This window comes from Dama dama, chromosome 12 (genome assembly GCF_033118175.1).
Source record: "Dama dama isolate Ldn47 chromosome 12, ASM3311817v1, whole genome shotgun sequence".
In the NCBI taxonomy this organism is placed as follows: domain Eukaryota; kingdom Metazoa; phylum Chordata; class Mammalia; order Artiodactyla; family Cervidae; genus Dama; species Dama dama.
Window position 1 is genome coordinate 70,704,028 of NC_083692.1, and position 288,358 is coordinate 70,992,385.

Below are 288,358 nucleotides of genomic sequence, written 5' to 3' on the forward strand. Positions count from 1 at the left end.
TTCTGATTTGTTAATAAGAAATCCATGAAGCTGTGTAGCTTCTATTAGTTCCCTAAAATCTGATCTATACTGCATGAATGATAAAGACTCTTTGAATCTATGAAACTAAAGACTGGATCCTATACTTTTCTGTAATTTCATCAGAGTATTGCCTACCTGTGAGACCTAACCTGAAGCAGTCAGGTATCCTGCCTCCCTTCCTTCCTTCTAGTCTCCTAGTCATCCATTTTTCCAAATATCTACTCTATTTACAAAGATGTGTGTTAGTTTTGGAAAATTAAAATGAAAGATATATATAAGAAAGTAAAAATAATCCATTCAGTTTTACCTCCCAAAGACCACCGCCATCAACATGTTAATGAATTTTTTCAGATTTCTCTTTATGTAAAATAAAAATAGACTATGTTATTATAATGAACTATTTAACTATTTAATTAAATTCTTAAAACAACTGGGTGGTAGATCATATTTTAACCCCATCTTACAGATAACAAAACTAAAGAAAAGAAGTTTTCAGTGCTTTGTCTCAAATTACAAAGCTTAGTAACTGGCAGTATTGACATTCACACTGAGGGAGTTAGTTTGATTCCAGACTGCAAGTATTAGGTTGGTACAAAAGTAATTGTGGTTTTACACTGTTGAACTTTTCCATTTGATATTAGAATACATTCTTAAACAAGTGTGGTTATGTTATAAATCATTTTAATTCACATTTCTCTCTTTAAGTTTTTTGGCTAATGATTACTTGCTGTTTACTTTATATTTATTTTAGACTATAAAAATGATATTAGACAAAAAGCAAATTCAAGCATTTTTTTTTTAATTCGAGTTCAAAATGGTTCATAAAGCAGCAGAGATAACTTGCAACTGCTAATGAATGTATAGTGCAGTGGTGGTTCAAGAAGTTTGGCAAAAGAGATGAGAGTCTTGAAGATGAGGACTGTAGCAGCCAGCTATCAGAAGTTGACAACAACCAACTGAGAGTTATCACTGAAGCTGATCCTCTTACAGCTACAAGAGAAGTTGCCATGGAACTTCGGTCGACCACCCTATGGTCATTCAACATTTGAATCAAATCAGAAAGGCAAAAAAGCTCAATAAGTGGGTGTCTCATAAGCTGACCAAAAACCAAAAAAATCATCGATTTGAAGCATTGTCTTCTGTTATTCTATGCAAGAACAATGAACCATTTCTTGAGCTGATGAAAAGTGGACTTTATGACTACCAGTGACAACCAGCTCAGCGGCTGGACCAAGAAGACGCTCCAAAGCATTTCCCAAAGCCAAACTTGCACCAACAAAAGGTCATGATCATACTCTTTGGTGGTCTGCTGCTGGTCTGCTTCACTACAGCTTTCTGAATCTGGGTGAAACTATTATATCTGAGAAGTATGCTCAGCAAATTGATGAGATGCACTGAAAACAGCAACACCTGCAGCTGGGATTGGTCAACAAAATGTGTCCAACTCTTCTCCATGATAATGTGCGACCACATGTAGCATGACCAACGCTTCAAAAGTTGAACAAATTGGGCTATGAAGTTTTGTCTGATCCACCATATTCACCTGACCTCTTGTCAACCCACTACCATTTCTTCAAGCATCCTGACAACTTTTTGCAGGGAAAACACTTCCACAACCAGCAAAAGGCAGAAAATGCTTGTCAAGAGTTGATCAAATCCCTAGGCACAGATTTTTATGCTACAGGAATAAACAAACTTATTTCTCATTAGCAAAATTGTATTGATTGTAACGGTTCCTGTTTTGATTAATAAAGATGTATCCAGTTTTAATGATTTAAAATTCACAGTCCAAAATCGCAATTACTTTTGTACCAACCTAATACTTAACCATAATTCTACATTGTCTACCATATTTTTGCCTATATGTGTGTGTGTGTGTGTGTTTGTGTATTCTTTGTATGTCAACTCATGGTTATATTTACATAGTACTTTTATGTAACCAATACCTAAAATTTTATCACGTTTTCTCTTATTCAATACTACAAATAACATTGCAAAAAAAACTCTCTGTAGTATTACCCACTTATCCCCTTAAGATAATTCCTAGTGATGGGAATGCTTAGTCAGACTCTATGCACATTAAAGATTTATTATGTAGTCCCAAATTGCCCTCCAGCAAAGTTGTACTTACTTCTTCAGCAACTGAGCTTGAGATTTTTCCTTTCCCTGTATTCCTGCCAGCATTGGTCTCTATCCTCACCAGTTTTTGCTTTTTTATAGTCTCTGCTAACCTGAAAGTTAACAAATAATATCACATGTTATTTTATTTCATTTGCTTGTTATTGGAGTTACATTGTTAGTCTTTTAAGATATACAAGTAATGCATATGTATTCATCAAAAGTAGTGAAATAATAGACTGATATGAAGTGAAAGTAGAAGTCCCATCTCCCGTATTTCTCATCAGAAATACCATTTTAACAATTTAATATATAACTCTGTAGGGTTTTTAATGTTTACTTATATATTTATGTATAAATGTTTAATTTTCTTTTGATACGAATGAAAACATCTTCTGCAACTGGCTTTTTACACTTGAAAAATATGTCTTAGAGAATGTTTCATTTTCCTTTAACTGTTACACATTATTTCACCATGTGGAGGCACAATAATTTATTAAACCAACTCGATGAAATTTAGATTAATTACATATATATGTATGTCAATAAATATATAAATAAGGACATACTATATACCAGGACTGTTCAATAAGTGAATAACAAATAATAATATAAATTAATGAACAGAATAATATAATAAATAATATTATATGTAAGAATATAATAATTTCAAAGTCCCTGTCCTGATGAGATTTCCGTTTTTCTTCAGTGGACATTCTCATACACTTTTGCACATGTATGAGTGCAAAATATTTCTGTAGCTGTGTTAACATTTAAAATTTTTATATATAAACATATAATGGGCCATTAATAAATACTAATTGAGCAAAAGAATAAAGATTTTTCTCTAAAATTAAATTAGAATGTAATTTTATAATTTAACTTTTCTCTAAAGTTAAATTATAAAATTAAAAATAAGGAGATATGTTTTATTTGCTGTGCATAGTAATTACAATTTTAAAAATTAGTTTTCAACTTTGGAGAAAGTAATTAACTAAAATGAAGATTTCTGTCATCTCTTGGAAAATTGGAAGGTCTGGTAACACTGGGTTCACATTTGCCCAGATAGCTACCACAAAGTGATGAGTGCCACAGTCTTCACCATTCCAAACTGTCTTATTCCAGGTTACTTCACTCATTTATGTTACCTGACTGGCTCCTATGGCTTCCAAATTTGTTGTTCTACATTAGATGGCTCAGACGGTAAAGAATCCACCTATAATGCTGGAGAGCTGGTTTTGATCCCTGGATCTGGAAGATACTCTGGAGAAGGGAATGGCAACTCACCCCAGTAATCTTGCCTGGAGAATCCTGTGGACAGAGGAGCCTGGCAGGCTACAGTCCATGAGGTCACAAAGAGTCAGACACGACTAAGTTACTAAGCACAGCACAGCACATTGTGGAGTAAAGAAAAAAGATATCTAAAAGAGACAAAATGATTCTCAGGCGTATAATATTTAACCATGACCTAATGCAATATATTAATTCATGTAATACAATCTGTGTCATTCAGAAAAAGGATTGGTCAGTTTGGAAGCACAGAAAAAGGAAATTCAGGAAGTGAATGATGGCAACGTCCTTCCAGACATATTTTGGAAATACATTAGCCAAAATTTCAAGCTGGCCACTTCAGTGGCAGGTATAATACAGTGGTTAAGAACACAGACTTTAGAGCTAGGCTGCCTGGGTTTGAATCTTGGCTTTGTCACTTATTAGCTCTAGAACTTAAGGCAGTGCTATGAACTGAATGTTTGCATCACCCCAAAATTCATATGTTGAAGTTGTAATCCCTTATATGATGGTGCTTGGGGGTGGGGCCTTTTGGAGCTGACATCGAACTCTCGTGAATGGAAATGTGTCTCTCCACCATGTGAGGTTACATCCACCCACAGACCAGGAACAGAGTTCTCTTAAGAACCTGACCATGTTGGCACTCTGATCTCAGACTTCCCAGCCTCCAGAACTGAAAGAAATAGCTGTTATTTAAGTCAACTACTACTATAGTATTTTGTTAAAGCTGCTCAAACTGATTAAAACAGCCAGGTAATTTAACTACTTTGTGCTCAGTTTTCTCATCTGCAAATGGGAAAAACAATGTATCCCACATCATAGATTTGATGCTATGTTTAAATGTCTCTATACCTAAAACACTTAGAAGAGTGCCTTGTCCATAGAGGTTATCATTATTAATATAAATGCATCAGATACTCGTGTAGGATGCCCTTCAACTTACCTTCCAAATAATCACTCAATTACTTTTTTCCTAAGTCTTCACCAAGGAACCTTCTGATGAGTCCCTCTATGAAGTGACTTCAGAGAGATGCACTGACTCGAGATGTAAATCCACACATACTCTCTGAGTAATTACCTATTGAGTTTTTGATTTGAGCATCTGACTCTTTATCAATCAGTACATCATTTAGATGTGCTGCCAAGGAAGCAGAATTCAGTGACAGCTTGCAACTTCTTATTACCAGCAACAGTGTTTGGCTATGAGAGTTTCCCCTAAGTAAACTGGCAAGGAACTGAGATTTTTTTAAGCCAATTTTCCATTCACCTATTTTGTTGGCTCTGCAAACTAATCCATAATGATTTATAACAGTGAGATTGTAGGAAGTGAGCTCACAATGGCTTTGAATGGTAAATCTTGGGCAAGTCATTTCAATACAGTATAAAAAGTATCAATTTAGACTATACTAATATAAAATTTAATTTGTTGACATTGACTGGGCTGCTGCTACCTTTACACTATCCATGTAGAACATTATGCATATAGGGTTCTGGCTAAGCCAACTCTTCTTGAAGTTTTGGCAAATTGTTGTTGTTTTAGTCACTATGTCTTACTCTTTTGCAACTCCATGGACTGTAGCCCATTAGCTCCCTGGATTTTCCAGGCAAGAATACTGGAGTGGGTGGCCATTTCCTTCTCCAGGGAATCTTCCCGACCCAGGGATCAAACCCATGTCTCCTGCATTGGCAGGTGGATACTTTACCACTGAGCCATCTGGGAAGCCCTTTGGCAACCTGCTTATTGACAAATGGATTGTTGTTGCTATGAGAATGTCTTTCCCCTCCCAAGTACAGAGAAAGCCTTTTTTTATGCTGGGCTTTTATCTCCTGCTTTCAGAAATAAAAAGGAGGTCAGATTGCCTTTCTTGCACCTGCTATTTCTCAAGTGCCCTTAGTTTAAAATAATCAATATGTCAAAATGGCATATTTGGGGTTGACATGCTCTGAACTCCTTTATCTTTGTTTGTAAGGTCCACCTAGTCCTCTTGTTCATTTCTACCCATCATCCAAGTCTTTTTCTTTTTCTAGAATTTATCCTATGGATTCAACTCATGGGACTCTTGCCATATGCATTACATAGCTTGTTGCTTTCAAAATATGCCCTCTTGTATTGTGAATATTTGTTTCATGCATTTGTCATATCTCTCCAACTACATTGCTAGCTCCTTAAATATTTGGCTCATTTAATAAGTGTCCATAATCACACAACTTTAAAACTGTACTTTAGATGCTGAAATTGGTATGCAGACTACCACTGCTTTAGTCACCCATAGTAAGAGTAGTAGAGTTAATGAGAACATCATGGTGGTGGTGGTTTAGTCACTAAGTTGTGGCCAACTCTTTGTGACCCCATGGACTGACCGTAGCCTCCCAGGCTCCTCTGTCCATGGACTTTTCCAGGCAAAAATACTAGAGTGAGTTGATGTTTCCTTCCCTGGGGGATCATCCTGACCCAGGGATTGAATCAGTCTTCTGCTTGGCAGGTGAATTCTTTCCCACTGGCCACCTGGGTAGCTGAGAACATTATAGTATAATAAAATTGAATGCTTACTATATACTGGGTACAAGTTCCATATATATTTATTTATTTAATTCATAACAATTGGCATCGTTTTCTTCCTCTCACATTCCATATTTAGCTCATGTGACTCTATTAGCTCTACCTTCAAAACAGAGCCAGAACCTTCCCACTTCTCATCCAAATCACCAGTACCATCCTGATTCCAGGCCCCATCATTTCTCTCCAGGCTTACTGCAAAATCCTCCTAATAGCTGTATTCTCACTACAGCCCAGAGTCATCCTTTTAATGTTTTAAGTCATACCTCTGTTCAAAATGCTGCAAAGACCACTCACTTCCTTAGTATGAAAGACAAAGTCCTCAGTGGCCTACAAGAGCCTATGTCACTGGCAAAGCACACGAGATTCCATGAAAAAATAAGATGAAATCTAGGTGTCCAGGTCCAATTTCTTTTGTGTTTAGTTTCACTTACTATAGGGGATCTGTGTAGAGGTTTTGCCCCTAAAACATGGATTAGAGTTCTAGTGCAGAACTGCTACATCTGACATCCCAGGACTTAAGTGCTGAACAATACAATACCCTGAACAACACAATTGTGCCCTTTCCTGTTGACAAAAATCGCATAAAGCAGCCCTGCCCATGGCCTGTGGAGGAGAGTTTGTTCTTCTAGAACTCACATCTCTCCATTCTTTGACCGAAGGGTAAGGCAGCCCAGTCCAGTATTCTTGCCTGGGAAGTCCTATGGACAGAGGAGCCTGGAAGGCTACAGTACCAGGGGTCACAAAGCGTAGGACATGACTGAGTGACTAAACAACAAAGCTCTGCTTTGCTACTGAACAGAACCAGGCAGGAGGACCCTTGTTAGAGTCTAACTTGAAAGTGTTGCAGGAAGGGGGACCCCTTTCAGGGCCCAAAACTGGGCTTTTATCTAACACTCGGAAATGAATTGTCCAAGGAGACACATGTGCTGACAAAGCAAGATTTTATTGGGGAAGGTTGCCTGGGCAGTTAGGGTAAGGAAACCCAGGAGAACTGACAGTTCTGCAGTCTTGGGTTTTATGGTGATGGGGTTAGTTTCTGAGTCATCTTTAGTCAATCATTCTGACTCAGAGTCCATCCTGGTGGTGCACACCTTGTTCAGCCAAGATGGATGCCAGCAAGAAGGATTCTGAGAGGTGGTTGGACATGTGGTGTCTCCTTTTGACCTTTCCCGAACTCTTCCAGTTGGTGGTGGCTTATTAGTTCTGTGATACTTACCAGGATCTCCTGTTGTAAAACAACTCATGCAAATAGTTACTATGGTATGTGGCCAGAGTGGGTGGTTTCAGTCAGTGTGCTTCCCCTAACAAAAGGATTGGTAATATGAGACAGGCTGGGACCTGGGCCCCTTTGCTACAGTGCTTACACCTGAACAAACATCTCTCCAGGAACAAAATACAAAGAAACTTTAAGGGACTAAAAATAAATGCTTTCATGAGAAGTATACAAGATACAAAAAGACCAAAAATATTCTAACTACCACTTCTGAAGAACTGGGCACAAACACAAGGTGTTGGGAGCAAAAAGTGGAGGGTACTGCGCATGCTCCCTGCACTTAACATCACCAATGTGCATGCATGCACATTGGTGGCCAAGTCATTTGCCATTTCCTACACCAGGCGATCTTCCCAACTTAGAGATCAAACTCACATCACTTGTGTCTCCTGAACCGGCAGGTGGATTCTTTACCACTGTGCCACATGGGAAGCCCCAACACTGCTAAAGGAATGGTGTGTGCATGCTAAATCGCTTCAGCTGTGTGATGTGAGACTCTTTGTAATCCTATGGGCTATATAGCTCACCTCACTCCTCTGTCTATGGGATTCTCCAGGCAAGAATACTAGAGTGAGTTGCCATTTCCTCCTCCAGGGTATCTTCTGGACCCAGGGATTGAACCTGTCTCTCTTAATTCTTCTGCATTGGCAGGCAAGTCCTTTACCACTAGTGCCACCTAGGAAGCCCCCTAAAGGAATGGGCAAACCACCTCAGCCACCCAAACCACCCCTCCAATATGACTTCTGGACACACTGCTACCCTCACCTTGTATAAGGAACCAACTCACTCCCTGCCTCCAAGAGTGAGCAAGGGAATCTGTTACTTGTTTTCACTGTCCTCTGTTTGCCTGAAGTTCTTGTCTGACCTCTTATCAATTTCTATTGATTGGGCAAGCCAAGAACACCGGCTGGTATCAATAATATGATGCTCCTTCCTCCATCACTAGAAACTCCTTTCCTACTTTTCTGGGCTGCTTCAGCAACACTGGCTAGCCTTGTTTTTCCACAGACACATAATGCATCTAAAGTCTTGGCTCTAGTTTTTTCTTCTGTGTGTGTGTGTGTGTGTGTGTGTGTGTGTGTGTGTGCACATGTGTGTGTGTTAGTCACTCAGTCGTGTCCAACTCTTTGCAACACCATGGACTGTAGCAAGCCAGGCTTCTCTGTCCATGGAATCCTCCAGGCAAGAATTCTGCAGTGGTTGCCATTGCTTTCTCCAGGGAATCTTCCCGACCCAAGGATTAAACCTAAGCCTCCTGCATTGCAGCACAGTCCCTGTGCCACCAGGGAAGCCCTTCTTCTGCCTAGAGTATAACAAGTTACTTACACAGTTGACTTTTCTTCAAGTTGGCAACTGGTACCTCACCTTCCTGATTCCTGTCAAACTCTATTCTTTTTCACACAGCACTCCTTTTCTTTTAATATACTATGTAACTGTTTAGCTGCACATTGCCTGCTTTCCCCACCTCCACATACACTCCACAGGAGTAAAGTGGGACTTATGCGATTTTTAATTTATTCATGGATGTATCCCAAGTACTGTGGCCAGGTACCACAGTAACTTAGGTAGCTTCCTGTAAGAAACAAGAAACTAACAAGATGGAAGAATTCGGGAAAGTTCAAAAGGAGACACCATATGTCCTACCAACTTCCCAGAATCCTCTTCACTGGAAACCATATTGGCTGTGCAACGTGCATGCCACCAGGAAGGACCCTGAGTCAAGAGTGGCCAGAAACAACCAGGAAACTAACCCCATCAACATAAGGCCTGAGATTGCAACCACGGTGGCAGAGCAGTCCTTTTGGGCTCCCTTACCCTTCTGCTCTGCGCAGGGGCACTCCTTCGCAATAAATTCTCTTGCTTTGTCCATACCTGTGTCTCTTCAGACAGTTCACTTCCAGAGTTAGACAAGAGCTCATTCTCAGGCCCTGGACAGGGGCCCCCTTCCTGAAAGACAAGAGCCTGAAACAGAGCCAGCTACCCGAAAGGCACTCAATGAATACCTGGTGAAAAAGTTTAGAAGCTAGAATTTCCTTCTGCAAGGCTGCTGGTTTTTGGTAATCAAGCCTTAATCAGCTTCCTAGCCTCTTTATTACAGAGTGACCAAAGCCCAGGGAGCCTAGCGGTCCTGGGAATAGCTCCAGAAGGAAGTTTGAGGTACTGAGGAGATCAAACCTAAAAAACTAAAGGGTTCGGTTCTTTTAAATGGGTGGCTGAGTTAGTAAAGACCAACGTACTCTCCCTTTGTACGTCCACAAGTGTTTCGACTGGTAGCGTAAGTGACTTTGAACGTTTTCCTACCCAAACAAATCCAGTGCCCCCGAGCCCAGCTCTGCGATGCGGGCCTTGCCCTTCCCAGGCAGCTTCAGTGCCCTCACTTAGGTGGTTAGGCTGCGCCTAAACAGCGTTCTTTTCCGGGGACGCGACATCCGTGACTCACGGACTAGGCGCCAAGCGACGCGTGCTCAGCGCCCAGGTATCCCTCTGGCCGCCGCACGGGCTGCAGCGCGGGTTGCTGACAGGCGGCGGGGCGAACAGGCGCTTGAGGCCCCGGGCACGTCACGGCGGGGGCGACGGCAACGGCGGCGACTTCCCGGCTCCCTCCCGCGCTCGCGGCACGCACGCGCACTGCGCCCAGCATGAGGGTCGCAGCTCTGATCAGGTAACGCGGCGTCCGCGCTGCCTTCCTCTTCCCTGTCAGCCTCTAGTCCTTTCCGACTGACCGGGCGGCGCCGCCGCCGCCGATCGGGCGGTGTCCGTGCAGGAGCCGCTCGTCGCGGGCTCGGCGGCTCCTCCTGGCCGCAGGAAGAGGCGGAGCCTTCGGGCTACACCCTGCTGGGTCCCAGGCCCTGGGCTGGTACTCCTCCTTTCTGCCCCTCGCCGCCTCCCGGTCGTGTGGGCTTCAGACTTGGGTTCAGATTGGATTTACGTTTTAAACTACTGATGCCTGGGACTCACCGCCAGAGCGTTTAGTTAGTCTGAACCGGATCTGGGTCGGAGTCTCAAAAGCTGTAATGGGCCGTGGCGTTTGAGAGGCAGTACTTGACGCCACTTAGTGTCCCCTACCCTTTTCTCTTCGTTTTCTTCTCAGGATCCTATCTTTCTGCGGGTCCTCCGGCTCAGCCTTATTCCCGAGGTTGCTACCAGCCCCGCCCCCTCTCACAAAAGACCACCTCTCCCTCTTCTGCGTCCCAGTAGTGACAGGACTGCTTCTGACGAGGATGTGCTTTAGCCTGGTGTCAAGCATAGAGATGGAATCATCCTGTTTTATCCTAGATCCAGCTGCCATTGCTTTGGAGACTCATTGCGTTTAGAAAAGTGACTTTATGGTAACATACTCCACATTCCAAAAAGAGTTTGAAATCTATAGTAACCCATCATGTTTAGGTGTCTTTGACGACCAAAGGCTGGTCAGTTTAAATGGCTCCATACTAGTTCTGTGAACTGAAACAAAAGGAAACAAAATAACAACATGCAAAAGGGAATTTAAACTGCTTGAACGTTTGTTTGATGAGAATTGAATCGATGTAGAGTGAGTTGCATGCAGCCATGCAACCTGGAAGATTTCATGAAAATCTTTGTTCAGTGCCTTAGGAAACTAATACTGGCTGAAAACAGTGTGACCCGCTTAGAACTCTTGATATAACATCTTTTACTTCAGTGCCATTGTTAAGATACTAGACTATAGTGCCAAAATAATTATTTTTATACAGTGAATTTCTTCTGTAAACTGAATGATTAAGCTTTCAGTATTATGAATGAGCTTCAGTTGATATAGATCAGTAAGAATAAAAAGCAGTCCAGGAAATGAGTAATTCACATCCACATGCAGTTAACCAAAAGTTTAACCATTCAAGTAAGACATTTAACTAGTCTCAGAAATGTTGGAGGGAAAGAGAGAAGAAAATTGGTATAATTTATTACACTAAATATAGTGTACATAGTTTACTTTTATAATAAAACTAATTACTTTTTTAAAGAAGCAGTGTTTGAAAATTGTTGCTAAAATGTAAGATCTATATAAATGTTGGAAGATATGCTCTAAGTTGCAGTACAGAATATAATATGTACATATGAATGTGCGTGCATGCGTGCTTAGTCACTTCAGCTGTGTCCAACTCTCTGCAACCCAATGGACCATGGCCCGCCAGGCTCCTCTGTCCATGGGATTCTCCAGACAAGGATACTGGAGTGGGTTGCCATTTCCTTCAGTGATAAAGTATGAAGTGAGTGAAGTGAGTGAAGTGAAGTCGCCCAGTTGTGTCTGACTCTTTGCCACCCCATGGACTGTAGCCTACCAGGCTCCTATGTCCGTGGGATTTTCCAGGCAAGAGTACCGGAGTGAGTTCCCATTTCCTTCTCCAATATGAATGTGAATGCATACATAATACAGATATACATTTGTATGCACATACACTTGAATGTATTTGGATTTTAATTTAATACTATGAATCTACTTGTAATAAGTATGTTTAGTGTGTGTATGTGGGTGCACTAAGAGATGAGATATGTGTGTGCATTCTAGGGAATAAGTGAAACCAATATTCTTACATATCTTTAGACCGTGAAGAACATTATTTTCCTAATACATAAAAGATTGCGTCATTTAATTTTACAGTTGAATGGCACCTTGAGGATTAGTTAGGCCATTCTCTAATTTTATAACAAAGCATATAGACCCAAGCACAATGAGTAACTTAGCTTAGTATTCCAGAATTGGGAAATAAACTTCTGATCTTCTGTAGGATGTCTCCCCTAACATATGTTATGTATTCTGTGATGTTCTAAGAAGTGAGTAAGGGACTCAGCCTTTTCCAAACTTAATTTGACCTCGAAAAGCTTATGTTCTTAGAGCATTTGTTGGACACTGTTGTCCCACAGGGGGCTTCCCATGTATCTCAGCTGGTAAAGAATCTGCCCTCAATGCAGGAGATCTGGATTCGATCCCTGGGTCGGGAAGATCCTCTGAAGAAGGGATATGCTACCCACTCCAGTATTCTTGGGCTTCCCTGGTGGCTCACCTGGTAAAGAATCCACCTGCAATGCGGGAGACCTGGGTTTGATACTTGGGTTGGGAAGATCCCCTGGAGAAGGGAATGGCTACCCACAGGGCACAGTTTGGGAAATACTATTTTAAAATCATATTTGAGATCTTAGCATATTTTAAAATAAAAGGCCAAGTTCTGATTTAGGATATATACCCTTTAGTCTTTAATATTCTAAATATTCTAAAGAATTAGATCATTACATCCTGCAGAAATCAAACAACCAGGTTCAATAGGAGAAGTTGTGCAAGATATACTTATGGGAATATCAGAATCTGAGGGATAAGAGTGTGATATGTAACTTCACTTTGCCCTTTGCAATTTCCCTCCCCTTGAGAAGTTCTGGAATAACTGTTGTTACTGATCAGAATATGGTTATTGTCGTTTAGTTGCTAAGACATGTCTGACTCTTCTGCAACCCCATTGACTTAACCCACCAGGCCTCTATGTCCATGGGGTTTCCCAGGCAAGAATACTGGAATGGATTGCCATTTCCTTCTCCAGTGGATCTTCCTGACCCAGAGATCAAACAGAGTCTCCTTCATTAGCAGGGGATTCTTTACCACTGTGCTACCTTGGAAGCCCTCAGAATGTGGTGAAAGGGAAAGTCTCTCAGTCATGTCTGACTCTTTGCGACACCATGGACTATACAGTCCATGGAGTTCTCTAAGCCACAATACTGGAGTGGGTAGCAGTTCCCTTCTCCAGGGAATCTTCCCAACCTAGGAATCAAATCAGGGTCTCCCACGTTGCAGGCCAATTGTTTACCAACTGAGCTATCAGGGAAGCCCTCAGAATGTAGTAGAGGCTGACAAGTGCTGGGAACTAAAAAAGCAAAAGGGCCGGCTTCTAGGATAATCAGTCTCTTAGTTTCTTTGCTTATGAGTAGGTCTAAACATTGTCTGGGGGTACATTTGCAGATTTTAAGCAAAGATTAGAATGAAAAGAAACAGGAATAAAACAAAGGGAAGGAGACAATGATTTTTAAAAAAGAAGAAACATGCATAGAGAGGAGCAGTAGAGTATTTAACCAAAATAGTTTATTGGTTGCAATTCAACCTTGTTAAAGATGAACTAACACTGGTCTTGAGTAAGTGATTTGCCTTAGATACATTTGGTACCAGAATTTAGAAGTTCCTCAGGCCTTATCCTGCCATCGAATGTGGTGATGGTTGAAAGCTGAAGTACTTATAGTACTGATGTTTAACTTTATCAGGGTAATTCAGCTTTTAGATTTCAACCTCTACAGAATTTGAACCCACCAAGTTTGTCAAACTTTGTCATTTGACTGGATCTCAGATCTTTAATTTGATCCTTTAATTGGTGCTGGTGACCATCATTAGCATTCTCAAAGTGGGAAAGAACAGGTACTTTTTATACTTTTTCATAGAAAATTTCATCTGAGAAGTATATATAATGTGTTTAACTGGAATGTAGAATTAAATCATTTTTTATTTGCAAAACACTTTATGTATTAAAGCAAAACCACTATCAAAAACCAAAGAGTTACCATTTTAGCATAATCTTTGTTATGATGGCATGTAATTTCATAAGCCCTTGCGAGTAGCAACTTGAGATATTCTGATTCCTTTGATGAGTTGCATATGCTGTGGAAATTACACATTCTACTGCAAAATAAGCCCCTCGAATATTCTGAAAAACTGAAAAAAATAATGTGTTCTATTTTGATGTATAATGAGACTATGTTAAATAACAGTCAGTAACCTGATATTTATTTGTCTCCTTATCTATTTATTTTTTTAGTGGTGGGAAGGACAGCTGTTACAATATGATGCAGTGCGTTGCTGCTGGGCATCAGATTGTTGCTTTAGCAAATCTAAGACCTGCGGAAAACCAAGGTAAGTGTGTACATATATTGGAAAGTTCTCTAAATGACTGAAATTCCAGCCTCATAATTGCATTGTCTTATACACAATATGCAAACAATTAATGGGAACTCTTATATCTTTAGCACTGTTTAGATGCTACATTCTGTGCTAAATGTTTTCAATTATGTAATCTTTAATCCTCCTAAGAACTCCTAGAAAGTTACTCCTAGGTAAAGATACTGAAGCTTTGAATTTTATAATTTTGTCCAAGGTAAAATAGCTAATACAAACTTGTAGGACTGACACTTGAATCCTCTTACTTCAGAGTGCACTGTTGTTCCACTACAACACTTTTCCAAGTGTTGTTGGCAATGTAGGGGTAAATAACATACAACTCTTTGGAACTTGGAAAGTAAGACATATGTGAATAAATGATAATACATACACTTTGATATTAAAAGCATTCAGTTTAGCCATCTTAGATGTAAACTAAATGTGTGATACTTGAGAAAACCATTGAACAATACATGTCCACTTTTTATTCATCTATGGTAATAAGGACATCTGCAAATAATCCACAGACCTTATTTTAGATACTTTTTTCAGCTTTTCTCCAATGAAATTTCTCCATTTAGATGTTTTTTTTTTCTCTGTGTCCATGTTGGTATCCAAATTTCCTCTTTTAATATGGACACCAGTCATATTTGGTGAAGGGCTCACTCTAATGACTTCATTTTAACCAATTACATCTTCAATGACTCTATTCCCAAACAAGGTAACATTTTGAGGTATTAGATGTTAGGACTTTACTCCAAGAATTTGGGAGTGACACAGTTTAACCAACAAAATCTTTTTTTTAAATTGAGATATAATTGATATATAATACTGTATTCATTTTATGTGTATAACAGTGATTTTATATAGATGTATATAATATATACATATATGCACAACAAGTTTACTTTACATCCATCACCTCACATAATTATATATTTTTTTCCCATCAGACTTTTAAATAAAAGAAAAATATTCATTGATTTGCTTTTTATACTCTTTTATTATACCCATGCAACCATAGATATTAACTGTTGAAATGTAATAGAGGGAGATTAAACTTGTCTAACTCGATTACTGCTTTTCTACTAAGATCTTTTTATCGTCCCCTTTACTCAGCTTCTTTTAAGATTCCATGCTTTTACTCTACTATTATTTTAGGATTAATTAAATTAGTATTATATGCAAAAACACTAATAATTCCTGGCATGAAGTAGGTCCTCAATAAATTTAGTTTAATCTGAGTGAGTAAAAGTGAGTGTTAGTCATTTAGTTAAGTCTGACTCTTTGCAATCCTATGGATTGTAGTCCACCAGGCTCCTCTGTCCATGGAATTCTCCAGGCAAGAATACTGGGGTGGGTAGCCATTCTCTTCTCCAGAGGATCTTCCTGACCCAGGGATTGAACCTGGGTTGCGGGCAGATTTTTTACCATCTGAGCTATCAGTGAAGCCAGTTAAATCTGAATCTTGCACTAGATATTCTTCTTCCTTCCTTCTTTCCTTCTTCAGTGCTGCTGGCATATTGAATTTTTATTTGTATATCATTTTACAGTTGTTTTCTATTTATTTTTTTAATGCCCAAATAGATTGTTTTTAAACTTCTTGAGAGGAGAGGTCATATCTTCTATATTCCTTTAATTGTTCCTCAGTACTTGGGACAACTCTGTGCGCCTGGTAGGCATTCACTCAAGGTTTATTGATTAACAGATGAATAATGAACTAACTAGAATTAACCCTGCAAGGGCAAGCAGTTATCTGAGTTTTCTTTCCTTCTCTGATTAAGAGCCAAGTAATGCTTGAAGTGAAGTGGGAATATAGAGATTAGAAGTATTTTATAGGAGGAAGTAGAACAGGTCCTGTGAAGGTCCTGTGGAGGGTCAGGTGTAAACATATACTTTGGATATTGTATGGGTTTCTGATGATTAATAATAATAGCATTTTCAAATTGGTATCTTTAGAAAGTGACCTCCTCTTTCTGACTTTAAATAATGAAGAGAAAATTCTTTTAAGGGTGAGTGGGAACTATACTACAACTTCTGTATTATAAAAGAAGCAGCAGAATTTCCTTGTGGGTTGTATTCTGTTACTTAAGGAAAGAATTTTCTTATCTTTTGTGGCCAGTCAGGCAAGTAATTTTTTAAGCTTTCTATCTTTAGAGGTGTTGGTATTTAAAAAGAAGATTGTTTATATAATACATGTGTGATATAATTTGACTCCGTGGAGTTTTTATCTTGTCTTCAACTTTTCTACATGAATAGTTGTAGTTCCCTTCTACTGAATCACTGATGTACAGATTTTGACTTACAGTGTGGTTAGGTTGAAATACATTAGTTGAAAATATCCTGTCGAAAATTCATTTAATACACCCAACCTACTGATCATGATAACTTAGCCTAGCCTACCTTAACTCTGCTTAGAACACTTACATTAGCCTACAGTAAGGCAAAATCATCTAACATAAAGTTTCTTTTATAATAAAGTGTTGAATATCTTATGTAGTTTATCGAATTCTGTAGTGTGTGGAAGTGAAAAACAGAATGGTTGTATGGGTACAGAATGGTTCTTAAGTGTATCAGTTGTTTACTGTCTTGATCATATTGTTGCCTGGGAGCTGTGGCTATCTACTGCTGCCCAGTATCACAGAGAGTATGGACCATGTATCACTAGTCTGGGAAAAGATAACAATTCAAAATTTGAAGTACAATTTTTATTTAATGTGTATTGCTTTTGAACCACTATCAAGTTGAAAAATCCTGCTTTGAATCATCATTATAATCTTTCTTGTGCTTAAGATTCACTAGCAGGGTGGGTAAGATGACAAGCAAAGTATGTCTTTAAATTATGCCTCTTAGTGGAAGGCTCCTCTGTCCATGGGACTCTCCAGGCAAGAATACTGGAGGTTGCCATTCCCTTCTCCAAGGGATCATCCCAACCCAGGGATCAAACCCGGTTTTCCTGCATTGCAGGCGGATTCTTTACCAGCTGAGCCACCAGGGAAACCCTAGAATATTGTAAGTGAGAAAGGATTTAGTAGTAAATGGAATTGGAATATTACAAACTAAAAGCTGGAGGAAATCAGCTGCACTCTCATTGTAATGGAAGAGAATAGATGACTGTGGGTTGGTAGATGGAGGGTTTAGCTAATCTTGATTCAAAATCAACAGGATGTTGGTGATTATTGAATGATTCATTGACTGGCTTTTTTTCTCCCCCTAAACATGTAAAAGGAATCTTAACGAGGAATGACTGGTAGAGATAACTCAGGTATAAAGTTGGTTAAACTAAATCATAGCACTGAGTTTTCAGTGGGTAGTCTGGAAAAGAGTTTATCCCCATAATGGGGATAAATGTGAACTTGGCATAAAATTCACAAAGCTATCTCTTTAAATTTGTAGTAGGAATGTTTGTGGCATGTTAATTGAGGTGCTTCAGGCAACAGTGGAGCCTTTTGGTTTTATTTGATCTCATACTATTGTTGTTATCTAGCTTCCATTAATAAAAATTACATTGTGGTTGGGACTAAATGGAGCCTTAAAGGAAAATTGTCGTCTAGGTTTTTGAATTCAGTAAAATGTAATTATTTTGCTAACATCAGGAAGTTTCTGGCTGAGAAATTCAAAGTTATTTAAATATATTAATTCGATTGTATTAATTGTCTTTAAAGCTAATACATTTAAAGATCTGGTTTAAATTTGAGATGAAAGTAATCTAAGAGATTTTTAGGTTACTTTGGCTATATCTCTCCTTCCTACTGAAACCAGGACCAGACAGATTTATAATAATAGTATGAGTACGTGGAAGCCAATCTGTTGTGTGAGCCAAAATCTGATAGCATAAGGTGGCAATTTTGATTATTGAAGGCCCTTACAATATAATTGTTCATGCCTTTTGATAGAATTCTTTCACATTCAGTGGAAAGCCTAGATCTGCTTGGCATATATGCATATATACCTGTATACACACAGATACACACATATGTGTCAAACATTGTTTTGTAACTTTTTAAAAGCTTAAAAATATTTTTTAACACCTTCCTTGTCATTATTGTTCTACCACAGCATTTCTAGATATTGTCTTTGCAATGCAAATACCCTACGAAAATGTAAGTGTTATATAGATAAATTTGAGAGATAATTCACACTCTCTCGCCTTGTTAGAGCATCTTAAAGCTGCTTAGCCTAAGAAGAATTGCAGTTAAAACACCTATTTAATCTGGTTTATCCTCATTTTTTATATAAATTCATTTGCCCACAGAATCCTTTATTTTTTCATCCAGTACCTAATAATATCTCATGGGATTTCTATTCTGCAGAACATACTTTAGAAAATACTCTTCTTCAAAATTATATTAATAGCTGCATAGTATTATGTGAATATACTATAATTTTAATCTATTGATATTATAAAAAATGCTGTGATGAATATCTTTGCAAATAATCTTTATGTATATTCATGATTCTTTTTTCTAAAAAATAGAGTAAAGAAATCAAAAAGCCTATTCCAGTATATTTCTAAGTTCATTTGTATCACTAAAAAGTTTCATGTGACTTATCTGTTTTGAATATTTTTGTTCTTATTGATAATTTCGGAATCAAATTGTGTTGACTGCTCTATAGGCAATGAAACTCAGGTGGACTTTCAAATCCACTGTCTTTCATTCTGTTTGATTATTTCCTTTTATTTGTTGCAGTGGGGTCAGATGAACTGGATAGCTACATGTATCAGACAGTGGGTCATCATGCCATTGATTTGTATGCAGAAGCAATGGCTCTTCCCCTCTATCGCCGTACCATAAGGGGAAAGAGCATGGATACGGGACCAGTGTACACCAAATGTGAAGGTGATGAGGTTGAAGATCTCTATGAGCTTTTGAAACTTGTTAAGGTATGCAGAGCAACTAATTACATTTACTGACTTTAGTGTGTAATTTAGTAAATTATATTTACTGAATTATTTAATAACAAATATTTTACAACTCTAAGCAGCCCAACTATTCTTTGAAAAGCCATTTTGTCTTTTCAGTTAGAAAACTATTACTATGCCTTTATATTAAATATTATTTAAAGATAGAATTTTTGATATAGTCTAGCACCGATAATTGTCAAATGATACTTACCCAAGTTTTCCTTAGGATTTTGGAGCTGATGAACTTTCAATCATGTTTTTAGCAAATATTTTTTTGAATGCCTTGTTATATGTAGTTCTAGGCACCGGGGATAGGACAATGAACAGACAGAAAAAGTCTTGTTTTGTTGGAGCTTACTTCTCTGTAGGAGACAGGCCAATAAACAAACACATAAATTATATGCGTGGTGGTGAAGAGTACTGTGAAGAAAGATGAAGCAGAGTCAAGGTAATGATGAGTGGTGGCAGTGAGTAGTCCAGAAAGACCTTTCTGCTTTGGTGAAATTTAAATAGACCTAAAGAAAGAAAGAGAGACTGAGCCTTACTTTAAGTTAGTGAAAGAGGTTTATAAATTAAATACTAAAGTTTCTGTATATAAGAGTTTGCAGCAATTGTGCATTCATTCTTAATTTCTCTACATGGAAAACTGAGGGAGAAAGTATATGGGACTCATCTATCTAATAGGCACTATACTTAGTAAATGTTAATAGATATCCTTTTATATTAAGCAGTCATCTTTTTATTCTTATTATAGTCAACTATTTAAATACAGTTCAGTACTCTTAAATATGAATTTTATCCAGTCAACTACAGGCAATTCATATAAGGTGTAGCTAGTGAAATAGATAATTTAAACCAAATATTTCCTTGATGTCTTAATATTTTTTTACAAAGGAAAGAAAATTTCTATCCCTTCTTATACCAAGGGACATTGCATTTTATTTTCTCATTCTTTAGAAAAGTTTAGCTTTTCAGAAGCTGTTATGAACCCGTGTCATGAAAAAATTTGCTAATCCCAAGTAGCTACTTTAGTGATATACTTCAGATTTGATGCTGATCAAAGCCTAATATTAATTAAGAATTTCGATTTTAAAAATATATGAAACTCTTCAATTCTTTTCACTTTGAAAATATCTCTTATTTTCTACATCAGTTCAGTTCAGTTTAGTTGCTCAGTGGTGTCTGACTCTTTGTGACCCCAGAGACTGGAACACGCCAGACTTCCATATGTCCATCACTAGCTCCCGGAGCTTGCTCAAACTCATGGCCATTGAGTCGGTGATGCCATCCAACCATCTCATCCTCAGTCATTCCCTTCTCCTCCTGCCTTCAATCTTTCCCAGCATTAGAGTCTTTTCCAGTGAGTCCGTTCTTTGTATCAGGTGGCCAAAATATTGAAACTTCAGCTTCAGCATTAGTCCTTCCAATGAATATTCAAGACTGATTTCCTTTAGGGTTGACTGGTTTGATCTCCTTGCAGTCCAAGGGACTCTCAAGTCTTCTCCAACACAGAACACTCTTATTTTTATTTACGCTTTAAAAAACAAAACTGATAGGGAAAGAATGGTTCTATAATTTACTATTTAGAAAAAAAAATTACTGTTTGGATATGGGTAGCATAAGAGGTAAATACTTTTCAAAGGAAATCACAGGGACCTGATTTCTTCCTTCTGGGAATATTCATGCTAATAACAACTATTTTGATTATCATCATGTCTAATTCTTTGCGACCCTATGGACTGTAGCCCCCCAGGCTCCTCTGTCTATGCAGTTTTCCAGGCAAGAATACTGGAGTGGGTTGCCATTTCCTCTTCCAAGGGATCTTCCCAACCCAGGGATCAAACCTACGTCTCCTGTGTCTCCTGTGTTGGCAGGTGGATTTCTTACCACTGAACCAACTGGAAAGTCCTATCAAACAACAGAGAAGGCATAAAAGAAATTTCACTTCTCTCCATGTGGACGACTAAGACTTTGACAACGTTCACTTTGAGGTGTGAAATACTGAGCACAAATTCTTCATTCTCAAAATTCTTCCTTATGGTACAAAGAAACTAGGTATTAAGTTTGTAGCATAAACCAACATTACAAAATGGTAGGACTCAATACTACGGGTAATTAGGTTGCTTAAAAACCACTGATAACTGATAACTTTGGAGAAACTGTGATAATAACACCCTTCCGAGAAAGGGAAAGATAATAAATTACTAATCAATTTAATTAAAAATGGGCTGATTAGTAGTAATTAAGAAGAAATTTCCCTTTTGATACATTCTGTCTTTGTTGAAATGGATGCTTTGCCATTATCTTTATAGTAACCGTCAGTTATGACATAAATTAATGCTAATGTTAAATCTTGACAACTTCTGCTTTGGAAGTTCATACATGATAATTATAACTATACCTGAAAGAGATGTTATCAAGTTGTCTGGGACTAAATAGTTCCTTCTTTTCCTGTGCAAAAATATTAATTTTACTATAGGATATTTTAAGGACATAAATATCAGAAATATACTGATTTTATGGAAGAGATTGTATAACCAGGCTTTTATAGTTAAATCCATTTATGAAACACTGGTGCAAAGATTCCAATAGAGGTCTTACATATTCTAATGAATAATTGAGTAATTATGGGAAAAAACGAGTTGAGAAGAGCTATAATTCTTCAAGTTCGTCTTCACTTGTTCTAAGAAAAAGGTAGAATTGCATTTTTTTAATCCTTTGAATATTAATGAATTGAAAGCATTTAGATTCATTTTCATTTTAAACATTTATTTATAACAGGTTGTAGTTTTGTGACTTTCATATGTATGTCAGACTTTTGTCTTTGTTAACTCTTTTTGCCCCTAGATATTAGAGCTAATATTTGAATAGGAGATGTTTGTTTTTTACAGAGTTTAATTGACTAATTGCTTAAAGGAAGTAGGAAAGACTTGGGAGAATTTGCAGAATTAAAGGTTTCCTAACTGTCAATATTTTGTAGAAGTCATGAAAGCTAATAGAAGTGGAATAAGCCTTTATGCCTTATGGATTGTCAGGTGATTATGACAGGTGTGTGTGTATATATATATATATATATATATATATCTCAAGCTGTTTGCAAAATATCTGACTTTCATATAGCTAGTCTTTTGTTCCTTAAAATTTATTTAATATTAAAATATCATTTGATTCTCATCTGGGTTAGTTTGTCATATAGATAACTTGTATTATTCTCTAAAAATATAGTAATTTTCAAATTCTGTGGGTGTTTTCTTTTAAGTCACATAAAACAATACAATAGTTCCTGCATGATATGTCTAAATACCATAACTCTATAGAGAATATATTTAAGGATCACGTATTCTTTCTTTCTCAACTGGAGCTACTTCTTACAGGATCTGATATTGTCCTCTTTCTTGGTTAATTCCCTAATTTCAATGGAATCCATCATTAAGAGATTGCCTTAGAGAAGGAAATTGCAGTTTCCTTTCAAGTCCTTGCAGTTTGCAAATGCTCTTATTCTATCCTTGTATTTGATTAGTTTGTCCATTAAATTTAATATTTTAGGATGAATGTCACTTTTCCTCAAATCATTAAAGGCACTGCTCCATGGTCCTCTAGCATTTTGCGATGAGAAGTTTCATGCTAATGTGATATTTGTTCCTTTTTTAGCCGACTCGTTTTTCTTCTCTGTTGTCTTTTATGATTGTGTCTTTATGTTTGATGTAATGAAATGTCACAGCAGCATACTGGACATTTGAAAGTGGCTTCCCCTGTATCCTTTCTACAGTTTTCTATTGAGTAGCAGCATACCTCTTTCCTCTTTCTCCCAATGATTGTTTAGGGATGGCATTAATCCAGGTGAAAGCCAGTCACAGCATGGCATCCTGGCCGTAGCCATTAGTTGGGTTGGTTTTATTAATCTGCATTGTACCACATAGGATGAAACCTAAGTGATAGATTGTTGGCAAAAGATAAGGTCTTTCTCCTGTGCAGAGCAGTATGTGGATATGAGACCTAAAACTGCTACTGCTTTCTTTTTTTGATAGAGAAAGAGGAGAACCTGCTGTCTAATCTGACGTACACAAATGGCAGAGCCAGCAGAATTGCAGTGTTAGGTTGGCTCTGCATGTCCTCCCGTTAGTTGACAATTGACTCCCTTTGACCTTCTTTATTCTCTTTTGCTGGTACTCTAATTGATCACACTTTAGACCTCCCAGTTTGAATTTTCATGTCTATTGTCTCTACTCCTGTATCTTCCATCTCTATATTTTTTTGTTGTACATTCTGTGAGGTTTCCCTTTTAAACACCCTACTTTCTTGTTGAAATTTTCTTTTTATTATAGCAATCAGGAACTTTACTTGTTTATTGATTGTTCCTTTTTAATAACAACCTCTTTTTCCTTCTATAGATGTATTAATAACATCTTTATATCCATCTTAAAATACAGATTAGAGTCTTTAAACATTTCATTCTCTGAAATATTCATGTTTTCTTTGGGGTCTATTTTCTCATGTTTTTTTCTCTTTCATGTTGAAGGCTTTTCTCAAATGTCTTGGTTACTTGTTCATATGTAAGAATAAGGCAAAGGGAAAGCTGAATAGATGCTTTTTTTGAGATTAGAGTTTTTCCAGCTTCACACCTCATCCTTGTTATACCTGGAGCTCAGGATAGTGTGGCCTTGTTTAATTCCTTTCTTGGCTTTCTTCTCTCCTGTACACACTGTGGGTTACAACTTCCTCTGTTGATTTATCAGTCGTTGTTCCTTCTGCTGCTGCTTTCTGACTCAAGAATCTAATTGAAATCCCTACTCCATTGATGTCTCCCCCCTGGTTTTCTTTGTTTTTTAGAGGTTATAACTTTGTTTTCATTTTAATGGAATCTCTTGATCCAGAAATGTGTGTTAATTTCATTCTAATGAAATTCATTTAATATTCTTCCCTAAGTTGAATATGCAGTTTCAATCTTTCTCTTCTAATCTTTGATACTTTTCTTCTTTCATGTTCCTTTTTGCATTAGGCATTTTATATTGGTATTAATTATGTTAAATATGATTTTAAATTACTTAGTGGATAGTTTTAATTTGAATGCAACAACAGATGAATAATTTTCTTTTTTCAATAGAATATTTACTGTTGATAGACTTGTGAATAACTGATTTTTTAAAACTGGATTTTAATTTAATATTCTTAGAAAACATCAATTACTACTTTACTCTTTATATTGGTTAAGATTCTTTTGATTACAAGGAGCAGAAAGTCATGTTCAAGCTGATTTAAATAAAAAGAGAATTTACTGATAATGACCTGAAGATAAATTAGCTTCAAGTAGATTAGAAACAAGATACAAACTATGTAATCAGAACGCAAACACACAGACACACCAGTTTTTAATCTCTTGCCTTTACCTTCTGTTGCTTCTATTCTCAGTTTGGACCCCTATAGTCAGAAGATGGCTTGCAGTTACATCCTTTCTAGTTCATATGTGTGTGTGTGTGTGTGTGTGTGTGTGTGTGTGCGCGCACGTGCACACACACACACACACACACACACCTGCCCACACAGTCAGTCATGTACAGCTCTGGGGATCTTCCCAACCCAGGGGTTGAACCTGCATCTCTTGTGTCTCCTGCATTGGCAGATGGGTTCTTTACCAATGTGCCACTTGGGAAGTCCATACTTAGTAGGAAAAGTGGTAATCTCAAATAGCTGGAAGAAAAATACAGTTATGGTTCAGTGTCATTCAGTGGCTTGACTTGTATCATCCATGAACCCATTGTTGTTGGGAGAAGATGACTTTGTTTGATGTGACAAGTCTAGATCCTGTGCCAGGATTGGGGCAAGAGACTGAGTCATAATTACTGAAACCACATTTACTGTGGTTCTGGGAGAAAAACAAGACCCAGTGTTGGAAGGGTAGTTCTCCAAATATAAAGCAGGCTGTTGCTGATAGGAGGCTAAACTGTGACAGGGGTTAAAGAATAACAATTTTCCTGAAAATAAATAGGTTGCAACTGCTTGCAAGCTTGAGAGCCATTCTTGATGGTTCTTCTTTCAGTATTTTTCTCCCTTTGTCCCCACCCCTTCTTTTTTGGCTTCCTCCCTCCCTCTTTCTGTTCCTTCTTAGCTTCTTTAAAAAAAAAGAGGTTGATGATTGGAGCCACAACAGTGAGCCTATACTCTAGGACCTGTATATTTAGTTGCTCATGATAGGCATGATAAACTCAACAAGTTCAATACTTCCTCATTATCTTTTTGTGCAAATTTGCTCCTTTTCTGTATTTCCCTCTTAGTTAAAAGCATTGTTATTTATCCCATTACTTGAGTGTAACCGGGGGCTTCACTACCAGACTTCCACTTTCTCTCAGTTCCCTCCCATCTCAACCACAATCCTTAGATCTCAAGGACCTTTTGATATTACTTCTGTTACTTCTGAATTTGACCCTTTGACTTCATTTTGGCCATAACTAGGTTTTTTGTCTAGACTGTACAAGTCTTCTAACTGGTCCACTTGCCTTCAGTATTGCCTTGTGTACCTACCAACCTTTGTACCACATTGTTATCAGCTGATCTGTGAAAATGGGCTGCCCAATTTGTGCAGAGGTAAAGAATCCGCCTGCCAATGCAGGAGACGTAAGAGATGCAGGTTCAATCCCTGGGGTGGGAAGGAACCCCTTGGAGGAGGAGCCTGATGGGCCCTAGTCTATGAGGTTTCAGAGAGTTGGACATGACTGAGTAACTGAGCATGCATGTATGATCTGCGTTAAGTACTTGAATACCCACGTTTAAGATAAAGTCCAAACAAATTAGCCTAGCAAAAAAGACTCTTTAGGAAAAGGCCTTTGCAGTCCCACCTATCTGATCCTGCTATTCTCACACAAGCTTCTGGGTCAAGTTATATTGAACTAATTAGGTTTCCAGGAGATTGCTTTCTTATATCTAAGGTTTTTGCCTATGCTTTTCTTTGCCTTTGTCTCTTTGTTCTCCTGAAGAACCCCTTCTTGCTTCATATCCTTCTGTGAGATCAGTTCTGATTTACATTCCTATATCTTGGCAGCTTGTCTGTACCTCTACTGTACTTCTCAGTACATTCCTCGGATTGTTTATATAATTGTCTCTTGCTATACTGTGAGGACCTCAAAGACAATTTCAGTGTGTTCACTTTCATATCTCTGGTGTCCAGCTATGTTCCTGGCGTATAGATGTCTTTTAAAGGATTGTTGAACAAATTAGTCCAAAATGTAACAGATTATTCTTTATATAATAATTTATCTAATGCAAGGGAAGTCACAATATTGTTTAAAAATATGATGTAAAACCATTGGCAATTTTATTTTGTTTTTCATTTAGAAGCTTAACTAGAATGGACATGATAGTGAAACTTTTCAAAATAGGGTGTCCTGTTGATTTGGCAGTGTCACCAAGTTTACCAGGAATAATTTCCAGCTGCAGAATATTTTATAAAAATGCTAAGCAGACATTTTTTCAGATTGATACATGTATCTTAGAAACCTTGTTATGGTGGAAAATTGCTTTGTGAATCTCTTTTCACCTTGGATCTCAGGGGAAAAAAACGTAGATCATTGTGTGGCTTAAGGCGAATCCAGAGTTTTGAGTGGGAAGAACATATAAGATGGCCTTAAGATTTTCAGGGAGGACCCATAGTGCTAATTAAACAGGCACATAGCACTGTACACATTGCTCCTGGATCTTAAGTATTGTACAGCTTGCCTCAAGCCCTGTCAGTTCCCAAGATTTGGACATTAAACCTAGTCCCTTGGCATAAGAAATACTTTGCTAGTATTGATTCTGGACTCCAAACAAGAAGATTTTGAATTAGCACAGACCAGTGTCATTTTGACTTCCAGGTGTGTCTGTATTGAGGCTGTGCCATCTCTGGCCCTTTTGATGATAAAGTCAAGCATGCATGAGAAAGTACCCGGTGGATGATCTGTCTGGAAATAAAATGTTAGATTACACTTGTCAGTTATTACAGTGTGTAAACTTATCACAGGTCTACAGTCTTCACCTATAGATTTCCCTTAAAGCCTGAAAAACGTGACCTCCTCATCGTAGCAAAGCTGTCATTCTGTCTCCTCATCCTTGAACTTAGTATCAGTGATTGTATGTGTACATTACACATACACTTACATATTCTTTATCTTTTGTCTGATTCATTGCCTCTATAAATTCACCAATTGACTTACTTTTATATCCTTGTATTCCTTTCTTCTACGAACCATAGATTTCTTTTCTATCTTATCATCTACTCTATATATTTTAAAGTGTGTTGGGTATGTTTGACTTGTCTCTCAAATTTCTTTCTTTTATGCTTTTCAAACTCTGATGTTTGTGTCCTATTGACTTTTTCACTTTTTTCCTGACTATGCTACTGTTTATTTTTTAAGAAATCCTTTGTTAATGTCTACTTCTGGAGTTGTCTAAGATGCTAGTTGTATGTTTCTGTTCCACAGCCCATTATTTCATTTCTAGACCTGTAGTTTACCACATCTTTGTTATTTTCTCTGTTAAGTAACCAAGAACACATCACAAAGATTTATAAGTATAGATTACTTTATTCCTTTATTATTGTCTTTACTTTTCTTGTAACATAAGACTCTATTGGTGGTCTCACACAAAATGATAAGTCGTGAATTGAACTTTTTATGTTGACTTTCCCTTTTAAATAGGGCACATCTTCATTCAGCAATTCGTAGTGCCTAAATTGTAAAGTGGGGCTCCCTAGGTATGCTAGCGGTAAAGAATCTGTCTGCCAATGCAGGAGATGCAAGAGCCGTGGGTTTGATCCCTGGGTAAGGAAGATTCCCTGGAGTAGGCAATGACACCCCACTTCAGTGTTCTTGCCTGGAAAATCCCATGGGCAGAGGAGCCCGGCAGGCTATAGTCCATGGGACTGCAGAGAGCCAGACACAACTGATCAAGTGAGCACACACGCATGCTACTACAAACCTCAAATTAACCGTAAAATCAATGATAATATCAATAAATATTTAGAGGGTTTTTTAATTGATAGGGAATGATTTAATAGGGGCTTGTTTTATGACATGTGAGAATCAAAATATGTGTCAATTGACCTTGACTTTTCGTGTTAACTTTAACCTCTACTAATGATATTAATATTTGGAGACGTTTCTTATGTCTTTCATTTTGTCATTGTTGTTGTTCAGTCACTAAGTCATGTCCAACTCTGTGACGCCATGGACTACAGCACGCCAGGTTCCCCTGTCCTTCACTATCTCCCAGAGCTTGCTTAAATTCAAGTCCATTGAGTCAGTGAGACTATCTAACCATCTCATCCTTTGCCACCTCCTTCTCCTTTTACCTTCACTCTTCAAGTCTTTGATTTTGTGAACATTAACTGAATGCTTATAATGTACCACTATTGTAAAGTAAAGAGATGTACAAGATCCTGATAATACACAGAAACAAAAAACTAATATAATGTAGAGTTGCTATTAGAGTGTGCCTTTAATGAGCTGTGGGGATTCAGAAAAGAAAAAAGTCCCCTGTGTTGGGAAGTCAGTAGAGGCTTTCCAGGGGAAGTTACATTTGATATCCTTAAAGGTTGTGTCAATTTTGACAAAGGCAGGCATGGAATATGCCTAAGAGAATGTTGCAAATTAAGAGCTTAGTTTAGCCACAGTCATGAAAGTAGGAAATCATGAGATATATTAGGGAAATAGTAGTTCAGTTTGGCTAAAGCTCAATTTTAAGGAGTAGGGGGAATAAGTCTGGAAAGGTAGATTAAAGCTACCAAGAAGAGTGACTTACATTTTAGACCAAGTTCAGGCAGTGAAGAGACCCAAGATGATATTTTCCAAACTGAATTTAGTGGTCACATTTTTTTCCTTTAAGTGAAAGAACCTACAATAAAATAGAAAATATTAAAATCTATTGTACATAGTAAGGCTGTTTATTATTTTGTGAAACATATGTGTGTGTGTGTGTGTATACACATGTGTGATGTGCATGCTAAGCTGTTAACATTTTATATATATATATGTTGCTTACTGTTAAAAAGTTGTGGTTAAACAAGTTTGAAAGCCACCACCTTGAAGGATTTTGCAAAAGAAATGACGTAGAAATGTATGGCTGAAGGAAGCTTCAAGGGCATTAGTTTGAACCACTAATCACGTTAAGAAGTGGGTTATTGTTGTTCAGTTGCTTAGCCATGTCTGACTGTTTGAGACCCTGTGGACTGGAGATGAGGGTTCAAAGTGAAAACTCACACACTTGGTTAGCTGGAAGGTTCTGAGCGCATGAGCTGGGGAAATACAAGTGAGAGAGTTGAAGAGGGGACATTGAAGAGGTGGGTTGTTAAGGCTTGATGGTAACATTGAAATAAAAAGGAACAAGGAGTCTATGTAAGGTAGCTTGGTAACTGACAGTTACATGGCTAATCTACTCAGGTTTCCCTGGGCAGTGTTGATGATCAAAGTTAATTATGATAGCTGTCTATTACAAATATTGTGATCCTCAATTTGCAGCACCCTAACTTTGTCATCTCTTTAATCTGTATAGGATGGTATAGAAGATACTTCATATCAATCCGGGTTAATTTAATCAAGATTACCTCTTAATAAATGTTAGTCTTGTTGGTCCTTTTACATTTTCTTCATAGAGTTCTATGTAGTACACAGCAACTGAAATATTCTATCCTATTTCATGACTTTAAATAAATAGTAAAGTATCCACAGGGGAGTGCAATGTACAATACAAATGCTTTTGACTTAATAATAATGTATGTAGGTGGGATTCAAATTATTATGGTCTTTCTCCAGTCTTTCACACTCCATAATGTCTCCTGGAAACTCCTGCCAGGTTGGTTTCTAGAGCATAGATCCAGGCACGTTTTTCTCTTCATCAAAAAATCTTTACCAGTGGCCCACAAGGTTCTCTACAATTTTACTTCATCTTCCCTTTCACATTTTCCCAGTATACCCCCACACAGAACCTGTGTTTCACCTGCACTAGACTGTTGTCAGGACTCTTTCTTCCCCATATAGTCCTTGTTTTTCCTGCCTAGTGCTATGTTTTACTCAGAAATAATTTTTCCTCTCCAATGCATTCTTTTACATGGCATCTCCTTGATGCCTTCCATGATATGCCCCCAGTGAGTATAACATCTCCTCTGAAACTGTCCTGTAACTCTCCTCTGGGACTTCATCCATCTTTGTACCCAGAGCTGCTGGCTTTGTTGTGTTGTGTGTTCTGTTCTTATAGTGGGTTTTTGTTCAAAAGTTATAATTACTTCAAGGGGCAAGGATTGTATTTTGTTCTTTTTAATTTTTTATGAACCCCCACACTCTCCTTGGACTGTGCAGGCATTACGTTCAGCTACTCTCTGGAACTCACTTTTTCTGTCTGTAAAACTTGTATATAGCTTCCTTCTATCCTTTGTATTTGTTTGAGAATAAATGAGAAAATATAGGAGAGCCTCTTTAGGTTTCTAGAATAAAAGATGTTGTAAAATTTAGTTTTTTTAAAACCTGCCAGTTTCATGTCAGTCTCAGATTTTCTTTTGTCTTTACTCCCTAGCTTCCCAAATACTCTAGTAAAACTAAGTAAAATCAATTTTTTTTTATTGCATACAAATTTCCATTAGTATATTAATATTAAGTAGTGACTTCAAGTTGCCATTGAGATAAGTGTAATTCCTCTTGACTTTATTAGTATGTTAATACAGAGAAGAAAAAGAGTGGTAATCGTTCAAATTGTGAAAGAGGTTTTAATGGGGCAAATTTATATTATATATTGGATTGCATTTATTCTTCTACATTTGTTGCCTATAATTTTTGGCCCTCCAGAGTTTTTTTTTAAGACTCTTTTAGTCCAGTAATACAGTGTTCCAAAAGATGTGTGGAATTAATGTTTCCTGTCAGTTTCCTATATAGGTAAACAGAGGCATGGATTGTTTCAAAAGAAGATAACGAAGTAACCCAAAGATGACAAAAGTTCTTATTACTAGATGCTTTTTTTTTTCCATTAAAAATTATTTTGGCATGTTCTTTTAGAGTTTAACTCTATGCTTATTTTTAAAATTGAGTCATTGTATTTTCTATTAACTTATTTGTAAAAAGCCTCAAGCAAAAACTTTAATTGAAAGTTACATTAACTAAATTTAGAGAATTTTCAACTTTTGAGACAGTATATGAAGAATTAAGAGATTTTAAAAATGGCTCTAAAACAAGGGAGAGGCATTAAAATGGAACTGTTATGCGTACTCCTCTATATAACAGCAGTTATCTTTCACTGCCAGCAGAATTATCCCACTGTTGCTCATAGCATCTACAGTGCTCACGCATGTGATCATTTTATGTACTTGCACAGAGTAGGTGCTCAATGAGCAGTTGTTTAATTAAACTTACTGAACAGACCTTGACAAAATTTAGCTAATATTGATCCTTATAGATTTCTATACAAATAGAGACAAATCAGAAGAGGCATTTCCCTTCTGTGGGCAAAATTCTTTGCTATCTATTATAAGATTGGTTCCAAGGCCATTGAAATGGTCGGTGGTCTGTCTTGAAACAAGTTCCTTCTGGATTCCTTTCTGTGTAGTATTTGGCAAGGTTACCAGAGAGGAGAAGGAGTCGTTGTCACTTGGTACATACGCCGTGGCCTTCCCTTTTGAGCCTTTCACAATTTCACTCCTTTAATAGTTTTTATTGGTCTCACAGTCTTTTTTTGACTTCCTTAAACCTCACACAAGTTTTACTGATTTTTGCTGATCATATAGTTTGGACTTGATCACATGAAGCTAATAAGAGTCAGTCTAGTGGAGTTCAGTGCAGGAAATGTGATATTTTTAAGACAGGATTTCTTAACCTAGAGGGGAGACATGTTTTTGAACCCTGAAATTTTTGTGAAGTTCTTTTGTGAATATAATTTTTTCTAATGAGAGGTCTAAATTTTTATTATAGTCCCACAATGATCTGTTCTTTTTTTTAAAGTTTAAGAACTACAGTTTAAACCATCAATTTCAGAAACCCTTGTAGCCTCGGCTACTTGGCTACTTGTAGCCATGACTACTCAAGTTAGGAATCTATTGTCCACTAAGCCTATAATATGCTATGTGGTATGAAGTCAGAAGGGGCTTCTGTGGCTTCCAAAAAGCAAAGAGGAAAGTAGCATGGAGTTAGTGTACCTGAGAGCAGATGTGGATGTCCAACATCTCTCAAGAAAGATATTAAGATCTCAAAGATAATAAGACCTCAAAGATAATATGAATTTAATTCAGATGACCATTATATCTACTACTGTGGGCAAGAATCCCTTAGAAGAAATGGAGTAGCCCTAGTAGTCAACAAAAGAGTCTGAAATGCAGTATTTGGGTGCAGTCTCAAAGATGACAGAATGATCTCTGTTCATTTCCAAGGCAAACTATTCAGTATCATAGTAATCCAAGTCTATGCCCCAAGCACTAATGCTGAAGAAGCTTAAGTTGAATGGTTCTATGAAGACCTAAAAGACCTTCTAGAACTAACACCAAAGAAAAGATGTTCTTTTCATCATAGGGGACTGGAATGCAAAAGTAGGAAGTCAAGAGATATCTGGAGTGACAGACAAGTTTGGCCTTGGAGTACAAAGTGAAGCAGGGCAAAGGCTAACAGAGTTTTGCCAAGAGAATGCAGTGATCATAGTAAACACCATCTTCCAACAACACAAGAGAAGACTCTACACGTGGACATCACCAGATGGTTGACACCAAAATCAGATTGATTATATTCTTTGCAGCCAAAGATGGAGAAGCTCTATACAGTCAGCAAAAAACAAGACTGGGAGCTGACTGTGGCTCAGATCATGAACTCCTTATTGCCAAATTCAGACTGAAATTGAAGAAAGTAGGGAAAACCACTAGACCATTCAGGTATCACCTAAATCAAATCCCTTACAATTATACAGTGGAAGTGAGAAATAGATTCAAGAGATTAGATCTCATAGACAGAGTGCCTGAAGAACTATGGACAGAGATACATGACATTGTACAAGAGGCAGTGATCAAGACCATTCCCAAGAAAAGCAAATGCAAAAAGGCAAAGTGGTTGTCTGAGGAGGCCTTATAAATAGCTGAGAAAAGAAGAGACAAAAAGGCAAAGGAGGAAAGGAAAGATATACCCACCTGATATGCAGAGTTCCAAAGAATAGCAAGGAGAGATAAGAAAGCCTTCCTCAGTGATCAGTGCAAAGAAATAGAGGAAAACAATAGAACAGGAAAGACTAGAGATAACTTTTTCTCTTCAAGAAAGTTAGAGATGCCAAAGTATCGTTTCATGCAAAGATGGATACAATGAAGGACAGAAACAGTATGGCCCTAACAAAAGCAGAAGAGATTAAGAAAAGGTAGCAGAAGAACTATACCAAAAATATCTTCATGACCCAGATAATCATGATGGTGTGATCACTCACCTAGAGCCCTACATCCTGGAATGTGAAGTCCAGTGGGCCTTAGGAAGCATCACTATGAACAAAGCTAGTATGAACAAAGCTAGTGGAGGTGATGGAATTCCAGCTGAGTTATTTCAAATCCTAAAAGATGATGCTGTGAAAGTGCTGCACTCAATATGGCCAGCAAATTTGGAAAACTCAGCAGTGGCCACAGGACTGGAAAAGGCCAGTTTTCATTCCAATCCCAAAGAATGCTCAAACTACCGCACAATTGTACTCATCTCACACTCTAGTAAAGTAATGCTCAAAATTCTCCAAGCCAGGCTTCAGCAATACGTGAACCGTGAACTTCCAGATGTTCAAGCTAATTTTAGAAAAGGCAGAGAAACCAGAGATCAAATTGCCAACATCCGCTGGATCATTGAAAAAGCAAGAGAATTCCAGAACAACATCTGCTTTATTGACTATGCCAAAGCCTTTGACTGTGTAGATCACAGCAAACTGTGGAAAATTCTTAAAGAGATGGGAGTACCAGACAACCTTACTTGCCGCCTGAGAAATCTGTGTGCAGGTCAAGAAGCAACAGTTAAAACTGGACATGGAACAATAGACTGGTTCCAGATCGGGAAAGGAGTATGTCAAGGCTGTATTTTTAACTTATTTAACCACCCTGCTTATTTAACTTCTATGCACAGTATGTCCTGCAAAATGCTGGGCTGGATGAAGTACAAGCTGGAATCAAGATTGCCGGGAGAAATACCAAATACCTCAGATATGCAGATGACACCACCCTGATGTCAGAAAGTGAAGAGGAACTGAAGAGCTCTTGATTATAGTGAAAGAGGAGAGTGAAAAAGCTTAAAACGAGTCATTCAAAAAACTAAAATCATGGCATCCAGTCCCATCACTTCATGGCAAATAGCTGGGGAAACAATAGAAACAGTGAGAGACTTTATTTTCTCAGGCTCCAAAAATCACTGCATATGATGACTACAGCCATGAAATTTAAAGACACTTGCTCCTTGGAAGAAAAGCTATGATAAACCTAGACAGCATATTAAAAAGCAGAGACATTACTTTGCCAACAAAGATCCGTATAGTCAAAGCTGTGATTTTTCCAGTAGTTACATAATGGATGCGAGAGTTGGACAGTAAAGAAAGCTGAGTGCTGAAGAATTGACGCTTTTGAACTGTGGTGTTGGAGAAGACTCTTGAGTGTCCCTTGGACAGCAAGGAGATCCAACCAGTCAACTCTTAAGGATATCAGTCCTGAATAGTCATTGAAAGCACTGATGCTTAGCTGAAGCTTGAATACTTTGGCCACCTGGTGGGAAGAACTGACTCATTTGAAAAGACCCTGATGCTGGGAAAGACTGAAGGCAGGAGGAGAGGGGGACAACAGAGAATGAGATGGTTGGATGGCAACACTGACTTAATGGACATGAGTTTGAGGAAGCTCTGGGAGTTGGTGATGGACAGGGAAGTGTGGTGTGCTGCATTCCATGAGGTCGCAGAGTCATACATGACTGAGTGACTGAACTGAACTGAAAGATAATAGAGTGAAAAATGCCATCTTATAATTTTATGTAAGAAATGTAGATGACCAGAGAAGGACCAATAGGCTTGGGTCCTGTGTGTTTTCAGGATGGTTCTCAATAGGCCTTTGGCTTTTCCGTTGAAGGAGAAAAGGACAAGGATACAAATTCAGTGTTCTTGATTTCCTCAAGTACAAGTTTCTTCTTCTGAATTTCTGTTGTGTTTAGTTACTCTTTTTGGTTGTCATTACATTATGCTTTGTTTGCACCCTTATTTGCTTATATATTGTATCTTCTTTGCTAGTTTATAACCTCTTGAAGGCACGGCTTTGTGTTTTTCCATTTTGGATACTCTGCAGTGCTTATCATGGTGACCTGTTCATAAGAAATACACAGAATTTTTCATTATATGTTTTCCCTAGGGATGCTGTTGAAGATTTTTCCCATATTACATATGCAACTTTATAACAATCCAAGGGTGATATTTCTCTCAGGACTTAGTCTTTATATCAGTTTGCCTTTCTCCATCTATTAGTTTTTATTGTATGAACACTAAATCATGCAACTAATTTTAGTTTCCTCTCTATATTGATTATTAGTGCTGAACCATGAGATTTTTTTTCAGTTATTTTTGTAATTATAATTGCTGTTGTTCATGGAGCACTACCTGCCAGGCCCTGCCCTAATCTCTACACATTATATTTTAATTTTTTATCTCAGCCCCGTTTATTATCCCTGTTTTGCAGATAAGTCATTGAAATACAGAACAAATAACTTGTCCAAGGTTATACAGCTAGAAAGTAGAACATGTACTTTTAATCTCTGTGTTCTGCTGTCTCCCAACAATACATATGTGTTAACTCATGCAGATATTACCACATAACAGTACATATATAATATATATATAGACCAATAAGGCATGTATGTATTAACAGTGAGACAGAGGAACAGATATGTGGTTTGATAAGGAGAGGAAATTATTAAATCATGATTTTAAATGATATATCTATGATCTCATCTCATTTCAAAGCTTTCAGAATAGTTTTAGATTATTGCTACTCAAGTTTGGTTTAGGGGCTGGTGCTAGTCCAAGAACTGTTTTCCGTTGGTTTAAGGTCAGCTAATTTTTATAGAAATTGAAAATAAGTATTTAGAAACTTTTATAGTTATTTGAGAGTAATTTTATATTTACTGACCCTAATAATGATAATTTGGCCTTGTATCTTTTAAAATTTTTTTGGTTATTCATTTCAATTGTATTTTGCAAAAGTTGTGGTCTTTGAAGCTTTGCAATTGTTTTTTTCTTAAAGTGAACTTTAACACAGTTGGAGAAGCACTGGTCCTGTTGTTCAGTTGCTCAGTCATGTCCAACTCTTTGCAGCCCCATGGACTGCAGCATGCCAGGCTTCACTTCCCTGTCCTTCACTGTCTTTTGGAGATTGCTCAGACTCATGCCCATTGAGTCGATGATGCCATCCACAATCTCGCCCTCTGTCACCCCCTTCTCCTCCTGTCTTCAATCTTTCCCAGCATCAGGGTCTTTTCCAATGTGTTGTCTTGTCTCATCAGGTGGCCAAAGTATTGGAGCTTCAGCTTCAGCATCAATCTTTCCAGTGAATATTCAAGATTGATTTCCTTTAGGATGAACTGGTTGGATCTCCTTGCAGTCCAAGGGACTCTCAAGACTCCCAAGCAGCACAGTTCAAAAGCATCAAGTTTTTAGGTTATTTGTCTGAAGAAGACAAGACAAGATCTAGAGCTTGAAATTACATTCTAATCTAAACTTGACTGCAGATGAATTAGGAATTGGTATATTTGGCTGCTTGGTCAGTTTCTTGATCCTGTGAGAAAAGGCCTTAAATTGAATGGACTTTTTAGGGAAGGAGGACTTTTTTTCCCCCTTATACTTAGTATTATTCTCAAGAATGACACATTTTAATTTAGTCCTTGATACAAGATAGTAGCACGAGGGCTGTGTCTATCATTTATAGTTACAGCTTCCTTCCTTGACTTATCAAATAAGGTACTTTGAATTTTTTGTGTGTTCAAATTGTTTACTGGAATAACAGAAAAGAAAAAAGATAGCTCCAAGACATTGCAGATGATGCTATGTTGGCATAATAGCTTTTACGTTTATGGAAAGCAAAGATAGCTTCACTAAATTAATATTTGCAAAACCAGTTCAGTTCCTAATTTTTCTTTTTAAGTGGATTGGGAAGCCTTCTATAATATAATGTTGTAAAATAATTACATGCTCAGTTACTAATCCTAATAGAGTCTTTTAGTGTTCATACGATTACGATCTCCTCTTTAAAATAATCTCTTTTTGGTGATCCCCTAAAGCAGCATTTGATGAGTTCTTTTCATCACCATTTTTTTTGACATTTAAAAGTTGGCCTCCAGATAGAGAAATGGGCTGAGGATATGAACAGGCATTTCATAGAGAAAGAAATTGAAGTAGCCAGTGTTCAATCTCAGTAATCCAAAGCTGCAGCTATCACTTGGGTGTGTGAGTGTGCCAAGTTGCTTCAGTGGTGTCAGACGCGTGTGACCCTCTGGCTGTAGCCTGCCAGCCTTCTCTTCCAGGGGATTATCCCAGCACGAATGCTGAAATGGGTTGCTATGCCCTCCTCTAGGGGATCCTCCCAACCCAGGAATCGAACCCGTGTCTCTTATGTCTCTTGCATTGGCAGGTGGGTTCTTTACCACTATCTCCACCTGGGAAGTCCATCATTTGGGTGAGATTAAGAAATGATACTGGTTTTGGAGAAGTGAGTTCTGTTATGTGCTGTATGTAGTCCTATAAGTTGGTTCAGCCTGTTAGAAGGTAATTCGGCAGAACTCATCAGAAAACAAAAAATACAGCATCTCTTTATCCAGCCCTTCCACTTTCAAGGATATATTAAGTTGACTCAAAGATTTAGAAATGACTGACAAACTAAATTATGATTTATCCACACAATGGAATGATGTATAGATAAAAATGAAGTTACACAAATACATTTATATGTATTATGAAGAGAAGGAAATGGATTACCAAATATTCTTTTTGGTATAATTACATTTTTAGAAGTATTTGTACAAATACATGCATAGAAAAAGATCTGAAAGATAAATTTTAAGTCTGTGGAAAATATTAAGAGGGTTTATATAATTTTTGCTCATTTAAATTTTTGATTCTTTCCTCTAATGAACATGTATTACTTTTGAAGCTTTTTTGTTGAAGATGTAGCCTCCATCTTAAAGTGTACGGAATAGTATAGGAATGAAGGATACCTGATAATCAACAGGATGTCGCCATTCCCCAGGTCCTATGCTGAAGGTTCACCAGGAGCCTGTTTTCTTTTCTTTTAGAGCTGGTTCTTGAAAGCTATGTGTGAGGGTTGTTTTTTTTTTTTCCTTCTGTGACAAATGCCTATCATTTTCTAAACAAGAAAGCCAATGTCCCTGTTAGGTGTGTGGAGTTCTTTTCATTCATTTGCAGCGCTGTCGTGTTAATACTGAATAGGCAGAGACAGCCTGGCTGGTGGTGAAAGATGGTGAGCCAGCCCCAGGGCTTTTTCTGGTCAGCCAGAATCCTCTGATTGCCACGTTTTCCTAATTTCCCATTTCCAGGGCATTGCTTGAATGACCTTGCTTGCTGAATATGATGCTCTGAATCTCCAAGATTTTCACATGCATTTGGAAGTGGGCAGCCAGGCGATTGTTTACAGGACTCCCAATGAACTGTGTGCTCACAGCAAGTTTGATAAACACACATTTCCTCCTTTTATCAGTGAGATTGCAGAATGTGAAGTATGAGTTTCCAGTTTTACTCATTCCCCTCAGCCCTTTTCCTGTTTAAAAAACTTAGACATACTAATTGGATACTGATCTGTCCCTGTTTTTTATTTTGCTTACTGGTAGTTGACGGCTTATTCCACTAGTTACCTAGGCAAGGTTTGGCAGTCCTTCAAAAATAAACTTTCCATGTATACAAGTTAAAGGAGATTCATCCCAAGGAATGTAATGTGAGCACTAATTAACAGTAATGACTGCTAATCGCTTTGCTTTTTATACTCCTTTAGAAGCACTGCTATTATCCAATGTAGTTAAGTAAAATGCTTGTATATGAATCAACAATGCTGCATCCTTTTAGCAGCTATTGCTCACAATCAAGCTTTGCATAAATTCAAGTTAAACAAAATTGATTTTAATATGCTACATTTCTTTTTATAATAGGAAACTAAAATATCTACTTAAATATCCTTAATACTAAAGACATTACCTGCTTTCCTTTTTTGCAATCATCCTTGTGGTATACGAAAAGCAATATCACAATTTTTCTCACAGTTCACGACATTTCTTAGATTTCTTTGACATTGCATGTGGCATACTCTTCATAGTCACAGCTCCGCTTTGATTGTATTGAATGCATTTTATCAGATCAGTGAAAAGCCATGGGCTTGTATTTAATTTTTCTGGTTTTGTACATTTACTTCCTAGAGATCATACAGTTTCTTAAAATTATATGGCCCATTTGTATAAACTTAGTTCATAGGATTGTGCATTCAGTGTTGATTAAAAAAGGTTGCTTTATTATGTTTAGTGTATTACTAGACTATTATAGAAGCTTTCTGTTTGTTTACATGCACTCAGCATACCTACAAACTGCCTTGCCTCAGGAGGAGACTAAGCAAAACTCATAAATTAATAATTTAAGGGAGCAATACTCAAGTAGCATTTTGGTTAAGTTAATAAGTTAAAGCTTTAGAGTCAGTACTGGCTACTTAACAATGCTTTACTTCTGACTTTTATTGGCAGAAAATAACTTGTTAAATTGGAGCTTTTGTAATAAAATTAAATCTAACATACCATCTGAAGCCCCTTCCCCTCTTTTTGATTTATGAGTAAGTTGACATATTATTAAAGAATTTTTAACACTTTCACAGTTCTGCACTTTGATTTCAGAGAAGGTGCTAATCTCTCTGGAATTTTGAGAGTGACAAAATGAGCTGTATACTGTTTTTCTAGGGAATTTGGAATTCTTTATTTGAAGCCTTAGTTTTGTTTTATTTTATTATTATTTTTATTTTTTTGGTTGCAGTGTGTGACTTGTGAGATCTTAGTACCCCTACCAGGGATTGAACCTGGGCTCTTGGCTTTGGCAGTGAAAGCAAGGAGTCCTAACCACTGGACTGCCAGGGAATTCCAAGACCTTAGTTTTATGATGATACTTTTATTAATGTTGATTCATCTAACTTCTGATGTAATGTTGTGACCTGATATGCATTAATGCATTTCTCATTTTACGTGTTATCTGTAGTTGCCTGGTCATGATGTTTTAATTCTTATAGCTAATGTTAGTATTTCTACAGAGGTTCAGCAATTCAGGGCGTTATTTTTAAATTACCAAAATAAAATAATTTGATTTCCTTTTCCCTTTTATACTATTCATATTGTCAAAAAATTTTAATTTTTGGTGAATAAACAAGTGGAAAAGTTTAGGTGTTAGTATAATAAGAAGCTTTGTATTTTATATACTAGTCTTATTGTAATACATTACAAACATATGTATTTAAAGAGATCTTTGGCCCTGTACTTAATTGAATTTAGTTTCGAAGAATTATAACAGGAATGATGTGACAGGGCAGAAAATACTTGGAAGTTTAAGTGAATGTTGTCCATATGTAATTATAAGATTAGTGAATATTGTTGTATATAACATTTCTTTTATGTGCCAGAACTGTTGCATAATAGCAACAAAATTCCTATCTCTGAGTAAAAACTTGTTTTTTCTATTTTTCGTGGAGTTTTTACATATAACAGAATTTCACTTTAAAAAGGTGAGGATTTCAATTTTTATCCTTTTGTTTGTTTGTTTTGTTTTTGCAGTGTGTTTACTTTCATGTGAGAGTGATTGATCTGTACCTATCATTTTTCCCAGAGGCGACAAATGGAACTGGCCTTTTAGACAAAAGTATGCAAACAGACTGCATTCTTTCTGTTGATAGAATTATGGAAGGATTGCATGAGGTGCCACATTCATTTTCCTATTGATTGTGAGGAGAACTCTGCAATGGGGTGCTGTTTCCATTGGATAAGGAGGTGCCATGATTAGTTACCTTTCTCATGAAAGCACTACAAAGGGAAATGCAAAATGTGTGCAATGTGGTGTTCTCAATTTGACAGTTGTTTTTGTTAAGTTTTTTGCCCCATTGAAGTCTAGCCTATTTTAGAAAAACATACATTTTGGCCTTTTCCCTTTTTTAGGCTTAGTAGATTTCCATGTGTTTGACCCTTTAAAGAAATTACATATTATAGACGCCTTTCTCGGATTCCATTGTAGAGCTTCAAAGTTGGTGCAACAGTGCCCTCTGTAGTCTTCTAGTGAACAGTAGAGAAATGTAGATGATTTAGAATATTCAGGTAAGAAGCAGGATATTTAAATTTAATTTTTGCTCAGACAAGAGACTCCTTTTTTCCAAGCAGACATTCTTGTTTTTCACTAGCGGCTTTACTTTAAACAAAGGAAACAAAAAACCATTCTGAGTTTTCATTTAGAATTATTGGCTACCTCTTGTTGTTACCCAGTGGTAAATATCAAGTTTTATCAGACATTCATCAGAGTAATCTGAGATAGAAGGAATCTTACAAGGTGTACTATCTCTTCATGAAATATCTTTTTGAAGTTGAGTTCCAATAAGAGTATTTTAGAAAATAATATAGTTCCTTTTTACTCATTTCTTCTATTTAATTAGAGCCTGAGTGGGCTGCCTAGAACTTAACTTTTACTAATTCTAGAATTGGGTTACCCAGGCTTTATACATGACATTATTTAAATTCAAGTTAAAGGAGTTACAAATGACTAAATTATTTTTCATTCATTAGCATTAATTTAAATTTTAGATTTTCCTTTCTCTTTTTTGGTTACCTATTTGATCATATAGGTTGATAGCTAAATTGTTTATTGTAAAACAACTTTACATGAAGCTGTTAAATGATAGTAAAAGAAGGCATCATGTTTATCTGTGATTAGAAATTACATGTGCAAAGTTTAGCTTTTGAAAGTGTTTTGATTAAAAAAGCATAGACCCAAATCATAGCTTCTTCTATATTTACTATGTAATATTGAACACATTTCTTAACCTTTGAGCCTGCTTTCTCATCTGCCAAATGGAAGTGAAAATAGTTTATCTTTTGAGGGTTTTGTAAGAGGTGAGAGATAATGTATATTAACTGGACAAGGCATTATACGTGTTCAAATGGTAGCCATAATCCAAATATCACAGTGTGAAGGTAAGTGATATTGTCTTACCTGGAGAAGTTTTAATATAAATCTAGAACATATTTAATATACTATAGATTTCTTTAAAAATTCTGATCTTATAACTTCTGATGATTTATGTGAATCTGAAAGTTGGCATAGTATTCCTTGGTAATGGGGACTGATAAAGTGAGATGTGCATTAACTTTCAATTCCCTACAGACCTCATCCCCAAACTTCTTAAACAGGCTATGTTTATAAACTTTACTTTAGTAGACATTTACCCACAAACCGATATTGGCAACATGCGAAAGCTGATAATAAATGAAATTCAAAAACAGGAATCTTTTATTTTTTCCATTCAGTATATCTGGGAGCACTTAGGATACTTTTCATTTCCCTTGCTCTTAGTGGTAGTCTAGAGCCCTTATTCTATTTTGTAGTAAATGGCTTTTGCTCTCTTTACCCAACTACAAAAAAGATGTGTAAAAATAGATGAAAGTGGAGCTTTTCTGGTTAAAGTGGACTTGGGGGACTAAAAACCCTCCCCTTTGAAAGAACAGAGTTTAAAAATCACTTGGTACTGTACCGTTAATGTATTTGGGAGTGTAGACACACACACACACACACACACACACACACACCCTCCTTTTTTGTGCAAAAGCTTTGTTCTACTTTGGTTTGAATAAAAAGCACTTAATTCTTTACCTCGCACATAAAAGGTGCTCAATTAATCTCAATTAGTGTGTGCTGAATAAAAAAAAAATTAGCATCAAGCTTTTTTTTAAATTAATACATAAGATTCAAGATATATGTATTCAAATATGCAATTTTATGTAGTGGCATGATACTACAGTAACTGTTTCTCTGTGAACCACTTGAAATAAGCACACCTCCAAAGTAATTCATTAAAAAACTGTAATTCTTTAAAGTCAAATTGTGATAACTACAAATAATAATCATAAATGAATTTTTAAAAATTCAAAACTTGTCTTCAAAATGATTAAAAGCGGTTGTATTACCCAGTGGCAGATTTAGCTAAAGAATTGGTCATTTCAAATAACCTGATTATAAACATAATCTTTCTCAAAGAGCTATTGGATTGAATTTTCTCAACAGTTTGTAAAGTGCTGTTTTTCTTATAAAGTTCTTATTTGTGCTTCATATTGATTTTGAATAACCTTAAATTTAATATAATAAAGCATCTATTGGTTTTAGCATATAATTTAGGTTAACATTGATAACTACAAAACCATTTTTTAAAATCATCCTAGAGAAGCAACCAATGTTTATGCCTGTAGATTGAAAATGAGCAAGCTCTTAATAAACCAGATATGGTAAAATGGCCAGTTGCAGTAGGAAACATGTTTAAAATTAAATTCTGGTTTATAAGACTGGCAAACTGCTGTCTACCAAGAAGGAATGAGTAAGGTATTTTTTCTTTGCAATGAAAGTACCAAATTAAGAATCCGTTTAATTAAAATAATGATAAATGTAGATTACATTACTGAAGACAGTGAAATACAGCTGCTCTGTCTAGTGAGAGCCTGCATAATTTACCCAGACTGTACAAAGAAGCAATGGCACAGCCACTGCAGACTGTTAGAAGAAATGTCCTGTTTATTCTACATACATTTCTTTTTTTAATTAAAATGTCAATGATAATTTTATAGCAGTCCTCTTAAAAAAAAATCCTTCTTTAAATTTATTCAAGGTGGTAGAATGTGAGACAAGATCATTGCCATTGGTGAATGAAGATTAAACCTGAGACAAAATAGCATTTTTGTTATTTTTATTAATTGTTTTCTTTATTATAAGTTGATATTGAAGTATGTGATGGATTTTTTTTTTTAATATTAGTCTTGTGTGAGAGGAATGTGGCCGAAATCTTTGAATATACATTTTATTTAAAAATCTTTAAGAACTTCAGCAAGATCTGGATGTTGCTGTTGCTTTCAAAAAAAAGATATGTATGTATACGTGGAATTTTCAAGGTAGGTATATCAGGATTAGCTGTGTGCTATTTCCTCCTCAGCTCCTCACTGGATTGTGATGAAGGATAATATGTTGTGACAGTGTTTGGAGATCAAAAAGAAGTTAACAGCCCCTGTTACACTGTATGGGCTTCCCAGGTGATGCTAGTGATAAAGAACCTACTTGCCAAAGCAGGAGACATAAGAGACACGGGTTTGATCCCTAGGTTGGGAAGATCCCCTGGAGGAGGGCATGGGAACGCACTCCAGTATTCTTGCCTGGAGAATCCCATGGACAGAGCAGCCTAGTGGGCTACAGTCCATGGGTTAGCAAAGAGTCGGGCATGACTGAAGCGACTTACCAGGCATGTACGTTATACTGTACATTTTCCCTTTTTGCTTTATGCGTTTTGCTTTCCCTTTATGCTTTAATGATGACCGGTGATATCTTCATAATTACATATATTTCAGAAAGCCAAGGTTGTGTGTAACAAGAAATGTTGGGAGATGTTTTGTTTCCAAAGGCTAAGTGAGGACCTGTAGTCATACTTGTCTGTGTTTTTGCTTTGGAGCAATAGAACATTGCTCTTAACTAACTTAAGATCATTGTTATCTGTTGTGGTTTATCTGCTGATCTTGTTCTTAGAGAAGTTAACCATGGTGTTCTGTGTCTTTAGGTATAGTGTGGTAGAAATTCTGCTACTCTTTATTTTGTCTTTAATTGTCTTTCCTCTTTATGTGATAGGTATAAATTGCTTTGACCTTGGTGAATATGATGTCAAAACATATGCATTTCACTGTGTCTGTTTTTCCCTTTGCTTTAGCTCAATACCACTGGAATTGATTGAATGTTTTCCAGGGTTCAGTTTTTCTAAAGAGTCTTTCATGTGCCCAGCTACTAAAAACTAATTGCCTGGACAGATTTGTAAACAGAAAATGGTCACATCACTAGAATTTGAAAACTTTATATGAGAAAACAGTATGAGGAGGAATTCTTCAGATGATTTTATTCTCTTTTTTTCTTTGAGCTTCAATAAAATTACAGATGCAAGAGATACAAAGATAAGAAGTCACATACTATGTAACCATTATTCATATTGTTTACATATGTGAATTGTAGAACATTAATACACATTTATTTTTTCTCTTGTTTTTCCAGATTTTTTTCTAGTTCGCTAGACATGTAAATGATTAAGGCACAGTACCTGTCTCAGGACTTGGCACTTTGAGTTTTAAGGGAAAAAGTTACTGTTATGCATTCGTCAGAATTATAATTTGTGATGAATTCTTAGCTTTTTAAAAAATATTTCCTATTCTTTGTAGTGTACCTTTGCTCCATGAGTTGGCATTCATCTGCCATTGTCACTTAGTTTCACCCAAGAGTCCTGTGGTCTTTAAGGCTCAGTGTTGCTCTAACTGGGCCTGTTTGTGGCTTATACTTACGAATCTTGATTTAACTTATAATTTTGATTATAATTTAGTCATTTCTTTTTAACCGATTTAGAGTCTCTAAGTTTCCTATCTGTCCTGGTGCTCCACAATGGAGAGCAGGTAATTACATGTTAACAGCTTCTACAACAGTACTAGTTTTGCCAAAGTCAAGGGTGATTTTATACTAAAATTAGATCTGACTTCCAATTCAGTGTATCCTGGGGTCATTAATTCAACACTATGTACTGCTTTAAATTAGTTACTTTGGAAAGCCAGAAACTACCTCTCCCCTTTATTTATGGAAGCATCATCTCATTAATTTTAGGTATTCTTCAGGGCTCTCATAGGCTAGATTCTGTCAAAGACTAGGTCATTTAAATCTTAATATTAGGTTAATATCAAGAGCCTTGTTTTTCAGGTGAAGGTCTTGAGCATTTATACTTACATAGAAATTTTGTCTTCAGCTTTGAGTAGCTTGATCCTTCCTGCTGTTGAGCATATATAGCTTCTCAGATTGTTACTTGTGTATATTTTAGACAAAACAATGATGTATATAGATAAAACTAATCTAGTTGTGTGAAGAGTTGGCAGAGTTAAAAGATGTCAAACATGTTGATACTTTCTGCTTTATGGTTAACTGGTAATTACTGATTCCCTACTATGTATAAATTCAGTATATATACTGAATTCCCTATTTTATATAATGGATTTAGTGTGACTCCTCTTTACTCCATGTTTTAATTGACTTTGAATCAATAGATCAGTCAAGCAATCTGAAATGAAAATGATTATGAAGCATTTACAACCAAGAAAAATTTAAGAGAAAACAGAGTAAGTTACAATTTAATGTTACTAATTAACATAGTAGCTAAAATATTATTTCATAAAAGATGTAACTGAGTATCAGTACACGTTTCAGTGTATAATTTTTATTACTTGGACAGTTTAAAGTCGTATTCTGTTTTTTTGTAAAAAAGCAGTCTTTATACCTATCATCTTTGTAGACAACAAAATGAAGTTATAGAAATTTATTTTGTTATGGTTTAATAGTAGTTAGATTCTTTCCTTGTATTCAATTCAAGACTTGGAATAAGAATTATCAAACTAAGTGTTACTATAATTTAGTTTTTTAACTTACTTGCTGGAACTATTTTGATTCCTTTGTAGAGTAAAAATCGCATTGGTATCGATGGTATCCCCTTTTCTTTCTTTGTCTAATTATTAGATTCTAATAGACCTGACTTTTCTATATTCTTTTATTTTTTATGATTTTTTTTGTTTGTTTCATCTGTCTTTTACCTCTGGGTAGTCAGAAGAAAGAGCTTCTGACACTAGGTTCTTGGTACTTCTCTTTCAGATAATCACACTGTTTCTTTATCCAGCTCCATAGTAACCTTGTAGTGTCCCACCCTTACTCTTCATACCTTGCTTTTTAATCTAAATTATTCCTTAATTTTCTTTGATATTTAAAACAATTGATTATTAAATTTTTAAAAAATATTTAGAATATCTCTGGAGAAAGAAATGACAATGCACTCCAATATTCTTGCCTGGAGAATCCCATGGACAGAGGAGCCTGGCAGGCTGCAGTCTGTGGGATCGCAAAGAGTCAGATATGACTGAGCGACTGATACAGACATATAAAAGTATAGAAAAGATCTTACTCAAAATTTAGTGAAAAGTGAAAATGAAGTCACTCAGTCGTGTCCGACTCTTTGCGACACCATGGACTGTAGCCTACCAGGATCCTCAGTCCGTGGGATTTTCCAGGCAAGAATACTGGAGTGGGTTGCCATTTCCTTCTTCAGGGGATCTCAGAGTTAATATTTTGACATATTTTCCACATCCATAGAGATAACACACATATATAGATATACGCACATCCACTTTTTGTGGATAACTTTACAACACTTTTTTTTTAACTTAAATTATCAGGAGGATTTTTCATGTCACTAAAACCTCTTTATGAATATAATTTAATGACTACTTAACATTCCATCATGTGGCTGTATAATAATTTCCGTAATGATTCCCTAATTTTGTAAATTAGATTCAATCTAATTTTTACTATAAATAATAGCACTTTGATGTGGATACATCAATTATTGTCTACATTAAAAAATTAACTCCTTAGGATAGATTTTCAGACATAGAATTAATGGATCAAAGTATGTGATTATTTCTAAAACCGTTGATATAAATTGCCTAGTTGATTTTATAAATAATATACCTGTTTGTACATGTATTATTTATATTTGGAAATTCTGAGTCTTTGTTTAATAACTATCTGAAACCTCAACTTGGAATCCAGTCTTTACAGTTCCTGGCATTTTGTGAATACAAGCTGGGAGTAGCATCCTGCCCATCTTTTACTGCATTTTTTTTTTCTTGGAGCAAAACCAGAGAGATATGTGTTAGGGCAGCTCAGTCATGAAATGCAAGACATAGGGTGATTTTTCTTCCCCCTCTATTATTGTGAGAAGTCAGTCTCAGTGATTTAATGGGGCTATATTCGATAGATGATCAGCTGCAAAGTGAGCTGAATTTTAGTACACCTTTTACTAATAATGTGCCACGTGGATGAATACAGACACAGATATAGACATATACATTATTTGTAACAGGTACAATGTAACATTAATTATAATACATTTTTTTTCCCCAGCAAGTTCTGTTTTCTAACCATTATGTTCTCCTGGATATCAACTGGTTTATTTGCTATTGGTATCATCAAGTTTGTCAGTATTTTCTCTCATTAAATAAATGATAAAATATTGGATTAATAATAGATTAGTCTTTTAGATGTATATATACACATATATACATTAAAATCAAATGTAATATTTTAGGTAAACTTCACACTCTTCAAATTATTACTGCAGGTTTAAGCCATTACTTTATGTCTGGTAGAAAATATGTTTCTCTTTCTTTTAGAACTTATGTTATTAATTGTTCGCTATTTTTATTATGTGATTAAGAACAACAAAAAAAGTAGTGCTACTACTTTAAATTTAGTGTTTTAGTATAGAAATAGTAACAGTAACAACAGTGCATTCATTTGTAAGAATAAAACAAAATAATGTTTATTTTATGGTACTTATTTCTGAATGATTATTTAGACTTTGGAAAAAGAATATTAAATCACCTTTTTAATAGTACAGTTACCTTGTGGTGTTGGTCTCTTCACTTTCTCAGAACTAATTCTTTCCATGTTTACCTGCATTGTTTTTAAAATAGTTAGGGAATCCTGGGTTTTGTGACATATTTTGCTTTTTAATGCTAATTTATTGATGGTTTCTTGCTACTGGGATGAAAAGCATTCCCACCACCCTGTCTTGGGCACATGTAAGAGGGAGTGCGTGGGAAAGTGGTTAAGAAGGGGGCATTCTGCTCTTCTCCAACCTGCTGGGTTCTCACTTTGTTCCGCCTCCTTTCCAGCCCTGAATACATCTGCATCTGCACCTTATGTGTGCTCTTTCGGTTCCATTCATTCCCTGTTCTTTTTTCTTTCTTTCTCCCTTTCCTTTCTCTCTTTCTCTTTCTCCTCTCACATGTGTCTGTGCATGCACATCCACACTTATAAGTGAATTTTCAACTGTTAAAAGCAATGAGTGCAGATTCTGGATCTAATTTAATTATTTGTTTTACTTGCATTTTCCCCATTTTCTCTTTTATTATTTAAATTGTGGTCATCTCTAATATTAATGTGTTTTCATGAGTACAAGCTGTTCTGTTCTTTTATGTTTCTCAGTGAATAATAAATGGTGGAATGAGAAAGACTTAAACCAGAGCTTCTCAAACTACAGATAATTCATCTGGATGAATTATTAAAGATTCATGTTTTGATTCAGTTGGTTTGGGAAGAGCTTAAGATTTTCTAACAAGTGCCTGGGTGAGGCCATTGCTGTAGGTGTGAGGCCACACTTAGAAATGTGAGATTTTAGACTCTTCTTCTCTGCCAACTGAGAGTACCATTCATTTAGGACAGGAGTATTTGAGTTTAAACATCTGTTTCTTCAAGCATTAGCTCTAAAAGCCTAATATCTACAAGATTGGAGAGGTAGTTTCTTTTAAATCATAATTTGCTACATTTCTGCAATTGTTCTCTAGGCAATTGTAAAGCAGATGATTTAAAATATCCATGAGTCTTAGATCTTCTGTGATGTCCCATATACAGCTTCCCAAATTTAGTTTGCTACTTAGTTAGATTAATGATGATATGTATCAAGGTTTACTTTTGATTATTAGATTTTGTTATATCATTTCCTGCTGATAGTTGAAATTTTTTCTGCTGGAAGGTTTGGAAATGAGGGCTAGAGGTGGGGAATTGAGAGCAGGCATGGAGACTCTAGTGTAAATGAGAATTAGCTTGCTGTTGATAAATGCTCTTATTCTTTTCATCCGTATGGTTATCCCTTAGGAGAATCATGGACAACTGGATTGAAATGAATTACCTGTTGAAAGTGAGAAAAACATTCAGTACATATGCAAGAGTTTTTGTTCTTATTACACTTTTTAATAAGATGCCTTTTATGTCTCTTAAGTAAAGAGATCCACACAGTTTCCTGTACAAAAGCCAGCAGCTTCTAGCAATAAAAACATTTCAGAACTGATGGGCTGATTTTAGGAAGGAGATGATATGGCCAAGTTTTGCAGGTTGGCCTATTGTTTGGAGTCCAGTAGTCAAATGTGACTACCATCAGAATGCCTGCATCTTTGAAGCTGGTAATTGTAGAGTATCTTGGTTTACAACAGTGTTGAGGAAAATGCTCAAATTACCTAATGGAGTTGGTTTCTGAGGCGGCAGAGCCATGTAGTCTATTGTACCTCAAAGAAAGGAGAGAAGCCTTTCCCTTGCCAATAAGCCCTACCCTTGAAATTAATTGTATTTTAATTTATGTCAGAAAATTTCATCCAGCATGGATTTTGCTTTTTCAACCCTTTGCAAATATTATTTTAGAACTAGATACAACATTTATGTTACATTTTCAACCTTATTTTTCTGTGTACTTCCAGTGAATATAGATTACCCTTTCTTTAGTCAGCCTTACATTTAAAAAGCTTATGTTTTGCCATAATACAGTAGAATTATTTGTGGTAATGTTACAAGTCTCTAAACTGCATGAACATTACCCTGCTGTTTTATTGTTTTATAATGTAAAAGTAAATGCAAGCTTTAAGAAATGTGCAGTGCTGTCAGGCTCCTTCAGGATTTAAGAAAATTGCCCCAACTATTGAAGAGCTGAAAATAATCTTTTAGGTCGCAAAGAGCAGTTGTTATAATATTGCCTAGCACTTTGCTTTCTTTTTACTCTAACCATGGTGGTGATTTGAGTCAATGCTGAAGAAACTCAGATTTTATTTGATTTCAGCAAACTGCTATTGCCTTGTAAGAATTACATATAAAAGAGCATGGTTAAAAATGGGAAGAAAATAGAGGACTCATTCTTAATTCTGCATAAACCTAAACCATAAATCTGTTTCTTGTAATAGTAAAAATTCTGTGGCCCTACTTCTTGCACCAATTTGTGAATTTGATATAATATGCACAAATAGTATGTGTTAATCACAGAACTGTGAAATTATGTTACTCTGCAAGCTCTTCATGAAAATGAAACAAACATACAAACAAAATCTTAAAGCTGTACCATACAGAAAAGTTCTCATGAAGCATTTTGGATTTTTGAAATGTAGGGATGGAGATATTCCTTATGGTTTTAGCCTTTTGTCCTATCTGTTTTAAAAATATTTCCATTTAAATGCAGATTTTGATTTTCCATCTGAGACTAGGTAGAAGCTATTCTATTATACTACTAAGAGAATAATCCACTTTAACACAACATTTCTCCCTAAAGGGATGGTCTTTTCTAGTCGTAAGGTATTATTTTTTCTCAGAATGATATTAACATTCATGATGCAGCGATTTTATCTTGATTTGAAAGATGTTTTGTTCTGGCGGTAAAAGGGATTAGAAGAATGTCCTTTGTATCCTGTTGCTAAAAAAACAGCCTCACCTTGCTCAAGACTAAGTATTAGTAATTTTCAAAGTATTTTGGGGTGGATATATGATTTATATTTTTATAACACAAAATCTTTAAGTTTGGTAGAATGGAAATTACCAGATTCATTTAATTGAATTTTTAAACATTGGGTTGTACAAATATTTATATTTTTTATAGATCAAGTAGCATGTTTGAAAATTTCTAAACCTGTTATAGCATTTTTATTTTTATTTTTTGCTTTCATTGTCTTTATGCTTTGTGAAGAAGCCTTTCGAGTACATAAGGAAAGTTTTAGGGCAACTAGTTATAGCATTCAGTGCAATAGATGTGTTGATTTTGCCTCACCTAAATTTATTAAAACTTTAAGATAAAGAGGGATTACATTAATTAATGGAATGTTTCAGACAGAAGAAGAAAGGCTCTGAAGGCCTCTATGCTATTTGTTGGGCAAAGTCTTGGCGTGCAGTATGTAGCTATCCGAGGCTTAAAGCACGTTGGGACCCTGTGTGGGATGCCAGCACCATGCCCCTAGGCGCGCTGTCATTCAGCCTCAGATTAATTAACCAGAGGCTGCAAAGCCTCATGTTTTCAGTCAGCCCATTCTTGAAGCAGAAAATGCAAGGTTTTTAAAACCTTGAACATTCAAAAAAGTTTTTATTTTCTTAACAAAATCAGTGTATAGTGAGAGTTTTTCTGGGAATACTTTTACTTATACATATATATATGTGTATATATGAACATATGTATAATTTTTGTCTCTTTGCACCAATGAGTGATTTGAATGAATTATTTTTTTAAATCTATCCAAAGTATGACACTGATAGCCCCCAATGAGAAGATTTTTCTAGTGCCACTGTACATCTTTAAAACTTACTGATTAATGATTTATTAAATCACATTGGGTAGTGAGCTCTTCATTATGATTAAGACTTAAGGGGTTTCAATAGAGTCAACCTAAAAAAATACATTTATGTATCTGACTGATCACAAACAATATAGATTCACATTTTCATTAAGATCATTTTTTTATCTTCAGCAAGGACATTTCCATTCATACATACATAGAAAGTATTTTGAGATGAATGAAGTTTTTTACACTATAAATTTTGTTTAAACAACACAGTTTTTTAAAAAACTAATATCTGTATATTCATCTTTGAGCACATTAAATTTGAGATGAGCCTCTTTTCCCTTTTCAATTTAGCTTGTTTTATAATTAAGCATTTTCAATAGCTTATGGATAAAATATTAATAACATTATTTTCTAAATATAGAGCAAGGTCTATATTGATAAGATGTTATTTGTATTAAAGTTAGGAAAGGAAAAATTCATGTTTTCAGTTTGATTTTTTAGCAGCATAGAATACAACTCCCTCTCCAGCCTTGCAACCTTTCTTCCCTGACACTGTCAATTTTTTAGTGTTCTCACTGGAATTTATTTTGTTGTAGTAAATAAAAGACAAGTAATTATTAAACAGATTTTGCTGTTAATTCAGTGTATGATTACCCTTTGCCATAGGTACTTTTAAGGGCTTTTATCCAAAATAAAATTCATTAAAAATGCAATTAAAAAAATCTATTGTTAATGACTGCGTGAGTGACTGGCTCATAATTGGCTCATTACAATAAAAAAGCAACTGTTTAAAAATCTTGACAATGAGATAGAGTACAGAGTGAACACTTCATTGTAAGGCCCTGTGTGAAGGTGAAGCAGAGAAGCATGCAAATCTGAGAGTCCCGTAGAACTTTCTCTTTTACACCAGTACAGTGAGTTCAGGTCATGACCTACATGGGCTGTCAAAGTGGGAGCCCCTCTTATTTACAGTGTCCCACACTGAAGAGTATAAACGTAGGTAATATATTCCACTTAAGTGCTAGCACTCAGACTCCTCTTTGTTTCCCTTCCCCAGAAATCTTTTCAGTTGACTTAGATTACCAAGTTGTAATCAGGAAATCTTTAGTTCTGTTGGGGCTAAACTAACAAAGACAATATTGTCATACAAGCCATCATTATTACCTGCCCTTTTGTTAATTCAGGAAAGCTTGCAAATAGCTCTTTTTTAAGCTCCAGAATTTTTGTTTAAGCATTCCTAGAGATTTGTTTTTGTTCTCATATTTTGGTGATTTAATATGTGCATTTGGTTTTTTTTTAATTAATTAATTTTAATTCATTTGATTTTTAGTCCATAAATTGCAAGTAAGATGAAAATACAGACTTGGTGATGCAGGAAGCAAAGTAAACTGTACATGATAAGATTTTTACTTAAGTCAGTTCAGTTTTATTTCTCTTTTTGTGTCTTGGGCTTTGACATACTATGCTTTTAATAATGAAGTTGCAATGTCAAACATCAGCTGTTCTTTGTAGAATATAAAATTTTAAAATACTGACAAGTATAAATAAGAACGACCATTAAATCTCTGCTTAGAGTTCCCTCCATAAGGCAAAAATCCTGAGTTCCAACAGTAGTTTAAAGGGCTTCTTTAATGAGCCCTGTATTTCCAAAATGCTCTTCCTGTTGGAGGCTAGAAAAACAGTAAAAGTTTTAAAGACTGCCTACTCCTGCTTTTGTTTAGTCTACAACAGCAATATTAATGTTGCTTTTGTGTTCTGGTGAGTGACTTAGGTGTAATTTTTCATTGTATGTATTAAAAGTTGAATTATTTTGAACTCTGAACTTTAGACCAGCCTATGTGTGAACCTTAGTGTATAAGGAAGTCACTTCAGGATCAGAATCACTCAAGACCACTCATATTGTTAAATGCCATCAGAGACTGTTGATATTAGAATGTACTATAAATTAGGAAAAAACTCAGTGAGATACTCAATAGTTTTTAAAGAAATAAGACACATTAAGTCGACTTCATTGTAGCATAAGTAACTAAACTGCTCTGAGTATTTCATTATTGTTCTGTTTGTGCTACTTTGCATTTCTCTCATCACCTTACTTTGTAACCTTTGTATTTTTTTTCTCTCAGTAGAATTAAAAGGAACTGCCTGCAGAGGAAACTGCTATTTAAAACATAGTGAAAATCACATTGCTTTCTGACTGAATTTTTCTTTAAAGATCTACTTGCAACAGTTTACTCCTATAAGCAAAAACTATGCCATGGGTTTCCTCCACTTAAGGCTGAGTGAAGCAGCTTCAATCCACCTCACAACTTGTAAGCATTTGGCATGTAAACTGATGCCTCTGTGATTTATAAATGTAATTTAATAAGCCATTTAATAAATGCCACGGTGTATCATACAAGTGCCAAAATATTTTATTTTATACACTCAGGAGTTAGAGTGGCAAGAAAAACTATTGAGACTAAAACTTCAGTGTTTGTTTGGTTCATGTGGGTAGCTTATAATATTTATATTATGATGGTCATTCATAATCAAGTTTTGTGGCTTTTAGATAGGCCTAACATTTCCAACTTCTTTTGCCTTCATGTATTTTTTTATCTCTTAAAGATTGCTTGTGTAAATGGTAGAGTTCTTTGTTCACTGGCACTTCAAGAAAGAGTCTATCCTTGTATTACTATTTGAACAAAGATATTCTCTGCATATTATTAGGCTTTTAGGCATTTTATAGGTAAATAATGATTATGATGTCTTCTATGACATATTCATTTATATTCCTATGTCCAGAGCCCATTGATTTTGAATAGTAAAGAAGAGCTACATCTATTCATTTATCAAATACATTCTGAGCGACTGCTCTGTTCTGGGTACTGGTTACGAATGTCAATAAGAGAAAGTTCCAGTTCTCTAAGAACTCATAGTCTACATTACTGATGACAGTACAGTGTTATATTTTGATGATAGAGGGTTTTTTTTTTTTTTAATATTTTGGTAATACAGAAGTAGGAGAGAGAGATTTAGCTTTACCTGGGGAAGGTGCAGAAGAGGCAGTTCAGAAAATACAGTAATGATTCATCAAGGGAGAATGAAGAAATGACTTCCCAAGTTGTTCATGGAACATAGAGAAGGTTCTCGATGTGTGTGCAACAGAAGTTCTGTTCTGTTTGCAACAGAAGATGTTCTGTGTGCAGAACATCTGTTCTGTGTGCAACAGAAGATGTGACCGAGCATGGTAGACACATCTCAGAGTGTGATGGTTAGAGGATATATATATATATATAAGTAATTACAGAAGCAGAAGTGAGAAGATAATTTTGGAGCAGGTTATGAAGAGTCTCCCATGTCTTGCTAAAGAGTTTGGAGACCCTATTCTGTAGGTGATGGAGAGTCATTGAAGGTTTGTAAGTTAAAAAGCATATTGGATAGATTTTTATTTTGTAACAGTGCAGAGAAAGCATAGGGGGAAAAGAGATGGAGGCTAGGTCTTTTGATTATGTTGAAATCAAGGTGTTTTAAAATAAAAGGTAATGAAACTAGGGAAAAATTAAAACTGGATAGATTGATGGTAGTGATAATTAGTGTGTAACTAATAGTCACATGAGTAAATACGCTTACCCAAGGGATGAAGTGCTGCATAGTGGGAAAGAACCTGGGCTCTGGTACCTGCTTTCCCAGCCATCACTTACTAGCTAGATGACTTTAGGCAGGTCACTTTATGTCTTTGTGCCTCAATTTACTTTCCCATAAAATGGAGATAAATACTGCCTAGCTTATGGAGTTGTGGTGAGGATTGAATGAGTTAATGTAGCGTTAAGTATTATTATTAATATTATCCTTTTATACAGAATTGAGAGTCGTTTTTTTCTCCCCCCATGAAGTGTCTTGATAAGAAAAAAAAAATGACTTTTCAGTAGAAGGAATGAGTTTTGTGAGTTGAGAGAGATTGGGATATGTTTATAAGTTAAGAAAAAGAAGTCTATTGAGAAGTTATTGAAGGTCAAGCAACTGAAAGAGATACAGGAAGATATAGGAGGGTGATGGTGTGAAGAGCACATGTTTGTAGGTTAGCTCTGGACAGAAGGATATAGATATGGTTAGAAAAGAGAAATGGAATGATAATTGACTATCTGTCTGTTGCTATTTTTCTCTGTTATCTTGGAGGCAAGACCATTTACTTCTAGTGGGTGGAGATAATGGAAGTTATTAAGGGATTTGAGGAGAATTTTAAATATTTGTAATGCTCCTTTTGGAGAACGGAAAAGGGGACTGAGGATTGCCAAACCACCCAGAGCCATGTGTGGTTAGAAATCAGAAATTTGATAAGGGGACAGTTTTTAAAATTCAACTTCAATTAAATTGAGAAGAATTAGGGATATTTAGTAGGTAAGATCACATTTTAGGAAACAGATTTCTTATTTACTTAAATCTAAGTAATAAATATGTTTAATTATGGAATATATAAATAAAGCATTCCAGAAACCATGGCAGATAGCAATTGCTAAGTAAAAAGTGAGAATGACCTTTCATGCTTCAGAGGGAAGAATGCAATATTAGTATGAATTTAAAATAATGCAGTTGCTCAAAGATTATATCCTCTCAGCAACAAACAACAGATGATGCAGTCATTTTTTGATGGGCACTTAACTATGTCAGTGATGAAAGAATCACATATCAGAAAACAATTCTTTTTTTTTTTTACTTTAAATTTTATTTATTAATTTTTTCCAATTATTTTTATTAGTTGGAGGCTAATTACTTTACAATATTGTAGTGGTTTTTGCCATATATTGACATGAATCAGCCATTCATAGATTCAAACAAATAGTCCTCCCACTCTAGTATTAATAATGATCCTAAATAGAAATAGGTGCCTGGAAGTTCTTATTAAATGAATTAAAAACAAAATGAGGTATCAACATATAAGTTAAATAAATGTCTGCATAACAACATAGTGCTGTAGCTTTTCTGTTTTATGTATAAGTTGCTTCAAAAGTTATTCCAAATAACTATTTTACTTTTTCAAATATTCCTCTTTAAATGCTATCCTATATTTAATTTATAAAGCAATTTTCTTATTTTTAATGATAGAGAATAATCTTTAAAATGTTGTCACTTAGTTTACATTAATTTATATTAGAAAGGATGAGTAAATATCCCAGTGTCAACTACTTACAGTTCTTTAATTATTGAGAAATCAACAACTTATAGTTTGAGTTCACCGATAAGAAACAAACTGAATGGGCGATTATTTGTTGATAGGACATTGGTTGGAAATAGTAATGTAGAGATTCTAGTGGTATTTTGGTAGCTATTTAATGCTTAATTTTTCTTTTACTTTTTTAACTTTGAAATGAGGAAAATTTTCAAACATATATAAAAGTAGAGAGAATAACATTATGACTACCCATATAGGTATATCATGAATTCAGTAATTTTCCACTCATGGACTGTTTCATTTAAGTAAACAGATTTATATGATGTCTTGGTGCCAATATATCAATAATTAGCTTTATCTTAATTATAAATATAAAAAACTGTAAAGTAACATTTAAAATTGTTAAATTTCATAAGAAGAGTTTGAAGAAATAAGTTTTTTCTCTAAATGAGCATTTTAAAGCCATTGATTTTATCGTTTTCCAGTTAGGAAAATTAAAGCATAACTTCAGGTTATCAAATGAGAGATTGAAGTAAAGAATATTCGCTGGCTAGGTGTAAGGATTGAATTGACCTTGAAAATGTTACATGCTAAACTTAAATTGGATGAGTTAAGGTCTGGCTTAAGAATGTCTTTGACCCATTCAATAGTCCTTTTTACCTTGATTAAGAAATCTCAGAGAACTATTTTAAAATATAGCTACCCCTAAAAGTATATGAACAGAATTAAAACCAGCATGGCTTCCTACCTTTTCTCCGTGAGATAAATGTAAAAACTTGAGTTTCAGAAGTTTCTTAAGGAAGAAAAGTATGAACAGAGTTTTATTTTAGGGTTGATTTTTCAGGGACACATTTACTTTATGTATTAAAAAACAACGGAACAAACAACTAGACTGACTTTTCCAGTACACAAATCAACTCAATGGTTCCTAAAAGTTTTTCTTTGTGTATAAGAGACTGAGCCTTTGTCTTTCACCAGGAAGCTGAAGAAAAGTTGTAATGTACAACCAACTTTTCTGTGTTTTTTGTCTTTTATGTGAAACATGATGAAAATTTCTAGGAAGAATATTACTTGCTAGAAATTAACCCATGTTAGCAGTTTAGAGAACTAATTGAGTTTTTGACTAAGCTAAATACTCATGCTAATAGGAAGGCTGCTCTGGCATTAATGAGACTCACTTTGTTCAAAACAAGATAAGAGGGCGTGGTTTTCAACAGAAAGTGCTGTAAGTTGTGAGGTCTCAGCAGGTGACTAAGCTTCTAATATTTTTCCATATTTTAGGTTATTATTATGGTTGTTGTTAATTATGTATGGATGGTCAGTTGCTCAGTCGTGTCCAACTCTTTGCCATTCCATGGACTGTAGCCTGCCAGGTTCCTCTGCCCATGGAATTTTCCAGGCAAGAATACTGGAGTGGGGTGTCATTTCCTACTCCAACCGATCGTCCTGACCCAGGGATCAAACTCACATCTCTTACGTCTCCTGCTTTGACAAGTGTATTCTTTACCACTAGCACCACCTGGGAAGCCCCTTGTTGTTAACTGTCATTATGGAATTAGGGTAAATATCTTTTGGAAAGAGAATGGGCAATGAGACAGGGGGAAAAAATGGGAGAAATAAGTAGACAGTCTTTTGAATGAAGAAATGCATATCATTCATAATCAAACTAAGTTTGTTTTAGTTAATATTAAAAATTATCATGAAAAGAAAGTACATGTTAAAATATGGTGGCTTACAGTTTATTCCTAATACAAACAAAATGCTGGACAATTTGAGTAGGCATGGTGCCTTGTCTATATTTGGGTACCCCAGTTATTTGTTAAGTGAATAAATAAATGCCAATAAGCCAAGCAGTGGGAGTTTAGCCTTCATGTGAACAAGTATGTAGTGAAATAACCAAGACTGCTTACAGAATGATAGGTTGAGTTATTATTTAAATCACAAGGACCCCTAGATCAATATATACTTGTTCATAAAAATAACCCTTGCACTATCATTCTCCTTGATCACCGGATTGCATTGCCAGCAAATGCAGTTCTGAGAAAGGGTAGTGAATATCAAATTAAATTGACTTGGATCATATTGAGCTCTTTGTTAGTATGCTGAAAACATTTGCAAAATGGAGAGCATAGACATCAGTGATCTGTTCGTTGATTGTAACAATATGATTTGACTCATGGAGAGTATAAGATTCAGGACTGAGAGTAGGAAGTTTCTGATCAAGGGAAAGCCCATCACTGTCTTCCTAGTTTGAGATCCATCAGTATCATATGGAGCAGTTATGATATTGATTATGTTGTGGCATACACTGATACATTCATTATCCTGGAAAGTAGAGGACTTACTTAAAGCGTAGGACTGAAATGTTCCTCATATCCATGATAAGGGTGAACCTAGAAAAATATGACAACTTTAAAATTATTAGCTTCACCTCTTATCAACTTCTTGACCTTTTTGCATAAGGTCAAGAAACCACATTATCGTCTGTGACCTTGTTGACATTCAGAAGACCGAATGGTTGCTTTAGCAAGCTGATTGTTACTGGTATGTTATTGCAGGAACCTTATTCTTGCTTATATTGACACTGCTGTAGCTCTTGGCAAGGTATTTCCTGAGTTAAATGGGAAGCTCCCCAGCATGACACCTCCTCCTAGGCACACCTGCCAAATACCCAGTGGCCAGAAAGGAATGGAGCAAGAATCTGCTAGACCCACAAACTTGTGATTTCCATTTGCTTCTGAGACTGGTTATTCTTTGATACTTGTGCGCATGCCTGCTAAATCACTTCAGCCAGGTCTGACTTTGTGTGACCCCAGGGACTGTAGCCTGCCAGGTTCATCTGTCCATGGCATTCTCCAGGCAAGAATACTGGAGTGCGTTGCCATTTGCTCCTCCAGGGGATCTTCCTCACCCAGGGATCAAACCCTACATTGGCAGGCAGGTTCTTTACCACTAGTGCCACCTGGGAAGTGTCACCTTTAATACCTAAGTTCAGTAATTGATAAAATGATTTTGGCTATGACAACCATGCTGTTGACATTAAGACCTATAATCCTTATAGCAGATTCTTCTCTCTTAACTCTTTCCTTTCCTACTTTCCTCCTAAAACACACAGTAGAAAAATTACTATTTCATATCTAAACCTTTTCCCAGATTTCCATGGGCATAGAATAGGGGACAGATATTCCTATATTCTGTGCCATTCTTAAAATTTGAACTAGGTCCAAATTTGGTAGTTGGAACAGAGGAGATATGCACATCAGCATAAAATGTATTTGTAACCAAAAAGGTAAGTTAAGTATCATAATCATCAGAAAAAATAACTTGGGTGGGGAAAGAAAGGGAAGGGAGAGAGGAAATGAAGGATGGGGTGAGAAGGAGGAAGGAAGGAAAGGAGAGAGCATCCTGCTTCTCTATTTAATGCAAGTTCTCTAAGTCCTGCCTTTAGACTGTTTCCTTAGTTTCTGGTCATAGTATCTTTAGAGAAAATTTGTCAAGAGCAAAGGGAATTGGGAAGGAGTATGAGAATAACAAGCTCATTCTTTATTTAGTGTTCTAGAACTGGCAAAAGACAAATTTAGGAAAACAGAAAAGTATAGAGCTTTCTCAGGGAAGAGCAAACTACTAGAACCTGCTACTCTAATTAAGAGGTACAACATTATGGGAATGGTTAAACAAATTATCCCATTAAAAGAGATATTTTGTGCCATAGTATATCCCATTAAATATTCCAATAGGATATTTCAGTGCTAAAGCCTCATACATTAACGCATAAAAATGCATATCTTATAACAAGATAGAAAATTGCATTTACTTTGACATCTATATAAAAACAACTGTACGAATTGAGACTAAAAGTGAATATAACAGAAATGGAATAGTTTCTACTGCATTAGTTGGACTGCTAGATTGTCATGCTAGACTTGGCATAGTGAAGAAAAAAGTTACAAGTATTAAGAAGTCTCTGTTGTTTGGAATTACATAAGAATCATTAAGGATCAGATGTTATTTACTCCCTCAGTAGGATGGCCCATTCCCATTAACAGTGAAGCATGTACTTCCCACCAGCAGCCATTTCTTAACTGTATGTCCTGGGAAGTGGGGGAATGTGGGATGAATTAAGGGGAATGAGTAGAAAAGTTCTAAATAACTTGAAATGTATGCTCTGATAACTATGTGATAGCCTGTGCAAAAATCTGTTTCTTATGGCAAACAAGGAATAAAAGGATTCTCTAATTTTCTCCCAAGAGGTGATTTTATCTTTAAAACTGAGAGTAGGGAGGAAGGGTTGAATGAGGGATAGGGTAGAGAGAAACTAGTATTCATGTAAGTTTATGACTTTGCTGTTAAAAATAAGAGAACTCAGACTGAAAGTTTTTTTTTTTTTGTATTTTAAACATTTTATCATTCTAGATATATTTGTGACAAGCCTCTCTGTGACCTTACAAACATCCACGAGCATGGTCAGAAAGACATATGAGATAGTATTAAGGCTTTTTAACTTGAGAACTGAATTGAAAGTCGCTGAGTCATGTTCGACTCTTTGCAACCCCATGAACTGCATAGTCCATGGAATTCTCCAGGCCAGAATACTGGAGTGGATAGCCTTTCCCTTCTCCAAGGGATCTTCCCAACCCAGGGGTCAAACCCAGGTCTCCGTATTGCAGGTGGATTCTTTACCAGCTGAGCCACCAGGGAAGCCCCATTTTTTCTTTTTTTTAAGCCCCTCTAAACTCAGGAGAGAGAACGCACTAACTCTTCAACTATGATCCTCCATGTGTTGGGTTTAAAGAGTCTTGTATCTCCTCAACCTATAGCAAGTAAAAAGGATAGTTTGCAGAGTGATGAACTCATGTTGCATAGACTTCCTTCTAGTATTGAAAGAAGAACACAGCTCTGTACCAGTCAACAATAGGCCATTTTAACAGATGGCCAGCTTTTGGTCTGTATTCTTCCATTTGTGTGGTGTTTGGTGTTTCTAAACTGTTTCATTATTTTTACACTATTGGGTAATGTTAGTAGAATAGTAATTTTTTTTTTACAATACCTTGTACTTTTGAATAAATATCTTTGGAATGACATTGGATAATGTTAACTGAAGTTTGAAGACAGTCAGTTTTGTGTCTTGGTTTTATTATTTCAAACTATGATTTTGAGTCATCTTTTTCTCTATATCATATTGAGAGTTGATTAAAATTTTCATAGATTGATAGGGTTAGTATTCTTTTTTTCCCTTCCTCCCCACCCTCCCCCCTAGAATATAGAGACTGATTAAAAAAGAGGTTTTGAGGTTTTGTTTGTTTTGATTTTACTATCAATAGTTCCCCACGTTATGGAGCTCTGTTTTCTCAACTTCTGACTATGGATATAGTTATGAAAAATTTAGAAGTACCTACCCTTCCCAGTACAAGAAAATTTGCTATATGAAAAAGGAACACATTTTAGAGCATAGAGTTGATTATACCTCAGTTGGAAAACTTTGTATCTTGGTGTCAGTGATGGTTTCCAAAACGTGTAAATAATTATAAATTCACTCCTGAGCAACAGCAAAAATAAAAACTGCTGTATAAGGGAAGAGTCACTAATATATATTTCTTGATTCCGTACTATTTTATTGTCTGATTGTGTCAAATTTCTTTTCATTCGTTTGTTTAACAAATATTCATTGAGTACTTACTGTGTGACAGGCCCTGTGCTTACGGCTAGGAGTATAATGGGGAGCATCTGCTTAGCATCTTGTAATTAATGTCTGTGTTAATTACTAAGTAATTACATAAGTAGCTATTAGCATCTATAGATATTAATCAAATAAACCATCTAAAACATAGAATTGCAGCTCTAACAAGTTCTACAAAGGAGAGGTACAAGAGATGTTGAGAAGGAATTTAAACTGGCCAAAGGTTATGAAAGGCTTCCTTGAAGTGAAGTTTGACTGTAAGAAATTTCTCCATCTGAACAGGATCTGATTAAGTGCTGACAAGGAAGAGCATTTGCATTCCACATATGGGCATAAGCAAAGGTCCTTAGCAGGCAGGAGAGCAACCTGGTGAATATTATGAGGCTGAGAGAAAGGTATTACAGCTGCAGTGCTGAGAGTGAATGTTGAGAGTGATATGTGAAGAGACTGAAGTGGGTAGATTTGGGTAGCAGTTATGTGGGTGGTTTTATTTGTCAGTACTCATCAAGCTGTCCACTTTGATACACTCTTCTATATATGCATTCTAATTCAATTAAAGAGTTTGATTAAAATTTAGATTTACTTCAGTGACTATTTTAAGGCTCCAAAGTATATTTTAAGGCTCCAAAGAATATTTTACAGCTCCAAAGACTATTTTAAGGCAAACAAAAGAGCACCCTAGTGATTCCCTTCCTTCCATTCCCATTCACCACTCTGTCTTCACTAAAGGTAGCCACTACCCTGGCTTCAGTCACCATGGGTTATTTTTGTCTATTGTTAAACATGAAATAATTAGAATCACAGTATTTATGAGTTTATATCTGGCTTCTGTTGATCCCTTTTATGTCTATGAGATACTTCTGTGTTTGCACAAAGCAGTAACTTGTGCACTTTTATTGCAGCATAGTAATCTAGTTTATAAAAATACTATATTTTGTTTATTCATTCTGTTTATGGATGGTCATTTGGGCACTTCCCAGTTTGGGGCTATTACAGAAAATGCTGCTATGACTATTTTGTATATATCTTTTGGTGTGCTTATAGACTCATTTCTATTAGAAATCTATATTGGAATCATATTGCTAGGTTATAGGGTATGCATATGTTCAACTTTAGTAGATATTACTATATAGTTTTCCAGAATGTGGAAATTGTGACAATTTATACTCCCACCAGTAATGTATGAGAGGTCCAGTTGCTCTATGTCTTTGTCAGCACATGGCATTACCACTTTAAAAAATGTTAGTCATTCTGGTGGCATACAATGTTATGCATTATGATTTTAATTTGCATTTCTCTGCTGAGGTTGGAAATTTTTATATGTTTTTTCTGCCCATTTTGATATTCTTTTTTGGGTAGTGCCCAGCCAAGTCTGTTCACAACTTTTCTATTTGATTCTCTCTCTCTCATATTAATTTAGGAGTTCTTTATGTTTCTGATATAAGTCTTTTGTCAGATAGAGGTTTTATAATACAAATATCTTTTATTCTGTGGTAGAAATATGTCTTCTACTCTGCTGCTTAAAAAATTCAAATTATCAGTTTTTCTTTTATGATTAGATAAGGTATTTCTGTGGGCTTCCGAGATGGTGCTAGTGGTAAAGAACCTGCCTGCCAATTCAGGAGATGCGAGATGCAGGTTTGATCCCTGGGTAGGGAAGCCCCCCTGGAAGAGGAAATGGCAACCCACTCCAGTTTTCTTGCCTGGAGAATCCTATAGACAGAGGAGCCTCACACGCTATGGTCCATAGGGTCGCAAAGAGTTGGACACAACTGAAAATGACTTAGCACACATACAAGGCATCTCTATACCTTGTTAATGGAATCTTTACCTGTGCAAAAGTCAAAAAAGTATTCTCCTATACAGTCTTTTAGAAGCTATTGTTTACTTACACATTTAGACGTACACTTGAACTTGATTTGAGTATGATGTGAGCTAGAAGTAAAGATTCATTTTTGTTGTTGTTCCAAATGGATATCCATTTGTCCCAGTATTGTGTTTTGAAAAGACCTCACTATACCACATTGTCATCTTTGACATAAAATAAGTGACCATATATATGTGGATCTGTTTCTGAATTCTCTATTCTATCATTTGTTTCTTTTTATGCCATTAGAACACTTTTTAAATTATTGCAAGTTTATACTAATTCTTATATCTGGTAGTGTAATTTCTCCAATGTTTTTTCTTTTTAAAAAGTATTATGACTATTTTTCAGCTATTTTAGATATTAAGTTGCCAGTTTCTACAAAAATAATCTGGAAGTTTTAAAATTATTTATATATTTTTGACTGTGCTGGGTCTTCATTGCTACTTGGGCTTCTCTAGTTTCGGTAAGCAGGGGCTACTCTTTTGCTATGCATGGGCTTCTCATTGGGGTGGCATCTCTTGTTGTGAAGCACAGGCTCTAGGCTCAGTAGTTGCAGCTTGGGGACTCTAGAGTGCAGGCTCAGTGGTTGTGACCCATAGGCTTAGTTGCCCCGTGGTATATGGGATCCTCATGGACCAGGGATTGAACCTGTGTCCACTGCATTAGCAGATGGATTCTTAACCACTAGACCACCAAGGGAGTCCTCTGCTGGGATTCTGATTGGGATTATGCTGAATCTCTGGAAGAGGAAAATGGCAACCCACTTCAGTATTCTTGCCTGGGGAATTTCGTGTACAGAGGAGCCTGGCAGGCTACAGTCCATGGGGTCACAAAAGAATCAGACATGACTTAGCAAGTAAACAATACTGAATCTGTAAATTAATTTGAAGAGATCTGGCATCAATACTGCATTAACACTACATTAATTAATGTGAATGTAGTATTAATATATTCCTCCATATATTTGAGTCTTCTTTAATTCCTCTTAATGTTTTAAAGTTTTCTGTGTAGAAGTCATTCACATATCCTTTTAGATTTTTGTTTGAGTATTTCTGATGCTAGAGCCAACGTGTCATTAGTTTGTTAGGGCTGCCACAACAAAGTACCACAGAGTCAGTGGCTTACACAATAGAAATTTATTTCCTCACACTTTAGAGGCTAGAAGTCCAAGATCCAGGTGTCAGTATGATTGGTGTCGTTCTGAGGTTCTTTCATTAACTTACAGATGACCTTATCCCTATGTCTTCATATGGTCTTCCCTGTGTCTGTGTGTATATCTGTGAGCTAATATAAGGTATAGAACACCTACTCTTCTTATAAAGACATAGTCATAGTGGAGTAAGGCCCCCCGTGTAACCTGATTTTACCATATTCTTTAAAGGACTCATGTCCAAATACTGTCACATTCTAAGGTACTGGGGTTTAGAGCATCAGTATATGAATTTTGTGGAGACAGAATTCAGCCCATAACACAAGGGTGTCATATTGTCTGTTGTTGACTTACAGACATACAATTTTAATTTTGAATATTGATCTTGTATTTATATAGTGATCTTGTTAAACTCACTTATTAATCTAATAGTGTTTCTGTTAACTGTTTTGGATTTTGTACATAATTACATCACCTGTGAATAATGGCAGTTTTATTCCTGATCTGAGTGAAAGCCTTTAGTATTTCACCATTAAGAAGAAACTTGCTATGGGCTTTTTGTAAACACTTTTTTTTTTAAATTTTTTTTAATTTTTTATTTTTTTATTATTATTATTTTTTTTTGGTCATACATTGATATGAATCAGCCATAGATTTACATGTATTCCCCATCCCGATCCCCCCTCCCACCTCCCTCTCCACCCGATTCCTCTGGGTCTTCCCAGTGCACCAGGTCCGAGCACTTGTCTCATGCATCCCACCTGGGCTGGTGATCTGTTTCACCATAGATAGTATACATGCTGTTCTTTTGAAATATCCCACCCTCACATTCTCCCACAGAGTTCAAAAGTCTGTTCTGTATTTCTGTGCCTCGTTTTCTGTTTTGCATATGGGATTATCGTTACCATCTTTCTAAATTCCATATATATGTGTTAGTATGCTGTAATGTTCTTTATCTTTCTGGCTTACTTCACTCTGTATAAGGGGCTCCAGTTTCATCCATCTCATTAGGACTGGTTCAAATGAATTCTTTTTAACGGCTGAGTAAATAAGGTGAAAAGACAGCCCTCAGATTGGGAGAAAATAATAGCAAATGAAGAAACAGACAAAGGATTAATCTCAAAAATATACAAGCAACTCCTGCAGCTCAATTCCAGAAAAATAAATGACCCAATCAAAAAATGGGCCAAAGAACTAAACAGATATTTCTCCAAAGAAGACATACAGATGGCTAACAAACACATGAAAAGATGCTCAACTTCACTCATTATCAGACAAATGCAAATCAAAACCACAATGAGGTACCATTACACGCCAGTCAGGATGGCTGCTATCCAAAAGTCTACAAGCAATAAATGCTGGAGAGGGTGTGGAGAAAAGGGAACCCTCTTACACTGTTGGTGGGAATGCAAACTAGTACAGCCGCTATGGAAAACAGTGTGGAGATTTCTTAAAAAACTGGAAATAGAACTGCCATATGACCCAGGAATCCCACTTCTGGGCATACACACTGAGGAAACCAGATCTGAAAGAGACACGTGCACCCCAATGTTCATCGCAGCACTGTTTATAATAGCCAGGACATGGAAGCAACCTAGATGCCCATCAGCAGATGAATGGATAAGGAAGCTGTGGTACATATACACCATGGAATATTTGTAAACACTTTTATCAAATCACGGTAGCTTTCTTTCTGTTGCTGCTGTGTTTGTTTATTTTTTTGCTTTGTTTGTTTGTTTTAATCATGAACTGAGTTTGAAACTCTTAGACTATATGAAATTGTTATAATGGAGACAAGTTGGTTGAATATACTGGTGGATAATTTTTGATATGAAGAATGATGGAAAAGAGAAATTTCTTGTTCAAAATATGAAGTTTTATTGAAAAAGTTAAAAATTCAGCCATCTAATATTTCTAAAGATTCAGATATTTATAATCATCAGCACTTGAATATTCTAACATGATTTTTTTTTTAATTCTTGCCAACTAATGTTGTTATTCAGTGTATTTTCCGTTAATAATGGAAATAACTGCTCTGGTTTCTTTGCTTTGGTATTTGGAGTTTGGTGCTCCAAAACAGTGAGTATGTGCAAAAGTTAAATTGTGCATTGCACAAATAGCTTTCATTTTGCAGATATCTGGAAATCATTAAAAAGTATGCTATTCAGAAACAGATGGATGACAAAAAATAGTCATGATGTTAATGCTAATATTAATAGTAATTATTAGTAATAATAGCTAAAGATATAATAATAAGTAAAGGTAATATTTTTTGAGCAATTAAAGATTTCTTACTTTTGATCAGACACTGTTTTAAGTTATTTAACTCTCATACAACAATTTCATCCTTCCTTTTTACTATTAAGGAGACTGAGGCACAGAAAGATAAGGAACTTTCTCCAGGCCACAAAGCTAATAAATGATGGAATCATGATTTGAACCCAGGCAATTGGCTCCAAAGCTTTCTTTTGTAGTCTGTGTTATGTTAGGTTGATATGGAAATCTTTAATTTTTAAAATAGAATCTTAAAATAGATGGGTAGTAATACATTTTAATCTCAGGCTCAAAAAATACAGCAGTATTTTTTGTAATTCAGATATCTTACCTGAAATACAAGAGTTCTCCACATTATGGCTTCATTAATTGTCCCTGTGTGTGTACTGAGTACATAGTTCCTCTCTCACCTGTTACTATTAAACCATTTGTCTAATTCTCTGTCTAATACTCTGCTTCCTAAGCCAAATGACTTCACACATTTTATTTTGACTGCAGGTGAGAGAATGTTGGAAGATCAGCATGACTATACTACTCTTGAATAAAGAACTTAGAAGTTAGTGGTCTTCCTGAGGTAGGAAGTAGACCCATGTTAAGGATTACACTCAGAATCAGATAAAAGTAGTTTGTACATTAGGATCTATTTGTAAAGTTCTGTCTTATATCTAGTAAACCAAAATAGTGGAATTCATTATTCATTTCTTTCTATACCTTTGCCTGATGTTTAAGCATAGTGGTTACAAGCCCAATCTCTGGAGCCAAACTGCACTAGTAATTATATGTTCTTCAACAAGTTCCTTAATCCCTCTGTACATCAGTTTTCTTGTTAGTAAAATAAAAAATAGAGGAACATACCTCATGAAGTTATAATGAAGATTGAATAAGATAATACATGTAAACCCTTAGCAGAGAGCATGCACTTATTTAACACCTCACTGATTGTTAGCAATACTCTCAGCCTTGAAAATTTCAGTTAGTGGAGGCCAGGAGAGATAAGGCTTACCAAGAAAAATGTTTCTGAATCTTAGGAAATCTTATTCCGATAGATTGCTATTATTGATAAAGGGAGAGGGAAATTTGGTGGATTACTATCTAGCATCCACATGACAGACAGTTTTCAATTTTTAGTTGATAAATAATATTCTCATGTCTGAATGAAAAACTTGAATAACATAATAGGTAAATTTAATTATCTTCCTTCATTGGCCTCATGTTTGATGTTGACCATGCAGTTGAAAGGATTAATTAAAAATGCTGTGGAGAAAGTGATTATAGGAACTTGAAAGAAGATATTTTAGGACATTAATTTCAGTAACAGTTTACTTTGTAGAAAAATTTTCTTTATCTTCAAATTCAGTAATTTTACTTTTGACCTCACTAGGTAGTCAGCTCACTTTATGGCATTCTTGTTTACTCTGGGCCAGGCACTGTGTATAATATCCATTAGTCTTTTCTTCCCTAAGGGAATGGCCTTTTATCTCTCTCCACTCTTCCATTCTTTAATAAATATATATGTGTGTATATATATGCACACATATATGTATCTTTAAATTCCCAAAACAAGCTGAGATGGCACAGTGTATTTAAGCAATGTGGATTTCATCAGACATCACATTCTTCCAGATATATTTTCCAAATGGAAAGATGGTTCAACATTTTCTATTATTATTTTAGATGAAATGTTCTGCAATATGTTGTTGACATTGTACTGAAGTAAATACTGTATGCTCCAGTCTTTCAGGGACCCTCATGGAAATGAGATGCGTGTCCCAGGAGGCTATCTCAGAAAAGAAAAATTCTAAATAAAATGGAATGAATGAAGAGACACACAAGAATCTGTTATAAGAAAATATTCTTTTGTATAATCCTGGACCTAAAGAAAATGAAATGTTGGCACAACAGATTGCTATCATTATATGACTCTATGTGGTCACATACTCATAATAATTTGTGATTTTTTTTCCTTTTCTAGTCAAATAGACTGAAGGTACTTTGTTTTACAGTGATGGAGCATAGTTCATTTATTAACAATATTCCACATTTACTTGATCCACTACAAATCTGTCTTTATAACTGACAATTCAGGCTGCCTTCTTTTCTGGTTTTTGGGGGATATGTTTTTCTTTAAGAGGGACTAAATGGGAGCCAAAGAAATCTCAGACTTTACTTAGTGAAGTGCAAATTAACCCAGGAATTGAGGTGCAGTTGAAAAAGGGCCAGTGATCCTAGAGTAGTTTTAGACAGATACAGAGATAAATGTTCAGTCTTCTTTTAGCCTTGGGTGTTCTTTAAGTTCAGGTGCCCCTTCTGCATGAAGAACATTCACTTCAGGTCTTACAAAACAAGTTTTTAATTTTTGTTCTTGTCCAAAAGTGTATTGATTACATATTTAAACTGTTTACAATTCAAACCTTTCTCCTGTCATCAGGGCATTTACTGCTACACAAACACCTCATGATGTCCATGCTAATTCCTTTCCTAAGGAGAACCTATGGTCTCTTTTCTGTTATGCATGGTTACCAAGTTGATTATGATATATTTAAATTTCCATCTGGTATTTTCTTTAATCGAACACTAGGGCTTATACATTTTCAGTTGTTGTTGTTCGGTTGCTCAGACATGTCCAACTCTTTACGACCCCATGGACTGCAGCATGTCAGGCTTCCTTATCCTTTGCTCTCTCTTGGAGCTTGCTCAGACTCATGTCCGCTGAGCAGATGATGCCATCCAGCCATCTCATCCTCTGTCGCCCGCTTCTCCTCTTTCACTCAATCCTTCTCAGCATCTGTGTCTTTTCTAGTGAGTTGGCTTTTTGCATTAGGTAGCCCTAGTATTGAAACTTCAGCTTCAGCATCAGTCCATCCAGTGAATATTCAGGTTTGATTTCCTTTAGGATTGACTGATTTGATTTCCATGCTGTCCAAGGGACCCTCAAGAATCTTCTCCAGCACCTCAGTTCTTTGGCACTCAACTCTCACACCCATGCATGACTACTGGAAAAACCATAGTTTTGACTATATGGACCTTTGTCAGCAAAGTGATGTCTCTACTTTTTAATATGCTGTCTAGGTTTGCATAGCTTTTCTTCAAAGGAGCAAATTGTCTTTTAATTTTTAGCTGCATTTTCAGTAGTTTTGTCTAATTGTTTACCAAAAATGGTTTATTGCTTTCTGCTGCTTTTTAAAAGTAATCATTATTAGGTTTTTAATTCAGAAAAAATATTTAAAAACATCTTGTAATCCTGTACCCAGATAACTTATGCTAATATTTGAAAAAATAGTGCATTATTAGACTAATAAAATTGCACATGAAAGTATATAACTTGTCTTCCATCCCCACAAAGCAAAACATTTAATAGATTTTATATATTGTACCAAGAAAAATTATTTTTATTTTTAATGTTTTCTTGTGTAAACAGAAAGGATCTTATTCTATGTACACTATGATATGAACATAAGAAAGATATAGGCCCTTTTCTTGTAAAAGTTTGGTGAGTCAGTTTTGGTTGTAATTCTAATTACTATTAATTAATATGTGTCATATTCTTTTTATGATGTATTAGCTGGATCTCTTTTAAGCTAGAAAAAATATGTTAGAAACAGAAGGGAACCTCATGAAACTAGAGCAAAGGATTCAAGTACTTTCAAAACTTATCTATTACTTCTGCTTCTCTTTAAGCATCCACTCTGTTTTCTCTAAAAAGACAGGTTTTCTCAGGTCCCCAGATTATGTAGTAGAAAACATGGATGCTCATAGTTTTTAAGGTTATAGCTCTTATTTTTAAGAATCTGTCTTAGCCTGATTTTAAAATCTGTTAGTTTCAATTTCAGATTTCTGAGAAGGAGACTGTTGCCCAGCTTGGAATACCCACTTTAGACCAATTAATTATTGCCTTAGGGACCAAATCATTTTGTGAAAAATAGTTGTGGTTACCACATGAGTGATGGGTGGACATTTTCCTCAAAAGAGATGCTAGACAGACAACAAAATATGTATTTACTGTATTCACTGAAATGATAAGGTGCTAGGTGATTTTTATAGCTTTCTGTCCACAAAGTTGCAGTATCAGTCTTGTATTTTTAGGAAATTTAGAAAAATTCAAAGTCTCATTATTTCTGAATTAAAATGTCTATTGCCCTCAAGGCCAGATTTTTAAATGCCATTTGCCTGATTATAATTTCCTTTCCTCATCATTTTTATCTCTTTCATAACCCATAGAACTTTATTTTACATAATTTATAGTTTGTTCGTTTTTTGTTCCTTTCAAACTAGTATTTAACTACTTTAACTAGTGATTAGTGTTCTGCTAAACTCCAAAACCATTTGGGGAGGGATAGTGGGTACTAGGAAGGGCTCTGGACTCACAAGCAGAGGTCTGGGAATGAGTTGTGAATTTCTCTCCTACTTGTCATATTATTGTAATCTAAAAACAGCAATATTATAAGCTGTCGATTTCATTACAGGCTAGTTGTGAGAAGGGTCAGACAAAATAATATATATGAAATTGCTTCATAAATTCAGAAATATTCTACCCAAACAGTTATTGGACATTTGATTTTGACAGAGGGAAAGAAAAGGAAATCTTGCCCCACCAACTGATCGAGACTGATGAAGACATGTGTTTTGTGAGAAGAACAAAAGAGAGTTGAAAAGGACAGCTGGCTACGTTTATGATTTGTATAAATAAGAAATTACATTAGCTATTAAAGATTGCTTACATCTAAGAATAACCCATGCTGATCTTTGGAGCAGAGGGTGAACCATAGAATAAACTTGTCTTTGTAATGACCTGATCATGTAATGGGGTTAACAAAGGAGATCAAGACCATTTAGTTATTTTGACATAATAACATATCCTGACACGCAGATTGTATAATAATGATTTAAACATTATTAAGACAACACATATCAATACAAAAAATCTTAATCCCCTTCTCCAAGAATTCCTTATGCTGAACTTCTAATGTGTTCCCTATGTGCTGTTCAATCCCCAGTCTCCCCCCTACCACCCTTGGAACTTTTTGGCTCTACTAGTTACTAGCTTTGTGACCTTGGACAGCTTATCTAACTCCATGTGCCTTAGTTTTTTCATCTGAAGATATAGTAATACCTACTACAAAGGATTGTTGTGAAAACTAAATTACACTAATAGATATTAAATGTTTAGAACAGTGTCTGGTTTGGAGAAGGGCATGGCAACCCACTCCAGTATTCTTGGCTGGAGAACCCCATGGACAGAGGAGCCAGGTGGGCTACAGTCTATAGCATTGCAAAGTCAGACATGACTGAAGTGATTTAGCATGCATGCTGGTGTTTGAGAAGTAGTCAAAAAATGTTAAATTAGTCATTTTAGTGTTTTTTCATTTAATGACATTTTCATTATTTTGCTACTTTGTAGAAACTTCTGTGCTCAGTCGCTCAGTTGTGTCCAACTCTTTGTGACCCAGTGGACTATAGCCCACCAGGCTCCTCTGTCCATGGGATTTCAGGCAGGAATACTGGAGTGGGTTGTCATTTCCTCCTCCAGGAGATCTTACTGATCTAGGGATCAAACCAAGTATCCTGTGTCTCCTGCACTGCAGGCAGATTCTTTACCTGCTGAGCCATCAGGGAAGCCACAGAAACATCTGAAATTTTGTTAAACATAAGAAACATTTACTTGAATTTAGTTTCTGAAAATGATACTTTCTCTTCTTTAACTTTTTATTAGGAAAAATTTCAAACATACACAAAAGTACAAGGAATATATAACTAACCCAATTACCCATCTCCTATTGGGTTTGGCAGCCTCTAAGATCATCCTTAATGATCTTTGTTTTCTGGTGTTCCTGACCCTTTGTAATCTTCTCCTTTTGCATGCAGCCTGGACCTAATGACTTACTTTTACCAACAGAATACAGCAAAAGTGATAGGATGTTACTCCAAGAGGAGGTTACAAAGAGACTGTTATTTTATGTCCTTCCTTTCCTGCTTTCCTGCTCATTCACTCTGAGTGAATGTTGGCTGCGGTGTGTGAGCTGCCCCATGAAGGTTCAGTTCAGTTCAGTCGCTCAGTCATGTCCGACTTTGCGACCCCGTGAATTGCAGCACGCCAGGCCTCCCTGTCCATCACCAACTCCGGGAGATTACCCAAACTCATGTCCATCGAGTCAGTGATGCCATCCAGCCATCTCATCCTCTGTCGTCCCTTTCTCCTTCTGCCCCCAATCCCTCCCAGCATCAGGGTCTTTTCCAATGAGTCAACTCTTCACGTGAGGTGGCCAAAGTATTGGAGTTTCAGCTTCAGCATCAGTCCTTCCAGTGAACACCCAGGACTGAGCCTGGTAGGCTGCAGTCCATGGGGTCACTAAGAGTCAGACACGACTGAGCGACTTCACTTTCACTTTTCACTTTCATGCATTGGAGAAGGAAATGGCAACCCACTCCAGTGTTCTTGCCTGGAGAATTCCAAGGACAGGGGAGCCTGGTGGGCTGACGTCTATGGGGTTGCACAGGGTCGGACACGACTGAAGTGACTTAGCAGCAGCAGCAGCTCTCTCTTATGTCCTATCCACATAGGCTTACTATTGTCAGGAATGTGTAGCTTGGACCGTCTCTGGTGTATCTTACATATATGTGTGTAGAATTTACTAATTTGTTCTATGCTGCTTCATTTTCTGGGTCTCACTGTTAAATATCTGGCTGGTCTAAAGGTCCATTGCTTAATCCAACCAGGGTTGTAACCTCAGGCCGTGAGTCACTGGTCTTCTCACTTCATTTGTCAGGGAGATCAGTTACGGAGAATGCTACTGGGTGTGGCATTGTTAGTAACAACTGACATTGAGAGACAATGAGACATTTTTCCATTTCTCATTCCAAATCGAGTCAGCCTCCTCTACCAATAAAACTGCTGTTTTTCACAGCTTCCCCTGCCTTGATATGAGAGCCGCTCCAGGCAAGAATGCCACAGACTCCCAAAGTTCAGTAGTTTTTCATGTATAACCACTTCTTAATTTAGTATATACCTTTGATCAATTTCCAGAGCCCTGAGATAGTTGTTTCTGACAGTTTGTCAAGAAACTGTTTATGGACAGGATTTGCTGGTAGTAAAATCACCATGCCTTATTTTCTCTTTTTGAAACTTGTTGTTGTTGTTGTTGTTTTCCTTTTCCAAAATTTTAAACATTTAGAAAGAAGGTAAAGTAATATAAAGTAATAAATATGCTGGTACCTAGTAGAGACTTCAACAACAATTAAACCATAACCTATCTTGTTTCATGTATACACCCACTTACCTCCCTCCATTATTATTTTAAAGCAAACACCTGATATCATGTATCAGTCACAGATATTTTAACATCTATCTCTAAGAGATAAGATTTTCTTTTTAAGTATAATGGTATACCATAATCACAGATTAAAATAATTCATAGTAATTTCTTAACTTATTGTACATACCAGTCAGTGTTCAAATTCTCAATTCTTTCATAATGTCTTACATTGTTTGTTTTGTTTTGTTTAAATCAGGATCCAAGTAAGTTTTACGGATTGTAATTGGCTGGCATATCTTTTAAGTCCCTTGTACATAATCTAAGTTTTGTCTCTCTTTAAACTTCTTCATTGAATAAACTAGGTCACTTGTCCAGTAGGGTTTACCACAGACTGACAAAAACCCCACAGTGTGGTGAAGTATATTTCTTTGTTCTCTAATTTCCTCCCAATTCATCATTGAATCTAAAGCTTTGCTGTCTCGTTTGATAGCTGTGAGATACATGTCATTAAATAAATTTAAATTTTAATTAATTAAAGCTAAGTAAAATTTAAAATTACTACCTCAGTGTCAGTAGCCACATTTCAGATGCTCAGTATCCACAGGTGGGTCATAGTCTCCATATTGGATGGTACAGATAGAACATTTCCATCACTGCTGGAAGCTCAATGGAAATCACTAATCTAGAAGTTTCATTAAATTCAGGTTTGAATTTTCTTTTTAAGACTACTTCACAAATTATTTTATGTTCTTCCAATAGGAGGCATAACATCTAATTCTCATTTTTATGATGTTAGCAGCTGCCAATGATAGTTTCATAGATTTATTATTTAAAAGGAGGTTGCAAAATGGTGATATTAATGATTCTACTAAAAAAAAAAAGATTCTATTGTTCGTGCTTCATTCATTAGTTGGAACAGTCTATTGAAAAGAGACTTCTCTTCACCTTTATTTGGTTACTTAGCAGCTACCTAAGGCTTCCCTGGTGGTTCAGTGGTAAAGTATCCGCCTACAGTGCAGGGGACACAAGAGACTCAGGCTTGATCGCTGGATCAAGAAGATCCCCTCGACTAGAAAATGGCAACCTGCTCCAGTGTTCTTGCCTGGAAAATTCCATGGACAAAGGAGCCTGGTGGGCTACAGTCCACGGGTTACAAAGAGCCGGACATGACTGTGTGACTGAGCACACATGGCAGCTGCCCAGTAGTATATAAGAAAGACGGGACAAATTGTTAACTCTTAACTTACTTGAAAATAATATTTTCTTAAAGATAATACCCAACCTAAATATAAGGTGATTTAATTTCTCTTGTTAAATTATTTTAATGGAATTCTTAGGTTAAATATTAGCATTCTATATATAAAATATTATAATGCTTGTTTGAAACATTTTATTTAAGAATAAAAACATAAAACTACTACAGGTTTTACAGGCATTCTGTGCAAAGCCCCACAGTTGTGTGTGACACTTTTGTGATTGGTATTGGATAGAAGCTTACATAGCTTTAGACTTAATTTGTTGTGGTTGTTCGCTATCACCTCATCACTGCAAAATAATTTTAGTGTATTAAGTTTTGGGAAACTTGTTTATATCAAATTCAGTTTTGACATGACATAAATATAAGTCATCCTCAGATCTATAATGGAGGTCATCCTTATATATAGGATTTCCTGAAGGAATTGTCTACAGGCAAATGCTGTGTAAGTATTTGAGCTTTTCAAGTAAAGAAACCACAAAATTCATATGTATTTCACAGAGAAAAGCATCTACCTAATGTTAGCATTTCTTTAGCTAATATTATTATGAAGTTTTTTGATTGACTTGAACTCATCTCAGAAGCAGAATTGGATTGTTACTATAATTTTTTTAATTCATGATTAATTTTTATTTTGCTTTCATAAAAGTTAATGTGTCATATTTATATCTTACATATTTACCTCAAATTTATATCAATAATCACACATCCAAATAAATTTTATTATTAGAGTAATTTTTTAAATAGTAACATTTTCACTGTTCAGGAAAATACATTTGAAAGTATAGAAAATAGTATTTAGGACAGTAATAAATGCATTATTTTAATAAATGACATTATTATAATTTTCCTTGCAGTTAACTTTTTGAGGATGAACCCAGTGTTATAATTATAGTCTCAGCTAAAACTTTGGATAATTTTCTTTTCAATTAGAATTTTTAATACATATGAATCATTATGCTTTTTATTTAAAGAAGCTGTTAAGTAATACTCTTGTGTGGATTTGAAGTTGCGGAGCATTCAGAAGGACAGTGTTGTGACCGTTAAAGTGAGACATCCAGAGGTCAGGGAACGTGCATCAATAAACTCTGTAATATGAGAGGAAACCAAAAAGCCCTGGGAATTGCTGGAAACTGCTAAACTAAGTCACCTCTTGGTGACTGGTTTGAATTTCATCCTGTAACCCTAAGATAATTTTTCAACTGCTCTGTGGTGAACTTCAAAATGTGTAGACATCTTGGAGAAGCTTTAACCAATGTTAGTCCTTGATGGATGCCCATCATCCATGTGTTTCCTGAAAGGTATATATTGCTGCATGTAGCAGTTAGGAAAACAGAACCATTTCCTCTGCACTTCAGGTAATTCTTGACAAAAACAGTGATTTCAGAGGGTCTGTATTAAGCTTTTTTAATGTATTGAGAAATACATTTTATTTCTGTTACATTGATCCTCTATCCATATTGGATATATTGGATATAATATTGGGCCTCTGATACTTAGCAGCTTATATTTGTGTAGAATCAGCTCAGTTCTCATCCTGTCAATGGTCTACTTAACTGAAAAGTTGAATTTGATGAAAAGAATATGAGAATCTTGTTGATGTTGATTATATTATCTGATCATAGTAGAAGAGAGATGATGGAATATTAATTTGAAATTTTCCTTGTCAGAGGGTTTGGGACTCTTGCTCTGATTTATAAATGGATTTTTCATAACGACTGCCTATTATATCTTTCGAAGATAATTTTCCATTCTTTTCAGATTTAGTTTCTTCTTGCATTTGTTACTGATATATCCGTTTATAAGATAGCCCTCTTCTCTAGTTAAAGCAATCTTAATTAGGAATCTGAGAATGCTTTGAAAATCATAATATGCTCTGAAAGTTTAAAGGTTTGCCATAATTGTAGGAGCTTTTAAATTCTCTTATTAATAATCAGGCCCTGATGATATGTATTATTTTAATTGGTAATATTGCAAATGACTGTTGGTGCTCGTTGTTACAGGTTAAAAATTGTCTGATTTTTTTTTTCCATTAAGACTCTGGGGAAGCCCCCCTCCTTAATTAATTTAGGATCTTGCTGTAGTTTAACATACCTTAGATTTTTTAAAAATTGGTGAAATGATATCATTTTAATGAATTGTGTGAATGAATGATCTGGAATTCATATACACCTTCCCTTAACCATTAAATATTTGGTCTACTTGGTGTAATTCAAGTTTCCTAGAAGTAGTATTGATGATAATAAGCACTTTTTCAATAAAATCTCTCAGAATCTAGTTTTAAGAATTCCATTTCCCTAATCCACTGCATATTTTTACTACCTTTATGTGGTTTTGTTTATATTTAAAAGTTTGCACACATGTTTTTGTGTGTGTGTGTGTGTGTGTGTGTGTGTGTGTGTGTGTGTGTGTCTGTATAGATAAAATACCCCTGGTCTTTTCTCTAAATTTTTTTTTTTTCTTAAAAAATTTGGAGGTAATTCGAATGTTGACTATAATATTTCTTCCCAGACAGACATTGTTACAATGGTAAGCAGTTCTGTTTACTTATAGGCTTATCAGTAACCTTTACACATAATGTGATATTGTCTGAATGTCTTATTTTGTTCAGCTTTCCCTGGCACTGATGAAGCCTGAGGCTGCTATTGCTTTCAGTTACTGATAATTTTTTATCTGACTAACTGACACATTTAGTTGAAATCAGACACAGCCCTTGGGCTGGGCATGGATTTAATTTAAAAAGTATCAAAGGTTTGCTCTGTGTGCTATTTAATCACCATGTTTATCAGGCAAAGAGAAATTACGGGAAGGACCATAGGGAGAGGGTTATCTTAAGGAGCAGTAGCTTGGGAAATTGATGATAGCTACAAGGTAATTTACTGCTAACTTTTACATTCATTAATACAACATTTCCCGCTAATAATTACAGTGCATGTAATATACTAATTAAATTGAAAGCATTATCACTAATTTTCTTTTTGCTGAACCCTAAGATGGCTAGATAAGAAGTGAGAATGTGAAATTGAAGAAAACCCATGTAGTCACACACTAATTTAAACAATTGGTTAGTTGGCCAGTTAAAACATTTTGGATATAGACAGTGAAACTACTATGGATGTTCAGAAAACTCATTTTAGGCTGTGACAAGAAAATGAAATTTCTAAATGAATGAAATCATTATGTACTGTAAGTTTATAAAATATTGCACTGGTCTAACCTGTAAAAGTAATACATTACCGGGAACTAATGCATCACTACCATCCATGTGTATGATGGCACTACTCTAATGAATGAATATGCTGGATTGATGGAATACCCTAATGGTATTGAGCTTTTGCAGTGCCTTTGTTTGTTATATAGCTCTTAACACTTCATAAAATGATTCATTTTTTTACTTGGAAAAATATTACATAATATATAACAAAGTACAGTAACTCCATGTTAATATTTGAGAAAATTTACCCCCCACCTAAATATCCCTTAACAAAACAAAACAAAAAACTAAAAAAAGATTTAAAATTTTATGTAATTCAGACAATAAATGTTATACTTGGATATATAGTTGTTGTATAATTGTACATTTTAATCTAACAGTAAGCCTCCAGGGTTTTTCCCCACTTTCATTAATGATATGCATAGGGTATAATAAAAATGAAAATAGCCTAATCCTTTCAGCTTGTATGAAAACTAAAACCTATAGGTAAGAAGTCTTTGTAGGTATAATATTGTGCTACCTCTAAATGTTTTTTGTCACAAATCTCAAATGTATTTGTTTTTGTTTGGTTTGGTTTGGTTTGGTTTTTGAGAGTCTCATGTTGTGATTGTTTTTATTACAGAAAAGTTTAGAAGTTTTGTTTCCATAGAATGAAAATGTTATAAAAAATGAAAAGCTTTGTTAACTCTAAATCTGCATAGTCTTTTGCTACCTATATTTCCTAGATTATTTTTCTTAACATTTAATATTAACTATTCTATAGTGAATACTCTGAAGGCTAAATAATGTATCAGGATTTCTCTATAATATACATTGTTACTAGTAAGTGGAACTCAATCTAAAGTCAGTCTCTCTTGTACCTGGTCAATCTTGTTTTAAAGACCTTGTTTTAAAGAAGTTTCACCTCTAAGTAATATCTTAGGAAAGAACTTGACGACTTTATAATTACAGAGCTTTGTTTAATTTTTATTTTATGTTGGGATATGGTTAATTTACAGTGTGGTGTTGGTTTCAAGTTTACAGCAGAGTGATTGTTATGCATGTACATATATCCATTCTTTTTCAGATCTTTTCCCATATGTTATTACAGAATATAGAATAGAGTTCCCTGTGCTATACAGTAGGTCCTTGTTCATTATCTATTTTATAGGTAGTACTGTGTATATATTAATTTCAAACTCCTAATTTATCCCTCCCTCCACATTTCACCTTTGATAACCATAAATTTGTTTTCAAAGTCTGTGAAGTCTGTCTCTGTTCGGTAAGTTCATTTGTATCATTTTAGATTCCACATATAAGTTATATCATATGATATTTGTCTTTCTCTGACTTACTTCACTTAATATAATAATTTCTAGGTCTATCCATGTTGCTGCAGATGCCACTATTTCTTTCTTTTTATGGCTGAGTAATATACCATTATATATATTTACCTCATCTCCTTTATTCATTCATCTGTCAATGGACATTTAGTCTGCTTCCATGTCTTGGCTATTGAAAATAGTGCTTCAGTGAAAAATGAGATGCATTTATCTTTTTGAATTATGGTTTTCTCTTTAATAAATGCTCAGGAGTGGGATTCTTGGGTCATATGGTATTGGGTTGGGCAAAAAGTTTGCTAGTGTTTTTCTGTAAGACGTTAGAGCTTGTAAAAGCTAAACAAGCCTTTTGGGCAACACAGTAGTTCTGGTTTTAGTTTTTTTAAGGATCCTTCATACTGTTCTCTATAGTGGTTATGCTAATTTATATTCCCACCAACAGTGTAGGAGGGTTCCCTTTTCTCCACATCACCTCCAGCTCTTTATTTTTGGTAGACTTCTTGATGATGGCCATTCTGACTTGTGTGAGGTGATACCTCATTGTAGTTGTGATTTGCATTTCCCTAATAATTAGCCATGTTGAGCATCTTTTTATGCTCCTCTTCGCCATTTCTATGACTTCTTTGGAGAAATGTCTAAGTTTCTTGCCCAGTTTTTGATTGGGTTGTTGTTCTTTTTTTTTTTTTTTTTTTTTAATTTGGCTGAATGAGCTATTTGTATATTTTGGAGATTAATTCCTTGTTGACCATTTCCTTTGCAAATATTTTCTCCCATTCTGTGAGTTGTCTTTTCATTTTGTTTATGATTTCCTTTCCTGTGCAAAAGCTTTTAAGTTTAGTTAGGTCTCATTTGTTTATTTTTATTGTCATTACTCTAGGAGGTAAATCCAAAAAGCTATCAGTGTGATTTATTTCAAAAAGTGTTCTGCCTGTTTTCCACTAAGTTTTATAGTATCTGGTCTTACCTTTAGGTCTTTAACCCATTTTGCACTTACTTTTGTGTATGGTATTAGAGAATGTTCTAATTTCACTCTTTTACATATAGCTGCCCAGTTTTCTCAACAACACTTCTTGAATACAATCTTTGCTTCATTATATATTCTGGAATCCTTTGTCATAGATTAATTGACCAAAGTGGATTTATTTCTAGACTTTCTATCCTATTTCATTGATCTATATTTGTTTTTGTTCCAGGGCAATGCTATTTTGATCACTGTAACTTCTAGTGTAGCTTGAAGTCAGGATGCCTGGTTCTCTCAGCTCCATTTTTTCTTTCTTAGGACTGCTTTGCCTATTTGGGGTCTTTGGGGTTTAGTAAAAATTTTTAAATTTTCAAAATTTTTTTCATTTAGTTCTGTAAAAAATGCCATTGGTAATTTGATAGAGATTGAATGGAATTTGTATATTGCCTTGGGTAGTATAGTCTTTTTGACAGTATTGAGTGTTCCAGTGCAAGAACATAATATATCTTTCCATCTGTGTATGTCATCTTTGATTTCTTTCCTGAACATCTTGTGGTATTCAGAGTACAAGTTTTTTGCCTGTTTAGATAAGTTTATTCCTACATGTTTTATTCTTTTTGATGTGATAGTGAATGGGTTTCTTTCCTTTAATTCAGTTTTTCTTCTGTACCTTGAATACAGTGTTCAGTTCAGTCAATCTGATGTGTTCAACTCTTTGTGACAACATAGACTGCAGCATGCCAGGCATCCCTGTCCATCGCTGATGCCCAAGGTCTGCTCACACCCGTGTCCATCAAGTCGGTGATGCCATCCAACCACCACATCCGCTGTGGTCCCTTCTCCTCCTGCCTCCAATCTTCCCCAGCATCAGAGTTTTTTCCAGTAAGTCAGTTCTTCGCACCAGGTGGCCAAAGTAGTGGAGGTTCAGCTTCAGCATCAGTCCTTCCAGTGAATATTTAGGATTGATTTCCTTTAGGATTGACTGGTTTGATCTCCTTGCAGTCCAAGGGACTCTCAAGAGTCTTCTCCAACACCACAATTCAAAAGCATCAATTCTTCGGTGCTCAGCTTTCTTTATAGTCCAACTTTCAATATCCAAACATGACTACTTGAAAAACCATAGCTTTGACTAGATGGACCTTTGTTGGCAAAGTGATGTCTCTGCTTTTTAATATGCTGTCAAGGTTGGTCATGCTTTTCTTCCAAGAAGCAAGCATCTTTTAATTTCATGGCTGCAGTCACCATCTGCAGTGATTTTGGAGCCCCCAAAATAAAGTCTCTCACTGTTTCCATTGTTTTCCCATCTATTTGCCATGAAGTGATGGGACCAGATGCATTGATCTTAGTCTTTTGAATGTTTGAGTTTTCAGCCAGCTTTTAACTCTCCTCTTTCACCTTCATCAAGATACTCTTCAGTTCCTCTTCACTTTCTGTCATAAGGGTGGTGTCATCTGCATATCTGAGGTTATTGATATTTCTCCTCAAAATCTTGTTTCCAGCTTGTACTTCATCCAGTCCAACATTTCTCATGATGTACTCTGCATATAAGTTAAATAAACAGGGTGACAATATATAGCCTTGATGTACTCATTTCCCAATTTGGAACTAGTTTATTATTCTTTGTACAGTTGCTTCTTGACAGACAAACAGGTTTTGTAGGAGGCAGGTAAGGTGGTCTGGTATTCCCATCTCTTTCAGAATTTTCTACAGTTTGTTGTGATCCACACAGTCAAAGGCTTTGGCATACTCAATGAAGCAAAAGTAGATGTTTTTCTAGAACTCTCTAGCTTTTTCTATGATCCAATGGTTGTTGGCAATTTGATCTCTGTTTCCTCTGCCTTTCCTAAATCCAGCTTGAATATCTGGAAGTTCTCAATTCACATACTGTTGAAGTCAGACTTGGAGAATTTTGAGCATTACTTTGCTAGCATGTGAAATGAGTGCAGTTGTGCAGTAGTTTGAACATTCTTTGGCATTGCCCTTCTTTGGGATTGGAATTCCAACTGACCTTTTCCATTCCTATGGCCACTGCTGAATTTTCCAAATTTGCAGGCATATTGAGTGGAGCACTTTTACAATGTCATCTTTTAGGATTTGAACTAGCTCAGCTGGAATTCCATCACCTCCACTAGCTTTAATGATATTACCTAATATATTCTGCTTCTGTTAGGTCTGTACTTTTTCTGTCCTTTATTGTGCCTATCTTTGCATGAAATATTCCCTTGGTATCGCTAATTCTCTGGAGGAGATCTCTAGTCTTTCCCATTCTGTTGTTTTCCTCTATTTCTTTGCATTGTTGACTTAGGATGGCTTTCTTATCTCTCCTTGCTATTCTTTGGAAACCTGCATTCAGATGGGTATATCTTTCCTATTCTCCTTTGCCTTTTATTTCTCCTTATCAGCTATTTTAAGGCCTCCTCAGACAACCATTTTTGCCTTTTTGCATTTCTTTTTCTTGGGGATGGTTTTGATCACAGCCTCCTATACAATGCTACGAACTTTCATCCATAGTTCTTCAGGCACTCTTTCAGATCTAATCCCCTGAATCTATTTGTCACTTCTGCTGTACAATTGTAAGGGATTTGATTTAGGTCATACCTGAATGGTCTAGTGGTTTTTCCCACTTTCTTCAATTTAAGTCTGAATTTGGCAATAAGGAGTTCATGATCTGAGTCACAGTCAGCTCCCGGTCTTGTTTTTGCTGACTGTATAGAGCTTCTCCATCTTCGGCTGCAAAGAGTATAATCAATCTGATTTCAGTATTGACCATCTGGTGATGTCCATGTGTAGTGTCATCTCGTGTTGTTGGAAGAGGGTGTTTGCTATGACCAGTGCGTTCTCATGGCAAAACTCAGTTAGCCTTTGCCCTGCTTCATTTTGTACTCCAAGGCCAAACTTGCCTGTTACTCAAGGTATCTCTTAACTTCCTACTTTTACATCCCAGTCCCCTGTGATGAAAAGAACATCTTTTTTGGTGTTAGTTCTAGAAGGTCTTTTAGGTCTTCATAGAACCATTCAACTTCAGCTTCTTCAACATTAGTGTTTGGGGCATAGATGGATTAATATGATATTGAATGGTTTGCCTTGGATACGAACAGAGCTCATTCTGTCGGTTTTGAATTTGCACTCAAGTACTGCATTTTGGACTCTTTTGTTGACTACGAGGGCTGCTCCATTTCTCCTAAGGGATTCTTGCCCACAGTAGTAGATATAACGGGCATCTGAATTAATTTGCCCATTCTGGTCCATTTTAGTTCACTGATTCCTAAAATATCAATGTTCACTCTTGCCATCTCCTGTTTGACCACTTGCAGTTTACCTTGTTTCATGGACCTAATATTCCAGGTTCCTATGCAATATTGCTGTTTACAGCATCGGACTTGACTTTCACCACCAGACACATCCACAACTGAGTGTATTTCCGCTTTGGCTCAGCCTCTTCATTCCTTCTGGAGCTGTTTCTCTGTTCTTCCTCAGTAGAATACTGGGCACCCACCAACTTAGGGAGTTCATCTTTCAGTGTCATATCTTTTTGCCTTTTCATGCTATTGTAAGCCTTCAGTAGTCTTAAATCTTAATAACCTCTGTAGCCACTTGCAATGATGTTTTGCCGCTTTGTTTTATAAAAATTTTTATTTTGTTCTTTTCATTTATTGTTTCATATTATTAATTCTCTATTCATATATCTTCTTCTCCAGCTACAATAAGCTTCTTGAGGGTAGATACTGTGGCTTACTTTACTTTTTAACATTCTGTCCTTTTTCTTTCTTGTTCCTGCTGTAATTTATTATTATTTCTGCTCTGCTACTCTTACCCCTCTTCTTGACTATCTTTTTTATCTGGTATGTGTTAATTTCAGGTTACTCTGATGCTTTTACTCCAAAAATCAATGCTATTAAAATGTTGACATGTTTACAACTGGCAAAATAATAAAATGCTTCAAAGCAACATTAAACATTTTTTTCACCAAATGCATCAGAAAAGTTTGCTTTTCTGTAAATAACTACAGAATATCAAAGACTTGATGTAAGAAGTACATATTTCAATTTAATATGTCTTCAATAGCACTGCAGTCTCCTTAATTGTAATTCAATGTCATCTTTGTCAATATTTTGTCTGGAAAGACCTTAGTAAGTTTGGAATACTGGTTCTGATTAAGTTCTCCAGATTTATGGTTTCTGAGGGCCTTCGATTACAGAAGGTTCAAAGAAACTAAATAAACATGATGTCTATAGCTTCTGAATCCACTGCTGATCTTTGAATTTATTTTCAAATCTGTCCTATAACTGATACCCTGAAAACAGAAAATCACACCAGCAGTCTCTTGGATGTATGTATGGAAAGAAGACATATAAAAGACCATCTCTGTGTTTTAACTCTCACTCTCATCCTATCTTCATTCTATGCAATATTTAATGTTTGACAGCTGGTACCAGGATAATAAGAAGGGGAAAAAGTGGAAGCAGTGACAGATTTTATTCTCTTGTGCTTCAAAATCACTGCAGATGGTGACTGCAGCCATGAAATTAAAAGAGGCCTGCTCCTTGGAAGGAAAGCTATGACAAACCTGGACAGCATATTCAAAAGCAGAGACATCACTTTGCTGACAAAGGTCTGTATAGTCAAAGCTGTGATTTTTCCAGTAGTCATGTACGGATATGAGAGTTGGACCATAAAGAAGCCTGATCACTGAAGAACTGATGCTTTTGAATTGTGCTGAAGAAGACTCTTTGAGAGTCTCTTGGACTGCAGGAAGATCAAACCAGTCAATCCGAAAGGAAGTCAATCCTGAGTATTCATTTGAAGGACTGTTGCTGAAGCTGAAGCTCCTTTGGTCACCTCCTTTTCCGAAGAGCCGATTCACCAGAAAAGACCCTTATTCTGGGAAAAGTTGACAGCAGCAGAAGAGAAGGGGGCAGCAGAGGATGAGATGTTTGGATGGCCTAAACACACTGACTCAGTGGACATGAATGTGAGTTAACTCCAGGAGATGGTGAAGGACAGGGAAGCCTGGTGTGCTGCAGTTCATGGGGTCGCAAAGAGTCAGACACGACTTACCGACTGAACAACCGCCACCACCACCTCCAGGATAATATCCTTTACTAAGTCCTGTGTTACAATACTTTACTATTCAGTTACAGGGATGAAACTGGAAGGAGAGAGAAAATCAAGAATGGTGGTAGATGTTTAATTTTTTTTTTTTTTTTCCAGTTTCCCAAGTGTGAGTAGGTAGTATGAGGGGCAATATTCTAACTCCTCTCTTCATAGGACTAGGCCTTTTATGTCCTGACTCTTGATATCAAAGATCTTCTGAATGAAGACTTTGCATGCATGTGTTACTTCCCAGTGCAGTTATGGGGGTAATATTCTTTAATTAGAGAATGCTACCTTATTTGAATGCAAAAGTAGTAAGTTAAGAAACACCTGGAGTAACAGGCAAATATGGCCTTGGAGTACAGAATGAAGCAGGGCAAAGGCTCACAGAGTTTTGCCAAGAGAACGCACTGATCATAGCAAACACCCTCTTCCAACAACACAAGAGAAGACTTTACACATGGACATCACCAGATGGTCAACACTGAAATCAGATTGATTATATTCTTTGCAGCCAAAGATGGAGAAGCTCTGTAAAGGGAGCAAAGAAAGACTGGGAGTTGACTGTGGCTCAGATCATGAGCTCCTTATTGACAAATTCAGACTTAAAGAAAGTAGGGAAAACCACTAGACCATTCAGGTAAGACCTAAATCAAATTCCTTACGAATATACAGTGGAAGTGGGAAATAGATTTAAGGGACTAGGTCTGATAGAGTGCCTGATGAACTATGACTGGAGGTTCATGAGATTGTGCAGGAGACAAGGATCAAGACCATCCCCAAGTAAAAGAAATACAAAAAAGCAAAATGGCGGTCTAAGGAGGCCTTACTGTGAAAAGAAGAGAAGCAAAAAACAAAGGAGAAAATGCAAAATATACCCATTTGAATGCAGAGTTCCAAAGAATAGCAAGGAGAGATAAGAAAGCCTTCCTCAGTGATCAATGCGAAGAAATAGAGGAAAACAATAGAATGGGAACGACTAGAGATCTCTTCAAGAAAATTAGAGATACCAAGGGAACATTTCATGCAGAGATGGGCTCAATAAAGGACAGAAATTGTATGGACCTAACAGAAGCAGAAGATATTCAGAAGAGGTGGCAAGTATACACAGAAAAACTGTACAGAAAAGATCTTAATGACCCAGATGATCATGGTGTGAACACTCACGTAGAGCCAGGCATCCTAGAATGTGAAGTCAAGTGGGCCTTAGGAAGGATCACAACAAACAAAGCTAGTGGACATGATGGAATTCCAGTTGAGCTATTTCAAATCCTAAAAGATGATGCTGTGAAAGGGCTCCACTCAATATGCCCCCAAATCTGGAAAACTCAGCAGTGGCCACAGGACTGGAAATGGTCAATTTTCATTCTAATCCCTAAGAAAGACAATGCCAAAGAATGTTCAAACTACTTCACAATTGCACTCATCTCACATGCTAGTAAAGTAATGCTCAAAATTTTGGCACTTCATGGCAAATAGATAGGGAAACAGTGGAAACAGTGGCAGACTTTATTCTTTTGGGCTCCATAATCACTGCAGATGGTTACTGTAGCCATGAAATTAAAAGATGCTTACTCTTTGGAAGGAAAGTTAAACAGCATATTAGACCTAGACAACCTAGATAGCATATTAAAAAGCAGAGACATTACTTTGCCAACAAAGGTCTGTCTAGTCAAGGCTATGGTTTTTCCAGTAGTCATGTATGGATGTAAGAGTTGGACTATAAAGAAAGCTGATGGCGAATAATTGATGCTTTTGAACTGCGGTGTTGGAGAAGACTCTTGAGAGTCCCTTGGACTGCAAGGATATCCAACCAGTCCATCCTAAAGGAGATCAGTCCTGAGTGTTCATTGGAAAGACTGATACTGAAGCTGAAACTCCAGTACTTTGGCCACCTGATGGGAAGAACTAACTCATTGGGAAAGACCCTGATGCTGGGAAAGATTGAAGGCAGGAGAAGGGGACGACAGAGGATGAGATGGTTGGATCGAATCACTGACCCAATAGACATGAATTTGGGTAAGCTCCGGGAGTTGGTTATGGACAGGGAGGCTTGGCGTGCTGCAGTCCATGGGGTTGCAAAGAGTAGGAGATGACTGAACGACTGAACTGAACTGAACATTATTGATGACTAGTACTAAATTTAGAAAATCTTTATTTAACACTTTACGTTTACATAGTATTCCAGTATGGTTTGAGAGAAACACTGTTTGGCTGGTGGTCAGCATTCTTTTTCCTCAGGGATGCTAAATGAATAACTAAAAGATGATCTACCAAGAAAAATTGGCAAAAAAATCTGTGTTTTAACTTAATTATCCTAACCATGTGCATGCAGACTATTAGCAGGTTAACTTTAAAAGAAATCTGAAAACTACTGTCTCTGCTTTGAAACTTTAATGTTATGTCTGTTGGTGCTTTCTTTATTTTGAGTTTATCAGGGGCAAAGAAGAGTTAAGAATGTAGCTGGTCCTCCATGTTTGCTTCTCCTTTGTGTAGTTCCATATGTTTATGTGGCAACATTCTGCTAGAGTCTTAAACCTAGTGACTGTATAGTTGTAACAGCACTTCAGGCAATAATATGTAGATCAAGGCTAATTGGAATTTTTCCCTTGAATTTTTCTCTCTCTTAAAGAGAGGGGGGAAAATTAAATTGGTTTGGAAATCAGTTTCCTGCCAGATTTGCTAAGGGCAAAAAAGATTCAGAGGATTTTGCTGTTGAAGTTGCTGTTAATTTTATTTATTTATTGAATAGGCAGTGTAGTCACCTGGTTCAAAATTCAGAATGTTCAAAATGTTCAAGGGACCTCTGATTTGTAGACAACTGGACAAAAAGTTGTAAGCACCTGGAGACGCACTATAGATTGGCATCTGAAGGAGTTGTGAGAATGGTCTTGTAAGACTGAGCCCTTAACCTGTGGGGTGCTATTTCCAGGCAGGTAGTGTCAGAGTTGCATTAAATTGTAGGACATTAAGCAGATGTTGCAGAATTTCTTGATGTGGGACAACCTTACCTGACATTTGTAGTCAAAAGTGTGCTGAGTGTAGTAGTAGTGTGTAGTGAAGGAGAAACCCAGACTATGGATAATAACTGCGTTCTGCAATTTCTGGTCCCTGAGTTCTCACTCAGTGTGCTGTAGGCTTCTCAGTTCTGTAACCCGTGTAATTAATTCCCAGTCCTACCACTTCACAACAAATGGACAGGGGAAAAGTAGAAACAGAGACAGATTTTATTTTCTTAGTCTCCAAAATCACTGTGGACAGTGACTGCCACCACGAAATTAAAAAACACTTGCTCCTTGGAAGGAAATCTCTATGACAAAACTAGACAGAGTATTAAAAAGAAGAGACATCACTTTGCTGTCAAAGGTCTGTGTATAGTCAAGCTGTGATTTTTTCGGTAGTCATGTTTGGATATGAGAGTTGGACCATAAAAAAGGCTGAGCACCGAAGAACTCGTGCTTTTGAATTGCGGTTCTGGAGAAGACTCTTTGAGAGTTCCTTGGATTGCAAGGAGATCCAACCAGTCAATCCTAAAGGAAATCATTCCTGACTATTCATTAGAAAGACTGATGCTGAAGCTGGAGCTCCGATACTTCGGTCACCTGATGCGAAGAGCTGACTCACTGGAAAAGACCCTGATGTTGGGAAAGATTGAGGGCAGGAGGAGAAGGGAAGCAACAGAGGATGAGATGGTTGCATAGCATCACTGACTCAATGAACATGAATTTAGCAAACTCTGGGAGATAGTGAAGGACAGGGAAGCCTGGTGTGCTGCAGTCCTTGGGGTCACAAAGGTTCAGACATGACTTTGATACTAAATGACAACTTTTCTTTAAACTCAGAGTGGTTTCTTTCTTTCTTTTTTTTTTTTCTCTCTAGTTGTACTTTGACCGGTACAGTCATCAAAGTGATAATTTTATAAAGTGTAACTTTAATGTTGCTAAATAAATTGCTTGTCCCTTCACTTTTATCATTGTAGTATCTATAGTAATGACTGAATTCTTCTTATGTGCCTTTTTAGTACTGGGTGCCTGTGAATGCCAACAGAATCAGATAGAGTTTTTTGTTATTTTATATATATACAAGCATATATGTAAAATGTATTTTATATGTGTATAAAATAGTATTTGTAATGTGACTCAAGAAGTGTATAAAATAAGAGTTAGATAGGGTTGAAAGGCGGTAGAAATCACCTCTGATCAGAGGGATCAGACAAAGTTTCATGGGTTGTGAAGAATGAGTAGGATTGCATTTAGTGGAGATTGTGGTCAGAGGATTGGTAGACAATGACAAATGGAAAGAAGAGTAAGATAGGAAATTAGTACGTTCAGTCTAAGTAGAAGATACTTACATTAAGGATTTATGTAAATAAGTCTAAATTAGAGAGAGAAATGAATTTGGCTGGTAGGGAAGTGTGAAGGGATTGCTTTTAGAAACAAAAATCTGCTACTTGATCAGCTAGAGGGAGAAGAAATTACAGGTGGAGAGAGCAAGGATGATTCCATTGATATTATTCTAAGGAGAGCTGAGAAGATCTGAACTAGCAGTACTGTAGTGAAATGCCTAAGTTAGAAATATTTTTTAAAGTTTTTCTTCTGAGAGTACAATTTGAGATAAAAGTAAGAAATTTTCTCTCATTTTCTTTTACTTTTTGGAGGACAACTGTGCTTTTGGATTATGAAGCTACATATATTTTCTTATGGTCATTCTTGACCTGGATAATGTTTCTGTATGTTAGTAGAAGTAAGACTGAACTCAGACATGTTATTTTTTTTCATGGTGGTGCCACCACTATATTTTATGATCATGTAATACTAAACATTATGCATTCCCCCTTAATTCTACATTCTCTCCTAGCAATTGTACCATCTCTCTGTAAGAGATCTTTTTGGAATATTTATTTATGTTTATTTTCTTCCTCATTGCACATTCTCCTATGCTGCTTCAATTTTTTTCTCATCAACACCAGTACATTAAAACTTGTCTTGTTAAAGTCAATGACATCTAAATCCTTGTTTTATTCATTTTCACTTCAGTCTTTCCTTTCTTTGACCTCCTCAATTCAATTCAGTCTGTCAGTCATGCCTGACTCTTTTTTTTTTCCAAATCCAATGGAAGTGAAATCGTTATCTCTGAAATATATCTATACTCTCATGTTCACTGCAGTTTTATTCAGAATAACTAAGGTATGGAAACAACCTATTGTTGTTCAGTCACTCAGTCATGTCTGACTCTTTGCAACCCCATGGATTGCAGCACGCCAGGTTTCCCTGTCCTTCACCATCTCCCAGAATTTGCTGAAACTCATGTCCATTGAGTCAGTGATACCATCAAACCATCTCCTCCTCTGTCATCTCCTTCTTCTTCTGACTTCAGTCTTTCCCAGCATCATGGTCTTTTCCACTAAGTCAGCTTTTTGCATCAGGAGGCCAAAGGATTGGAGTTTCAGCTTCAGCATCAGTCCTTCCAATGACTATTCAGGACTGATTTCCTTTAGGATTGACTGGTTTGATCTCCTTGTTGTCCAAGAGACTCTCAAGAGTCTTCTCTAACACCACAATTCAAAAGTATCAATTCTTTGGTACTCAGCTTTCTTTATGGTCCAGCTCTCACATCCATACATGACTACTGGAAAAACCATAGCTTTGACTATATGGGCCTTTGTTGGCAAAGTAATGTCTCTGCTTTTTAATATGCTGTCTAGGTTTGTCATAGCTTTTCTCCCAAGGAGCAAGCATCTTTTAATTTCATGGCCTTAGTCACCATAAGCAGTCATTTTGGATCCCAACAAAATAAGTCTTTCAATCTTTTCATTGTTTCTCCATCTATTTGCCATGAAGTGATGGGCCCAGCCTTGACGTACTCCTTTCCCAATTTGGAACCAGTCTGTTGTTCCATGTCCAGTTCTAACTGTTGCTTCCTGACCTGCATACAGTTTTCTCAAGAGGCAGGTTAGGTGGTCTGGTATTCCCGTCTCTTTCAGAATTTTCCACAGTTTATTGTGATCCACACAGTCAAAGGCTTTGGTATAGTCAATAAAGAAGAAATAGATGTTTTTCTGGAACTCTCTTGCTTTTTCAATGATCCAGCAGATGTTGGCAATTTGATCTCTGGTTCCTCTGCCTTTTCTAAATCCAGCTTGAACATCTGGAAGTTCACGGTTCACGTATTGCTGAAGCCTGGCTGGGAGAATTTTGAGCATTACTTTACTAGCGTGTGAGATGAGTGCAATTGTGTGGTAGTTTGAGCATTCTTTGAGATTGCCTTTCTTTGGGATTGGAATGAAAACTGACCTTTTCCAGTCCTGTGGTACTGCTGAGTTTTCCAAATTTGCTGGCATATTGAGTGCAGCACTTTCACAGCATCATCTTTCAGGATTTAAAATAGCTCAATTGGAATTCCATCACATTGGAAGAAGCAGAAGCTGGAATCAAGATTGTCGGGAGAAATATCACCAACCTCAGATATGCAGATGACACCACCCTTATGGCAGAAAGTGAAGGTGAACTAAAAAGCCTCTTGATGAAAGTAAAAGAGGAGAGTGAAAAAGTTAGCTTAAAGCTTAACATTCAGAAAACTAAGATCATGGCATCTGGTCCTATCACTTCATGGGAAATAGATGGGGAGACAGTGGAAACAGTGTCAGACTTTATTTTTTTGGGCTCCAAAATCACTGCAGATGGTTACTGCAGCCATGAAATTAATTTACTCCTTGGAGGGAAAGTGATGACCAACCTAGATAGCATATTAAAAAGCAGAGACATTACTTTGCCAACAAAGGTCCGTCTAGTCAAGTCTGTGGTTCTTCCAGTGGTCATGTATGGATGTGAGAGTTGGACTGTAACGAAAGCTGAGCGCCAAAAAATTGATGCTTTTGAATTATGGTGTTGGAGAAGACTCCTGAGAGTCCCTTGGACTGCAAGGATATCCAACTAGTCCATCCTAAAGGAGATCAGTCTTGGGTGTTCATTGGAAGGACTGATGCTGAAGCTGAAACTCCAGTACTTTGGCCACCTCATGCAAAGAGTTGACTCACTGGAAAAAGCCCTGATGCTGGGAGGGATTGGGGGCAGGAGGAGAAGGGGACGACAGAGGATGAGATGGTTGGATGGCATCACTGACTCGATGGACATGGGTTTGAGTAAACTCTGGGAGTTGTTGATGGACAGGGAGGCCTGGCATGCTGTGATTCATGGGGTTGCAAAGAGTCGGACACGACTGAGTAACTGAACTGAACTGAACTGAACTGATGGGCCCAGATGTCATGATCTTCGTTTTTTGAATGTTGAGTTTTAAGCCAGCTTTTTCACTCTCCTCTTTCATTTTCATCACGAGGCTCTTTAGTTCTTCTTTGCTTTCTGTCAGCCTTGACGCACTCCTTTCCCAATTTGATCTCTTTAGGAGCTAATAACCTCTTCTTCTTTGACCATGATTTCCTTCTGTCATAGTTCTCCATCTGTTTTTCTGTCCTTAGTTGTCTTTCAAGATCCTTCATTCTCTACCCACTTTATAAATGTTGTGGTTCCTTATGGCTTCATTTTTCACCCTCTTTTATTCTACACTTCCATTTGACCTCATATCATCTCTTCTTCTGGCTTCAGTTACCACTGATAGTGAAGCCGCTCAGTCATGTCTGACTCTTTGCAACCCCGTGGACTATAGCCTACCAGGCTCCTCCGTCCATGGGATTTTCCAGGCAAGAGTACTGGAGTGGGTTGCCATTTCCTTCTCCAGGGGATCTTTTCTACCCAGGGATTGAACCCAGGTCTCCTGCATTGTAGGCAGATGCTTTTACTATCTGAGCCACCAGGGAAGTCATAGTTACCACTTGTACTATGTGCACATTTATGTCACCCAGTTATATCTTCTTTGAGCTCCATACTCGAATGTCTGCTGAGCAGACCTCATTGATTGACCAAAGACACATAAAGCTTAATGTCCAAAATAGTACACATCATATTCCTCCTCAAATTTGTGTATCTCTTATAAAAGTAATGCCATTGCTCTCTCTCAAGTGACCAAGCCAAAATATTGAGAGCTTTCTGGATTTCTTTCTCAGCCACATGCCACCAAAATCTGTTCATCTTTTCCTATATGACAAATATGCCTTTTCATTATCATCATCATAAACACTGCCTTACTTTAGACTTCCATCATTTCTTATGTAGATTTCTTTAGGGTTCCCTTAGTAGTTATTTTGCTTCTATACACTTTTCCAATCAATATTCCTACATAGTCATTTAAAAATGTAAAGCCAATTGTGCAAGAGTGTTAAGTATTTAGCATTTGGCACTCAATTGGCAAGATTAATATTGTTAAAATGACCATACTACTCAAAGCAACTTATAGATTCAGTGCAGCCCTATCAAAATTCCAGTGGTGTTTTTTGTAGAAGTAGGAAAAAAGATCCTAAAATTTGTATGGAACCACAAAAATTTCCCAAATAGCCAAAGCAGTCTTGAGAAAGAACAAAGATGGAGGCAAACTATATTGCAAAATAGTAGTAATCAAAACAATATGGTGTTGGCACAAAACAGACACATAGATTAATAGAACAGAATAGAAAACTCAGAAATAAACCTGTGCATGTATCATCAATTAATTTTTGACAAAAGAGCCAAGAATGTACAATGGGCAAAGAATAATTTCTTCAATAAATGGCAATGAGAAAACTAGTTAGCCACATGCAACAGGATGAAACTGGACCCCTGTGTTACACCATGCATAAAAATCAACTCGAAATGTATTAAAGACTTGAATGTAAGATCTGAAACTGGTTAAATTCCTAGACAAAATCATAGGCGATTAACTCCTAGACACTCAGCAATGATTTTTTTGGACTTGACACGAAAAGCAAAGACAACAAAAGCAAAACTAAACACATGGGTTTCCATAAGCTAAAAAGGTCTGTTCAACCTCAGAAATCAACAAAGTAAAAAGACATTTTATGAAGTGGGAAAAAATATGCAAACTATATGTATTATAAGGGGTTAATATCTCTGAAGTATACAAGGAACTCAAACAACTCAATACCTGCCCCCCCCCCAAAAAAAAATTAAAACAAGAAAAGAAAGAAAAGAAAAAAAAAAAGTAACCCAATTTGAAAAATAGCCAAAGGACCTGAAGAGACATTTTCCAAGAAGAAATGAATGGCCAGCAATATATGAAAAGGTGCTCAAAATTACTAATTATCAGGGAAATACAAACCAAAATCACTATGAAATATCACTTCACACCTGTTAGGATTATCTATTGTCAAAAAGTTAAGAAATGTGGGAAAGGATACAGCGAATATGGAAACTTGTACAGTGTTGATGGTCTTGTACGTTGGACAGCCATTATGAAAGGCAATATGGAAGTATCTCAAAAAATTAAATATAGAACTGTCATATGATCCAGCAATTCTGCTTCCAGGTATAAATCCAAAGGAAGTGAAATCATTATCTCTGAAAGATATCTGTACTCTCAAGGTCATTGCAGTTTTATTCAGAATAACTAAGGTATGGAAACAACCTAAGTATTGTTGATTGTGGTTCAGTCACTCAGTCATGTCCTACTCTTTGCAACCCCATGAATTGCAGCACGCCAGGCTTCCTTCTCCATCACCATCTCCTCCTCTGTTGTCCCCTTCTCCCCATGCTTTCAATCTTTCCCAGCATCCAGGTCTTTTCTACTGAGTCAGTTTTTCACATCAGGTGGCCAAAGTAGTGGAGCTTCAGCTTCAGCATCAGTCCTTCCAGTGAATTCGGGGTTGATTTTCTTTAGGACTGACTGGTTTGATCTCCTTGCAGTCCAAGGGACTCTCAAGAGCATTCTCCAACAACACAGTTCAAAGGCATCTGTTCTTCAGTGCTCAGCCTTCCTAATGGTCCAACTCTCACATACATCTGTAGGTGACTACTGGAGAAACCATAGCTTTGAATATTTGGACCTTTGTCAGCAAAGTAATGTCTCTGCTTTTTAATACGCTGTCTAGGTCGTATGGATATTTATGCTGAACATTTTAAACATCTTACAATTTTGCCTGTTAATTATTCCTCAGTGAAGCTGGAGTAATTAAAAAACATAAAATACAATAATCCCCATTTATATAACTTGCATTTTAAACATTATCTCTAATCAAAGAAAGTTTTCTTAGGAGCTTAGAAAATGAGTTTAGAAAGCAGCTTTTAAACAGGTCAAACACTTGCTACCAAACTGATTTATTTAGAAATGAGTACTTCTTGATCTTTTTTTTATTCTTCCCACAAAGAGTCTTGATCTCTTTTTTATTCTTCCCACAAAGAGTAACAGCTTAATCCTTTATTCATGTTGTTGTTAAAGAGTTTCACAGAAGTCCTCAAAATGTCACCTTCTTAGCAGGATGAATATTCTTGGAAACCCAAGGGGGGAAGAATTGTTCCAGAGTTCAGTTTTATTTCAGGTTGAATTTGGCCTAGGTTGACTAGCAATGTATGAATGTGTCCACTGAGGTTGGAAGACACTCCAGGTAGCAAATGACAGATTTATTCCAAACTAGGAGTGTCATACTGTTACAACGAAGATGGAAACTCAAAAGTAAAAGAAATCACTTTAGCTTTAAAATGGACATAAATGACAAATGATTATGTTAATCTACAGTTTCTTTGTCAAATGATTTCCTTAACAACTTTTTCCCTGTTTAATTGAGAAAGCTCACAAAGGGAGATAATAATGTTACAAATTAGTGACCTAGTACTCCGTCATGAGCTTACTGTTTAATGGCAGAACTCCAGATGGTGATCATTTCCCATTTTGGAAATGTTTTATATTGATGATACTAAGAAAAACAATAATAAGTTGAACAAAAATTTTAGTCAGATGCCTGAATATATCTCTTGGCAATTCTCAGTGTCACTTTCAGAATTATTTCATGTAAAAGAGTATTCATTTCTGTGGCTATTTTTCTTAACCTGGTCTTAGGTAACTCTACTGAAGTGAAGAATTAAAAGTTTAAGGAAAAATCATCTAGTGCTTTACTGGCCACATAAATTTCTCGTTTCATTATCCAGTCCCCAGAATATCATTGGCATTCACAAATGTTTCTTATTTAATAATGTCACATTGCCAGAAGTCCAAATATCACCACTCAGAGCTATAATGCAAGTGTGCTTCTTTAATGAATGGTTCATATTAAAAATGTTAGAATGCCTTTCAGATGAAAAACATTTTAAATTCAGCAGATCATTTTTTTCTCAACAGGCAGGAACTCATTAACAGAATAATACTGGTAACTGAAGCATTTTTCAAAAAAAATAATATCCCCGATAAATGCAAGCTGCATATCTTCTCGTCTTTGGAATAAATAGGCCTAGTTTTCATTTGTAAAAAGGGACAGCTTGTTTTCATCACATCGCACATTTTAAACATCTTACAATTTTATTTGTCACTTATATCTCAATAAAGCTGAAACTGTTTAAAAAACATAAAAAATACTAATCCTCATTTATAGAAGTTGCATTTTAAAAGTTGGTTGAAAAATTTGTGCTGTTGGCTTTGCGAATCAACTTCTCAGTATGAAGATAAGTGAATATTGAGTGAACAAAGCTAATTTTGGTCTAGATTTCTACCTTTAAACCCTCCTTCTAAACTTGTAATTTTCACTGCTACCATATGACTGAGGGTATGTTGTCTTCATCCCAGTCTCTGAATTGGGTGCCTTTGAACTGTTGCATGGTAGAGCTTTGCATGTAAATGAGGACACACTAGGTACCTTTCATAGTAAAAAGTCCATTTCTGTCCTTGTGTGTCTGTGTTCCTGATGCCTTAGGATGTTGATTTTTAAAGGCATAGATAAGGCTTTGTAGTTAATAAGACTTTAGGACTAGGTTATACATGGACAAGTCTAATAATTTTATACAGCCCCAACCTGATACAAAACCTTGGACCAGGCCTGAACTGTGCCCATAGAAGCTACATGGAGCCCTCAGGGCAGCTCTTCACCCAGCAGAGGACTCTTACTTTCCGGAGAACCAGGCCCAGGCCAAAAGCAGTAAACATCCCAGGAGCCACAGAAGAAAGGTGCCAAGTTGGCACAGGACCCACTTCTCTGGCCCTAACAGATTGACATGTTGTTTTTTTTAATGATTATTGATTACTGTTTGTTATAGAAGATTTGACCACACAATCAGATACCAAATGGAGATAAACAGGTGTATGTTGATTTGTTAGCTGATAAATTATATACATGTCTTTTTAGAACCAGGTTTGTTTCTTTGAAGAAAAAAATTTGGTGGATTTTGTACACAAATCCTATTTGAAGGAGGAAAACAGTAGAAACTGTTATCTATTTTCTTATGATAACAAAGGGCAAAGAACCAACATTTCTGACTGTTTCATGTTTGGAATATAATTTGTTTTTTGGAGGATAATTGCTCTACAATATTCTGTTGGTTTCTTCCATACATCAGCTTGAATCAGCCACAGGTATACATATGTACTGTCCCTCCTGAATCCCCCTCCAATCTCCCATCCCATCTCACCCCTCTAAGGTTGTCACACAGCACTGGGTTGAGCTTCCTGTGTCACACAGAAAATTCCCACTTGCTATCTATTTAAAATATAGTTTTGTATATGTTTCTATACTTTTCTATCAATCTGTCCCACCCTCTACTTCCCCCACTGTGTTCACAAGTCTGTTCTCTATATCTGCATCACCATTGTTTTCCTGAAAATGGGTTCATTGGTACTTTTTTGTAGATTCCATATGCATGCATTAATATACAATATTTGTCTTTCTCTTTCTGACTTACTTCACTCTGTATAATAGGCTCTAGATTCATCCACTTCATTAGGACTGATTCAAATGCATTCTTTTTTATAGCTAAGTAATATTCCACTGTGTATATATATATATACATATATATATATACACCACAATTTCTGTATCCATTCATCTGTTGATGGGCATCTAGGTTGCTTCCATGTCCTAGCTATTGTATAAAGTGCTGCAACAAACATTGGGATACATGCATCTCTTTCAATTATGGTTTTTTTTTTTAAGTATTTTCTAATCTCATCCCCCCAGAAAGATTCTTTTCTTTGTGTTCCAATATACTCTGTATGGACTTATGTCACTTATTTTACTAACTTTCTCAGTGTGTCCATTCTCCTGCATCCCTCACCACTAGATTTTAATTTCTTAAGGTTAACATCTGTGCTTTTTTCAAATTGTTTCAGCCTTCCTGGTGTAGGACCTGTCACACAATAGGCCTTTATAAATTGCTGCATAATAAACACATGAATAACTTTGTCTGCCAGCTTACCAGCTCATAGGATAAGTATATATATGCATACATGGGTTTTAATAAATTTCCCCCTAATTGAAAAGGTAAATACATTATAAAAATGTTTGAGGAAATATAAAGTTAGAAATAAAATAGCAAAGATGAATTACTATTCAGAATTAAGCATTATTGCGATTTGGTCTATTTCTGGTCTCCAGAATTTAAAAATATATTCTGAGAAGCACATTTGACCCTCTGTAATCAGACATTGGATTCTTAAACAAGAGTGTTGATATATTGATATATTTGTCCTTTCTGAACATACAGGTTAGGTGTACAAATGGTAATAATGAAGCTATGTTTTGTACCAGTTAATGTGTATGTGTCTGTTTTTGCAAGTGACCTCTCTGTTGTACCCTTCCCGGTTGGCTCAGAGAGTAAAGAATCTGCCTTTAATGTGGGAGACTTGGGTTCGATCCCTGGGTCAGGAAGATCCCCTGGAGAAACAAATGGCAACCCGCTCCAGTATTCTTGCCTAGGGAATCTCATGGACAGAGGAGCTTGGTGGGCCATAGTCCATGGGGTCACAAAGAGTCTAGACATGACTGAGCAACTAACATTTTTACTCTGTTGTTACAATTGGTGAGGTAGGTCAGAGAGCTGCCTGGACTAGCTCCCCAGCAGTCTTGCAGTTGTGCTTCATATTGACGAAATTGTGGAAAACAGTGATCTAAGCAACAAATAAGCTCGTGATGTCTGCTTGGCTAATCTAGTCATTGTATTTATAACTATTATATGACAAGTACATTGTTTTATTAAGGTATTCTCTCTTTAGAGAGAATGTGTATATATATCTAAATGCTGCACCATTTTATATAAGAGACTTGAGCGTCCTAGGATTTTGGTATCCACAGTGGGGTCCTGGAATCAATCCTCCTCACATACCAAGGAACAGCTGTACTCTGGTACTCAAGAGAGTTTAGAGAAAGATGGAGGTGCTGTCAGCATGTAGGAGAAGTTGAAGCCACAGAAACAAACCAGAACCTCAAGAAACAGGGCGCAGAGTGAGAAGAGGACTCAGTATATGACCCTGAGGGTGCCATGACTTGTAGGAAGCACACACACACTGTTAATTTACCAACTTTTCCCCCAAATGGTATGAGTCACAGATTAGGACCTGAGCTTAGCTCTGTATTTTCTACAGACTAGATTGACTATCTGCTAGATATTTACCTTTTAAAGATCTGTTTTGTCTTTCTTCAGAATTAGTAATATGTTCTGAATGATAAGGGTTCAACAAAAGTCTTACTTAATCTTTGGATTATTCGGGGCTCACTAGGTTTGAAAAGTTTGTAACTGGACTGTAGAGTTGGTTGTCAAGGATTGTGTATTAGTCAGGATTCTCCAGAGAAACAAGACCAATAGAATATATAAAGATATATGGAAAGAGATTTGTTTTGAGGGATTAGTTCATCTGATCATGGAACCTGAAAAGTGCCATGCTGTGCCACTGGCCGGCTGGGAGCCTGAAAAACTAGTGATATAGTTCCATCCAAACCCAAAAGCCTGAGAACAAGAGGACCAGTGTTGTAAATCTCAGTCTGAGTCCAAAAGCCCTAGAACCAGGAACACTGATGTCTGAGGACAGAAGGTGGATGTCCCAGCTCCAGTGAGTAAATATGCCCTTCCTCTACTTTTCTGTTCTATTCAGGCCCTCAAGAGATTGGACGATGCTCACCTGCATTGGTTAGGGCTATCTTCCTTACCCAGTCTACCACTTCAAATCATAATCTCTTCCAGAAACATCTTCACAGAAATGATGTTTTATCAGGTACTAGATGTTCAATCTAGGTACTCCTTAGCCTAGTCAAATTGACACATAAAGTTAACTATTACAAGTTGGGGAACCTTACCTTTGTTAAAAAGTGATAATGAGCAAGAGATTAAAGCCCAGGAATGAAGGGCTTTGTCTGTCAAGTTAGGCCTTTATCTAGTTGTAGTAGTAGTAACAGTAGTGGTGGCGGTGGTGGTGGTTAGTAGTAGGAGTAGTAGCTGAAATAGTCATAGAACAATATTAGTAATAATAGAGAAGATTTATAGTGACAGAAGAAAGTATTTACTCAGTGCTTACTAGATGCTTGTCACTATTACTTTTCTGTATTATTTTACTCAGTGTTCATAATAACCCTCGAAAACAGAGCTATAATTATCTTCACTATATAGATAAGGAAACTGAGAAACAGAGAAATTATATAACTTGTTCAAAATCACAGAGCTAAATAGGTAATAGGACTGAATTTCTAATGGGTAGTAGTAATGATGATTGTTGAAAAAAAATGTAACTAATAATCTTTATTTAGGTAGCTTAGATCGAAGAACAGCCAAATTTAGCTGGGTATATAATTCTAGAACTGATTAGTTCAATATTATGAAATAAAAAATGAGAGATAGAAATAGAAGAGAATCCCAGAGACTTCATGTAGACTAAAAGGAATTAAATAATAATTATTTTGGGGTTATGGTGAATAATAAATGAGAATGATAGAACATTAACCCATTTTAAATATATAATAAATGTCAATTATTAAAGTGGCTTGACTTAGTGTGCAAAGAAAACTTCAATGACTGATACTTGTTTTCATGATCTATTGAGAAACACACACAGAAACACACCTATATATAATATTCAAGACCTTATATTTTCTTTTGACAGAACTTCAGATAAACAATATATGGTATAAGAATATAGCTGAAATTTTGATCTTGTTGATAATATCACTCACTACTCTGTCATCTATGCCATATTTGCATGTAACAAGAAACACTACACTTTGCCTTTTTTCTATTAATACAATGACTTTTATAAAAATAAAGTGGCTGGGAAGGTTAGAGAAAGGTCACAAGCAAATGTTCTTACAAAGTTGCTGAAATAAGAAAACAAAGGAAATAGCTTTTTTCCTGGAGAATCTATTTATTTTGAGCAAATTTGGGAAGATATTTCTCTATCATGTTAGAGTAGAAATTTTAAATTTGCTTTAGTCTTCAAAGACATGAGAGATTCCTGTTGTTCATTTTTGTTTATTTATTATGGCATCGTTTTAGGACATTCAAGGTTATTTTAGAATATCTCAAAGTATTACATTTATTTTTATGTGAAACGCTGTTGTACTTTGTAGGTTTTCAAGTTTGGAAAGACCAGAGTGTTAGTAAAGAAATATCTCTCTGAAGTAGTTTCTTCTGTACTCCATATGTCTAGGATGACTTTTCTTTTATGCCTATTCAGAGAATTTCTGTTCAGTTTATTAGTAATCACCCCTAGTCGCTTTTTTCATATCTGTTTTCTAGATAACAGTTCCCTAATTTATACCTGTGTTGTGTATGAGTCTTCCCTTAGTGTATTATTTTATACTTCCTTTCATTAACTCTCATCTTGGGCCTGTCCTTCCAAATCCCTGTGTTGTCCATATCCATCAAGGTACTTGATTAATTTTCTTTTCTTTTTAATCCATTCTAGCTTTCATCTGGAAACTTGATCATATTTGAAATTACATTTTTAATGGGTGTGCTAGATAGATATAGGTTAGCCCTCATCTGTGGGGAATACTGCTGAATATACTGTTGGGTGTTCTGACTTGTAACTCTGTTGACAAGATTTCATTGTGTCCTTCTTATTTGAGATTTCTTTATCCTCTATCATCTCTACTTCCTGGATGTTCCTCTGCCAATCGTTTTTTTTTTTTTTTAAGATACAGATAAAAATCATTGTATTCCTTTATCTACTTATATCATTGCTTATGATTATACAGTGGAATCCCTTACAATTATACAGTGGAAGTGACATATAGATTCAAGGGATTAAATCTGATAGAAAGCCTGATGAACTATGGACAGAGGTTCATGACATTGTATAGGAGGCAGTGATCAAGACCATCCCTAAGAAAAAGAAATGCAAAAAGGCAAAATGTTTGCTGACAAGGTCTTACAAATAGCTGTGAAAAGAAGAGAAGTGAAAGGCAAAGAGAAAAGGAAAGATATACCCATTTGAATGCAGATTTCCAAAGAATAGCAAAGAGAGATAAGAAAGCCTTCCTCAGTGATCAATGCAAAGAAATAAAGGAAAACAATAGAATGGGAACGACTAGAGATCTCTTCAAGAAAATTAGAGATACCAAGGGAACATTTCAGGCAAAGATGGGTACAATAAAGGACAGAAATGGCATGGAACTAACAGAAGCAGATGATATTAAGAAGAGGTGGCAAGAATACACAGAAGAGCCATACAAAAAAGATCTTCATGACCCAGATAATCACTATGGTGTGATCACTCATCTAGAGCCAGACATCCTGGAATGTGAAGTCAAGTGGGCCTTAGGAAGCATCACTATGAACAAAGCTAGTTGAGGTGATGGAATTCCAGCTGAGCTATTTCAAATCCTAAAAGATGATGCTGTGAAAGTGCTGCATTCAGTGTGCCAGCAGATTTGGAAAACTCAGCAGTGGCCACAGGAGTGGAAATGGTCAGTTTTCATTCCAATCCCAAAGAAAGGCAATGCCAAAGAATGCTCAAACTACCGCAAAATTGTACTCTTCTCACATACTAGCAAAGTAATGGTCAAAATTCTCCAAGCTAGGCTTCAACAGTATGTGAACTGTGAACTTCCAGATGTTCAAGCTGGATTTAGAAAAGGCAGAGGAACCAGAGATCAAATTGCCAACATCCACTGGATCATCAAAAAAGCAAGGGAGTTCCAGAAAAACATCTATTTCTGCTTTATTGACTATGCCAAAGCCTTTGACTGTGCGGACCACAACAAACTCTGGATCATTCTTAAAGAGATGGGCATACCAGAACACCTGATCTGCCTCCTGAGAAAACTATATGTAGGTCAAGAAGCAACAGTTAGAACTGGACATGGAACAATGGACTGGTTCCAAATTGGGAAAGGAGTACGTCAAGGCTGTATATTATCACCCTGCTTATTTAACTTATATGCAGAGTACATCATGAGAAATGCAGGGCTGGAGGAAGCACAAGCTGGAATCAAGATTGTCAGGAGAAATATCAATAACCTCAGATATGCAGATGACACCACCGTTATGGCAGAAAGTGAAGAGGAACTAAAGAGCCTCTTGATGAAAGTGAAAGAGGAGAGTAAAAAAGTTGGCTTAAAGCTCAACATTCAGAAAACTGAGATCATGGTATCCGGTCCCATCACTTCATGGCAAATAGATGGGGAAACACTCGAAACAGTGGCAGACTTTATTTTGGGGGGCTTCCAAAACCACTGCAGATGGTGACTGCAGCCATGAAATTAAAAGACACTTGCTCATTGGAAGGAAGGTCATGACCAACCTATACAGCATATTAAAAAGCAGGGACATTACTTTGCCAACAAAGGTCCATCTAGTCAAAGCTATGATTTTTCCAATAGTCATATATGGATGTGAGAGTTGGACTATAAAGAAAGCTGAACACCAAAGAATTGATGCACTTGAACTGTGGTGTTAGAGAAGACTCTTGAGAGTTGCTTGGACAACAAGGAGATCCAACCAGTCCATCCTAAAGGAAATCAGTCCTGGATATTCATTGGAAGGACTGATGCTGAAGCTGAAACTCCAATAGTTGGGCTACCTGCTGCAAAGAACTGACTCATTTGAAAAGACCATGATGCTGGGAAAGACTTAAGGCAGGAGGAGAAGAGGACGACAGAGGAAGAGATGGTTGGATGGTATCACTGACTCGATGCACATGAGTTTGAGTAAACTCTGGAAGTTGGTGATAGACAGGGAAGCCTGGCATGCTGCAGTCAATGGGGTCACAAAGAGTCAGACATGACTGAGAGATTGAACTGAACCATTGGTTCAATTTTTTTAAAGTTACTCAATCTGAGAAAACATTGTCCTTAAATAGAAATTTCTTAGAAATTTCTATCAAACATCAGTGAATCTTAAAGGGATATCAAGTGAGAAAACATTTTAAAAGTACTGCCTTTATCTTCTCCTTCGAAAATGGTCTCTAGTTATTGGGGTTTTTGGTAAAAAGAATAATTATTTCTCCCCAGACCTGAGAGGGTGAGTTAAACATATATTTTTTAATATACTTTTTTTCCCCTGAATGTGGATTGTATATTCAGTAAATTATTCTGTTTCAAGTGGTTTTCTAAATGAAACAATTCACTTATAATTTTCAGAACATAATACAGAGTCACATGTTTATTTATTTTTTTAAACATGTTTTGCTTTATTTTCAGGAAAAAGAAGAAGTAGAGGGAATATCAGTAGGTGCTATACTCTCTGACTATCAGCGTGTTCGAGTAGAAAATGTGTAAGAGAACATTAATTTGTTTTATATTTTTTTTAAATGTAGTAATTTAAGAATGAGAATTAATGAAAAATAAATAATTGTACCCAAATAATAAATAGATAAAGTATTCTACATGTCCCATAGATAAAGGAGCCTGGTAGGCTATAGTCCATTGGATCGCAGAGTCAGACACGACTTAGTGACTAAACCACCACCATCACCACGTGTCCCATGAAACTAAATATATTGCCCTAAGTAACAAAAGTTGCATTTTTACTCTTTTTTCTATCTTTATATCTATGCATGAGAAAACTTACTTACTTACCATAAGGAAAAATTATAATAAAAATTGAAGCAAAGGTTTTTTTGAAGTATTATTCTCAAATTTCCCTAATTTGAAATGGTGTAACTTTTTAATATTTTTTAACTCATTATCATTTGTAATAAAAATCAGGAGCAAATAGAAGTAGTGTAGTAATATTTTAAAGGAAAAAATACATTAAGTAATATCTTCTTTGGTTCTTCAAACTCAGTTCTTACAAAAGAATATTCATGAGATTGAAATACTTCTATAAAAACCCATTCAAGTTTAAAGGAATTATTAGACTGTTACTCCTCCCATCTCCCCCACCCCCTATGTGAGATAATAATGTGGATTTTGAAAAAATTTTCCTTGTGTTCTGTCTGCCTGCATTTGCAAAATCACTGCAGATGGTTTTGCAGCCATGAAATTAAAAGACACTTACTCCTTGGAAGGAAAGTATGACCAACCTAGATAGCATATTAAAAAGCAGAGACATTACTTTGCCAACAAAGGTCCGTCTAGTCAAGGCTATGGTTTTTCCAGTGGTCATGTAGGGATGTGAGAGTTGGACTGTGAGGAAGGCTGAGCACCAAAGAATTTGGTGCTTTTGAACTGCGGTGTTGGAGAAGACTCTTGAGAGTCCCTTGGACTACAAGGATATCCAACCAGTCCATCCTAAAGGAGATCAGTCCTGAGTGTTCATTGGAAGGACTGATGCTGAAGCTGAAACTCCAGTACTTTGGCCACCTCATGTGAAGAGTTGACTCATTGGAAAAGACCCTGATGCTGGGAGGGATTGGGGGCAGGAGGAGAAGGGGACGACAGAGGATGAGATTGCTGGATGGCATCACCAACTTGATGGACATGAGTTTGAGTAAACTCTGGGAGTTAGTGATGGACAGGGAGGCCTGGCGTGCTGCGATTCATGGGGTTGCAAAGAGTCGGACACGACTGAGTGACTGAACTGAACTGATTTATAGATAGAGATGGATTGCATATCCCTTAGCCAAATGTTAAAAGTAATATTATTCTCATCCAGTTTTAAGTCATATTCTCCGAGAATATTTTGTGTAAAATCTTTGCTTTTGAATAAATTCAGAAGTATGTGATTTAATTGGTAGCCAAACTGTAGGTAGGGCTGACATCTATTTATGAAAGCTTTATGGAGACAATAAAAATGTGCTCCTGTTGGGAAACCACTTTATATCTACATGAGAGAGGGGCCCATTGGATACTCAAAAATGGAGGCAAACTGTTTCTCAAAATGCAGTCTCAGGTACAGTTCAACAAATAGTTTAACCATACTATATACCATAAAACACATCTATTCATTCCTGGGTTTCAGCACCAAAAAAGAGGGAAAAAAAAGCATATCTGCAGTATTTGTTTTTTAATCTTCCCTGGTGACTTAAATGGTAAAGCATCTGCCTACAGTTCGGGAGATCCAGGTTTGGTCCCTGGGTTGGGAAGATCCTCTGGAGATGGAAATGGCAACCCACTCCAGTACTCTTGCCTGGAAAATCCCATGGACAGAGGAGCATGGTAGGCTACAGCCCATGGGGTTGCAAAGAGTCAGACACAATTGAGCGACTTAACTTTCTTTATTGGGAGCCATTGGTCTACAAACTCAGTTTCGAATTAGCCAATCTCCAATTTGTAATTTCTTCATTATATTTTCGAGATACAAAGAGTTTAATAGATGTCACAAGCTCAAATACAGTAGTGATTTACAGAGGAAAGTATTTCAACCATGATATTTTATACTGTTAAAGAATTTAAATAGGTAAAGAAATACCTTGTTGTTTAGTCGCTAGTGAAGTGAAGTGAAATCGCTCAGTCATGTCCGACTCTTTTTGACCCAATGGACTGTAGCCTACTAGGCTCCTTATGTCCAACTCTTTTGCATCCCCATGGACTGTAGCTCACCAGTCTCCTCTGTCCATGGGATTCTCCAGGCAAGAATACTGGAGTGGGCTGCCATTACCTTCTCCAGGGCATCTTCCCCACCCAGGGATCAAACCTGAATCTCCTGCATTGGCAGGCAGATTCTTTACCACTGCACCACCAGGGAAGACCCCAAAGAAATATGACTTAAGTCTAAAAATACTCAATAGATCAGGGATACCAAAGAAACAACCAAGAATTTTCCAGTAAAGCCAGAAAGGAATAAAATTTTCTTCAAAAAAACAACCAAAAAATCTTTACCTCAAAAATATGGAGAAAAAAATTTGGTTAGTAGACATTAAATATTGGTGATAGGACAGCAAAAACTGTAATGCTTGTGTTATGTGGGTAGTTACAGTTTTATTATTTTATGTTTATTAAATGCCTCAGCATTGTCTCAGCATTGATTTAGATGCTCAGGACATTTTACAAAGGAAAATTATATAAAACAGTCTCAACATTAAGGAAGATCTTGATTTCTTTGAAAGTCAAGGTATATGTGCAAGAAAAAAAAAGTGGTATTAATATTTCTTAAGACCATGTATGAGCAAATGACCAAATATGTGGTACATTTAATAAGTATTGGGATTTTCTGCAAGACAGAGAGTTCCATGTCTCCTGGAGTAGTCATCCAGGAAACCGTACTGACACTAGGGATAGTGGAGCTTAGAGCTATATTTTTCACTTGATATTTGAGCTCAACCACTTACAGTGTGACTTGAGTGAATCACTTGTCTATACTGTTTATTGAATACCTAGTTTATCCAGGCATTGTGCAACAATTTAATCTATATTACTTTTAATTATCAGTTAATCTATATTATTTTTAATTAATTAATCCTCCCTTAGGAAGTTATATCTAACTAAAGGCATGAAGCAAATGAGGGAGGTAGGGAACATGGCAAGTATGTTAGACAAGAGTGAGCAGGCTGGGGGAATAGGGGTGGGCAGGCTGGAGTGTAGTGGGAGGTGAGGTCTGAGAGCCGACCAGTGTGGGATCCTTGCAGGGCTTATTTACTAGGAGTGATAAGGGAGACTAGAGCAGAGAAATCCTATGACCCATTTATGTTTTAAAAGGATCACACCGACTATTATATTGAAAATTATTTTAAAAGGACAAGAATGGAAATTTCTCTGGCAGTCCAGTGGTTAAGACTCTGTGCTTCCACTGCATGGGGGTGGGTTCAGTCCCTGGTCAGGAACTAGGATCCTGTATGCTGAAAGATAGTGGTGGCTCCGACCAGCATGTTACCAGCGGTACTGGTGAGGAGCGATTGTATTCTGCATTGTGGTAGAAGTAGAATGTGAGGAAAAGAGGAATAAAGGCTGACTTCACTTTCTAATATTGTAGTCTTCTTAAGAACTTTGGAAAGAAATATTTTTGTCCCTATATATGAACTAGAAAATTAAAGCTTAGCTTTGACTTGTTAAAATCATGCAGCGAGTGAGTTTAGGAGGAAGTTTCAAACTCAAATTTGTCTGGACTCCAAAATCCAAATTCTTCTTCCAGCACCATAATGTACAATTTGTAGTACAATACCTGCAGCATATTAGGTGCTCAGCGTATGCACTTTTTGTTGTTACTGTTTTCTTTCTTTTCACTCAGACATGAATTCTTTTTTTTTTTTTTTGCTGTCATTATAGTTATGCTTATTCTTAATTCTTTATGCTTGTTTTTGTTAAAATATCTTTTCACCTTTTTTCTCTTTTGTATTGAAGTATAGTTGATTTACAGTATTATGCTAGTTTCGGGTATATAGCAAAGTGTATATAGCAAAGTATAACAGTGTATAGCAAAGTAGGTATAGCAAAGTTTCAGTATATAGCAAAGTCATATATTTTCTCCAGATTATTTTCCATTATCAGTTCAGTTCAGTTCAGTCGCTCAGTCATGTCTGACTCTTTGCGACCCCAGGAATCACAGCACGCCAGGCCTCCCTGTCCATCACCAACTCTCAGAGTTTACTCAAACTCATGTCCATCGAGTAGGTGATGCCATCCAGCAATCTCATCCTCTGTCGTCCCCTTCTCCTCCTGCCCCCAATTCCTCCCAGCATCAGGGTCTTTTCCAATGAGTCAACTCCGCATGAGGTAGCCAAAGTATTGGAGTTTCAGCTTCAGCATCAGTCCTTCCGATGAACACCCAGGACTGATCTCCTTTAGGATGGACTGGTTGGATCTCCTTGCAGTTCAAGGGACTCTCAAGAGTCTTCTCCAACACCACAGTTCAATGCATCAATTCTTTGGTGCTCAGCCTTCTTCACAGTCCAACTCTCGCATCCCTACATGACCACTGGAAAAACCATAGCCTTGACTAGACGGACTTTTGTTGACAAAGTAATGTCTCTGCTTTTTAATATGCTATCTAGGTTGGTCATACTTTCCTTCCAAGGAGTAAGCGTCTTTTAATTTCATGGTTGCAGTCACCATCTGCAGTGATTTTGGAGCCCCCCAAAATAAAGTCTGGCACTGTTTCCACTGTTTCGCCATCTATTTCCCATGAAGTGATGGGACCAGATGCCATGATCTTAGTTTTCTGAATGTTGAGCTTTAAGCCAACTTTTTCACTCTCCTCTTTCACTTTCATCAAGAGGCTTTTTAGTTCACCTTCACTTTGCCATAAGGGTGGTGTCATCTGCATATCTGAGGTTATTGATATTTCTCCCAGCAATCTTGATTCCAGCTTGTGCTTCCTCCAGCCCAGCATTTCTCATGATGTACTCTGCATATAAGTTAAATAAGCAGGGTGACAATATACAGCCTTGACATACTCCTTTTCCTATTTGGAACCAGTCTGTTGTTCCATATCCAGTTCTAAATTTTCCATTATAGGTTATTATAAAATATTGACTATAATTCCAGTTCCCTGTACTACACAGTAAACCCTTGTTGTTTGTCTATTTTATATATATCATAGATAATTTTTATCTGTTAACTCATATTTCAATTTATCTCTACCCTTAAAAAAAGTTTCAAAGTTGGGTAAGAGTTGTTCATATAACCATAGATATTATAAATTTAATCAGTATATGATTATTTCCTATTTATTAGGATATAAATTTATCCTAATTAATATGATTATTTTATTAGGATACAGTTATTTGCCTATTTTGCATAAGCTTTGCACTTTTGACTCCTAAGGAAGTTCTAAAAACAAGAATAATCATCCATTAGCATTTGGAAACTTTTTTGCATAGATTTAGTCTTCCTAAAATTAATATTTCTAATCTGCCTGGAGATTTCATTTTATGTGTTTAGGAATAGCTTGTGGAAATTAAATATGTTTATGTTATATACATAAACTTCATTATACAAAACATACTTTTTAAAGTATTTTATATGCTAAAATCCTTGAGAGAAGCAGTACGTTTAAAATCAAAGTAATTGCTATGGCTCTAAGTATAGAACATTAAAATGTTATGTGATTTTTTTAAAAATTATTTTATAGGTGTAAAAGGCTTAATCTCCAGCCTTTAACTTACCTTTGGCAGAGAAACCAGGAAGATTTGCTCCAAGAGATGATATCATCTAACATTCAAGCAATCATCATAAAAGTAGCAGCTCTAGGTATGTAGCCAGACTTTCAAGGGAGCTGTCTGTCACCACTCAGATATTCTGAGTTCACTAATAAACAGTTACAACTTAAAAGGAAGATTGACTTAGAATATAAAAATGTGGAGTTATAAGCTAAAGGAATTGAGTAAGGGGAAGTTTTAGAATGGGCTTTTGATTATTTACCAAAGTGATTAGTAGTGAGTCTTTTTTCTTTTTTGGCTTTCTTTTTTGTTCCTAAATGTATAACTGTCTCTAAATTGGTATTATATTGTAGTCCTTCAGTTTAAATTCCTTTTATAAGATATGGAATTCAGATTCATAGGGAACAAAAAGTATAGATTGATTATTTTTTGAAGCTCTTTAAAATCTGTATTTGGCACAACACATGATATTTTTATCTTTTTTTTTAACACACCTTGAATAATGCTAAGCATCACTAGAAAGATTGACCCTCTGGTATCAGAAATATGCTGGGTAGTGGATTTTTGTTGAAGACAATGAGAAATTCACGTTTGAGACAGTGTCATTTGATCAGTTAGCATAGACACAACAGGCAGGTGGTAATCTGATTCAAATATGGATATTACATGTGAACACATTTAATTTGTTGTTTTGAATTTTTATAATTATATTCATGTTCAAGAAACCATGGGGTTTGAGCCCAATTCATTTATTTCACTAGCCTATTACAGTAAATGCCCTGGAGCCTCAGGGTTCTCAAAGCCTAAATCATATACCTCATTTGATAGTGTATACCTTGCTGATCTCTGAAATAACAAGGTCTCAAGCTGTGGAAGATGTTACAAATACATTCACATTTTAAACAGCGTTAAAAGGAAGATTCCATAGTATTTCTTCTTGGTAAACACCAAGCTACTCTCTTCTTGTGGAAATGAAGGTGTTATCTTTAGCGGAAAGCCTTATTTAGAGAACATGCAGTTGATCTCCTTAGCTGTTAAAAAGAAAAAAATAAGGTGGTTTTGTGTTCTCATTTTTGAGAAAATGTTGCTCAGCAACTCTTATGATTGAAATTCTCACTACAGATATATTTGTCTTGAGTTTCCCTATGAATGTACAGAGTATGCTGTCACTTTCTTTGTTGCCCACTTGCAGATTTTCTAAGATTGCATAGTTCCATATTGAAGTTCATGTGACACTTCACTGGACAGTGCATATTCTACCCCTAATACTGCTAGAAAATGGAATAGATTATAACCCTGAGAGAACCTGCCTTGTTAGGAAAACAGAGCTATAGAATATGACCTTACTGTGACTGATATTACTTTTCATTTGTGTGTCTGTATGTGTGTGCACCTCTGTGTAAAGGTTGGAGATGGTGATTAACGGTATTAAACTTTTGGGTAAAGTATAAAACCAAGTTGATTTGTCCTTGACATTCCAATGACAAAATATAGATCTGATTTTAACATTTATAGCATAGTTTCTATTGATTGACTATAGGTGTACAGAGACAGAAATTATTCTCAAGAACACTATTAAAGAAAGATTTGCTGAGTGGCACATTCCTTCTAAAGACACAGATATAAATGATGCAGTGTAGGTTTTCAGGCTTCCCCCTGCCCTGCCCCCAACATATACACACTTTAATTTTCAGAAGAAGTTTTAAGCAAAACAAATGGAACAATAGGACCTTTCCATGTGGAGAAGGTGTCAGCAAAGTTTTGTGGCCATAAAATTATGCAATGGTCTTATATGAGGGTTGGCTCTGTGTGGATGTATAGAAACATATTTCTAATAATTGTGTTACATAACCTCAGTGTCTTACAGGTATGAGTGAACTCATGAAATTTTCATATTAATGACTTAGTATTTATTGATGTTTCTGATATTTAGACTTATTTAAACACTATTTCCATTATTGGATTTCAGAACAATTCTGCCATTTAGAAATATTTATTTTTAATGGTATAAGTATTACATGAAAACTTTCTTGCCATATATGGTAAATTTTCACGATACAGAAAAAATTTGTTGTATTTTCTATCAACTCTTCTCTTGCCAATCATTCCCTTTCCCAGAGATACCACTGGAGTGATGCTGATCATCTTTTTTTGGTATGTGTATGTATAATATTAGGACTTCCCTGGTGTCTCAAATGGTAAGGAATGTGCCTACAATGTGGGAGACCCAGTTTGATCACTAGGTCAGGGAGATCCCCTGGAGAAGGGAATGGCAACCCACTCCAGTACTCTTGCTTGGAGAATTCTATGGACAGAGGAGTCTGGCAGGCTATAGTCTATAGGGTCGCAAGGAGTCAGACACAACTGAGCAACTAACATACACACACATATATGGAGCATATTCTGTATGATTCAACCATATAAAATTCAAGAATAGAAAAAAATGAATCTACAGTGTTAAGAATCTGGAAAACTGTTATCTCCAGGAGGGCAAGTATTGACTAGGGAGATACTGGCAATGATCTAAATCTGGATTTGGGTTTTGATTACATAAATATGTCTGATTTTTTTAAATTCATTAAGTTGAACACAGATCCATTGGCATAAATGATGTCATGTGAGTAGGTCATGAAAACCTTGCTCTTGGGAAGTGAAGAAACTATTCAGGGGGAAGTAACAGATCTTCCAACTTAGTTACCTTGCATAGGGTCACATCGTTTAAAAAAAAAACAAACAAAACTTCCAAGCCATCCAAAAGAAAGGAGGCAAAAAGGAGGAAAATGAAAACATAGGAAAAAAGATATATATGTGTTCTCCAAATATACAAAATTAACAGAGATGTATCTGGAGAATCCCCACGCGACATTTTGAAATTAACCAACATACTTCTATTAACCCACTAATCAAAGAAGAGAGTAGAGAATTGAGAGAAAATTGAGAGTTGTGAGACACAAGTAAGCTCATATTATATAATTCCATTTATGTGACATTTTAAAAATAGAAAATTATAGACACATGGTAAGTAACTGGATGCCAGATGCTGGGAGTTGGAGAAAGGACTGACTGCAGAGTGGGAAGATGACAGCATCCAACTTTTCTCATTAACTTTTTTAGAGTGGTGGAAATATTCTGTATAATTATGTTGATGCTTGCATGCCTGTATATATTTACTGAAATTTTAAATTGGTGTATTTTATTTTAAAGCCATTTTAAAAATGAAAACAAACATGGCAGTGAATTAAAAAAATTTCCCAAAGCCAAGAACTGGAATATTAGCTGACAAGTAGACTATCTTGGGCCTTTACCAAAAGCCCCAAGAGGCTGCAAATGAGTGTTAACTGGGATGATACCTGTTTAACACTAAGCCAGATTTAACTGAGGCAACGTTGGGAAGTATGGTTAAAGTTTGGAGCAGCCAATTCCCCGTTCTTTGGCCCACTTCAGTATAATCTGACCATTGTATACATTTCACTGCTATAAATACACAGAAATGGACAAGAAATATCTCACAGGTGTGCTACATTTGTTAACATCCGTAGAGCAGCAATATAATTGAAGACTGAAACAGGAAATTGATGCACTAGTTAATTAAAATGGCCAGAAAGGAAAAAAAGATTTAATGATTAGCTTAATTAAATTATTTAATGCTAACATTGACTATGGTAGCAAGTAATGCCAAGATTCTACTCGGAATACTTCTGGGATTGGAAGGTAAGAATGAGGTGATGGGGGATGATTTAAGTATACAACTATCTGTTTTTCCCATTTTACAAGTTTTTTCTTTTGATTTGCCTGATGTCTTGGTCCCAGGCCTGAGCTTAAAGTTACATATACCAAAAGAAAATGTTATCAGTGCAGAAAACACAATATTAACACTACTGAATCTGACAGTGCCTATCCTTAAAGACTCTTGGGAGTATGTCACAGCTTCACCCACAGAGGTAAATTAAGGCCTATGTCTAAACACAGGGCCATGTGTCCTGTGATTCTTTATCTGTCAAAATCTGTAATATCAACCTTGGAGTGAGTCCAAGGAGAAGTGTTAACAAGGCTGCTTTCTTACTGCTCCCATGGTTTTATAATACACCTACTGAGCCAGAAAGGCCAATCATAGGGGAAAGGGTATAGGTCAAAACAGGTTGTAAATGGAATTCAAGGGTATCAGAGGAGATGGGAAAGCACTTATAAGTAGATTACAATTCTAGCAGAGTGCAATCATGTGACCTCCATGCCAGCCCCTCTGAGCTAGAGAATAACACACTTAAGGCATCCCTCTCAGATCTAATACTAACTACTTATGTTGAGAGGAAACTCTGGACCTCTTTTCTAGAGAGAATGGAAGTTGCTGATATATGAGCTTTACCTGAAGATTTTACCTGGGCAATCTGAAGCAACAGAAGGACAAAGTTCCAGTTGATGGTTCAGTGTAGGGGTAGTTTATTTACTATAACTCAGTTATTGATTTGTTGTCTATAGTTACTGTTCTGATCATTTTTCTGATGATAATTACTAATGAATTATATAGGTGAAAAATTCTGAACAGTAGAGCTTTTTCATTCTTTGTGGGCATAAAACAAAACAGTATGTTGCTAAGACACCTACCTAGGTATAATGGAAAGCAGATTTTTACCGCCTGTCATAGCTTGATCTTAGAGAGGGAAATATCAACCCACTCCAGTGTTCTTGCCTGGAGAATTCCATGGACAGAGATGCCTGGCGGGCCACACAGTCCATGGGAGTCACGAAGAGTCAGACATGACTGAGAGACTAATACTATAGCCTGATCTAGTCCTTCAAATATAGAATATGTGAATGTAATGGACTTCATTTAAATCACTGCAGAATCACTACAGTGTCAACCCCAAAATCACTGCAGGTGATGACTGCAGCCATGAAATTAAAAGATGCTTGCTTCTTGGAAGAAAAGGTATGACAAACCTAGACAGCATATTGAAAAGCAGAGACATTACTTTGCTAACAAAGGTTCATCTAGTCAAAGCTATGGTTTTTCCAGTAGTCATAAATGGATGGGAGAGTTGGACCATAAAGAAAGCTAGGACCTGAAGAATTGATGCTTTTGAACTATGGCATTGGAGAAGACTCTTGAGAGTCCTTGGACTGCAAGGAGATCCAACCAGTCCATCCTAAAGGAAATCAGTTCTGAATATTCATTGGAGAGACTGATGCTGAAGCTAAAGCTCCAGTACTTTGGCCACCTGATGGGAAGAACTGACTCGTTGGAAAAGACCCTGAAGCTGGGAAAGATCAAAGACAGGAGGAGAAGGAGACGATAGAGGATGTGATTGTTGGATGGCATCACTGACTCAATGGACATGAGTTTGAGCAATCTTCAGGAGTTGGTGATGGACAGGAAGGCCTGGTGTACTGCAGTCCATGGGGTCGCAAAGAATGGACACAACTCAGTGAACTGGACTGAATGGACTTCATTTAAGGAAATTGGAACACTGCTCTTGAGGGAGATGGACTTACTAGAGATACAATGAATTGATGTTACTGATAACACTTCTCTGGAGTTATGCAAAGTACATTTATGGAAAACCTGTGACGGCCAGGAAGAGCTGTGTTTGGTATAATATGCTAATTGATAATCTCATGAGATTTACATATTGTGTACAAACCATTTTTGTAAACTATACAAATGTCACTAATGTACCATGGTAATAACACGTGTTGTGGCTTGATTACTATTTCCTCTACTGTGCTAGATGTTCTGTATGGATTTTTGATCCTGTCTTTTCGGTTCTATATTGGACCAAAATACATAATATTCCTGAAAGCTCTTCATGATGAAAAGAACTTACTAGTCCAAATATAGACACTAGAGGGAGCTCTTTTCCAGGAGACTGACTACATCTAGAAATGGCCCTGGAGGGACAACAGAGCTCTAAATAACTGGACTAATAATAGAGTATTTACTTTCATGGAACATTGTGTCAGTCAACAGTATTGGAATAGGGCCTAAATACTTACCCAGAGGAGACTATGGGATATTCGAATCATTATGGAAATTGCTGTGTTTAAAGATCAACAATCAGGAGTATCAGAAACCAAGCTAAGGATGCCAGTTAGCATACTGCCATTATCATAGATTATGGTAAGACATTACTGAACATGTGACCCTTATGCTTGTTTTCTAATGGCCCAAGTACCACAGATCTAAATGAAATTTGCCTTTTCATGGTGCATTGGTGGAGATTGGACAGATAAAGGAATAACACTGTTGACCTGAAGAGAGCATGTTGCACAATGACATCTGGAAACCAATGGCTGCTAAAACCTATACTGTGATGTCTGGGATACAGGTAAATCCTCAAACAAGATGGAATCCACAGTTTAATTGAACAGTAATATCTCTGGTCACACCACCCTAGTCACAGTGAAAGTGAATGTATGCGAAAGAAAGTTGATTTTGATGGACAAGAAATGAAGAATGGTGCTTTAATTCTAATTGACTCTTTATGTCCTCCTGTGCCAGAGCATATGTGTGACAGATATATGTATGACAGATATATGTATGACAGAGCATATGTATGACAGAGTATGACAGTGAAGGACATGGAGAGTTGTTCTGATGGTCCTTGATCTCTGCTTGATTTACTGTGTTGTTTGTTTACTTCTGTTCTTTAAATTATCAGTAAAAATTGGTGCTGAATAAGGTCTCAGATTTGTTTGAATCTGACTTGACAATCCAATCTTTTGGTTTAACTCAATTTCTCGTTTATTTTGTACCATATTATATAAGTAGGGTTGTAGAGAAAATGCGTTTGTGCTTCTGCACAATTAGGGCTTTCTGAGCAAATTTTACAGCAACTTGGGACCTCAGTTAAAAGCACGCATTAGAATTTAATGTATGATGGAATAGACAGAGAGGACTCCAGAGAGACTTACTTCTCTGGAGGTCTGTGTTTACATTTCAAGGGTGGAGGGATGAGACCTGGACCTTGGAGACATCTCCTGGGTTGTAAAACTGGAGACACTAGTTTTATTCCTCCCCAGAGAGATTTTTTTTTACATTACAAAATGAAGGCACAAGTCTTTGCTTTTACTTTTCCAAAGAATCTCTCAGAAGGAGACGGGAAACAACTGTCCCCTTTTTCTTAAGTAAATATGCAGCTTTATACCTTACCTACAGAGGATGCAACTATTTGAAAGATTGCATCTCATTCTCATCATCTTGCTTCTGAGTAAAGAGCTGGCACCAAGAAGAACCAGAATGGAATTATCTCTTTACTGTCTGTATGAGTATTATCTGTTCTGCTGCAAGAAATTCATGTTGACTTTCAGCATGTTAATAAATATGGATATTAAAATTTTCACAATGTGTGAAACAGTTTCAGAATCACAACGCTAATACCCCACCATCACTGTAATTGTTGAAAATAGTTAAAAATAATTTTTTACATGTGCTCTCCTGAATTTCACTTATCTCTTAAAAGTTCTATATCTGTTTTGTCTGAGCTTATAACTATTATATACTGTACACTATTTATAACAGTTTTATGGACATATAATTAATATGCCATGCAATTCACCCATTTAAAGTGTCCAATTATTAGTATATTCATAGTACATTCCCATCATTATGTCTTTATATATTTGCTATTCTGCACATTTCCTATGAATGGAATCCTGCAGTGTGTTGTCTTTCATGACTGGCTTCTTTCCAAACCTGAAATAGTGTTTTCAAGGTTTATCTATATTATAGCCTGGATCAGTATTTGATGTCTTTTTATTGCCATATAACACTCCATAATGAATAGTCCCTTTCTTTATTGCATGATTCAGTTTGCTCACACTGTTTAGGAATTTTGCATGCATGTTGAAAAGAAGGATATAATCTTCTTTCCTAGTAGTGACATATACGGGCAATAAGGTTACCCTGGCCTCATAAAACTTAGAAGTGTTTCCTCTTTTTCTGTTGTCTGAGAGATTCTCAGTAAGATTGGTGAGTCAGTAGGTAATTTCTTAATTTTTCTTCTTATCCATTTTCATTTTATCATTTAAAGTTAACTATTTTTCATGATTTTAAAAAAAAATTTCTATCTTTTGGTCTGTGGGATATTTTAATGTTTCACATTGTTCTAAGAGGGATTAATTAGCTTTAATTATAATTAGCTTTAATCTTTTCAAAATTATTTTTCAGCTTATAATTTTTAAAATATTAATACAAAAAATACAATAAAACCTTTTCAGTCCTTTCTAATCAATATAAGGAATTTAAGGGACTAACCCATAGACAGTCCAGAAACTGTCCTATTTGGGATCCTTATATCCCAATGATACTAAGGATTGACCTTTGATTCAAAATGGCTTGCTGTATTTTTTTCAATAATATGTTTAACATGATGGGCCTTATATGTTCTATTTTATAAGCTGAAAATAAAGGTGAATAGAAAAAAGTTTTATAAGAATATAGCCATGCTCATTTGTTTACATATTGTCTGTGGATACTTTCTTGTTACAGTGTAAGAGTTGAGTAATTGCAAAAGAGACCATATGGCCCACAAAAACCAAAATGTTTACTGTTTGGCTTGTAGAAAATGTTTGCCAATTCCAGAAGAGACCTGATGGGATTTCACTCTAGTCAGACAATTTTATTGGTAACTAGGTATCTTTGAGGGGATTTGAGACTCAGAATCCTGCCTCCAAAGCATTCTCATGGGAGAATGCTACTGATTCTTTGTGTTGACAAGGTATCTTCATTCAATTCTTATTTCTTCTAATTTAAAGGAACTTGAATCCTTGCCTGTATGTGTTTGGTATACATTCTTTACTTTTTCCAATATTTCTCCCCCAGTTTCTACTCCCTGAAGTTTGAACACACATTATTGTTACTATGTATATAGTTATTTTATATATATAGACACACACACACACACACACACACACACACACGGGCTTTCCTGGTGGCTCAGACAGTAAAGAATCTGCCTGCAATGCATATGTATGTTGTTGTTGTTGTCCAGTCGCTAAGCTATGTCCGACTCTTTGTGACCCCATCAACTACAGCACGCCAGGCTTCCCTGTCCTTCACTATCTCCCAGAGGACTTTGCTCAAACTCATGTCCATTGAGTCAGTGATGCCATCTAACTATCTCATCCTCTGTCACCCCCCTTCTCCTCTTGCCCTGTGTTTTCTAGAGTCAACATTTGCATTTCATGATCTGATTTATAGAACTTCTTTGACACAATTATATATCTGACTGGGTTTTGGTTCTTGACACCAGTTATTTTATGTTACAACTTCCCTTCCCTTAACTGTTTTTTTTTTTTTTTCTTAATTTGTTCTGGTGAAATATGTCTTCAGTATTTATTCAGGAATTGTATGTATTTCAAAAATTTTTTTTTCTTGAGCTCAGGTTGTCTTTCTTTTGCTTTAACATATGAAAGTCAACACATGTTTATGGATAATTTTTGAGTTTTCTCCTTTTGTAAGTAACGTGCTTGCTTGCTTGTTTGTTTTTCATATATTTCCTTTACTGTTTTATTTTCTTGTTATGCAAAAAGAGAGAGTTGTTGTATAATTGTGCTGCAACATAAATCAAATTCACCTCTCTATTTCCACCTCTAAAAATCACTGGAAGTTTTCCATGCAGCAGATGGAATATAGGCAAGACAATTAAGCCTGTGGTTTTCAGTGGAGCTAGGAGATGTATTTTTCTTTTTTGACAGGTTCAGAAAAGTCAGTGTCTAAATTGTGGTTAAATCTTGGGACTTTTTTACTTCCTATATTATACTTTTAATCTCACATTTTTATCTGCTTTGTTAAAGATTTTTCAGGTATTTCAGATGAGATATAGTTATGATTTGGGATACTAGAATAGTATCACAATTTCAAAATAACAGTGTTTTTAAGTGACTCAAATGGTTTAATTTGAAAGATAATAGATGATTTCATAATTGACTTACACCAGTTTTTCAGGGAGAAAATGTTTGTATTAAGGAATTAAAAACATAATTATAATGATTATTGCACAAAGCCCATCTTTATAAGGTCTTAAAGAGCAAATGCTATACTACAAATAGTTTTACATAGTGATTAGATTGAAAGTGACTGATTTTATTTCATTTTATTATTTGGGTACTAGATAAAGAAAGATTTTATAAGAATAAATTTGTCACCTGCCTTAGGCGGGAGTAATTAGATGTAAGCAAATTTAATGGAGTCTGTGTGCTCTGGGGCCATTCAGCTGTGCTTCAATAATTGCAACTTTTTTTTTTTCCCACGTATGAAGGTTGTTTAACATATCAGTAGCAAAAATGTTAAAGTATAGGGTGTCCATTTATCTTTTAGGTAAATAACTATATGTACTTTATATGCAAAGAAACAATGAATGGATTAACAAGTAGTAGACTACAGTCAGAAATGAATGTTGCTGATGGTATGCAGTTATTCTGTTTCCCTAGTTCAATAGCATTAACATGACTTAAGACTACTTCCATCCTTTGTTGTCCTTCATTCTGTTTACCGCACTAAAAAAATTCAAGGTTTACTTAAACAATATATATTTGAACAAGTAAGTATTATATTTTGATAATTTTTAATTCAGTCTTTACAAATTAAAAAGGTTTAATGTTTTTCCAAGACACAGATCCACAATAACAAATTATTTTTTTCTCTTTTTCCCCCCCAAAGTGTAGGTTTATCTATTCTGTACAAAATCTCCTGGAATCTAGCTCCTGTTAATCACTATTCTGATTTTGCCACTCCTCACTCATAAAAACTACACACCAATACTCAGTGAAAACAACATTACTAAAATGTTATTTATATCAGGAATAGGTTTTTTCTCATTACAGAAATCCTTACAATATTGAATTCTGTTGATATTTAAAATGTGATTTAACTTACAGTTTTTCAAAGACATCTTTTGTATAAAGCATCAGAGTGTGAGTGTGTAAGAATGTATGTCTGCAAATAAAGATAAAACAAATGGCTTAATAATTAATTCACGTTTAATTAAACAAACCTCATAGGAAGTTGATAATACGTTAGTATCAACATGTAGGAAGGCCTGTGTTGATGTATCACATCATTCTTTCTCTGTCCTGCTCTTTCAGTCTTTTAAACAATTATTTGAATAAGCACTTGCATGGTACGCTGATTAAATTTGTGACACAGAGGTTCTTGGGATCACTAATACTTTGAATGATAGAATCAGAATACTGACTCGCATTATTGGCTGGAACTAGAGACTAAATCTGACCAGGTGAAATGTAATGGAGGTAATATAGAGTTCTGATTTTTAATCCCTAAAACCAGCTTCAAAACATAGAATGGGTGTGATATTGCTTAACACTAGGACTTGAGAGAAAAATCTTTGAGGTTTTGATTTTACACTTACATGTGTAAATTGTAGGTACAAAGTAGGTGCTGAAGCAGCTAAGGAAATCTGAGGGGTTGCATTAACAAACAGGATAAATATTTGGATCCTCAGACTAGGCAAAATCTATTCCTTGGTGGGGGGGAGGGGACCTGAAAATAAAACCAATGATGAATTATTGATGATATTGACAAATAATCAAATATCTCCAGAAAATGTTAAATATGAAAAAAATAAAATTTTTTTTTTATGTTTCTTGTATTTCCTTTAAGGAATGGAAATTGCTTTTTTAAACCGGGGGAAAGATTGGAGTAAGATGGGAAACAGAAACACCTATAATTCAGTGAGTGGTGAGTGACCAGAACATTGAAGGGACAAGAAATGGTGCCATAGGAGGACCATTTAGTTCAATTCAGTTCAGTTGCTCAGTCGTGTCCAACTCTTTGCGACCCCAGCACGCCAGCCTTCCCTATCCATCACCAACTCCCAGAGCTTACTCAAACTCATGTCCATCAAGTCAGTGATGCCATCCAATCATCTTATCCTCTGTCATTCCCTTCTCCTCCTGCCCTCAATCTTTCCCAGCATCAGGGTCTTTTCCAATGAGTCAGTTCTTCACATCAGGTGGCCAAAGTACTGGAGTTTCAGCTTCAACATCAGTCCTTCCAATGAACACCCAGGACTGATCTCCTTTAGGATGGACTGGTTGGATCTCCTTGCAGTCCAAGGGACTCTCAAGAGTCTTCTCCAACACCACAGTTCAAAAGCATCAGTTCTTCGGTGCTCAGCTTTCTTTATGGTCCAACTCTCACATCCATATATGACTACTGGAAAAACCATAGCCTTGACTAGACGGACCTTTGTTGGCAAAGTAATATCTCTGCCTTTTAATATGCTGTCTAGGTTGGTCATAACTTTTCTTCCAAGGAGCAAGTGTCTTTTAATTTCATGGCTGCAGTCACCATCTGCAGTGATTTTGGAGTCCCCCCAAAATAAAGTCTGCCACTGTTTCCAGTGTTTCCCCATCTATTTGCCATGAAGTGATGGGACCAGATACTTCCATCTTAGTTTTCTGAATGTTGAATTTTAAGCCAACTTCTTCACTTTCCTCTTTCACTTTCATCAAGAGGCTATTTAGTTCCTCTTCGGTTTCTGCCATAAGGGTGGTGTCATCTGCATATCTGAGGTTATTGTTATTTCCCTGGCAATCTTGATTCCAGCTTGTACATCATGCAGCCTGGTATTTCACATGATGTACTCTGCATATAAGTTAAATAAGCAAGGTGACAGTATACAACCTTGACGTACTCCTTTCCCAATTTGGAACCAGTCTGTTCCATGTACAGTTCTAACTATTGCTTCTTGACCTGTAAACAGATTTCTCAGGAGGCAGGTAAGAAGCTCTGTTGTTCTCATCTCTTGAAGAATTTTTCACAGTTTGTTGTGATCCACACAGTCAAAGGCTTTGGCATCGTCAATAAAGCAGAAGTAGATGTTTTTCTGAGACTCTTTTGCTTTTTCAAGGACTGTTTAAAGGAACCATATATTTAGGCTGAAGTGAAGGCAGCAGGTTACTGGGCCAAGGAGAATGGATATTTTTATAGCAGTCCATAGTATTTGAAAGTCTGCTGATACTTTCTGTTGCTTCAGAGAACAATTCTAAGAGAAAGTGGAAGCTGTATAGTGAAGCAAATCTTGGTTTGGTATCAGAACTTTCTGACATTTGAAGCTCTCAAATAGTGGCATTAGGAGGTTGCGGTAGGCCCTTGTGTGACTTTCTTCAAGCTTCTACTGCATGTCCTTGCTCTTTCTTATGTAAAACTGTCCCCTCATGTTGAAAAAGAAGTAATCTGAGGTTGAAGAACTGAGCTGACTAAGGTTGCTTTGGGGAGGAAATTCCATCCTTCCCCAAAGACTTATGGCTCTATTCATGAAGGGTAAAGGTTTGCCCCCATTAGGTAACTTTAGAACAATATGCCACTTGCTCTGAGGGCAGTTCTATAGAGAGAATTTTGGAAATTGATTGATTAAAGGCGAATATGTATTCTACTGGAATAAGCATATATAGTGTGCAAAGGTGGCCACTGTGAAGGTGACAGCCCTCATTTAAATACATAAAAATCAGTCTCATTATGACTTCTTAGTTTTCATTAAAATCTGAAGCTTACATGGAACATGAAGAGAACTTTAAACTAGTTATGGCTTTCAGATTCCACTTGTTAGGTAAAAATTTTGTTACATGTTTATTTTACCCTTGCTTGTTGGTCTCTTGCTATATGTTTGTTTGTTTTTCTTGACTTGGAAGCACATGATTTAGAAGGACATTTCCCTACGGGCTTCCCTGGTAGCTCAACTGGTAAAGAATTTGCCTGCAATGCAGGAGACCCTAGTTTGATTCCTGAGTCTGGAAGATCCCTGGAGAAGGGATAGTCTATCCACTCCAGTATTCTTGGGCTTCCCTGGTGGCTCAGATGGTAAAGAATCCAACTGCTATACAGGAGACCTGGGTTCTATCCCTGGGTCAGGAAGATCCCCTGGAGGAGGGCATGGCAAGGCACTTCAGTAGTCTTGCCTAGAAAATCCCATGGACAGGGAAGCCTGGTGGGCTACAATCTATAAGATCGCAGAGTCGGACACGACTAAGTGACTAAGCATGTACACATGTCCTTCCCTACTGTTACTCCACATCTTGTCTATAGTGAAATTATTTTTTTTTAAACTGAAGGTGAACTGTGTGTCTGGAAGAGGTAACACAGTGTTAGGGAAGAAAAGAGAAATTGGCCCTGAAACTTTGTTTTCATTACTTAGCAAGTTTTACAATTAATGACTGAAGTTTCTCTTGTGGCCTCTCTTCCCAAAGACTGTGCTTATTTATTTTTCCCAGTAGTCTCATGTGACCTTGTTAAAAGCTTCATGTAATTCCCAAATAAATTACATTTACTGGTTTACTTCTATCTAGTATTTTATTGACATTTCCAGATAAGTTTAATAGGATGGAGAGAAACAGTGTTCTCTTTATAGACTCAGTGGGTGATTTGACCTTAGCAGGTTAACCTTATCCTGATGTTGAAGGAAGCTATTCTTAATTAGACTCTATCAGTTTCTCCATTATCACTAGGAGAGACACTGCTCTGTACTTCTATAAATTGTAATTTGATTGTTTTTATTTCTTACAGAAAAACTACCATATTAGAAAAATAGCAGTATTTGAAAACAGTTGTGATTTTCTGAATACATTGCATATTCTAATCTGTAGCAGAGCCATTTCACACTTTATTTCCTTCAGAAACTCTCAGTTGAATACCATCTGGCCGTGGTGATTTATTACTGTGGAATTTCTCAAGTCGCTCTATTATTTCCTCCTAGGAGATTGCTCTCTGCTACTGCCCCACTGATTTTTCTCAGAAAGTGCCCTTGGAATAGTCGTTTCCCCACTATGCTGTGCAGCAAAGGTCAATGTCAAATAAAACGGAATTAAACTTCTCTGCTGTTTCTTAGGAGAAGGAAATGGCAACCCACTCCAGTGTTCTTGCCTCGAGAATCCCAGGGATGTGGGAGCCTGATGGGCTGCCGTCTATGGGGTCACACAGAGTCGGACACAACTGAAGCGACTTAGCAGCAGCAGCAGCAGCAGCAGCTGTTTCTTATCCTCTTACTTGTCCTTATTGCAAGTCCTCACTGATGGGGAGAAACTCAGCAGTTAATCCAGCCACTCATGTTGGCTACTTCATCTTCATGTTATTTTTTTGTCCTTTTAATTTTCAAATTCTTTTTTCCCCCAACAATATATTTTTGGTATTTAACTCAGAGCAAAAAAACACAAATGTGAAAAAAAATATTCTAAATACTTTCAATGTATTCATAAGTGACTGCATGAAATTATTTCCAGTTTTTTTTTTAAACTATCCATAGATTTCTCTTTGACCTTTCAAATAATGGGCATGCTATATATCTCTTATTGCTACTGTCCTTTTATGTCTTCCAAGCAGCCTGGATTATTTTTAACTCCCTTACTTTCCTCTCAGAAGGCTACTAACCATTTCTTCTCTTCAAGTTTTTAACATAGTCATTTTAAAGTTTCACTCATTGGGTTAACATTAAGAGATACCCATGCTAATTAGAAAATAAGCTTTAATTGTGCAAATGTCCCAATTGCTGCATTTTATTCCTACACATACTAACCTACAGTAATTTCCTATATGATGCATTAATGTGCTTTTTCTTTTATAACTGCCCAAATAAGCCAAGATAAGGCATATTAATTATTGCTTCTACACATTGCATTCTTCTGTCATTTATCTGGATAATAATGGACATAATTAAAATCATTCACAAGCAATAGTTTTCCTAGAAAATAATGCTGAACGGTGAAGGTTAAAAGCAGATTCCATTATTCTTTTATATTCTGTGGTTAGCATAACGTTTTTCACCCTGAACTTTGTTCAAATAATTATTTTGTTTAAAAAAGGTTACTTAATGTGCATTCAAGCTTATTTAATTGCTACAAGAAATATATTTTTACCTTTACAAAAAGTACTTCAGCATAGAATTTCTAGCTCAAGTATTGAAACATCAGAAGTTGAAACTTTTAATATCTCCCAAATGTGTTATCAGTCACGTAAACTCTGGGAGTTGGTGATGAACAGGGAGGCCTGGCTTACTGCAGTCCATGGGGTCGCAAAGAGGCGGACACAACAGAGCGTCTGAACTGAACTGAACTGAACCGCGTGGTCTAGTGGTTTTCCCTACTTTCTTCAATTTAAGTCTGAATTTGGCAATAAGGAGTTCATGATCTGAGCCACAGTCAGTTCCTGGTCTTGTTTTTGCTTACTGTATAGAGCTTTTCCATCTTTGGCTGTAAAGAATATAATCAATCTGAAATTGGTGTTGACAATCTGGTGATGTCCGTGTGTAGAATCATCTCTTGTGTTGTTGGAAAAGGGTATTTGCTATGACCAGTGCAGTCTCTTGGCAAAATTCTGTTAGCCTTTGCCCTGCTTCATTTTGTACTCCCAAGGCAAACTTGCTTGTTACTCCAGATATCTCTTGACTTCCTACTTTTGCATTACAGTCCCCTATGGTGAAAAGGATTTTTTTGGGGGGGTGTTAGTTCTAGAAGATCTTGTAACATCATCATAAAACCATTCAACTTCAGCTTCTTTGGCATTAGTGTTGGGGCATAGACTTGGATTACTGTGATACTGAATGGTTTGCCTTGGAAATGAACAGAGATCATTCTGTCATTTTAGACAAGTACTGCATTTTGGACTCTTTTGTTGACTGTGAGGGCTACTCCATTTCTTCTAAGGGATTCTTGCCCACAGTGGAGATATAATGGTCATCTGAATAAAATTTGGCCATTCCAATCCATTTTAGTTCACTAATTCCTGTAACATCGATGTTCACTCTTTTCATCTCCTGTTTGACCACTTCTAATTTACCTTGATTCATGGACATAACATTCCAGGTTCCTATGCAATATTGCTCTTTACAGCATCAGACTTCATCACCAGTCACATCCACAACTGGGAGCTCTTTTTGCTTTGGCTTCATCTCTTCATTCTTTCTGGAGTTATTTTTCCACTTTTCTCGAGTAGCATATTGGGCACCTACCGACCTGCGGAGTTCATCTTTCAGTGTCATATCTTTTTGCCTTTATACAGTTCTTGGGTTCTGAAGGCCAGAATACTGAAGTGGTTTGCCATTCCCTTCTCCAGTGGATCACGTTTTGTTAGAACTCTCCACCATGACCTGTCTTGGTTGGAGCTACGCAGCATGGCTCATAGCCTCACTGAGTTAGACAAGGCCATGATCCATGTGATCCATTTGATTAGTTTTTTGTGATTTTGTTTCTCATCCTGTCTACCCTCTGATGAATAAGGATAAGAGGCTTCTGGAAGCTTCCTGATGAGAGAGGTTGACTGTGGGGAAATCTGGGTCTTATTTTGATGGGTGGGCTCTCTATTGATGGGTGGGGCAGGGTTCCCTCCCTGCTGGTTGTCCTAAGGCCTAACTATGGTAGGGGTAATGGTGGCAATGGTAATGGTGACCTCTTTCAAAAGAACTTATGCCTGCACTGTTGTATTCAGTGCTCTTGACCCCGTATCAGGCCACTGTTGACCCGTGCCTCTGCCTGAGACTCCTGGACACTCACAGGCAAGTCTGGCTCAGTCTCTTTTGGGGACACTATTCCTTTTTCCTTTATCATGGTGCATGCAAGGTTTTGTTTGTGCCCTCCAAGAATCTGTTTCCCCAGTCCTTTGGAAGTTCTGTAATCAGATTCCACTGGCCTCCAAAGTCAAATTCCCTGGGGGTTCTCAGTCCCTTTGCCAGATCCCCAGGTTGGGAAATCTGTTGTGGGTCCTAGAACTTTCTTAACAGTGTGAGAATTTCTTTAGTATACTTGTTCTGCAGTTTGTGGGTTGTCTACTTGGCGGCTCTATGGTGGGGCTAATGGAAACCTGCTCCAAAAAAGAGGGCTTATGCCACACGCCACATGTCCCAGGTCTGCTGCACCCAGAGCCCCTGCCCCTGTGGCAGGCCACTGCTGACCCTTGCCTCTGCAGGAGTCACTCAAAGTCAGGTCTGGCTCAGTCTCTGTGGGATATCTGGGTCCTGGTGCACACAAGGTTTTGTTTGAACCATCCGAGATCTCTGGTGGGTTATGCTGGGGCCTCTCCTTTGCCCTTGGATGTGGGGTATTTTTGTTGTTGTTGTTGGGATCCAACATTTTCCTGTCGATGGTTTTTCAGCAACAAGTTGCAGTTTTGGAGTTCTCTCGGGAGATGAGTGCATGTCTTCCTACTCCACCATCTTGTGTGTATCCTGGAAATGTGTTGTAAATACCATTTTAAATTGAAAGAAAAAAATATCAAGGCTTAAATATCAGATTTTGAGTATATGCAATAGAATCTTTCCTTAAGGTTCAAATACAAATACTACTAGTCCCCATCTCTGAATAGAGTGCCTTTTGCTCAGTCTGTAAAGGGAAGTAGCAGGTTACAACAGCAGAGGAGTGCTGGCTTAGGCAGCATATATATAACAGCAGAGGAAATAAATGCTGATTTTGTTCATTTTATGATTGAAAAGCCTATCTTTTCTTCACCACATAGGGCAGGCTGGTCTAAAAATGTTACTCATATGACTGTTTGGTTCTAGTATGGATATAGTCTTTGAATTCTTGAATACATTAAGATTCTATTCATTCCAAGTGTCTATGTATAAGTATATGTGTGTGTGTATAGCCTTCCAAGAAGTATGCACTGTATTATAATTCTAGAACATGTCTTTCTGCCTTCAACTCTACAATTCCCTTTATTCTTTAAAATATACAAAACACAATATTCACAAATAAATAAAATCTTATTTTAATGCATGCTATTATAAAACTTGTCCCTCTATAGTAACCTTTATGACTGTGTTAGTCAGTTTACACTAGAACAACTTTCATGTTAATATGTAACAATTAACTGAAAATTCGTCCTGGAAAGATAAGTCTTTGAGTCTTCTTCTGTTTTTCTTTTTAGTAGTAAGACTATTTAATAACTGTATTGCCTAAGCAGATATTTGTGTATAGGAATATTCTAATATCATTCTATATCTGCAATGTTTGGACAGTGAAACTTTTCCATCTCGGGTGTGGGCCCAACATTTAAGTATTAAAACTGCTTGGAAAAAGAATATGTTATAACATTTGTTGGGCTTTGGCCTCTGACAAATACTCTTTCAGAAAGGTACTATTGTATTGGTTGATATCTCAAAAATATGTAGGTAAATATTTAGAAATATGTCTCTTTTGCTGTCTCGGATATAGGGTAATCATTACCATCTTTCTAAATTCCATATATATGCGTTAGTATACTGTATTGCTGTTTTTCTTTCTCACTTCATCACTCTGTATAATAGGCTTCAGTTTCATCCACCTCATTAGAACTGTTTCAATGTATTCATTTTAATGGCTGGGTAATATTCCATTGTGTATATGTACCACAGCTTTCTTATCCATTCGTCTGCTGATGGACATCTAGGTGGCTTCCATGTACTGGCTATTGTAAACAGTGCTGTGATGAACATTGGGGTACACATGTCTCTTTCAGTTCTGGTTTCCTCGGTGTGTATGCCCAGCAGTGGGATTGCTGGGTCATATGGCAGTTCTATTTCCAGTTGTTTAAGGAATCTCCACACTCTTCTTCAGAGTGGCTATACTAGTTTGCATTCCCACCAACAGTGTAAGAGGGTTCCCTTTTCTCCACACCCTCTCCAGCATTTATTGTTTGTAGACTTTTCGATGGCAGCCATTCTAACTAGCGTGAGATGGTACCTCATTGTGGTTTGGATTTGCATCTCGCTGATAATGAGTGATGTTGAGCATCTTTCCATGTGTTTGTTAGCCATCTGTATGTCTTCTTTGGAAAAATGTCTGTTTAGATCTTTGGCCCATTTTCTTTTTTTCCCCCCAGTGGGTTTTGTCATACATTGATATGAATCAGCCATAGATTTACATGTATTCCCCATCCCGATCCCCCCTCCCACCTCCCTCTCCACCCAATTCCCCTGGGTCTTCCCAGTGCACCAGGCCCGAGTACTTGTCTCATGCATCCAACCTGGGCTGGTGATCTGTTTCACCATAGATAGTATACATGCTGTTCTTTTGAAATATCCCACCCTCACCTTCTCCCACAGAGTTCAAAAGTCTGTTCTGTATTTCTGTGTCTCTTTTTCTGTTTTGCATATAGGGTTATCGTTGCCATCTTTCTAAATTCCATATATATGTGTTAGTATGCTGTAATGTTCTTTATCTTTCTGGCTTACTTCACTCTGTATAAGGGGCTCCAGTTTCATCCATCTCATTAGAACTGATTCAAATTTTTTGATTGCCTCGCTTATTTTTCTGGAATTGAGCTTCAGGAGTTGCTTGTATATTTTTGAGATTAATCCTTTGTCAGTTGCTTCGTTTGCTATTATTTTCTCCCATTCTGAAGACTGTCTTTTCACCTTGCTTATAGTTTCCTTCGTTGTGCAAAAGCTTTTAAGTTTAATTAGGTCCCATTTGTTTATTCTTGCTTTTGTTTCCATTACTCTGGGAGGTGGGTCATAGAGGTTCCTGCTGTGATTCATATGAGAGAGTGTTTTGCCTAAGTTTTCCTCTAGGAGTTTTATAGTTTCTGGTCTTACATTTAGATCCTTAATCCATTTTGAGTTTATTTTTGTGTATGGTGTTAGAAAGTGTTCTGGTTTCATTCTTTTACAAGTGGTTGACCAGTTTTCCCAGCACCACTTGTTAAAGAGATTGTCTTTTCTCCATTGGATATTCTTGCCTCCTCTGTCAAAGATAAGGTGTCCATAGGTGCGTGGACTTATCTCTGGGCTTTCGATTTTGTTCCATTGATCTATGTTTCTGTCTTTGTGCCAGTACCATACTGTCTTGATGACTGTAGTTTTGTTGTATAGCCTGAAGTCAGGCAGGTTGATTCCTCCAGTTCCATTCTTCTTTCTCAAGATTGCTTTGGCTTTTTGAGGTTTTTTTGTAAATCCAGACAAATTCTGAAATTATTTGTTCTAGTCGTGTGAAAAGTACCGTTGGTAGCTTGATAGGGATTGCATTGAATCTATAGATTGCTTTGAGCAGTATATTCATTTTCACTTTATTGATTCTTCCAATCCATGAACATGGTATATTTCTCCATCTATTTGTGTCATCTTTGATTTCTTTCATCAGTGTTTTATAGTTTTCTATATGTAGGTCTTTTGTTTCTTAGGTAGATTTATTCCTAAATATTTTATTCTTTTTGTTGGTGGTGAATGGAATTGTTCCCTTAATTTCTCTTTCTGTTTTCTCATTGTTAGTGTATAGGAATCCAGGGGATTTCTGTGTGTTAATTTTGTATCCTGCAACTTACTGTATTCATTGATTAGCTCTAGTAGTTTTCTGTTGGAGTCTTTGGGGTTTTCTATGTAGAGGATCATGTCATCTGCAAACAGTGAGTTTTACTTCTTCTTTTCCAATCTGGATTCCTTTTATTTCTTTTTCTGCTCTGATTGCTGTAGCCAAAACTTCCAAAACTATGTTGAATAGTAGTGGTGAGAGTGGGCACCCTTGTCTTTTTCCTGACTTTAGGGGAAATGCTTTCAATTTTTCACCATTGAGGATAATGTTTGCTGAGGGTTTGTCATATATAGCTTTTATTATGCTGAGATATGTTCCTTCTATGCCTGCTTTCTGGAGGGTTTTTATCATAAATGGATTTTGAATATTGTCAAAGGCTCTCCCTGCATCTATTGAGATAATCATGTGGTTTTTATCTTTCAATTTGTTAATGTGGTGTATTACATTGATTGATGTGCAAATATTAAAGAATCCTTGCATCCCTAGGATAGAGCCCACTTGGTCATGATGTATGATCTTTTAAATATGTTGTTGGATTCTGTCTGCTAGAATTTTGTTAAGGATTTTTGCTTCTATGTTCATCAGTGATATTGGCCTGTAGTTTTCTTCTTTTGTGGCATCTTTGTCTGGTTTTGGTAATAGGGTGATGGTGGCCTCATAGAATGAGTTTGGAAGTTTACCTTCCTCTGCAATTTTCTGGAAGAGTTTGAATAGGATAGGTGTTAGCTCTTCTCAAAATTTTTGGTAGAATTCAGCTGTGAAGCCATCTGGTCCTGGGCTTTTGTTTGCTGGAAGATTTCTGATTACAGTTTTGATTTCCGTGCTTGTGATGAGTCTGTTAAGATTTTCTATTTCTTCCTGGTTCAGTTTTGGAAAGTTATACTTCTCTAGGAATGTGTCCGTTTCTTCCAAGTTGTCCGATTATTGGCATAGAGTTGCTGATTGTAGTCTCTTATGATCCTTTGTATTTCTGTGTTGTCTGTTGTGATTTCTCCATTTTCATTTCTAATTTTGTTGATTTGATTCTTCTCCCTTTGTTTCTTGATGAGTCTGGCTAATGGTTTATCTGTTTTATTTATCTTCTCAAAGAACCAGCTTTTAGCTCTGTTGATTTTTGCTATGCTCTCTTTTTTTTCTTTTGCATTTATCTCTAGCCTCATTTTTATGATTTCATTCCTTCTACTAACCATGAGGTTCTTCATTTTTTCCTTCTCTACTTGCTTAGGTGTATATTTAGGGTATTTATTTGACTTTTTTCTTGTTTCGTGAGGAAAGCCTGTATTACTATGAACCTTCCCCTTAGCACTGCTTTTACAGTGTCCCATAGATTTGGGGTTGTTCTATTTTCACTTTCATTCCTTTATGCATATTTTGATTTCTTTTTTTATTTCTTCTGTGATTTGTTGGTTATTCAGAGCGTGTTATTTAGCCTCCATATGTTGGAATTTTTAAAAGCTTTTTTCCTGTTGTTGACATCTAATCTTACTGCATTGTGATCAGAAAAGATGCTTGGAATGATTTCAATTGTTTTGAATTTACCAAGGCTAGATTTATGGCCCAAAATGTGATCTATCCTGGAAAAGCTTCTGTGTACACTTGAGAGAAAGGTGAAATTAGTTGGTTTAGGGGGAAATGTCCTATAGATATCAATTAGGTCTAACTGATCTATTGTATCATTTAAAGTTTGTGTTACCTTGCTAATTTTCTGTTTAGTTGATCTATCCATAGGTGTGAGTGGGGTATTAAAGTCTCCCACTATTATTGTGTTACTGTTAATTTCCCCTTTCACACTTGTTAGCATTTGCCTTACATTTTGCGGTGCTCCTATGTTGGGTGTCTGTATATTTATAATTGTTATATTTTCTTCTTGGATTGATCCTTTGATCATTATGTAGTGTCCTTCTTTGTCTCTTTTCACAGGCTTTGTTTTAAAGTCTATTTGATATGATATGAGTATTGTTTGCTCCTGCTTTCTTGTTCTCCATTTGCATGAAATATCTTTCCAACCCTTCACTTTCAGTCTGTACGTGTCCCTTGTTTGATGTGGGTCTCTTGGAGAGAGCATATATAGGGGTCTTGTTTTTGTATCCATTCAGCCAGTCTTTGTCTTTTGGTTGGGGCATTCAACCCATTTATATTTAATGTAATTGTTGATAAGTATGATCCTGTTGCCATTTACTTTGTTGTTTTGGGTTTGAGTTTGTACACCTTTTCTGTATTTCCTGTCTAGAGAAGATCCTTTAGCATTTGTTGAAGAGCTGGTTTTGTGGTGCTGAATTCTCTCAGTTTTGCTTGTCTGTAAAGCTTTTGATTTCTCCTTCATATTTGAATGAGATTCTTGCTGGTACAGTAATCTGGGTTGTAGGTTCTTCTCTTTCCTCACTTTAAGTATGTCCTGCCCTTCCCTTCTGGCCTGAAGAGTTTCTATTGAAAGATCAGCTGTTATCCTTAGGGGATGCCCTTGTGGGTATTTGTTGTTTTCCCCTTGCTGCTTTTAATATATGTTCTTTGTGTTTGATCTTTGTTAACCTGATTAATATGTGTCTTGGGGTGCTACACCTTGGATTTACCCTGTTTGGGACTCTCTGGGTTTCTTGGACTTGGGTGACTATTTCCTACCTCATTTTAGGGAAGTTTTCAACTATTATCTCCTCAAGTATTTTCTCATGGCCTTTCTTTTTGTCTTCTTCTGGGACTCCTACGATTCACATGTTGGGGCATTTGACAGTCCCAGAGGTCTCTGAGGTTGTCCTCATTTCTTTTAATTCTTTTTTTCTTTTTTTCTTTTTTTTTTAATCTCTGCTTCATTTATTTCCACCGTTCTATCTTCTACATCACTTATCCTATCTTCTGCCTCAGTTGGTTAGTTCCCTCCAGAGTGTTTTTTATCTCAGTCATTGCATTATTCATTATTGATTGACTCTTTTTTATTTCTTCTCAGTTCTTGTTAAACTTTTCTTACATCTTCTCAATCATTATCTCCAGGCTATTTATCTGTAACTCCATTTTGTTTCAAGATTTTGGATCGTTTTTACTATCATTATTCTGAATTCTTTTTCAAGTAGACTCCCTATCTTCTTCTCTTTTGTTTGGTTTGGTGGGCATTTATCATGTTCCTTTACTTGCTGAGTATTCCTGTGCCTTTTCATCTTGTTCACATTGCTGTTTTAGGGGTGGTCTTTCTGTATTCTGGCAGTTTATGCTTCCTTTTTATTATGGAGGTTTCTCCCTGTGGGTGGTGTTGGATGAGTGGCTTGTCAAGGGTTCCTGGTTAGGGAAGCTTGTGTCAGTGTTCTGGTAGGTGGAGCTGGATTTCTTCTCTCTGGAGTGCAATGAAGTGGCCAGTAGTGAGTTTTGAGATGTCTGTAAGTTTGGTATGACTTTGGGCAGCCTGTATATTAAAACTCAGGGCTATGTTCCTGTGTTGCTGGAGAATTTGTGTGATATGTCTTGCTCTGGAACTTGTTGGCTTTTGGGTGGAACTCGGTTCAGTGTAGGTATGGAGGCTTTTGAATATACTCTTATCGATAAATGTTCCCTTAAGTAAGGAGTTCTCTGGTGTTCTCAGGTTTTGAACTTGAGCCTCCTGCCTCTGGTTTTCAGTCTTATTCTTACAGTAGTCTCAAGACTTCTCCATCCATACAGCACTGATGATAAAACATTTAGGTTAACGGAGCAAAATTCTCCACAACAAGGGACACCCAGAAAGGTTTGCTGAGTTACATGAAGAAGAGAATAGGGAGGAGGGAGGTAGAGGTGGCCAGGAGTAGAAGAGGGGGGATCCAAAGGGGTGAGAGCAGTCTAGCCAGTAATCAAATCCCTATGTGCTTTCCACAGCCTGGAACACCCAGAGACGTTCATGGAGTTCCACAGAGAAGAGAAGAGGGAGGAAGGAGATCGCAGTGACCAGAAGGAGAAGAGGGGGGGTGGTCAAGAGGAGAGAGACAGATCTAGCCAGTAATCAGTTCCCTAAGTGTTCTCCACAGCCCAAAATACCCAAAGAGATTCACAGAATTGGGTAGGGAAGAGAAGGGGGAGGGAGGAGATAGAGGTGACCTAGGGGAGAAAAGGAGAGTCATAAGGGGGAGAGGCAATCAAGCAGTAGTCACACTCCTAAGTAAAAATGGGTACTGAAGATTGTATTCTTAAAGGTACAAAATTGATAACAAATACCAAAAAGCAAAGATTAAAAATCTAGAATAGAGGTTAAACTCTCAAAAATACAATACTAAAAAAAAAAAAAAACAAAATCACAAAAGTTATAAAATATATATATGAAATTTGCTTTAAAAATAGGGTCTTTTTTTTTTTGCAAGGTAATAGTAGGTTATAAAAAATATGAAAATGAAAGGAGTAATAGAGGACTAAATTTTTTTTAAGAATTTAAAAATATTTTTAAAATTAAAAAAAATAATAATAAAATATATCTAGGAATTTCTCTGGAGCTGTTGTGGGCAGTGTGGGGTCAGTTCAGTTTCAGATAGTTCCTTGTTCCAGCTTATACTTCTCAATATCTATAGGCCCCTTCCAATGTAGTCGATGCTAACTACAGGGTTTAATCTGCTGCACCTGTCACTTCCAAAGCGGTTCCCTCTGTTTATTTTGGCTTCCTCTGTTTGCAAGTCTCTTCAGTGTCTGATTTCTGCCCTGACCCAAGGGAGTGAGGTGGACACTTATTTAGGCTCACTTGTTCAGTCGTGCTGACGGGAGGGAGGAACACTGCAAACATCACTGGTTGTGTGGGGAGTGCCCGCATGTCTGGGCCACACTGGGTTTGCCCCCACTCATGGCGTGTGTGCTTTCCCAGTCTACACTGCTCAGGCTCCAGTTTGCTCTGCAGGGGAACTGTCTAAAGTGGGCCCTGTGTTGCGTGCACTTCGCAGGTCTAAGCTACTCAGGTTCAGGTTCTCAGATACTCCACGAAAGCACAGACCCAGTTGCGCCTGCGTTTTGTGCCTATCCCAGGTCCGAGCAGCTCAGGCGGCCAGGTGCTTGGCGGGTGCACTCTCCCCAGGTGTGGTGCTTCTCATCGTCTCTCCCGTCCCAGCCGCTGCTTTCCTTGGTGCACAGTGGGAGTGTTGTCTCAGGTGTCCCATGTGTCTCTTCTCAGGAGCTGATCTCTGGCTGCGACCCTCCTGGTGAACGTCAGCCGTCCAGGATCCCAGGAAGACTTGGTTAGCAACTAGGAGCCTGCTCACAGTTTGGTAGAGGATGCCGTCTCTGGGGCCAAGATTGCCCTTTTCCAGCTCTCTCTGCCACCCCCCTGCCTTCCTGTCTCTGGCGGGGGATGGGCTGGTCCGCAACCTATCTCCTCTGGTATTGGCTCAGTCCTTTGTTCTATGAGCAGGCCCTGCAGTGTCTTAGGTTAGGGCTTTTCACGAGAAATTTCTCTCTCTCTCTCTCTCTCTCTCTTTTTTTTCTCTCTCTTTCTGAGTTTTGGTTGCTATCTCACATTAGCTCCCTCAGATAGCCCTCAGGGCATTCAGACCTGGTCGTTACCCTGAGCAATGCAGCCCGTGCCTCCCTGTTCAGCCCCAGCTTGCTGGTGGCAGACGCGAGCATCTGTGCTACTTCTCCGCTGGGAGTTGCCATTAGTCAAGTAATCTATGGGTTTTATTTATTTATTTTTACTACTGGTTATATTGCTCTCTGAGATTCCAAAACTCCCCACAGACCCGCCGGTAAGAGGGTTTCCTGGTATTTGGAAACTTACCCTCTTTTAGTACTCCCACCTGGGATGGGTCCATCCCTAACTCTTTTGTCTCTCTTTTTATCTTTTGTATTTTGTCCTACCTCCTTTAGAAGACAGTGGCTGCCTTTCTGGGTGCCTGGTGTCCTCTGCCACCATTCAGAAGTTGTTTTGTGGTATTTGCTCAACATTCAAGTGTTCTTTTGATGAATTTGTGGGGGAGAAAGTGGTCTCCCCATCCTATTCCTCTGCCATCTTAGGACAGCCCCTATCTTTGCCTTTTCTTTTTCCTGTATTATTCCCCAGACCCAATTCATCAGCAAGTAATATGTATGCTGCCTACTATATGTTGCTCTCAAATCTGTTCCCTTCCTTCCGTACCTATTGCTTTTGTCTCTTAGATCCTGCCTCACTAATTATTGCAGCAGTTCCTTTATTTGCCTTCTTACCGTCAGTCTTATTTCCTGTCAATGAATTTGACTGAAGCTAGAGTGGTCTTTCTAAAGGTTAAACTGAATCATGCCATCTTCAGCTTAGAATTCCTCTGTCTTCTCTCTGACCTTACATTCAAGTATAAACTCTTTAAAATTAAACACAAACATCCATAGGATTTGGCTTTTGTCTGCTTTTTTAACTTCAACTTTCACCCCTTTAAATAATCTCTACTCATTATCAGACTTCTTTCACTTTCCAGTTTTCATTATGTCAAAAATTAATATGAAAAATTAGGAAGATATTTATGTTAAATATCTTAAATATTTTTAATAAGTATTTCAAATCCTCACTTTAAAAATTTCTTTAATTTGCATATCTTTCACTTTTTATTCAGTTTTTATATATTAAAACTTTATAGTATTTTAAAAATAGACAAAGGACCATTTAGGCTATCATCAGTATTGATTATCATTAACTGCATAATTATATTTAGCATGATTTTTTTATCATTCAGTTCATGGGTTCTATGGATCTCAAAAGTGAATCCATAAAGTATCTGAGTCTCCTTTATATTACATACATTGAAATAAGCTACAAGTTCATAGATTTCAGAAAGAAGTTACATGTTGAGATGAATCTAACATACGCTCTAAGACAACTAAGCTTTTAGTAATCTAATTGTAGAAATGGAAAATCTGGAAATTGAAATAAGATCCTTCTCCAAATAGTCAACTTTCAAAACATGTGAGCTAATTTTTGCTTTAGAGATCACATAATCAGTCTTCTTATTTGTTCTTTTTGACATGAATCTAGTGATTTCATTAATTGAATTCTCAATTGTAGGATACTGGTATGCTCAATTGAAGTCTGGGAACAAAAAAATTCATGGTGATGGTGGTTTAGTCACTAAGTTGTGTCTGACTTTTGAGACCTCATGAGCTGAAGCCCACCAGACTCCTCTGTCCGTGAGATTTTCCAGGCAAGAATACTGGAGTGGTATGCCATTTCCTCTTCCAGGGATCTTCCAGACCTTGGGACCAAACCCTTCCTCTCCTAAATTGCAGGCAGATTCTTTACCACTGAGACACTAGTGAAGCCCTAACAAAAACATTAGAGCATTTTAGATGAAAGCCACTTATTCTGATAGCCAGAGAGCCTGGTAAAAATAGGAAGAGATTATTAGGGGTGTGTGTGTGTGTATGTTTAACTTCTGAAGATACACAGGATGTTCCATTTCTGCCTGCAATGATATTTATCAAGAATTATAGTCAGACTATAAATTGCTTCTCAGAGTGATTATACCTTTTCTAATATTACCTACTGATTTTACAGTAAAAGTCTAGGGTACAAAAGTTGAGATGAGAACACAATTCATTTTACTTGACTCTGTTAAAAATAGCATTATCAAACATTTTGTAATGTTTCTCTCATATATTGGGCTGTCGCAAAGAAATAAACCTCCACTTGCTCTCATGACAGTAGACAATAAATTGACTGATATAATTCAGTTGAGAAGTTGAAAAATGCATTGAAAATAATGGGGCATAACATTGTAGGGTTAACATTTATTCATAGATGATGCAATTAAATAAAACAGGCATTAACTTCAAGGTCAGTCAGTAAAGTAATAAAATTGAATATTTTAATTGAATTGTAATTGCTTCCCATTGATACATGCAAGTAAAGTAAAATAGATGTCAGCTCTGCAAATTATGGCTCTTCCTCCTAATTAATTTCTTAATTCTGCATGGAGTTATCCAGTGCCTAGGTCTTATTGTGGGTTTATTCATCCACCCAGCTTCCATCAAGGAATGTCTATAATACATGAATAAATGCTTAGGTGTCAGGATTTATGGTAAATTTTTCTCCACTTTTGAGAAAATTTTGTTAATAACTTTAACTTATTTATGTATTTGAGTTAAAATGTACTTTAAGTATAGCATCATCCTGGGTCTTATGGATTGTAGTAATCTTTATTAATATTGGGCTTCCCTGATAGCTCAGTTGGTAGAGAATCTCCCTGCAATGCAGGAGACCCCAGTTCAATTCCTGGGTTGGGAAGATCCCCTGGAGAGGGGGAAGGCTACCCACTCCAGTATTCTGGCCTAGAGAATTCCATGGACTGTATAGTCCATGTGGTCACAAAGAGTTGGGCATGACTGAGTAAATTTCATTTTCACTTTCATTTTAATTAATATTAATATTTTTCATGTTTGCATTTATATAAATGTTGTTAAATATTACTATCTCAATGATTATAAAGGTTTTCATAAGGGAACCAGAAACACTGAAACACATTCTACAGCTGACTGATTGAGGAGGTAAATTGAACAGACTGATAGGGTTTTGGTGAAGCACAGTTTATGTCCTTTCATGACCCAGCCTTCGCTAGAGAAGAGACACCTAAATTGAGTGAATCTGAAAAATAAACTTTTTTTTCTCCCAAAAATTAGGATAAGTTGAAGCTTTTAGATAAAGTTGAATTGCATTGAAAAAGCCCGTGAGCCATTGTGACTTTTTCATAGTCTTTTCACAGTCCCTCAAAGGTTTCTAACATTGTATAAAATAAAATGGGAATGATGAAATTACAAAGATTAGGATAGAGATTTCAAATTATACTGAAATTGTATTGGGTCTAGATACTAGCATTTATTCAAAGTAAGAGAAGATTATGACTTTGGACTGGCTACACTTACCAGTTAAATGCCTACACCTTAAAAATTGAAAATAGAATGAATATATTGATGAATCTTAAAATTACTGAGGTATTGTTATATATTCATATATTCTAAAATGGTTCTATATAGTAGAGTCATTTGAGAGCAAATATATTGGTGTATTAGCATCTTTCTTTAGCTGAGCTTAGAAATATAAATGAATTCTTGTTGATAAAACATGTAAATTAAACTAAGAAGTTATTTATTTTGTTAAGCTTTGTGTTAAATGTTAACTCAAACATTGACTTTATTATTTAAAATATTTCTCTCTAAAGTGCTTAAAGCATAAATCCAGTGATAAGTATATTTTATTGATACTAATAGGACCCTGCCCTTCCATTCTCACTTATGAAGGATCTTAAATGTCAGAATTCTATGTGCATATCATCTAGTTAAAAAAATACCAAAACCAAAATACATGAGATAAAGATTAACATCTTTGAGCTTCATAATTATAGATAAGCTAACAGGTTTGTTTTTTTATGTTGAAGTGATCTGTCTCTCCAGATCCTTGTTTTAAAATTATCTTAATAACTGTCTTCTTCCATTTAGAGAAATTAAATATCATAAAGATTGTACATACAATGCTAAGATGTTTCTAAATAGAGAAACTTGTGAATAAAATGTGTAAGTGTAAGAAAATTAAATATTCATTTATTATATTTATAAAAATAAGTTACAAAGAGTTTTCATTTGCATATAGTTTAGTATTTATGGAAACATCAGTGTTTTAGGCAGTAAAAAATTTCTTGAGAAAAGTTCCATATCTGAGTATATTCCAGGGTAGTATGAATAATCTTCCTACCACATCCCCAACTATCATCATCGCACATGTAGTGGTATACCAATTTAAAAGAGATCTCAGAGATCAGGGTGGCTTTAGGCCATTGATTTCTCAAGGTCGGGAGCTTGAATTGCTAGGGATCTCTGGATCTAATCCAAGAAAATATTTTATAAAAACAATTTGAAGTGCATGTCTTATGGGTAGTGATCATGAGATCCCCAGTAATTTGTCACTTTATAATGAACAGAGAAATGAAAGGAAAGACAGATTGCACTTGGGCTGAGTAACCAGCATCAGGAGAAAAGGACTTGAGTAGACATTACCAACCACAGTAAAAAATGTGTATTATATATAGTGTTGACTTAAAGTAGAAAGATTAATTGAGATAAATATGTACACTATTGTGTGAAATCTAGACAAGCTCTTTCATTATTAAAACTTAGATATTTTTTGGAAATGAAATTTAGTCTATTTAAATAGTATCATCTCATGAGATATAATAAAAATTGCTAAATCATTTGGTAGGCCAAGGATGCCTACCAAAGTCACCAGACAATCTCTGATAAATTTACGATGTGTCAAAATTGTTTGTTTCTCAGGCCCCATGTTTCCTTGGGATTACATGTCCATTGGAATAATCTATTGATGTGTGTATGTGAAGTGTCATTACTGATTGGTCTGCCCTGTGTGAAAAATCATCAGACTGTGGCTGGAAATAGCGCCTACCATCCTCACCAAACATGATGTAGACCCTATTACCAAATTATAAAGACTTACACATTCAGATTATTTCATTATTAGCTCTGAGAAAAAATGTACTGCTTTTATTTTAGCTATTTTTCCTAGTGAAATGATATGTAATGTGTTTCAGAAAAATATTTTAAAATCTTCCTTAAAACTTTAAAGCCTTTTTTTTCTTAATTGGAACTAATTACTTTACAATGTTGTGGTGGTTTTTGCCATACATTCACATGAATCAGCCATAGGTGTACATTGTGTTCACAATTCTAACACTCCCTCCCACCTCCCTTCCCATCCCATCCCTCAGGGTCATCCCCATGCACCAGCCCTGAGTACCCTGCCTCATTCATCGAACCTGAACTGGCAATCTGTTTCAAATATGATAATACACATGTTTCAATGCTGTTCTCTCAAAAATCATCCCACTATTGCCTTCTCCCACAGAGTCCAAGAGTCTGTTCTTTACATCCATGTCTCTTTTGCTGTCTCGCATATAGGGTAATCATTACCATCTTTCTAAATTCCATATATATGCGTTAGTATACTATATTGGTGGTTTTCTTTCTGCTTTACTTCGCTCTGTGTAGTAGGCTCCAGTTTCATCCACCTCATTGCAACTGACTCAAATACATTAATTTTAATAGCTGAGTAATATTCCATTGTGTATATGTACCACAGCTTTCTTATCCATTCGTCTGCTGATGGACATCTAGGTGGCTTCCATGTCCTTATCTATTGTAAACAGTGCTGTGATAAACATTGGGGTACACATGTCTCTTTCAATTCTGGTTTCCTCGGTGTGTATGCCCAGCAGTGGGATTGCTGGGTCATATGGCAGTTCTATTTCCAGTTTTTTAAGGAATCTCCACACTCTTCTCCATAGTGGCTATACTAGTTTGCATTCCCACCAACAGTGTAAGAGGGTTCCCTTTTCTCCACACCCTCTCCAGCATTTATTGTTTGTAGACTTTTCGATGGCAGCCATTCTAACTAGCGTGAGATGGTACCTCATTGTGGTTTGGATTTGCATCTCGCTGATAATGAGTGATGTTGAGCATCTTTCCATGTGTTTGTTAGCCATCTGTATGTCTTCTTTGGAGAAATGTCTGTTTAGTTCTTTGGCCCATTTTTTTATTGCCTCGCTTATTTTTCTGGAATTGAGCTTCAGGAGTTGCTTGTATATTTTTGAGATTAATCCTTTGTCAGTTGCTTCGTTTGCTATTATTTTCTCCCATTCTGAAGACTGTCTTTTCACCTTGCTTATAGTTTCCTTCGTTGTGCAAAAGCTTTTAAGTTTAATTAGGTCCCATTTGTTTATTCTTGCTTTTGTTTCCATTACTCTGGGAGGTGGGTCATAGAGGTTCCTGCTGTGATTCATATGAGAGAGTGTTTTGCCTAAGTTTTCCTCTAGGAGTTTTATAGTTTCTGGTCTTACATTTAGATCCTTAATCCATTTTGAGTTTATTTTTGTGTATGGTGTTAGAAAGTGTTCTGGTTTCATTCTTTTACAAGTGGTTGACCAGTTTTCCCAGCACCACTTGTTAAAGAGATTGTCTTTTCTCCATTGGATATTCTTGCCTCCTCTGTCAAAGATAAGGTGTCCATAGGTGCGTGGACTTATCTCTGGGCTTTCGATTTTGTTCCATTGATCTATGTTTCTGTCTTTGTGCCAGTACCATACTGTCTTGATGACTGTAGTTTTGTTGTATAGCCTGAAGTCAGGCAGGTTGATTCCTCCAGTTCCATTCTTCTTTCTCAAGATTGCTTTGGCTATTCGAGGTTTTTTGTAAATCCAGACAAATTCTGAAATATTTGTTCTAATGCTCTGAAAAATACCATTGGTAGCTTGATAGGGATTACATTGAATCTATAGATTGCTTTGAGCAGTATATTCATTTTCACTATATCAATTCTTCCAATCCATGAACATGGTATATTTCTCCATCTATTTGTGTCATCTTTGATTTCTTTCATCAGTGTTTTATAGTTTTCTATATGTAGGTCTTTTGTTTCTTAGGTAGATTTATTCCTAAATATTTTATTCTTTTTGTTGGTGGTGAATGGAATTGTTCCCTTAATTTCTCTTTCTGTTTTCTCATTGTTAGTGTATAGGAATCCAGGGGATTTCTGTGTGTTAATTTTGTATCCTGCAACTTACTGTATTCATTGATTAGCTCTAGTAGTTTTCTGTTGGAGTCTTTGGGGTTTTCTATGTAGAGGATCATGTCATCTGCAAACAGTGAGTTTTACTTCTTCTTTTCCAATCTGGATTCCTTTTATTTCTTTTTCTGCTCTGATTGCTGTAGCCAAAACTTCCAAAACTATGTTGAATAGTAGTGGTGAGAGTGGGCACCCTTGTCTTTTTCCTGACTTTAGGGGAAATGCTTTCAATTTTTCACCATTGAGGATAATGTTTGCTGAGGGTTTGTCATATATAGCTTTTATTATGCTGAGATATGTTCCTTCTATGCCTGCTTTCTGGAGGGTTTTTATCATAAATGGATTTTGAATATTGTCAAAGGCTCTCCCTGCATCTATTGAGATAATCATGTGGTTTTTATCTTTCAATTTGTTAATGTGGTGTATTACATTGATTGATGTGCAAATATTAAAGAATCCTTGCATCCCTAGGATAGAGCCCACTTGGTCATGATGTATGATCTTTTAAATATGTTGTTGGATTCTGTCTGCTAGAATTTTGTTAAGGATTTTTGCTTCTATGTTCATCAGTGATGTTGGCCTGTAGTTTTCTTCTTTTGTGGCATCTTTGTCTGGTTTTGGTAATAGGGTGATGGTGGCCTCATAGAATGAGTTTGGAAGTTTACCTTCCTCTGCAATTTTCTGGAAGAGTTTGAATAGGATAGGTGTTAGCTCTTCTCAAAATTTTTGGTAGAATTCAGCTGTGAAACCATCTGGTCCTGGGCTTTTGTTCTTTTGCATATATCTCTGCCCTCATTTTTATGATTTCTTTCCTTCTACTAACCCTGGGGTTCTTCATTTCTTCCTTTTCCAGTTGCTTTAGGTGTACAGTTAGATTATTTATAAGGTTTCTCTCCTGTTTCTTGAGGTAAGCCTGTGTTACTATGGATCTTCCCCAGAACACTGCTTTTACAGTGTCCCATAGATTTTGGGTTGTTGTGTTTTCATTTTCGTTCATTTCTATGCCTATTTCGACTTTTTTTTTTTTTTTTTTTTTTATAATTTCTTCTGTGATTTGTTGGTTATTCTGATCTGTGTTGTTCAGTCTCCATATGTTTGTAGTTTTAATAGTTTTTTTCCTGTAGTTGACATATAATCTTACCGCATTGTGGTCAGAAAAGATGCTTGAGGTGATTTCAATTGTTTTGAATTTACCAAGGCTAGATTTATGGCCCAGGATGTGATCTGCCTGGAGAAGGTTCCATATGCACATATGGAGAAAAAGGTGAAGTTCATTGTTTTAGGGTGAAATGTCCTATAGATATCAATTAGGTCTAACAGGTCCACTGTATCATTTAAAATTTATATTTCCTTGCTAATTTTCTGTTTAGTTGATCTATCCATAGGTGTGAGTGGGTTATTAAAGTCTCCCACTATTACTGTGTTACTGTTAATTTCCCCTTTCATATTTATTAGCATTTGCCTTACATTTTGCAGTGCTCCTATGTTGGGTGCATATATATTTATAATTGTTATATCTTCTTCCTGAATTGATGCTTTGATCATTATGTAGTGTCCTTCTTTGTCTCTTTTCACAGCCTTTATTTCAAAGTCTATTTTATCTGATATGAGTATTGTTTACTCTGCTTTCTTTTGGTCTCCATTTGCATGAAATATCTTTTTCCAGCCCTCACTTTCAGTCTGTATGTGTCCCTTGTTTGAGGTGGGTCTCTTGTAGAGAGCATATATAGGGGTCTTGTTTTTGTATCCATTCAGCCAGTCTTTGTCTTTGGTTGGGGCATTCAACCCATTTACATTTAATGTAATTGTTGATAAGTATGATCCTGTTGCCATTTACTTTGTTGTTTTGGGTTTGAGTTTGTACACCTTTTCTGTATTTCCTGTCTAGAGAAGATCCTTTAGCATTTGTTGAAGAGCTGGTTTTGTGGTGCTGAATTCTCTCAGTTTTGCTTGTCTGTAAAGCTTTTGATTTCTCCTTCATATTTGAATGAGATTCTTGCTGGGTACAGTAATCTGGGTTGTAGGTTTTTCTCTTTCCTCACTTTAAGTATGTCCTGCCCTTCCCTTCTGGCCTGAAGAGTTTCTATTGAAAGATCAGCTGTTATCCTTAGGGGATGCCCTTGTGGGTATTTGTTGTTTTCCCCTTGCTGCTTTTAATATATGTTCTTTGTGTTTGATCTTTGTTAATTTGATTAATATGTGTCTTGGGGTGTTTCATCTTGAGTTTATCCTGTTTGGGACTCTCTGAGTTTCTTGGACTTGGTTGGCTATTTCCTTCCCTTTTTTAGGGAAGTTTTCAACTATTATCTTCTCAAGTATTTTCTCATGGCCTTTCTTTTTGTCTTCTTCTTCTTGGATTCCCATGATTCGAATATTGGGTCGTTTGACTAGTCCCAGAGGTCTCTGAGGTTGTCTTCATTTCTTTTAATTCTTTTTTTCTTTTTTTCTTTCTGCTTCATTTATTTCCACCATTCTATCTTGCACCTCACTTATCCTATCTTCTGCCTTAGTTATTCTACTGTTGGTTCCTTCCATAGTGTTTTTGATCTCAGTTACTGCGTTATTCCGGAGAAGGCAATGGCTACCCACTCCAGTGTTCTTGCCTGGAAATTCCCAGGGACTGGGGAGCCTGGTGGGCTGCCATCTATGGGGTCGCACAGAGTCAGACATGACTGAAGCGACTTAGCAGCAGCATTGCATTATTCATTATTAATTTACTCTTTTTTATTTCTTCTAGATTCTTGTTAAACTTTTCTTGCATCTTCTCAATCCTTGTCTCCAGGCTATTTTCTGTAACTCCATTTTGTTTTCAAGATTTTGGATCATTTTTACTATCATTATTCTGAATTCTTTTTCAGATAGACTCCCTATCTTCTTCTCTTTTGTTTGGTTTGGTGGGCACTTAAATGTTCCTTTACCTGCTGAGTATTTCTCTGCCTTTCATCTTGTTTAAATTTCTGTGTTTGGGGTGGCCTTTCTGTATTCTGGCAGTTTTTGGTTCCTCTTTATTGTGGAGGTTTCTCCCTGTGGGTGGTGTTGGATGAGTGACTTGTCAAGGTTTCCTGGTTAGGGAAGCTTGCGTCGGTGTTTTGGTGGATGGAGCTGGATTTCTTCTCTCTGGAGTGCAATGAAGTGTCCAGTGTTGAGTTTTAAGGTGTGTGGGTTTGGTGTGACTTTTGGCCACCTGTATTTTTGTGCTCAGGGTTATGTTCCCACTTTGTTGGAGGATTAGCATAGTATGTCTTGCTCTGGAACTTGTTGGCTCTTGGGTGGAGCTTGGTTTCAGTGTGGGTATGGAGGCTTTTGGTTGAGCTTTTGTCGTTTGATGGTCCCTGTAGTCAGGAGTTTTCTGGTGTTCTCAAGTTTTGGATTTAGGCCTCCTGCTTCTGGCTTTTAGTCTTATTCTTATAGTAGCCTCAAGACTTCTCCATCCTTACAGCTCCAATGATAAAACATCTAGGTTAATGATGAAAAGTTTCTCCATAATGAGGGATACCCAGAGACGTTCACAGAGTTATGTGAAGAAGAGAGGAAGGAGATAGAGGTGACCAGGAGAAGAATAGGGGGAATCCAAAGGGAGAGACCAGTCTAGCCAGTAATCAATTCCCTATTTGTGTCCACAGTCTGGAACACTCAGAGAGGTTCATGGAGTTCCATAGCGAAGAGAAGAGGGAGGAAGGAGATACAGGTGACCAAGAGGAGATTAGGGGCAGTCAAAAGGAGAGAGACCAATCTAGCCTGTGGTCAGTTCACTAAGTTTCCTCTACAGCCCGGAACACCCAAAGAGATTCACAGAGTTAAGTAGAGAAGAGAAGGGAGAGGGAGGAAATAGAGGGGACCTGGGAGAGAAAAAGGAGAGTCAAAAGGGGAGAGAGCAGTCAAGATAGTAATCACATTCCTAAGTTAAAATGGGTACTGATTTTGGTTTCTTAAAGGTACAGAATTGATAACAAATACCAAAAAGCAAAGATTAAAAATCTAGAGTAGATGTTAGACTCTCAAAAATACAATATTAGAAAAACAAAACAAAATCACCAAAGTTATATAAAAAATATGAAATTTGCTTTAAAAATAGGGTCCTTTTTTTCCAAGGTAATAGTAGGTTTAAAAATGAAAATTAAAGGAGTAATAAAGAACGTGAAAATTTTAAAAATTTTAAAATGATAATAGTAAAATATGTCTAGGAATTTCTCTGGTGCTGTTGTGGGCAGTGTGTGGTCAATTCAGTATTCATATTCAACATATTCATATTCAACTATATGAATAGTTCCTTGTTCCAGCTTATATTTCTTCTCAGGGTCTATAGGTCCCTTCCAATGTAGCCAGTGCTAACTACAGTGTTTTAATCTGTTGCACCTGTCACTTCCAAAGCTGTTGCCTCTTCTTTCTTTATTTTGGCCTCCTCTGTTTGCAAATCTCTTCAGTACCTAACTTCCACCTTGACACAAGGAGGCAAAGGTGGTAATTAATTTAGGCTCACTTGCTCAGTCGTGCTGTGGGGAGGGAGGAACACTGCATACAAATATCACTGACGTGTGTGGGGAGTGCTCACGGTGTCTGGATCACACTGGGTTTGCCCCCACTCACGGCATGTGTGCTTTTCCAGTCTACACTACTCAGACTCGAGGTTGCTCTGCCGGGGAACTGTCTAAAGTGGGCCCTGGCTTGCGTGCACTTCCCAGATCTACGCCACTCAGGTTCAGGTTCTCAGGCACTCCACAAAGGCACAGACTCAGTTAGGCCTGCGTTTTGTGCCCGTCCCAGGTCCGAGCAGCTCAGGCGCCCAGGAGCATGGCAGGAGTACTCTTCCCAGCCACTCGGTGTCCTGGGTGCGCAGCAGGAACGCTGTCTCAGGTGTGCCGTTGTCTCTTCTGGGGTGCTGATCCCTGGCTGCAACCCTCCTGATGAATGTCAACCGTCCAGGATTCCAGGAAGACTTGGTTAGCAACTGGGAGCCTGCTCGCAGTTTGGTAGGGGATGCTGTCTCTGGGGCCAAGTTTGCCCCTTGCCTTCAGGCTCTGACTGTCACCCGCCTACCTCCCTGTCTCCAGTAGGGGATAGATTGGTCCACAGCCAGCTAACTCTCCTCTGGTATTCGCTCAGTCCTTTTATTCTGTGAGCAGCCCAGCAGTGCCTTAGGTTAGAGCTTTTTGTGGGAAAGTTCTCTCTCACTCTCTCCTCTTTTTTTTTTTCCTCTCTGGCTATCCCACAGTTTGGGTTATTATCTCATGTTAGCTCCCTCAGATTGCCCTCAGGGCATTCAGGCCTGGTCCTTACCCTAACCACTGCAGCCCGTGCCTCCCTGTTCAGCCCCCGCTTTCTGGTGGCGAATGCAAGTGTCTAGGCTACTTCTCCACTGGGAGTTGCAGTTAAGCGCATAATCTGTAGGTTTTATTTATTTTTTCCTCCTGGTTATGTTGTCCTCTGAGATTCCAAAACTCCCCACAGACCCGCCGGTGAGAGGGTTTCCTGATGTTTGGAAACTTCTCCTCTTTTAAGACTCCCTCCCCAGGATGGGTCTCTGTCCCTAACTCTTTTGTCTCTCTTTTTATCTTTTATATTTTGTCCTACCTCCTTCTGAAAACAATGGGCTGCCTTTCTGGGTGCCTGGTGTCCTCCGTGAGTGTTTAGAAGTTGTTTTATGGTATTTGCTCAGCGTTCAAATGATCTTTCGATGAATTTGTGTGGGAGAAAGTGGTCTCCCCATCCTATTCCTCCGCCATCTTAGGACTGCCCCCCAAAAGCTTTAAAGTTTTATTTATTCTAATTGTTTCAGCTCCATAGACTTTTCAGTGCATATCCTGGGAATAAATTAATTGAAAATATTTCTCTGAATACATGAAAATCTTGAAATAATCAACTAATTTTTACCACAGTATTCTTCTATGATGAATATGGGTTCATCTGGAAAAAATGTTCCCAATGTGACTTATGTTTACATATTTTACTGACTCTTATCTAAAGCCAAGCCAAATCACTTTACTGGTATGTCATGGAATACAGCCATCTTTGAAATGAGATATAACAGATATTTCTCTAATAGTTCAGACCTGGAGCCTGATGATTTTGCAGTGAATTAAAAGACTGCAAGGAAAATGGGAAGACTCTGGATTTGATCTTTCAGTACCCACCTATATAAAACCATGTGCTCTTAAAATACTTTTTATGCATTTTAGATAGGCATTTACTCCCAGATCTTTTTTGAGAACACAAAACATAAATTCATAAATTCAGTCATGAAAGACTGAAAGCATTATAAACATCACTGTGAATTAAGAATGAACAGAATACAAAATAGTTCAGAACTGAGGTTGTGGGGCTGTACTACCAAGGGTCAGGAAATAGGCAAAAGTAGTTGGACAATCATAGCCCTGTGGGAAAACAGACTAGAAGTGCCCTCTATGAGGGAGAACCTGAAAAAGATAAAAATAAAGCATCCATTAAAGAAAAAGCAATCAGTTCGAAAACTAAATCACTCAAAATGAAACAGCAACAGTATGATGTGAAAAATAAACAATTAGAAATTTTGGCAGTGACATATAGTCATTTAAAAAACAAAATATTCAGTGGGCAGAATAAACTCTAGATGAACCAAGTCAAAGAGAAAATGAGTGAAGCAGAAAAAAATAACTCACCCAGAAGGCAATTCGTAGGTCGGAAAGATCCCCTGGAAAAGGGAATGGATAGCTACTCCAGTGTTCTTTCTGCCTAGACAGTTTCTTGGACAGAGGAGTCTGGAGGGCTGTAGTCTATGGAGGCCACAAAAAGCTGGACATGACTGAGTGATTAAAACTTTTCTGTGGTTTTGAATGTGTGTTAAAAATTACCAGTGATTACTGAAAGAGTAGAAATCCGGTATACAGCTTTCTAATCAGCCGAGAAAACAGACAAAACACTGTTTTGATCTTTTTTTTTTTTTTTTTTTGTATGAGGCAGAAAATAGCAAAGGAAAAATGATATATAAAGTTTAATATAACAAGAAGTCCACAATAAGGTGACAGAAACAGTCCAGAAAAAAAAACTGTAGAATATAAAAATAAAATATTTAAGCTCAATTCTGTGAACTTGTATTTATAAGATAGAATAAAATTTTTCAAACCCTGGTTATGTGTAAATCAGAAAAATATTAACAAAAGAAAGCTGATATTATAATGTTGATAAATAGAATGTATGATAAAAGTCATATGTGGAGATGAAAAGCCTACCACTTCTTGATAAAGGAATAAAACTCTCAAAAGTTTTAGAAATTATGAATTTGTATGTAACAACTTACGTCTCAAGCGTATAAAACAAAACTGACAGAATTATAACAAACTATTAAGAGAAAAATAGTACTGAGAGGTTATACCACCTCTCTATTTTAAATAATGGTTCATGTATATAAAATATTAGTAAGGTCATAGAAGATTTGAACAGCAGAATTAACAATTAAGGTCACGATTTTGTGTGTTTAAGTATAAAATCTTATTTTGCAAAACTAAGACCATGGCATCCGGTCCCATCACTTCATATCAAATAGGTGGGGAAACAATGGAAACAGTGAGAGACTTTATTTTCTTGGGCTCCAAAATCACTGCAGATGGTGACTGCAGCCATGAAATTAGAAGATGCTTGCTCCTTGAAAGAAAAGCTATGACTACCCTAGACAGCATATTAAAAAGCAGAGACATTACTTTGCCAACAAAGGCCCCTCTGGTCAAAGCTATGGTTTTTCCAGTAGTCATGTATGGATGTGAGAGTTGGACTATAAAGAAAGCTGAGTGCCGAAGAATTGATGCTTTTGAACTGTGGTGTTGAAGAAGACTCTTGAGAGTCCCTTGGACAGCAAGGAGATCCAGCCACTCCATCCTAAAGGAAATCAGTCTTGAATATTCATTGGAAGGACTGATGCTGAAGTTGAAGAACTGACTCATTGGAAAAGACCCTGATGCTGGGAAAGACTGAAGGCAGGAGGAGAAGGGGATGACAGAGGATGAGATGGTTAGATGGCATCACTGACTTGATGAACATGAGTTTGAGACAAACTCCGAGAGTTAGTGATGGACAGGGAAGCCTGGCGTGCTGCAGTCCATAGGGTCACAAAGAGTCGGACACAACTGAGTGACTGAACTGAACTTGCTCTCAACAGATCCACTTTCCAAGCATAGATGGGGCATTTATAATATTTAATTATCTATAAGTCATGAAGGAACTTTACCAAATTTTGAAGAATTATTGTATAAAGATATAGTCTTGACCATATGCAGTCAAATTAAAAGGAAAAAGAGTAGTAGAAGTAAACAAACATGTTTGACACATGAGTAATCTTAAGTAACAATAAATGTGACAAAATATTGACAACTGAATGACAAGAAATGCACCACTTTCAAATCTTTTGGGATAAAGCTAAATTGGTATTTAAAATCTATTTAAAAAAATAAGAAATATGTTAATATAAATGAATCAAATGTTCAAATCAAGAATCTAGAATAAATAAACTACTGAATAAATGTAAATAGAAGCAAGGAAGTAATAAAAGTAAGAGTAAAGTTTATGAAATTGAAAGTTGGAAAAAATAGTAAAATCAGCAAAAAACTGGCACCTTGATGAAACTCCCCAAGTTGCCACATATGTGATGAAATCTATCTAAAGTAAAAGACCAATCACCAATAAAGTCTTCTACCCCTATGTGAATTCATGAAATAAAGAGACTTTGTTTGGAGATGTTTCAGTGTAATTAAGAAAAGATGATGAGTAGTCTATTAGAAAAATGGTCGAAGAATATGAAGAGTCATTTCACAGTAAAAAATAAAAATTATAAATCTGGCTGCAAATTTCTGAAAAACATGTTCCGCTGCAATCATACAAGAGTTGTTATTAAGTCACCAGTTAGTGTCCAACTCTTTGCAGCCCCATGGACTGTAGCATGCCAGGCTTCCTTGTCCCTCATCATCTCCTGGAGTTTGGCCAGGTTCATGTCCATTGCATCAGTGATGCCATCCAACCAACTCATCCTGTTACCCTTTTTTCCTCCTGCCTTCAGTCTTCCCCAGCATCCGGGTCTTTTCCAATAAGTCACCTGTTCTCATCAAGTGGCCAAAGTATTGGAGCTTCAGCATCAGTGCTTCCAATAAGTATTCAGGGTTGATTTCCTTTAGGATTGACTGTTTGATCTCCTTGCTGTCCAAGGGACTCTCTGGAGTCTTCTCCAGCACTACAGTTTGAAAGCATCAATTCTTCGGCACTCTACCTTCTTTATGGTCCAACTCTCACATCTGTACACAGCTACTGGAAAGACCATAGCCTTGACTATATAAACCTTTGTCAGCAAAGTGATATCTTTGCTTTTTAACACAGTCTATGTTTGTCATAGCTTTCCTGCCAAGAACCAACCGTCTTCATCTTCATGGCTGCAGTCACCATCCACAGTAATTTTAGAGCCCAAGAAGAAGAAATCTGTCACTGCTTCCACCTTTTCTCCTTCTATTTGCCATGAAGTAATGGGGCTGGATGCCATGATCTTAGTTATTTTAATATTTAGTTTTAAGGTGGCTTTTAACTCTCCATCTCCCATTTACATACAAGAGTTGTTGTTCAGTTGCTCCGTTGTGTCCGACTCTTCGTGACCCCTGTACTGCAGCACATCAGGCTTCCTGTCCTTCACCATTTCCTGGAACTTGCTCAAACTCATGTCCATTGAGTCAGTGATTCCATCCAACCATCTCATCCCTTGTCGTCCCCTTCTCCTGCCCTCAACCTTTCCCAGCATCAGGGTCTTTTCCAGAGAGTTGGCTCTGCATCAGGAGGCCAAAGTATTGGAGCTTCAGCTTCAGCATCAGTTCAGTCACTCAGTCATGGCTGACTCTTTGCGACCCCATGAACCTGAGCATGCCAGGTCTCCCTGTCCATCACCAACTCCCGGAGTCCACCCAAACCCATGTCCATCGAGTTGGTGATGTCATACAACCATCTCATCCTCTGTCGTCCCTTTCTCCTCCTGCCCTCAATCTTTCCCAGCATCAGGGTCTTTTCAGATGAGTCAGCTCTTCGCATCAGGTGGCCAAAGTATTGGAGTTTCAGCTTCAACATCAGTCCTTCCAATGAATATTCAGGACTGATCTCCTTTAGGATGGACTGGTTGGATCTCCTTGCAGTCCAAGGGATTCCTAAGAGTCCTCTCCAACACTACAGTTCAAAAGCATCAATTCTTCGGTGCTCAGCTTTCTTTATAATCCAACTCTCACATCTATACATGTCCACTGGAAAAACCATAACCTTGACCAGACGGACCTTTGCTGGCAAAGTAATGTCTCTGCTTTTTAATATGCTATCTAGGTTGGTCATTACTTTCCTTCCAAGGAGTAAGCATCTTTTAATTTCATGGCTGCAATCACCATCTGCAGTGATTTTGGAGCCCAGAAAAATAAAGTCCGCCACGGTTTCCACTGTTTCCCCATCTATTGGCATGAAGTGATGGGACCAGATGCCATGATCTTAGTTTTCTGAATGTTGAGCTTTAAGCCAACTTTTTCACTCTCCTCTTTGAGTTTCATCAAGAGGCTTTTTAGTTCTTCTTCACTTTCTGACATAAGGCATCCATCCTTCCAATGAATATTCAGGGTTGATTTCCCTTAGGATTGACTGGTTTGATTTCCCTGAAGTCCAAGGGACTCTCAAGAGTCTTCTTTGAAAGGTACACAATTAAAAATACCTAGGAAATAAATATTTTTGTATCCAAATAGCAAAAGTCTTAAATTTAATAATATCGATAATTGGTGAAGATGTTGGAGAACACAGCTCAGTAGATATGTACAAAATATGTATAAAATTTGGTGTCTTTCATGCTATATAACATCACAGTTTAAGTATAATCATGAAAACAGCAAAGAAATCTTAGCCAATGAAGTATAGATGTAAACATCCTTAACCCAATTTAGGAAAGCACTATAGTCTGGCAATTGAAAGCCTGAACTGTACAGCCAGATTGCCTACATTTGAATCTTGATGTTTATCTGTTGGTAGTGGGTGATCTTTGAGTCACTAAGCTTCTCTGTGCCTCAATTTTCTCGTATGTTAAACAGGGACCATAATAATACCACTTATTGCACTATGAGAATTCAGTAAAGCACTTGCACATAGTGTCTTGCACATAGTACTATATAATTTACATATTTTAAAAATATGTCCACTGGTGGTGCAGTGGATTAGAATCTGCCTGCTAATGCAGGAGACATGGGTTCAGTCCTAGGTCTGGGGAGATTCCCCATGCCAGAGCAACTAAACTCGCATGCCGCAACTTCTGAGCCTGCATGCTACAATTACTGAAGCCCACACACCTAGAGCCTGTGCTCATCAACAAGAGAAGCCACCAGAGTGAGAAGCCCGAGCACTGCAACGAGTAGCCCCTCTTGCTATAACTAGAGAAAGGCTGTATAAAGCAGCAAAGACCCAGCACAGCCCAAAATAAATAAATATATAAAATTTAAAATAAATTTCACAAGGAAAAATCTTTTCTAGCATGTGTTAATTAACAAACTTTCTCTTGATGAACTAGGATAAATATAATTGTACCACTAGAAGTTATAGCCTCTGGAGTTATGGCTTCTGATTAGAGTCCTTTAGTTGCCAACTAACCATCTCTGGGGCTTCCCTGGTGGCTCAAGGCCTTAAAAAATCCACCTGAAATGCAGGCCTGGGTTCGACCCCTGGGTTGGGAAGATCCCCTGGAGGAGGGCATTGCAACCCACTCCAGTGCAGACTAAGACAGACACTTGTATATTTCATTGGTTTTGCAAAATATTTTAAAGTAAGTTATAGGCAGCATGACAAATTTGCATGTGTATGGAGATGCATACAAATCCTAAAAGATGATGCTATGAAAGTGCTGCATTCAATATATCAGCAAATTTGGAAAACTCAGCAGTGTCCACAGGACTGGAAAAGGTCAGTTTTCATTCCAATCCCAAACAAAGGCAATGCCAAAGAATGCTCAAACTACTGCACAATTGCACTCATCTCACACACTAGTAAAGTAATGCTCAAAATTCTCCAAGCCAGGCTTCAGCAATACGTGAACCGTGAACTTCCAGATGTTCAAGCTGGATTTAGAAAAGGCAGAGGAACCAGAGATCAAATTGCCAACATCTGCTGGATCATTGAAAAAGCAAGAGAGCTCCAGAAAAACATCTATTTCTGCTTTATTGACTATGCTAAAACCTTTGACTGTGTGGATCACAATAAACTGTGGAAAATTCTGGAGATGGGAATACCAGACCACCTGACCTGCTTCTTGAGAAACCTGTATGCAGGTCAGGAAGCAACACTTAGAACTCGACAAGGAACGACAGACTGGTTCCAAATTGGGAAAGGAGTACGTCAAGGCTGTATATTGTCACCCTGCTTATTTAACTTATATGCAGAGTACATCATGAGAAACGCTAGGCTGGAAGAAGCACAAGCTGGAATCAAGATTTCCGGGAGAAGTATCAATAATCTCAGATATGTGGATAACACCACCCTTATGGCAGAAAGTGAAGAAGAACTAAAGAGCCTCTTGATGAAAGTGAAACAGGAGAGTGAAAAAGTTGGCTTAAAGCTCAACATTCAGAAAACTAAGATCATGGCATCTGGTCCCATCACTTCATGGCAAATAGATGGGGAAACAGTGGCTGATCTTATTTTTTGGGGCTCCAAAATCACTGCAGATGGTAATTGTAGCCATGAAATTAAAAGACGCTGACTCCTTGAAAGGAATAACATGGGCTTCCCTGGTGGTTCAGAGGGTAAAGCGTTTGCATGTAATGCAGGAGCCCTGGGTTCGATTCCTGGGTCTGGAAGATCCCCTGGAGAAGGAAATGGCAACCCACTCCAGTACTCTTGCCTGGGAAATCCAATGGACCCGAGAACCCTGGTAGGCTACAGTCCATGGGGTCGCAAAGAATCAGGCACGACTGAGAGACTGAACTGAACTGATGGAGATGCTGTGTTTGGCAGAGGTAGGGAAAAGATTCCATAAACAATACTTTACCCATAAATAAGAGATAAAATTTTAACACTCCAGCTATGATAACTGAAAGTAAATTCTACATATGTTGAATATCTAAATGTGAATACAAAGTTTTAAAACTTTGAAAGGAAAATATATTATTTCCTCACATTATTTCCTTGGGGAAGGAAAGAATTTATTACAAAACAAAGGAAAAACATTTTTAAGTAACCATTCTTTTTGCTACTATAAGGTTAAATTTTTTATGTTTATCAAAAGAGCTTCCCCCAATAGAAAAGTGTAATAACAAGCCACTGGTTAGAAAAATATTTACTGTGCCCATAATGATGAAGAATTAGCATTCAGAATATATCAAGAACAATGAATCATCAAATAAAAGGTAAAACAGCATTTAAAGAACCAAATAATTTTAATAAGCAGTTCACAGAAGTGATAACCTGAATGAATGGGCAATGAAATATGGAAAAGTGCTTATTTTTAATAGTAATCATGAGGTAAAAATTAATACAAATATTCAAAACATTTTTTATATGTCTATGTATATCAGATTGGCAAAGATGAAAAATCTGATATTAAACTGTTTTCATATTATGGGAACTAGGGATTTATTTCCTTGATGGTGAAAGTAGAAAGTAACAATACTTGTTTGGAGAGCAATTTGGCAATATATAGTAGACTTGAAGATTACATATAGATATAAATATATATATATATATATAATAGCAATTATATAATAGTTTTTCTATATTATCATGGTAATTTTACATAAATGCATATTTACTGCAGCATAGAAAGTTCTTCCTAGTAGGAAAACAGACATTAGAAATGTCATTGCCCAGCTGTCCACCTACTGGAAAATGGACATGTAAATTCCATAATGAAATAGAATAGTAAAGATGGATGGACCAGAGCCACAGTAATCAATACAAATAAAGCTCTCATTAACAATGGGAACTGGAAAAAAACAAGTTATCATTCATGTTAAAATTTGATATACATGAACAACATCAAATACTGTTTTGGATATGTACACTTGTAATAAAATTATAAAAGCATAGTTAGGAAATACTTGATAAAAGTGATTATTCATGTTGAAAGACTAGGGAAAATAGATTAATTAGGGGTAGATATACTGTGAAATTCTATTATGTTGGTGGTGTTTATTTCTTGAAGTTGTGGAGGAAATATGGCAAGATATTAATGTTTATTAAATCTGAGTGATGATTACATAGGTGTTTCTCTCAAAATATTTCATTTACTTATTTATTTTAAACTTTGAAAAGTGGTCTACATGAATAGAGACTAGAATAAGTCAGTGATTACTTCATCAATGTGTTTACCTAGCCAACTGAAATTTTGCATTTAGTGAACACACCACAAGAATAAGGGTGCCAGGAAGGGAGTTGACTCAGTCTACCTAGTGCTACTAGTTTGAGTTGTTTGCTTTGGCTTTACTATATAGGATTCCTTAATCTTTATCTGACTTCCCTTTTATTATTCTGTATGTGATTATAACAAATATCATGTTACCAAAACAGGCAGCCAACTAGAAGCAGAAAATTGTTACTCAGTTTGTATACTCAATAAGCTAAATGTCTTAAACCAATTAAATGTAAAAATAGCATATTTAAATAAACTGAAGCTGCTACAAATATTATGGATGTAAATATCTAAAATGAGTTCATTCATTTCGTAGCTGAATTGTGGCATGTGTTTTTTTTCCCTTGGAAGATTAGTTTTGGAATGTAGGAAGAGTTCATGTTGTCCACAGTTGTCTACCTATACCCCATCACTCACATAAACTCTCCTTTTATCAGTTGGAACACTTTCATCAGAGATTATGCACATGCTACTGGTACTCTAATGATTTTTCAGAGTGTTTCTTTTTTTCTTAGAAAACACTGTCACACAAGTGGTCATTAAAATAAGCTGTCATTTAATTTGGTAATATTTCTGTTCATATGTTATTAAGTGAATTAATTATATAGGCTTACAGTCTACCACTCTCTTGTTTTCTACTTTTATTCTCCAAATAAGTTTGAAATTTATACAAAATAGGTGTGTCAGAAAAATTCTCACTGTTTTCTCCGTAAGTAAAAACAAATTATAATAATTAAAATGCCTTGGATTTAAATTTCATATCTTTGAAATTATAGTTTTTTTTCTTATCCTAATTACAGTTCCTCAAAAATGAAAAAGGGATTGAAAACAATGGATCTGGTAGTTGATGAAGTACAATTAAAATGAATTGGAATGAAACTTATTTTTCAGGAGCAAGAAAAGCAGTTACCCAAGGGGAATAGAAAAATAAATACTAGCAAAGTAAATTTTGCTTTAGGATCAGAGCAACTTAAAATACATATACACTAGGCAAAGAGGAACCAAGGGAATGGAAATGTGTTTTTAAACCTCCAGTTTAATAGTTACATAAAAAATATTTGACCTTTCTTGGCAGGTTTAGATCCAGATAAGCATCTTGGAAAAACCTTGGATCAAATGGAGCCCTATCTCTTAGAGGTAAGAATTTAGAGTATTTCTCAAAATACAGGCATCTAAAGGAGGAAAATAAATAATGCCATGATATGCTGGTTATACAATCAATTTTTAGAAATTCTCAGATACATTGATGATACAACTTTATGAAAAAATTAAACCTCTGATGGGTATGAAAGTGTTTAAAATTGATTACAAAAGTTATGACTACTTTGTTGAGCTTGCTAAAAGAATAATTAAGTAAGCTATATTAAAAAGGAAATTGTTTGTCAAAAAGTTTACTTTTATTTTCCCTGGTAACTGAGACAGTGAAGAATCTGCCTGCAATGCAGGAGACCTGGGTTTAATCCCTGGGCCAGGAAGATCCCCTGGAGAAGGGAATGGCAGCCCACTCCATTAGTCTTGCCTGGAAAATTCCATGGACAGAGGAACCTGGCAGCCTGCAGTCCATGGGGTTGAAAAGAGTTGGACTCGACTAAGCGACTGACACTTTCACTTTCAAAGTACAGTCCCTGAGAGTCTCCATGATCAGGTGCATTTCCATCAGAAATGGAAGAGGAAATTTCCTTTAGAGATTATCTAATCTAACCTCTTTTCTTTTACCAATTAGGAAATTAACTTGCCGAGTAGTAAACAAATTATCCCAAGGCTTCAGGTTACAACTGTTTATCATTGTCAAAGTCTAAATGTGTTTTAAATATTAAAGAAAGATCTTGCTATTTTTACTCTATTAACTGTATTATATTTTATTAGAATTAGGGGTCAAATGTTAGTATTAGTATGGCAATTCTGAAATAACGAGAATAGTGTAACTTGGATTTTTGAAATTTTACAGTTACAAACAATGAAAAAGAAAATCACCCTACTTCTGTGAAAGAAGTGAACTTCTCTATTAAGTTACCATTTTTCCCTCCCGTGTTCTTCATCAAATTGTCTTGGACACTGTTAATGCCAATGCTGTAATATGAACTGTTAGCAGTTATACCTGTCAGTAACTGTATGTGTTTCACTTTTTTCTTTCAGATATTTGATTATTTTATGGCTTATCATTATGTTACCAAATGCTTAGAAATCCCTAAAATACTCATTTTTTTTTTTATTAAGCATTATGCTTGTACTTAGTCACTCAGTTGTGTCTGACTGTTTGCAACCCCATGGACTGTAGCCTACCAGGCTCCTCTGCCCATGGAATTTTCCAGGCAAGAATACTGGAGTGGGTTTCCATGCCCTCCTCCAGGGAATCTTCCCACCCAGGGATCAAACCCAGGTCTCCCGCATTGCAGGCAAATTCTTGACTGTGCCACCAGGAAAGCCCAAGAATACTAGGGTGGGTAGCTCTCCCTTCTCTAGGGGATCTTCCTGACCCAGGAATTCAACCAGGCTCTCCTGCATTACAGGTAGATTCTTTACCCAGCTGAGCTACCATGGAAGCCCACCAGGGAAGCCCCTTATTAAGCATTATTAAGCACCTAACATGTGCTAGGAAAATCAATTCAGTTCAGTTCGGTCACTCAGTCATGTCTGACTCTTTGCGATCCCATGAACTGCAGCACGCCAGGCCTCCCTGTCCATCACCAACTCTCGGAGTTTACCCAAACTCATGTCCATTGAGTCGGTGAAGCCATACAACAATCTCATCCTCTGTCATCCCCTTCTTCTCCCGCCTTCAATCTTTCCCAGCATCAGGGTCTTTTCCAATGAATGACGTAAATAGTAAAAGATTTGGAAGTGAGCTAGGAAAAGATTTGAAAATGAGCTAGGAAAATAGTAAAAGATTAAAATTGAAATGATTGTATAATTGCGACAAATTATTTTGATTTCTAGATAATTTGATATTATTTATTTAAGCCTATCTGATGGACATGGTTGCTTTCCATGCCCCTCTGATAGGACTCTTTTCATAGTAATTTGTTCTATGCCCAGCATATCTATGTTCACATCTATTCACTACCATCAGGCTAAATTTTGCTTCTATAAAAGCAGTGTAAATAAATAATGTAATTAAACTTATGAGGGTGAAAGAAAGGGAACTTCAGAGATAGGAGACTGGAGTTTTGGCAAAAGATGCTTCTAAAACTTGAAGTTGTGAGGTCAGGTTTCAAGCATGTGTAGATTATTTTTAGAAAAGGCAAGTAAAGCTTCAGGATTACCATGATGTTGATTGTGAATTAACCTGTGTGTTACCATAAGATGTTTAAACACAGAAATTATTTTATTCTACTTCAGCAAGCTCCTCACAAGACCTGTCAGTCTTACATTTCACTAGAAAAATTCTCTACCCATTCTCCATAATGACCATTTTATTCCCTCTCTGCTCCTCAAGTTTCAAATCCCTTCATATTTTACTGTCAATGTGCCAGTGGTAGCAAAGTGCTGAATGAATAAAAGAACCATTGAAATAAATTAAAAATACAGGGACACAAAATAATAATACATTTGCAAGGACATAGACAAAAGATACACATGGAATACTTTTAAATATTTGCCTGTGATATGGAAAAGGGGATAAGAAATAGAGATAAATGGGAATTTTTATTTTTTATTTACTGAAGTTTAGTTGACGTGCAGTATTATATGTTATAGATGTACAATGTAGTGATTCACAGTTTTTAACAGTTATACTCCATTTACAGTTATTCTAAATAATATTGACTATATTTCTTGTACTTTATAATATATCCCATAGCTTATTTTATATGATAGTTTGTAGCTCTTAATTGTCCACCACTATGTCGCCCATCCTCCATCCCTTTTCTCATTGATAAATAAATGGAAATTTAAAAAATAACAACATAAGGGACTTCTCTGGGGTTCAGTAGCTAAGACTGCACACCCAGTGCAGGGGGCCCAGGTTCCATCCCTGGTCAGGTAATTAGATGCTGCAACTTAAGTCCCTGCATGCCATACCAAAGATCAAAATTCTGTGTGCTGCAACCAAGACCTGGCACAGCCAAACAAATAAATAAGATAAATATTTTTTAATAAGACGTAAGAATACCTATTACTGCATATTTTGCAACATGATGAAGTATAAGGTAGCAAAAAAAAAAGCATAGTTCTTCTGCCCCATGATGCATGTTGCTAACGTGTTGGTGTATTCCCTGATTTTTATTTCCTGAGCTTTTGTTGTACACTCAAGTTCATATCATTAAATACTTGTACATATTGTATTTGCACAATTTGGTTCAACTATACATATAGTTTGTCTCCTTTTTTTCTCATAGTATTATGATGTGTTTACTTCCCCACAAAACTAAATCTACTTTGAAAATACATTAATTAATGGCTGTGTAGATTCCATCATATTCATGTTCTACATATGAATATATTCTTTTTGGGAATATTTGTCTCTATTTGGTTGGTACAAAAGTAATTGCAGTTTTGCATTGTTGAACTTTTCCATTTGATTGGAATACTTCTTAAATGTGATTATACTATACATCATTTTCATGCACATGTCTTACTTTATGTTTTTTTGCTAATGACTTGATGTGTATTTTATATTTATTTTATACTATAGAAATGATGTTAGACAAAATCAATACAAGCAATTTTTTTATTCAAGTTCAAAATGGGTCATAAAGCAGGGAGGCAGCTCTCAGTATCGATGCCTTTGGCCCGGGAACCGCTAATGAGCACGCAGAGTAGTGGCGGTTCCAGAGGTCTTGCAAAGGAGAAGGGAGCTCGACGGTGAGGAGCGTAGCGGCGGCCGTCAGAAGTTGACAGCTGCCAACTGAAGGGAGTCGTCAAAGCTGATCCTCTCACAGCTACAGGGTAAATTGCCGAAGAACTCAGTGTCAGCCATTCTGAGGGCATTTGGTATTTGAAGCAAACTGGAAAAGTGAAAAAGCTCAGTAAGTGGGTGCCTCATGAGCTGAACACAAATCAGAAAATTGTTGTTTTGAACAGTCATCTTCTCGTATACTATGCAACAACAATGAACCATTTCTCGATAGGATTGTGACGTCTGACAAAGAGTAGATTTTATATGACAAATGACGATGACCACCTCTGTGCTTGGACCAAGAAGAAGCTCCAAAGCACTTCCCAAAGCCAAACTTGCACCAAAACAAGGTCATGGTCACTGTTTGGTGATCCGCTGCCCATCTGATCCACTACAGCTTTCTGAATCCTGGTGAAACCATTATATCTGAGAAGTATGCTCAGCAGATCCAATGAGATGCACCAAAAACGGCAGTGCCTGCAGCTAGCATTGGTCAACATAATGGGCCCAATTCTTCTCCACAACAATGCCTGACCACATGTGACACAACCAATGCTTCAAAAGGTGAACAAATTGGGCTAAGAAGTTTTGCCTTATCCACCACATTCACGTGACCTCTCACCAACCAGCAACCACTTCAAGCATCTCTACCACTTTTTGTAGGGAAAATGCTTCCACAACTAGCAGGAGGCAGAAAATGCTTTTCAAGAGTTTATCAAATCCCAAAGCATGGCTTTTTATGCTACAGGAATAAACAAACTTCTACCTCATTGGCAAAAATGTGTTGATTGTAATCGTTTCTATTTTAATTAATAACGATGTGTTTGAGTCTAGTTATAATGATTTAAAATTCATGGTCTGAAACCACAGTTACTTTTTCAACAACCTAATAAGTTATTAAAAAGTTATTTCTTTTTAAATTATTATAAATAATATTCTGATTATTATCTTTCCAAGTAAATCTTCATGTATATTTCTGATTATTACTTTCTTTAGATAAATTCCTACGAATCATAATTTCTGGATCAAAAAATAAAACTTCAAGGCTTATACATTTATTACTCTAAATTAACTATTAGCCATTGCTTCTTAAATTTCTTCAAGTTCCTAAATTATTATCTGATACATGAACAATAGATTAAAAAATTATTTTATCTTTTGTGCTTTTTTCCCCCAGGATTATTTTCTCATTTTTCAAAAAAGGAGATGAATTTTAATATAAAATTACATCAAATTTTAAAAGCTTTGGACTGCTCTTTAAATGCTTTTGAAGAGTATTCCTATTTTTGTGATATTTTACAATGTTTGTTGAACTCAGTCTTTCAAATGATTTTCATACTTTGCTATGTAAACAACCCTATGAGTCTTTCTTGCCTTTTACTTATTTCATCATCTCACTTTCATGTCTTCTGGTTGATTTTTACCTCTATGTCTTTGTATTACTTAATGATTTCCCTCAAATTTAGCACTATTTATTGATTTCTCACTCTAGATTATGCAGATTTAGCTCTTTACTCCCTTTGTCTCCATCAAATAAATATGTGTACCCTTTTCCTTATTCCATCTTCCCATGTTATACTGCAATTCTGGTTGTATGAATTGTCAGTGTTTAAATGACAATAACTATAAAAACTCAAAACACTGCCTCATTCAGTAGTAGACTCTGATAGTAAACCTTTCCTGTATTGTTGTTCAGTCTCCCAGTCATGTCCGATTCTTTGTGACTCCATGGACTGCAGCACACCAGGCCTCCCTGCCCCTCACCATCTCCTGGAGTTTGCCCAGGTCCATGTCCGTTGCATTGGTGATGCCATTCAGCCATCTCATCCTCTGATACCCTGTTCTCCTTCTGCCCTCAGTTTTTCCCAGTATCAGAGATTTTTCCAGTGAATCGACTGTTTGCATCAGGTGACCAAAATACTGGAACTTCAGCTTTAGGATCAGTCCTTCCAATGAGTATTCAGGGTTGATTTCCTTTAAGATTGACTGCTTTGATCTCCTTCCTGTCCCAGGGACTCTCAGAAGTCTTCTCCAGCACCACAGTTTGAAGGCATTGATTCTTTGGTGTTCTGTCTTCTTTACAGTCCAGTTCTCACAACCATACGTGACCACTGGAAAGACCAAAGCCTTGACTATATGGACCATTGTCAGCAGAGTGATGTCTCTGCTCTTCAACACACTGTCTATGTTTGTCATAGCTTTCCTGCCAAGAACCAATTGTCTTCTGTTTTCATGGTTGCAGTCACCATTCACAGTGATTTTAGAGCCCAAGAAGAGGAAATCTATCACTGCTTCCACCTTTACCCTTCTATTTGCCATGAAGTGCTGGGGCTGGATGCCATGATCTTAGTTTTTTTAATATTTAGTTTTAAACCAGCTTTTTCACTCTTCTCTTCCACCCTCGTCAAGAGGTTCTTTAGTTCCTCTTCACTCTGCCAGTAGAGTGATATCATCCGCATACTGAGGTTGTTAATATTTCTCCCAGCTATCTTGATTCCAGTTTGTAACTCATCTAGTCCAGCATTTCTCATGATGTGCTCAGAGTATAGATTAAACAAACAGGGTGACAGCAGACAGCCCTGCCGTACTTCGTTCTCAATCCTGAACCAATCAGCTGGTCGATACAAGGTTCTTAACTGTTGCTTCTTGATCCTCATATATTTTCATGTGAATTATAGTTGTCTTGCTTTATTCATTTATTCAGTATTCTATGTACTAATCACTAATTCAGTGCTTTACTCACTGACAGTTTCTTAGTCTCTTAGCCAGGTGTTCAGACATACTAAATAGTTTTTAAGTTTCCTCTCCCTGAAGTCTTTTCCAGGGCCTTATGACCTGATGTATATAATTTGGGTCAGTTTCATTCTATGCCTGTTACAAGGCTGTCATCCTTCATCTTCTCATAATCCAAGAGATCCCTTTACCTTTCTTCTTTGTTAGATCCCTTGTTTCCTGGATTCAGTGTCTTTCTTTATCTTTGTTTCCATCTCATTTTTGTGAAGCACATTCTTTTTAAGGAAGAGTCCACAGGACTCTTTGAGACAGTATACATATCTGTAAATGTCTTCATTCTTTCCTTTCATTTGATTGGTTCTTTAGCAAGTCATAAATTCTGTTTTAGGAATATTTTCCCTTCCAGATCTTGATAGTATTGCTTCATTCCCTTGCAGCTTGGTATGCTGTTGAGAAGCCCAAAGTCATTCTTATTCCTGACTCTTTGTGTGCAGCCTTACTTATTTCTCTCTCCATCTCCTCTGTGTAAGAGTATGTAAGACACTTCTTTTGCCCCAAGAATTTTAAAGTCTTATGTGCTGTGTCTTAGGCATGAATGTTTTTATCCATGGTGCTTAGACAGGAAGGGTTTTCAGCTTGAAAATTTCAGTTCTGGGAAATTTTCTTGAATTATTTCACTGGTGTTTACCTACTCTTTCTTTTAATTTCTTTTTGTGGTTCAGTCATTCAGTCATGTCCAACTCTTTACAACCACATGGACTGCAGCATGCCCAGGCTTCCCTGTCCTTCACCATCTCCTGGAGTTTGCTCAAATTCATGTCCATTGAACCCATGATGCCATCCAACCATCTAGCCCTCAATCATCCCCTTCTCCTCCTGTCTTCTATTTTTCCCAGCATCAGGGTCTTTTCCAATGAGTCAGCTCTTCACATCAGGTAGCCAAAGTATTGGAGCTTCAGCATCAGTTCTTCCAATGAATATTCAGGGTTGATTTCCTTTAGGATTGACTGGTTTGATCTCTTTGCAATTCAAGGGACTCTCAAGAGTCTTCTCCAACACCACAGTTCAAAAGCATCAATTGTTTGGCACTCGGCCTTCTTCATGGTCCAACTCTCACATCTGTACATGACTACTGGAAAAACCATAGCTTTGACTATATGGACCTCTGTGGACAAAGTAATGTCTCTGCTTTTTAATACTGTCTAGCTTTGTCATCGCTTTTCTTCCAAGGAGTAAACATCTTTTAATTTCATGGCTGCAGTCACCATCTGCAGTGATTTTGGAGCCCAAGAAAAAAATGTCTGCCACTGTTTGCATTGTTTCCCCACCTAGTTGCCATGAAGGTGATGGGACCAGATGTCATGATCTTAGTTTTCTGAATGTTGAATTTTAAGCCAGCTTTTTCACTCTCCTCTTTCACCTTCATCAAGAGGCTCTTTAGTTCTTCTTCACAGTCTGCAAAGAGGGTAGTATCATCTGTATATCTGAGGTTATTGATATAACCGGTTAACTCCCCACAGTCTTGATTCCAGCTCATGCTTCATCTAGCCCGGCGTTTTGCATGATGTACTCTGCATATAAGTTAAATAAGCAGGGTGACAATGTACACGCTCGACATACTCCTTTCCCAATTTTGAACCAGTCCCAATTTTGCTTCTTTGGATTCTTATTATTTAGATGTTCCTTGAACTTCTAACTTTTCTCTTAATTTTCATCCACATCACTTTATTCTTTCTGGAAGAATTTCACAATTTTACACTTAAACTTTTAGTTAAATTTTTTCATATTTTATTTTTAATTTCTAAAAGCACATTTTTGTTCTCTGAATGTTTTTTTTTAATCTGTAATACTTTATCCTTAAATAATTATTCTTCTCTCCTTCATAGTCAGTCTTTTCCTTTGTTTATTTTGATCTCTATCTTTCATCTTATAGATGTTTCTGCTAACCTTTGGTGTTCTACTCACATTTAAGAGTGGAGACCTAAAAGTTTTATTGCAAGCCCTAAGTATGTGGATGGAGCTTTGTGACCTTGAGTTTCACTGGAAGGGAGTATATATGGGTCATTTAATCTGAGCTGGTTATATTCCAAAGAAAATGACTCTCCAGCCTCCTTTTAAGGTGAAGACATGCTGCAGGTTTTTGTTGTTGTTGTTGGAGTTGACAAGGAAAATGGCTAGAGGTCTTAGAATCTTGTGTGCGTGTATTAGCTGGATCTCTCTGTTTTTGTTGCAGTACCTTTGTCCTCAACTGTGTCTTGTTTCTCCCAGGTTAGTTCATTTGTTTTCCCTTTGCAGAGAAGAAACCTTCCGTGTTCTGACAGGGTCAAGTAGAGGTGGTTGTCAGCCTATAGGGAAAGGATCTAGGGGAATGCTCCTCAGCCATAAAAATTGTGAAAGAATGCCATTTGCAGTAACACACTTGGACCTAAAGATTATACTAAGTGAAATAAGTCAGAAAGACAAATACCATATGATATAACTTATATGTGGGATCTAAAATATGATACAGATGAACTTATGTACAAAATAGAAACAGACTCTCGACAGAGAATAGACTTGTTGTTGTCAAGGGGGAGGGCTGGTGGAGGAGGGATGGATTGGAAATTTCAGATTAGCAGATAGAAAGTAGTTTATATAGAATGGATAAACAACAAGGTCTTACTATATAGCAGAGGGAACTATATTCAACATCCAGTGGTAAACCATAATAGAAAATAAAATGAAAAAGATTGTAGCATATGTATAACTGAACCACTTTTTTGCACACTAGAAATTAACACAACATAGTAAGTCAACTATACTTCAATAAAATAAAAAAATTTTAAGTCTCTAAAAAAAAAAGAAAGAAAGGATCTAGGGAATCTGACTGCTTGTTAAACAGACTGCCTATCTATCCCTCTTATTTTGGTTTCCTTTTCACATTTTCCCTTTACTTCCAGAAGTAACTGGTGTCATCAATCCCTTACTTTATTGCTTTAGAGTAAAGAGTTAATTTCCTGTATAAATTGGGTCAGTCCTTTGCATGCTGTCCTGTTGGCTTAGGTTCCAGTGTTCTTGATTCTGTTGCTTGCTCTCTGATTTTCTCCATCTTTTTTGAATTTACGCCTTTTTACGAAATACCTTCCATGGAAGTTTTAGAAGCGGGTGGGAGTAGGTGCGTGGATTCAATTCACTATCTTTGCCAGCAGTGGTTACTCTTTAATCAAGAGATTAAAGATTACTCTTTAATCAGTGGTTACTCATTAATCAAGAGATCATCCAAGTAAAAGTTGTTTGCTAAATGGAAGGTGAAATCATATTATATTATATAAAAATGTTGAATATGTAGAACTGGTTGCTTTTTCCAGAACTATTCACATAGAATTGGGAAATCTGACTTCTAGTCTTGAGTCAAAGGTAAGCAGATATGTATTGACTAAGGAGTATACTGCTCAGCTGGCTGCTATAAGAGCTAAAGCAGGATACTAATGCTAACGTCAAGCTTAAAGCTCTGTTTCAAGTTCTCTTTTATATGAGTTAACTTGTCTTCCTTATGAGTTTGACAGAAGAACAACTTACAGTCCCAGCTACCTATCACTTAACAACGCAAAAGACAAAGAATTTCACTAAAGTTGATTTGATGTTGTGAGTGAGAGACAGAACTTTAAGCCTTATTCCCTACACTGCTGAACTTATGGAAAGGAAAACCTATAACTGACCTTGAAAGTTAAGAGAAAGGTAGAATATGCTTGAGAGGAAATTTTAAATTTTGAATATAACAGAGTTGGAAGGATATGTGGAGCTTTACGGCTGAGATGTTCAGTGACTCTTATAATTTACAAGAAGTATTAAAATGTTGTTCAGTCTCTAAGTCATGTCTGACTCTTTGTGACCCCATGAACTGCAGCATGCCAGGCTTCCCTGTCCTTCACTATCTCCTAGAGTTTGCTCAAACTCATGTTCATTGAATCAGTGAGACCATAGTCTAGGTTTAAGAGGGAGAGGACATATGTATACCTATGACTGATTCATGTTTATGTATGGCAGAAACTAACACATATTCTAAAGCAATTATCCTCCAATTAAAAATATAATGAAAACTGTTAAATTAAAAAATGTACTCTAAGATAGTATAAAATATGTACCAAAGAATTTCAAAGAAAACATTGTATTTTGTTGAGAGAATTCTGAATAAATTGAGAGGTAAATTGACAGCCATACTGGACTTTAAGAATGGGGATAGAACTTTTGACTGGCTGGCTTGTTTGGAATATGTCTTAAGTACTTGGAGAGGAAACAAAAAATTTAGAAGCCATACTGTGAGAAATTCTGAATACTGAATTGAGGATTTAATTATCTAAGCAATGAACAACTGAAGTTTTTAGCGGAAGGGAATTCTGAAAGGTGTACTTTAAGGAATTTGACTCAACAGTAGAGCCCATTAACATTTGCAGTTAAAGAGAAGAAATGAAGGTCCTCCATAGTTAGTGGCTCTTCCAATATATGATCATGAACATGTTCCTCACATTTCATTGAGTGTGTATTGTAAAATAAGTAAAAAAGTTGTTTTTGCATTAAATTTAGAGTCTTATGAGGAGGGATCCTAATAATTTGGATCAGATAAAGCCCAGTTGGTATTTACTATAAGTATAATTGGAAGCTAAAAATGGAAGATGACCATCTGACCTAGAATAGTTGAAAGCAATGTCATGGGAGTCTTAGCACTTAAATTGGTCTAAAGGATGGATGAAACTTATACTTAGTTGTTCAGTCTTCCAGTCATCTCGAACTCTTTGTACCCCATGGACTGCAACACACCAGGTCTCCCTGTCCTTCAGTATCTCATGGAGCTTTCTCAAACTCATGTTCATTGAGTCGATGATGCCATCCAAATATTTCATCCTCTGTTGCCCCCTTCTCCTGCCCTCAATCTTTCCCAGCATCAGGGTCTTTACCACTGAGTCAGCTTTTTGCATCAGGTGGCCAAAGTATTGGAGCTTCAGCTTCAGCATCAGTCCTTCTGATGAATATTCAGGATTGATTTCCTTGAAGATTGACTGGTTTCAACTCCTTGCAGTCCACAGGACTCTCAAGAGTCTTCTCCAACACAATTCAAAAGCATCAGTTCTTTGGCACTCGGCCTTCTTTATTGTCCAACTCTCACATCCATAAATGATGACTTGCAAAGCCATAACTTTGACTATATGGACTTTTGTGGGCAAAGTGATGTCTCTTTTTAATACACTGTCTAGGTTTGTCATCGCTTTTCTTTCAAGAAGCAAACATCTTTTAATTTCATGGCTGCAGTCACTATCTGCAGTGATTTTGGAGCCCAAGAAAATAAAGTCTGCCACTGTTTCCATTGTTTCCCCATCTCATTGCCATGAAGTGATGGGACTGGATGCCATGATCTTAGTTTTTTGAATGTTGAGTTTTAAGCTAGCTTTTTCACTCTTCTCTTTCGCTTTCTTCGAGGCTCTTTAGTTTCTCTTTACTCTCTGCCAAAAGGGTGGTGTCATCTGTATATCTGAGGTTACTGATATTTCTCCCGGCAATCTTGATTCCAGCTTGTGCTTCTTTCAGCCCTGCATTTCTCATGATGTACTCTGCATATAAGTTAAATAAGCAGGGTGACAATATGCAGCCTTGACATACTCCTCTCCCAAAATGGAACCAATTTGTTGTTCCATGTCCAGTTCTAAATGTCGCTTCTTGACCTGCATACCAGTTTCTCAGGTGGCAGGTGACATGGTATAGTACCCCCTTCTCTTTAAGAACTTTCCAGTTTGTTGTGAACCACACAGTCAAGGACTTTAGCAGAGTCAATGAAGCAAAAATAGATATTTCTCTGGAATTCCCTTGCTTTTTCTGTGATCCAGTGGATGTTGGCAATTTCATCTCTGGTTCCTCTGCCTTTTCAAAATCCAGCTTGTACATCTGGAAGTTCTTAGTTTACTTACTGTTGAAGCCTAGCTTGAAGGATTTTGAGCATTAACTTGAGTTAATTGTGCAATTAACTGTATGAGTTAATGAGTGCAATTGTGCTGTAGTTTGAACATTCTTTGGCATCGCCCTTCTTTGTAATTGGAATGATAACTGACCTTTTCCAGTCTGTGGCCACTGCTGAGTTTTCCAGATTTTCTGGCATATTGAGTGCAACACTTTCACAGCATCATCTTTTAGGATTTGAAATAGATCAACTGGGATTCTGTCACCTCCACTGGCTTTGTTTGTAGTAATGCTTCCTAAGGCCCACTTGATTTCACACTTCAGGATGTCTGACTCTAGGTGAATGATCACACAATCATGGTTTTCTGGATCAGTAAGACCTTTTTTGTACTGGTGGTGGCAACAAAGTGAATCAATCTGTAGATTCCTTGGCAAGAAGACATGTGAGGACAATAAGGGATTTTATTCAAATGAAAGTAACAGCTCATGTTGGTAGATTAATAAGAACCAGGTCAGGTGGTAATTTAGGCCCCAGTCATTAAGGGCCTTGAGAGATGGACCAAGCAATTTGGGGTAAGAAATAAGATATGGAAGGCTCATCAACAGGGGTATTTATTATTAAAAGATATCTCAGGAAATTTAGTGTGGTGGCAGTATTCCTGGATTTGGAGAGAAGAAATTGGAAATCAAAAAGAGTCTAAGATGCTCTTATTGAAACAGGTCTGAGGGCTTAAAGCATGAAACCTCTGACAGTAGGGATAGAGACACAGAACAAAACAAAGATTCTGATGGAAGAATGACAAAGAAATTAGCACCAAATGGCCAGAAGCTGGAAAAGGAAGAATCAAAGATTAATCTACACACAAGTAATTGGGGAAATAAGAAGCACACATGTTTGCAGAGAACATGGTTGAAAGGAACATGATAAGATTGGTCTTAAACATACTGAGTTTTAAATTATAAACCAAAGCATGTGTTTTTAAAACTATGAGGTTGGCACACAATTGAGGTGTTCAGGCTAAAGACTAGGGTTTATAGTTTATGAGTCAGGACACAACTTTAAATTATGGGTGTGTTTAATTCTAAGCTACATATCCTTTGCAAATCAAATTAGTTTTTGTCTCTGGAAAAGGGAAAAAAATAAAATTAGTAACCATTTCATCGAGTATCTATTGTGTGCTGTGTAATATATTAGACCTTTTTTTCACATGGTTTTGTTACTGAAAACAGTACTCCTGTGAGGTAGGTACTGGTGTCTTCTCCCTTGTACAGATCAGTAATCTGAGGCTCTGAGAGTTTGCATGACCTAAGACTGCATAGCTACAAAGTGATAGAGCTATGATTTGAATGAAGGACGATGTGAACCAAGAACAATTTGCCTCCAGAGCTACTGCTTTTGACCAATATATTACACAATGCTGCTTTCACTGTCCCTCACTACAATATGTGCTTTACCTACTCTTATAGTTAAGCTGTGTATTACAGCTCTGACCTAAGTACTTTTTATGCATTATGTTATTTAATTATCTAACAAGACTATGAGGTTGCTACTATTAATTTTTACATTTTAAAAATGAGGGATCACTTAGAAGGTGAGTAACTTTTCCAAAGTCACAGAGTTGGGAAGTTTCAGAACCGGAATTTATGCTTTAAATATATCTGATTTCAGAGCCTATGCTCTTTTTTATTCTTAAAAATCATTTTGAAGATTAAATAAGATAATTTTATCATTTTCTTAACTTCAATGCATAAAGCAAATTTTCTTTAGTTAGTAGTGACAGTGTTCATCAGTACTGACAAACCATCAGTTCGTCAGTTCAACAGTTTGCAGTAACAGAATAACATAAAGGTGATTAGCTGAACCCATGGATTGCATAAGCTATCAGGAGGAATAAATGGATATAGAAGAATATAGCATAGAGAGAATCATGAAGGATATTTATAATTTTGGAGCAGCAGGAAGGAAAGGAGTTGGAAAAGCCTAGCAGTAGCTTAGAAAACACAGTAACATAGAAGACTCAGGAAAATAATCACAAAGATTTGAGACATCAGTCGTATGACGTGATACATAAAATTTGCAAAAAAGGTCATTAGACAGTGTTGCTGTTTGTACTGAAATACCAGTAAACAGAACCACCATCCATCCAGTTTCCCTATGCAGAAAGCTGCAAATTTTTCTTAATTTTTAAAAAAACTTTCATCACTTCTCCATTCACTTATTTCAGCCTGCTAAAAACTCTGTCGATCTATCTGCCCTCTGCTGTCCATCCTCAGCGCTCCTTCCCTGCTTCAGGAAATCTTTACCTCCTGCCAAGATTCCTCCAGCGACCTCTCAGTTCTATCTGCTTCTTGACTTACTGCCCTCCAGCCCATTCTCCATGTGCAGCCAGAATGATGTTTCTAAAAGACAAATGAGATCAGGTCAATTCTCTGTTTAAAACATCCCCATGGGTTCTCATTGACCTGAGGATAATAACTCAGTATGGCTTATAAAGCTCCATAACATCTGTCCTCGTTCTAGGTTTTTAGCCTCATCTCTCCACTATTACTCATCTAGTTATACTTCGGCTATGCCAAAATTAAAAAGATGCTTGGAAGGAAACCTGTGACATACCTAAATAGCATGTTAAACAGCAGAGATAGCACTTTGCCAACAAAGGTCCGTATAGTCAAAGCTATGATTTTTCCAGTAGTCATGTACAGATGTGAGAATTGAACCATAAAGAAGGCTGAGCATTGAAGCTTTTGAACGGTGTTTCTGAAGAAGACTCTTGAGAATCCCTTGGACTGAAAGGAGATCAAACCAGTTAATCCTAAAGGAAATCAATCCTGAATATGCACTGGAAGGTCACTCACTGGAGAAGACTCTGATGCTGGGAAAGATTGAAGGCAAAGGGAGACGCAGGTTCCAGAGAATGAGATGGTTAGACAGCATCACTGCTCCATGGACGTAAGTTTGAGTAAACTCCAAGAGACTGTGGAGGACAGAGGAGCCAGGTGTGCTGCAGTCCATGGGGTCATGAAGAATCAGACACAGCTTGGCAACTGAACTACAAATGCCAAACTTATTTCAATTTCTAGTACCCATCATGTACTCTGGGACTTAACACATGCTGTTCCTACCCCTCCCTCTTTCTCTTTCCATCTCTCCCTTCAGACTTTTCTGGTTAACTTATCCTTTAGATTCTTTTAGAAGCCTTTTGAGGTCCTTCCAGTTAGATCTCATGCTTTGTAGTCCCATGCATTTCAGGCATTCACCAAACCCATCCCTACCCTTTATTGTAACTGCTTGTTTGACTTTCTGCCTGTACCTGCAGACAGTAAGCTGTTTTATGCAAAATTTATGTCTGTTCCTATTGTTATTCCCAGCACTTAAAACAATGCCAAACCTATAGTAGACATTCAATAAATACTTCTTTAATAACTGCTATGAATGAATATATGCAGGGTGAAATTATTTTATATGTTAAATACAATATTTATATGAAATTATGGTGAGTTCTATAAACATCATGGTTTTATCTAGGTGGTAGGAGGGATGAAGGAAGTGCAATTTCATTTGGCCCTTCTTTTATTTTTTCCAGTTTTAAGATTACTAACAGCAAATGAGACAGGTTTAAAAGAAGAAATATTTTGATTTAATAAGAAATTCTCACAACTATGATCATTACAATCTTTTAAAGGGATTCATGTCAATGTATGACAAAAACCACTACAATATTGTAAAGTAATTAGCCTCCAACTAATAAAGATAAATTTAAAAAAAAGAAAATTAAACAGGAAAATGATGATGCCTGATTACCTTTTTAGTTCAATAATCAGTAGAGTTCAAATGGTGTTATTATGAATATGAATGTTTATGTGAATAAATGTACCAGGAAAAAATAGAATCATATTAGTAATTTCCTTTACATTAACTCTAGGTTTTCACTTTTTAAATGCTCAGACTCCAAGGAATTCTTATAAGTCATGAAATGACCCAAGTCAGCCACATCTGTTCAAAATGTGTTTTAAAAAGTTTATCTTAATAGTCAGTTGAAAAATTAATGTTCACCTTCCCTAAACATTTTATCCAAAAGAGAACATAGAATAATTTAGATGTATATGAAACAAAGAGCATGCTTTTATACAATGAAAATTATATTGTGACACAAGTAAAAACTGATCTTATTGCTTCTGGTTAGAAAACAGCAACATATTTCTTTCCAGCTGGTCAAGATCCTTTTGAAATTTTGTTTCATTTTATTGATTTTATCAGCTTTATTTTTTTTGCATTTATATGAAGGATGAGACTACTTGACTAATGTCAGACAAAATAGCAGGTATATTAAGTTTATAAAATAGTCATCTGATTTGAATCTTTTTCTGTATAACATTCCCCAAATGGTTAAAAATGGGTGAAAATAGTAACATTCTTGATTCAATGGGTTAGATGAGAAAAGCATTGACTACCATGTGTAAATTTTATTTAGTTTTAGAGTTCCAGAAACAGAAAATGTTGATCCTATTTTGTCCTATTTCCAAGGGTATATCAAAAGCAATCAGTAACTCTTTCCTCCCTTTTACTTGATAATTCTGTTTGGTGGTGGCTTACTTTCTGTGAGTACAAGGCCAATTAGACTCTTTTCTGGAAGTATGCAGGATATCTTGACCGTGGAGAAGAGAGTCATTTGGTCTTTGAGTACCATGTGCTACACACACTACTGGGAGAAAACTATGGGTTTGAGAGGGTTTAAGAAATTTAGAAACTTATAGTCTCATGACAAACACTGAAATTCATAGTGATGCAACACAGAAATATGTCACAAGGCAGCACAGGACAATTCCACAGGCAATAATAGTGATTTCTGTAAGTAGACCAGAAAGAAGCTGCATGATACGGTTTATGTTTATTACTTTTTATTTCAGTTTTTAAGATTTAGTCCTCAGGTTTTTTTTAGCCAGTCAAGATTCTTTTGAATCTTTATTTCATTTTCCTATTGTATTAGCTTTATGTCTTGGTATTCTTGTGAAGGGTGGGATCAAATGACTGAAGTCTTTTGACTCTCAGTTTATAGACCTTGATTTTTATTGAGTAGGCAATGGTCAACACCATAAGTTTTTGAGTGGATGAATGCCATCTCTTATATTGTTAAGGAAAGTTAGTGTGGTGATAACATGTATGGTAGATGAGAGGGGTGAAAATAAAGCAGGGAGACAAGAGATTACTGTAACAGTTAAAGCCCAAAATGATCAGGAAAGGTGTTAGAAAGGAAGGGAGTGTTTACTTTGTCTCATTCACTGCCACATGCCTTATGTATAGACTAGGATTTAGTACTTAATAAGTCCTGAGTGAATATTTGTTGATTCAATAAATAAATTCAAGAAAAATTTTAAATGTAGGCTGTGTGGCAGAAGGAAAAGGAGTTAAGCTCAACTCCAGAATTTCAAACGTGATTGAACTATTATAGAAATTGAGCAGGGAGAGAAGAATTTGAGGAAAAATCAAGAACTATGTTTTATTTAAAACAATTCAGTTCAGTTGCTTAGTTGTGTGCGACTCTTTGTGACCACATGGACTGCAGCACGCCAGGCCTCCCTGTCCATCACCAACTCCTGGAGTTTACCCAAACCCATGTCCACTGAGTCAGTGATGCCATCCAACCATCTCATCCTCTGTTGTCCCCTTCTCCTCCTGCCTTCAATCTTTCCCAGCATCAGGGTCTTTTCTAATGAGTCAGTTCTTTGCATCAGGTGACCAAACTATTGGAGTCTCAGCTTCAACATCAGTCTTTCCAGTGAACACTCAGGACTGATCTCCTTTAGGATGGACTGGTTAGATCTCCTTGCAGTCCAAGGGACTCTCAAGAGTCTTCAACACCACAGTTCAAAAGCATCAATTCTTCAGTGCTCAGCTTTCTTTATAGTCCAACTCTCACATCCATACATGACTATAAGAAAAACCATAGCCTTGACTAGAAGGACCTTTCTTGGCAAAGTAATGTCTCAACGTTTTAGCATGCTGTCTAGATTGGTCATAACTTTCCTTCCAAGGAGTGAGCATCTTTTAATTTCATGGCTGAAGTCACCATCTAGTGATTTTGGAGCCCCAAAAAATAAAGTCTGCCATTGTTTACACTGTTTCCCCATCTATTTGCCATGAACTGATGGGACAGGATGCCATGATCTTAGTTTTCTGAATGTTGAGCTTTAAGCTAGCTTTTTCACTCTCCTCTTTCACTTTCATCAAGAGGCTCTTTAGTTCTTCGCTTTCTGCCATAAGGGTGGTGTCATCTGCATATCTGAGGTTATTGATATTTCTCCCAGAAATCTTGATTCGAGCTTGTGCTTCATCCAGCACAGCATTTCTCATGGTGTACTCTGCATATAAGTTAAATAAGCAGGGTGAATATACAGCCTTGATGTACTCCTTTTCCTATTTGGAACCATTTCCATGTCCAGTTCTAACTGTATCTTCCTGACCTGCATACAGGTTTCTCAAGAGGCAGGTCAGGTGGTCTGGTATTCCATCTCTTTCAGAATTTTCCACAGTTTATTGTGATCCACACAGTCAAAGGCTTTGACATAGTCAATAAAGCAGAAATAGATGTTTTTCTGGAACTCTCTTGCTTTTTCAATGATCTAGCAGATATTGGCAATTTGACCTTTGGTTCCTCTGCCTTTTCTGAAACCAGCTTGAACATCTGGAAGTTCATGGATCACATACTGTTGAAGCCTGGCTTGGAAAATTTTGAGCACTACTTTACTAGTGTGTGAGATGAGTGCAATTGTGCAGTAGTTTGAGCATTCTTTGGCATTGCCTTTCTTAGGGATTGGAATGAAAACTGACCTTTTCAGTTCTGTGGCCACTGCCTGAGTTTTCCAAATTTGCTGGCATATTGAGTGCAACCTTTCACAGCATCATCTTTGAGGATTTGAAATAGCTCAACTGGAATTCCATCACCTCCACTAGCTTTGTTTGTTGTGATGCTTCCTAAGGCCCACTTGACTTCACATTCCATGATGCCTGGCTCTAGGTGAGTGATCACACCATCGTGATCAACTGGGTTGTGAAGGTCTTATTTGTACAGTTGTTCTGTGTATTCTTGCCATCTTTTCTTAATATCTTCTGCTTCATAGGTCCATACCATTTCTGTCCTTTATTGAGCCCATCTTTGCATGAAATGTTCCCTTGGTATCTCTAATTTTCTTGAAGAGATCTCTAGTCTTTCCTATCAATGCTCCCAAGTAAAACACTCAATAAGTATTTGGAGTTGTGGGGGGAGGAGATACATGGGAGAGAGTTTAATAACTAAGGTTTTCACTTTGAGAGCCATTTGCAGTAGAGATGATAGATATAGTAGGAGTCAAGATCCTCAAAGAAGGTACATATAGATAAAGAGCAGAAGGTCCAAGGGAAGGGCAAATTAATAGAGAAAGGATAACATATGTCAACTACTTTCTGTGCACTAGGCATTGGATTTAAAGCTTTGTATGTATTATATTTTTTAATATAGCATCCCCCTGAGGGCAGGCTTTCCCTAAGCAAGTGGAAATTCAGAGAACAAGCAGTTCATCCCAGGTCCTGTGCCCAATACATGTTGGAACCAGAATATGAACCTAAAGATATTTCCCCCTAGTTTTCCAATTCTGCTGAAATTAATCTCTGTTCATAAACTTTATCTGTCTTTTCCAGTAAATCTCTAGTGTATAATTATAGTTTATGTTTAAAGTCCTTGTCTGTTGGGTTCAATATTTGGTTAATGTGTGGGTTTGATTCTATTTTGTTTGTTTTTCTCCTGATTACAGTCACATTTTTCACTTTTTATCTCTTAATTTATTTTGTATATTTTATGGTAGATAGTGAATAAAAAAGAACAATAGAGACTGAAGTAAATATTTACTCCAGCAAAGTCACACCACTTCCTCTCTGTGACATCTAGTCTGAGGTGTTTATTCTTTTTAGTCTGTTCTCCAGTTGAGGTGAGTCTGGTTTGATTTTTGTTTAGTTTCAGTTTGCTACTTGTTTGAAATGTTTTGAAAGCAGGATAAAGATTCTCGCTTTATCAGGGCATGTGATCTATTCTCCAATGAGTCTAGAGATCTCTCTCTCCCTCTTCCCCCTACCCTGTCCCCATGTTTTAAAGTCCTTCACCACCGTTTTGTGCCTTTTCGAGGGCTTACTACTCTCAGCCTTTCTCTGCCTTCTCTATGGCTTTCCAAGTCTTGGGTGAAATCTCTCAATCTTCCTGCCCTGTCACCACCCCTTGGTACCTTGAAAGTTCAATAGAAAAGACTTGATGGGCAGGTGTTCTCAAAGGGATCTCTGTCTCTCCTCTCTCCTGCCCTGGAGAGGGGCAGTTTTCTGAAGGTAGCCACTGTGTGCACTTAGTTAAGACTCTGAAAAATAATTGGTAGGCTATACATACTCCCTGGGTCTCTTCAGGACTCTTAATAATCCATCACAGAGGTCCACAAGAGTTTGGCTTTCTACATATGCTGATGGACATCCCACATCCATGGAGCTTTGCTTCTACTCTGTCTGTTGCCCCATTAGGAAGGTGGCCATGAATCTTCACTCATCTCAGAAAAGCTTATCCTTATCTGCTATTAGTTCCTCCAGATGCCTTTGCATTCTCAGATCTCTGTATGTAAAACACAAAGGTGTGGTTTTGTAGCTGATCTTGCATATTTCTGGTGTTATGATGACACCAATTGTCTGCTCCCACTTTTTATATACCAACTGAAACTATTTAAGGAACATCTTAATCCTTTATATCATACTTTAGTGGGAAAAAAGCAACTTGAAAAACACTTTTTTTTATTTTTCAATATAGTTTGCTATCTTACTCATTTAAATTATGGAAAGAATCACAATAATTCAGTAAGGAACTAAACCTTAGGAAAACCAATCCAGTATTTTCAATTACAATGATATTGACAGAAAAACTATCAAAGTGAACTGCAGAAACTGTATTTGGAATGAGTAGGTGCTGGCCTACAATAATACTGAGTTGAAACCCAGACACAGACCTGAAACTATGTTAGAATGAAGTTGCTACTTTCTATGAGTAATGTAGATATGAGAAACACTTGCTTATGTAAGCAAGTGTTTTATGTTTTAGAAAAGCAGATTGAACATCTCCTACCACAAATATGTCTGTAGATTCTCCACTTACCTTAATTGACCCCTTTTTAAAAAAATCAAATCACACATGCGTGCTAGGTCACTTCAGTTCAATTAATTTCAGTCACTCAGTCATGTCCGACTCTTTGCGACCCCATGAATCACAGCACGCCAGGCCTCCCTGTCCATCACAGTCATGTCCAATTCTTTACAGCCCCTTGGACTATAACCCTCCAGGCTCCTCCATACATGGGATTCTCCAAACAAGAATACTGGAGTGGGCTGCCATGCCCACCACCAAGGGATTTTCCCTATCTAGGGATTGAATGCATTGGCAGGCAGGTGCTTTATCACTAGCACCACCTGGGAAGCCCAGTCAAAAGCACACCTCACGCTTTTGTGCTACCAGGTTGTTGATTTCTAACAACAGGTTGTTGATTGCTATACCTTAGCTAAAGATTCCTTAAAGAAAGTGGCTAGCTTAGGCTTTGCTTCTTGAGGAGGTTCTCCCAGGACATCAAAGGACCTTGGAACTGGCCAAATGTAAGCCAAAAAAGATGGGATTCTTCTGAATACTTATGTCTGCTAGAGCTTTAAGCTAATAGAGTTTAGAGGGGCTGCAAAAGACATCCTAAGGATTCATAGGCTATTCATCAGCCATAAAATCAGTCATAGGCTATTCATCAGCCATAAAATCCACTGCACTCTTGGAATCTGGAACCCATGGATTCTGGAATTTTGAAATCTGTCTTGTCTAGAATCTTTCTTGACTTGGAATCTGTGTCCATGCTGGTCAATGAGTGGCAGAGGGGAAAGAGATTGCACATATTATTTACAGAATCAACATCACTGTTTCATCATACTGTGGTATTGAAATATAGGGTGCAATATGTTTAGTAAGCTTCAGAGACCAAGGACATTGTTTGTTTACTCCTGGAACTTTTTCATCTAGCAAAGCCTGCCCAATAATCACTATTCAGTAAATGTTTGTGGAAGAACTGACTGGATGAATATTATGGAAATATTTTATGTGAATTGAAAATACCACTGGATATATCCAAATTTTAGATTTCCTAGTGCTGGTTGGTTTAATATAGCAGCTTACATTATTTTTACTTAGGGACTAACAGAATTACTTCAGTATGATAACAGCTATGCCAACATTAATAAAAAAAATCCAGTTATGCTTTTGTGGTAGATTATAGAAATTTTGCAAAGCTTCAATTATACATTTTCTAATAAAAAGAAGTCTGTGGTTATTAAGATATATTCCCACATAAAAAAGACTGACCATAAAGGTGAGAGTAGAAGGTTCCCTTGGCAGAAAGTCACTAGAATGAGAAGACCAGTGAAGGGAGATGAGCACAGAAGGGGTCGGGCATTAGCTGACAGAACAAGGAAACGCCCTTGAAATCCATATCCCATTATTATTCCTACATTTTTACTGCAAAGCAGACATTAATTTAATTTGGTTTACTACTGTAATCTATTCCTGTTATATGCTCTCATAATGACCAGCTGCCCTAATTCTGCCTTGCCAGTTCCCTACTTCATGACCCACCATGGTGAAAATTTATCTACTAACTTTTTGCATGTTCATATACTAAATGCCACCTCATTTTCTTTCCCTCACTTTTCTTGCTGTTTTGCTTTACAGGTCATTCACATTACCACATCCTTAGAGGGAATAGAATTTTCATAGATCCATCCTTTCAGTCCCGAAGGGCACGTAGTCGATAGATGAAATGTAATGGAGTTGGAATGGTAGCACAACTATAAAAATAACCAAATAAATAAATGTATAATATTTATGCAGGTAAAACTGAAAACTTAGGCCACAGTCCCAGCACTGGCAGTAACAGAGAACATCAATGGAGTCACTCTTCCTTTGGGCTATGAGGATTTGGGGCTAGGAGAGGCTATAAGCAGGAAAAGCTATGAAATTCAGAATGAAGGAGATAGAATCACAGTGATAAAGCCTCCATACAAGACCAGAAAGATTCTGTTGCACAGCCAGTGAGAGTGCTCCCCAGCTCTGATTCCAGCCTTGCACCAGCCCAATAAGAAAGGATTTTACTGTCAGTATCAGGATCATTTGAATAACAACTTCTATTTCATGCAAAGCACGGGGTTGGGGTAGGGGGTGGTTGTTTCTGTGCTTATTTTTTATTTTTTTAATTTCAGGCTTAATCAGACAACATTATAAGCTATTCCAACCTTTCTTGGAGTTAGACCCTCCCAGGGCTTGTCTGTAGCATTGGAACTTCATTAGATCTTGATATTCTTAGAACTTTACTACTAATAATAGCCTTAAGCATAATAACCATGTTTATGACTTCCTTTTGTTCATAGGCCCAAGGAAAGGCCTTAGATTACATTCCCTTGTGTTGTCTGAGAAATTTTCTAGACACACTTTTTCCCCTTCCACATATAGGTCAAAGTGTAGGGAAAGCACAATTTGGCTGCATGTATTCTCGTTTAGTACATAATGACTTAGTATCTTTCCTCCTTTTGAAGCTAAAGCTAGTGTCAAACTTTATAGTAATCTTTAAGCTTTTTCATTATACATAAAAATGTTGGTCCAATATATAAGGACCAACATTGGGGTCCTTATAAGGATTTTATAAGGATTGGGGATTATTTAAAATGCTGTGCTTTATGATAACATTTTTCAAATGATTTTTAACAGTTTTTAAACAGAAATATACAGTCATTTTCCTATAGCTCACAATCTATTTTGGAATTAAAGTTTCTGACATGGATTTTTTTTAGGACAAAATAAGTTAAGTGAACATTTTTGTTATCTAAATTTTAAGTTTCCTGTTTCTTTCTCTTTTTTTTTTCTATTTTCAGCTTTCTAAGAAATATGGAGTCCATGTTTGTGGAGAAGGTGGAGAATATGAAACATTCACTTTGGATTGCCCTCTATTTAAGAAGAAAATAATTGTGTAAGATATCATTTCAGCATTTTCTTCCCCTTCCTCAAATTTAAGTGATGGAAGCAACTTAACTTTAAGCTGGAGGCAACTTTTGTTGGGAGAAATAGAACATGTCCTCCAAGTTCACAAACACTCAATTTGTTTAATACCAGTGAAGTCGTCTGAATACCTAAATCAATACCTGACAAGAAGAGGCCTTCATAGAAGCCTATAAACTTTTTAGACATTGCACTTTCGTTTACTTGCTGATTATGGCCTGCAGTAAAACTGGTACCTACACACTGACGCTTTTATCCTTTCATGAAGTGTGAATTGCCTGTATTATTTATCTTTCATTACAGCTACATTTGATAAACTGCCACATCAGTAGCCTGTGGGTTCCATTAACTCCGTCCTCTTTTTCCTTTTTCTTGGCTTTAATAACTTAGAATGGTTATACTAAACAGTTCTCTTCAATTATTTGGGGTTATTTTTACTTATAAACTTCTTAAAAATTAATTCTGTTTGTGGTGAGTAGTGTGATTTCTTTGCCATAAATTGTTAAAAATTTGTGTAGTAAAAGACAGGGACTTTCTTCAGTTCGTTACATCATTACCCATATTCTTAATTTATATCACTCTTCTCATATGCTAAGAGAGCATTTTATTTGCTTTTCCTAAGCTCTTTAGCTTCTTGAAACGGTTGTCAGAATTATGTTTGATTTCAGAAACCTCATCTGCTAAAAGATTAGAATCTTGGATTGAATGAAAAGCTTCAATGTTTTCAACACTGAAAGGTGATTTCTTTGTACATACTAATAATGAGGGAAGGAGTGTTCTAAAAAGGGAAGACAACTCGAGGTGAATTTTCTAAAAAATACCTTTATCTTGAGAAACATAGCCAAGACTTCATCCTTTGGTTTCTCATTTCTTCTAACTTCTTTCCCATTAATAATCATCAACATAACAGTGCATTTGGCAAATATGTACCTATTATACCTATTATGCCTGAAACATTCTACTGGGCACCATTGATGTTGAACATAGTTCCTGTCTCCAAAATGATGGGAGGACGACACATCTGCATAGAATTTGACACAAAATGGTAGAGAATAAGAGCCAAAAGAAAAATTTCATAAATAGGAGGTATTTCCCCTGACTTCAGTGATCACAAAACAATTCATGATTGAATTGTGCATTAGGTATTGCTTCTGTGAAAAAATACTGTTTTGTTACTCAAGAAGGGCATTTCCATGCTCGGGTGAAATTGCTGTATAATGGGAAACTTACATATACTTACTTATTAATATGGGACTAACAAAATTAGGAAAAAAATAAAAAGCACAATAAGAGAAAAAAGGCCAAAGAAGAATATTCTTCCTATTTATTTGACAACTTGAGTTCCTGGGGCACCTAGAAGTCTTTATGGACAATCTAGAATTATAAGAAATGTACTGTTTTACATTACATAACCAGAAGGTTTGTTTATCATAGTAAACTTTAGACCTGAAAAATGAATCTTACGTTATCATTCTGTAGATAAGGAAACCTCAACCTAACTGAAACAATGGCACGATGGGAGTTAGTCATGATGTTAAAGAGAGGGAAGTCGGGGGAAGCGTATTAGAACCCTCTAGTGCCAAAATGAGCTGTTCAGTTGAACTGGGTAATCATTTGTTGAGGAGAATTATGTGGGTGGAACTCTGCAGGCTGCTGCCCTGCTCTGTAGGAGTTCTTTAAGAATGGAGGGGCTAATCGGCAATACTGTAGTGTGCACCCCTCAGGAACAGCGGAGGAAGTGCTAATGATATTTCTTTCTTGGCAACTAGTCGCTAATCTAAATCTGATGCTGGCAAATTCTTTGCTTTCTTTTCTTCACATGTTCTGCCTCACCTCAGCTTCACAGCTTTCTTATTTGAATTCTTTTCTCTTGATTGCCTTCCCACTTTGCCCTACTTTGCTAAATCCTTCCATTTTTAAAAACTTTGGTGGTTATTGCCCCCAGTGCCTATTTTCATAACTGAACTCCCAGAACATACAGTAGATACTAATAAATGTTGAATATCATTGAATTAATTTTACTTATTGTTTATTTTTGTATATACATATTTCACTTTTATGCATTTCCTTCTTAAGTTATACTTACAGGTTATAGTAGTTGAATGGAAAAAGAATATCACCCACTATATATAAAATCTTTCCTTCACTTTAAAATAGAAAATGTCCTTACCATACCTATCTGATAAGCACTGAATGTGATGGTGTGAGTGAACAAGCGTTGCACATTCTAAAACCATTATGTAAATTAAGTTATTTCATTTAGAGATAGTTGTCCATGTGATAAAATTAAATGATAAGTTTAAACCAGGTAACTACTTGTTAACAACTGACTATTAATCATCCTGGATCCCATAAGTTGGACTTTATTTGGGAGACAAATTTATGCTATTTCCTGTTCTATTTGATATAGTAGTGATCTTCCACAATTAGCATACGACTAGTTGATTATTAGGAGTCCCCTTTTAAATTGGTGACTCAAAATTTTATTGTTAAAAAGGAGATTACATCTAACAGGAGAAAAAAATAAACTTTTTCATGTAAAATTATTTGATTATAAATGGTGATTTTTTTTTTTAAACACAGATTAACTCTCTTGTATAATGAAGTAATTTAGACAAATGAGGTGGTTCTAGAAGTTTAGGCTTCCCATGTGGCTCAGCTGGTAAAGAATCCACCTGCAATTTGGGAGACCTGGGTTCGATTCTTGGGTTGGGAAGATCCCATGGAGAAGGGAAAGGCTACCCACTCCAGTATCCCTGGCCTGGAGAATTCCATGGTCTGTATAGTCCATGGGGTCGCAAGGAGTTGGACATGACTGAGTGACTTTCACTTTCTAGAAGTTTATTATGAGCTGTATTATGAGATATATTCCAAATAACATTTTTTAAATCTTGTAGGAAAGACTAGCATACCAGTCTTTGTCTGGAAGTAATTTAGAAAAATTTTTACTAGAACATTTTACAATATACTTTTCACATCAATTACGATGTGCCTACCCACCTCTAGATACAAATTTTTAGATCAGAAAATGAGTTTTTTCCTGAGGAGCCTTGATAAAAAAAATTATGGCTTAGTCTTTAAGAGAAGAAGATACTTGTAGGTCCTAAAAATAATATACCTATTTTCCTATTGTTTCTTACTTTGAAATATGTATGTATGTGTATCAAAAGTAAGAATTGAAACATAAGAATATAGCCAATATTTTGGGGAAAAAAATGAAAACTAAAGTCCCAGTACTGTATTAATGAAAGTGATAATTTTCCTCTTGCTATTGATGAACACATCTTTGATGTCAGTATTTGACATAACCCCACATTTCCATTTGAACTACAATATTAATATACTACTGCTACACAGTTGCTATGTATGGAATGGGTGGACGGATAGAAGAAACAGTGGGAAGGAAGAAGGGATGAAAAGAACTAAATTCTATGATTAAAACACTATGCACTCATTTTCCCCACTCACTCGTAGTTTCTACCAATTCAAGTCAAGATATAACTCAGCCCAGAGCATACTAATATCACATTTAACAGTGGGGATGAGTCAAGTACTTTCCTTATCTACTTCCTCATGTCTCTCCTATATCACTCAGGAAACTAAAATTTATGAACTAATTTTCCTTGTATTTAAATTTATATAATTATTTTTATTATGCTAGAGGTGCTATATGATGTTATTGGTATATATGTGTGATTATGTTCATCTATATGTATACAAGTAATATGCATGTATATATATTCATGTAAAGATAGGTAATTGAAAAATCTGTGTGGATTTTTGATAGTACATACGTTTAACAAAGTTAAACTATACAGTAATTTTTTTATTCAACAAATGAGTGAATACCTGGCAATATATTCTTTCCTGAGCCAGAGGCGAAGTATGGAGGAACAGACAGACAAAGATGAACGAAACTTAGTCCCTCTTTGAAAATGAAGACAAGCACAGAAACATAATTCTAATATAGTAGATGTATTATGAAAGGGCTGTTGAGTTGCGAAGATCCCTTGGAGGAAGAAATGGCAGCCCATTCCAGTATTCTTGCCCGGAAAATCCCAGGGATAGAAGAGCCTGGCGGGCTACAGTCCATGGGGTCACAAAGAGTCAGACACGACTGAGCAACTGAGTGTGTGTGTGCGCGCATGCACACACACACACACACACACACACACACACACAAATGCATGATCAAAGCACAGAAAGCAGAAAACTAGCACTGTGTGAGGATGTCAGGCAAGGCTTCACAGAAATGTGAGCGTAAGTGTGAGTTCATGGGGGATATCTATGTGTGACTGTGTTTTAGAGGAGAAGTAGGAACCAAGATCATGGCTGAATCTCAAGAGAAAGTATCAGTTTTTTGAAGTGAGAGCGTAGGGCCTGATTTCATAGCTTGAGAGAGAGTCTGGCTCAGAGAAGAGAGACTCAGACCTGGCTCAGGTAGCTGCCCTTTTGAAATTGTAACTGGGGATAAGCCTAATGCAGCAATGAAAGGGAATGTCAGATCCAGCTGTCTGTTACAGAGACATCTCCATTCTGTTAGAGGTCGAGGCTGCACTGATTACTTGTATCAGTAGGGAAAGAGGAGGATGGTAGCCAACTGGAAAGCATTTTTGCTGTAGTTCAGTTGTTCTTAATTTGGGGGTTTCTCTGAGGATACTCCCGCAGATCCTGTTCTGGGTTTCAGAAGCCAACAGAAACCAGAGACCCTTGAAAGTTGAGTTTCAAGTGACAGTTTATGAAAGAAAAGAAGAGCAATAGTGGCATTATGCTCTTTGAAGCTACAAGCTATGTATTTGATATCTATTATCTATCTTCCAGTTGATTCTGGCTTTGTATAAGAGAATGAAATTATATTAGTCAATTGTGGATGCAATAGAATCCATAAAAATCTTACTCCTCTTCATTTAGTTATGTTATATAGTATAGTTAGATATTTTCTTTGTTATATATTTCTCTATATATAATTTATATATATTATATATATATTTCTCTGTTATATATTTTCTCTGGAAAACAATCTTGATTCAAATGTGATAATTATATCAATTAAGTGAACCATTTGCTGCCAATCTTCTGTTTCTAGTGGGGATAACTGGCATGAGAAGGGAGGGCCTGAAACCCTTTCTACTGACACATCATTGGTTTGGATTAGTCATAGTTTTGGTGTATCCATTGTCAAGGATATCAAGATCAAGCTGGCTACATCAGGCATAATTCAGGCTCAGGGTGAGTTTCCAAAGCTGGAAATGGTAACCCTGAGAGATCAAAATTTAATGTAAAAATGAGATCATATCCAGGAGTAAGAATTTGAATCTATTGATGGGCCAAGACATGACAGAATGATCTCTGTTCAATTCCAAGGCAAACCATTCAATATCACAGTAATCCAAGTCTATGCCCTGACCAATAATCCTGAAGAAGCTGAAGTTGAATGGTTATATGAAGACCTACAAGAACTTCTAGAACTTATACCCAAAAAAGATGTTATTTTCATTATAGGGAAGTGGAAAGCAAAAGTAGGAAGTCAAGAAATACCTGGAGTAACAGGCAAATTTGGCCTTGCAGTACAAAATGAAGCAGGGAAAAGGCTAATAAAGTTTTGCCAAGAGAACACACTGGTCATAGCAAACACCCTCTTCCAACAACACAAGAGAAGACTCTACACATGGACATCACCAGACGGTCAATACCAAAATCAGATTGATTATATTCTTTGCAGCCAAAGATGGAGAATTTCTATTCAGTCAGCAAAAACAAGACTGGGAGCTGACTGTGGCACAGACCATGAACTACTTATTGCCAAATTCAGACGGAAATTGAAGAAAGTAGGGAAAACCACTAGACCATTCAGGTATGACCTAAATCATATCATCCCTTAAAATTATACAGTGGAAGTGACAAATAGATTCAAGGGATTAGATCTGATAGACAGAGTGCCTGAAGAACTATGGATGGAAGTTCCTGACATGGTATAGGACGCAGGGATCAAGACCATCCCCAAGGAAAAGAAATGCGAAAAGGCAAAATTGTTGTCTGAGGAGGCCTTACAAATAGCTGTGAATAGAAGAGAAGCAAAAGACAAAGGAAAGAAGGAAAGATATAACCATTTGAATGCAGAGTTCCAAAGAATAGCAAAGAGAGCTAAGGAAGCCTTCTTCAAGGATCAATGCAAAGAAATAAAGGGAAAAAAAAAAGAACGGGAAGGCCTAGAGATCTCTTTAAGAAAATTAGAGATACCAAGGAAACATTTCATGCAAAGATGGCCTCAATAAAGGACAGAAATGGTATGCACCTAAGGGAAGCAGAAGATATTAAGACGAGGTGGCAAGAATACCCAGAAGAACTATACAAAAAAGATCTTCATGACCCAAGAATCACAATTGTGTGATCACCAACCTAGCGCAGACATCTTCGAATGTGAAGTCAAGTGGGCCTTAGGAAGCATCACTATGAACAAAGCTAGTGGAGGTGATGGAATTCCAGTGGAACTATTTCAAATACTAAAAGATGATGCTGTGAAAGTGCTGCACTCAATATGCCAACAAATTTGGAAAACTGAACAGTAGCCACAGGACTGGAAAAGTCAGTTTTCATTCCAATCCTTAAGAAAGACAATGCCAAAGAATGTTCAAACTACCACACAATTGAACTCATCTCACATGCTAGTAATGCTCAAAATTCTCCAAGCGAGGCTTCAACAGTACGTGATCTATGAACTTCCAGATGTTGAGGCTGGTTTTAGAAAAGGCAGAGGAACCAGAGATCAAATTGCCAACATCCATTGGATCATTGAAAAAGCAAGAGAGTTCCAGAAAAACATCTACTTCTGCTTTATTGACTATGCCAAAGCCTTTGACTGTGTGGATGACAACAAACTCTGGAAAATTCTTCAAGAGATGGGATTACCAGACCACCTGACCTGCCTCTTGAAAAATCTGTATGCAGGTCAGGAAGCAACAGTTAGAACTGAACATGGACCAACCAACTGGTTCCAAATAGGAAAAGGAGTACGTCAAGGCTGTATATTTTCACCCTGCTTATTTAACTTATATGCAGGGTACATTAAGAGAAACGTTGGGCTGGATGAAGCACAAGCTGGAATCAAGATTGCCGGGAGAAATATCAATAACCTCAGATATGCAGATGTTACCACATTCATGGCAGAAAGGGAAGAAGAACTAAAGAGCCTCTTGATGAAAGTCAAAGAGGAGAGTGAAAAAGCTGGCTTAAAACAAAATTCAGAAAACTAAGATCATGGCATCTGGTCCCATCACTTCATGGCAAATAGATGGGGAAACAGTGGAAACAGTGAGAGACTTTATTTTCTTGGGCTTCAAAATCACTGCAGATGGTCACTGCAGCCATGAAATTAAAAGACGCTTGCTCCTTGGAAGAAAAGTTATGACCAACCTGGATAGCATATTAAAAAGCAGAGACATTACTTTGCCAATAAAGGTCCGTCTAGTCAAAGCTTAGGTTTTTCCAGTAGTTATGTATGGATGTGAGAGTTGGACTATAAAGAAAGCTGAGTGCCGAAGATTTTGATGCACTTGAACTGTGGTGTTGGAGAAGACTCTTGAGAGTCCCTTGGACTGCAAGGAGATCCAACCAGTCCATAAAGGAAATCAGTCCTAAATATTCATTAGAAGGAATGATGTTGAAGCTGAAACTCTAATACTTTGGCCACCTGATGTGAAGAACTGACTCATTGGAAAAGACCCTGTTGCTGAGAAAGCTTGAAGACAGGAGGAGAAGGGGACAACAGAGGATAAGGTGGCTGGATGGCATCACCAACTCCGTGAACATGAGTTTGCATAAACTCCAGGTTGGTGATGGATAGGGAGGCCTGGCGTGCTGCAGTCAATGGGGTCACCAAGAATCAGACACAACTGAGCAACTGAACTAATGAGCCAAGATAGAACCAGGACAGTCAAGTATGGAGTAAATAAGCAGGACAACTTAACTAGGGTTAACAAGGCAGAGAGGCAAGTGGTAAAAAGCAAGAGGTCTCCTCTTTGCTTTCTTTTTCTCCTCCTCTTTCTCATTATACAGGGAGGCATCTTTTGGTTTAGGTAGTCTATGAAGACAGGTTATTACTTCCTTTCATGATCGCAACTCTTTAATGATTTTATTTCTATTGTAATGTGTTACTTTTCTTTTAATGTCATAGAAACCCATTTTAATGTAATATTTAAAGCACTAACAAGATTCATATTTGATACGAAAGGTTCATGAGTGGTATCATCAGACTGCTTTTTCTCTATCTCTGATTTTCATGTGAAAAGTAAACAGATTTTGCCCATGAAAATTTAATATACTGGATCCTAGTATTTTAAGATTTCTTCTATTGTCACTAAATAACTTTTCATTACAAACACTGATTCAAAATTATTTTATGTAAGTGGAAAACAGGCAAAGTAACAATCTATTTTGCTGTACTACAATGGTTAAAATGCTAACAATGTACTAGTATGAACACTGCAACTAGTTCCTGAGGCTTTAAAAAGAGATGAGAAATGTCTGCTTTTAGAATTTCAGTTAAAATACAAAAACACTGCTTCTTAATAAACAATAAAAATACTTAGTTATTAGAACTTCACACATAATCTCATTTATTTACATGTGCTTTACAGGGTATCTTTGATAAAAGTTGATTTAATTTATGTGTATCCATATGGTGCCAGCAAGCAGTTCATACTATTTTACCTGAATGTGGTAATTGCTATGTCAGACATTCAATTTTAATAGCAATGATATTACAGTGTGAAGAGTTCATCTAGAGCTTAAAACCATCACCAGTACTGCTTTTGTGAAGGATAATTGAGATTTTGTGTGAAACAGTGAATGAATTACCTCTTGAAAATGAAAAGAATAATGAAGATAAAGCCCTATTGTTTAATGGTTAGCCCATACCAACCAACTTTGTGAGAATGAAATTGAATAGAGGCTTCAGGTTGTAAAACTGTTCAGAGAGCTTTGAGTGAACCTGAAAGTTGAACTGTGTGTCCTCATAAAGATGAAAAGCTTCTTTACTTATTCTTGAAAGTTTAGTTTCCTCCATCTTTTTCCCAATTAAATATTTAATTATTAAAAGTAGATGTTAATCACTAATTGTGAAGTAAATATGTATACAGTAGTATTCCAGTAGAAATAAATGAGGATTTTTGGTCTTTTCTAGTCACTAGTAGGAGTTAGTTTGCACGAAACAGATTTTGCATAGTAGATAAACTATAATTTTTATTTTATTTCAGAGATTCATCAGAAGTAGTCACACATTCAGCTGATGCATTTGCACCTGTGGCTTACCTACGCTTTTTAGAATTGCACTTGGAGGACAAGGCAAGTAATCTAAAATTTGCAGTGATTTAAAGTGAAAATTGGGATATGTGCATTATCTCTATATATGTAATTCCATAGCAACAAATCAAAGGTAAAAAATGATTTTTTTCAGATCCTCAGTCAATAACTAAGAATTTTTCAAGTGTTTATGGTTTTGAGAGCTCTATATGATATAAAAGATATTACATTTCTGAAGAGTTTGTAGTTCATCTGAAAAGAGATCATATGTACATTAATCAAGGAGAAGACAGGACAATGTATAACCAAATATCAAATCCTCTAGTAAATTAAGAGTTAGGTTGTTGAGCATTAGCTGTAGGGGAAAGGTTTGAGGATAAGTTGAATGCTTATACAAAATTTAAGCTGTTCCAAAAATAAATAAGAGAACAGACGTACAAATAAAAGATGGAAAATTCAGCAAAAAATATGATAAAGAGTTTTATTTTAAATATACTGTCAAGATACAGCAGAAAGTTTATTTTTAAATGTTTTGTAAAGTAGTTAAGGTCTAGATTAGACCGTTTGATTAAAAGTTCTGCTCCTTAAGACATAAAGGATTGGGAAAAGGCTTCTGCATCTTTCGTGTTTTATCACCAAGTCTTGATGCACACCCAGAGATTTATATATATAATAATCTGAAGAATCAAGAGACTCAATGATCATCAAAGGAAGGAGAAAAATGGGAACCCCAGAAATCTCTTAATCAGGAGGAGTTCCCAAAAGTAGAGAATGATATTTGCTGTCATTTCTCCAGAAAAATTAAGATAGGGTTGAAAATAGATCATTGAATTGGGCTGGAAGGAGGCTATTTCAGTGACCCTTTACCCGAAAGCTGGTAACCCTGAAGACAATGAAGCTAAACTATCCAGGTTTCTTTCAGATCCACTGAAAGAAGCTTCTTATTTCTAGGTCTCTGCTACTTTTGCTGCCATGTGCACACACACAAAAACCAAACCCACCAAATTCTGGTTTAGATACATTGGCCGTTAAATGTTGAGCTCTACCTAAATAGCTCATTATTCACACTGTTTGGGTATTTCCTTAGTCTTTACTGACCATTTTCCCTCTTTGGGAAAAGAATGTTACTTCTTTGAGGTACAATACTCATTGACACTGAATAAATATGGTGTGTTTCCTTTGTTTTTTTTTTAGGTGTCCCCAGTACCTGACAACTGCAGAACATCTAATTATATACATAACTCTTGAAAAACATTTTTGTTACTAACCTGCTATTTCTATGTAATTTAAAAAATTACATAGCATTGTCTTAATTATTTTGTACCACTTTTTCCTCATTACCCTTTTTTTAATTCTTAGAAATATTTACTTTATCAGAAATTAATAGAACCATTGATTGGTTAACACATCCTGTGCATCATCTCTGGTAACTTTTTCTTTTCCCCTTTACTTCATCTGCAGTCCTCACTTCGTAATATTTCTTTGCCTTCATCACCCTAGTTTATTTTCTTTTTCTTGTTCCTGCTCTCATCTCAGCCAATGATACCATGATGCAAAGGCATTTGAAAATGAAGATGAAAACGCAATCACTATATTTAGTTAATCACATTTACTGGGTGTCATCATTTTTGTTCATAATATATTCATTGTTTCAACATTACTGGACAATCAGGAAGAACACCATTAGCTCTTATTGGTTATTTTGTAACTGATTAAAAACACACAATTTTTCAGTATTACCTGTGTTGACTTCAGGCTGTTTTTTGAATTCACAGAAACATTGAGCAGAAGGCACAGAGAGTCCCCACACATGCACAGTGCCCCCCAGCTATCAACATCCCACACCACAACAGTACATTTGTTACAAACAAGGGATTTACACTGACACATCATTATCACCCTAAGTCCATAGACAATCAACTCGGTATTGTACGTTCTATGGATGACATGTATACATCATTATACATGTCATACAGAGTATGTCCACTGCCCTAAAAAATCATCTTTCTCCACCTTTCATCACTTACTTCCTCCATCCCCTGGCAACCACTGATCTTTTCATTATCTCCATAGTTTTGCTTTTTCCAGAAGGTCATATAGTTAGAATAATACAGTATGTTGCCGTTTTTAGATTGGCTTCTTTCCCTTAGTAATATACATTTAAGGTTTCTGTGTGTCTTTTCATAAGTTTTTAAATGCTTAATAGTATTCCATTGTCTGGACATACCATGATTTATTTATCCATTCACCTACTTAAGAACATCTTGTTTGCATCCAAGTTTTGGCAATTTTGAATAAAACTACTATAAAACACCCATATGCAAGTTTTTGTATGGACATAACTTCTCAACTCTTTGAGGTAAATGCCAAGAAACATGATTGCTGGATTATGTGGTAAAAGTATATTTAATTTCACAAGAAGCTATCCAACTGTCTTCCAAAGTGTCTGTACCATTTTGCATTCCCACCAGCAGTGAATCAGATTCACTGTTCTCTATTGCTATTCCCTCTGTTCACTATTTGCATTCCTCTGCATCCTTGTCAGCTTTTGATATTGTCAGTGTTTTGGACTTTTGTCATTTTAATAGGTGTGTAATAGTATCTCATTGCTGTTTTAATTTGGATTTCCCTGATGACATATGATGTGGAACATCTTTTCATATATTTTATTTGCTATCTCTATATTATATTTAGTGAGATATCTGCTCAGACCTTCTGCCCATTTTTTATTTGAACTCTGTTTTCTTATTATTGAGATTTAAGAATTTTCTGTATGTTTTGGAAATAGTTCTTTATCAGCTATGTCTTTTGCAAATATTTTCTTGCGTCTATGGCTTGTCTTCTAATTCTTTTGCAATAACTTTGCCAAAGCAGATGTTTTTAGTTTTAATGAAGCCCAGGTTATTAATTATTTCTTTCATCAATTATGTCTTTGGTATTATATCTTAAAGTCATCACCAAATCCAAGATCATCTAGAGTTTCTCCTATTTTATCTTCTATGATTTTTATATTTTTGCATTTTACATTTGGGTCTGTTATTCATTTTGACTTAATTTTTGTAAAGGGATATAAGGTTTGGTCTGGATTCATTTTATGTGTAGATATCTAGTGGTTCTGGCATCATCTGTTGAAAAGACTGTATTTTCTCCATTATATTTCCTTGCTCCTTTGTCAAAGATCAGTTGACTATATTTGTGTAGACCTATTTCTCAGCTCTCTACCTGTTCCATTGATCTGTTTGTCTATTCTTTTGCCAATACCACAATGTCTTAATTACTATAGCTTTGTAGTGTATCTTAAAGTCAGATAATGTCACACTCTGACTTTGTTCTTCTCCTTCAATATTGTATTGACTATTCTAGACCTGTTTACCTTTCCCTTTAAGCATCAGAGTCCATTTTTTATATCTACAAAACAACTTTGTAAGATTTTGAATGGAATAACATTGAATCTATAGATCAAGTTGGAAAGAACTGATATCTTAACAGTACTGAATCTTACTATCCATGACCTTGGGATATCTGTTTATTTTATTCTTCTTTGATTTCTTTCATCAGAGTTTTATGTATATATGCTTGAATATCCTTTTTATTTTCATTATTCTAGCCTAATATGTTAAATATTGCCTCCTTTCAACTTTTTTTTGCAAATGACAGACATCAAGGTAGCATTCTTAGTGTGAATCAGGAAAGAAATAAGTAAGAGTTCCTTTCCCAGAAATTGTACTATGTATCAATGGCTTGAGTAAAGCACTGGCCAAGTCACCAGCTCTACCCCTGAGCCCACTCAGGTAGTAGAGAAGGGGATTTTATAGAATGAAAACAAAGTGTCATTAACAAAAGAAAGATGGTTAAATGCTAGAGGGCAAAAATGACAGATATGGGACTTCCCTGGCAATCCAGTGGTTAAGACTCTGTGCTTCAAATGCAGGGAATGCAGGTTTGATCCCTAGTCATTGGAAGATCCCACGTGTCACACAGCATAGCCAAAAAAAAAAAAAATGATAGACTTCCACATGTTTTATCAAAATCACATTGTCATTTCAAACTCATTAACAAATTAACACTCTACCCCAAATAATAGTGAGACCATGAATGTATACCTTGAATACTACTCTGAAAATCTGTATCTGTTCCCAAAATTTCTTTACTTTCTATATACTTTATAACACATTTGCAATCTAGTTTTGTCAGTTACTTTGATCAATTGCTTTGATGAATTAGTCTCTTTCTGAGATTTTATATTGTCCTACAAGTTTACTTTTTACCTCTATATAGATAATTCTCAAGGCACACTCTTTCTGGTCTTTATACTAATATCTGTTTTTCCTCCTTAACTCTACATCCCTATTTCTGACTGGCTGCTGGACATGACTGCCAATAAGGATCAAGCTCATTATGTACCAACTTTCAACTCATTTTCCCCTCCAAGTGCACCATTTCTTTTTGTTATTTAGCACTACTGTTTTCCACCTAGTAACTCAGGCACACAAAGAAATGAACCATCTATTAAAGCTATCTCTCCTTTACCATAAACATTCAATTGATTATCTGATTCCTTATAAACTAGTTTTAATGTCACACTGTTCCATCTCCATGCCCATCTCTGCAGTTAAAGTTGTATCTTGCTCAGACTCTTGGACAAGATAAAACATAAGTGGATTCATTGCTTTTATTCTTCCCACATTCTACTCCACTGCCATGTTAGATTTTGCTTTCTAGTTTTTGTTTCTCTGCACAAACATCCATAATGGTGCCACATGGTTTTCTTAATAAATAAGATGTTTAGCCATGAATTGAGGGCCACCTCACATTTATTGCCATAATATTTTTTTTTCAGTCTTGTTCCCAGGATTCTCCCACATGTACCTTTGCTCTGGTTATAAAGAACCATTGAATAAATGTCCTACCAGGCCTTCTGCTTCCTCCTCCCAGCCTTTGATTATTCTATTTTACCTATCTTACTTTCTTCTTCCCTTCCTTTAAATGTGTACATCTTGTCCATGATATAAGACTGACATAGACTTAACCATATCAGATAAACTGCCCTAACACTTTGTTTTGCCTTTTCTTGTGATAATTAACTTAAGCAGCTTATGTTTTAGATGTTTAAGTAAATAAGTAAGTGAAGTCGCTCAGTCCTGTCAGACTCTGTGACCCCTTGGACTATAGCCTACCAGGCTCCTCCGTCCATGGGGTTCTCCAGGCAAGACTGGAGTGCGTTACCATTTCCTTCTCTAGGGGATCTTCCCGACCCAGGGATCAAACCCTGGTCTCCCTCATTGGAGGCAGACGCTTTAACCTCTAAGCCACCAGGATGTTTACAGACTTACTATTTCCACTAGGATGAACATTTCTGAAGGAATCCTCTTTATTCATCTCATAGCTCCTACAACAGCAGTTAGTTCTGCAGTAAGAACTTTTAACTGTTTGTTACTTTCATACTTCTTTTTTTTTCTTCATGTAGGGTTTTATAAACATGCTTCCATTTCATGCTTCATATTATTTAATGAAAGTCACTTGCTTGTTTATTTTTCTTTCATCTTGTTAGATAAAATACTCCAAGCAAACTGGAACATAGCATACAACCTTTAGAGAGGTTGTTAGTATTAAATTTAAGTTATTGCTAAGATTTTCACTTTAAATATAATGACCCTTTCACTTTTTATTGAATAATCTATTTAAATGTTACCTTTGAATTAAATATTAAATTATTTATGTGAGTGTAAAAATTATATCAACTAAACATGGGATCCCAAACAAAATAAGTGAATAATGGAAAGCTCCAGGTTAAAAATGAAGAAATATATTAAAATTTCTTTTAGGGCTCTGACTTTATTGCTTATGGCAAACTTGATGCTAAAATACACCATACATCACTACCATGACAGGCTTGAGAAAATGAAAAATACAAAGCTTTACATAAATCAACCAAAAGATCATATTAAAATGCATAACCTTTAACAGAACAATCAAGACTTTTAACTATTCAGAAGTTCTTTCTTCCTTACGTAGTTGTTTTAGATTTTTCAAACAGTTACATGAGAAATATTTCAAATTAATTGTTGGCAAAGCCATTGCATTTATAAAGAGGTCAAGGTTCACAGAAATTTAGCCCCAATTTTACTAAAGTACCCTACTATCATTTAGCACTTAATTTTGTTTTTTGTTGAAATAATTCATGGGATAATTATATATTTTATACAATTATAATAGCTCTCCTTACAGAGGGATAAAAGAAGGAGAAAGATAAAAAGATGACTTTTATTCATCAACATTTGGTTCAACACAGCTTTCCTATCCAACCCCACCCTTTCCCCATCTTTGCCCTCAAGGTAAGGAGCAAAAAACTGATCTGGTGAGAGAGAGCAAGGCAGTTAGCAGGTTTTAAAACCTTTTTCTATAAACCTTACTGATACAGCTTGTGATTCAGATAAATTTTGGCTTTAGGTAATGCTGTGCTAATGCTACCATAAATGATCGTTGGAGGAGATTAATAAATCAAGCATTATATTCACCTAAATTTAGAGAGCTACTTAATGCATTTCTGCCCCTAATGCATATATTTCAGTACTACCGACAATTTATCACCGTATCAGGAAGTCATGAATCAAGCTGGACAGTAGAAGAGTTTTTGAACCCACATCTTGATAGACTTAATCAGTTTGGGGGAGGATCATAAAAATAACCAATCAAATGATTTCCTTCCCTTCTTTCCAATTCTAAGTGACTTTTTTCCCTTAGTATTTACTTAGTTGTTATGCTCTTCTATGTAGCTTTTTGTTCTTGGTGTTGTTTTGAAAAATACAATTTTTAATTAGTATTTTCATAAAGTTTCACTTTGATAGTTTCTCATTAAAAAGGTGGCATACTACTTATCCATTTAACATTTATTTAGTGCTTAAATTTAAACAGCTGGCACTATTCATTCAGTGAGGAAACAATAGTGAATTGGACAACCAAAACTTATTTCTTTCATGGAGCCCTTATCCTATGGAATGAGACAGATTAATTAAATATGTTAAAAAGGGGATGGCGAAAGGTTGCCTCACTACCCATAGAGATGAAGATTGGAGTTTATGGAATAAACATGATCTGAGAATCTGAGGCTGCTCTTGTAACATTTTTAAACCCAGATTTAGGGTAACAAGACTAATTCTTTTGGTCATATAGCAGATGGTAGTGATAAACTATGAGTAGTTGGATTTCGGTAGGCAATGGCTAAGAGTCTTGCCAGAAGGCTATGGATACAGCCAAAGAGTGTTTCAGTGAATTGGAAGTCAAAATATTCAGAATGAAGCATGAAGAGAAACAAAGATAAAAAATACACATTAGAGGTTGAGCGGGTTTCCCTGGTGGCTCAGATGGTAAAAATCTGCCGACAATGAGAGAGACCTGGGTTTGGAAAATCCCCGGGTTGGGAAAAACCCCTGGAGGAGGTCATGGCAACTCACTCCAGTATTCTTGCCAGGAGAATCCCCATAGACAGAGGAGCCTGGAGGGCTACAGTCCATGGGGTCTCAAAGAGTCAGACATGACTGAGCAACTAAGCACACACAGAAGCTGAGAAATTAAACCAGTGAAAAGGTCTAAAATGTATATAATTAAGGTGTCAGGAAACATATAATGAGAAAAAATGGAATAATTGAGAAGGTAATAGTTGAGAACTTTACAAAATTAATTAGACACACTAAGGTACAGATTCAACAAATCTCATGAACCACAAATGAAATAAAAAGAGATCCATATTTAGATTTTTGTTCTTATTCAGTCACTAAGTCATGTCTGACTGCAGCATGCCAGCCTTCCCTGTCCTTCACTATGTCCCAGAGTTTGCTCAAATGCTTGAGTTGGTGATGCTGTCTAACCATCTCATTCTCTGCTGCCCTCTTCTCCTTTTGCCTTTAGTCTTTCCCAGCATTAGGGTCTTTTCCAATGAGTCCACTCTTCATATTAGGTGGCCAAAGTATTGGAGCTTCAGCTTCAGCATCAGTCCTTCCAATAAATATTCAGAGTTGATTTCCTTAGCTTTGTGATAATAAAACTGCTGAAAAAAAGTCAAAGAAAAAAATTAGAAATAGTCAAAATACAATTTTTTAAAAGGCCACATTCAAAGTAACAACTGTTAGAATGAAACCTAACTTTTAAACAAACAAAAAATGGAATCCAAAATAATGGAGCTCTATCCTTTGCGTCACTAAATGAAAATAACTCTCATTCTAGAATCTGTAGCCAGCAAAAATATCCTTCAAAAATTAAAGTGGAGTTACTTTCAGGATGTTAGTTATGCATTTGTCAAAACTCGTTGATAGTCTCGTTGATAGTGCACTTATAGTTTGTCAATTTCACTGTGGTTTTTCTCTTCAAGAAATATTTAACAAATATTTAACTCTAGTTAATAACATTTATGTTAAAACTTTAACATACTTTATTATGCTTTGGTGTGTCTGCTAGTAATAATTTTTCTTAATTTTATAAAATTTCTTCACTTCATTTTTATTTTACTCCAATATTTTATTAAGGAAAATTTTAAACATACAGAAAAGCCAAAAAGGAGAAATAAAAGACCTTCACAGTTAAAGAAAAACAGAGAATTCTAGACTTGCCTTACTTACAGGTATTCCTGAAAGGAATTCTTTAAGTTGAAAAAAAAAAGATATTAGACAGCAACACTAAAGCACTTGAAAATGTAAAACTCCCTGATATAGGTAAATATATAGACATATACAGAGTTTTGTAATACTGTGATGAGGGTATGTAAATTAATTATAATTGTGTCATGGAATGTTATAAATAATGTCATGAAAGTATAACTATCAAGCTATGTTAGACGATACAGAATATACAAAGATGTAATTTGTGACATCAATAATATAAAGTAGGACAGAGAAGCATAAAGGTGTAGAATTATATATGTGATTAATGTTAAGTTTTTATTAGTTTAAAATAGATTATTATAGATGTTTGATGCAATATAGTAACCACAAAGAAAATACCTATAGAGGATACACAGAAGAAAATGAGGAAGGAATCAAAGTGTGTCACCACAAAAAAATAAAACACAGAGGACAACAGCAAAAGAGGAAGGAGTAACAAAATAACTAGAAGACTAGAAGATATAAACAACAAGATGATAACACTGAATTCTTCTCTACCAGTAAGTGCTTTAAATTTAAATAGATTAAACTCCCAATCAAAAGACATGGGAGGGATGCACACTGGGAGATCAAGATGGTGGAGTCAGAGAACCTACAGCTCAACTCTTCTTATAAACACACTAAAATTACATCTACGTGGGGAACAACTCAGAAAATCAAAAGACATAGTGTGGTTGAATGTATTAAAACATTAACAACAACAGTATGCCCTTTACAACAGACACACTTTATTTTTTTTATTTTTTTTATTTTTTATTATTTTTATTTTTTTTTTCCAGTGGGTTTTGTCATACATTGATATGAATCAGCCATGGATTTACATGTATTCCCAATCCCGATCCCCCCTCCCACCTCCCTCTCCACCCGATTCCTCTGGGTCTTCCCAGTGCACCAGGCCGGAGCACTTGTCTCGTGCATCCCACCTGGGCTGGTGATCTGTTTCACCATAGATAGCATACATGAACAGACACACTTTAGATATAAGGTTATTCATAGGCTGAATGTAGAAGTTTCAATAAATCCATTTCATGAAAATGATAACGAAAAGAGAGCAGGAGTGTCCGTACTTACATGAGATAAATATATTTTGAGTCAAAAACTGTCACAAGAAGCAAAGAAGGACATCATATAATAAGAGTCAGTTCACCACGAAGGTATGAAACTATGAATCTATATCCACCTAACAGCAGAGCATCCAAATATATGAAACAAATATTGACAGAAGTGAATTGAGAAATAGACCGTAACACAATAATGGTAGGGATTTCAATATCTCACTCTCAATAATGTAAAAATCAATCAGATCAAAGATCAATAAGGAAACAGAGGACTTGACCAATACTGTAGAATAATTGGATCTAATATACATTAAAGTAACACTCCACCCAACAACAACAACAAAATACACATTCTTCTCAAATGTACTAAGAACATTCTCCAAGATAGATCACTTGTTGGGCCACAAAACACTTCTTAACAAATTTAAGATGGAAATCATACAAATTATCTTTTCAAACCAGAATGGAATGAAACTTGAGATCAAATACAGAGAAAACTGAAAAATTCACAAATATGTTGAAATTAAATAGTACACTGTTAAATAATCAATGGGCCAAAATAAATCACAAGAGAAATTAGAAAATATCTTGAGACAAAAGAGAATGAAAGCAGAATGTACCAAAATGTATATAGACTGCAACAAAAGCAGTACCAAAAGGGAAGATTATAGTGGTAAACACATACAATAAAAACAAAGAGTGATGTCAGCATTGTGGAGGAGTGAGACACCCTCTTTTGTCACTCCCTTTTAATCTGCAACCAGGAAAGTAGCCAACTCAGCCAAGATGGCTCTGCCAAACAAACTGGAATGTGAGAATTTCACACATCTGTACATTTAAAGGTGGGTGGACGCAAGCCCATAGGGAAGGCAAAATGAAGGAAAAGCAAGAGCGGTGCCTGTGATCCTAGTCCCTGCTGCAACAGCTGAACCTACAGCCCTAGGGAACCCAATAGCTACAGGAAGGCAGCACACACAACTCTGGCCTCCTGGCAAAAGCAGTACTCCAGTATTTTTTCAGTTCAGTTCAGTTCAGTCGCTCAGTCATGTCTGACTGCTTGAGACCCCATGGACTGCAGCATGCCAGGCCTCCCTGTCCATCACCAACTCCTGGAGTTTACCCAAACTCATGTCCATTGAGTCAGTGATGCCAACCAACCATCTTATCCTCTGTGGTCCCCTTCTCCTCCTGCCTTCAGTCTTTCCCAACATCAGGGTTTTTTCCAATGAGTCAGTTCTTCACATCAGGTGGCCAAAGTACTGGAGTTTCAGCTTCAACATCAGTCCTTCCAATGAACACTCAGGACTGATCTCCTTTAGGATTCACTGGTTAGATCTCCTTGCAGTCCAAGGGACTCTCGAGAGTCTTCTCCAAGACCACAGTTCAAAAGCATCAGTTCTTCGGTGCTCAGCTTTCTTTATAGTCCAACTCTCACATCCATACATAACTACTGGAAAAACCATAGCCTTGACTAGACGGACCTTTGTTGGCAAAGCAATGTCTCTGCTTTTTAATATGCTGTCTAGATTGGTCATAACTTTCCTTCCAAGGAGTAAGTGTCTTTTAATTTCATGGCTGAAGTCACCATCTGCAGTGATTTTGGAGCCCCAAAAAGTAAAGTCTCTCACTGAACAAAGCTAGTGGAGGTGATGGAATTCCAGCTGGGCTATTTCAAATCCTACGATGATGTTGTGAAAGTGCTGCACTCTATATGCTAGCAAGTCTGGAAAACTCAGCAGTGGCCACAGGACTGGAAATGGTCAGTTTTCATTCCAATCCCTAAGAAAGGCAATGCCAAAGAAGCTCAAACTACTGCACAATTGCACTCATCTCACACGCTAGTAAAGTAATGCTCAAAATTCTCCAAGCCAGGCTTCAGCAATACGTGAACCGTGAACTTCCAGATGTTCAAGCTGGTTTTAGAAAAGGCAGAGGAACCAGAGATCAAATTGCCAACATCCGCTGGATCACTGAAAAAGCAAGAGAGTTTGCTTTTTCATGGGGTTGCAAAGAGTCAGACACGACTGAGTGACTGAACTAACTCACTGTTTAAGACGCTCTTTAAGAGGCTCTTTAGTTCTTCTTCACTCTCTGCCATAAGGGTGGTGTTATCTGCATATCTGAGGTTATTGATATTTCACCTGGCAATCTTGATTCCAGCTTGTGCTTCATCCAGCCCAGCATTTCTCATGATGTACTCTGCATATAAGTTAAATATGCAGGGTGAAAATATACAGCCTTGATGTATGCCTTAACCTATTTGGAATCAGTCTGTTCTTCCATGTTCAGTTCTAACTGTTGCTTCCTGGCCTGCATACAGATTTCTCAAGAGGCAGGTCAGGTGGTCTGGTATTCCCATCTCTTGAAGAATTTTCAACAGTTTATTGTGATCCACACAGTCAAAGGCTTTGGCATAGTCAATAAAACAGAAATAGATGTTTTTCTGGAACTCTCTTGCTTTTTCAATGATCCAGCAAATGTTAGCAATTTGATCTCTGGTTCCTCTCCCTTTTCTAAAACCAGCTTGAACATCTGGAAGTTTATGGTTCACGTATTGCTGAAGCCTGGCTTGGAGAGTTTTGAGCATTACTTTGCAAGGATGTGAGATGAGTGCAATTGTGCGGTAGTTTGAACATTCTTTGGCATTGCCTTTCTTAGGGATTGGAATGAAAACTGACCATTTCCAGTCCTGTGGCCATTGCTGAGTTTTCCAAATTTGGTGGCATATAGAGTGCAGCACTTTCACAGCATCATCTTTTAGTATTTGAAATAGCTCAACTGGAATTCCATCACCTCCCCTAACTTTGTTCGTAGTGATGCTTTCTAAGGCCCACTTGACTTCACATTCCAGGATGCCTGGCTCTAGGTGAGTGATCACACCATTATGATTATCTGGATCATGAAGACCTTTATTGTAGAGTTCTTTTGTGTATTCTTGCCACCTCTTGTCAATATCTTCTGCTTCTGTTAGGTCCATACCATTTCTGTCCTTTATTGAGCCCATCTTTGCATGAAATGTTCCCTTGGTATCTCTCATTTTCTTGAAGAGATCTCTGGTCTTTCCCATTCTATTGTTTTTCCTCTATTTGTTTGCACTAATCACGGAGGAAGGCTTTCTTATCTCTCCTTGCTATTCTTTGGAACTCTGCATTGAAATGGGTATATTTTTCCTTTTCTCCTTTGCTTTTCACTTCTCTTCTTTTCACAGCTATTTGTAAGGCCTCCTTATTGCCTAATTCAGACTTAAATTGAAGAAAGTAGGGAAAACCATTAGACCATTCAGGTATGACCTAAATCAAATCCCTCACAATTATACAGTGGAAGTGAGAAATAGATTTAAGGGACTAGATCTAATAGAGTGCCTGATGAACTATGGTTGGAGGTTCGTGACATTGTACAGAAGACAGGGATCAATACCATCCCCTAGAAAAAGAAATGCAAAAAAGCAAAATGGCTGTCTGAAGAGGCCAGTACTTGTGGTCACAGGTAACTGGGCAAGAGTGGTCCAGGGCCTGTGACCCTATCTCTCTAGCTGTAGATGCTCCCACGACTTCGGCCCTCCTGACCCACCGCCACCACACCGTCAACAGTAGCATCCACAAATTCAACAACTCCAGGCATAGCAGAAGCACCCAAAACCCCAGTTCCTCCTCATCTGCTACAGCAGCGGAACCTGTGACTCAGGAGATCCCCAGCGCAGGAGTAGCACCTATCATCCCGGTGCCTCAGATGCTGACAGCAGCACCAGCAGCAGCAAGGCACCAACAAGTGGTGACAGAGGGACTGGGAGACACCTCTGAATGATGGGGCAAGGGAGGGTGGACAGTGCCATCTCTACAATATTACACATAGACATGTATTTACATGTGATATGTAACCGGAGGCTGTTCAAGTAAGAGTAACCAACAACTTGTGCTGTACCGCCACCTACTGAAAAGTGAAAGAGAGACCTTTAATGTCTAATCTTGAATTCTTTATTGTAAAAAGAAAAAAAAAAGTTTTACCTAAAGAAGAAAGTTATTCACTGCTTCAAATGAGGAACAAATCATCAAGCATCATAAAGACTCACAGTAACACTGTATCACAAACATAAAGTAATACTTCTCCAGACACCAAATGTAAAGTCATGGAATATTACTAAAGACAGAAATCTAGAAAAGATACAAGTAGAAGAAGAAAGACAATTAAGATGTAAGAAAAATGAAGAAATTCTACATGACCTATCTGACTCTTTTAGGAAGAGAACATAAATAATTATTCAAGAAGAAGAAAAGGAGAAGGGAGAAGAGAGTGTTTGTTTGTTTGTTTGTTTTTTTAATAACTCAGAAATTCCCAAACCTGGAGAAGGAACCAGATATACACTCCCATGAACCCAAAAGAACACCCAATTACCTCAACACAAAAAGATCTTCTCCAAGATACATTAAATTAAAATTGTCAAAGTCAATAAGAAAGAATTTTAAAGGCAGCCTGGTTAAAAAAAAAAGGGGGTGGTAACTTCCAAAGGAACCCCCATAAAGTTAGCAGATATGTCATCAGAAACTATACACTGGGAGGGAATGGAATGACTCTCTAAAAATACTGAAAAATAAAAACTGGTCAACTAGGAACACTCTATCCTGCAGTTATAATTCAGATATGAAGGAGAAATAAAGTCTTTCCCAGACAAATAAAAGCCAAGAGAGTTCATCAACACTAGATCTGCCTTACAGGAAATGTTGAAAGAAGCTCTTTATCAGAAACAAAATGACAAATATACACAAAATTTTGAGTAAAGAATCAGAAAATTGCAACTCTAATTCAGAATAGATTTGTAAAGGTTAAAGGAGAGACAAGCAGTAAAAATAATTATAACTACTTCAATTTAGTAACAAATTCACAACATAAAAAGGAATAATTTGAGGCAATAAGAACATAAAAGAGACAGAAGAAAAAGAACTTTTATAGGCAAATAAAGATAAGATGCTATCAGGAAAATGACTATCTTATTTATAATTATAATGTTTTATGTGAACCACGTGATAACCATAAAACATAAATCTAAAGCAGAGTTCTTCACATCAGGTGGCCAAAGTAAAGAGTAGTGGTTATCAAAGGGGAAGATATTGAGAGAGAAGGTGAAATGGGTCAAAGAGTTCAACTGTATGGTGAAGGGTGGAAATTAAATTTTTGGTGCCATTTGCAGAAGTAAAAATATGCTGTACACGTGAAACTTACATAATGTTATAAACTAGTGTTGACTCAAAAAAATTATTTTAGATGAGTGGGAAAAAAAAGAGAAGAAGGATCTCAAATCAACAACCTAACTTTACACCTCAAAGAACTAGAAGAAAGAACACGCTAAAGCCAAAGTTAATGGAAGGAAATAATAAATGTTAAAGCAGAAAAAAACAGAACAGAAACATTATATAGAAGAACAGCAAAACTAAGAGTTGGTTATTTGAAAAAGATCAACAAAATTGACAACTCTTTAGCTAGACTAAGAAAAATAGAAGACTCAAATAACAAAAAGTAATAGAGATTATGTTGCAACTAGTATCCTAGAAATAAAGAATAACAAAAACTGTTATTAAAAAAATATATGCCCCAAGTTGGATAACCTACAAGTTATGGATAAATTTCTAGAAATCATACAACCTGTCAGGACTGAATATGAAGAAATTTAAAGTCTAAGCATACCTATAACTAATAAAGAGATTGAATCAGTAATCAAAAACTTCCCAACAAAGAAAAGCATAGGACCAGATGGCATCACTGAAGAATTATACCAAACATTTTAAAAATTAACAATTTTTCTCAAACTCTTACCACAAAAGTGAAAATGAAGGAACATTTCCAAGCTCATTTTATGAAGCAAGCAATACCCTGGCAAAGATACTGCAAGAAAAAAAAATCAGGCAAAGATACTTCAAGAAAAGGAAACTATCATCCAATAGCCCTGATGAATGTTGATGCAAAAATCCTCAACAAGCTACAATCAAACTGAACTCAATAATACATTTAAAAAATTCTACACCATGACCAAGTGAGATTCATGGAATGCAAAGTTGGCTCAGCAAATGAAAGTCCATCAGTGTAACATACCACATTAAGAGAATGAAAGACAAAAACCACATGATTGTCTTAATTGATGCAGAAAAAGCATTTGATAAAATTCAACAGCTTTTTCATGATACAGGCACTCAACAAACTCGAAAGAAAAGGAAATTGCCTGAGCATGATGAAGCCCAGAGCGGAGAGCCCACAGCTGTCTTTACACTCAGTGATAAAAACTGAAAGCTTTCCCCCCTAAGATTAGAAAAAAGGCAAGGGTGCCTTCTCACTGCTTCTATTCAACATGGTACTAGAAGTCCTAATCAGAGCAGTTAGTCAAGAAGAAGATGTAAAGGCATCCGGATCAGGAAGGGAGGAGTAAAATTTTCTCAGTTGTTAGGTAACATGGTCTTATATGCAGAACACCCTAAGGATTCTACAAAAATATTGTTAGAATTAATGCACAAGTTCCATAAAATGTCAGTATACAAATCAACACATAAAACACTGCTGGAGCAATTTTGTACACCAACAATAAAAAATCTGAAATGGAAATTAAGAAATCAGCCCCATTTACAGTAGCCTCAAAAAAAAAAAAAACTTAGGAGCAAGTTTAATAAGTAGATGGTAGACTAATACACTGAGAACTACAAAACATTGCTGAAAAAAAAATAAAAGATACAAATAAATGAAAAGACAGCCATAGGTTGGAAGACTTAATATTGTTAAATTATCCATACTGTTCAGAGCAATCCACAGATTCAGTGCAATTCCTATCAAAATCCCAATGGCATTGATTTTTCAGAAATAAAAAATATTATTCATATGGAACCTTAAAGAACTCCAATAGCCAAAGCAGTCTTGAGAATGCCGAACAATACTAGAGGCATTACACTTCCTGGTTTCAAAACATATTGCAAAGTTACAGTAATTGAAACATTATGGTGCTGGCATACAAACAGACATGTAAGTCAATGGAACAGAATAGAGCAGCCAGAAATGGACCTTCATATACATGGTCAAATGACCTTCAACAAGAATGCCAAGGCTACTCAGTGGGGAAAGCATGCTATTTTCATGGTGCTAGGAAAACTGGATCTCTACATGCCAAAGAATAAATTTAGACCCTTACCTTTTACCATGTACAAAAATTAACTCAAAATGTATTAACTGCCTAAACATAAGGCCTGAAACTGTAAAAGTCATAGAAGTAAATATAGGGGGAAAACTTTATGACATTGCATCTGGCAGTGATTTCTTAGATGTAATACCAAAAGCATAGGCAGTAAAAGCAAGAATATGAAACAAATAGGACATCAAACTTAAAAACTTCTGCACAGCGATGGAATCAGTCAATAAAATACATACAAAATAGGGGAAAATATTTGTCAATCATTCTAGTATGCAGAATATATAAAAACACCTGCAACTTAACAATAACAACAAGAATAATCCAGTTAAAATATGGGCAAAGGAATTGAATAGACATCTCTCCAACATCTACAAATGGCAGACAGATGAAAAAAATTCTCATCATCACTATTATCAAGGGTGTGGAAATAAACTATAGCATGATACCAATCCACAAAAACATTAGGATAACCTCTATCAAAAAAAAGAAAAAGTACCAAGTGTTGGTGAAGATGCAGAGAAATGATAATCTTTGTGTACTCTGTTGGGAATGTAAAATGGTGCAGCAGTTATATAAAAAAGTGTGGAGTTTCCTCAAAATATTAAAAATAGAACTACCATATGACCCAGCAATCCTCCCTTTGGATATATATCCAAAATAACTGAAACCAGGATCTTAAAGAGAAGTTCACACTCCTGCATTCATTGCAGCATGATTTGCAGTAATTGAGATGTGGAAACAACCTAAATATTCATTGACAGATGAACAGATAACAAAAATTGATGTATACATATGATAGGATTTTACATATGATAGAATTTTATTCAGCCTTACAAAAAAAGGAAATTCTATCATATGCAGTAACATGAATGAGCCTTGAGGACATTATACTACATGAAATAAGATAGTCACACACAAAAAATAAGCTAGTCACAAGAAGATAAATGCTGTATGATTCCACTTATATGAGTTATCTAAAGTACACAAACTTACAGAAACAACACATAGGATCTTGGTTGTCAGGGACTGGGGGTAGGGAAGGAAAGAGAAGATGTCCAATGGGTTTCAATTTTACCAGGTGAAAGTGTTCTAGAGATTTATTGTCCAACAATGTGCATAGATTTAACACTACTGTACTACATGTTTAAAAATGGTTAAGGTTGTAAAATTTATGTTACTTGTCTTTAATAAAAAATAGATTTGTGTGTGTGTGTGTGTGTGTGTGTGCATGCTCAGTGGTGTCCAACTCTTTGCAACTCCATGGACTGTAACCCACCAGGCTCCTCTGTACATGGAATTTTATAGGCAAGAATAATGGAGTGGGTTGCCATTTCCCACTCTAAAAGATAGCTAGAAAATCATCATATATGTGGAAATTAAACAAATCTCTAAATAATTCATGGCACAAAGAATAAACCCCAAGTGAAATTAGCAGTGTTTTGAACAAATTCCTAGTGAAAATTTTGACATATCAAAATTGCGAAATAACATTAAAGGAGTATTTCCAGTGAAATTTATAGCCACAAATATATATATATATATATATATATATATATATATATATATATATATATCAAGTATAAGGAGAATCACCAAAAATCAGTGAGTTAAGCAGTAATCATAAGTTAAAGAATAGAAATTTAACCCAAGGAAACAATGTTTTTAAAAGAAATTAATTACATAAAATAGAAACATAAATTTTGATATTTAATACATGTTCAATCTATGTTTGCTTTAAACTCATGACTCTAACTTTAGAAAATAACAAAATCTGATAATGAAATTAAAAAATAACACAATTTGATAATGAAATTAAGAAATAGGAAAAGTATAAGTCAATCTCACTCGGGAACATAGGTTCAAAAATCCTTCAGAAAATATTATCAAACATGTGACATATAAAATGAACAATACACCATGACTAAGTTGGGTTATTCCATGAATGTAAGGCTGATTTAACAATTGAAAATCAATTAATGAATTCACCACATTAACAGAATAACAAAGACAAAAACATGATCATCTTCAATAGACACAGAAAGTGTTATATCTATGTGTGAAATGATGAGATCTTTTTTTTAAGGACAGGATAAGGGTGCATAGAATCACCACTTCTATTCAGCCAGTGGGAAGGCAAGAGAAATAAGTAAATGTAATTAGGTAAATGAAGATATAAAACTATCAATATTTACAGATTATGACTGTGTAAGTAGAAAATGTAGAACAGATCTATAGACACATACTTAGAATGTAAAGTTTCTGGGTATAAGATTAATTTAGAAAAATGATTTCATTTATGTACAACAAGAAATAGCTAAAGTGAACCAGGCTGCCTTCTACTTTTGTATTGAGTAACCCTGAGCAAATTTTCTAACCTCTCTTCTCTCAGTTTCTTCTTTTTAGGAATGATAATACTGTATCTTAGTGATTCTGACACACATTTTTCCATTTTTTTTAACATCTTTGAAATTATGATGTGTCTTAACATTGATGTGGTCTTAGATTTCATGAAATATGGTATCATATGTAGTATGGTATCAATGTAGTTTGGAAGGTGAATTAATAAATACAGTAAATTTAAGATATTTGCAACAGTGCCTGACACTTAACAAATGTTCAGTAATGTTAAATATTGATATAATTATGATTTTCTTCCATTATATTTTCTAATGAGTTATTGTTTGCATAAAGAAGGCTTCTTTTTTAAATAGATTCTCTTTATAGAACTAGCTTAAAAAATTTTTATTATTTGATTTCCTTGGATTTCATAAGAATATATACATATAAATTCAATTTGAATATTTTTATATCTCATTTTATTCTTTTCAAGTTTCATTTTATCCAGTACTCTAAGAACAGTTATAATAATAATAGAATGATAACAATAATTATAATAATAATGAAACCCAGTACTAAGTAGAACTTACTATATACAGATACTCTTCTAAGCATTTTAAATGTTGACCTACTTGCCTTTTCCTTTATAGTAGAGTAGTTAAATTATAGCACATTAACTCATGGGGATACATCCATTGACAGGCTTTATTTCACAGAGTATACAGCATTGATAATTGCATATTACATATCTAAATGTTAAAAGTGAAATTGTACCTATGATTGTAGATATGTAAAATTTATGCATCTAAATAATACACCATGGACTGTAGTCTGCTTGGCTCCTCCATCCATGGAATTCTCTAGGGAAGAATACTGGGGTGGATAATCTTTCCCTTCTCCAGGGTATGTTCCCAACCCAGGAATCAAACCCAGGTCTCCTGCATTGCAGGCAGATTCTTTACCGTCTGAGCCACCAGGGAAGCCCAATAATCTTTTAAAATATATTAATTATTTATAATCTAAAGGATAAAGTTATAGGGAAACTTCTCAATCTGTTGCAGATAGAATTTTTGTGAGAAAACAAAAGAACTTTTTTTTCAAGATGATGCTTTTATTGTTATTTTTGACCCCTTCAATGTATTAAAAGTGGGATGAGGAATCAAAGTAAGTCCTTGGAAGCAGTAAAATAATTGTGGACAGAAAGAAGAAATAATGATTAATGCAGTATCCCCCGAAAGTAGGTCAGTCTCAAATATTATAAATTAGCTAATATTTAATAATTGTGATATTAAACAATCATAGTATTTAATAATAATAGCAATTAGAAAATGGCTAGTATATCATAGAAAATGCTTAAATTATTGAGTAATAGTATTTTCACAGTGAACATTAGCAGTGCATTGGGTGCCACATTATATCAAAAAATCCATCCTTATTGAGTAAATGCTATCTAGTAAGACTTTGCAGCTACATATTTGATGGTCTCTGTTGATCATCTCATATGTTTGTGCATGTGAATTTATGGGTGGTTGATCCAAGTCAACCATATAAAAATATTTTCTCAAAAATGACTTGTTTTTCTAATAATTTACTAAAGCCAAAAAATTAAAGTCACTTCCAAAATAAGATTCTTCACTCCTTTTAAACTAATTTTCCTGGATTAGGTCCAAGAGTAGTTCAAGTCCAGTTTGAAATCAAGTAGGAACTGATATCTGCTTATATTTTTGCATATTCTTTAACTATGGCATACATAACTAATTTCCCATTTTTTTGCTACCAAATAAAATTCAGAACAGAATTATGTATTCCAATAGTGTACTTCTTATTTTATTTATAATTTAGAACATGGTCCATATACAGGAAAATATCAAACAATGTATTATATACTATTTAATTGCTTCTTTTTCTTCATTCAATTTATATCAGTTTATTTGCCTAAATAAATGACTATCTAATAAGAGAAAATAAAATCCTTGGGGATTTTAGCATCTTTTTAACTTCCCTTTAAACCTCTCCTGAGTTATGTTTCCTAAAAGAATGAGTAGTAATGGAGTCCCCTGAGAACCTTCAAACATATAGCTTTCACTTCACTGGAGACTTTCTTTCCTTATTCAAGTTAAGTATTTATGTGTATTTTGAATTTCTGGTTTAGAATTTTGACCCAACCCTAATTATAAGCTAAGGTTCAGTTCCTTAGCTTTAATGGGGCTTTCAGCCTGGTACAAATATTTTTCTAAAGAGAGAGAGCATTTCCTAATGGATTTAAGATTGGTGATTTACATGTCCTCTTTGAGCTTAGTGTATGTGCTTCTTCCAATCCTTCTTCCTTCCAGTCGGTTTCTCTTTATCACCAGTAGTAATCATAAGCCTCTAAAAAAGAAAGCTATTTAGTAAGAAAACAGACTTGATGTTTCAAACTTATCTTAACTGATTACTTTAGATTTAATTAAAAGTTGTTTAACCCACCTTAAACACAGCTAACTATTATTAAGCAGGAAAATTAATGAATGCCTTATCCAGAAAAAAATTAGGTTAATCAGTCTTGTTACTATTAATTGAATGACCTCCTGTATGCAAAACTTTCTGCCTCCCCTCTTTTTCTTTCTTAGTAAAATCATATTTTCCACATGAGAAACAAATGTTGCTAGAGATTTTTTTTTTAATATCACATTTCCTAATTTTTGAAATAGGTTACATAGTTATTGCTTTGGCATATTTTTACAGTTCTCCTACTGGACTAGATTATAAACTTGATGATAGTGGAGATCATTTCTCACCTATTGACTACTCATATAACAGCACATATAACATCATGGAGCCTAGCATTTATTAGGCACTCAATAAATATTTATTAAGTTGAAGTAAATTAGCCAACTTTAATTTGTCAAAGGAAGAATAATTGATTTAAAGTAATCCAGGGAGCGAAAAAGTTCCTGGTCTGGGCTGCTGGCATGTTCATTCTTCAGAGTCAACTGGAATCAGTTCAAAGACAAATCAAGAAAGAGGGTCATCTTGAGGCTGGTAGCAGGCTTCAGGCAACTCTCACCTCATCCAATATGTTTGCAAAGGTGAACTGAGATTAAGACAGGCATCAGGGTACAGGTGGTGTAACTTCAAGACCATGGGACTCTTCTCCCTGGTTTAATGACCAGAACATTGATTCATATTTGCCTTGTCTGACTCTTAGAGAAATCCAAAGTAATAGTGTCTAAACTGCAAAGATCAATCCCTGAGCCTTTGGAGTGGGAGCATTGACTCCAAGACCCTAGACTACCAGAGAACTAACCCTAGTATCAAATAGTGAGAACTCACACAAAGGAAACCACTTGAATACAAGACTCAGCATCACCCAACCACCAGTAGCACCCTGTACAGGATGCCTCATCTAAACAACAAACAAAACAAAAATACAGAACCAATCATCAGCAGACAGGATTACCACCTTGCCCATCGGGGGAAAAACAAACAAACCAATAAACAAAAATTCAGCACAAATCTCACCCTATACAAAGCTTACACAAACCACTGGACCAACCTTAGGAGGGAAGAAACCAAAAGGAAGAAAGAATTCAACCTTGAAGCCTGGGAAAAGGAGACCTCAAACACACTAAGTTAAAAAAAAAAAAATAATGAAAAGGCAGAGAAATACTACACAAATGAAGGGACAAAGTAGAAACACAGAAGTTCAAATAAATGAAGAGGAAATAGGCGTATTACCTGGAAAAGAATTCAGAATAAGGATAGTAAAGATGATCAAAAACTTTGAAAGCAAAATTGAGAAAATGCAAGAATCAATCAACAAAGACCTAGAAGAATGAAAGAATAAACATACAGAGACAAACACAATGACTAAAATTAAAAATACTCGAGAAGGAATCAATAGCAGAATATCTGAAGCAGAAGAATGAATCAGTGAGCTGGAAGATAAAATGGTGGAAATAACTTCTGAAGAGGAGAATAAAGTAAAAGGAATGAAAAGGACTGAGGATAGTCTCAGAGACCTCTGGGACAATATCAAATGCACCAACATTCAAATTATAGGGATCCCAGAAGAAATGGCATTAGGAACATATATATCAATAATTACTTTAAATGTAAATGGATTAAATGCTCCAACCAAAAGACACAGACTGGCTGAATGGATACAAAAACAAGACCAATATATATGCTGTCTACAAGAAACCCACTTCAGACCTAAAGACACATATAGACTGAAAGTGAGAGGATGGAAAAATACATTCCATGCAAATGGGAAGCAAAAGAAAGTTGGAGTAGCAATCCCCATATCCGACAAAATAGACCTTAAAATAAAGAAGATATCAAGAGAGAAGGAAGGACACTACATAATGATCAAGGGATCAATCCAAGAAGAAGACCTAACAGTTGTAAATATCTATGCACCAATGCAGGAGCACCCCAATACATAAGACAAAGACTAACAGACATAAAAGGAGAAATTGACAGTAACACAATAATAGTAGGAGACTTTAACACCCCACTCACACCAATTGACAGATCATCAAAACAGAAAATTAATAAACACAAGTCTTAAATGATACATTAGATGAGATGGATCTCATTGATATCTTCAGGACATTCCATCCAAATGCAGAAGAATACACCTCTTCTCAAGTGCACATGGAACATTCTCCAGGATAGACTACATCTTGGGTCACAAATCAAACCTCTGTAAATTTAAGAAAATTGAAATCGTATCAAGCATCTTATCTGATCACAATGCTATGGACTAGATATCAATTACAAGAAAAAAACTATAAGAAACACAAACACATGGAGATTAAACAACACATTTCTAAATAACCAACAGGTTACTGAAGAAATCAAAAGGGAAATAAAAAAATTTCTAGAAACAAATGACAATGAAAACACGACAACTCAAAACCTATGGGATGCAGCAAAAGCAGTTCTAAGAGGGAAGTTTACAGCAATACAATCCTACCTTAAAGTAGTCCAGGGCCTTACCTATTCACTGCTACTATAAATAAAGTAGTTGTTGGAACATGAGGTGGTATATAATAGAAAATGAGACAGCACTGTAATTTATGGAAAGACATCATGTACTTTTGTTTGGGGCCATAGAAGTAACATTATCCCATTTCAGTTTGTATGCATGTACAAATAAAAATTACAGTGATTATTCACAGAAAAAAGTGAACATTGGATATAACCTATTAAGATATTAAATTTTAAGGTCAAAATCCTTCTGTATTGCTTAATGGAGATTATAAGTTAAATGATAGTGGAGATTTAATTTTGCTTGATAATTCATATGAAAACAACATTCAATTACCAAATATATTTTAAAAATTAAGACAAATATACAAATTGCTTATCAATTTTGCTTTAACCATTTATTGTACTATTTGTTGAGCTTCCCTGGTAGCTCAGCTGGTAAAGAATCCACCTGTCATGCAGGAGACCCTGGTTCGATTCCTAGGTTGGGAAGATCTGCTGGAGAAGGGATAGGCAGTAAGATATCTTACATTTTGTTGTATTTCATCCAATTTTGTTGGGAACACTGACCAAAAAATCGATGATATTAAGGAATTGATGTTTTAGGTGTGATAATTGTATGTGGTTCTCTTCATAAAAACACTAGCGGTTTACCAACTGAAATATGCACAGATGAAATGTTATGATATCTGAGGTTTTCTTAGGTAGTATCACAGTGAGGATAAGAAGTGGGTGAAAGTATAAATGAAGTTTTATAGGAAAACTGTCAACATTTTTTCCTCACATTTGTATTATGAAAACCCATATAATGAGAACAGTATGTTTTGATATGAAAACTCAGTTTTGAAAACTGCTTGGAAGTCACTTTTTAAAACTGGGGAGTATGTTTTTTTATATTATGATATACAAATTAACCCTCAAGATATATTTTATGTATGTCCCCCTATTTTAAACCAAACTAGAAATTCAGTGTATACCATGTCACCAATATCTACTGTTTGCCATTTTCAGATATTGCATTTTCCTATTACTGGGTAAAATTCTTACTTTCCCTTTCAGTTTTTTCTTGAGTAAATATAAACTGCATTTATCTATCCAATTTCATCGTTTTTTTTAGCTTCCTGATTCATCATTTCTTCTGCTCACTAATCTTTATTCTTAGCGTTTGACAGCCTCAGACAAGCTGTTTATGGGTAACTGCTCGTGTGAGGTGAACTGTAATGAGGAAGACCAAAATGAAACTCCACCTCTCATCTGGAAGTCATTACTCAGAGTCTCTTTTTCTCCTTTATTGCTTTGTAATATAATTGTATATGAATTCACATGTAATTGCAAACTTTCTGTTATGACTTTTACCTCCTAATTTTTGCAGATTATTAACAATACATAGTAATAATAATCAGTGATGTTACTGAGCAGTTATACGAGATGGACACATTTCTGAGGGTTTCATATGTATTATATGATTTAATTCTGAAGTACCAATTATGAATATATAACTAAGTATTATCATTGTCACCATTTTGCACAGCTGGTAAGTTGAAGAGTGAGAATTCAAACACAGGCAGCTGACCCCAAGGCATGAGCAGTTTTAATCACTGTGGTAGATGGCCTTTAAAAAAGTACAATTAGGATAATGTATTTGTTCATGATGCTGAAACAGCTAGCTGAAAAATGTGAAATTAATCCAAACCAGCTTGTTCTTTACTGAGATAAAAAAAGAATAAAACTGATCGAATTACATTTTTTCCATTTAAATAATTTTGTAGTATATAAACAATATGAAAATTAGTTATCATAATATCTATGTGATGCTTTTTCTTTCTTTTGACATCATTGGCTTCTTTTAAACTTCAGATTTATGCTTTTGCCTAGTTTAAACATGAATTTCTTCTGAAGGTACACACACACTCACACACCAAAAAAAAAGTTATTTGGAAAGGAAATTGTACTGGTTATATGAAAACATAAATTATTTTTATAAATTAAGTTGCCTTCCAATTTTTTAAATTAGGAATAATAATATATTTTAGAATGAAAAATTTCAGACTTATGAAGAGTCTTACTAATCTTCATCTTGTGAGCTGCTGAGAATAATGCAGTGATAACTTTTGTAGGTGACCTGGCATCTAAGGCACGGGTTTTTGGTGCCCTTGTCACATCCTGTGGAACACTGCCAAATAGCTCTGGGCACACTAACAGCGTTCTACCAAAACTCGGGCTGTGCACTTCTCCATTCTTCTGCCTCAGGGCTTTCTCTGAAGTCAGGGGAGCTTACTCAGCCCTTGTGCCAAGGAAGCTTGGAGGAGTGAGGAAGATATTGCCACTTGCAGCAATATGCAACTAATGAAAGACAGGATATTGTGAATAAATACACCAGCCTGATAAGCTTCCCTGATGACTCAGTGGTAAAGAATCCACTTGCAATGCAGGAGACATGGGTTCAATCCCTTAGTCAGAAAGATCCATGGAAGGAGGAAATGGCAATCCACTCCAGGATTCTTCTCTGGAAAAGCCCACGGACAGAGGAGCCCTGGCAGGCTAGAGTCCATGGGCTCACAAAGAGTCAGACACAGCTGAGTGACAGAGCGCGCACACACACACACCAGCCTGATTAGCCTTCAAATGAGCAGTTCTGAGCCACATTCTACAGACTAGTAGAATTGATCCTTGGTTGTTCAGATCGTTAACCCACTCAATCGCATTGTTGGCGTCTCCTTTCCTCTCTTGCTCCCCATTCCTTCTCAGTCAACATTTTGGGATTTGCCTCCCAAGTAAGTTACCTAGGTCCAAGTTCTTATTTTAGACCCTCTTATGGGATAAATTGAAGGTAGGAGGAGGAGGAGGGACCACAGAGGATAAGATGGTTGGATGGCATCACCGACTCAAAGGACATGAGTTTGAACAAACTCTGGGAGTTGGTGAAGGACAGGAAAGCCTGGTGTGCTGCAGCCCATGGGGTCGCAAAGAGTCAGACACAACTGAGCAGCCAAACAACAACAAACATCAGTGTGACAGGGGAAAAAAGTAAAATTTGTGGATTTGAATTATCTCTGAAATGTATTCTAAAGCTTTATGCAAATAACCGTGGCTTCTTTCTATAGTCTAAGATGCACATGTGTATGTATGCCTAGTGTGTTGTCTGCTTCCTAAAGTGCTTTTGTTAACACCATAATTTTAAATTAAGTTTTTCAGAAAGCTGTTCCTGCTGTACGTTTTGGCATCTAAGATTAGGTCAGTGGCCGTAAATCTCATTTATGTACTTAATGCAAAGGAGATAGTGCTGTCTTGGGAATCATGTGAGCCAGATTCGTTACTTTGCCCCTCTTGTAAGATATTGACATATAAAACAAAATGCTCCCATTTTGTTTTGCATCTTTCTTCATTTAAAACTTTAAATAAAGAATGTTTATGCAAGGTTCTTTTTCATTCATAAAAATGGAAATCACTTTGAGTGACTGCATGAGTAGGCTTGTATTCTTGTTCACGAATTCGCATGATAGATCACCCCATAAAATCTTTACATTTGGCTTGTGCAGCTGAGTTCATGACTGAATAAGAATGATAAAGAAGCTTTAGTATTTTGTGGAAAGAAAAGAAATCATGCCTTCTAGTTGGCCCTTAGCTAGCTTTTAACTGCCTGGAAAACAGCTAGAAATGTATAATCAAACTTGCCATTAACGGCACAATGTTTTGTGTAAATCTTTAGGTCATAATCTGTAAATTAATGCAAAGGGATTCTTTAAAATTTATTTGGTTTTCATTACACTCACATGGAAATCTGCCAATCCAAACATCTATATATCTTTATTTTTTTCACCTTTCTATCCATCAGAAATTAAAATAGAAATGATGGATTGTGTCACTGGCTGGTCCAGCAGCCTCTTTCTTTCAGTGCATTAGTGTGTGTTTACGGTTTGAGCTATATTATTTTCAATTTCTGGCAAAATAGTCAGTTTTTGATCCTGGGTAGAAAATGTCAGTGCTCACATTTCCTGTGGGGTTTTGGCCTTTTTGTGAAAAGGTAGGAGAAAGCTAAATGAATTATGATGCTGTCATCTGAAGAAACCACAGTGTAATTCTTTGCCAAATTTTAGCAAGAACAGAGCTGATCATCTGCTAGTATAAGCCTTTCCTTGAACCCTACCAGCAGTTCACTCAAGCTGCTGCTTGTTCTCTTTCATGCTGTGAGGTTTTAGCCTACAGAAGTCCTTTTAACCTTTCCTTGCAAAGTTAATTGATTTAATAACCCCCAAAGAAGATAAATTTTGCCAGAGGAATTTAGGAATCTAAATTTAGGAATTTTAAATTAGCAAATGAACTTAAGTAATATTTTAAGACTGAGTTTCTTCTTAATATAAATAGTTTATGGAGAATGTGTATGTCTTGTATTAATTTTTTTCAAAGCTGACACTCTTCCCATCCTTCACAAATCTATTTTCCTAGATTTTAAACAATAACAAATATTACCAGATAACATTTGTGTGTTATAGTCTTTGAAATCATATATTCTCAGTGTGAATATAGCTAATGGATATTGTAATCATCTGATACTATAGTTTGCCATGCATGCTTAAGTGCTCCTCAATAACCTTTAATTTATACATTCTAGTATCTTTTACTGACCCCAAAAGGAAATATCCTTGCTTGGATTGATGGCATTTTTGTCCTACCCATTTGAAACAATTAATAGGAAAGAAACCTCAATATTAAAGATTGTGATCTATGAGGATTCTTTAATTTAATTTTTAGCAATTATTTTATAACACAGTTTCCAATTATTTTTTCATTGAAGTAGAGTTGATTTACAATGTTTTGTTAATTACTGATCTACAGCAAAACGATTCAGTCGTACGTGCATATATATGTTCTTTTATAAATTTTTTTGGAGTATAATTAAGTAACAATTTGTGCTAGTTTTTGCTGTGCAACAAAGTAAATCAGTTATACATTGACGTATATCACTTGGTTTTTTTTACCTTCTTTTCTCACATAGGTCATTACAGAATATTGAGTAGAGTTCCTTGTGCTACACAGTGGGTACCTTTTAATTTATTACATATATGTAGTGTATTAGTTTATTTTATATATAGTAGTATGTCAATTCCAATCTTCCAATTTATCCCTCATCACTCCTTATTCCCTGGTAGCCATAAGTTTGTTTTCTACACCTGTAACTTTATTTCATTTGTACCCTTTTTTTAGATTCTACATTATCATGTGATGTTTGTCTTTGTCTGGCTTCTAGGTTTGATTAGATCCCATTTGTTTATTTTTGTTTTTATTTCTATTGCCTTGGGAAACTGACCCAAGGAAATATTGGGACAATTTGTGTAGAGAATGTTTTGTCTGTGCTCTCTTCTAGGAGTTTTATAGTGTCATATCTTATGTTTAAGTCTTGAAGCAATTTTGAGTTTATTTTTGTGTATGGTGAGAGGGTGTTTTCTAACTTCATTGATTTACAAAGAAGCTCTCCAGCTTTCCCAAAACCACTTGCTGAAGACTGTCTTTTTCTAATTGTATATTCCTGCCTCTTTTGTCAAAGATTAACTGACCATGAGTATATCACTTTATTTCTGGGCTCTGTATTCTGTTCCATTGATCTATATGTCTTATTCTTGTGCCAGTGTCATGCTGTTTTGATTACTGTAGCTTTGTAATATTGTCTGAAGTCAGAAGAGGGTTATGCCTCCTGCTTTGTTCTTTTTATTCAAGATTACTTTGGCAATTTTAGTTCTTTTCTGGTTCCATGTGAATTTTAGGGTTATTTGTTCTAGTTCTATAAAAAAAAAAATGTCATGGGATAATTTGATAATGATCTCACTATATCTGTAGATGACTTTGGATAATATGGCCATCAAATGATCTTATTAGTTGATTTATATTTCTTGATAAATAATTTTAAGTCTTTGTTTCCTCATCACCTTTTTCATTTATCACCTTTTCTTCTTTTGGTCTGCCCCATCCTAGGATTTTTTCTTTCCACAATGTATATTCAGCAAACATTTTTTAGTGCCCAGCCATGTAGAGTGCTACATGTTGGGTTTACTACAGAGAATCAAATAGATTTATTTTCTCTACTCACAGATTTTAGAGTGTAGTGGAAATAATACCCGTAATTATGCAAAAAAGATAAGGGAGAAAGAGATGCATACACCTCACCTAGATTGTTTATCTGGGCATCTAGGGAGTTATCAGGCTTTCCCAAGTGGTGTTAGTGGTAAAGAACCCACCTGCCAATGCAGGAGACATAAAAAACACAGGTTCAGTCCCTGAGTTGGGAAGATCCCCTGGAAGAGGGCATGACAAGTCACTCCACTATTCTTGTCTGGAGAATCCCATGGACAGAGGAGCCTGCCAGGCTACAGTCCATGGTGAAGCAAAGAATCAGGCACAATTTAACAACTGATTGCAAAACCTTCTCCTGTTCTGTAGCTTATGTTTTCACTCTCTTAATGCTGTCTTTCTTTCATACAGAGAATTTGTTAATTAGTGTAATGCAATTTACCATATTTTCCTTTACAATTAATGCTTTTTAGTGTCCTATTGAAGAGAACATTTCCAAGTCCAATAGCATGAGGAAATGTTCATTTTCTTCTAGAAACTTTCTTGCTTACATTTCACATTTATATCTATAACCCCTTTAAGAAGTGATTTTTGTGTATGGATTAAGGTAAGGTTCAGATTCATAAAATTCATAATATCCTTTTCCATAAAAATATATGAATGAACCATCATTATTGTTTGAAAGAACAATTCTTTCTGCAGTGCTCTGTAGCATTACCTTTCTCATAAACTATTTATATAACTGTGTCCCTGCTTCCAATTCTTTGTTTTATTCTGTTGATTGATTGGTCTATCTTTTTCTAGTACCACACAATCTGAACTATAGTAGCTTTTAAGTACTATATCAATGTCTTGATACCCATTAGAAAAAATTCTCCAGATTTCGTCTTTGAAATGATCTCTATTAGCTCTTCTTAGTCCTTTACATTTTCTTGAAAATTTTAGAATGAGTGTGTCAGCTTCATTCAAAAATAATACTAGAATTTAGATCAGGAATATATTAAACTTACAAGCTAGTTAGGGGAGAATTGAGCTTTCTGAAGTACTGAGACTTTTAACTTAATGAACAAGGTGTGTATCTCATATTGAGAGTTTTTCGTCACATATAATTTATCTTAAAACTCTAACATTATATAAAATATGTTCATGAAATGTATCAACCAAAGATAGAGGCAGTGGTAAACTGGGAAGAATAGGCTTTGTCTGGCTGACTAGTTATTTAATTACAGATAGTAGAATAATTCCATTAGTCCCTTGCTGCCAAAGCAGCCAAATCTGCCATCTAATTCTAGACCAAAGCCACACATATGTGAATCTAATTCTGATGGAGAGATTCTCAGAGGGGAATTTGATTGCCAGAGATGTAAGCTAGAGTTTTCCTCTAAAGAGGAGTGATTACATCCAAAAGATAAGTGACCTACATGTACTGGCTTGGGGATATGGTTAGAGCTCATATAATCAGAACCTATACTCAGAACCATGAAAGAAGAGACTGTCACTTGGACTGAGGACATATTTGCAGTGAAAAACAATGAAGATTCTAAATACTTATCCATAAATAAACTGATAACCAAGAATCACCAAAAATTTAAAGCAAACCAACTCAAGCATGACATTCAACAAAAATCGTTTAAAGGAATGACAAAAAGAAAAACAAACAAACCCCAAAGTCAGCAGAAGAAAGGAAATAGTAAAGATCAGAATATAAATAAATAAAATAGAGGGCGAAACAAAAATAGTAGAAAATATCAATGAAATCAAGAGCTAGTGTTTTGAAAAGATATAAAACTGATAAGCCTTTAGCAAGCCATCAAGAAAAAAAAAGAAAAGTCTCAAAATGAGAAATGAAAAGGGAGAAGTTACAACTGATATCACAGAAATACAATCATAATCATAGGAGAATACTGCAAGTTATACACCAACAAAGTGGACAACCTAGAAAAAATGGATAAATCCCTATAAACATACAGTACATACAAACATTCAATACTGAATCAGGAAGAAATAGCTAATATGAACAGACCAATTACTAATATTAAAATTGAATAAGTATTTTAAAAGTTCCCAAAAACAAGTCTAGCACTGAATAACTTCACAAGTGAATTCTACCAAACATTTAGAAAGGAGTTAATACCTATCCTTCTCAAATTATTCCAAAAAATTAAAGAGGAAGGAACACTCCTAAATTCATGCTAGAAGGCCAGCTTTACCCTGATACCAAAACCAAAGATATTAGAGAAGAAAAATTAGAGGCCAATATTCCTGATGAACATAGAGGCAAAAATCCCCCACTATATATTAGCAAACCTAATTCAGCAATACATAAAAAAGATTATATACCATGATCAAGTGGAATTTATTCCAGGGATACAAGAATGTTTCAGCCTACACAGATCAATCAGTGTGATACACCACATTAAGAAAAGACAGGATAAAAATTGCATGATTTTTACAATAGATACACAAAAAATCATTTGACAAAATTCAACATCCATTCTTGACAAAAACACTTCAACAAAATTAGCATAAAGGGAACATATTTCATAATAAAGTCCATTTATGACAAACCCACAGCTAACATACTCAATGTTGAAAATCTATGCTTTTCCTTTAAAATCAGGAACAAGAATGCCTACCCTTGCTATTTATATTAAAAAATTAAAAATAGAACTACCATATGATCCACCAATATTCATTCCTAGGTATATATCTGAAGAAGACAAAAACACAAATTTGAAAGGGCATATGAACCCCATGTTCATAGCAGTATTATTTACAATAGGAAGACAAGGGAGCAATTTGTGTTCAACAGCAGATGAATGAATAAAGAAGATGTGAGATATATATACATATGTGCATGTATGTGTATATCTATCTATCTATATATATATATATATATATATATATATATATGTATATGTATATATACACACACACACATATATAAGGGGCTTCCCATGTAGTGAAAAAGGAAAAGAACCTGCCTGCCAATGCAGGAGACGTAAGAGATGTGGGTTCAATCCCTGGGTCCAGAAGATCCCCTGGAGGAGGACATGGCAACCTGCTCCAGTATTCTGGAGAATCCCATGGACAGAGGAGCCTGGCGGGCTACAGTCTATGGGGTTACAAAGAGTTGGACACAATGGAAGTGACTGAACTGAACTGAACTGAAGTGACTTAACAGCAGTGTCTATATAAATGGAATATTATTTGGCCATAAAAAATAATGAAATTTTGCCATTTATAACAATGTGGATGAATCTGGAAGGTAATATGTTTAGTGAAATGTTAGAGGAAAAGAAAACTATATATTTTCACTAATATGTGGAATCTAAAGAATAAAATAATGAATATAACAAAACAGAAACAGACTCACAGATACAGAGAACAAACTAGTCATTACCAGTGAGAAGGATTGGGTTGGGAAAAGATAGGGGAAGGGGATTAAGACATAGAAACTACTAAGTGTGAAATAAATAAGATACAAGGATGTAATGTACAGCACTGGGAATATAGCCAATATTTTATAACAACTTTATATGCTATATAATATATAAAAATATTGAATCACTTTGTTGTAAACCTGAATCTTTTATAATATTGTAACTCAATTATACTTAAATTAAAAAATTAAAAATACTAGTTTGGAATGAATAGTAAAAAGAACAGGTTTTCCAGGTGACTCGGTGGTAAAGAACCTGCCTGTTGATGCAGGAGACGCAGAAGACTTGGATCCCTGGTCTGGGAAGATCCCCTGGAAAAGGGAATGGCTACCCACTCCAGTATTCTTACCTGGAGAATCCCATGGATGGAGGAGCCTGGCTGGATACAGTCCGTAGGATCGCAAAGAGTTAGACAGGACTGAGCGTGCGCCCATGCAAACATCAGCACACATACACACAAACATCACCTTAGGGAACTGGAAGCTTAACTTGAGACATTTTTACATGATCCAGTGCAAAATCACAAAGGGATGAAAAGTATCGGAGTTTGTTATATTTGGTACACTTTATTTCTCTTTTTAAGGTTTACGGGTTCCTCAGCTTCATGTGATTGCATATATATCTTTAATCTTTGGGAGATAGGACACAGGAATGTTTGAAGTCATAAAGGGAATTGTTGGAAAGCTTTGAGAATAACAGAAGGCACAGTGAGAAGAAGAAATGGTTTTGTATTTAACTAACTGATGCACATATCTTTATTATAGTCTTCATCCTATTTTTGTTGAATTTAAGAAAAAGTGAGGGATCAATATATTCTTCCCATTCCCCTTACTCCTATAAATTCCTATGTATTGATCTTTGGAAGATGACATGACTTTATACAATACACTCATATCTCTACTGATTAACGTCTTCCAACATTCTTTATTAAAGCATCCCAGGTGGTGCTAGTGGTAAATATTATGCCTGCCAACACAGGAGATGTAAGAGACATGGGTTCAATCCCTGTGTAGGGAAAATCCCATGGAGTAGGGAATGGCAACCCACTCCAGTATTCTTACCTTGGAAATCCCATGGACAGAGGAGCCTGGTGGGCTATAATTCATGGGTTGCAAAAGAGCCAGACATGACTTAGCAACTAAACAACAACAACAACAATCTCCATTTTACAGATGATAAGACTAGGGTACCTAGAAGTTATCCAGGCCAAGTTATACAAGTAGTCAGTTGGTAGGATACACATCAGCAAGTGGCCTTTACACCTCTGCTTTTAGCCTCTATTCTGTATGGCCTCTCGCTAGGTGAGTGATACACCTATATTTTAATTCTGTTGTTGAAGGATTAAGTAAATGTATAGGTACTTTTCTCAAGCTACTTAGCTTTAAAATTTTTAGTGAGAAATTTAAGAGTAGACATTTGTCATAGGTTATAAAATAAATTACTTTTAGTGGAATTCTAATAACAATGGTTTCTCAGTGCTGAAGCAAAACAAATATTGGATAGATTCTGGAGCTGCATTTTATTTTTAATTAGTGATTGTGAAAATAATTTCTCACTGTTGTTAAACCAATTCCGTAGTAGAATCACTTTAAAACATTAATTCTTACCTATAAATAAATTCACCTTAGACAAACAATACATAAAAATAAAATGATACTGCTTAAGGTGAACAATAGGCTTTAATTAAAGTGTCTAAATGTAGTAGTAACTAAAGAGGTAAGCTGGCAACTGCACTGTTTTGGAAAGCCACTGACTTTGGGAACAAAGTGATGCTGACAAAGCCACCTCTGCTGTTCAGATTTGGAAGTTTGATCGCAACCTATGCTCATTCTGTAAACAAAAATATCCCAAGAAAGAAATAAAACAAAATATTTTCCTCTCTTTCCCCAAGTGACACATTTTCTTGGCTTTTTTCCCACAAATATGTTCATTTTAGCACAATCAAAAAATCTTTCAATCCAGACATAAAACCAAAATTCTCTGTAACAAAGCTGATTTTGAGGCATTCATAAGAAAAGGACATGTCTAAAGTATGTTGCATATAAGCAACATCACCCTTGAATAGAATGTCTTTTAAATGTTATCTTCAGAAATTGACATAATGATTTTTTTTAATCCAATTTAATTACTTTTTGTCTGCAGTATACAAGATTTGAGGAGGGAAAGTTTAAAATTCTTCTCAAACTCATCTAGAATCAGTGTTCTCATTATTTTTCCTTTATTCCTTCACTATGTTTAAATAACAATACCTGAGTGAAAATTTTTGAAATTCAGTGAAAATTAAGATGTTTCCAAACATATTGATAAATTCATTCCAAAAATTATTTGGATTCCTACAAGCAAGTATATTTAACCTGAGATTAACATGGTGTTCAGAGGCATATATTATAACGAACTATAATAATATAGTTCAAGACACAAGAATAAGTTAATAATCTGATAATTTCCTATCAGTCAAGGATGTGTTCTAGATATATAACAAAAAGTTTGGAAAATACAGGAGAAAAAATGAGATGTGGAAGAAAAATCTGTGAGGTCCTACTTTCAAATAAACAAAACAGAAATAGATGGTTAAAAAGATTTTTTTTCCTTTGTGTCATTTTATTTATTTTTTAAAATTTATTTGTTTTTTTAACTGAAGGACAATCTCTGTTAGGATATCCATACAACTGCTTTTTTCCTTAATTATTATTGAAGTGTTAACACACCCAAAAAGAGGAAAATTCAAATATACAAATTAATTAATTTTCACAAAGTGATCACCACTGTGTAACTGCTACCCAGATCGAAAAATCAAACAAATAAAGAGTGCAGAAGTCTTCCCCACAGCATTGTGCCCTTCTCAGTAACTATTTCTTCTCCTTTTTGTGACAGGAAACACCATTCTCACAAATAATACCACAGATAATTAGTTTTACTTGTTTTTTGAACTCAATAAAATATTTATTATTTATTCTTATGTATTCTGTTTGTGCCTGGCTTCTTTCACTTTATTTCACTCAACATATGGCTATACAATTCACCTATCAGTCAGTTCAGTCACTCAGTCATGCCATGGACTGCAGCACACCAGGCCTCCCTGTCCATCACCAACTCCCAGAGCTTGCTCAAACTCATATCCATCGAGTTGGTGATACCGTCCAACCATCTCATCCTCTGTCATCCCCTTCTCCTCCTGCCTTCGATCTTTCCAAGCATCAGGGTCTTTTCCAATGAGTCAGCTCTTTGCATCAGGTGGCCAAAGTATTGGAGCTTCAACTCTAGCATCAGTCCTTCCAATGTACAGTCCTTTAGAATTTCCTTTAGGTTTGACTGGTTTCCTTGCAGCCCAAGAGACTCTCAAGAGTCTTCTCCAACACCACAGTTCAAAAGCATCAATTCTTTGGCACTCACCTTTCTTTATGGTTCAACTCTCACATCCATACTTGAATACTGGAAAAACTGTAGCTTTGAATAGACAGACCTTTGTTGGCAAAGTAATGTCTCTGCTTTATAATATGCTGTCTAGATTGGTTATAACTTTCCTTCCAAAGAGTAAACATCTTTTAATTTCATGGCTGCAGTCACCATCTGCAGTGATTTTGGAGCCCAAGAATATGAAGTTTGTCACTGTTTACATTGTTTCCCCATCTAGTTGACATGGAGTGATGGGACTGGATGCCATGATCTTAGTTTTTTGAATGGTGAGTTTTAAGCCAGCTTTTTCACTCTCCTCTTTCACTTTCATGAAGAGGCTCTTTAGTTCCTCTTGATGAAAGTGAAAGAGGAGAGTTCTAGTTCATCCATATTGTTGTAGGAATTGTCAGGGATTTACTTTCCTTTTTACTTTTTTTTTAAGGTATTCTATTGTACGTATGTACTGTAATATATTCTATGATAGATATTTGGGTATGTTATGGTTTTACAAATAATGCTATGAATATTCTGCTACACATCTTTGGTTCATATATCTATGCACTTTATAGAGTAGAATTGCTAGATTTTCTAAAGTGATTAAAATAATTTACACTTCCACTAGCAGTGTATTAGAGTTCCCATTTGTTCCATAGCCTCACCAACACTGTATTGTCAGTCTTTTAAGTATTTGCCCTCCTAGTGAGTATATAATGGTATTTCATTGTATTTCTCATCTGTAGGTCTCTGATCATGTTTTCTATCCATGTGATTATCTTCTTTCATAAAGTGTACATTTAAGTCTCTTGTACATTCTCCTACAGGATAATCTGTCACTGTTTTTAATTAATCAATAAGAATTTTTTTCTCTATTTTAGAAATGATTTGTGTCAGATGTGTGTTACAGTATCATCTTCTGTACTGTGGCTTCTCATTTTACTTTCTTAATCATGTCTTTTGATGACAACTCACTCCTTTTCTTATCTTTTAAGGTTAATGCTATCTGTGTCTCATTTAAGAGAAATCTTTCCTGTCTCAAGATCATGAAGACCATGTTGTCTTCTAAAAGCTATATTTTATCTTTATTATAACAAACATGGACTATGATCACTCACCTAGAGCCAAAAATCCTGGAATATGAAGTCAAATGGGCCTTAGGAAGCATCACTATGAACAAAGCTAGGGGATGTGATGGAATTCCAGTTGAACTATTTTGAAACCTAAAAGATGATGCTATGAAAGTGCCGTACTCAATAAGCCAGCAAATTTGGAAAACTCAGCAGTGGCCACAGGACTGGAAAAGGTCACTTTTCATTCCAATCCCTGAGAAAGGCAATGCCAAAGAATGCTCAAACTACAACACAATTGCACTTATCTCACATGCTAGTAAAGTAATCCTCAAAATTCTCCAAGCCAGGCTTCAGCAGTACATGAACGGTGAACTTCCAGATGTTCAAGCTGGTTTTAGAAAAGGCAGAGGAACCAGAGATCCAATTGCCAACAGCTGTTGGATCATTGAAAAAGCAAGAGAGTTCCAGAAAAACATCTAATTCTGCTTTATTGGCTATGCCAAAGTCTTTGACTGTGTGGATCACAATAAACTGTGGAAATTCTGAAGGAGAAGGGAATACCAGACTACCTGACCTGCCTCTTGAGAAATCTGTGTGCGAGTCAGGAAGCAACAGTTAGAACTGGAAATGGAACAACAGACTGGTTCCAAATAGGAAAAGCAGTACATCAAGGCTGTATATTGTCACCCTGCTTATTTAACTTATATGCAAAGTATATCGTGAGAAATGCTGGGCTGGATGAAGCACAAGCTGGAATCAAGATTTCCAGGAGAAATAACAGTAACCTCAGATATGCAGATGACACCACCCTTATGGCAGAAACCGAAGAGGAACTAAAGAGCCTCTTGATGAAAGTGAAAGAGGAGAGTGAAAAAGTTGGCTTAAAGCTCAACATTCAGAAAACTAAGATCATGGCATCTAGTCCCATCATTTCGTAGCAGATAGATGGGGAAACACTAGAAACAGTGGCAGACTTTATTTTAGGGTGTTCAAAAATCACTGCAGATGGTGACTGCCTCCATGAAATTAAAAGATGCTTACTCTTTGGAAGGAAAATTGTAACCAACCTAGACAGCATATTAGAAAGCAGAGATGTTACTTTGTCAACAAAGGTCCATCTAGTCAAGGCTATGGTTTTTCCAGTTCATGTATGGATATGAGAGTTGGACTATAAAGAAAGCTGAGCGCTGAAGAATTGATGCTTTTGAACTGTGGTGTTGGAGAAGACTCTTGAGTCCCTTGGACTGCAAGGAGATCCAACCAGTCCATCCTAAAGGAGATCAGTCCTGGGTGTTCATTGGAGACTGATGCTGAAGCTGAAACTCTGACACTTTGGCCACCTGTTGCGAAGAGCTTACTCATTTGAAAAGACCCTGATGCTGGGAAAGATTGAAGGCAGGAGGAGAATGGGACAACAGAGGATGAGATGGTTGAATGGTATCACCGACTCGATGGACATGAGTTTGGATAAACTCCGGCAGTTGGTGATGGACATGGAGGCCTGGTGTGCTGCAGTCCATGGGGTTGCAAAGAGCTGGACATGACTGAGCAACTGAACTGAACTGATGAACACTTTGTTGAATTACTCCTCAAAAATTTTGAACCAATGTATATGGATACTACTGGTTATTATTAGTCTTTTATTTTTATCAATATGGCAAATATGGTATAGCTTTTTGTTGTTATTGAAATTTATGAGATACCCAAGACATACAAAAATAGCCAAAAATATCATATTAAAAAACACATTCAAATATCCATAACCCAGGTTTCTTTTAGTATAGGCTAGTTGAAATAATCCTCTAAATGCAAGAGACTGAGTACTTTCAGAATCTTAGTCAATTGTCTCTTGCTCAATTACCACATTAGTGTGACAACAAATTCTAATAAAGTTACTGGTAAGGCAAATTTTCATAAGTGGCTGTCTCAAATCATTTTGAGAGTGAGAGGTTTACATGTGCATAAATAAATAAAATTTTCTTATGAATTAATTTCTAAGATGAAAATTATGTTTCTTTGTGGAAATCCCTCAGTTTAAAAGTCTTTGATTTAAAATGCCATGAACCTAGATAGTCCAATGGAATATGGGATGTATAATCTCCAAAGAATTAGGAAGCAATGGAGTATCTTGATGGTTCCAAAATAACTTCCCTTGGCACACTTACCCACTGTAGACTTTCTCAGAGAAAAAGAGAGTAGCCACAATAACAGAAGACCTTCAATTTCTGGGAAATATGTGTAATAGTGGATCTGTCAGCCCATCTGTTATCTATCAGTTCTATGGTTTGGGAATAGCTGGGCATAAGTAGGACACCTAGGTTTCCCCACATGGCATTGCAAAGACATCATAGGTAGAAGCAGCTCCTTTCTGAGGGTTATTAGTAGGCATGCAAACCAGCCAGGTGCTGCCAGAAAATGGAGCAGGAAACCCTTGTAACCTGCACATCCTCCTCAAGGAATTGCTTTGGATTAGGAACCCCAAATCCCAACATAGACATATTTTGCATAACATGAGTTCCAAGTCAAAATCTCTCTGCAGCTATCAGACACTATCTAAACCAAAGAAGTGAGTAAGAAAAGTTTCAAATTCTTTGTTATTTCTAGACTAAGAGAAGTTGTAGAAGGATTCCAACATGGAAAATCTAAAGCTTTTGCCCTTTTTTTTTTAAATTTATTTTATTTTTTTATTACTGGTATCCTCTGTCTCCTAGGTATAAATGCTGTTGAGTGTCATATTTATCCAAGGATCACAAAACAGAAAAGAATGGGAAAAGCTCATCTGAGCTGAATCTCTACTCTTCTGTATAATTTTTCTTGACCTCAGAAAAATAGCAGTCTATTTTTCTTTGAAGGCAAAAAGAGAATGGAGCAGCAGAGGATGAGATGGTTAAACAGCATCACTGACTCTATGAACATGAATTTAAGCAAACTCAGGAAGACAGTTGAGGACAGAGGAGCCTGTTGGGCTATAGTCCATGGGGTTGCAAAGAGTTGGACACAACTTAATGACTCAACAACAACAATAACAAATTTTTATTTGAAATGTATAAAACGTGAAAATAGTCAAATGTTTCATAATTCTTGAAGCAAGAAATTCCTTAAAAGAAAAAGGGATTTTTTTTGGGGGGGGGCAGATTTTGATACTCAATCTTTAATATTTGCTTAGGGATTTTCCTTTACCTTTTTTAAAATCTTTGGTTCACTTTTAAGTATTAATTTGCATGTCAAGATGTAACACTTCAGAATAATTCAAGTTCATTTTCTTAGTAGTTTAAGAAAGAATGTAGCCAATGAATGTTGAATAAGTGATTTAGTGGTCCACAGGAGGTGAAAAATGGATGTAGCATCTCAAGAATGGCTGCTGGCATGCAACGCAAATTGTTTATTGTGTTTGACTTAATTTTTCAGAATATAGGAATGAAATAATATTAATTTCAAAAGTGGCTTTAGATCTTCATATGAAGCTCTTTGAAGGTTATTTCATTTTCTATTTTCTTCTATTCAAAATATATAATATATAATAAAACCTACTTCTTTCATCGGCTTTATTGATGATCAGCTGCTCAGTTATCTCCTAAGCATTCTTTGCCTGAATTTTTCTCTTTTACCTGGAATACTCTTAAAGAGAGGTAATTTCCCCTAAGTTCTTTATTAATTAGAACTTTATTAATTAGGACTTTTATTAAGTCCCATAATTCAATGATCATCCCAGGATTCTGTTTACTTAAGAATTTTACTGCCCTTTTCCATTTTATTAGTAATCCTCAGCCTCATCAGATATGATTCTGGCTTCTTACTTCTTTGTCTTGTTAAATCTTCTTAGTTTCTTGGTTCAGTGAAGATTCATCTCAGTTCTAGAGCTTTGGAGAAAATAAGGAATAACAATATATGAAAACAATCAAGAATCCTTGAGAATATAGTATTAATATTTTAGTATTTACAACTTATCTTTTACAGTGGATCTAACTGGGAAGTGTACAAATCTCAAATCTAGTGTAGAGGACATTATCAGCAATTTCAGAGGTCAGAAATTAGATCAATTTGTTTTAACTAAAATTTGGATAATTGTTTATTTCCTTATTCTGTCTATTGTTTGCTAAGAAATGAGGTATTAAAGTCATTGATATCACCAATGATAATACTCATTGGAAGTATTAATTCTGAAATTAAAATGGATAGTTTGTTCACATAACATTTTAAAGTATATTCATTGATTTAATCTTGTTTACATGTAATTTGTACAGAAAAAAGCTTGATAAATTGAAGATGCTTTATTTCATATAACCTAAAGTTTAAAGTCACGTTTCATTTTTTTTATAAAAGGCCAAGTTATAATAGCTTTAAAGATCATTAGTATAGAAGTCAATAGATTAAGGCCCACAGACCAAAGCCAGCTTGCTGCAATATTGATACTACCTACAATGAATATTTGCCACCTTATTGATGCCAGAGAATACTAACTTTGAAACTTTATTAAGTGAAATATTATCCCAAAAGAAAAAAAAGAGAACTTTATTCTTCCCATTAGTAGGTATGTATTTTTAATGTTCTCAACTATTATTATTGTGTTTTGAATTTTGTTAATAAAGCAACTTATTATATTTTCTATAATTTGTTATGTTCCATATGATAGCCTTAATTTTGCCTCTTGGTCTGCAAAGCCTAAAATATTTACTGTTTACCTTTACAGAATAAGTTTGCTAACCTCTGCATTATACCATCACCAAATGCTACAATTACACTAAACCATTATCAAGAATATAAATATTATAAATGGAATATATTTTGTATAAAATCTACTCAAGATATCACTAATAATTTTCTTAGAAGAGTTATAGTTTTCTTAAATTTATGGATATATCTTCCCTTCTTCAGATACTATTAAATCTAAGAGATCAGAAATTGAAAGATATTATTTTGGTCCATCTCTATCTGAAAAACATGTAAGATCTCTCAATTATTAGCTCAGCATATGTCACCACCTTCAAGCACTGTCTGCCTGCAAGTTATGTAACTATTCCTTTTACATGAAGGGACAGTTTCCTGAATGCCTGATACCAGGCACGTCTATGGTTATCTCCTTTAATCCTCACTCAAGGTTCATGCCCTGCTATCCCTGACTCTGAAAGCTGTTTTTTATCATGCTGTCTCTCATTGGTATAGTTGTTGTGTTGTTTTTCAAATTTCTGTGGTTTTCATGTTTTCTAGCATGGATTATTATCGCAAGTTTCTTTTTTCCCCCTCTCTTAACCATTTCTTACCATTTCTTAACAACAATTGTCAGTAATTCACACATGGAGGTACACACTCATGGTAAGGCTTAAGAAATAAAGGGATTCTGAGATATAAAAACTGAAAAAGTAACATTGGAAAGTGGCATCAGCCGTGAGGTAAAGAATGAATCTTTGTGGAACCAGGATAATCTTACTTCCTCAGCTCAACTCTATACCTCCAGTTTACGGTCATTTCCAAATGATCTAATTTGTCTCTGTTTTTCTTACTCATAAAGTAAATGGTTTCAGACACAGTCTTAAACAACAAAACATCAGATGTTTTGTTGTTGTTTTGCCAACACAAGACTAATTAGGAAAATTTACTAATATTTAATTATCTTTTCCAGTTTTTGTTAAATATTTAACTTTCAAATTAAAAGATGAAAAAAAATAGCTTTGATTGTACAATGATAAATGCTTTCAGGAAATTACAGTATTTTGACAGAGAAGTTAACTTTTATAGGAAGTTTTCTAGAAATGGATATTTAATTTTGATGCAGAATAAAACATATACTAGGGATATATATTTTTAAAAGGAAAGAAAGTTAAAAGACATTTTCCATGACAAGCTTAGAGGTAAAACTTTTTTTTTATAAAACAACCCAAGTCACATCAGAAGTAAATAAATAGAAGAGAATTTACTGATAAGAAAATGCTTGAATACTTAATAGGTATGGAATAAAGGAATAGACTATTGTGACAGTGACCTGGGAAATTTGTACTTTCTGCAGGATCTCTGCCTTGCTCTTGGCCCATTCCAGGTAGCCACAGTGAGCAGCATCAAGCCATGAGCAGGCTGACTCATCTGCCCCCAGAACCACTAAAGGACAGTGACTCAATATATGACCAAGCCTTTTTTCTATTAGGCAGATGAGATTAACAATGTTCCTCTGATTTGCTACACTTAAGGGCTTAAGCACTTGACATCTATCAGCCATTCCATCAGGGAGGCAACACTAAGATTACAATTTCCCATTCAGAAATCACTGGCTTTGAAACCCAGTGTTATTTCTGCTTTGCTTCTCAACTAACTGGTTAGACCCACCTTTTAATTCATATTGTTTCCAACCCTGTTTTCTTGGGTTTTGTCCTGTTTTGTTTTGTTTTTTTTTTTAAATCTATTCCTTCAAAGTTCTGATTAATTTCAAGGAATTAAAAAAAAATTTGACACTCCTACAGATTGCCCTCCATATTGTAGAAATCTCCCCCACTATTGACTCCCTTTAGACAAAGAAGGAATTATCCAAGAAGTAGAAAGAGGACCACATTCAAGTGGGATCATGGAATCCTAGGGAAGATAGCTTCAGTGAGAGTCAGGGTTCAGTAGTATTCATTACTGCAGATGAAGACTAAGAAAACACAGATTTAACTTATGAAGTGCTCAGCATGGTTTTTAATTCTTTTCTTCCTATTTCTGATCAATTTTCATGATTTTTCCCTCTCTTTGGCATTAGTATCAACCTTGAGAGAATCACCAATGCCCTACTACCTTCAGACTTAATTTTAATAGAAGCAGGACAAGGACCACAGTAGAGTAAGATATTGGAACCCAGAGGAGCACTTCCTCAAGAGTGAGTGTTTGGCAATGTTTATTTCTCTTTGGGCTTAAAAGTTAATGAGAGGGCTATGAAGGATAGGAGGGAGGTGAAACAGAAGAGATCATTTTTAGAACAGTTCAGTCGCTCAGTCATGTACAACTATTTGCAACCCCGTGGACTGCAGCTCACCAGGCTTTCCTGTCCATAATCAACTCCTGGAGCTTGTTCAAACTCACGTCCATTGAGTTGTTGATGCATCCAACCATCTCATCCTCTGTTGTCCCCTTTTCCTTCTGCCTTCAATCTTTCCCAGCATCAAAGTCTTTTCCAATGAGTCAGTACTTGGCATCAGGTGGCCAAAAGTATTGGGGCTTCAGCTTCAGCATCAGTCCTGCTAATGAAGCTAAAGGACTTAGAATAAGGAAATTTAAATTTAAGAGAAAAGAAGACCCCACAGGAGAAAGATTGGAGACACAAAAAAGAGAAGGAATAAGGAAGGTATGGGTTACACTTCTTATGCTGAAGCAAGATTGTAAAAACAGAGTCTGGATGAATTTAGTAAAATATTAATAGAGAGTCAGAATTAAGATGAATAGCTCCCATTTGAGTAAACTATGAAGTGCCATCAGATTACATTTGTTTAATTACTCAGAAAATTCAAGTGAATTGACATAGAAATTTGTTTATATACTGGTTCAAGAAGAATGACTGACATTTTGACAGCCTTTTTTCTTTCCACTCTACCAAAATTTCATTGAAATGACATAAGAAATGTAAAACAGTAATAAGTCCATAGAAACTTTAGAAAGCAGGCAAGGGTGCCATCAGAAATGCGAAATTCTGGAAGACATAAAGCAAATAGGATAATAGATATGAAGCATATCCCAGCACAGAGGAGTCTGCAGCTCCACAGAGATGGAAAATATCCTCCAGAACAAAAGGAGCCTATAAATAAGCCCAAAATTAAAGGCTTCAGGGAACTGAAAATAGGTTGTGTCCTGTTGGCCATGACGGTAGAACAATTGCACCAGTGTCCTGCCTTCACTGCACTAATGCTACTGTGAACAGGAGAAAGCCACAAATTTGGGAATCCAAATATGATATGGGAGAGTCCCAGAAGAGATTTTGATGAGATAGTGTCTCCCCTGATTAATAGGCCCCAAACAAGAAAGTGCACCCCATGTAAAAGATACGCAGTGTACACAAAACAGCCTGACAGTGTGGCCAGCACCATGTAATCACTGTCAATCTCAGAACCAGGTGAATGTTGTCATTTGACACATTCCAGGAGACAATTCTTAGTAATCAAGATCCTTGCTCGTAAATATAAACAGATAACCAAAAACCAAACATTCAATAATAGCCAACCCAAGCAAAAAGAGGCATCAGATTCAACAATAATACAATGCAGCCTTTGTGGGAACAAAGTTAATTGCGAAACAAATAAAACTTCACAATTATTTTATTTAATATATTTAGTGACATTCAGGTAGACAATAACTTTTAAAAAAAAAAAAAAAAGAGCTGCTGTGAAAATGAAATGATTAGTGATTTTTTTAAAAATCACTCAGGCTAAATAGTAGACATAATAGCTAAAGATCAGCTTAGTGAACTAGAAGAGTGAATGAACTAATTCTTATATAATCCCAGGCAAAATGGCAAAGAGGTGAAAAGTATAAGAATGTATTGTACATAATGTCCTTCCTGATCCCTTTTTGGATTTGCAGAATTCTCAACTTTGTTCCAGTTCCTTCTTAATCTTTTTTCCCCAGTTTTGTTTTATACCTTCCAGACATTTCTTCCCATTCTTCTATGCTAGTAGCACTCCTCTAACTTTAAAGCATTGCTAAAGATGTATTTTTAGATTTACATTCCTACTGTCACTTAAGCAGAATTTGGAGAGAGGCAAAAAATTAATGTCTAGGTTCCATCAATGACCTTGAACTATAACACTGAGAGAAGATCCTTTCCACAGTTATTTTCTTGGTTTTGGTTTTTTGTTTTATGTTGTTTCTCTCAATGTGGTTCCCTTTTCAGAGTATCTGTAGAAACTATGTTGCCAGAAGTACTTTTCTCAATAGATTGTTTTATCCACCAGAGTGACATAAAGATCAGTGATGGTCTCTTTCATCCTGAATAGATTCTGCATGTTCAGAGTTTCTTATTGGGCACCTGAAAACATTGGAGCGTAAGGTCAGTCTATTAAGGTTAGTAGACATGTATTCTTGTTTTTGTGGCAATCGTCTAACTACATGAAAGAAGTTGACAAGTTGGCTCTTTTTTAATAACAAAAGTTTTCAGTTCAGCTCTAATCTTCATCATGTTAGTTATCCCAGGTATATATAGTGACATCTTTAAAAGAGGAAACTTGATATATAGGCAAAAATAATTAAGAAAATAATTCTATATATTATTTCATCTATGAAAAGTAAAAACACTATTTAGATTTTTTGGTAATTAACTGAAAGTAAATATAAATTTATTCCTATTTGCTATAGTCTTAGTTTAGAATATGAAACAAAGATATTTGTAATTCTTTGATTATTGATTTCTAGCTTAACTAACTGATGGTCAAAGAATGTGCTCTAGATAACTTCAGCCTCTTGCAATATGTTGAGGTTGCTTTACGGCCCAGCACATGGTCAATTTTGGTGAATGATGCATATACATATATGTTCTTTTATTGTTTGGTACAGGATAAGTACATGCCAATTAAGGGAGGTTTATTGAAAGTATTCTTTAGAACATACACCTCAATGTTCGTAGCAGCACCATTTACAATCACCAAGACACAGAAGCAACACAAGTAGTCATCAACAGATGACTGGCTTAAGAAGATGTCTTAAGAAGTTTATATATACACATATATACACATACATACACATAAAATGGAATATTACTCAACCATAATAAAGAATGAAATATTTCCATTTGCAGCAATAAGGTTGGAGCTAGTATAATACTATGCTTAATGAAATAAGTCAGAGAAAAACAAATGCCATATGATACCACATATGTGTGGAATCTGAAAAATAACACAAATGAATTCATATATAAAACAGAAACAGAATCCAGACATAGAAAACAAACTTATGGTTGCCAAAAGGGTGACGGAGAGGGGAGAGATGAATGAGGAATATGGGATTAACAGATACAAACTACTATATGTGTGTGTGTGACTTATTGCAGTTTTCTTTGATTTGGTGTCTTATTAATTTGGACATTCTTTGCCTTTATTTCTTCAAGTTTTTTTTCCTGTTCTCCTTTTCCTCTGGGATGCCAGTTATGTATACTTTTTACTTGTATTAAAGTGACAAAATTTTTAGCATTTCATCTCGTTTATTCACCAAATTTTAACCCTAATACTTTCTGGTATTTCTTTCAGATCACTTACCCTCTCTTCATCTTTCAGTGTTCTATTTAGCACACCTATTTAGTTTTTAATTTCAGCTATTACATTTTTAGCCCTAGAATTTTTATTTATTCTTTTTAAAATCTATAAATTCTCCATGTTGTTTATTTTTTGAGCCTAATTATACCTGTTTTATCCAAGCTTGTAATTCCAATAAATAGGACATCTATTGATCTGATCTTTTCTCCTATTTTGTGTCATGTCTGTTTTCTTAGTATTTTATTACTATCAAAGATTATGTTTGCTAAAGTATAGTGACTCTAAATAATGTTATCTTTCTCTGTGGCTCTAGTTTGCCAGTAAAATGTTGGCAGATTACTGTATTCTAATTCTAGGATTCAATTGCAAATTTGGTGATGGTCATTCTACCTTTTGTTTGTCTCTGCTTTTCTAGTATGTGGACACCTGGATTACTAATTGATATACTGGAGTTTTTCATCAGGATCTCTCCCTCTTGGAAACTTCTGAACTATAGTTTTTGTCCCCCTAGGACTGTGAGACTGTAGAAAACCTTAGTCAGCCAGTCCTTCTTTGGCTTTCTGCTGAGCTTCTTATTATCTTATTTTGTATAATTTAATAATTCAGCAAATGATTTCTTATTCTTCAGTTCACTTATTTTTTAGAAATGCATGCTTTATTATTTGTATTAAGTGTTATAAAATAACTGCATGCATCATAAAGCATATGCTTTTAAAATGTACTATCTTAGTACTATCTTACATTTTATCTTGGCTTTAAAAAAAAGCTGCTTCATATAGTCTGCTTTTCCTGGAACCCAAATAAAGTCATTTTGTTTTCCTTCTTTTTCATTTTCTTAACCAGGTCCTCAGAGTTTGTATCATTAAAGTAGTTATTCATGTTTGAAATAGTCATATGATTTTAAAATTTAGATTAGAAGGAACCTAAGACATCATCTTCTGTTGGCTAATCTCCCACACAGTACAGAAATGTTTCCTGCAGCATCCTTGGCAGATGCTTATCCAGTCTCAACTTGGATATCTTCAGAAAAGGAGCTCATCATTTCCTAAAACAAACCATTCTGTTGGACAACTCTATTTTAAAAATCCTTATGTTTAGCTAAAATATGTTTCTTTGTAACTTATACTCATTTACTCATTGTTTTAAATTTTCCTTCTGGAATAAGTCAAAACAAGAGAACATTCCAGATAGCTGTATTTAAAGTACATCTAAATGCCATTCCTGTCTTTTTTATTTTTATTTATTTATTTTATTTTATTTTTGCTTTCTTGTCCCAAAGCACTAAGCATAATTTGCTAAGCATACATGATAATTATAAGGAAGGTTACCTATTTGGTAATAATTTTAGAGCTATCTTTACATTATATAAACCCCTCTGACATTTTGAAGACAAAAATCCTTTTGTAATTATCTTGAATTATATTTTTGTTTACCAAAAAAAAAAGAGTAAGAAGACTGCCATCTACTTTCAAAGGTGAAACTACATGACCACATGTGAAAATGTAGAGAAAACCAATTCAATTATAGAGGTCTGATTAAAATCTGGGGGTGTGCATTTTTGTTTCCTTTTCATATGTAGACTGTCATTAAAACTTATTGCTTGTGAATTAATGATGACAATAATCTTGTAGCAGCTAGTATTTGTTGAGTACTTGCTATATGTAATTCATGAACCTGGTCTCTACATTTAGACTGAGTTCTCTCTCAATAAGAACTTTCTAATCCCTTGTAATATAATTTATGGTCCAAACAAGATGCTTTGAGCATCAAAGAAGGTACTATTAATACCTGAGATACTATTAATACTCTGAGACAATTGGTATAACCTGAACTGTCCAGGCAGAGGGGGACTTAGAGTCACTCTTCTTGAAGTTGAATTCCAGTTATTCCATTGGCTGATACCATTTGTCCAGAAATTTGCATATACATGCCACATTGTTTCAAAAAAACTCTAAAACGCATTTTAAAAATACTATTTCCTGTTCCCCTTATGATTTAAGTTGCCACTTAAACCCCACCTTCTCCATTGAATAATGTAGTTTTGTAAGCAAAATTTACTGCTTTTTTCATAATTTATCAAAAATGAAAACAATCCATTGTTCTTATTCTACTGTTCTTCATCTAAAATGGAGGAAATAGTAGGGTTTAGAAGTCTAGACCACCATCCTCCAACAGAACCCTATCAGCCTTAAGATGTTCTCAAAATGGGAAAAGAGGTAGAGTTTGAAGAATCAGAGCTGTTGTGTTAGTAATCCCAAATTTCCAGGCCTAATTAAAAATCTGAAAATGGAGAGCACCTAGTGCTTCCAGATTATTTTGTAAAAGTGCTATTTTTGCAAAACTAATCCCATGATCAATAAAGAATACCCATCCTCATTCTAAACAGTGTTCTCAGTCTCAGCTGCACCATCACCCCGGGCTGGTTCACCCTTATCTGGTCTGGGGTGCGACCTAGGTGTGAGACTTTGATGTATGTATCTCAGGTTGAAAGCCATTATTCTAACCCTACATAGAGGGTGGGGGGAAGGGTTTATTTTTCTAGGTACAAGTTTTGTGATTGCAAATGCTAGCATAGTGAAGGCAAAAAGAGAAGGGGATGGCAGAGCGTGAAATGGTTAGATAGCATCATCGACTCAAAGGGCGTGAGTTTGAACAGACCCTGGGAGATAGTGAAGGACAGGGGAGCCTTGTGTGCTGCAGTCCATAGCGTGGCAAAGAGTCAGACATGCCTTAGCGACTGAACGACAGAGCAGGAGAATCACATGGACTCCAAACTTCCACATCTCGAGATCAATGCCTCACTCTGAAACATCTGGTTGATTCTAAAGGAAACTTTCAGAATCTTGCTGGTCACATCGCGAGGGGAGGAGATTCTTATTTTTCCTCAAAATTGTGTCCTTTTAACCTCAACCTGGCAGAAATCACTTTCGACCTTCTTCTGTTCATAAAATTAAGATCTTTGTGAGTTATTTCCTTTTTGCAATATTGTATACTACAGAAATTGGATCAAAGCAGTGATTAGGAAAACTTCGGAGAAAACAATGTCTATTTCCTCTTGTTAGTAAAGGAGAAAAATAGAAATATTTGTTTGCCACTGTTCTTGCCTTTGTACTCTAAAATGGGTTTAAGATAGTTATCATTTATCCTGTCACTAAGGAGGCAAGGTACACGCAAATAATTTTCATAGGAGCAATATCAGATGATCGTCATACAAAAGCACCTCCTTTTTTCTGCTATCTTTTCTAATTTATACATTGCCATGATCCATCAGCCTACCTGTACTAGCTCTAGGATGTGTTAAAGAAAATATTTTTTTCACTTTAATATCAAATACTGTTTCCTTAATGACTCAGTATCATCATATCCTTTGCTTTATTTTTTAAATCTGTATACGATTTTCTTTCCTGAATAAATTATGTGCTCAAAAGGTAGCTGCCAAATCATGATTTTGACCCATTGATTAGATACTTCTGATTCTACTTACTTGAATAAAATGAATCTCACATGAGCCAGCAGCTTAGTTCTCATACCAAACTGCCAGAAGGTCACATTGCAATGAAACTTCAGTTCTGAGAGTTAATAGTTTCCTCACGCTCCTCCCTCTGTCGAATATGTTCAGCTGAGCTTGTGCATATGACTTCAGTTCATAAAAAGTTTACAAGTGCAGCTGGAATGCTTAGCATTTGATTGTTACATAAATAAGTATTTGAGAACATATGTAAACTTGACAGTGTTAGTACCAGATGTTCCAGTAACACAATAATGTACTTTGAATGTCCCTTCTCACTTTCAACTTGTTTATTTTGGCAGTCTCTCTTTATCTGCTAAGTTTCAGATAAGCACATATTAACTCTATCCATAGTGTTGATCCTCTAATTGTTACATTCAAGTTAAATGTATTACATATAGTGTGTAGAAGTACAAATAGCATAGATGTTAATACACAGTCATTTTTTACACATCTCCATAAAATACAAATATTTCAACTCCTAAATGTTTATGGTTTATAAAGAAGAAAGAAATCTCTGGGCATATGAATGTACTCTCAGATCTATAGGAATTGCCCTTCCAATTTTGAGTTTTCCAAGTTTTTTTTCCTCTCTTTTTTGACCACCAGCCACTTCAATTAAGAGATTTCTGTCTCCTACACAAATTCCCCTGCCTTCCTCCAGTCTTCTCCACCCCTCTTACCATGGTTGACTGTATCTTGATATGTAGAAGCTATTGGCATTCTGAGCACAATTTTTGCTTCTTTATGGTTTTGTTTTGCAATTATTTCAAATTCACTGAAGAATAGTGACCATAAGAATAGTACATAAAACACTCATACATCTTCTTACCAGATTCACTGGTTGTTAGTATTTTGCCCCATTTCCTTTATCAGATGAATGTGCACTCTCCTTCTCTCTTTGCATATGTGTATGTAGGTATGTGTATATATATATATATATACATATACATATGTATATGTACACATACATATATATATCATGTATATATATATACATATGTATATGTACACATACATATATATATCATGTATATATTATGAATATATTTATATATGTGTGTTTATATGCACACATGCATTTTTTCTAAACCTTTTAAATATTAGTTGCATGGTCTTTTACTCATACACTTCAACATGTATTTTTTCTACAAATAAGAATACTGTCTTACATACAAATAGATATAAAATAGACTTTTTTCCCCCTTATCTTCCATCTGTATTCCAGTTGTGTTAGTTGACCCAGTGATATTCATTACAAGATATCCAGGTCTTACTTTTGGAGTCAGGTTTCATGTGTTGTATGCAATACCAGTAGGGGGCTATGTTGAGATAGTTATAGGGCCCTGGAAACCTTAGTGGCCCAGCAGTTTGCTGAAAGAAGTAACTTATTTAGAGGAAAAATCCAAATATGGTCAGGAATGAAAGCAAAAAGTTGAAGCAGGAAATTCAGTTGAGAGGTCATACAAGGCCCAAAAGGACAATCAATCATGAGATTGGGAAACGTGATACAATATGTGTTAAGGCAAGAGATTTAGAATTAATGCCCTGAGATTGATGGAGGTCTGTCTTCATGTGCAAACATCTCTATAGTAAAAAAAAAAAAAACAAGTTTGATAGCCTAAAAGAGCCGGAGCCTACCTTGCTTGGGCTTTGCCTGATAGAAGACTGTGACTCAGTTAGTGGCATGGCTTACGTAGGTGAGATGAGATTCCCTCGGTGACACTCTGGAGCAGAAACTGAAATGTCCTCAGAGATAAAGAAGTTCAAGACCTCCTGTACCCGTTGCCTCTGATCATGAGGGAAAGGGTAGAGAGCCATCTAAATAAGAGTAAAAATAGTAAGAAGTAACAGAGGAAAGGAGTAAAAGGGGCGGGGGGGAATGAGTTCTAATTTTCAGAGTGGACCTAGGAAACATGCTTCAGGTTTGTCCAATGGATGCACAGTTCCAGAGGGAAGAGAGTCATCTAAGTTTGCTGCTTAAGTTGTTTCCTTTGTAGAAAATGTGTTTTATTTATATGTAATATTATTTTTTAAAAGAAACACTGTGATATAAATTTAAAGCTTGGTTCCAAAGATACAGGAAAACAAGAAAAATGTGCATGGAGTTAAGTAAGAGGAGACCTAATTAGCATTCTTATAGAATGAGCTGTAGATTTACGGAGACTTACAAAAGGGAAAAATACCAGAGCACCAGACTAACACATCAATCATTTGAAATTGTCTGACAGTCCTGAAGAGGATATCCTGGCTGCAGAAAGCACAGAGCTGTCTTAAGGCTAGGGGCCCAGGTCAGAACTTAATAAGAACAAAAGATGAGCAATTTTGAGAGGAACCAGCTGGCTTAAGGTGATCCAAAGTGCACAGATGTTAAAGGCTTACTGTTCCAACAATACTTTTACCTACACAAGAAGAACAGAATAACCATTAAAAAAAAAAAATAACAAAACTTGATTTACCACGTTGACCCTTGGGATCTAACAATATATGTATTTCTGTTTCACCGTACTAATTTTCTTTTCTTTTTAATTTTTATTTTCAGTACATTAAATTTACTCATAAGAACATTCTAAAAATGTACAGATTTTCCTTTTTAATTGCGTATAATAAAACATAAAAAACCCCAAAACAGAATACTTGACATTTACAATTCACAATCAGATTAGGAGACTATTAAATATTTACAAAACTATATATCTTTTTAAAAATATTTATAAAGTTACATGCATTTGTAGAATTGATATAAAAGAATGGCTCAAAAATGGGAGACTTTTCCTTCATTCCTAAAAAGAAAACATATCCAATAGAAGATTCTTGAGTACTATATCTACTTTAATGTTATTTTATTTTGTGTCTTCCAGTTGATGACTGTGAGAAAGGACAGAATTTATTACAAAACTTGAAAAAAATGTAGCTGCTCTTTCTTAGAAATATATGTATATATATAGATAAAATCCTGTTGATATGATATCTTTAAGTAGGTTTTTTAAATGGTCTAAGCACAGTAACTAAGAATCTATAATATCCTCTATGCTTGCATCAAAATTCCTTAACACAGGTGGTTTTGTGGCAAGTAGAGAGATGTTAGATCGCACATCAATTATGAACTTTTTGATGTGGTTATTGAATGTAAAAGGGAGTAATCTAAAACATAAAATCTAAGTGGTTGGAGTCATGGGAATAATCAGGAACTGAAAACAAAGTGGTTTGGAAAATGTTCATTTTGCTAGTGCAGAGTATGTTGCAGTTAAAGTCATAAAAGTTATTTTTACATTCTTTAAGACTGTGGTCATTATCTTCTATCAATGACATTGAATATTTTGTGAGTGTAAGAAATGTTACTGATAATTACATGGAAGCATTATATACCCTGGAAAAGAGTCACTATGTACCACCTTTAAAAAATGTTTAAAATGAATCATTCACCGTATATGGTAGAATCAACTGTCTTGAAGATACCCAACTTTATTTAGCAAGGAGTATTAAATACTTGGGGGCTTCCCAGGTGGCTCTGTGGTAAAGAATCTGCCTGCCAAGCAGGAGACTTGAGTGCAATCCCTGAGTCAGGAAGATTCCCTGGAGAAGGAAATGGCACTCCATTCCAGTATTCTTGCCTGGGAAATACCATGGACAGAGCAGCCTAACAGGCTATACAGTCCATGGGGTTGCAGTTATGACTTAGCAACTAAACAGCAGCAGCTACAGCATGAAGTACATAATAATAAAAAGCCTTTATGCCTGTCTGTGGCATTACTGAGTGCATGGGTTGGCCACATGAAAATTCCTCTTTGCATGCACCATGCCATACATGGAGAATTCCTCATTTGCTCTTACATGAAGATGTGAAAATAATAATATTAAAAGTGTTCCTCTGTGACTAGTCGTCTCTATTTTCAATTCTAGGACAGAGTAACTGCATAAATAAGCAGAATTTCAAATTTGATTATCAAAATCTGTAAGTATATCACGTTCTTTTTGTTATTTGTATTCAGAGAACATGAAAGTGTGGCTATCTAATTTCACTGCAGCTTGCTTCCTTTTTTAAAAAGAAAACATCAAAATAGTTTCATGGAGATGAGCTTTGAAGCATGGCTTAAACATACTCTTTTTTTTTTTCTTTCTTCTCAGGTTAGTGTCACTTCAAAAATAAAAATAAGCACTCTTATTGGAACTTTAGGAATAATGCTGGGTATAAACAGGCTTAAATATACTTAACTGTAGTAATCCTTCCCGACACACATAGAGATGAATTGATAACTGGATTTGGCATTTCAAATATTTTTTACCCAAGGCAAGGGCTTTAAGGTGTTTTCTTGGTATTAGAGAGTTTAGAGATGAAAAAGGTGCCATTTATTATTTTCTCTTTCTGTCAGCTTAGGACTTCTGTTTGCAATCATGTTTATAATACTAGGCCTAACTGTTCTTAAATGTCTTACCTGTTGAAGAATGTTCCATTCAATGTGTATCCAAGGTTTTGACTGAATAGTAGTCTGATAAAATCAGCTAAGGTAATTTATTGGAAGGGAACTTGAACTTGGGATCATAAGTGAGTTGTAATCAGGAATCTGCAACATAATTTATGTTGATCTTGAGCAAATCACTTCCTCTCAGTTCCCTATTTTCTCATATGAAATGCAAGAGGTAGATTGCAAGTTTCCTCAGTGTGAAATTAATTCCATTAATTAGGCATCAAATACACAAGTCATTTAATCATGTTAACCACATCAGCTGGTTAGTTCAGCCAAAATATTTAAGCAATTTACAATAAGACTATAAACAATCAAAAAACTTCATTGTTATAGCTTGAGAACTATCTGCTTTCTTAATATTGGTACTACCTTGCCAAGTAATAGCAATTTAAAAGATCTTTCTCTCAAAAATGGTAATAATATACCATTTTCCTTCAGTATTATCTAAAAGAATATAATCACAACTTACCTATTGTTGGGGCCATAGACTATAAATGTAAAAGTTATCAACTTTCACAATCATACTTTCTCATGGGATTCAAAGAAGAAAATATCTGTCCTTTTTTTAAAAAAAAGGGGGTGGTTACATATATTCCTATTCCTCCAAAAAGCAGAATATCCAAATGGAAAGGGTCGTTAAACCCTTTTATTAACTTGATAGCCCACTGATTTCAATAATTTTCTCTTCACCAAAACTGATAGGATATTTTACTATGTCAACAGATTATTTCTGATTGCAGACATAACCTCACAGTATTCTTATAATGAAAAAAAGCACAGAATTTCAAGTCAGGATATTTGGATGCAAGAATCTATTCCATCACCTATCATATACATATGATTAGGGTAATTCTTTCAGCATCTTTCAACTTCAGTTTCCTTATTTTTAACAACAAAGCAGTAATACTTGTCTCTGGAGCTGTTGTCTGGATGCAATAAAATAATGAATGTAAATCATAAAGGCTAGTATGCATTGTTAACATTAACTCTTTAAAAATATTCAAAATAATTAATGTTTCATCAATCATGTTATTTCCATTTGCCTACATACAGATAACATCAGACATTTATGGTAGTATTATTAAAATTCAAATATTAAAAGGGAAGTAAAGAAAGGAAACGGAACAGACATTTCTTGAGCACTCTGCCACAGCGTCAGGAAGTCAGATGATAGCTTTATTTCTAACTCCTACATAAGGTATTTTCTAACTTCCGTGTTAGAAGCAGGGCCTTGCATGTTGTCAACTCCACAAGAGATGGGAACTAAAAATCTTTCTGGGTGCTATAAATTATGGAATAAAGAACAGCTGCTCAAATATGGAGAAATTCCAGGTTTTTTCCCCTCCACTCTTTCACTCCATTTCTCCAAATTTTATTTTCTTAATATATAAACCATTCAAAAGTATATAGCCTACAAGTCTAATGGATGTGGCTGCCCAGCAAGCTGTGAACTGATTTCCTTATCAGAAGGCTGCTATTCAAGTTGGAATCAAGGTGGATTTTTAGCTGAAATGGCATGAAAAAAAAAAAAAAAATGAAAAGAGTAAAACCTTATTCATTAAAAATGTGAGATAATTACTTTTCAAAAATTGCAGCCCTAATCCAAGAAGGGGCCACAAGGTTTAATTGTGGGTGTGCTATTTACAGATTAATTAGGACATTTAACTTCATTTTTTATACCACAGAATTAATCCCATAAAAATTAGTGATCTCGAAGGAGTCAGTTGTCAACTCTGACAGGATCTCTTTGCCATAATCTATTAAAATGCTGCTTTTATCTTGTCTTGCCTGTGTCATATTTTATGGATTTTTTCATAAACACTGCCTATACTTCATAAATGTCTCAATTTTCTAGTCTATTAACATTACTTCAAAAGCAATTGATAAAAGAGTAGGGCATGCATGAAATAATACACCAATAATGTGAAGTGCTGGAGGCAAGAACAGTGGGTAGGATCTGCACAGCTTGTGAGCTGAAACAATGAAAGGATATTTTATCTACTACAATAAAGAAACAAATGATCATTTTTGATAGTAGAAAAAAGATTGCTAGTAGTTGGGCGGATGAAAAATGGGTTACACAGAAAATACAGCATATTTTGAAAATGAAATTGAAATGAGAAAACAAACATCTCCAAGTATATGTTTACATTATGGGAAACACTTTTCCTTTAGTTACTAAAGATTTGGCATTCAGCTAGATTTAGCTTAGACATGATATTCTTATTCTATTTATAAGCAATATTTCCTTTGTATGCATATATTTAACCTATTAACATATATTGTATCTATTGACTAAAATGTTGAAATTGCTTTTGTAATCTTTATGACTATTATTTTGGTTTTTGAAATCATCTTAATTTTTCCTTTGAATATATACATGATTTATCTATAGCATCATCTTTATACTTTTAAAGCACTAATATATGACCTTATGGAAGAAAGCAAAGAAGAACTAAAGAGCCTCTTGATGGAAGTGAAAGAGGAGAGTGAAAAAGTTTGCTTAAAACTTAACATTCAGAAAACTAAGATGATGGCATCTGGTCCCATCACTTCATGGCAAATAGATCGGGAAACACTGGAAACAGTGGAAGACTTTATTTTCTTGGGCTTCAAAATCACTGCAGATGATGACTGCAGCCAAGAAATTAAAAGACGCTTGCTCCTTGGAAGAAAAGCTATGACCAACTTAGACAGCATATTAAAAAGCAGAGACATTACTTTGCCAACAAAGGTCTGTCTAGTCAAAGCTGTGGTTTTTCCAGTAGTTATGTATGGATGTGAGAGTTGGACTATAAAGAAAGCTGAGCGCTGAAGAATTAATGCTTTTGAACTGTGATGCTGGAGAAGACTCTTGAGAGTCCCTTGGACTGCAAGGAGATCCAACACGTCAATCCTAAAGGAAATCAGTCCTAAATATTCATTGGAAGGGCTGATGTTGAAGCTAAAACTCCAATACTTTGGCCACCTGATGCGAAGAACTGACTCATTGGAAAAGACCCTGATGCTGGGAAAGATTGAAGGCAGGAGGAGAATGGGACAACAGAGGATGAGATGGCTGAATGGCATCACCAACTCAATGGACATGAGTGAGAGCAAGCTCTGGGGATTGGTGATGGACAGGGAAGCCTGGCGTGCTGCAGTCCATGGGGTCACAAAGAGTCAGACATGATTGAGCGACTGTACTGTACTGTACTGTAATATATGACCTAGATTGACATAATGAAATGAGTATCTTATCTGAACTTTTGCCAGAAATTTAATCCACAGCTATGTAATCAGACTTTTAAAAATGTGGTCAGTTTTTACATCAATCAAATAAATATATTTATTTATTTATTTTTCAAATAAATATATTTAAATCAATGAAATTGAAGAGAAAGAAAAGAAGGACCATTAAGTAGATGCAGAATTCCTGATTTTCCTTTCATTTTATTCTTTGTATTTTACCACCTGATTTAGTTCAATGAAACCATATACTGTTCTGGACTTTCATGCTTAAGATATCATGGTTTATAAAAAATAGTGACCCTAGGTCCTCATATACCTGGACAGTCCCATTGTTTACCTGTAGTTATCAATAATTCTTCTCACTCTCAAAATATGTATTGGCTTGAATGACATAGTATATTGTGACCTATTGAACCATGTGGTCAAATAAATATTGGAAGGGATTTTTTAGTAATACATTTAATTTTAAATTTCTTTAAACCTAAAGGTACTATCTGAAAGAATTCGTGTGGCTTAGTGTTAAATTCATAAAAGTCCTTGGTTCTTGACTCATACTCTATTTTTGACTTGGAAACAAGACCATTTGTTGTTGCTCAGGTAAGAAATAGGCTTGACTAATTCCATTGTGATCATTCAATTCTAACACTTGCAAAGTAGATGATTTTTCTCAGGCTGAGAGACAATGATAGAATAGGTTGTTGCATTGTACTAATGGTAGTCTATGAAGCAGGCAATGTATTCAGGCAAGGTATAGGGTCCAGTGTAATGATAGTGTAAGTTCCTGTGACCTTACAGGGTACAGGAAATCAGGATCAAGGAGATTTTGTAGTCCTCTAATGTTGCAAAGAATATCTGAGAACCCTCATCCTCAGTACTAACATTAAGAAACTGTCACCAGAATTACGTGAGTCATATCCAAACTTATCATGTAGGATAAAAGACAATAAGCAACATAACAGTTTTTTAACCTGATCTAATTTGCACCTACCTCCTATACTTACTTCTTTTTCAATCTTTCCCATCATAGGAAACTTCATAAATATTCATCCAGTTGCTCAAGCCCAAAACCTAGGGGTTTTCCACATTTCCTCTTTTGTCCACTGTGTATACCAACAAATTCTACCCCTTCTAATCCTACACTCTTTCCAGTCAGAGTCTATTTTTCTTCCTCACCCTGGGAAGCCTAGCCCAAGCTACCTTCATCCTTCTTTATGGTTTTACAAAACCTGTGTCATCTAATTTTCCCTACTTCTCCTCCTACTCCCCCCCCACCCCGCCACAATGCATTTTGCACACAGTACTCAAGGTGACCTTTCTTTAAAAGAAAATTTCAACATATTTATTTATCTAAAACAAAGTTTTTTGAAGTATAGTTGCTTTACAATGATAGAGTGACTTTTTAAGAAGATAAACTTGCAAAAATAAACAAATGAGATTTCATCAGACTAAAAAGCTACTACACAGCATAGCAAACAGTCATCATAATGCAAAGGCAAACTTTGGAATAGCAGAAAATATTTGCAAATCATATATCTAATAGTGGCTACATTTCTAAAATATATAATGAATTCCTACAGCTCAATAGCAAAGAAACTAATAACCTGAATTTTAAAATGGTCTAAAGACTTGAATACATATTTCTTCAAAGAAGATATACAAATGAACCAAAGTAATGTCACTAATCATCAGGGAAATGCAAATCAAAATCACAATGAGATATCATGTCATGCCTATTAAGATGGCCATTTTAAAAAAAAAAAGATGAAAAATATTGACAAGAATGTGGAAAAGTTGGAACCCTTGTATACTGTTGGTAGGAATGCAAAATGGTACTACTGCTATGGGAAACAGTATGAAGGTTCCTCAAAAAAATAAAAATAGAACTACCATATCACTCAGCAGTCCCACTTCTGGGTATTTATCCATTAGAATGGAAATGAGTATCTTGAAGAGATATCAGCACTCCCATGTTCCACAATAATCAATATGTGGAATCAACCTAAATACATTATTCCATCGATTGATGAATAGGAAAGAAGCTTGTGGTATATACATACAATAGCATTTTATCCAACCTTTAAAAAAGAAGAAACTCCTGCCATATGTGACACAACATGGATGAACCTTGAAGATATTATGCTAAGTGAAATGTCGCTCATAAAAAGTCAAATACTGTATGATTCTAGTTATAGGTGGTATCTAAAATAGTCAAACTCATAGAAGCAGAGAGGAGAATGTTGGTTGACACAGTCTGGGGGGAAGAATAAATGAGTTGTTGCTAATCAACAGATGCAAACTTCTGGTTTTACAATGTAAATAACTTCTATAGGTCTCTTGTCCAACGTTGTGCCTATAGAAAACATTGTACACTTAGACATATATTAAAAGGGTAGATCTCATGCTATATGGTCTTACCATAATACTATAAAAATTTTTAATGTAAATCTGATTGTATAATTCAGTAGTTTCCATTAATGTTGAGGATAAAATCCAAGTTCTTCACTGTGGTTTGTGAGCACTACATGATAGAACCTGTCTTCCTCATCTCCTATCATTCTCTCCTATTTCCCCATTCTCTAGCCACATTATCTTTTATTTATGTCCATCCAGCAAACTTTGATAGTGCCTCTGCATGTCTGGTTCCTTGGTCATCAGGTGATCTTTTATGAGGCCTTTCCTGATTATCTTATTGAGTACGATTTCAACTCATCCCTCACTACTTATGTATGAAATGACTTATAAATTTATCTCCTTTAGTCTAGATCATTCCTTAGAACTTCAGACTTGAACTGAAGTCTAGTTGGTTTGCAATGTTGTGTTAATTTCTGCTGTATGGCAAAGTGACTCAGATATATGTACATATATATTTGTATATTCTTTTTCATATTCTTTTCCATTACCTTTTATTACAGGATACTGAATGTAGTTTCCTGTGCTATACAGTAGAACCTTGTTGTTTATCCATCCTAGATATAATAGTTTGCCTCTGCATGCCTGCTAAGTTGCTTCAGTCATGTCCAACTCTGCAACCCTATGGACTGTAGCTCAACAGGCTCCTTTGTCCATGGGTTTCTCCAGACAAGAATACTGGAGAGGGTTGCCATGCTCTCCTCCAGGGGATCTTCCCAACCTAAGGATCGAACCCCCATTGCCTACATTGCAGGCAAATTCTTTACCACTGAGCCAACAGGGAAGCCCTGGTTTGCCTCTGCTAATCCCAAGCTCCCAATCCTTCTCTCCTTCATTCTCCTCCCCCTTGGCAATCACAAGTCTATTCTCTGTATCTATGAGTCTGTTTTTACTCCATAGATATATTAATTTGTGTCCTATTTTACATTCCACATATAAATGATATCATATGGTATTTGTCTTTATCTTGCTAACTTACTTCACTTAGTATTATAATTTCTAGGATCATCCATGTTGCTGCAAATGGCATTATTTTGTCCTTTTAAATGACTGAGTAATATTCCATGATGTATATGTACCACATCTTCTTTATCCATTCATCTGCTGATCTGTTTAGGCCATTTCCATTCTTGGCTATTGCAAGTAGTGCTGCTGTCAACATAGGGGTTCATGTATCTTTTCTAATTATAGTTTTGTATGGGTATGTGGCTGGGAGTGGGATTGCTGGATCATATGGAGAGTGCCAGACTTTTATACCAGTCATGTTGTCATCTCTTCCCAAATATGTCAAGAGAAATTAAACTTAGCAAGCCCAAACAACCACTTAAGATTTTTCCCTTAAACCTTGGCCTCTCCCACTGTCCCTAAGTCAGTGACACAGAAACACTTGGTGACATCCTTCAACTCTCCCTTTCGCTCACCCTCATTTTCCATATCCGAATGTAAGGGATATCATTTGATCTTCATAAATATCTCTGCAATTCTTTCACTTCTTGTCATCTCTTCCCTGGGTCATAGTATAAGCTCCCATCATCACTCACCCAGATTATGCTAGTAGCTACCTCATTGATCATGGTATCAACTAGAGCTGTCCAGCTAGAATGATATTTTCTTAAAAGTGCATATTTGATAGTGCCAACTCCTTTACCCCTTCTCCATCACTATTTTTTCCAACTCAACCACACTGTCAGCTCCCACTCATTCATTCAACTAAAAATTCTAGGAACTGAATATGCAGTCCTGACCTTAATAGATTTATATTTTAGTAGAGAAGCAGACATTAAATATACAAACAGAATAATTTCAGATTCTACTAAGTACTGTGAAGAAAATAAATTAGGACACAGAGATAGATAATAATTAGGAGAGGTATCACTTTTGGGTTAGAGCGTCAGTAATGTCTTTTCCCCAAGGAAGGAGGAGATTAGTAGGCTCTAAAATTAGAAGGTGGAAGTTAACAAATTGAATGTTTAAAATAAAGATTTTGGAAGTAATTTGGTTATTGGTGATGACAAAGTTGGTCAGTGTTTCTCGTGTTTTTTGCACTGGAGACAGTAAATAATGTGATTTTCAAAACAACTTAGAATGCCCATACATATATGTATCTGAAAGAAATGTTCACGAAACAATGTTTACCTTACTTAATAAGCTGATATTTTAAAATGTAATCTGTGCTAAACTTATAAGAAAAAACACTGATTATAACTCAAACCAAAGGTTATTGTTTTGGTTACTAACGGACCCAAACTTGCAGTTTGAAAACACAGCTCTAATGACCCTAAAATCATGGCCTCTGGTATGGCATGATCTTTATGGCACTATGGCACATAGTGCCATAGATTTTTTATGGCACATTATGGCAAATAGATAGGGGGAAAATGGAAACAGTGGCATATTTTATTTTCTTGGGCTCCAAAATCACTACAGATGGTGACTGCAGCCATGAAATTAAAGACACTTTCTTCTTAAAAGGAAAGCTATGACAAGCCTAGACTGTGTATTAAAAAGCAGAGATATCATTTTGATGACAAAGATTCATATAGTCAAAGCTATGGTTTTTCCAATAGTCATGAACAGATATGAGAGTTGGACCATAAAGAAAGCTGAGCACTGAAGAATTGATGGTTTCGAATTGTGGTGCTAGAGAAGACTTTTGAGAGTCTCTTGGACTGCATGGAGATCAAACCAGTCAATCCTAAAGGAAATCAACCCTGAATATTCATGGGAAGGACTGATGCTGAAGCTGAAGCTCCAGTACTTTGGCCACCTGATGCAAAAACCTGACTCATTGGAAAAGCCCCAGATATTGGAAAAGATTGAGGTCAAAAGGAGAAGGGGGCAGGAGAGGATGAAATGTTTAGATAGCATCACCAACTCAATGGACGTGAATTTGAGCTAAACTCACTAAATTACAGGAGACAGTGAAGGACAGGGGAACCTGGTGTGCTGCAGTCCATGGGGTTGCAAAGAGTCAGACATGGCTTAGCAACTGAACAGCAACAACAAAAATGACCCTGAGAATAGGTAGATAAGATAGAATGAGGACAAAGGTTGTTGAAAACATAGGATTCAGACTTCTGAGAGTCCACAGGGTCAGAAGGATCATCTGTCTCAGCATGGAAACTACCAAGGATGGCAGGGGTCATGGCACAGTGGAAGACAGTGAAATAGATGCTAACTTAGCCCATGAAGGAGTTTGGTGCCAAGGTGCTTGATGATATAAAATAAGGAAAGTGGTTATACAGACTGGTGGTTGGTTGTGCTTCTAAGAGGCCATAGGTTTTAAGGAACTGAAGAAGACACACCAACCTAAGTCCTGGAATATGGGGTGGAAAAAGAAAAAAGCTTCATTTTGAAAGTGTCAGGGGGAAGACATGGACTTAAAATATAGCCTGGTTTCACTGTAAGTGCAGATGGTGATTGCAGCCATGAAATTAAAAGACGCTTACTCCTTGGAAGGAAAGTTATGACCAACCTAGACAGCATATTAAAAAGCGGAGACATTACTTTGCCAACAAAGGTCCATCTAGTCAAGGCTATGATTTTTCCAGTGGTCAGGTATGGATGTGAGAGTTGGACTATAAAGAAAGCTGAGCATTGAAGAATTGATGCTTTTGAACTGTGGTCTTGGAGAAGACTCTTGAGAGTCCCTTGGACTGCAAGGAGATCCAACCAGTCCATCCTAAAGGAGATCAGTCCTGGGTGTTCATTGGAAGTACTGATGTTGAAGCTGAAACTCCAATACTTTGGCCATCTTATGCGAAGAGCTGACTCATTTGAAAAGACCCTGATGCTGGGAAAGATTGAGGGCAGGAAGAGAAGGGGACGACAGAGGATGATATGGTTGGATGGCATCACCGACTCAATGGACATGGGTATGAGTGGACTCCGGGAGTTGGTGATGGACAGGGAGGCCTGGCATGCTGTGGTTCACCATGTCACAAAGAATCGGACATGACTGAGCGACTGAACTGAACTGAACTGAATAAGGTGAAGAGAAATTTTAAAGAAGGAATTATGGATATGGGGGGTTTACTGCTGTGAACTTTGGGGGGCCTTTTATAGAGCCCAGGAAGACTTCTGGAGGTCAGAGATGGGTAGGAGATGAGGTCAAATGAAAATGACCTTTTAGGCTTGGAGTGAAATGAACATGGATCTGAGTAATCTTGATGATAAATATAAGAGGTGGGTGGTCAGTCTATATGACCTCCCTGACCAGACTTTTATGGCACCTTATACTTCCCCTTTAATCTGTTTATCTATGTTTTGCAGTTGCAGTTTTACAGCTATCTGTGGGATTGTTGAATCAAATTGGACTCCTTTACTAGATTAAGCACTACACAGAAGGGACTACTCCTGCTTTTATTCACTAATGTCTCTCAGGCACAGTGTATGACATATAGTAGGTGCTCAGCAATGATAAACTGAATGATTTAATGAAACCAGAACTAGAAGTTGTTAATGACCAAACAAGCATTGTGGGTGGGAGCAAAGCAGTATAAAGGGAGCTAGAGAGAACCAGCAGGAGATAATGTTGAATTTGCAAGGAGGACAACTTGCTGCAGTTAGTGAGACCTCTGTTAAAAATCTACAGCTCAATTCTCATGGACATGACCTACCTGATCTTGAGAGGAAAATCTTGTGAACCTAGTGTCTGACAGCACAGAACTATTTAAAGACTGTATTAATTACCAATAACCACCAGAGGGGTTATTAGATGGAAATCTGGGGGAGAGGACAGAAATCTGGAGACAACTTCAGAGATAACTCCTGCAAGGACCCAATCCTAAGGAATTAAGAATTTTTACAGTTCTGTAAGTGTCTGAGAAAGCAGGGTGAACCTAGGAGAGAAGAAGTGCTTTTGGCATGGGGTAGAGTCGGGTAAGGGCTTCTCTGGTGGCTCAGAGGTTAAAGCACCTGTCCGCAATGCGGGAGACCTGGGTTTGATCCCTGGGTCAGGAAGATTCCCTGGAGAAGGAAATAGCAACCCACTCCAGTATTCTTGCCTGGAGAGTCCCATGGACAGAGGAGCCTGGTGGGCTAAGGGGCTTCCCAGGTGGCTCAGTTTGTAAAGAATCCGCCTGCAATGGGGGAGATGCAGGAGACGTGGGTTCAGTTCCTGGATTGGGAAGATCCCCTGGAAGAGGGCATGGCAACCCACTCCAGTATTCTTGCCTGGATAATCCCATGGACTGAGGAGCCTGGCTGGCTACAGTCCATAGGGTCGCAAAGAGTCAGAGACGACTGAAGCGACTGAGCACACACACAGCACAGAGTGGGGCAGAGAGAATGAAAGGAGAGAACTGAGTGTAGCACTGAAACACCGTGAAGCAGGGAGGCAGTGGGCTGGAGTGAAGTAGATTCAGGAACTGAGGCACTTTGGGAAGATGGCCATGCCAAAAACAGCTATTTGGGAAAGAGGGAGTTAGTCGGAGTTGGAGCAAATGACTTAGCTACCTACGATTTGGGGCTGTCTCCTACCTGAGTAGGACTTGGAGTCCAGAGGTTGAAATGCCAAAGGTTTGTGGGAACTGTAGTCTCCCCTTAGGCTTCCAAATGTCATCCAAGACAAATATCATAAGGCAATAATACATAGCTAGGTCATCTTTGACAAAAGTCATAGCAAAGTTGAAGAATCACCTCTAGGGAAGATTTCATTCTGTTTCCATTTTAATTTTGTACTGGTCAGGAACACCATTACATTCCTTTCACACCCATCGCCCCGCCCGTGCATTTACAATGCATACTCTTCATTTTTCTTGTTAAGACCTGCGTGTGAGAAGTAATTTTTCTTTTCCTTACTGGATCATCATTCAATAGCAGAGTAGGACATCTCTGAGCCATCACTGAGTTTCATCTTTCTGTCACAAAGGAATTCAGTGACTCACCTCTTGTAACTGAATTAACTCCTTCAGGCCAAGAGGCCACTGGGCAGCCTTTTAGAGGAAGCAATTTACTAAATGTTGACTTTGTGGCCAGAAAGGCTTAACACACATAAAAGAAAGACCAAGAATTCCATTTCTCCTCTTCAGAGTGTTGGAAATGATTAGGATTAATTATGTGTTTTTGTGTGGAAGTGATGATATGAATTTCAATGGCATATAGAAAAAATGGTTAAGCCTGTTTTTTAAGGGAAACAGTTCCAGTTTAGGTCCATTATAGCTACACAATATCATTATAAGATATGAGAAGGAGATAACTAAATTATTCATATTATAATTTTATTTGTATTCTATTCTTTATTTTTCCTGTAAAATGTCCCTATTTGTTATTAAAACTAGCATGTTTTGTAAAGAGATTTATGTTAATTACACAGAAAGATGCCTTAGTCAAATTAGCAAATTCTGTGGTGAATTTCAGGATCTTTTAATGTGTGGTCTCTATGGTGTAGAATATTTCTTGCTAATGGTTCATGCTATCTATATATCTAGTGATCTTTGAACCCCATGTTCATTATTATGGTTATAGCTGTACCCAAATGGCAACATATTATTAAAATATGAAGCCCTGATTGAAGAAACTAGATATAATTATGCTTGTAAGGAAAACAAACCTTCTAGGAGTTTTTAGAAAACAAAATAATACCTTTAAAATATTATACTCAAAGTAAACACATTATGACAGATGACAAATGCCAGGTTTTCAAACAAAGGAGAAACTGAACACAGTATCAAAGGCCATCTCAAAAAATTTTCTCACTTCAAAAAAACTGTATTTTTTAAATAGGAGGCTTCCCAGAATTTTCTTTTGATAGATTTGAAATGTTTTATTATACAAATGAATAAATATAAAGTCATTGTTATTTCAGCAAAATCTGAATAGTGTCACTCCTAGCTTTGTTCTATTAACTTTTAGCCCTTCAGATCTACTTCTGTGTCATGAAGGTTAGGAGCCTGAAAAAAATAATGAAAACTAGTTCCTATCACCAGCTGAATCAGTTCTATTGTCACATTAGTGCTAACAGTTCAGGTAGAAAAACAGGTATCCAATACTCTCATATCAGTCTGCAAAAGATCTTGTCTCACAACAGAGACCCAGACATGGAGGGCTGGCTGAACTTAAGCTAAATGTCCTATAGACTGACCAGGAGTTGATCATTCATCTATTGAATTTCTCTAGAAGGGGATATATTCATTATTGGTTAGGACCAGGTAGACAGTTTATATTTGTAGTATATTTTTTAATGTAATAATGTCTTAATAACACTGCCAGATGTTTAGAAAGTGTGTTTACTTTACATGCAACTATAAGGAAATGTATTTTTAGCATAGTAACCTGTTAACCTAAATATATTTTTATCAAAATAATTATTTATTTATGAAAATGCATTTGGGGATTGCATGAACATTTGAACACTTGTACTTTTAACACTAGTACTCCTTTTAGGGCTTAGTTCTAAAAGCTTTCTGAGAAAGGGAAAAAGTGCTTATGTGAGGAGGCATGTGAGCTGCTAATGAATCAAGTTTTAGGGGAAAGCAGTGGCAATCCCTGAAGCCAAAAAAAAAGAGTGAGGGAAGAGAATTGAGCAAAATTACAAGAAAGACAAAAGTGGGATATGAAATCAGAAATAGAGTGAAAACTACCTCAGAAGCAAAGAAAAAATAAGACCCAGAGAAAAAGCTGTGTATATCACAAGAAGTCACCAGCCTGACAACATGTTTCCCATTAATCTCTGCCCAGGCACCTTTCTTCATATCTGTCTGGTGAGCTATCTGCCTTAAGCCCTAAGGTATCACAGCATCTTTTGTAGCTGAAATGCTTGAAGTAAATCCTGGAAAATTGGGAGGGGCTGCAGGTATTTAAAGAGTTTATAAGAAAACATGTCACTTATCCTCCATTAAGTCATAAGAATATCATATAAAAACAAGCAAAAAATATGAAAGAAGAGCCAAAAATTAACATTTACAGGATTTATATGTAAAACAATTTATGAGTGTGATATTGTGGAGTTTTAGCATAACATAAAAATCTCTGGGCTGAATTATGTTAGAATATTGTGTTTCCCTTGCTGTTGTTTACCTGGATTGCTAAACCAGTGTTTAACATATTTCCTATTCATTGTTGATTGTCAAGTCATCAGCATATAGGTTTTTATTTTAAATTACTATCAAACTGGAAAGACAAAAGAAAATGTCAGTGAGGTGATTTTCTATAATGCTCCTGATTTCACTTCTTTGAGGAATAAGTTAATTTTCTGCTAATGGTTTTGGGGCCCAGATAAGCAACTTCCTCTATTGCCTGTAAGTAACTTACATAATGGACATTATTTCTTTTAGACGAATTTGACTTATGTTGGGAACTTTTAATGTTAACTATGTGAGAATGTAGTGTTTATTTCTTTAGCCTTCTCAAATCCATTGTAATTACTTGGTTGGGATTATACATACTACTAAAAAAAAATTCCATGTATCACATAAAACAAAAGTATAAAACACCTCAGCCTTCCAGTAACAGACACTGTGGCATGCACAAAGGGCAGATGCATTAGGTGGCAGAGGGAGGGACGGAAGTGGATAATTATTTGTAGCAATGCTTTTACTGTTGTTCGAATGAGACAGACTAACAGTGGCAGCAGTCATTTTGCTGAATCAAAGTCCATGTTAGTCGCATTATACACTGCCACAAAAGGTTGTTAAGGCTGGTATTAGCATGTACCACTGAGGACATTGGAAGGACTCGATCTGTCACACTAAATCGCCTTCTTGCCCTCAACCATTGAAGTCTCCAGCTCCTCTGACATGTTCTTTCATTAATGGCCTGGCCTTGACAACTGATCCTAATTGCCTCTGAACCGCACTTCATGTATTATTGGTGTCTGCCTGCCCTGGTTCATGTCAACAAGCCACCGCATGCTCAGGGTGCGCCCCGTGCCTGCGCTGAAGCCACGCTCACCTTGTCTGTTCCTCGGAGGGCTCTGGGTCTCACTGGGAGTAAAGTAGAACGCTAAAGGTCTTCCTGTCTCTTCTTAGTCATACTTTAATGTCATTTTGTGCGATGTGCTATGAAACTTCTGTAAGGACCCACGAAAACATTAAGCCAGTAATGCAACATTTTATTAAAGCACAGATGTCAATACTGACTTAAATGTGCCCTTATTTCAGTAACTAGTAAAATGTGTGTTTACTGTAAATTCCCTTTTCTACTTTAAATAGTATGGTTTACCTTCTTTTTTCCTTGATTATGCATAGCAATTTCAATTTGATATATTATAATGGACAAAAAAAGATCTATAATATTATGTAGTTTCGAGGTAGAATTGCACATTAGACCAGAATTCCCCAAAAGTAAATTATTGAAGGTTTGAATAGGTTATTTTACTCCTAACACTTATCAACAGATTTATATTTACTGCATCTTCTAGAAGTAGTTACAAATAATCAATTTTAGTGCATTACATGTATTTAAAAGTCTTTATTTTGTTCTGACATTTTCAGAAGACACTCATAAATGACAAAACAGCTTAGATATATTTTAATTTACTATTCTATAAGGTGAGTTATTTGCTTGCAATGAAATGTTTTAAGATATGAAATATAACATTGAAAATGCTCAAGATATTTACCTATTGTGGGGGGGTGGGGAGGTGTGTCTCTGAGATTTAAAATTTACCTCATTCCTGGGAAAATTTTTTACAATCACATCTCCAAACAATAATGCGAGATTCTTTCAATCTTTTCATCCTTTTTTATTTATAGAAGGCAGTTTTCTGGTGAGCCTTTTAAGCATGCAAGTTCTACTAGTGATCATAAAAAATAAATCATAGAAGCTCTTCCGTGCTAGGTATCATTTAGCCTAATCTAGACAGTGGCATTTGGGCCACTAACAGCATAATCATGGTTATTGCTACAAATTGCTCCATGTTTGAGTTTTAATGTTATAAGTAAATTATGCCACCGGATAAAATATATGTTTCTTTGGGAATTAAACATGTTTATTTCAGCAGTGTGGCCATGGACTAGCACGTAGACTTTAGACTTCTTTCATGTAGTAATACTGCCACCTTCTGAAGCACAGAGGGATTGTCCTCAAGGTTAACTGTCTGACTTGAGACTTCTCAGGTGGCTCTCTGCAGTGATCCAGCCGCATAAAACTTCCAATCAAAAGGATTTCAGTCTGAAAACTGATTTTTATCATATAAATGATGTTTGATCTTAACTCTTCATTTTAAATAGCTAAAAATGAATATGATTATTCAACAGTCAGTAAAATGCTATTTTCTATTTTCATTTTACCACCAAATGCCTTTAACTTTCTTGACTTGAAAACTATCTTGACTGGTGATTTTATAGTTTTCCTGTAAGACAGCTCAATTGATGTGAAGTTAATCATGTAAAGTATGGAAGTTATACCACAAGAGCAGTTGCTTGGCAGAAGTGGGGCAGTGGTGGCCACAGCTGGGGTTTTGAGAAGGAGATGGCAAATGTTGTTTTCCTATCATTCAGTCAGACAGTAATGCCCTTCAGCAGAACAACAAGCCCTCCTGATTCTTCAGAATTAGTGAGATTAGCATGAAGCACTTAATGCAGGATGATGGAATTTGTCATAATTTGCATTGTCCTGGAAAAATGCGGGTTGATAGAGCGACGCAACTTGGAGCATGTCATGTCCCACGGGCAGGTCACAGAGGAAGCTTGGCAGAAATAATTTTGTGATATGTGCATCAGTTGCAAATGCTTCATAGACGATTTGTCAGAATAAAATAGAATAAATAGGAAGAGGTTAGGAAGGTAGAGAAAGTAGGGTCATTGCTGAAGCATCTTGAAGAATTGGATATATCATCCTCCTGTATGGCGTTTTCAGCGAATAAATGAAAAGGCACAGAATGAATGACTTCACTCTTTTTTTGGCTTTAAATTTCCAAAGTCTTATTGGTAAGTCTTTTGTTTTTCCCTGGTCTAAGAGTCAGATCTTGAAAATACATATGTGTTTCTGCAAAGTTCATTGATGGAAGCTCATTGCAAAAATTATCAAATACAGCCACATTAGGAAAGGTTTTCTGAGAGATTGTTTCTGACCTTGATAATGTTCCCAAACTGCAGATAGGAAAGCATAATCGGCACGTAGTTGACAAAACGAACATGACAGTGTTACTTACTTTCAGCAGCATTTCTGGAAATGGGCATGTAGAATTCAGACAGGCAAGGAGAGCATGCTTATTTAGCATAACAGTGCAAGAAGGAAAGGTCCAATGTCAGGAATTGTCCATGGTTTATTTATGGACCACCTGACAGTGATGCCACTGTCTTTGATATTTAGGAAATTCTTCTACCCAAGAACATTATAGCTAGTGTTTGCAGGTTATATTATTTATCATTTCAATATCTGCTTCTACTTCACAGAGACATTTTGCAATGTCTCCTTTATTTGTCTTTCTTTATACATTTCAAACAAAAGATTAATGCTGGCAGTTCGGTAACACTGATCTTTTATGACAGTTGAACATTTGTGGGTTGAGGGTCTAATAAGAAAAAAATTTAAGAGTTTATGGAAAATGAAAAAAAATCACTTGCAAGGATCAGGCTTGCAATAAAAATGTTTCTTCTTACTACAGTGTTAGATAGGAAGAATACTCATTTTCTCAGATGGTTATAATTGTAGAATTAGATTTTATGAAAACTAAAATTACCTTAGGGCACAGCTCAACATGAATAAATCTTTCAACACCCAGTATCTGGAAATATGATACACATGAAACTAATAATGCCCTACAATTACAAGTAGATCAAGAAGAACTGTGTGAAGTTTTAAAAAAGTATTATTTATTGAGTTCTATAACATGAAAGGAACTCTGAATAATTGTTAGTTCAGACCATTTTAAATCATTTGTTGTTTGTAAAATAATAGCCCTCTATATAAACCTCATATGTTTTAAAACTTGCCCTCCTGTCTGTATTCTTCAAAACTGATTGCTTTCAAACAAACTGTTTTGCTAATCAGAGATAATAACTGCTTTATGGTGCCAATTGCCCAAAGGTAGGTTTTTTATGAACATTATTTCTCTAATATATCATCTCTTGGCTCATAAAAAAGATTTTTTAAATGAACTCTGTTTGCTGGGTTGTAACATCTCAGCCCAATTTCAGCATTGTGCCCGTAAGTAGATATCCTGTACAATATTTGATGCATTCAGAGTTGGGATTGTAGACTTCATTTTTATTGTCTATGCCACATTTTAACTATTTTTTCCATTGTCTTCTATTTAATGGAGACGACTATGCAAAAAAAAAAAACGCACCTGTTGCTTCTGTGAAATTTCTTTCCTTGCAGGAAATGTGCTTTCAGTAGCCAATAGTTTACCTAGATTAGAACTTTTTTTAGCATTTTCCCCTAAATGTCAAAGCCATAGTATTCTTACATAACCTTCAGGGAAGAAACCAACAAACAAAAAAGCAAAGAAATTGTTTATGATAGATGATGAAAATTTTTTTTCAAATATATATGTTTCACCACCTCCTAATTTTTTTTAATAAAATAAGAGTCTAAATGATATTTTCATGTAAAGTTTTATAAATTGGTGAACCAGGGTAAAGCAGTAGAGAGATCAACTTTTGCAGTATTTTTAAGCTTTATTATTCTGTTACTCTACCTAGTGACAGCTAACCTAGCAGTGGCAGTTTACTTGCTCTTATGAACCGTTTATTCAGTCATCTGTCTACTCAGTCAGTGTGTGTTCCTACTATTTATGGTGCCTCCTCTGTGTCCTGTGAAGGATACCATCCTAGAGTTTATTTCCCAGAGAGAGAGAGAGTGAGCAGAGAAGGCCCAATCAATGAATTTAACCAAGAAATGTTTATTAGACAAAGCACCTCATCCAGAGTGAATGGTGTTGCCATAGTCAAAGCTATGGTTTTTCCAGTAGTCATGTTTGGGTGTGAGAGTTGGATGATAAAGAAGGCTGAGCACTGAAGAACTGATGCTTTCAAACTATGGTGCTGGAGAAGACTCTTGAGAGTCCCTTGGACTGCAAGCAGATCAAACCAGTCAATTCTAAAGGAAATCAACCCTGAATATTCATTGAAAAGACTGATACTGAAGCTGAGGTTCAATACTTTGGCCACCTGATGCAAAGAGCCAACTCATTGGAAAAGACCTTGATGCTGGTAAAGGTTGAAGGCAGGAGGAGAAGGGAACAACAGAGGACAAGATTGTTGGATGACATCTCCAACTCAATGGACATGAGTTTGAGCAAGCTCCAGGAGAAGATGAAAGAAAGGGGACCCTGGTATGCTGCAGTCCATGGGGTCACAAAGAGTCAGACATGATTGAGCAACTGAACAACAACAAATTCTGAGAATGAGCGGAATGAGTGGAAAACAAAGAGGTAACTAAAGGAATAAGCTTATTAACATGTTCATCACACCTGGACTCAATCCAATCTTGGTACTTGCCTGGAAAATTCATTGTATTATCAAAGTACATGGTAATATACGTGTTAACAGAGGATAGCTAGTCTATGGCTTTATGTTCACCTAGTCTGTGATGCAACTGAAATCACTGGTTTATTGGAGAATAAAAATGATTTTTTTTTTCCTTTGCCCAAGACAGTTGACTTAAGAAATAAATCTACACTGATTTTCCATTCTACTTTCATTGACCTGTCTTCTCTAATACACTTAATGTATTAAGTGTATTAATACACTTAATAATAAAGTAAATACACTAAATAATAAAGATTATTTATGGTGTTTGGATGCTTTTTACATTTTACCCTCGTTTCAATAGTTGTCCTTATTAACTCCACCATTTAGAGTTCTTTAGTATTCTCTAAGATGGGCAAGGGGCTTCCCCAGTGGCTCAGTGGTAAAGAATCTGCCTGCAATGCAGGAGACATGGATTTGATCCCTGGATCAAGAAGATCCCTTGCAGGAGGAACAACCCACTCCAATGGCAACCCACTCCAGTATTCTTGCCTGGAGAGTCCCATGGACAGAGGAGTCCGGTGGGCAATAGTCCATAGGGTCGCAAAGAGTCAGACGCAACTGAAGTGACTTAGCATACATGCACACATAGTGGGCAGATATACTGAGGAAGAAAATCAAAGGTAAAATTATGACTGAGTCAGCCAAGAATGTTGTTGAGCCAATAAAGCTTTAGGAAGAATATGCCATAGAGTTGTCTGTTGTAAATATTTTAAGGTAGATAAGTAACTTCCTTGAATAAATTAGAATGTTAGCTAAACCACTATTTCACAGAATTTAAGAATTATTCACTTCTGAATATAAAGAAATCAGATTAAGTAATTAATTAATATTTATTGGATTCTTTTATTTTAAAAAAGTTATGTTTTAAAGAAAAAATATTGGTTACTATAAATTCTTTTTTTTTTTTTATAAATTCTTTGACAAGTTGTCAGTAACGGGAAAAAACGAAAAAGAAATCAAGGCAAGGAATAAAATATGCATATTTTAAATACAGTTTTCATTTTCACCACTGGGGTAGATATGTCTAATACACCTCAATGTACATAACTTTCGGAGGTTCACCCACTAAGACTATAGGAGAAAGAGTATGTTCCTTCCTTTACTTATTCTTATTTTACAACTTTATCATCTATTCTACCCCCAAAAAAGTAGGGGTCTATTGCCTGTTACAAAATAATTCATATATGTATAATTTATATTATAAAATGTTTCTGAAGTTATAAAATAAAGCAATATGTTCTTTCATTTTTTTTCTTCATTAATTTTTAAACCACCATTTTCATTGCCCAGATAAACTTTTGCAGTCTATTAGTCCATGATGTAGACAAGGCCCCTTGGAGAATTTCAGATAAAAATTTAGCAGAATGATAGTCATTTTACCTTAGGGGAAAAAAAAAATCACTTCATTTCCTTCACATACAAGGTAATTTTTATCCCTTACAGATTATTCAGAGGACTTCTTCTTGCATATACTGTGTGGGAAATGTATTATTTGTAAATATGTAGTAAGAGCACACTGTATACTTTCTAGGGTAGGATGTTATCCAGCTCTCAAAGTTTCTGAAAGTGCAGTTGATGAGTGACAATAGATGACAAAAGAAAAAAAGCCACTAGACTTACTATGGAAGGTGATCAGATCATACTTACAGTGGAAAGCTTCCCTGTTGACAGAACAGAATTGTGTCCAGAAAAGAAATAGTGTTCCTATGTCCTGTCAACCCCTTGGAACTGGATTAAAACTAATGGATTCTAAAATTTATGCTTGATGAAAGAATAAAACATCTGAAATTACTACAACACAGAGAGAGCTGAAAGAATCACTAATGTAGCTCTTGGAGAACTAGTTCTCCCTGCCATCAATTTATATTGCTATGGCATATATCTTATATACGGAATGTCAAAACTAGCTTTCCAAGACATTCAGAAGTTGTCTGAATCGTGTGCTCATGCACATGCATGAGTACAGTACTATATGCCCGATGAATATAGGTAGACCTTTCTTGCAAAAATGCTGGCTGCTGGTTTTAATTTAGGTTGAAAGTGTTTTGGTTTGCTGATGGGGTTCTGTAGGATCATTTCCCTGGAGTTGGAGGGGGTGGATGGACAATACGAGTCCTGAGTCATTTAGTAGAACCAAGAGAAATGGGGACAGCTGGGCCAGTAAAAGGAAGATATATGAAGCTTGCTTCTGGGCAGGAAAGGGAGCCAGTATGATAACATCAAGGGCCAGGAAAAGAAAACATGCCCCTTAAAGGCCATATGACTACTGGGAGACAACATCCAAAAATAATAATAATAATAATGAGAACAACAGTGAAGAAGCCAGAGTCCACTAGATAGCTGGCCCATTCTTACCAGCAAGTTAGTTCAGACCTAATAAAGAAACTGGTCAGGGACCAGGGACAAAGCCATGGAGACTTACTATATTCCTTATGCTAAGCTAAACATTTATCATTATTGTTACCATTTTCAAGTATGGAAACTGAGTTTCAGAGAGGTTGTGTAACTTGTCCAGAAGCACACAGCTAGTAACTGGTGGAATAAGGGTTTGAACCTCAATTTTAGCTGACTTCAGATCTATGTTGTTATCATATATTATTTTTCAAGTTTGGGAAAGAAGGAAGGAAACCATTTAAAAAAGTAAGGTCTAAGCTTCTTTAAAAATCTATGTGCAGAAATTACATCAGGACTTATGAGTAACCAAAGCAAGTAAAGATCTGGAATATTATTTTTTTATGAAAGGAGACAAAAGAATTGGGGATTGTGTTAGAGAAGCAAGGACTAGTAAGATGAATTGAACAGTATTATATTCTTATATATTGTTATGTTGTCTTGTATATTGTTATGTTATGAATATTGTTATGTTGTCTAAATCATGAAGCATTTTCATGAATATAATACCAGTTGTTCTTCTATTAATTGAAGACAATATACAAGGAAATTTACTTTAGTGCAAACAAACAATTAAAAACCAGTTTGTTGCTTGTGAGAGTATCTTGATAAAATACTGAAAAGCTGAGATAGGCTCCCTGAAATGTCTGCTATACATGTCTCTACTGTGCATTCCTCCTTAAGTTGTAGGGACTCTGTGAGATTCTTGCTTAGAGTGTTTGCCTGACACAAACAGCATAATCAATAAGAGTTTTAGGAATGAGCAGATGACCAAATGATTGAAAAATTTTCCTACCCAGCCTGGAAATTCATGAATGCCTTAGGAAGAGGAATGACACCTGAACAGTGGGTCGGTTTTTGGAAAGAAGAATGGAAATTGAGAGGTCATGACTTTGCTAAAAGTCAGAGAAAGGAAAATGACTTCGCTGCCTGCCAGCTGCCTTCTCAAGTCAAAAGACATGTTTCCTCTAGGACATTTTAAGTAACAGTAAAAATTGTGTTGTTAGAACATGTTTTCTGAATTTAAAAAAATTATTTGGGGTAAAAATATGTTCACGCGCATTTAAATAACAGTTTTTAAGCAGTGTCTTTCTTGGATCTTATGAGCTATTTGGGGGACTATACCTCCATAATTTCGTTTTAGAATGGGTTGTCTTTAAAGTTTTAAAAGCAAATGGTGATGATATTCACTCTTGAGATCTCCTATAAATAAGAGTTTGCCTGAGGGAACAAGGTTTTAGATGCCTTTTTGATTTTTACAAGATAGTTCACTCAGAATTGTAAAGGAAATGGCATGGATAAGCAATTGTTTGTTTATTTTAATATTAAATTTGAAGAAGTATTCTTCGGTAGAAGGCATAGAATTATCTGTCCAACAAAGACCTAGAAGAGCTGACAAATTTGCTATAATATCTGAAAAAACTTGAACTTTTAAAAACTGATTATTTGCAATGAGAATTATGGATTAAGTTGAGAAGAACTCATAACATTTGCATCTTCACTGAACATAACACAAAAGAGAAAAATAATTTTCACCTTACCTAGTTAACAATGCTTTAGGTTTTATTAGCACATCTAAATATTTGAATTAGAGATTTATGCCTTTATTTAAGATGTTTAAGATATAGTGGAAAATAAGTCTCCATAGCTATGAAAAGTATAGAATAATTCAGTTTCACATTTGGGTCATTACCATTGAGCCTGATGGGTGCTGCAGTGCTGTGCCCAACACATACAACTCTATGCTGTGGTCTCTGCTCTCAGAGCATTTTCACTCTCCCTACCTTTTAAAAGTTTAGCCATTTTTACATTACAGCTTAAATTCCATCTCTTCCATGATACTTCCATCCCAGCCTGACCTGCAAGTGACTTTTGTCTACCCTTAAACTACAATATCGTTTATTGGTGAGACTCTCTGTGCTGTGCTGTCACTCAGTCGTGTCCGACTCTTTGTGACCCCACGGACTGTAGCCCGCCAGGCTCCTCTGCCCTTGGAGATTCTTCAGGCAAGAATACTGGAGTGGGTTGCCATGCCCTCCTCCAGGGGATCTTGCCAACCCAAGGATCGAACCCAGGTCTCCCTCATTGCAGGCGGATTCTTTACCATCTGAGTCACCAGGGAAGCCAAGGCTCTTTAGTGATCAGTTACAGAAGCCTACTTACACTATTGAAGCAAACAATAAGAAATGTATTATGATGAGGCTGTGCTATCTCCTGGAACCTCGAGGTAGGAATCTGCTAGCCCCCGGAAGATCACTAGGAATTAGAATTAGAACAAGGAACTAAAATCAGAAAAACAATGATAGCAAAGGTTTATGTCATGTGTATTGTTCTGCTTAGGCCACTTGAACAGAATACCATAGACTGGGCAGCTTTAAGCTGAAGCCTGGAAAGTCCAAGAACTTCGTGCCAGGCAATTTGTCTAAATTTTGTCTAAAATTTAGGGTGTGAGCCTCAGTTCAGGAAAACGTCTCTCTTCCTGTCTTGCAGATAGCTGCTTTCTCTCTGTGTCCTCACATGCCCTTTCTCAGTGTGTATATAAGGAGAGAGAGAGATCTTGTAAGGCCACCAATCCTAGAGACCAGGACTCCATCTTTATGGCCTCATTTAACCTTAATTACTTGCTAATAGCTTTAACTCTAAATATAATCACACTGGGAATTAAGGCTTCAACATATGAATTTTGAGAGAACACAAGTCAGTCCATAGCATCTCACTCCTTAGTTACCAGCCTTATTATAAGCACTTTACATATAATAGCTTATTCAATGCTCTCAAGGATTTCATGAATTAGATACTGTTATAGATGAGGAATGGAGAAGGAAATTACAACCCACTCCAGTATTCTTGCCTAGAGAATCCTGTGGACAGAGGAGCCTGGTGGGCTGCTGCTCATAGGGTCCCATAGAGTCAGACACAACTGAAGTGATTTTGCATGCGTGCAGGCATTGGAGAAGGAAATGGCAGCCCACTCCAGGATCCTTGCCTGGATAATCCCTGGGACAGAGGAGCTTGGCAGGCTGCCGTCTGTGGGGTCGCCCAGAGTCGGACACGACTGAAGCGACTTAGCAGCAGCAGCAGCAGCAGCATAGATGAGGAAATGGAAGCTGGAAAATTATAAGACTTGCCCAAAGTCTCATAATTTATAAATGATGAAGCCAAGTTTAAACACAGCTGTCTGGCTATGGGATGCATGCCCTTGAACACTGAGCTAAACTGCTCCTCTGGAAACCAACTGGACTCCCTCTGTCATCTCTGCTTCTATGTCAGTGTTTGTTCATCTTGCAGCATAACTTCCTCTGCTTTTTCAGTTTACAGAGAGGAATATAGGCAGCCCTCAGTCCCAGAGTTTCCATTTTACAATTCTTTCAGCCCCCATCCCAAATGAGAATTGTGCTACCAATATGGATCAGCTTTGTCCTGTGTAGTACCTAACAATATTGATTAAACACAAGGAAAAATAATCACCATGCATTGCCCTAGCTGCTTACACTCAACCTGTGCTGCACTGGCAGTCAAGATGGATGACTCTTGTGCTGCTTGGGTGCACTCCTCTTGTTTTACTGTTGTTTACCCCTGAAACGGCACCTTGATTCAGATGCTTTCCTTTGAGGCAAGTTTAATTGTTGAGGGTATTTTCATCGGGTGTTTATCTTCCTGCCTAAGGAAATATTTGCAAAAGATATGTTTTCTTTTTGCTTTTTTTCAAATTGCTTAAAAAAGAAAAAAAAGTTATCCAATTGGAAAAGGAAAAACCAAGAAAGATAGGTAACACTTATTTGCTTGTTTAGCTCCGTGGACAGCTATTTGAATCCCTCTGCTCCTAAGAGAACTCTCTGTGGTTTGGGCAGCTTTGTGGGGATAAGGATTACCTTCATGATGTGAAAGAAATTTGGCTGAACTAACCCTTTTCAGAATGGCCTTTTGTTTGGCTGTTAGTGGTTTCCCAGGCGTGTTCATACCCTACCTTAACTTTCAATCCTTCTCTCTATCTGATTAGACAAAAATTAAAAGGATTTGTAGATAGACAGTCTTGGTGTCAGCTCCCACTTCTGCCATTTTACAAGCAATGTGATCTTTGACAAGTTACTGAACTTTTCTGAGTCTATTTACTGATCCGTAACATGGAAATGATGCTCATATCATAAAAATGCTTTGCAAATTAAATAAAAATGTATCTTACTATCTTGTCTGTTTTAGAAGCTCAACAATAATGGCTTTGTTTTCCAGTTCTTTATTAAGAAAATATGACCATAAATAAAAATATGTGGTGAACTGGATTCTTCTAGGCAGTTACCATTCCCTTACATATATGAGTGTTTGAAAGAAAATTTAGTACTCCATGATATCAAAGTGTATTGGAGAAATAAACTTTTCTTCAATGGCCTTAAAGAAATAAAATAGACAAAATGTCCACTGTTGTGAACCAAATGCTTTAATTCCGAAACTAAAAATAAGTATTGAAAAATAGCCATACTGTAATATCAACATACTGCCACTTGAGGCACAATTTTTGAAGACTGGAAAAATTTTTGTAACATTCAGCCCTGCATACTTCCTTGCAAGATTTGGAAACCAAAGCCCAGATGTTTCTGTTCACCTTTGAAATTATCTTTCCTTTACTTTATTATACAAATAGCTAATAGGACTAGCAGTACCGAATGCACTCTGTTTGCAATATTGTTTCTCTGAAAATGCCTTTCCACTTCAACATAGCACAGACTGAAGATCATAGCAAGGTTATGGCAAGATGTTATTTCCATTGTTTCTTTTTATTTCATGTTTACTCTTTATCTTGTTGGTGCCAATGAATATTGTTCTTTTGATTGCTAACAGCTCTATGAATTATTACATTTTGTATTTCCGTTAACATTTTTAAGAATTTAAAAACATACCCTTGATAATGTGAGAAAATACAGAAAATGAAGTCCTGAAACTCATTGAAATAAGTTTATTCTTACTGAATAATAAGTCTAAGCATCTTATTGTATTGAAAGATTTAAGAGACTGCATAAACTCTCCCTACTTCTAGATTTAGACAGATCCGTAATCAGATATGTAATCCTAGAACAATAAGAAGCTAAAATTTGGGAGAGTTCATAGGACCGCAGTGAAGAAAAGAGTATGGATCTTGTGGAATTGAAAGCATTTAATTCAGAAAGGAATTACTTTAAGAACAATTTATATTCTTCAAACATAGGAAAGGATTTCATTTAGGTGGTCCTTGCAACGTGCTTTCTTCTTTTACAGGATATAGGAGATGAGTCCGAACAGCAGCAAGGACTTGGGGGATTGACGTGGAGAAGTCATCTTAAATGATCCATCAATATAATTATTTGCTAAGGGATTTACATAATCAAAAAGGTAGTTGATAACATCCACCATGACATTGTTTTCCATGTAGCCTCCTTAATATTCTTTAATTTTGTATCATTCTCCTTTACCTAACTAATGGCCTTCCTTGGCTCTTCTTCTACCTTACTAACCTCACTTTTTCTATCTTTTCCTCCTCATGTGACCTACCTGTGGTTACTGCCGCAAAGTCCGATTCCTGGCCATTTGTTCTTTTCCAGACCTCCTATTCACTTTTCTTCTACTTCTACCAATTAGCCTATCTATCCTTATGGTTCATGAAGCTTGACTTCATGTAGGACTTTGTGCCTTCTAGTCTTATGTTTCAGAAAAACGTGGTATTATGAGATATCCTGTGGTCACTTCGTCTTCACCAATTTTTTTTTATACATCTCCCTTTTATAAAAAGGAAGAAAAGAGAGAGAGAAACAAGAAGACTTTCCTTCCCCAGTGTTCTCTTTAAAGCTATAAAATCACTAATCTGCCAGGCTTCCAAAACAGGAGTCCTCAAGTCATTCCATATTTCGTCATCACATCTGCATCATATTTGTCAGCAAGTTCTGCCGTTTTTTCCTTTAATCATATCTCTTAGATATATGTTTCATCATCCTTCCCTCCATTGCCATTCTATGACCTTATGTCTACATTGCTGCAGTTGTCTTCTATCTAGTCCACCTAGTTCCATCTCCTTTCCTCCTAATTATTTGTGGAAATATGACTAAAATATTATTTTATTGTTGATATTCTAGTGTTCAAAATCCCTTCCATTTCCTTTAATATACTACATCAAGTTCAAATTATTTTGCCTGGCTTCTGTTAGATCATATTGGTAGCATTAGGAAACTGTTAGCACTTTGGCCTAAGAAACTCAAGAGTTCTCACATCCTGTCCTGTATTGCCCTTGTGATGTTCTCAAGGGAGATAAACAAAGAGCAAAGCAAATGAGAATATGAAGTATATGTCATACTGGCAAGGTATCCAAAAGCTTTAGATTACTCTAGAAAACTGATGAGCCATTGGAGGTTTAGGCTTAAACACAGCTTCCCACCCTGCAAAGGCGAGATATTGCTGTAAATAAATCACAGAATAAAGTCTGAGATAATAAGAACTCCTAGGGGAAGCTAAGTGCTAGTAAGATCGGGGAAGACAGAGCCAGACAGATAGATAGGTGGTAATAAGTACCTGTTTTGAGCACAACTCACCCTTCAGCCTGATGGATGAGAAAAGAGCAGAGCAGCAGAGAGAGAGTGCTAGTTGACCCAAGAGGAGGGCCTTAATTCTGTTATTACAGAAGAAATTTCAAGGGTAGGAGAAAAGCAGCAAAGAGCATCCAGCCTTGAGTCACCTTTTGATTCACCTAAGGAAAATGGGCCCAGACCAGTTCAGGGCATCTCACCCAATTGGATCAGCATCTCCTCCCTGCCCACTCAGCACAGCTTACAAACCTCTTTGAATTAAACCCCTGGCAGCCTACTTTTCAGTGCTCTCAGTTCTGTTTTCACGGAACTTTATCCTGTTCATGCATGTTTCCACTTACTGGATTGTTAAATTTTAATTGTTTATTTATCCAGATCCTTACATTTTCAAGACCAGTTTATGACTGGCCTCTTAATTAAAGTCTTCTATTCCCTCTCCCCACTGCAATAGCAAATCCTCTGAATATCTATGATTTTTGTGATTTCTATCCAGTGCAGCATTTAACTTTTCTCTAACCATTTTATCTGTAAACTCCTTGAGTGCATGAACTTGCCTGGGGAGGAGACATTCCCCCACTACCTTTCTTGAGTTTTTCTTGGCTGGCTAAATAATAAATAGACACAGACAGATTCATAGGAGAAAAAAAATTAATTCATATCTACAGAGGTCTCATAGAAATAAGGCTTAGAGAAATGAACAAAGCAGACAGATTTTAGACAAAGAAGCAATACATATGTGAAAAACTAGTAAGACAAAGATTTAGGTTTAGGGTAGTGAATTTCTAAAGTAACAAGGTTTGTTTATACTGACTCCCCTTATAAACAGATACTTAAATCATGTATATACGGTACTGTTAAATACAATTATAATGAAAGTTTGTCACCTGGTCTACCTCTTTTAGATATTGAACACCAATAAAGAATAATATTCAAAATATGTTGATCATTATTGAAAAGGCACTGACTGATCAGAGTGGATTTTGACCAATATATTAGAGAATCAAATTTATATTAATCAATTGAAAGTACAAAATCCAGCTAGCTAGTTCAGAACTAAAATAAAGTTTAATGCCTGCTTTGCCACAGATTAGCAAATGGTCTGTAGCCATACCTGGCATATCTTAACTGATTTTTTATTAGATCTATCTATAAACCAATGTACGCCAATCAAGCTAATGGCATACTTAATCTGACCATGCTTTCTTTTCTCCCTCCTGCTACCATAGTCCCCCTATATATGTATATATATATATATATGTATATATATATGTGTGTGTGTGTGTATATATGTACATATGTGTATATATATATATTTATGTATATACTATAGTATGATTACCTATTCCATACACTGTCCATAAGAATCATATTTGGGATGTCATGGTCCACAGTATATAATAGCATCTCCATTGGCTACTCTCATAATTTTGTGATTGGTGCAATAGCAAACACCACTGAATAACAGTCTATGCTTTAATGACAATGAAATCCTTTTGAAGAACGTTTTCCCCCTAAACTGCATATACTTAATACACAAAGTTTAATGAGTTTGGAGATAACATACACCCATGAAATTTCAATTTAACAACTCCCTGTTTCCCCTTTCTCCAAAAACTTTGGCAACCACTAAAGGGCAAAATTATTCTCTCTCTCTTTTTTTTTTTTTTTGCTTTACAGGAGGTCCTTGTTGGTTACCCATTTTAAATACAGCAGGGTGCACATCTCCATCCTAAACTCCCTATCTATCCCTCCCCCTTATTGATCGCCCTGGCAACCATAAGTTCATTCTCAAAGTCTGTGAGTCTGTTTCTGTTTTTAAGTAAGTTCATTTGTTTCATTCCTTTTTAGATTCCAGATCAAAGGGATGTCACACTATATTTCTCCTTCTCGGTCTGACTTACTTCACTCAGTATGGCAGTCTCTATGTCCATCCATGTTGCTGCAAATAGCATTATTTCATTCTTTTTAAGGGCTGAATAAAGTTTTGGATTACATTTTATGTAAAAATTACTTTGGGCCTAGATGTTTTTATATTACACATACTTTTACAAAAATATATTCCTTACATGTGCCCTAAAGTACTTGTATTCAGAGTCAACCAGTTGAAACTATAAACAAAATTGTTTGACTATTGAGGTAGCCATCAGTACTCAACATTAACAAAGACATTTAGGTGTTCTGTTATATTATTTCAAAATAGTGATAATGCCACAACTGTTATTAGACAGCAGCATAAAAGAGAGAGTATGCTGTGTGTGTTTGTTTGTTTTTTACTTTGTCAATTTACTTTTTTTTGGTTTGGTTTTTGCATTGGTTCTATATTTTACCTGTCAAGTGGTAAAAGTTAATATTTCTAAACTGAACTCTAACATAGTATGGGTATAAGTGTATATGTTTTTAAAGACAATAGATTAGTCCCAATCCAAAAGTAAAAGCTATGCAATATTTTAAAAGACAGAGAGATGTCTTTCTGGGTGCTAACACCTTCGGAAGCTATTATCACAGTGTAGCAGAGAAGGACTATCTTGCAGATGGAGAGAGTAATGTTAAGATTCCCACCAGACCTTGTCCTTCTATGCCTTTTCCCCTTGTGCAAAGGAATCTGTCAGATCTTATTCCTTTCTTTGAAGAAATGCCTAAAGAATGTCACTTCAGTCTGGCTACACTTAGGCATCATGTGGAAGATTGTGGATGCCTTCAAGAAAAAGACACATTCTGAAAAATGTAATTTAATTTAAGAATTACCAAAAGGAAGTTTTTTGGCTTTTTATGACTAGATTGAAAGTTTACTCTTTTTTCATAATAATGATTTCTTACATTTGTATTGTGCTTTTTTCTTTTTTTAAAGCACTTAGAATTATCTTATTTGATTCACATTATATTCTACATTTAAAGTTATCATGTTTATCATCAAAAATAGTACTGTTATTTTGCATTTTCTGATCACTAGAGCCTGTAGCTTATGTTGGATCATTTTTCTAGTAACCACGATGGATTATTTTTCACTGTGTGGACTACAGACAACATGGCCCAGTCTAGAAGGGAATAATTATATATCTCAATAATAATTATGGACATTGATGTATACTTTCATTCAGTCATTTCTGAATGTCAGGAGGATCCTCCAAACCCTTCGTTTCTTGTTATGCTCATAATCACATGATAGAGGCCAAGTGTCTCATTAAGGAAGTCTCCCTTGACCCTCAACTGAATTAGACACTCTGCCTTTCTGCTCTCAGAACACTTTGCACACAGTATTGACACTGTATTGGGGTTCCATTATGGTCCTGACTGTTATTTTTATTTCTGTGTTCTCAGTACCTAGCTCAGTAAATGTTTTTTAAATGAATACATGCACAAATAAATATGTGTGTTGTGCTTTGTTTTGTTAAACTGATACCTCATTTAAAGGCCAATCCACATGACCATTGCTCAGTAGGAAATTGAACAATATTGCTTACCCTCATTCAGTCTGAGGGTAAGTTCAGCAACATGATGGGGAAATGCAGAAGCTACTTCAAGAATTTCTTTATTATCTTTAATTAAAATTAAAAATAGTAAACCTTTTTATTTTTCAAAAAACACTTGTATACCTGTATGTCCTGAGAATAAAAGAGAGTCCATTATGGTTTAAGCATGGCCACAGGCTAACATAAAAAAAAAATATTAAAGTATTGGGCTAAGTCAGAGTAGAAACTTCAATGCTATTTTGAGCAGAGCTTTGAAAATATTAAAAGGGAAGAGTGGCACTGCTTGTAGTATAAAAAAGAAACTTTACATGGAATAAATGTCAAATGAAATCTAATTTCTAATGAGCAGACAGTACTAAAGAAAACAAACAAAGCTTTATTCTTCATTTTTATAAAGCACTGGTAAACACACTATATATGTTCTTGAAAGACTTTTCCCCTTGCTCTAGAGGAAAAAAAGAAAACTATAAGAAATACTTATTTATATCCTTCCTTTTATCTTGAATTGTAAAATTGATCTCAGATGGCCTCAGCCTATAGCAGTCTGAAGTGAGGTTTTGGTTCCTGGCCAGAGATTGAGATTGGGCCATGGTAGTGAGAGTGCTGAATCCTAACCATTAGACCAGTGTTCAATGACAAGGTCTTGGCCCTTTGACTTTGCAAAAAAAAATTCCCACAAATACAGAAAGCAGTGAAACAAGTAAACTTTTAGACTATTAGTAAACTATTAGAAAATGGTATGTGTGGGGGGACACATGGGCAGACGCAGAGAGAGAGTCACACCCTCGTAGCAGTTTGAACCACTTGTATGTGGCATTTCTTATGGGTTTCCTTTGGCCAGTCATTTTGATTCACTTGGTTCTGGGTCCATATTTGATTTATCTCAGGATTCTCCCGTGTGTGCACACGTCTCTCAGCCAAAATAGATTCCAACAAAGAGGTCTATGGGTAGACTTGACATCACTCCCCTTTTGACCTCTAAGGAGCTTTCTAGTCAGAAAGATCTCCTTGACTTTGAGAATGAGAAATATGTGGTCTCTTATGTTTTATCAGTGTGGGGCCCAGCCTCCTGTCTTGATAGTCTTACTATTGATATTTTGGAGTTTCTTTCCACAGAGAATGAAGTCAAATTACTCACTCTTGGAGGGTCCATCTACCTCCAGCCTCAAAATGAGGCTTGATTCATATGAGTGAAGTTAGAATGGACTAGAAAAAGTATCATTAAAAAATTATGAACTGTAAATGTTTCATTTAAAGTATTTTCTTGGTATTATCCTCAAGAATTTAGAGAAAGAGTGAAAGAATCTTTCTAGAATCAATTTATACCTGTAATATTCCCAAGTAACATACTCTCAGTGGGAGTTTGCAAAAACTAATGAAATTTTTATAAAAAGTCTGAGATCTCTGGATGAAGTGTGACATATAGATAGACTATTATTATTAGTTGGTGTGATAAACTACTGAATAAAATATCTTCCTTAGTTACAAGAGTAATGAATTCAAATCCATTGAGCTGTCTCCATTAGAAAGTTTTCATGTCTTTTTTCCTTATCATGTTAAATAGAGATCTTACATTTAGCACTTAATTATCCACACTAAGCTGAAATTCCCCAAGACTCAGATATTTTAAAGGGTTTTCCCTTATCTGAGAGTAAAATTTTCTAATTATTTGTAAGGGGAAATGTTTGTGTGGTTCTCTAATTTTGGTTTTCTACTTTAAGATATGTAAGCATGAGAGTAATCTAGTGGGAGACTCCTGGAAGTTATCTTGGTAAAGATTTCTCTACAGAGGTTGGCAAGAAAATAAAGATATTTATTAGGAAGTAAAGAAAGTCTTGCATAATGGGCTATTCATCAAGATTTCTTAAAAATCACTTGGAAAAATTTTTAAAGAATTAGGAAAATTTATGGGAATATTGGTTAATTTTTTCCTGAAATTACTAGAAAAAGTTAATGTTAATTATATTCTGAGTCACTATTAAAATTAGAAATTTTAAGGGTGTTAACTGAAAAAAATCCACAACCTGAGAACTGTGAGTTCAGTTTTATGTCGTGACTTATTGAGTACCATAGCCTGGGAGACAGCCTCTCAAATAACTCTGAGGAACTGGTACAAAGAGATAGGAGGTAGGTTCAGTATATATATGGTTTGGCAAAGGGGCTATGTACATCAAGCCCACATATCAGTAGAATTTGCTGGTAGTCCCAAGGAGCAGATATCTCTGTTAATGATTTTAAGGCTTTTCTAGGTATGATAAGATGCAAGAAACTGGGTTCATAAAATTCCCTCCTGAAATTATCTATCTGAAGGCCTGGTGAGCCAGTTTTTCCCAAGCACAGAGTGCCTCACTCTTGATCGCCCTTCTGAATTCCTTTCAGGGTGTGTTGGAGTCAGTATCTGTAGTGGCTAGTTAACTAATTCTTGAGGAACTGATGGCAAGTGACATTCTTTAGTTGGCAAGTGCCCTAGTTAAAAGTCTAAGGATTTAATGAAATGAAAAAAAATTCACAAATGTATATAAATGTATTGACTATTATAAAATCTGGAGTTATAAGTAGTTTTTCTAACATTTTTATTAGTTGTGTTACATAAAACGTCCAGGACAGCGAACACAGAAAAGTGCTTAGGGCCATACACAGAAGTTCTCAAGAGGTCCCTTTCATATATGACTCCACTCCATTTCACCTTTTATATATACATGGTATTCACTTGTCTTTCACAAAATAAATTCAGCAGAAACTTTTTCAATCCATGTTGTGGGTCACTTTAACTGAAAATGTTTGTCTTTTCTGTAATTCATAGGAGGAATTTTCTTTTTCCTCTGACTTTCTAGATTTACACTCCTACTTTATCCTGTGATACCAATTTATCTAAGCCCTTCCAATATATATGTAAAGTTTATGTCTAATAATTTGGAGTATATCTATGTGTGTGCTCTCAGTCATGTTTGACTCTTTGTGACCCCATGGACTTAGCCCACCAGGCTCATCTGTACATGGAAACTTTCCAGGTGAGAATACTGGAATGGGGTTGCCATTTCCTACTCCAAGAGATCTTCCCGACCCAGAGATTGAACCTGCATCTCTGTGTCTCCTACATTGGCAGGCAGATTCTTTACCAGTCACCACCTGGGAATCCCAATAATTTGGAGTAATTGAATCTATATCTGTAACTATATTAATGATCAAGGTGGAGTAATTAAATCTATATCTGTGACTATATTAATAATCAAGGTGGAACTACTAAATACAGAGAAATTATACAGCAGTCTTGGCAAAAGATAATTAACATGAGAAACATCATAAAGAGAATTAAGTTCAACCTAAACTAAAAGACAAGGTATAAAAAAGATTTGAGAGGAGGAGGGAGAAAATGCTTAAAGCCAACAAAGACTTCAAGGTAATACCAGATTTCAGATTAGCTGAATTTTTCTAGTTCTGCATGACAGCAGAGAGTGGTGTGGTTACAGGCACATGCTTGGAGGCATGCTTTATCGCTGAGCTGCACCAGGGAGATAAATTTCCCTATAAAAGTCTAGTGAAACCGCATAAGGAATGTATTTGGGACATTGTTAAAGAAAAAAAGAAAGCTAAGTCATCCGAGTAGGAGATGGGGCAAGAATGTGTGCAGAAATGACTTCTTAGAGGAAATGATTTAATAGAATTTGAGCTTTGATTTCTGAATTTCTTTTCACAAATCAGCAGTTAAGCTGTGAATAACTATAAGGATGGGTAATTGTTAAAATGTTATATAGAAAATATACAAAGTGAAAACAAAACTTTAGAGTTCTTCCAGAGAAAAATAATGAATATCACTCAGTAACAATTTTGCCACAGTCCTCTACACATCATATGATGTCCTTAGGCCCAGTTCATTAGGGAAAAAAAAAATTGCCTGAAGTCAGAGGCTAAACATTAAGAACCAGAAGATAATAAAGGAAGTTTCCTCTTGAGGTAAGGAAAGAGAAAAATGGAATTAGGTAAAATAAATGAAAGTTTGTATCACTAGATCAAAAGGGAGTTGAAGAACTATTGTACAAAACTACTTCATTTATCCTAAATTCAGAGAAAAAAAATATTCTATATAAGTGAAGTTACTCAGATTACTTATGAGATTAAAATATTTTAAATAAAAAATCTTTTAAATTTATATTTTACTTCACCCTGCATGATAAAAAGAATATACTGGAGATTTTATTTGTTCTTAAAGATTTGTGGTCACTTGAATATTAATTATTTTACTCTAAAGCAGTAATTCTCCCAAAGGCAATTGAGACTAGTAGAACTGTTTATCCCTGCTTAGATTTCTTAATATTTGTACTTGCTTTATGTAGTCTTCATATCTCCTCCCCGGCTACCAGTTGACGGACTGTCATTTCTTGGTATGATCCATGAGTTTGAGTCTAGTGACTTCCTCAGTGCTTTTTTCCAATTTGTTGCTTCTAACTTGTTGCTAACCTAAGAAACAGGCAAGAAGCTTGGTGTAACTGTAACTAAAGTAGAGTGAGTTTTGAGGAAGCCATCTGAGAAACTG

General features: G+C 36.2%; 1 protein-coding gene across 2 annotated transcripts; it reads left to right on the forward strand.

Moving 5' to 3' along the window:
• The first annotated feature begins 9,775 nt into the window (after positions 1-9,775).
• Positions 9,776-198,325, forward strand: DPH6 (diphthamine biosynthesis 6). Of its 2 annotated transcripts, XM_061157627.1 has the most exons (9): positions 9,776-9,924; positions 14,072-14,166; positions 18,882-19,075; positions 107,233-107,306; positions 112,982-113,100; positions 162,207-162,268; positions 186,589-186,683; positions 195,967-196,054; positions 197,207-198,325. In XM_061157627.1, exons 1-9 carry the CDS (start codon positions 9,902-9,904, stop codon positions 197,258-197,260), a joined length of 804 nt encoding a protein of 267 aa, XP_061013610.1. In that variant the 5' UTR covers positions 9,776-9,901; the 3' UTR covers positions 197,261-198,325. The 2 variants fall into 2 exon arrangements, with proteins under 2 accessions (XP_061013610.1, XP_061013611.1); XM_061157628.1 differs by lacking the exons at positions 162,207-162,268; positions 186,589-186,683; positions 195,967-196,054; positions 197,207-198,325 and adding an exon at positions 117,886-119,685.
• Positions 198,326-288,358: the final 90,033 nt, after the last annotated feature.

Bases quoted from the DNA above. Each gene is read 5' to 3' on its own strand.
- DPH6 (XM_061157627.1), top strand. From the start codon at position 9,902: ATGAGGGTCGCAGCTCTGATCAG. The intron at 162,269-186,588 runs GTAAGAATTTAG...TTCTATTTTCAG, and splicing joins TGGAGCCCTATCTCTTAGAG to CTTTCTAAGAAATATGGAGT. The intron at 196,055-197,206 runs GCAAGTAATCTA...TTTTTTTTTTAG, and splicing joins AATTGCACTTGGAGGACAAG to GTGTCCCCAGTACCTGACAA.